This window comes from Pyrgilauda ruficollis, unplaced genomic scaffold, assembly GCF_017590135.1.
Source record: "Pyrgilauda ruficollis isolate IOZ18807 unplaced genomic scaffold, ASM1759013v1 scaffold6, whole genome shotgun sequence".
Lineage (NCBI taxonomy): Eukaryota > Metazoa > Chordata > Aves > Passeriformes > Passeridae > Pyrgilauda > Pyrgilauda ruficollis.
Window position 1 is genome coordinate 3,393,685 of NW_024527710.1, and position 218,148 is coordinate 3,611,832.

At 39.8% G+C, this 218,148-nt stretch overlaps 3 protein-coding genes across 10 annotated transcripts; 2 read left to right on the top strand and 1 right to left on the bottom strand.

Annotated features, from left to right (window-relative positions):
• Positions 1–33,773: 33,773 nt before the first annotated feature.
• Positions 33,774–50,503, bottom strand: CDC7 (cell division cycle 7). The gene is made up of 12 exons (XM_041483184.1): positions 50,304–50,503; positions 48,694–48,846; positions 46,589–46,675; positions 44,701–44,836; positions 43,964–44,057; positions 43,711–43,853; positions 41,818–42,067; positions 41,175–41,270; positions 39,976–40,154; positions 38,679–38,761; positions 35,856–36,005; positions 33,774–34,897 (listed from the first exon to the last, which is right to left on the bottom strand). The coding sequence occupies exons 2-12, from the start codon at positions 48,785–48,787 to the stop codon at positions 34,521–34,523; spliced, it is 1,689 nt and encodes a 562-aa protein (XP_041339118.1). The 5' UTR covers positions 48,788–48,846; positions 50,304–50,503; the 3' UTR covers positions 33,774–34,520.
• A 20,428-nt stretch (positions 50,504–70,931) lies between these two features.
• On the top strand, positions 70,932–106,177 carry HFM1 (helicase for meiosis 1). The gene is made up of 40 exons (XM_041483218.1): positions 70,932–70,960; positions 72,710–72,761; positions 73,641–73,739; positions 74,041–74,162; positions 75,622–75,928; positions 76,680–76,945; positions 78,439–78,486; positions 80,184–80,254; positions 80,712–80,844; positions 83,042–83,193; positions 83,647–83,724; positions 83,868–84,029; positions 84,464–84,664; positions 84,746–84,834; positions 85,481–85,524; positions 85,616–85,717; positions 87,075–87,220; positions 87,626–87,720; positions 88,484–88,617; positions 89,512–89,559; positions 91,444–91,524; positions 92,129–92,220; positions 93,048–93,154; positions 93,242–93,289; positions 93,479–93,576; positions 93,665–93,796; positions 96,635–96,720; positions 97,642–97,725; positions 98,798–98,955; positions 99,670–99,773; positions 101,239–101,394; positions 101,643–101,738; positions 102,173–102,291; positions 103,118–103,200; positions 103,292–103,401; positions 103,477–103,599; positions 104,035–104,125; positions 104,390–104,495; positions 104,861–105,018; positions 105,284–106,177. The coding sequence occupies exons 3-40, from the start codon at positions 73,669–73,671 to the stop codon at positions 105,348–105,350; spliced, it is 4,368 nt and encodes a 1,455-aa protein (XP_041339152.1). The 5' UTR covers positions 70,932–70,960; positions 72,710–72,761; positions 73,641–73,668; the 3' UTR covers positions 105,351–106,177.
• Positions 106,178–118,201: 12,024 nt separating this feature from the next.
• ZNF644 (zinc finger protein 644) lies at positions 118,202–192,271 on the top strand. 8 transcript variants are annotated; one of them, XM_041483492.1, is made up of 9 exons: positions 144,290–144,475; positions 163,117–163,172; positions 173,788–173,860; positions 175,107–177,144; positions 177,574–178,129; positions 178,300–178,905; positions 181,452–181,574; positions 188,851–188,953; positions 189,463–192,271. In XM_041483492.1, exons 4-9 carry the CDS (start codon positions 175,138–175,140, stop codon positions 189,653–189,655), a joined length of 3,588 nt encoding a protein of 1,195 aa, XP_041339426.1. In that variant the 5' UTR covers positions 144,290–144,475; positions 163,117–163,172; positions 173,788–173,860; positions 175,107–175,137; the 3' UTR covers positions 189,656–192,271. The 8 variants fall into 8 exon arrangements, with proteins under 8 accessions (XP_041339425.1, XP_041339420.1, XP_041339423.1 ...); XM_041483489.1 differs by lacking the exons at positions 144,290–144,475; positions 181,452–181,574 and adding exons at positions 143,390–143,410; positions 159,967–160,112 and having other exon boundaries at positions 175,107–178,129; XM_041483488.1 differs by lacking the exons at positions 144,290–144,475; positions 181,452–181,574 and adding exons at positions 143,570–143,703; positions 159,967–160,112 and having other exon boundaries at positions 175,107–178,129.
• Positions 192,272–218,148: the final 25,877 nt, after the last annotated feature.

Below are 218,148 nucleotides of genomic sequence, written 5' to 3' on the forward strand. Positions count from 1 at the left end.
GTACTTAAAATTTCAGAGTTACAGTGAATGTGAACCCTATGGTGGATTTGTCTCTGAGAGTAAAGCCGTAGTAAATAGTGGGAGAGTGGGGGTGTGTGTGGGGAGTGTGTGAAGAGCCCTTGAGCTGTCTTTATTTGACTTTCATCAGAAATTATTTAGTCAGCCTAATTTGAAAGGCTGCGTGGACAGATCTTGTAGATGCTGAAATGGAAGGATTGCTTTAGCCAACATATGGAAAATATTTACAGACCTTACACAATGGTGATATATAAGAGTAAACAGAATGTCAGATAAGCCCTGCATTCCTTTATTTTCACTTAAGACTCAGGAAAAAATGCATGCTTCTTTGCTAGCAGGGAGAGAGTAGGGCATGTTGGAGGGCAAACTGATCTGGAGAAAAATGTGCATGTTAAGCAAAATGAACTATCAGCTTTAAAATTCTTAAATAATTCACATGCCACGATATCTCCTCCGAAGTCTGTGCAAAGGCTGATTTTTGTGGACTGGGAGCTTAGGTTATGGCTCCGTTTTCTGTCCACCTCCCTTTAACTTGCAATTAGAAGTTCAAATATCACAATTACTTTGACCCTGCTCACGGTGGGGGTGGGAGTCAGGGATGTGTCTGTGCCAGCTGGGGAGGGGGACAAGCCAGCCCCTAGGGCAAGTTCAGGCTATTCTTCCTTTCCTTGGCCGCCAAAGCAGCACCCAAGGATTTCTCATGGAAGCACAGTCTGGAAGGCTGAAGGCAGAGGGTCTCTGAGCGGAGCTCTGGAGGGAGCAGCGCTGAGCTCGGTTCTGCCCCCGGGGCTGGGAGCCAAGGCAAGGCTTGGGCACTGAGCCTGTGTTCCCAGAGCTGAGCTTAGCTCCTTGGGCTTAGGCGTGGTTACATTTTACTGTGGTTTTATACTGTTTGAGTGTCTGCATTGCATAAATCTGTATTTGCCTGCCCGCCGAGCTCCTCGGGATTCCCTGGGAGCATCACGCAGGAACAGCGCTGTGCCCGGCCGAGCAGCCCGGGGTCATTGCTCCGGCGGGAGCGGCCTGACAGCTCCCATGGGATGCAGCTGCTGCAAATGGCTTCTCATCCTCCTCAGTGGGGAATGGACTCGTGATGCTTCTGCTTTTTCTTTCAGAGGCAATGTTGCTAATATATAGGAAATTCAATACATTGCTAGCTAGGTGTGGGGAAAAATGCGTATTTGACCAAGTATGTTACCAAAGTGGAGATCTTAAGAAATGCTAGCTTGTGCAAAATACTGGTGGTTTGAAACAATGGCATTTTTAAATGTTGCTGGCCTAAGAACTTTCTTTGACTTTTGCTGTTGTTTCTTTTGGATATGCTTAGTTGTTTATCTAAGCAACTCTGGTCATTGAATGAGGTTTTAAGAGAAAAGGTAAGCAGAGGAAAGAAAATAATACAGGCAAATACAAATAACTTCTGCTGTAGCAGCTAAATTTCTTTCATTTTGAAACTCTGAGCCTATTTTAAAATGTATTGATTCAGTAAAGCTTTTCATGTTTCTAAAAAGAGCAGTATTGAGAATATTTACCCATAGTGAAACGCTTAGGAACTACCTAAGGTTTGTTAGTCTTGGCACAGGACTGCAAAGGCAGTCTAATGTCATCATGTTTGAAAAAGGAGGACAGTGGCAAAGGGTGATTCAAGTGCAGCATAAACTGCACTGAATTACAGCTGTTAATTTACAGCACAATCTTAGTTTTAATAAAAACAGGAGAATTGGTACACAGTGTTGGCAGAAAGCCTGAGGCGAAATCAGATTTAACTGTGGATATCAATTAGGAAGAACAGCCAATGTTTGCCATTGCTACATATATATTTTGTTGCTTAACCTTTTCAAGAATACTAAATCTGTATGTTGGGTTTTTTGCAATTGTGCTTGTTTTGTTTTGTTTTTTCAAAGGCCAGTCTGTAACTGTGTCTGAGGTACTTTTATATGACTTCGGTGTGGTGGTCTGCTCAAAGTTCCACTGACAAACACACACCAGGTCACTTGCTGCTTGGTGCTCACTCGTGTCAGTGCTGGGTCCAATAAGAACCAGCTGTGAATGCATCTGAGCTGTCTCTGATACAGTTCCAAGTCTGGAAAAACTAATTCCTCCCTTTCTTTGCAGACAGTGTTGTGCAATGGCCTGAGCTCACTAAATTCTTCTGTTGTTCAACAGCAAGTAACCTAGGTACTACATCTGCTTTAATGGCAACTGGCTTGTTGAGGCAATAGATGTTTGGGAGTTTTTTGCACCCTAAGCTCTGTGTATACCAACTCACCTTTTTTGCTGATGGAATTACAAGAAATCAGTACAACCATTACCTCTTGGCCACTATTTCCATACTGTTTTGCCAGCTAAGCAGGACTGAAAGACATGGTTTTCTGGCAGAACTCCAGGAATCAGGTTAATTCTGTTGCTGCTGTACACACAAAACCACTGTTAGGGAGTTTCTGTTAGCTGCTTATAAAATGCTTTGAGGAAACATTTTATAGGACAGATTTCCTTAAGATGTGAAATGGTACCATGAGCTAAGGTGGCTAATTATGAAACCATATGGAAAATCAAATGATAAAGCAAGAAAAACAACCCAGGCACTTTGGTATGTGGTATTGTAATGTTTCCTGAAAGGGGTGAGCTTGGCTAGCAAGATTTCCATCATTATCCCTTTCCTCTTCTACCCGCTACATCCCTTGGCTCTGTAGTGCTCTTGCAGATGTTGTTTGTTGCAAAATACATCTAATCCCCAAGGAATCTTGATGAGTACTCAACATACAATAAGCTATTTGGGCCAACTGATCTCTATTTCTACTTTTGGAGTGAGAAGTTTGCTGTAGTTTTCCTTCACGAGGTTTTTACCATCTGCCTTAATAATATTAGTGTTTACAGGTCTGCAGTTGTTGACAGCATTAACTGCCTTGTTTGTTCCCTTTCCTTCTGCAAGTAGTCTGATATTACACAGAAACACCATCTCAGCCACTTTCCTATTTTAGTATCCCAGCAAGCAATGTAGTTTTCCTGGGCTGTTTATTCTCTGCAGCCGTACTCCAGGGTTCCATAATGAGGGCTGAAAGGTAGAATCAGTTAAAGCTTTCAAGTAGTACAGCATTAATATTTGTGCTTTATCTTCATAAAATACTAATGCTAAGACAAGAAAGTGGCCACAAATATAGTTTACAACCGCACTGTACTTACAACTTGCAGTGTTAGTAGCCTGCAAGCTGGTCTGTCTTTGTAAGAAATATATACTCTAATTTCCCGTGTCTTTTCCAGTAAACACAGCCTATATTCAGGGTCAGGATAATCAGCTCCCTGAGTTGGTGGAACTCTCTAAGATTTCCAAGGACTACATGCTCACAGCCCAGGACTAGCTTGGGTTTGTCAAGACTAATTATCAAAGTGAAAAAGCAGCAAGAATCAGCTCTTGAAAGAGCTCCAGTGATCTTAGGGGATGTGGCCCAGTTACAGTTAGGATAAAAATTAGAAAAAGCCATGGACTACAACTGGTGTAGAGGCAAGAAGTATTTACAAAATGGAGGGGAGGCCTGCACAAGGACTTGGCAGTTTAGGAAATGACTGTTGAATGTGGAAAAGGGTTCTGCCCATGCCTGGTGGTACACTTGGGTTTAGGGTTAACAGAGAGACAAAGCCTCAGTAAATGCTGACCCAAATCAGAACCTGAATTATTGTTCCTGGCCTGATCCCATGGCCCCCCAGTTATGGCCCAGAGGCATGAGCTGCCAGGGATCTAATGTTTGCACAGCCTACCCTTCCCTCCAATCAGTACATAATAATACCCAGTTATGGCCCAGACAAATACTTCAGTATTTATTAATTTTGTGTGGCTGATCTATTTTGGTTACCCTTTTGCATTCTGTCCCTGCTTGGAGGTGTCTCTCTCCTAACCCTAGGAATGGGCTGAACCTGAACGTGTGGCCACCAGGCATGACCCAGAGGCCGTGGGTAAAATCCTCGTACAGCCGGCCTCCTGTTCTGGCAGCCCTTTTTCATCCACAGCAGTCAGAGCTATTCTTTCAAGATAACGAGCAACTGGGTGGTGATCATCCAGCCCTCATTACATCATGTTCCCAAGAACAAATACATTACAAAGAGAAGAGAAGAAATGCCTTTTCTCCAGGCCTATTCTGCTTGGCAGACAGCTTCTATACTGGGTCTGTACTGGGGCTTGCTATAGCTACCTCCTGACAGAGCCTTCCCCAGAACCTCCCTGTCATGGTCACAGTTTGTGTTCTTGTCGACATATGGCCTCTCTGGTGGGACGGTTGGAATGTCCTTTCTCCAAGCTCACAATTTCAGAAGGTTGAAAAAGTGTGATATTTCAGGACTGTTGTTCTGTGTTCAGCAACTTCATTTTAAATGTAGCCTTGAATAAATCATTGCTAACTCAAGGCATTCAGCTGGGGACCAAAGCACTGTCAAGCTCATGGAAACATGCTAACAAATGTAATGCTGACCAAATGTCTAGTACATCGTGTCACATTTTTGAGAAATGTCACAAGGTAAAATATTCATTCTTTGGCAAGGGGAGATCTCAACTAAGAGGTGCCAAAGGAATTCACAAAGCTTTGGAAATCTCTACATATCCCTTTCTCTAGGGAAAGAGAGAACTCGAATATGAGTTTGAGCATGACTGTTTGCATCTCAAAATGAAAGCTGGAAACCCAACAAGGACGCACAGATTTCAACATAGTTTGTTGCCACAATTAGCACTCTGTGGAATATTGATTCTGAAGCTGTTGAACCCGTTCTCAGGGGTCTGTTTTGTAATTTATATTGTAGGGCTTGCATTGTATAATCTAATTGGAATTTGCAAGATTTTTATGCATGTTTGTTTATAAGAATCAAGGCTGTGTACTAAGTTTTTTAGTTCTCTTCTGTGCTAACATAGATATGATCAAGGTGTATTCAACAGTCCAGTCACTGTTAACTCAAGGAGAAGCAGGTAACCCTACCTGGCCTTGGATGAAACAGCTAAGATCAATTAAGGTATAGAAGGTCATTAGAGCAACTTCTCCTTGTAGTATTTCTGAGATAACAGCTGATACAAATTCTGATGTGAAAGAGTGCACTTTGTTCAGCAGTGGTCCCCCACACTGACTTACCATGCTGTCAGTATTATTATTTGGTAGTTTAAGACTCTTCCCCTGGGGCTGGTGGTGTGTTTGGTGTAAGCACAGGTGTGTTGCAGCACAGCACTGTCTAAAGCAGCAGTACCTGAATCCTCACAGCTTCCCCACTGGTGATCAGATTTACACTGCTCTGGAAAATAAAGTGGATCACAGGTCTGAGGATCCTTAAGTATATTGTACAGTACTCTACCCATCTCGTTTGTTGTGGGCACTTGGACATCTAAGAGGTTGCCATAGTCTGTGCATTTCCCAGCCTCTGTGCCCTCCCCTGCCTGTGTTTGGGTGGAAAAGTGAAATAATTTCATTTTAACAACTAAGGAAAGGTGGCTTAAGGACATTCAAAATGCCCTCTGCTGCAGCTCCTGGAAAGAGTTGGTATTTTCTGTGCCGGTGAGATAGCCAAAACTAGTGGCAAGAACTGGTGGAAATTAATTGTCCCAGGTAACTGGGGAAGGAAGATTCTTTTGTTTGAATATGCTGGGAGCATATGTCATGTCATTAATAACATGGCATCAATTGCCTCTCATTTATTTCTCCCTAACTGCTTTCCTCTGGCGTTCCTGCTTCTTAATCAGACTTATTTCCCCTTGTATTCATGTGCATTTTTCTTTCAACCTCTCTGTTGTCTTTTTTTTACATTTTAGGTTCTATTCTTTTTTTCTTTAGTTTTATTTTCTTCCCACAACACCCCTTTGCTTTCTATCCCCATGCCCTGTTGGCTGTGGTATTCAGTTAGTGCTATGATTCAGGCCTTCTGATCACATCTGTTAAAAAACTCCTGAATGAGCTGGATATCATGTACTCAGGCTTGCTGAAGCTTTGCAGGGCTTGCAGCAGAGGCCCAGACAGAGCAAGCTACTCTAGGTACTTCCCCTGCTTCTCTAGTGGGCTCTGAAACCCATGTCAAAGTGTATGCTAGGAAAGAGAAGTTACTGTTATTTATTTTGGCTGTCTTAAATTTGGCATGGATTTATGGTCTCTAATCTGAATAGCAGTTACTATAGGAGTAACCAAAGCTGCAAGGACAGCTACAAACAACTTACTCTTTTTATTCACATCTGAGGGATTTATTGATTGGGACCCCAAGACAAAATTGAAGAGTACTGATAAAATTACAATAGTTGCCATCATGGACTTCAAACAAACTCCTAAGCAGCCTGTCATTTCATACCCCCATTATAGAAGAAAAAGTGAAGTTGGGCGACATTTCTGCTCTTAGGGATTTGTGTCCACCAAAAAGCTCCAGGCTAGTACACAATATGTAAATTCTGTTTATGTCAACCACTATTTTGTGTCTTTGCTGATTTATATCCTACTTGAGTGAATAATGCCTTGTACAACAATTGATTGGCAGGTTGTTGGCTGTCCTTAACCTCTGGTGTTTCTGAGGGTGTTGAACCATTAGCAATGCTGGGAAGAAGCACAAGTTAGCCAGGAACTGGTATTTCATCATGTCACTGTGGTGGTATGAGCTTGCTGATAGCCTGCGATGATGGATCAGGCCAGTTGGCCTTGGAGAAAGTCTTGCCTGTTTAAGGACTAGCATGAGGAGAGGCAAGATAGCTGTCACGCCTCCAGGCTGTTTCTGTATAAGAGAAACAGACCACTGGACTGTTTTGCCAGTTAGGATGGAAAGTGTGTTTGGTTTATGTCTCATATAAATAATAGAAGTAATAAAAAGACACAAATACCTCACCACAAATGAAGCGGTCAGGAACAAATTTGAGAGAAAAACAAATAGCTGACCAAAGCTCATTAACCACTTGGACTTAAGTCTGACTTCAGTCTGCAATAAAGGGCTTTATTAGCCTCTACTCTTGATGTGCTCTGTTGATTTAAGCACCTAGGGTTTTTTTCCTGCTTCTGGCAAAAACAAGAATTGATGAGGATAATGGTGTTCATGAATGCCCCTCACTGGCGAGAAGAAGGGTGCCAGGACTCCTCTTGCTCACTCTTGTCTCTGCCCAGAAGGCCAGTCAGTGCTTGCTCTGTTAGGAGATGCTGGCAGGAGTGTGTGTGTCCTTGGCAGAAATGCAGCCTGTTACACACACACACACACAATAGTACACAATGTCCTCTTTCCTCAAGCTCTGGAAATGAGTGCAATGCTGTTTCCTTGCTCAGACATCCAAACCTGCCTTCCAGAGAGTGCAGTGCCCGAGTCCAGCCCCAGCCCCAGGTACCGCTGGCCAGGCTGGGCTCCCACAGCTGAGGCCCCACGCTGCTCTGGCCGCCTGGGAGAGCTCTGTCTCCGAGGGAGCTGCTGAAGCCAAGCTCACGTGCAAATAGTCTAAGTCTTGCCATCTATCAGCCTATATCCTGGCCAGTGGCTTCTGGTGTCTGTTTCTTTGAACTGCAGAGCTATTAAATTTATTTAGCTACTTTATTTAGATCAAATGTAGTTTTATGGTGTCTTGAAAGTATGTGGATGTTGTTGTCATCTTCTCCCACAGTCTTTTGTGAAAGTTTTTTTTTTTTTTTTTTGCAATGGTCGATTTTGTGTTTATGAGGACTAATTAATATTTAGGTGATCCTTTTTTTAAAAATGATACTTCTCTTTAAATATGTGTTTTTCTGCCTGTGTGTGGTTCATAAAGGTCAGCCTTATTCAATGCTGAAGAAGACACCATGGGCACTTTCTGCTGATATAAACTGCCATTAGCAGAAACATATCAAATACATCAGCAGACAACAGGAGTTCTTAAGTGCTTAGGAAAGATTATATTAGTAAGTGTACATATTTTAGTCATTACTAAATTTCTGACCTTTATTAGATGATTACTTCACACAAGAAAACTCGTAGACCAGCCGTGCTGCGCCAGTGTGGAGGGCAGGGACGGCTGTCTCTTTGCTCTAGGAGAAAACTTACTAAAACTAAAATACTTTGTATATGAGCACTTGGTTGCAAAAGAATCTACCTGGGTATTTTGGGAGGAATGAATTTTTGGTCTGCAAAAAGAAGCAACCAATTTTCAAATCCCTTGGTCTGGTGCGTGATGCACCAGCTGGGTGACACTGCAGGGTGCACCCCTGGCTGTGGGCGCCAATGGAGAAAAAGCTGAGACTGAGCAGACTACCAGGGTTTGTCTGAAGACATTTTTTCCAGATACCAGGAACTATAATCTTTCCTGGCTTCCTTGAAATGCTGAGTGCTAAAATAAGTGTTGTAGATGGAAAAACTGAAGGAGAATGCACAAACAACAGATCAAATTGAGTGGAGGCCCAAATTTCACATATTAGGTTTCCTTCAGAAACAGAATTAGATTAAGAAAGATGAAATAAAGGAGATGATAAATTAGGAAAAAGAAGAAAAATTTCAGTGGTATATATATTACCCCAAAGAAAACATATAGCCCTTATGAGTCTCCAAAACAAAATAATTTTTTACTGAATACAATAAATCAGGTTTTCAGGATAGAACAAATAATTTTTGAAGTCTGAGGGAAGCAACAGTTCTGTGATTTGGAAGACAGGGCCAGCACAGGATGGTGCAGCCTGTTTGCCAGGACAGAGCCTCCTGGGACATGTGTCTTAAGCCACTGATCCATCAGCTGTTTCATTCTTCTTGGGAATCTCTCTGTGGAATTTGTACAATTTATACTTGTCACAATTTATACTATGGTTGAAAGGCAATTGTAAAAACTTGTGATCACAAATTTTTCTATGTAGTTAACTTGAGTTTTAAGTTACCAAATTTAAGTGGCTTGGGACACCCCTTGTAAAGAAAGTCCTGCTTCTCTAGAGGTCAGCAGAGATGTTGGAGATGGAGTTCCCTGGGTAAGTGGGAAGGAGTATCTGGTGCTGTCTTTCCATGCTCTCTTTGGGAATGTTCTACTCCAAGAGCATGTTAGTCATGTTAGCCCTGAGCACTCTGCACAGGCTATCTTCTCCCTTCTCTGCAAAATCTCTTAGAGGGTATCTGTCAAGGTGAATATGTCCATTTTGTAGTTCTTTATTCTGTGTGATCTGTGCCAGAATACTGCAGGGGTGCCTCTAGTTGTATCCCAGAATTTTGAAAAACTTTGCAAAGAAAAAACGTGTGAAACAAAACCCTACAGTATCTCAGAGGAGCAAAAATATTCTAACTGAAATGAGGCCTGGAAATGCACAAGATATTTAGTCACCTTCTATCCTGCCATTCCTTCTCTTTGTCCCTTAGCACAGCACGTTTCCCTCATACGTGAAGGCACTCTGTCAGCACTTCATTGCAGTCAGCTCGGGTGCCCTGGGAATGGCTTTTAATGAGACAGCTTAATCCTGCCTGCTCTCAGGAGTGCAACTGACAGCAAGGAGTTGTGTGCAAGAGATGGAGAGATACGGAGTTGGCAGGAAAGTGTGAGCATTGTGTAAATAATCGTGTGGATCTGATGTGTTCTGGATGTTGATTATGCAAAAAGTTTAATTTGAAGTGAGCAGGAAAAGAGACTTATCAATGGCTTGAATCTGATGGTTGCTCTCAGTTCCCTAAGGAGCTTGAAAAATTGGTTCCTGTTGCTTGTTACTGTTCTCATCTTTAATCAGTGTTCTCCTGTGAAGTTTTATTTTATCTTTATTTATGGATGTGTTTTTTGTCTGGGGTGTTAATTGAAACCTTTCTTATAAATACTACATGCATGCATGCTAAGCATGGAGGCTGTGTACCCACAAAGGTTCAAAGAGTTTTAAATAGAGGAGTCAGGAGTGCCACAGCTGCCTGGGACTCAAGTGCCATTTAGTATGGATAGACTGTTGAGCATGCAAGGCATCTGTCTTGGGGAATCTGCTGTTTGGTTAAATTGATTTTTGGGAAAAAAATTTGTTTATTGGGAAAGAGAGTGTTTGTCAGTGTGAGACTATCAGACCACACTGAAAAAAATTGAGGAAAAAAGAAGGATGCTTTTTCTCCTTTGTTTTAAGGGGAAGCAAGTTTATTTGCAAAAGCAGGGCTATCCTCTGTGGGACTGTGTATTTTTTGCACCCCTTGGCTGCACCAAGATGTCCAAAATGTTAAAAGGTTTCTTAGTCTGATATTGCTTATGCTGGTAAGAACAGAGTGCAACTCCTCTCATTGAAAGTCTCTTTTAATAGCCTTGTGCAAAGCTCTCTAAAGTCAGTGGAAACGTTCTAACAGCTAACTTCTAGTGGGCACTGAGCCAGGTAATACATCACATCTGTGCTAGTCACCTGCAGATGTGCACAAATAACATGCAGTAGAACGTGCTTAAACTGTGCAGCACAGTTCAGGACTTTCTGTAATTTGTAACATCCTCCTTTTAAGAGCTGGAATGCAATGCAGTCCTTTTAAAAAACACAAAAAGACCCCCAAGACCCACCAGCACACGACAATAAAAAAATCACACCTACAACCAAACAAAAAAAACCCAGCAAACAAACATAAAACTCCACCAAACAAAACAAACAAACAAACCTCCAAAACAAAACGCCAAAAATATTGAAGGCAAATCCTGAAGGTCTGCTTCTGAGAAATGCGTTTATTGTGTGAAAACTGGAGTCCAAAATCAGTCCAGAGAAGTTCTATGACATTAATAGAAAACAGAATTTCCTGCTGTAGTACAGCAGATGAGGAGGCTGTGAGCCACTGTATTTGGAAAAACAGGTATATGAGCAAATGGATTACAAGCCCTTTGTAAACTTGCTCTCTTTAGTGTTCTCAAGCTGAAGGTCCCTCTCTGGGTAAAAAAGATCTATAATCCCTGTGGCCAAGAGAGGTAAAAAGCAACTGGCCTGGTGTTTTTACTTCTCCTTCAACCTTCATATTTCAAAACATGATGCCTCATCCTTTTTTCAGTGTCTTTAACATTATTTCAGACCTGTGGTGCAGAGATCCATTTCCTAGGATGCCTGTGACTAGCAGCTGATGAAATCCTTGTCAGAATGATGTCATCAGTCATCATCAGAGATGACTATTTTCTGACTCTTTTGAGGTGATTCTGGCAGCTAAGGAGTCTGAGGGGCAGAGGAAGAGCAGCACCTCTCTTCTTTCAGCAGAACCTGAGCCCCTGTCTTGCTTGTTAGCTATGATAGCCCCTTCCTCTGAATCCTTGTTTTCCTTCCACATGCTGCTGGTCTTCTAAGACCTTTCTCCCAAGTGCTGGAGGTCCCCACTGACAACTTAGTTTTTTAAAGACCTCTTTGCATACTTTTTCTGTGCTGGAGTGGAAAACTTCACTACATTAATGACAAGCCCATTTTCAGAAATGAGCATGTTTTCCTTAAAAGCCTCTGCTGGGAGAGGGTGAGAGTTTGTGTTTTTTTCAGCTGTTATAGTTGGCTTTTAAGTATTTTTATTTAAATAGCTTGATTTATTTTGGTTGTCAGAAATTTGCACATTCAGAGCTCTGGTAATATGTACAAATATTTACAGATGGCAGCAACAGTTGGAATAATGTCTGAACAGCCTTCTTCACAGCAGTTAGCAGGATATCCAGAAAGAACTGAAACTGCAAGAAGGTTTGCTAGATACAAGCAACATGAGACAAACAGCTAATTCAGTGGAGATGGCTAATCTCCATTATGATTTTGAATTTGCTTTCTCCATCTTATTAGTCTACATTACTAGAAAGAAGTGTTATCAAAACCAACTTTCTTCACTTTTAACAGGGCCTCTTGCAGAGCAATTTCTTACATGCTCTGGATTAGACCCGCTCGAGGTTTGAGAAGAGTTAATGTTTGACATCTCACGTCATATTTTGTGAGCTTTGATGAGATAAAATGGACATTTTTATGTAGCTGATGAGGCAGCTTCTCTCCACAGCAAAGAAGGTATGGGCTTCTACACACGGCATCTTCTCCACAAGAAAGAAACAGGATTACTCTGAAGAGTCTACCTCTTCTATTGAGATACATAAGAAAATTGGCAAAATTTCCTAGTCTAAAGCAGGTCCTCTTTCTCATCTCTTTTAAGTCACCAGTTGCAGACACCAGGGCAGTCTCTGGATCAGCTCCTGTGGAGCTTGGGTCATGGCAACAGTGATGTCTTCATCAGATGAGAGACTGCTATTACAACTGGGGAAAACCTTACCTTGCGTTAGTTCCTGACTTTGTGCCAGAACTGGTGCTCATGTACATGACTGTCAAGCAAACCAGTGTGGGGCGTGTGCACAGGTGAAAACTAAACATTTGGGACAGAAGGAAAGGGAGGGAAATTAATTTTCACCCTGATCATCTCCCTGATTTATCTCATGGTTGCATTGCTATTCCTGCTGATGAAGAAAGAGGAGAATGTAAAATTGGCCCTTGTGACAGAAGCCTGCACTCAGATCAGCATGAGGCAAGTGTAAAACCACTGCTCAAAGCCCAGTCTGTACAGCTTTTACATTTGGCAGGAGAATCAGAAGCACAGTTCCCCACAGCTATTGGTTTGCCATTTTAAGCATCTGGTTTAGTCAGAAACATTGAATGAAAAGTTGTAACTATGAAGAATATGTGGTATGGAATTAATGCAAAATATTCATATTCAAAACAGCTTTAGATCTCCTATGGGCCTAACATGCTCTGAGGCCATAACTGTATTTTGATCTGATTAGAACGTGTCCACAATTCCACAATGTGGCATGAGATACCACAGATGCTACTTGATTATTGTGTTTAGCTTTCAAGGCCTTGTTCCTTTGCCTCCCTGGACGTGAAATAGTGAGAAGCTACTAACGAGAGCCTGATAGCTTTGACCTGAAAGAGTCCAGAAAAAATAATATCTCTTTGTAGAAGTTGTAATGAGCTTCCTGAAAGGTTTCCCAAAACCAGGTAGCTCAGTTCATCAGGAGGAGGAAAGTACTTGGAATGTGGAGATAGCTGGATTATGAAGTCTGTTATTTATTCGAAGTGTACTGCAGCATGACTGACCTAAATTCCATCTATTTAAAACTTAAGGAAAGTCAAGCTCAATATGTAAAAGGCTAGCGTGGCGTGTTGTAGCCATGCCTGATGGCAGAGAGAGCCCAGGGCTGTGTGGTGGGAGCTGGGGCTGAGCTGTAAATGCTGCACGCGGCTGCTGCTGTGCAGGGAGCGCAGCAGGGCCGGGGCTGGTGCGGCGCAGCAGACAGTGCACACAGCTGCAGGGTGTGTGCGTGCCTCCCTGCCGTGCTCCCTGCAGCGCCCGTGCCGAGCTCTCCCTCCGTTCTGATGTGGGCAAGTTGCTTTAGGACACCACATTAGGTACCGTGCCATGGGGACGAGGTGCACTTCAGCGTCTGAGCAGGGAGCAGAAATCACAGCTGCTAAACAGCTTTCAGAGATAAAACACTTGCCTCTAAAGCAAGGCTTCTTTGGGAATGAAAGGCGCATCTAGTGATCAAACAAGAGGTGACCATGCTGTTCTCCTTGTAGCTCTTGATGACAAGTTGCTGAGAGTGATTTCAGCCTTAAGATGTCTGTACAAAAGTTTTTTCAGAGAATCCCTGGCCACTTATCTTGGCAAATACAGCCTTAATCAAGCTATGAGAAGTATTACTTAACCTGAAGATGTCAAAAAATTATTTGTGTAGTTAAACCAAAATGATGGAAGAATAAGTTATGGCAAATAACCATGTTAAATGAGGGTCAGGTTGCTCTCTTAATCAAATAACTTTGCCAAATATTTACTAAAATAGGACAGACTCTTGTAAAAGTATAAATAGTTTGTTAGTTATTTAAATAAAAGATCCTTACAAGCCTTATTTGGTATGATTCTTTGATAGTGTTTATGAGGGGGGTTTTAATAGCAGGATTTCCATTGTGATTTTTCACTAGTGAAAAGTAATTTTTTTTTTCCTGGCAAAGCAGATTTTCCCTATAAAAATCTGATAGAAAATATAGTACTTCATAAATTATGAGATTGTAAACACTTCATGCATGAACTTTAGCAGTAAATAAATATTTAATTAGAAAGGGCATTGCCATTTTTGGATTTTGACTAGATATTTTGTTGCCATTTTGCAATAGGCAGGTTCTGAATCGTTGATAAGAAAATACTTAGATATGCATGGAGGAGAGGGAAGGTTCTGGAAGAAAAGCTTACAGTCTTTTACCTAAGCATGTTCTTTGTGCATGCTTGTATTTGCAGAACAGGATATGTTCAGAACAGGTGAGACGGATGTTTTTAAAATTTAATATTAGAGAATATACAGAAAATAATGCAACACAAATATTCAGAGTACATGTGCACATTTTCAATCTCCCTGATCTTACGGAGTTGGGAATGTCTTGCTCTGTCCTGGTATGTACAATTCACAATATTCCTTAAAAAGAAGCCCACAGAAAAGAGTTAGAAGATAAAAATTACTCTCTAATAGTATGGAAGTCCTGCATAAGGAAACTTAAGAACTTCAAGAAGTGAAAATTAAAGCATAATTGCATTTTGGACACTTAATATGTGGGAAAGAGCAGAATTCTCTGATTTTGTTTTGGTACCATAGGTGTTAATACCACACATCCAGTGTAATTACAAATGGGATGAGGATGGGAAAGTGTTAAAAAAACTACTGTGAATGGATAAATCAGAAAGCATTCCTGATTAGGCAATGATTGCTCACCAAGTTACCCTGAATAATCTTCTTGGTTATCTTATGTCTAGTATATATCAAGTTTTTGCAACCATGGTCCAACTTAGCCGAATGGGCGACCCTTGGGATAGCAAATGTCACATGAAAAAGGTGGGGTGGTGTTAGAGACAGACTAAAATAAAGATTCAACAATATTTTCAGCTAGTCTGTGTACAAAAAGCAATTTGGCCTGAAATATTGAAGGCTGATCTCTCTGGCTGCTAATTTGAAAGTAGGATTTTGTCGATATCGAAGTTTTGCTGCTATTTTTAGTATTGTGATTGTGTAACCTGTAGTTGTGATGGTGAGTGTTTATATGGGTCATATCTCATATCTTTGGCTTTGGTGGAAGTGACAATAAGTTTTACCAACACCATCAACTTCTGCTTTCTAGTTTTCCTCTTTTTGTCCAGCCTTGCTCAAGGCATCTATCAGAGTTAGGTGCATATTGTACTGAGGCACAGTCACAAGTATAGAAGCAGTCATTTATTTCTGGGTGTGAAAATGGTCTGCTCTGAAGCGATTTTAACTCCATGGTAATAGCTGGAACTATTTGGAAATGACTGATTCCAAGAAAGGATTGAGCCTGGTGTTCTCCAGGCAAGGTCAGAAAACCAACCGGAGTCCCAGCTGCCAGCTACCAGAAGCCAGAACCATGAAAAAAAAATGGGGGCTGCTCACTTTATTTTACAGAGGCTCCATCCTGACCTCCTGTCTGTCTGCACATTGTAAGGAGTAATTAGATATAAATTTTTTTTCAGTTGAAGATCAATTCTCTCCATACAACCATAAAAATGTGGAGTGTACTTCATTTCCTGCAGTCACCCAAGTAGAAAATATAGCTAGCTAAGAGCTAGACTGCCATCTAACTCTAAGCATAACACCCTATAATATTGTTTCAAAAGTCTGGAAGTATTCCAGTATGTGATCAGATTATTTGAGTCCAAATGATACCTAAGCAAGTGAGTCAATAAAGAGATTAATCATAGATGAAGCAACTAAAAACATGCCAAATAACTGAAAAAGGACCAGTAGAAAATGGAAACAAAACATAAGGGGTGCAAACCATAGCAACAGTCAGTGTTGCTGGCTACAATAGGCTTGTGTTAACTAGAAATAGAACAAAGTAATGCTAGGGATCGGAAAATAAAAGATAAAGGCAGTTTCAGTATTTTCTGTTATAAACCATGCCATTTATGGAGTAATACAGCAGAAAGCAGTACAGTTTAAATAAACAGTGTAAAAAATGGGAATAGATAATTCTGTGAATGAAATGCATTCTACATTTTAAGCTAGTGAATGAGAGAAAATTCAAAGTGTTAGCAGTTTTTTGCTTAAAAAAGAAAATACTGCTGATGCAAGCAGATTGTGCTGGACCTTTCCTGTGCAAACATCTGCAAAATAATCAGTCATGGTTAAATGGCAATCTTTAACTGGTGACACTGTTTATATGAAAAGCAATTTCAGTGCTAAATCCTTGTGAAATATAATGGCAAAGTGAGATGTCTTTTTCAGCAAAAGAGAGACAAGCAATAGCACCAAACTCGTAATACTTGAAAAATTAGGGAAAAAACAGAAAACCTGAAAATAGACAACCGAAAAGAAAGTGAACAGCAAGGTTTTGCAGTTCTGTTAATGTGTTTCAAGTGGTTGGGAGTTTGCCAGTACAATGGACAAGGTGGCTCTACTTCAGGATATTTTAAAGCCTGGACATGCCTTATACCTGTAAGTATTCTCAAAGAGTTGAGGGTTTGGAAATCCATCGGGGTGTTGATGCCATGCCTCAGGCTTTTCTTCTCCCACGTTTCCTAATATGCCTATTGCTATTTTATGTGCTCATTCATACATACTAGAGATAGTCCCCTTGTGGGGAAGAAATATGGGCCATTTATTAACAAATCTTAGAGGTTTCTACTCTTTAGCAGTTTTGGTAGAAAAAGTCAAATGTGGGTTAGTGGATAAACAAGAGGTAGATGTACAAATATGTTCAATCACTAAAGCCTTCTTACTGCAGGAGATCAGACCAAAAGCCAAGGCTTGCCAGGTAATATGCAAGGAGAAATGTATCAGTTGTTTAACTGAAGGGTGTGTTGAGTGAAAGAACATGCTGGATGGGGAAATAAACAGCTGGGACTCATTTGATTGTAACACTCAAAGCACCAGACAGTAGTGTCAGAATTTCTGCAAAGCCAAGAAATCCTCAAGAGACAATGTTCATCTGCTGACTTGAATGGAATAGTGGGAAGAATAGCATCAGCCGAATTACTTAAACCTAGCTTTGCTCCAGTGAATAGTATTTGATGAGGCAAATTCTAGAATATTCACTATAAACAAATTGTTTGCACAGCATCAATTTCTGTCTTTTCTTAGTGTTCTGTACCCAGTGTTCCTCTGGACACAAATGAAAATATTTGGTGGGGACACAATATGCTTTGAGAGAAGATTTCAGAAACACACAAAAGCATCATTCTAAAACTAGTGTTATGTCTTTGGAATTGAGACAGAGCTCCCATTTTTTTTTTAATAGATAGATAACATTAATATTGGGGAAGTACAGAGATGGGAAAGCCTGAAACAAACAGGAAAAGTTGAGAAACTCCAGTCATGCTAGTGCCCTACAATGGAGGAGATGCTTCTTTCATGTTTAATTTTATGTGGAATTCCTTGCTTAATACTACAGGCACAATTGTTTTGCTATCTTTTCAAAGGTGAGGATGGATGGGAAAGTGAGCTGGTTTTAAAGCACCTTATCAGTGTCATTATTTTGTCAAAAAAATCAAACTCTTAATCAGTTATTTCTGATCTGAACTTCAGACTTCAGCACCAACACAGCTGCAGTTGTACAACCCCTAAAAGAAAAATTTCCAGAAAAGTATTCTTTCAAAAGCATTTAAAAAGCAGAGCAGAAAAGATAATTTCTATTTTTAAAAATTGCAAACAAGGAAACCATAGGACTGTGGCAGTATATGTTCTCTATACATGCATAAGAGGGATTTTGATGTGTCCTTTTCAATTGCTGTGTGTTCTCAATGAATTTGGATTAAATGAGCTTGAAAGTATAGTTTGATACATTTGCTCTTCTAGCAAGGCCTATCAGAAAAAAAATCATGTCTCTCCCACAGCCTGGCCCCTTCATCCCCCTGTGTTCTCCCTATAGTTCATTACTCCTGGGTTGTGCTCGTGCAGTGCTGTGATGATCTGTCTCTCTGAGGGGACGCAGTGGGGTGCTCCGTTGTTTCAGTGGTTCACTCTGTGGCAAGGTCAGAAAAGCACTTGTGCCACTGGGACAGAGTGGGGGCGTGGGAGGGCAGAAGATGTTTTTCTGCAGGAGGGATTCTCTTAAAACAAGAATATTTCTGAAGGAAAGGTGTTTTTGCTGCATCTTTCAGGCATCTCAAGAGTTTGAAATCTGTAGATTACTGTCACAATCTAGAAAGTAACCATAGTGAAACCTGCAGTTGATTATACCATGCATTTCATTTTTTCAAGTGATCCTTCGAGTGATTTGAGGAAACTCATTAAAAACTGTGTGCTGTATTCTGGCCATAAGGGTCTATGGCACTTCTCTGTAGGACATAAGGATTACCCTTCAATTCCTACCTTATTTCAGCTTTGACTTGAAACAAAACTATTATTGGGGTCGACAGACAGCTCGGTCAAATCTATTCTGGAGGAGTCTCAGAGCAAAGAAATTGGGAGATTAGTCACACCAGCTTGCCAGGAGACTTTGCCTTATATGACATACAGGAATTGCAAAGGGGAACTTTGGAATTATGGAACTGTGCACAGCTACAGAAATGTATGAATAGCAGCAACAGCAGAAGGCACAAGTGAGTCAGTGTTGGAGTCGGTGTTCCCCCACAAAGCCAGGATCTGGTGGCTGACTCTGTTGTTGGTTTGTACTTTGATAGAAAATGTACTCTCAGGCAATACTGTTCTGTGATGGCTGGGTCCCGTGTGCTCTGACATGTCTCTGCCCTGAATGTCTTGTTCAAAGAAAGGTTTATATTCAGGAAATCTTTGTTTATGAGTCATCTTTGTCATCTAAGAGGAGGTGGTCTGCACAGGGAGGCTGTACCCTGATGTGGTGACATGAGCTTGGTGATGAGATGCAGAGTTTGGACAGTGGTCCTGGCTTTTTGCATCTGTGAAGTCTTCTGATTGTGCACAGCACTTTTGGAGAGATGAAGGCTCTGAGATGAATGGGCATGTTTTACCTATGTGCCCCAAATGGGTTAAAGTAGCTTCATCACCATGGGAGGAATGGGGAAACAGACACAGTTCCTCCCATGGTACCTGCTGACATGTAGAGGTGGGCAAAATGGAATCCCTGATACATGCTGGCATCTCGTTTCACATACTGGTTTTGTTATTATTTTGCTTAGATTTATAAACACAAGTACTGAACAAATACTGGATTTTTGTGGGTTTTCCTTACATAGAAACACCCACAATTCTCGCTGTAGCATAACATCACTTTCCTTCAGGGCAGCTGTTGTCAGGAACGATCACTATGGCCAAGTATTTCCCACTGCCTCCACCCAGTCAGGAGTCTGTTGAATAAATGTGATTTAGCCTGCACTCAGATGGAAGCAGGATACTGAGGGAGTTTAGGGGTTTTTCCTCCTATTGATTGGTACCTCAAAGAAATCAACAGACTTGTTAAATCTAATTGATTCCAGCTTCAGACATGCAAAAAAGAGAACTGAAAGTCTCACTTTTCGATTTTTCTCTAAGAGACAGTAGATACAAATATTTTGGAATTTAAATTTTTTGAATGCTGATGATTATTAAAATCAATTCTACTCAGGCAAATTAAACTCTTCCCTATGAGGATCTTTTGATAAATCAGGATTTTTTTCCCTCTGGAAATGACACTGGCCAACATTTTCACTTCCACATTTTGGACTAGGGACTTGAGCTAGCTCTAATCTTATCAAATATCTGTTCAGCAGAATGCATCCTCAAAGGAAATTAAGGAAATTTAACTGAAGTAATCTATTATGAACATATATTGATTACAGGATAAATTTTCAATGCTAAAGAAAATCAGCCCTGAGGTTTTGCAGCTATTCACTGGGAATCTTAGTATGATACAAACAGATTTGGGTTAAAAGCCAGACATATAACAGCTGTGTTGTTGAAAAATTAGGAATCTTATTCTAAATATTTTAAGCCAAAAGAAATGTTTTTAAAAATCTGCTATGCTTCAAAATTGTCTCATGTGAGCAATTTCATTATCTTTAGGGGAACAAGGACTATTTAACTGTTTCTGGATCTTGTCCTTAACTGGTGACATATTTATATATTCCTAATTCAGGAAGCAAAAAAATTAAGAAACCCTTGTGTTTGAGAGATTATAACTGAAGTTACTAGTGTCACTTACAAACATAACTCTTTTTAAAATACAAAAGCCCCCTATATCTGTCAAAAAAAAAAAAAAAAAAGGCAAACAAAAACAGAGGATTTAATTTCTAAATTCAGCAAACCAAGAAATCTAAGTAATTCTTAGGGTTTTTTAAATTAGTAAAGCACGTGGGGAACAGTGGGTGGAGGAGCTTGTATTTCCCTTCCTACCACTTCAGCGTGGGAGGAGCTCCATCAGTCGGAGTCCTGAGCCAGGTCGCAGGGAAGCAGCAGAGAAGCAGATGTGAGCTACAGGGGCCAGTGTGTTGTGTTTTCTTACAGCAAATGGGTCACTCCTGTGAGAAACAAGGGGATGTAAGAATGTTAATTGTTCCTCATGGACTCCATGCTGATGAACTTTGTTCATCATGGACTCATCAGTGCTGAAAAGAGATGACTTGCTGGGTGCCAAGACTGGTGAAACCCTCAGACTGGGAATAAAGGGTCATGCCTTGATCCTTCTTCAGTTATGAAGAGCTGCTCTGTGTCTAGCTTGAAGAAAGTCATCTCTGCTTGGAGAGGCAGAGATGAGGATGGTTGCTAATGCATGCCTACTATATAACATTTTGTGACAAGTGACACTGGTGGTAACTGGAGCACTTGCTTGGGTATGAAATAGGGAGAAATTTAAGGAGAAGCAGAATTTGGACGGTCTGGTCTTCCAGGAATAGCAGGTGTGTGGATTCTGCAACCAGCACTGTAGGAACCCCCTTTGCAGGGAACTTTGTATGGGTTGGACACTTCTATTCTGCCTTCTGTACTAGCTAAACTTAAAAGAATTCACAACTTTGTACAAATTATTCAAAACCATCCAACTATCCATCTCCCCCTTACAGAGTTCCCAAGGGCGGAGATAACACTGCCTTAAGCAGGCAGTGTGAAACTTCTTATCACTGAAGCTTTCAGGCAAAAAGTGAACCACGGAACCACATGTCTTGGAGGGGAGGAGTAGACATGTGTTTCTGTATTTCCACTGACAAATGTGGCTGTTCATGATTTGGTGCAGCAATTCAGCCCAAATCTTTAAAGAGCAGGGGATTTGCAAATATTTTCTGAATTTAGCTTGTGGGATCCTCTGTGCTTAATGCACTCCATTTCCACAGTGCTCTCGAGTGTTCAGAGAGGGCAGGTATCTTGCCAGGGTCAGTGGGCCTGTCCTAACCCGGGACTCTAGGGCTGGGCAGCCTGTCCTGAAGCAACATCTCCAGATGTTTGGAAACATTTGGGTCCTTGGTGCCAGAGCTTGAGAACAAGGTAGCCCTTTGTAGATCTCCAAAGCAAACCCAGCTCCCCTTTCATTGCTCATAGCAGACACCTGATTAGAAATCAAGCAGTTTGGAAATATTTGGAGCATAGAGAAGCTGGGATAGGAATTAGAGAAAGACCAGGGCAGGCTGACTTTTGTGAGTCCTGTTCAGTTGTAATCCTGCTCTTGGATGTTCTGCTGCAGCCCGGTAACACACAGGTGATCTGACAAGTGACCACTTATAGGTGCAGTGTGCTGTCCTGACCTACTTTAAAACACTTGATTTCAGCTGAGCCCCACTCTGCCGGCTTGGCAGGAGGCTTGCTTCAACGCCTGCCGTATTTTCCTTTTGCAAACTAACTCTTTAGTGGAATAATTACTGTACAAACTCCAAAGCCCAGCAAGCTGCTCAGCATTCCAGTTCCACAGGAAGTAAATTCCAAGCTTGCCAAGTCTCCCTCCTCTGCGGCTGCTCGGCATCCCAGATCCCTAAGCCTGTCAGCAGGGGTTACGTAACAGGCACACGCTGGGGCTGTGGCTTTTTATATAGAAAACCAGAAATGAGTGAGTGTGATGTGGCAGGAAGCAGCTTATATGAAAGGCCCAAATGGAGATTGAGAGATGACAGTAATATGTTTTCAATACTAAGTTAAAGCAATGAAATACTTACTTGAGCAGCAACTCTAAAGTCCCTGAAGCTGGTTTTAAAAGGTATAAATGAAGTAAACCTCAAAAATTGCACGGTCAATTTATTTGACAGCATGAGCTTAAATTGCCCTAACAGCTGGTTTAAAAACTGTTCTCTTAAGAGAGAGACAGAAGTATTAAGGCAGCTGTCTTTCTTTTTAGAAACATGGATAAAGGCAATAGGAATACACCAGTAACAACCTCCTGCAAGGAGATGAGCAGTTAAGGTTTGAATCGCTATGTTGGGACCCTGAGTGCAGCCACCAGCCCTGGGGCTGTGCTTCAGCTCAAGCTTTGTCAGCGTGTTTGTCTCCAGCCCTGGCCCTACCTCCTGGATGTATCCTGGGTCTGCACTGTGGTCTTGCTTCCAGTTCCACTTCCTTTTGCTACTGCTTGGACCCTCTGCATAGACCCTGGACCTAGTTTATGTCCCCGTCAGGGACTGCGGATGTGCTGGCACCCAGCTGCGCCTGTCCTGGTCACACATGGCAAGACTGCGGTTTGTGTGTGAGGGGCCTGTCTGCACTGGGCCACCTCAGCCTCCGGCTCACAGCCCTGCATGGAGCAGCCCGGCTCTGCTGCTCTTGACTGGCCTTCAGTGGCACTTCCTTGCTGCTGGATTGAAGCTGATGCTCATGCCAGAGGCATGGACAGTGCCCCAGGGTGGGACACACTGGCCTCAGCAGTGTGGTGCTGAAAGGGTGAGACACGCCAACTTCCACAGCAGTGTTGGGCTGAACTCCCCTGCACATCATCAAACTGCTACAGAAGCTGATGGAAACCAACTTCTTCCTGTGCCATTTATGCTTCTCAAGGGGTAACAAAACTTTTCAAGGTGCCTGTCATGTAGTCACACTAAGCCAATTGACAGCATGTTCCTGACCTCTCTTTTCAGATCATATCTTTTTCCTGTGTACTGAGGGCATTGATTGCTTCTTGGGATGAGCTCAGGCTTTTGTTTAACAAATTTCCTGTTGCAGTGGGGACCAGAGCAGGGGCAGCAGTGTTCTTACAGTGTGTTACCAGGCCCTGGGGTTCTTGCTGCAAGTCTGAACCTTGCTCATGTTTGTTGAAAATTATTTTATGTGGTGATATTTGGAGACCTTCAGAGTTACAATACAGATATGTTAGACTTGAACAAACAGAACTCTTAAGCAAGATACTGTCTCATTTTCCCCCAAGAAGAAGAGAGATGATACAAGGAGGAAACTTCTGGTTTTGCTCTATAGCAGGTGTCAAAGCTGGGGGATCCTTGATCTCTGATGGGTAGGGTTGGGACAATTTTGATCTACTCTGCCAGAATTCAACATAACAGTTTCTGCCTACTTTATCTAGCATGAACAACCTAGGAAAAAAAAAAAAAAAAAAAGCCTGGCAAGCAAGCAGAAGAGGCTGGGATCCTACTTGCAGCCCTGCTGCAGTGGAGGATGGCATGGGTGCTGAGGAGCAGGCTGTGCTGTACTAGAACCTGATGCTGTGTGAATGTTCCCTCCTTCCTTTGACCTGTTTGGACCAAACTGTCTGTGCCCCAGGAGGCATTACCTTCCCTGGCAGAGCCTACCTGAGCCTTGGAAAGTCCATATTCACCTGCCAAGGTTGTCCTCATGGATCATAGGCAGGCCAGCCTGACCTGGATCAGGACCTGCAGCTCCAGCAGCACAGCAGTTGCTGAGCTTCACCTGTTTGGAAATGATTGGAAGTGGAAATGCTATGTAAAAGCAAACCTATGTTTTGAAAGGAATATGTAGTAAAATCTTGCTAAAATAACAGCAAATATTTTCAGCTGATTTTTGGTCCTTTCAAAATAGTAGCTAGGATTTAGAGGGAGGAGTGGAAATATTGTGGCTGTCCTGTCGAATTAGAATCAAAACAGAGAAAAGATGGAGGGGAATTGGTAATAATTAATTTACCAGGATGCCACTGCTCTCATTCAATGTGTTCCAATAAAAAGTAAATATAAATCCAGATTATGTCTGAGCACATGAAGAAATAAACAGTTCCTGTGTATTTCAGAGAAGAATGAACTTCTCATTGCTGTGATTCCCAATGGTTCCTCAGTTTACTTAGAGATGGTCATTGTCAGTACATTCTTTAAACATGAACTAAACTCATTTTTGTTTTGAAATTATGTACTCTATCATCATCAACACCCTAAGCAAGACACTTTGTAAACTATTGTCATATTACAGTTTCATAATGACAAAACCAGCCTAAAATACATACATATAAAATATAGAAGGTCATAAGGTACTGCCAGTATCTTTTGGGGGTAAATTCTCTGGTTCCTCTAAAAGGATTGCTAACCTGATACTGCAGAATTCTGGTGCCTCAAGCAGTGCCCCATCTGAGCAATCACTTTAAAAGTATAGCTCTCTAGGGATGAGAAGAACTGTCTTACCTCTTCCATTGTTTATTATTATGAAAGCTAATGGAAAAATCAGATTTGGAAAAGATATTATGCAGATTCTCTGCAACTAGAAATCCAGCAATTTTAGAAATAATTTTATTCCTTTCTGCTAAAGGTATCCTGTTTCTTTCCTTGTGCTTCGCTGTGTCCTCTCTTTGTAAAGAGGCAATGGAATTTGTTTGAAAATCCAAGCAGGGCCTTGGTCATTTTTACCAGCCTGACTGGGCAGGTACAGCCAGCACTTACATTGGCTGTTGATCATTTTTAGATCTGGTTTTAAAATCATTGTAGAGTATTTAATAGAAGGAATTTCATAAACAACGTAAAATTTCGTTTATGCTTTTACAATTCTTTTTTGGTTTATATTTTTAAAACACTATAAATGAAAATGTTTTCTAGTATACTTAAGTGCTCTGTATTGCATTAGTTCATATTCCTATGGTTCAGATTGCTTGCACTTACGTGTGTGCATTCATCCCCGTGATGGATGATCTTTTTCTGTGCAGCTGAAGTGTTTGAGGAACTTGTATGTTTCAGCAAACTTAACCAGGTAAAAAAAGGAAGAACGTGCACTTTATCACTGCAAATGTTACATGTGAAGGGAGTAAATACATTTAAACTTTAAGAGAAATGCTTAGGCTTTCTTCCATAGATTCCTCTTAAATGGATCATTTAACTTGCTTCTTCATTGTATGCTTCAGAAACTAGAAAGGACTAGAAATTACTTTTTTTTTTTAAATTATGACAAGACTTGAGCATCTTCTGGCCCTCTTGTGTCTTCCTCCCAAATGATATGTGCATCTGCAGCAAAAAGACAACTCTAAGAAAGAGGTATTTTCAGTGTAACTTGATTAGCAAGTTAGTTGCTGTGTGTCTGGAGCACCAGGGAAGGATCTGTGTGCCAGTTTGCCTTTGTAGTCAATAATCTTTTGCAGGAATACAAACATGTATTCACAGAATGCTTCTGTACCTCTGGCATGGACTTTTAACCAGCATCTCTTGCAATCTGTTTCACAACCACCCTTGTCTCCTGTATGTGCTGCTTGCCAACTGTAAATAATGGACTGAGTTTTACATGAGCATGCTCTTTGTATGTCCTAATTCTGGAAGAAGTTGTGTTACCCAGGCCTCACTAGGGACTGTATTTCTGTACTAAATCCTAGCATGTGCGGGTGCCTTCAGCAGGCTGTCGAGATGGCTGCTGCAAACCCATCTTTAAAGCTTTACTGCAAGCCAGACTATTCTGAAACTTGGCATGCAGCATTTGGAGTGGGTGCAGTTCTTTTTGTTAAATCCGGGTCTGTCTCCTGCTCTCTTTTTATAGTCCAGGTTCCCTAGGGCAGAGGGAAGTACCTAACTGCAAATCTGTCTTGCCAAGTGCTTGGCAGCTAGAGCTTCCCCCCACAGTGGAGTCTATCTCCAAAGCAGATAATGTCCATTTGGAAGAACCTGACATTTTAGGCTAGAAAAGGGCAAAGAGTTTTGAAGAATAACTTAGAGATTAAGCTCAAGTAACACACTTATTTATAGACATTGTGGATAAGACAATTTTACGCGTGTGATTGATTGAAAAGAATGTCTTGTAACAAAATCTGTATTGTTTTCCTTTCTCTTGCAATTTTGTCTTTGGCCGCTATTGCTTTATTGTGGCATTTTAGGATATTTGGATGAATGATAATGTTACAAAATGTTATGATATTATTAATGTTACAATATTATAACATTATTATGATAATGTTATGTTATTTTGTACTTGTGTATCACACAAATAGATCTATAATTTTCAAGAAATTTATGAGCTTTATTTGAATCAACTAGATAGCTAGAGTTTGAGAAGTACTTTTATGGCTTTGTGTATGTTAGAGAAATCTGGCATCTGGGCTTGCAAAGTGTGCATTCCAAGGAGCACATATCAGCAGAGCAGAGGTACAGCAGAATTAAGGGCCCAGGGTTGCTGTGAGTCAGTTCTGTAAAACAGCAATCCTGCGGAGTCAGCACAGGCCCCACGAGCAGAAACCTAAACATCTGGTTAACTTTAGGCTTGTGCTTAAGCTTCTTTGACATGAGCTGCTACGGGGGGGTGGGTTTGCTTTTAATCTCTGTTCCAAGAGCTTTACTTTGCAAGGTTACGCTTAGGAAGCACTTTTCCAGCAGGATGGAATTTGTTCCCTAGCTTCAGCCTGCCTTCACATGGTGGGGCAAGGCAAAGGCATACAAGTTCCCAGGTTTCTCTCTTCCTTTTCTCTCTCTCCATATGTGAGCTCTGCATAGGGGGGAGCCAGCCTAAAAGAGAGCTGTAGCTTGTTCGTGTAGGTATCCCAGGTGGAGCATCAAGGGATGCAGAGGTGCTGGGTGCGCACCTGCCTCGGTGTACAAACAGCTTACAAAAAGCTTAGTGTTGAGATTTCCCTTTCAGCTGGGCTGGTGTGTTCAGTAATACCTCAATGTGTGGGCTGACCAGTGTTTCTGAAATTATCTGAGGGACTCTGGCTGTAAACACTTGCAGTGGGCTTGTTCCTTTACTCCCCCAAGCTATGAAAACAAATTGCTCTTCCTTTTGGATTGAATTCCATTCCCATGTCACTTTATTGCTGCTCTTCCTCTATGTTTCTCTCTCAAATATTTTCCTCTGTTTGCCTCTCAAGACTTTCTGTATTCATATTAATTATTACCTGCAATAGTTTGTTTACATATATTCTATATACTGCTTTATAATCAAGTTCTGAATTAAATTCAGTTGTCCTAGTTTTAATGACAACATAGTCAAAGAGAACCCTACAAGAACAACCACGGCTGAAAATGCTTGAGGGAAATTACATTCTTGCCATGACAGTGATGTTCTATCTGAAAAGCTGCCGGAAAAATAGCACTAGTCTGTCAAAGCCTTTCAGCTGCACTCTCTTCTAACAGAGAGTGGAAAATGTTGCTTTGATCCACCCAAATAAAGGAACTCAGCTTTGGAGGGCTTTTCTGACTCTTTGGTCAGAATGGGTTTGGACCAGTGAGTTCAGTAAAGCTCTTAAAGATCCCTGCTGTGCTGAGGTCTGATACCCTTAATTACACATTATAAACTTGATAAACTCATTTCTGGGAAGAAGAATGTACAAGTCAAATGAATAGAGTGGGAGGGAAACACCTTCTAGGAAGACTTAATTGTGAACTGAGGGAATTAAGGCTTGACAACAAATGCTGTTTCTGTTAACTGACCAACAGGATGATCTCCCTCCATCCAAGTGGGAGGATGTTAATGACTCGTTACAGTTTGTTTGATGGGAATTGGAATTTATTGTGGTATCTGGTCGCATCTATCTTTCAGTTCTTCATCTGTTTTGATAAGGAAAAAATCCTGTGCTGCTGTATCCAGCTTCATTCCTCCTGATAAATAAGCTGCATATCTTTATAAACCATCAATTACCCTCTGTTTGTCAGTTTTATAAACTGGAAAAGATTAGTGGGAAGAGAAAGGGCGGGTTGCAGCTCATGTTGTGTGCAGGACCGGATGGTGTCAGGGAGGGAGCTGAGGGCTCCTGCTGAGCAGGGAGCAGGGAAGGTGGATGGGGACACCCCACCAGGGCACTTCCCTGCTGCTGCCTCCCCACCTGCAGCTCCTGCCCAAACCCTGTGTGGCCCAGGCATGAAAGAACACCTGTGCACAGCGCTGCCCTGTTCTCCAGGTCTGGGGAGCGGATTGTTTGGACCAGTGTTGCTGTTGAAGGACTATGTCTTCTGCTGGGCTGAAAGGTGCCCTGGGGGAGCTGCCCCCTTTGTAAGCACCACCTTGAGAGCCTGCTGTGGGCAGAGCTCCTCCTGCATCCACAGCTCCCTTGCTCACTTATATGTGATGCTTTTTTAACTGTGCCAGCTGCAGTGCTTTTGGGACCATTGGTTTCCCCTGCCACAAACACTGAAACTAGCAGAGGCAGGTGTATTTCTTGTGCTACCTGAATCTTACTGTTGATCTCTTATTGAATGCAGTCCTCGTTTTTACAGAAGCCTCCCTCATAACTCCCAGTAAATTCACAAGGAGCTTTTTGCACTGGAAGATAGAAAATAGACCTGCTGGGATTAATCCAGACTACATGCACTTGGCTGAATCACAGCAATATATTTCTCCCCTGGATATTTTGAGACTTCTTTGAACATTTCAAATTAGCATTTCACTCAGGCTGATGCTAGTGATAGAGGATGAGTGACGTTAATATTTGAAAATTTTGTAGTAAATCTAATTTTCAGGTTTGCATGCCAAATCTTAGCATGTACTGAGGCACTTGGAGCTGACATATAGATCTTGTAGTTACAATTTAAATGTGTGGCTTGTCTCAGCATTTCATGCTCTGATATACAAATATTACAGGGTTAAAACCAGTGTGTTGTAAGCAGGATGATATGGCTCTTTTGAATAATTAGTACCTGGTAGAACTAAACACCATCTCACAAACTGTGACTATGGTCTGTCACCACACGCAAAACAACTGGGCTGGTAATTTTAATATTTTACCTCACATTTTACTGGGAGGCCATGGGCAGTTATGCATGTCTGGATTATGCTCTGGTCTCAGGGGTCAGTATGTATTCCTAAGGGCAGTGTGACAGCAGGAGCTTGGTAGTTCAGCAGCTGTCAGCTGAAGTGGCTCAGTAATGTCCTATCACATTCGTTAGGTTCCTAAATGGCGACAAAAAGTAGGCCTTGATTAATCAGTTTTAAGTGCTCTATGAAGTTGTAGGCGATGAATCTCCATGGAGATGTTTCAAGGAAAAGCCCAACATTAAGTCTCCGTTTTAAACCCTGAAATAAGGCCAAGTAATGCAATTCTGGAGTACTGTTGGTGCAGTATATGTGTATCCTTGTCCAAAGTAATTTACCACAGATTTTACAGTCCTCTTTTTGCTGCTGTGATAGAGGACTTAGCACATGTAAGTCATAATAGAGCAAATGAATAAAAGCATTGATTTTTAGTGAACAAAAAGCTGAGCTAACAGGAGGTAATTAACACAGACCTTCCTCCCCTCCCAGCACGGGCTGCCTGTAAGTGAATATTTCAGAATACTGTCAGTTTTACAAAGACAGCTGGGGTAAATACCTATAAATTCAAACTGTACACTGTTTTTTCATTAAGCAACTGCAATGAGTGTGACTCAAGTTACAGAGTTCCAGAACTAGTTGTAAGCAGATCTGCAATGGAAAACATATGCCAGATTATGAAGGATCCCAGCAGGCAATAACTGCTTGGCTGTGAGCTGTGTGCAGGACAGCTCTGTGTCCTGGTGAATTGTCCGTAGTAAATACCACAGTTGAATCCATTAAATGCACTAAAAGAACAAAAAGGTCCTCAATATGTATGTGTTCAAGAAGCGTTTGGACAACACTCTCAGGCCCATGGTGTGAGTCTTGGGAGGGTCAGGAGTTGGAGCTGATGATCCTGGTAGGTCCCTTGAAGCTCAGGATATTCTATGATGATCCTGGTAGGTCCCTTGCAGCTCAGGATAGTCTATGATGCTGTGTGTCTTCCCTGCTGCAGTAAGTGAGCCACTGTTATCCCCTCTCTTTTGGGATGTGGAAGGAGCCCCACGAGTAGCTAATATAGTCTATGGAAGTGGGCTGGCCATCAGAAGGTGGAGTAACTTCTTGGAGTTTTGAAAGAAAGTTTGAAAACATTTTATAGCTGAATATCAATCTGGTGAAGGAAGATGATGTTGTTTATAGAATAAGGAAAAAAAGCTGGCTGTAGCATTTTGTGTCCTCTTGAGATACACACTACTCAGTCTCCCCTCAGTGCTTTCTTCCTGACAAGTGTATACTCACATAGTAGAAACTTCAGCAGTTCTCTTTGAAATTGGCATTCCCAGATCTGATAAGACAAGGCTACAGACAAGAAAACTGAAATGCCACAGAGAACTCTAGAATTTCTTACCTCCACCACCAAGTTCAAGTTGGGGGGTTGATAAGGAAACGGAGCTCTTTGAAACAAGTAAACAGACAGAAGAACAGGAGCAGGACTCAAGAGGACTCCCAGGACACTTGGAAATAATTGATACTTTTCACATAACACACAGTAACACTTACAGCAGCAAAAGAATGATTAAAGACAGACACCTTATAGCAACACAGAGTGCATCTGAGCGGATTTTTGGGGGGAGATGGTGAGAAAAAACAGGAATGGGAAGTATGAGAGAGGTTTTATCAATGAGCTGCCTCCTGCTACACATGACCTGTGGCATTCATTATATCAATCATTTCACCTCTCCTCCCAAGATCCTGAATTTTTTTAAATGTCAGTTGTTGGACTACATCCCTATCTCATCACATCAAGAAGTAAAACTAATTATGCATTATTTGTTACAATTGGTTTGTTTATGCCATAAAAAAGCATGGATCAAATTAATACCTTACATAAAACACTTTTAGCACTAGAATTTTTGAAGCAGAAGTTTAATTAGGTCTTAGATTAAAATGTGACTCTTCTGAAAACTGTGCAAGAACTTGCTGCCAGAAACCAAATAACATGTAACAAAACCACTCTCTTCCCTGCCATAGCCCCACAGGAAGATGTGAGTCTTTCCATAAATGGAATAAACAATACTCTGGGGATACTCAGGAATGCATATAGTAGTTAGTTTTAAACATGATACAATAAACCATTGTATAGGGATAATTCTAGCAGTCAGTGGACATGAAAGTAGAAAGGGTTGAGTCATGGAGAGGCAGAATTGAGCGTACAACAGGCATATTTAAAAACCCTTGGTTATCTAGGTTATGCTGATGTAAAATATCCAATTTACTGGACCCTCAGCTCAGCAGTACCAGAATTTTTTTGTTACCAGGGTAACAAAACTCTATATGCTGGCCTTTGTAAGCGTATGATCAAAGGGACTATCCAGTTTCCACCCACTGTGTGCAGGCTGCCAATTTAAATATTTACTACCCCTTGAACTGGCCAGCCAGGAACGCAGCAGCAGAGAGGGGTATGAACCACATATGTACTGCCACTGACCTGGGACATGTTCTGTTTTCTGGATAAGCTACAAGAGAATTCTGAAGTGAACATGCTGTGGCTACATAAGAAGAATAATTTACTATGTGCTCTAAAAAAAATAAACATTAGAAACACCCAACCAAAAAAGCATTTACAGTTGTGCTGCAGGAAGAGCATTGCTTCAGTAATGTCTCAAGAGAACTGTGCTTGCTATAAGCGTACCACTTGAGCTGCATGGTTTCATTGTAGATTAGGAATTCATAAAGCTGTAAAGTACTAATTTCCTTTAAAATGCTGTAGTTCTATGAAGTGATTTGAATGGTTAGTAATTTTCTCTACACAGCCAAGCTGTCTTTTAAATGTGGTGTAAAATTGAGCAAACAAGAGGAAACTGGGTGGTTGGGGTTTTTTTCCTTTTACTTCAGTTGCCTTATGTGGTCTGCCTTCATGGGGCAGAAAAAATTCAGGTGTCCCCTGCTAAATGCAAACACTTTATTTATATCAACTCATTCAGAACATTCCTCTTTATAACCAACAAATATATGAGGCAAGCTCTAAAGTTGTTTTTTTTCCTTTGTATTTTGCTCACTAGTAGAATGTAATGGCCAGAAAGGTGCTAGGAAAATAAATAGAAATATGCATTTGTTACCCTTTTCAACTAGGATGAACATAATAAACATGTCAGTTTCCTCACCTAGTCTGGCTTAGTACTGAGAATAAGCTAGTCTTCCCTATGCTAAATACACAGATGTATTTAGATTTGCTCCCAGCATTCTGTTCTGACAATTCTAGGTATCAGTTTCAATTCATCTCTCTCAAAGCCCATGCGGCTTTTTGCTGCCGTTTTTGGTTTCTGCCCAGTTTGTTACTAACCTTGTTTAGATGGTGTCCAGAACTTAACACCAACCAACCTATGGCCTCACAACCACTGAACATCTGTTGAATCTAATTTCTGTGCAGAACTTTTTCTAATTGCAGCTCTCATGGTACAAGATTCATGTTCAGTGTATAAATATCTCAAATCATGTATTTAAACTTTAAAGGAATCTTAGTACTTGGCTCTTATCTATAGTTTTTAGAGATTCTTAGAAACACAGCAGAGAGAAGCAGAAAATCCAGTGGCAACCACTGCTCAGCCTAGTGTTTTCTTGCTCTTTTCCTTAATTTTTTTTTTTTTTTTGGCATTTAACATTGTGCCTTCTGGCTTTCTTCTTCTGTGGAGTGTGGCAAAAAGTACTTCCTTAGCATATGCTAGTTGAAACACACTTTTCTTTTTACTTCATCCTTCCACTTGAAAAAGAATTCTTCACATTTTAAACAGCTGACTGGAAAAAGGAATACCAATGTTTTTCCAGCTTGTTATGGAGCTTAGAACTGTTCCTTACAAATTTCATTTACCCTTAGTGTTTTGGTAAAAACACCATTAGCAATGATTTTTCCTTTTTGGCTTTTAAATGAATGCAGAGGTTAATTGTGGGTCTGAAGGAGCTGCTGAAGGCAGTTAGCAGGGAAGCTCAAGAGCTGCAGTTGCTTAAGAAAGCTCACAAGAGATAGCTGACATATTTTCGCTTGTCAGCTGGTGCTCTCATAAGAGCATAGACAGCATGAGTGAATGTAGGAGGAAACAATACATCTGCAGACACTGGCAGACAGCATTGCTTGCCAAATTTGGCCACAGTTCCTTTAGATAAATAATTTCTCAGTGACGTGCTGTGTTGAAATTATATAAACAGCAAAAATTACAAGACCTGGGCCCCAGGGTCTTGAGGGTTTCAAGATTTTCTGCAATCAATATTCTGACATCTGCAAATATTTTTCCCCTAACAGCTGATGCCAGAAACAGAGCAACATTACCATTATTTTCTATGTATTCAAGATTTCTAAAATATTGAAATCTTGTCTCTTCAGCCCCAGTCCTGGTTAGGATCTTTGCACTAACATAGCCATCAGCTCATATGAGAAGGCTTTTACAAGAGTTATCAAAAGAAGCCTCTTACAACAACTGCATCAACATCTCTGTATTATGTTTCTGTCTCCAGAATCATCAAGGGGTTTAAAGAAACTTCTGTTGAACATGATGTAGCTTACTTTGCACATTGCAGGTATGGGATTTTCCTCCACAGGACCAGACAATAGCTAGTTAACTCTGTGGTAAGAGTTCCTTGATAGTTAATATAGTTCCACTATAAGAGCCATACACACTAGAGCTATCCAAAGTGTCTTCTCTCACTGAGGAATTTATGCAGGAAACCAATGTGGAAGACTCCCTGAACAGAAACATCCCACGGGAAAACCTTACCTGACTTTTACAGAAGCATCTCTAGACAATCTTTTGAAGTTATAAAACCAAATCATTTATTGAACAGGTATTTTTTGAAAATCAGTTTCCATAACAGAAATCAAACCTATGCCTGGAAGTCAAGACATCCTTGAAGGCAGCAGCTGTGGAACATTGACAGTTACCCATGGCACTGAGGAAACATGCAAAATGAGTAACTGCATTTATTACTATTTCCTAAGTAGCAAAGACCAGACAGGGATAAAAATGTACTTTTTAAAATTATGCTTTTCTTTTGATGATATAATCTCCAGCACCTGGCCTTTCCTCTAGCAACACTCCCAAAGTAATACTGTTCTCTGAAAATAGTCTGAACAAAATGAATACTCTTTCAGTCCCCCATGTACCAAACAGGAACAAAGCAGAGATGTGCAAGTACAGAAAAAAGTCTCTCAAACACTTTCTTATTTCAGTCTTACCTTAAGGCAAACTTGTAAATTTTAAGGGAATATCTTGAGAATTAAGCATAGAGCTTATGAAACTCTATTTTCTTTGTTGTTTTTGATCAGAGTTAACTTTCTTAGAGAACAGGTATGCACAGCAATAACCTCTCACAAGTGTCTTAGGATAAGACCACGTTAGTGATGTTTATGTAACTTTTGCATCTGCAAGTATTTCTTAAACTGACATTTGCAGTCTAACTGTACAAGACAAAATTTCAGTAGTTCAGAGCACAGTGTGACATTATTTCAGTGAGCGTAAATGCTGAGGGCAACAAGGTAAAACTGCCTCAGGGTTTCATTTCCACACAAAACATATGAAAGGAACAACAAAGTTAAGTTATCTTCTCAGAGCCTTATGCCTTTAAAAAAAGGATGCAGTAAAGCCTCTTTTGCAGTTATTCTTGTTGCAGGGTTTAAGTCTAATAGCTTATCAAGTAGGTCATATGCTTCATCAGGAACCTGATCCCATCCTTTCATGTCAGTTGCCTTTGTTTCCAAAGCACCATCACCTTCCTGAAAACTCTCTAAATGTTGAATTTGTTTTCCAAGTGTCGCAGAAGCACAGGGTTTGTCTGCTGCAACTGACAAAGCTGTGTTGTTTTCAGACCTGCTGGGCCCTTCCCCCTGAGATCTCTTACAGCTGCTGTTTGTTCCTCTCAGCTTTTCACAGAGGGTTCGTAGGTTTTGAGTTGGGACAACTTGGGTGCACACAACTGATTTTCCTAGGGAAAAGAAGTTGTACAGGAAGCCACATTTTATTATACTTTCTATGCAACAGTAACTTTTATTTCAGAGAAACTTCATGTCTCAAAGTATAACTGGCATGAAAGAAAAACATCCCAAATCTATGAAAGAACCAAATCCAGCCCCCCACGCCTCCACACCAGCCCTGCTGTTACAGAAGCAGCCGCTGAGAGTCAGAAGGGGTCATCATCTCAGTTCTGCTCAGAACAAAGAGCTTTGGGTTATGTGAAGTTATGTAGTGACAGGTTGTCAGCCACCCTGTACACAACTTTTTGCATTTCACTGTCATTATAACAGAACTGAAGACAATTAAATACCCTGATTTTTACACCTCTGTCTGGAGAATGAGAATTGATGCTGGCAGTTACTCACCTAGGTAGCAAGTGCTGCAGCATTTAGCCTGCAAGCAATTAGGGGAATGGTTATTTGGATATTTTGTGGTGATTGTGTCTTTTTTTAACAGGCCAGCTGTTGGGTATTGGGTTTTTAGCTTGTTTGTTTGTTTGTTTTACTGTGCCTTTTGGGGAAAGGGGTAGGGGGGAAAGCAAGGTTTACATCATCTAAATTTTAAGTCACATTGACTTAAGCCTCCAGGCAAAATTTTGTAGAAATAGAAACACTGTCTCAAGAATTCTAACCAAATGCCAGTAGGAAACATTTCGTTGGCATACTTCACCTCAAGTAGCCCTAACTTAGTGAAAGGCAGTAGGCAGGTTGAGAAAACTATGGCATAAAGTACCCCATACACACATTGTAAAAGACAGAAAAACACAAAACTGTCTTAAAAGTCTGTCAGTATATACTTCAGAAAAACGTGATTTACTTCCAAAATTACTCTCAAACCTAAAAATATATTTATTTACACAAAAAAATTGATTGTAAATCACAGCATTAAGTAACATTTTCCCCCTTCCCCCATAATAAAGGTTTGCATACCAAAAGTTCTAGCAGCCTGAATGGTTTCTCTGGATCCACGAACTGTCATGATTTGTGCCAAAGCAGTTAAATCATCACTTGCTTTGAAAAATGGATACCGTCCACTGAGTAGAGAGAGGAATATGATTCCTGCAGACCACATGTCTATTGCTGCAAAGGAAAGCAAATTTATTAACAACTAAACTCATTTTCATCACAAACAAAGTCTCAACTTTAAAAATAAATTATGATCTGAAAAGTTTCTATCAGCAAAAGTTATGTTCTAAAGTACTTCTTTAGTCACATAGACAATACTTCAGATAAGACTGCAAATTTCTGTAATTAGATTGAAGAATAATTTCCTACTTCGATGAAGAGGAAGTTTTTTTCATATGAGTAATTTCATTAACTTGCTGAACTTAAAATGAACCAAAACAATGTTTGAAGTTGTTTTACCTGGGAAGATGAGAGAGGGCAAATGAAATGTCTGGTTTGATATGTATTTAACTTTACTTCATATGAAGAAAGCCTTATTATAAGGTTTATAAATGAAAAACAACTCACAAATGTTTGTGAAGCAATTTTTGGGGACTGAGGCTGGCACAGGTAGGCAGTACCAAGAAATTGATCTTATTATGAACTTTGTTCTTCTCTAATATGAACTCACTTGACAAGATAGGCAGTTTAAAACCATAATAGTTCAAAGTTATTCATCACTTTCATTGTGTTATGAAGAGTACAGAGAGTACTTTGGGGAGAGAGGCCAAAGCCTGATGGAAACTTCAGTGCTGGAAGTTACAAGAATACCTGTCTGCCACAATTTTTTTGGCTCACTAAGGTGCACATTTTAGGAGATGGCAAGGAAAGTGAAGGAGAGAGTTTGAAGAATCTCAAACTCCAAAGAGAAAAATTAACAGTTGAGAAATAGAGGCATGTTCATCCTAGTCCTGTTGAAAAAAGTAAGTAGCAAAATAGGTAGTAATTAATTTGAACATTTTAATTAGAAACACTCAGCACAGGACTTTGATTTGAAAAAAAAGTATTACGTTGACTTTAGTTGCAAAACCAGATTTTATGCATTTTATTAAAAAATAAAAATCCAAGTTAATCATTTGGCACAATTTACAGTGGAAAGGTTTTCAGCCTTCTGCACAGTTCCTGTAAAAAAGTTTTAGTATCATCTTTCCAACAGTGATACAGTAATACTGTCTGTTTGAGGGGCCATGTGTCCCCCTGAGGATGTGGTTGGGTAAGCTGGAGTAATCAAGGTCAAGACCTTTGAGAAGGTTTAATTATATGACTCCTGCTGAAATTATAAGGCTTTATCCATCTGAGTGGGCAGTAAATCCTAGCTCCACAATTGTGGTAGAGCTGTGATCATCAGCAGAGTGCAAGATCTTGTGGAATGATATCAAAATCATGATTCCTCCCTATGCTATTGTCTAGTGCGTTATCCAGCTAGTGAGGAAAGGGAAGCAAGGGACAAACCAAGGGAAAGTGTAACTGGACCTGTGAATCCTCAGCTTGGGAATTTGGGTTGTACTCCCAGCACTGTGAACCTGGGTCACATGTGCTGTAGTAGCTCTGGGTAGAGTTAGCTGGATTCAGCCAATAACTTGGTGTCAGCACGGAGGCCAAAACCAAGAGTAAGACTGGCAGGAGTAAAGGAGGTGACTCCAGCAGCCCCAGATGAAAGTGGACAGTACTACATGCTAGTTCAAATAAAACATAATATCATAAAATTAGTGTACCCAGTTGTAGTTAAGGTCTTTGCTGCCTCAATTTTGTCTAGACAGATTCAGAGATTGTCTCAACTTGTCCTAGGTTTCTGGATGACTGCTAGCCCATAAAGCTGGCTGTTACAGCACAGGCACAAGAACTCCAAACAAGCTGCCATACCTTTGAAATCCCAGCCACACCCACAGCACAGATGTTGTTTCAAACAGCAGTAAGCTATCTAGGCATAAGCTGATCAAATATATTGTTAATTCTATTCTGAATGTGTGTACATACTTTACTGAAAATTGACAACTTTCTCAAAAGTTATTCAGAAAAAAAATGGCTAAAACCTTATGTTTTAAATCCAGTTTTTGAGGACATTTCTATTTTTTTGTAAGTCAGAACTCCTGGCCATACACCAAATATTTAATGGGTAACTTTGCTTCTGTTGGCTCTCCATCCTGCAGGTAGGCACAACCTCTCCCACCTTGCTTGCACCAGGTAATGCATTAACCATCCCTCTGTCCTGCCCCGCTATTTACCCAAACCACTGAATCTTATTAAATAAATTTTAACACAGGGAAATTAAAATTTTAGTTCAAAAAATTACAGCATTTGCACACCAGCTACTTAAACCATTAGCAAAAAGTAAAAATACGATAAAAAGTCATTAAATGATGCTTTCTAGAACACACTTGCAATTACACCATTAATTACACCTGCTATGGCAGCATATGTTACAACTTGCCTAGCAAAGGCTAAACAATGTTCCCTCTCCCCAAGATTTATTCAAGATTTTTCTTGAACAAATAAGCCAAGAACCTTAATAAAAAATTCTTCTTTCTTTTCAAATATGTTGTATTCAACTCCTGCACATGGCACTACCTCTCAAATGAATAAATACACATTCAAGTTGCAAACACAGGAAAAATATTCCTGAATTGTTCTTCCTCTGAATAATAAACTTTTAATTAAAATCAGGAAATACTTGAAAAGCATTAGAAGGGATGACAAATGAATTTCACAAGTTAAAAAATCCTCCCATAAAAAAAATAACAAAGTATGCACAAATGAGAAGGATGAAAAGGTGAAAAAAGCCATTTGTTTGGGTCAGTTGGGCAGTACCTGTGGTCTGAGTGGGGCACTTTGTTAATACCTCTGGTGCTCTGAATCCAGGCGTTCCTGCCCTGGGAGCCACTTGCTGACGCCTTGTAATAAGAGACAAATGTATTTAGAATGTAAAAGTTGATAAGTAAGTTCTAAATCTAATAATACTTACTATTATTTTTAGAATATACTTGTGTAAGGTGTGTAAATAACCTAACCCTGCTTTATTCAAGTTTTACAAAGGTTTCAAGCATCTTATCTAGCATGAAATCCTAAGATACACACATAATAGCCTTATTATCTATTATATTTTAATTATATTAACTAGCATAAGATAATACCAGAGAAATACATATTGCATACTTAATTCACAACGACCTTTTCTTAGTTTCATCTAAGAAAAGTGTCATTTTTGTTAAAGGCTTGTCTTCATGGGAAACTTGAAGCTGAGGGTAATTAACCCTCAAGGCAAAAAGTATGTGAGATTCTTGAATGTGGATGCTATGGCTTTGTGTTAGTGCAGAGCAACCCAAGGGTTGTTCTCAGTGTTGCCAAGAATTTACTTTTTGTTGGATTAATTAAAAGGGGCAAGGTTATCATTATTTAAAAGATCATGTGTGCATAAAAGGCAGTAGTAGATCTAACCAAAACTACCTGCAGATAGATGGAGTTTAACTCAGCTACTGAGATTCTGCAGCATGAGGCACTGGAACAGGTTGCCCAGAGATGCTGTGGATGCCCATCCCTGGCAGTGCTCAAGGCCAGGTAGGATGTGGTTTGGAGCAGCCTGGTCTAGTGGGAGTTGCCTCTGCCCATGGCAGGGGTTTTGGAAAAAGATGACCTTTAAAAGATGACCTTTTCTTTCCAACCCAAACCATTCTGTGATTCTGTTAGTTTTTTAGATGAACAAATACAAAACAATCATGCTTCCTTTTTATTCTACATTTCATGATTTCCAGAATCCCGACTGTTGCTATAATTTAGGCCTATTAGACAACTACTAAATGACAGAATTTAGAACACTTTTCTAAGTGTTGTAATTAACTCAAGGGATTTTCTACAGCAGATGTAGGTGAATAAATAAACACAACAAGAAAATAACTACCAGTGAATCTTTCTAGCTGCAGATAGCAATTAACTAATCCATGAATTCCATGAACTATTTTTGTTTAAAAAGAGCATACTCAGTGTTTTAAGGGCTGCATAGATCAAATACTATCTTTCACTTACTAAATCAGCAGTCTAGTAAATCTAAGTTTCTGACTTTGCTTGACAGCAGAGTAGACAATTTTACAACATTATCAAAGCAAATTACCTTGAAAGGCAAACACTGCAAACTCTGTCCGTTGCATAACAGTCACAGAGCAGGTTTAAAGGGGAACCACTGGCAGCTTTCCTGGCTGCCCCATTGCTCACAGTTTTGGTAGAAATCATCTTCTTCTTTGTTACTAACTTCCTAGATGAAACATCTATCATCTTTGATTGTTTTATGAGCTGCAATGGAGATATTTTAGAGAAGGTGACATATTTAAGAAGTTTCCCTTTACATATAGATAGGACAGTTCCTAAAATACTGACTTAACAAATACTGATGAACAAGAAGAATTTTAGAACAGAGAGCAAACCTCTTTAACAGTATCAAAACTACTATAAAACAGACACTGGAACTTCCTAGATAGACTGACTTCCTCCCGTTCAGAAGACATTTTCACTGTTTACTGAAAAACCAATATATATTAGATATTTTGAAACTACAAGGCAAGTATTTTTCAAGTTAGTATAGTGTTTCAAGATTTTTGGCTCAACATGAGAATAAGAAAAAAATATGAAATGACACAGCAACACACCGACACTAACTCTAGTTCTACAATAAAATACCATAAACCAAACCCTCTAATTAGTTGGGGTTTCCCCCATGTCATATTAAATACTAATTACAGAAAAATAGTTGCAAGTTTTAGCTCAGCTTCAACTGCAAAATATTTTTTTTAAAAATGTCGTGAGGTAAGTAGGGAGTGGTTTAGCACAGGAACAGCTCCCCAGGGCAGTGGTCACAGCACCAGCCTGACAGAGCTCAAGAAGCTTTTGTACAATGCTTTCAAGCGCAGGGTGTGACTCTTGGGGTGTCCTCTGCAGGGCCAGGAGTTGGACTCAATGATCCTCATGGGTCCCTTCCAACTATTTTATGATTGTGATTCTGATTGTGACTATTTTATTTTGTGATTCTATTATTAGCTGCACAGATAAATGTATAGGAAAAAATATTAACTTAGCATCCAAACAAGGTCAGCTAGGGAGACAGCTACGGAACTCCTTGTTTAGGAGCTTCAAAAGGGACTGAAACAGAAATGAAAAATTCTTTGAGCTTTCCAGGAAAGACACACTTAATAGTCTGCTCAAAACATTTTAGTTCCACAGCATTCTGGAGCAGTGCTCAGTCTTACAGAACGACCAGTTCTATACTTTTTCAAATATGCAGCAGATTGATCCTAATGATGAGTCAATACTTCTTACTTTTGTGCTTGAGTTCTCCTGGTATGTGGAGCTGTAGACATTGAAATTCCTCTCTCCGAAGACAGAGCGCTGGACAGAATGGTGCACAGAGTCCTCCTACAAGACCAGCAAAAAGGACAATAAGGATCCTGTTTAACAGGCATCTGGGTACTGACAGTTCAAAAAGAAGTGTGGAGTGTCATAAAACAAGAACAGCCGCATGTAAGTAATTTTCAGGCATCAGGTTACTGTGGATGAAGAAACATGGTCTAGACAGAACAGCAAACATGTTTACAAAACCAATCACACCTCTGAAGTGCCCCAAGATGATCCAAGTGTAGTCTGTACTGCACTTGTCATGCACCCAGTAACTAAACATAGGTGAATGATTATTGGCTTGGAGAGGCGTTTCCCCATCCATGTCTCTAAAAAGGATTTAAGGCTGTCTATACAGTAACTTAATGTTAGGGTTTGATACAGCCTTCAGCACTGTATTACATCTAAAAGATAATGGTGAAGCCAATAGTTGTGTAGAAGCAGCTCCTTAGATATCAACACTGTGCTGCATGCAGGCTCAGCTTCTGTGCAAGTACTGCATCTCCCCCTGTTGGATGAAGGAACACATTAAACATATACAACAGCATTAATGAAAGAGACTGAGAACCTTTCCTCCTCTTCCTTGTTTCATCTGTACTTTTGAAAGTGAGCTGGACCTTCTATCAGCTGCTTTTGAGGCTGGCTGTTGAGCTGTCTGTTTAGGTGCTGTGACACTGACAGAAACCCCATTTCCCAAGGTTACAATGGGATTAGTCTGCAAGCAACTTCCCTGCTGGTCTTCAGAGTGGGCAGTTTTAAGAAGCTCAATTTTTGTATCAGGGGTTCCTTGTGCCAAGCCAAAATCTACCAAGGCATACCTGAAAAGACAAATTCAGAATCAGGAGTCACAAAGTATCTATAAGTCATTCAATTACTTACTTACCTTTCACATTTCATTCAATGTTGCTTATCTGTACTGTTGCCAGCATCACAGTCCTATTTTCTTCCTTCTCCTCCTACTGACCCATCTTACCTATCTCCTCAATGTTTTCACCCTACACCATTGTTCATTGTTTCTTGTCCCAAAATCTTATCAAGTGCCTCCTTCCTCCAAAAGTATTTAAAAAACTATTTCCAGCAACTCCTTTCTGAAGTTCTTCTAATCCTACAGCCCTGAATCTTCAGCCAGCAGTCATGTGCAAGTGACTCTACTCTTGCAGGATTCCCACGGGCAGAGGACACAGGTAGCAGTGAAGACAGACCAGACCAACAGTGCTTAAAGTTTTGACAGAGTTCTGGCAAATACTACTGGAATTTACTTTAGTCTTCAAACAGGTAAGGCTACATTAGTTCACACTTCAGATCTGTCTCTAAGAGAATTATTTTTTGCTGCAACCAGTACAGAGACAATCCATCTGTCACTGGGTCTCAAACTCAACTCCACGCTCTAAACGCAAAGTAGAGATTAAGGCTCAAAAAAATGCAGGAAGAGCAAAATGACAGTACGTGTTCATTTTGACAGATTAAAAAAAAAACCAAAACAGTATTTCTCAAAATCTTAAGCTTTCAGTTTGGCCAAATACAAGCAAATCTCCCCTACAAACTTTCACTGCATAGAATCACAGAAACATTTATGCTGGAAAAGACCTTTAAAATCAAGTCCAACTGTTAACCCCGCTCTGCCAAGTCCCACAAAACCATGTCCCTAAGTGCCTGGATCTACAGTCTTTTAAATTCCTCCAGGGATGGTGACTCAACCACTTCCCTGGGCAGCCCATTCCAATGCTTGATAAACTTTTTTCTAATATTTAATCTAAACCTTCCCTGGTGCAACTGGAGGCTGTTTCCTATCATCACTTTTTACTTGGGGATGTGCATCCTGCTACAGTGCTTTGTTTTGGACACACTCCAACACCTCAGTGTCTCAACTTTACAAGCACAATGCTAACAAATACAGGTATAGCACTGCTAGCACTGAAGCATTCTGTCCATTTCAGCTCTTCACAAAGAAGCAGTACCTCACTTTTTACAATCTTTGAATTTTGTAACTTGCAGGCAAAAGAGCCAACTCTACTAGTTATAAACATTAATTCAATGTAAAGTGAAAACAGCCCAAAGCCAGCTATCTTACCTGTATCAGTTTTGCTCTATCCACTATTAGAAATGTACAAGAATCATTCGGTGCACCACAAGTTACAATTAAATTTATTAAAAAAACCTCCATATTTATTTTTCTCATTTTTATTTGAAAATGTAGTACTTTTAATCAGTAGTAAAATCTTCATTTTATCAGGTCTTTGTCACTCTATGAAGCAGATAATACATTAAGTAAAAAACAATCCTTCCCTTTTTAAGTCCCTTAACAGTGAAAGAAAAATTTCACAACTAAAACCCCACATTTTTAGCTTTATTATTTAAGCACATGTTATGCAGCTGGAAGGAAAGAAGCCTAAATGCCTAATTGACTATGTTCTGCCAAGGCACACATCCCCAGATGAGATCACAGTATGGCCAGACTCACTTTTTTAGCTGCCTGTTGTAGAGGAAGTTGCTGGGCTTGACATCACGGTGAACAATACCGAAGTGATGAATGCGCCTCAACGCTTTAAACAGATTAAACATGTATTCCCTCACTTCTTCAAAGGAAAGGGAATTCAAAATGTCCTGAAAGAATATTTGGATACTATAATTTATACAATCATAGAATAATTATAGAATAATTATGCATCTTCTTTTAATTAAATATTTTACTACATATCAAGTCTGAGACTCACCAAGAAGGACTCATGCTCCAGATATGGCATAACAATAACAACGTGATCATTTTTCCTAAAGCAGTATTTAACTCCCATAACATTATCTTGTCCCCTAGAAGAAAAGTAGTAATACTGAACAAAGACCAGAAGATAGATGTTTATTTTCCTTTATTTCTTCAAAATAAAAACTTCAGTCAGGCATTCTTTTATAATCCTAATTTATATTTTCACAGCAGTCTTATCAGCAATCAGCACTTGTGCTCTTGCTGCTCATAGCTATGTTCCATTTGACCTCCATTTTATGCTCCATTCTGCAGTTTGGAATAGAACTGTACAGATTAACTGTGGGGCTGTGGTTTGTAGTTACCACTGTAATTAATACAGGCCCTAACTTTCATGATCCTACTACTTTAAGAAAGTGCTATTCAGCACACTCCACCAACAAGTATCCATTCCTAAAACCACATTTCTAATGAAGTGATTCTTTTTTCCAAGCATTTCAGAACTGGAACTTTGTTACCACAAAGATATATAATGGAATTTCTCAGCTGGTAAATAGAGCACCCCTCCAAACTGAGACGAGCAGCAAAGGGCATCTGTGACAGGTAAGACACTCCTTTTGTTATTTGCTCTCAAGGAAAAGAATGTATACATGTGTGGTTAAAAACAAATCAAGAGAAGTGACAAAACTTAAATACAAAACAGTGAGACAACGTTCAGCAGTTATGAAAATCATAATTTTTTTGTTTATGTACCCTGCCACTGTGAGGCACTGAAGTTCAGCAGCTATTCGCAGAGGGTGGCTGGTTGGAATCAAGTGCTTCAGGGCCATTTTCTCCTCATATCCTGTTTGTAGCTGTGCTGTGGCCAAGTAAACAGAACTAAAAGTACCTGTAAACAAAGGAGAAAAAAAACTGTCTTCAACATTTTTAATTAGGTCAATGCAGATTTTTACAGAAGTGATCTAACTGTTCACAATCCGGCACTACACTTGATACTACATCAAAAGCAGATTCTAGAAAAGAAAAATCCAGTTCCTTTTTTCTAATACTGAATATACTGATCTTGTATACAAGTTTTTTATGTCAGTAAAAATGCAAATATAACACTGTCTAACTTGCCTGGGACACAGTGCTCTTTGAATGTAAATTTCCTATCTTTGATTTGCTTTCTTGTTTAGGTAGCTTACTTTCATCTGACATCTAACTCCTCTCCCTACAATGTAAGAGGACTATATAATGCTAATCTGAAAAGCACTGCCAGTGCTATTCAAAGCACTTCTGAAATTGCTACATTTTCCTTAATTCTCTAGCTTATCTGTAAAGTAAGGCTTCCCACATGATGTGTAACTGCACTGTTTATTTGCCCAGAGCATTTTACCACATCCAATGTGATACACTTGCTTGAGAAAGGGAGTATTCAGCCTGTATGATATCTTACCCAGCCATTTAATTTTAAGGATATCCTAATAAGCATCTTAGGAGGTTAATTTGTCCTAATGATCTGAGATGCCTAAACATACAAATTAAAGTGTTCTTCCATATGAATAAAGAATAGAAATTACTTTTGATTACATTAAGTAATGTGTTTGCATCGTGCTGGTTCAACAGTATGACTGTAAACATACATCACAATGCCAGCAAAACCAAACTACTTCACACAGACATAAAAAAATCCCAAACAACCTGGAGACCCATACCTTCAACAGCATTGATTGCACCAACAAGGGTTACCAAATTTGACTTAAGACATTATTTTCGGTGGTGAGAACTACTAAAGTGAAAGTGATTCCACAGTGGAATCCTAAGTTGAAACATGTTTTCTCATAATGCTGTTGTACTGCAAATGGTATTTTTAAAAAACATTGTTTGCTCCCAAGAGTAAAATCAGACTATTATTTATAACCAGAAATTTTGTTGAACTACACTATCTTTTTTATGATAGGTAAAAGTTTTTTTATTTTACATTCCTGTGGGGAATGGAGCTGGGGGTTTTAAGTAGTTTGCTGGTTTTTGAAACAAAAACTCTTAGGCATCTAAAAAAGTGCTGAAATTCCACACTCAGAAGTATCTGAATCTATTTATAGTCATGGCTGACACTAATTTAAGGTATTCGCAATACTGTCTTGTTGAAGGCAAGGTGAAGAGAAGCACTCTAAAATTTGACACTGTATGTCTTCAAAAATAAAAAAGTTGTTCATTTTTTAAGTAAAGCAGCTCAACCTTTCACTTCTACCCAACAGATTTTAGTAGAGACAAAGCTAACTTAAGGAACACCAATTATGTCAAAACACAGCTACACATAAGTAAATCTTTCTCATGTAAGGGAGAAAATGAATGGATTTTTAAGACTATTTACTTGAATCTACCTCAAAAATTTTTAATTGCCAAAATTGGAATGCTGTTTTTTTTTTTTTTTAAGGCTTTAATATACCAGATTTACAAGAAAATATCTTGAAAGTGTTCCTAATTAATATACCTATATGTTCAGAAACATATTAGAATTCCTACAGAGACCATACAGTAAGTGAAAAAAAAGGCATTTGGCTTAAATTGTTTATATTGGGATCTTCTATGTACACTTTTTAAGCTAGAAGTGCCAAAAGAAATCTTAACTCTAAGCAAGATAAAATGAAACATTTACCTTCCCCGATTTTTTCCTTTATTTTGAACACATTTACAAGCTGTGGCACTGCTTCATAAAGTTTTTCAATATCTTTTTTTACTCCTGCTGTGGGAAGAATGGGGAAAGTAAGTTAGGAATTTTATTACTTGATTCAATATCTCACCTATCTTGGAGATCACAAATTACACTTCATAGGACTGTGGATTCACATACACAGAGTTAAAACCAGCACAAAGGTATCTTATCCTGTTGACATTACCATGTGGATACTTGATATTGTTGTTCTTCATTACACTCCTTTCTAAGCTGCAGCATTTAAACAATTTTTTCTTACTTATCTGACAGATAGCATATTCTGAGAGGGCAAAAGCTGCCTGGTTTGTAGGACACCTCCAGCTCATCACTAAATGTTTCCATGGGATTTGCAACAGCAATTTGACAAAAGGCAAAACTGTAAAAGTTGTTTCTGTAAGCACAAGTGTAAATCCATCAGATGCAAATCACAAATGCAGAAAAAGCAGTATTTTTTAGATATTTTTAACACTGGTAATGCAGTCCTTCCCACTGTTACTTATAATAGTTGGCAGCAAAGCCCATGTTTGCTCTGCATTTTGGCTGCTGCACTTCATGCTGCAATCACTAGATGGCACGACAAGGATGCTGTACCGTATTATTTCAAAAAAATCATGTCGTATTCCATTCAGTTTACAAATACTTGTTGTTCAAGCCTTTCCTATACCCCACATAACAATTAATTTCTTTTGAAGCTATCAATTGTGTAGAGGCTGTGACTAATTTCTGTGAACCAGGGGTAAAGAATATTTCAGTATAGAAAACTAAGCACAAACTGGTATTTGTGAAAAGTCGATCAAATGTGTATACATTTTTCATCCTAAAAATAAATAACTAATTAAATTTAGCATAAACAGATAAATTGTAATCTATTCTATGTGTAAAAATGGATCATGTTTCACCAGGGCAGTAAGCCATAAGCAATAAGATTTTTTTTTCTTTTAAATCACAGATATGCTAGAATCAAAGCATGGATTAGCATGCATCCCTAGCCTTCTATGTAGCTTACTGTAAACAACAACAAAAACTGCCTAAAGAACACTTTCTTCCTGTAAAAGCCCAATAAATTAGCTAGTAATTCAAGTAATATTTAACTCTCAATTTAATTTTTTATTATTTCAAGATTTTATAAAAACTAACATACTAAAAATGCTTCTGAGAACTGAAACCTGCTTCCTCACTTAACTATTTACATATTTACATGATTTTTTTTTTCCTTTAAGTTGTTCTCTCTGCTTCTTCAAATTATTTTAAGACACTTTGGGAAATATTTCAGGAATTAAAAAATCCTAAGGTATATACTAACAACCACAGAGAACTAACTCAACTGCTGTGGAATCTGCCAGATACTCCATTTTGTCCAACACTGAATTCAGATTCCTCCCTGGAGAGAGTTAAAGCTGTCAGACCTCTTCAAGCAGGGTGGCAGAGGCTGCAGTGCCTACCCAAGGCACTGACAGCATTTAGGAGCTCAATGGAACTGGTTTGTGTGAAAGAGAGAATTGCTGGAAAAAGTCAGTGACTGTCCTTGTTGAAAGACAGGAGTGTAATATCACCTGGTCTGTCCTGGGGCCTGGATCCTCAGCTGGGTACAGAGAACATGCAGTCATTGTGCCATCAGGGTAATAATACTAATAACATTAGCCAGCATTTTCTGTGAGCAGATTTTAAAGTGATTTCTTCTCATATTTACAAAGCAATACAAACACTATTCAGCATCAATCTGGGCAAAATACTGGATTCACTTGTCCAGTCAGTTTTATTCTCAAGGGCTGGCTTTTTTTCATTCTGGTATCCTCCTATAATAACATGTTCTGTAATATATAAATGGTAGGTTTAGCAAAACTGCTGTTGCTGAAGTTTTGTAACACACAAACAGCAGGAATAACCTTAAAATCAAAAGCAGCCTCAAATGTTTTCATTTCATTAATTCTTTATACAAGAGGATCGTATACAGACAGGCTTATAATCGATACTGAAATTTCCCTGAGTGATGAAGCAGCATGTCAGCAACAAAATGTAATGTTGACAATCCCTGTTTCAGCACATACCTGAGAGCTTGCTGTTCTGCTCAAGATTCCCGTGGAAGTCTTCAGCCTGCTGAGGGTGCTGTTCATCACAGGGAGACTTCAGCACAGTCTCCATCACAAAACAAGTCTCAAGTAAAAAAAATTTCCAAGACTTCGAGGGCCACTTCTGGACACCTGGGGGAGCAAGCATATCTGGTGAGACATTTCCTAGCCCTGCACTCAGTTCCTGAGATGAGATTTAGGGAGTCTGGGGAGTTCCTCTGTACTAGCTAAAACAAAGTGCCACCCACCATCCCAGTGAAACAGCAAACCAGTAAAGCAACGGGGAGGGAAAGGGAAGGAAGACTTCAGGATAAGCTTAAATACAGCTGATTTTCTTCTCTTGTTTTTCCTCATTCACATTAAAGCATTGTCTTTTCCCTAAAGTTTGCTTTGAAAGGCAAGGAATGCATGTACACAGAAATAGCTGCACTGCACTGCGCACTGCAAAAGCTATAGACAGCCAGAAAGACTGAAAGAAATTATAAGAGAAAAAAATACCTTCTCCATATGAGAGATCTCTCCCTCCTAGACAAATTTAACAAAACGCATAATTATTCATTGCCCTCTCACCACAAGAAAAATAGAACATGCTTATTTTGAAATGCTCCTTCCCAAATCTTGGAAACACTACATACAACTGTGAACTATTAAAGCCCACTAGTACTGTGCAATCAAAAAACCCCTGATAATCCCTTTTCAGGAGCAAAAGAGTGTCAGGGACTCCCAGGGCAGAACAATTAGTGATAAGCAAGCCTGGAAGCAGCAGCTCTTGCAGTTCCTCAAAACTGGTTCCATTCAAAAACTTTCCTTCCTTGTTACTTTGCCAAACTTTTAAAGATCTGGATGAACTTTTCCACACGGGGGAAACAAATTCTGAAAAACTCCTGATGAAAGGATTCATCCGTTTCAGCTGTGGAGCCAGAAATACATTTTATCCCCAAAGAATTTGAGCTCCCTTTACTCTGTCATCCTTGTGTAACAACAGGGACAAGAGGCAGGAGCCGTCTCTTTCGAGCCCCGTTTTCTGCTGGGGCTCTGGCGGAGAGGGACTCGCACACTACTGGAACGCGACTAGGGTGGGTTCTGATCTCGCACAGGTAGGCACTCGCCGTGCTAGTGCTGAGCAGGCCGATTAGCCCGTTCCAAACGCGGGCCACCACGGCCTCAGCAGCAGCGCAGGGACTGCAGGTAGCACACGCCGGTACGGAGCAGCCGCTACAGGCCGGCAGGAGCCGGCGCACACCCAAACCGCGCTGCGGCTCGTGATGTCAGCGGGGCCGCGCCGAGCGGGAACACCCCGAGCTCCCCACGGCCCTCACGGGGCAGCCCCTGCCGGCGAGGCCCGGGCCAAGCGCACGCCGCGGGCTTCCCCATCGGCCCCCGGGCTCACGGGGTGCAGACGGGCCCTCCGGCTGCCCCGCGGAGCCGTCACTCAGCTCCGCTCCGGCCGGGCAGGGGAGCCGCCCCCGCGGGCATGGCGGGCACTGGGAGCAGAGTGTGCGCGGAGCGGGGCCCCCAGAGGAGCGGCGCGGCTCGGTACGAGCGAGGGTGAGGGGGTGAGGGAGGGGGAAGGAGCGGGGGACACTCACGCGGACACCGGCGCGCGCCGGGGTTTTGCTGCTGCCGCCTTTCGCGCCCGCCGCCAATCCCGGCCCTCGGCGGAAGCCGCGGCCCCTGCCAATGGCGGCGCCGGGCGGGGAAGGGCGCGCTGCCATTGGCCGGCCCGAGGGGCGGGGCCCGCCCGGAGCGGCGCGCGCGGGCGGGGCGGGGCGCGGCCTGTGCCCCCCGAGCCCGGCCCGCTCCGGGAGCGGCGCTGCCCGCCGTGCCCCAGGCACACAAACCGTGCTTGTGCCTTAGACTTCGTTTGCAGCGTGTGGTTATTGCGAAATAATCCGACCACAAGTTCCCAATAAATTCTCGTTCTCTACGGCTCTGCTATAAATTCAGCCAGATGACCCGAAGGCCTAGGAATGGCTCCGCCTACACCATTGTAACGGGGCTTGGCTGGCAGCTTCGCCTTACTGCCTGAGTACACGACAGAAAGGATCGCACAGAATACAACATTAAATTTGTACCTTGGCTCTGGCCTGAGCTGTAACTGCTGACCAGCAATGAGCAGGACTAGGAAACTCAGTGCAACTGTTTCAACTATGCACTGTAATATTTCCTGATGTTTTAAGTAGTTGGATTTTATTGAAAGTAATGCAGTTGTATGCTTGTAAATGAAAGAATTTAGCACTTCTTGTCTATTACCCATTTTTGGTCAATATTCTTTTTTTAAAGATAAAATAATATTACTCTTGTTGAAGAGTAGCTGCACTGCACTTGATAATACATAGATCTCTTGTTCACTAGAATATGAACTGAAATGATCTTGTTTATTGCATGATTCAGGCAGAGATCTATAACTGCAGCCCTTGGTAAATAACCAAGCCCAGGGTTGCCAAAGTTCCCAAGGCAGTGTTCTAGCTTGGCTTTACCTTATAACAAGCTGTACTTGGGCTAACAAATCGTTAAATACAGAAACAGGTTCCACCACTTTTGTTAAACTGTGCTTCCTATTACACATTTTAGAAGGAGGGTGCTGAAATGAGTTGCTGAGCTGCTTTGTTTTAGTAGGTTTTGGTTTGATGTGTGGGTTTTTCTTTTCCTACAGTTGTTCTCATTTGTACTTTCTGTTAGGGCTCTAAGAAGTCAGTGCAGCAGCTTGAGATTTAGTGAAGTTAATTTCAGTTAAGTGTGACTGAATTTAAAAGCAGATTATACCGAACATTAATTAAATTAAGTATAATGACAAAATAATGGAGGCCAAATCCAGTTCTTTCTTTTATTCGTGTAGTTTTACAGGAGTTCAGAGGGCACCATGAGCATTCATAAGTGCAGGTTTGTCCTAGTGCTAATGACAAGCAACATCATTCTAAATTAACCTCTTGGGACAATCTTACCTACAGCCATTTCTGAATACTGTTGAACCAGGAATTCTGTTTGCCAGTTAATACTTGCAAAATAGCTGCTGATTATTTACAGGTTGCATACTTAGCTTTGCTGCCTCCTGGCCAGGTCAAAGTTTCATCCAACTTCCTTGGCCTCCCTGCCTTGGAGTTGTCCTCATGTGGAATACCAAATCACCACCATTTCTATGCAGCTCCCGTTATTGGCACTTCTCTGTCAGTCATATCCATACAAACTTCCTCCTCATCACTTCAGTTACACTTTCACACAGCAAGAAATCTGCTTTCTTTATATCTTCCTATCAAGACCCTGTCTAGCTGTGGTTTCTTTCCCCGCAATGTCTCAATTCATCTTGGTTTCAACACCTAAAATTACTTTTGTTTAGACCCAGGTCATTTATCTAGCTTGATCATTAGCTTCTCTCCATTATCTCCTTTCTTATTGATCCACATATGTTGTGCTCTCTCACGCCATCCTTCCAGTGATTTTGGTTCTCTATCATGTAAAATTTATATTTTTTTGTTCCCATGAGCATAACTGGCCTTGTGGTATAATCTCATATTGTTTCTTAATTTATTGCCCCACTCTTCCTAGCCTGCCAGAAACACCAGCCTTGATGCTTGCTTTCATTTATGTCTTTTTATCCTCTTCTATCTCCTCTGTTTAAGGAGCAAGTTAAGTCAAATTGGATATGACTTTTCTCATATCTTCTCAAAAGTCACCTCCTCATCAATATTTTTCTCCATGTACATCTTCACAGGAGAGAGATCAATTATATGTGCTATTTCCACTCTATTTCCTCAGTACTTGCTTGAGTATCTTGAGCTTATTCTTGCTCTATTTTGAATGAATTTAGAAAAAGTAAAGGTGTAGCTTCTGCTTTGCATCTGCACAGCTTCTGTGCCTTTGCTGTAGCATGAGACACTCCCTGTTTGCTGTTGGCTTGGATAAGCAGAAGCTCCTTCTTCACTCGTGGGGCAGAGAAGGCTCCATCTTCTCGTTCAACACTGAGCATCCAGTTCCAAGCATGCACCACAGCAAGTTCTCAGAAGCAAAGAGAAGAAATTGCATTAACTAAAATTGGCAAACAAAGCAGCACATCTAATGCTCTGAGCCAGGCTGCTGCACTGCCTTCTCTTGTGGCTTTATCTCTAGGTTGGAAATGAAGGATGAGAAGCCAGATGACAAGCCAGGCCCATGCAGAATGTTCCCTACGGCTGACAAGCAATCGCCAAAACCCACATCTGGGAGCTCGCCAAGAAAGGATCCAAACACTGCTGTGTGATTGCATCCACTGCTGCCAGAATCTGCAGCTGAATCAAACCTTTTCTGTCTGCTGACATGCCTAAAAGAATCTGTGCTGACACTAGAGCACATCTATTAAACGCTTCCTAGGTCAATTAAATCAGAAGCCTCCCTGTGTTTGTGCTGTCCTCCTTAGAAAAACAATAAGCAAGATCCAGGAAGGCAATTGGTGAATTGTATCCAGCACAAACAGAGGCAGGAGATCCTTAACATCCCCTTGCTGCCAAGAACATCGGGTCATAAATTAGAAACTTAAAATTAGAAGTCAGAAGCTATTTAGAAATGAGCAAATAAGAGCAGTTGTTGCCCTGTCAGTATTAGAAGTATACATACAGACATATAGACAAAAATCAATTTTAATGACAGTAGAGACTGTTAAATGTACTATTCAGTTTTCATTAGCCTAAATGACACCTGCTTTCCTACTTCTAATTACTCTTTTTGTTAGCAATATGAGTCTATGGCAAAAGTTCGCTCTCTTTGGCACCAGGTTGAGACACATCTCTTCATGCTATTGTGCCCTTTAGGAATACTGTCAAATTCAATTATTCAGGACTCATGAGTCTTGCACTAACATGAAGAGATTTATTTGAAAACCATGGGACTATAGTCCTTTTTTCTGTTTTTCAATTTCCATTTCTTAACCAGGAAAACTGAGATTGCCAGCTTTGCTCTCACATGCAGATGAGTGCAGCCCTAGAATAATGCACTCAGATGTGTCAGTGACTGTCTCTGCCAGCATTTTCTGATCAACTATATCTCAAATATCAAAAATTGTTATGATGTCAGAAAACATACCACAGTAACAGTCTCTACATCCTATTTAAAGGCAGTTAAAAAATAGATATAAAAATTACTTCAGGCAAAAACAGAGGAATTCTCAACCTTTTATAAACTGTGTCTCATTCAAACAAAGTATGTTTTAATAAAATCTAATAAGGAATGTAGGCTCTCCTTCACAATGGAAAAGTTGAAAAAGGTCAAACTGAGTAAGCTGATGAGTTTGCTGTAGCAGAAAGTGTTTGTGCAAACCCTGACTTGTTTCAGTGTGTATGATTTAAAAAAGGTATTAAATTTCTCTGCCTTTCATAGGCATTTCTTGGAACTTAGTACTAGCTGTGTGCTTTTCCTTTCCTCATGTTGTATATTGTCTCTTTGAATGTAGAGCTACCATTTTCTTTGTTGTTCTTTATATTTTATCAACACACAAGAATTTCCTCATGGTTAAATAAGAGATTCTGGTCTCCTAGTAGATATGTAGATAACACTGTGATTTTGCTCTAGTAGCTGACATAAGGCTGAATGTGGTAACCTCACTTACTGAATGATTATGTTGTCATTGGGAATACTCACACATGTAAAATGAGTAGGACTTGGCCCTTTGGTCATATTTTTGTAATAAAAGATAAAATGAGATTTTTAGGAAACTGCAACTTATGACCATAATATTTATGAGGCTGTCAGGACTGCACTGTAAAAATTCATATTATTTAATTCTTCACTCTGACACTAAAGCATCATTTCATTTATATGCAAATAGGAATATGCTGTTTCTTCACTGAAGAAGCTGTTTGAATTATTCAGATTTTATTAATAAAGCTTCATAAATAAGTATTTTTTCTACTCAATTGGTAGTGGCCAGGGGAGAGAATGTATTTATCAGACTTTGTTATTAGGAGCTTCATAACAAAATATGAAGATTTATGGCGTACATAATTAGACATTATGTGATTCTAATGGAAACACTGGGTTATCCAGATGAAATACTGTTTTCTTTATGCATTTCTCCTTGGCAGAGGCACTTTCTGGAAAATGGACAAAACCTGTCCCCATCACTACGTTCCAAGAAATGCCTATGAAAGGCAGAGAAATTTAATACCTTTTTTTAATCATGCACACTGAAACAATTTTGAATAAAAGAAGGTGCCTAAGGAAGACTATAAGAATTGCCAGGGAGAAGCAGGTAGAGAAAATGCCTCCTCTGGGTGGAGGTGCTGGGTTGTGTGCTGCTGTTAGCAGCATGGGCCACGTAGATAAGTGAGATTGTGAGTGTGTGTAAATGTGCAGGCAGCTACCTGAAGGATCCTGCTTTGGATAGCCCAGCCACAGAGGCAAAGGATGTTCTGCATAGTCATTGTGGACATAATTATGGTCAGAGCAAAACTTAATAATGTACATTAATTCTGGCCCTTTAACACATGACCAGCTGTTTTGAATGAGAAAATTCCTAAAGAAACCACCCACTTGTCATGCTAGCTTGTATAACCACTTATTTCTATAACATTGAATAAGACCTGAAAACACTACACCTAAAGTATTAATTGCATCAATTTTTGAATAATAACTCTGTAACTTTCATTTCTGGAGTTTAATTAAAAAGAAAAAAGTCAATACAGTAATAATAAGCCTGGTCATCCCCACCTGGGGCCTCTCCCCACCCTGCCCACCTCCCTGTTTCAGCCCAGCCAGGGCTCATTACCTTGGATTTTGGGGATGCTGTGAGAGTGCTGCTCTCTTGCTGCCTCCAGCCCTGCGTGGTTGTGGGATGATGTCCTGGACTGTCCCTGTGCTCAGGGAGGTGACACAGGGCTGTGGGGGCTGTCTGCTCCCTGCCCTGCTCAGGTCTTGCCCACACTGGAGGTCCTTCCCCGCACTCCAAAATTATATCATGCCTAGATTATTATAGATAAATTTTACTGAGGAAGAAATGCCACACTCTGTTCTCCTTTACTCCTCTCCTCCAGTGCGAAGGTGTACAGCAGAGCCTCTCCATGGAAGCCTTCCATGGAGCGGGTAGGTTTTGACCCAGGTGTTTCCAGCCTGGCAGCTGTCTTTGCACATAACTGTAGATGCTGCTGGTTCAGACTCCCAGGTTCTTTGGCCAAAGGAAGCAAATACAGAAATTTAAATTGGGCACCACATATCCTAGTCTGGGCAACTAGGCAACCTAATTTTTAGGCTCTTGCAGCCCAACAGTAAATCAAGGAAAAATTCCTTGCTCTAAACTGTGATATACTTGTAACTTTCTCCTGTTGCCATTTCAATTTTTCCTTGGGGCAGAAACACTGAAATCTGAGAAAAATTATTAATTTCTTGCAATCTCTTATACTGAAAGTAGTAATATTTCCAAGTTGGCTACCTCTGATACTACTGCAGTGCTTGTCAGCTACTGTAGGAATAACAGTACTGAATTTGAATATTGAGGTTTTTTTGTTGTTTTTTGCTTTGGATTTTCTTCCCTTTTGTTGAGAGGATAACATGCCTTGGAAAAGCTTTATTTTAAGTGTGTAATGGTGCACTGCAGAGCTTGTTCTGTATTAAATTCCAAGGATGAATTCTCTTGTGAGTAGTTTGCTGTGACTTGACTGATTCATTTATTTTTAAAGACAATTGTCTGGGGATTTTTATTTTTCTTTTTTGCTACTCTCAGCTACAGGTGATGAAATGAAAACTAGCTTCACTGTTATTATATGAAAAACTACAATGAGGTGACTTTTCTAATAAGGAATAAGGTAGTAACTTCTGTGGGGTGGCAAAGGAACATGTTTAAGTTTATTGTGGCTTCAGCCCCATGTGACAGGCACAGCTCTGTGTCAAGATACAGCAGAAGGCTTTTCTCAGACTGGCACAGGGAAGGCAGGGATGTGATCATGTGGAAAAGCAGTTCTGCTTCTCTTCCTCCCTGCATGGAAAAGCATGCCATGTTTCTCGTCTACTGTGACCTCTGGCAAATATGTGGGAGTCATGTTCTCCTTGTAATCAAGTTACATGTTCAGGTGTCTCAGACAAGCCCCTCCAGACAGGTGAGGCAATGGACCAAACAGCAATATGGCTGCATCTGGAATAGACAGGACACTCAAAAAGGAACTCTTTTGAGCCCTCAAGTGTCTCAGTCTTCTAATGTTCCTTTAAGCACAGAAACTCACCTAGAATATTTTATTATGTGACACTGCCTTGCCTATATCTGGTTGCTTGCTTTCTGCTGTAATATGGTTTTTTTTGTGGGGAGGCATATAGGACATTAGTTGTTCCAAAATTTCTCCTACACAATACCATTTCTGGAGTTTGTGGATCCCTTTGAGTGAGGAAATATCCTCAGTGAGGAAGTATTTTAGTGCTGTAATTTGGTGTGAGCATGCTCCAAGTAGTGGGTTTTGCTGCACATGAGCTTTCCAGGGAGACTTTTGAAGACTACATTCTGGTTTTAGTTCTGTTCTTCACTCTGTGGTATGCAAGCCACAGGACCATATGGTACAGCCACAGAAATATGTGTGCTCATTATGAAACTGCTTCCTATTACAGCTACAAAATATGGAAACTATGAGTTAAATTGATCAAAAGTTATGTCACTTCAAGAAAGCAGCAAGCCCAAAACACTTACCTGTGAAAATGGAAATGTTGTTGTCTAATAGGCATTTCTAAAATACCTAATGTTAAGAAGAAAACTGAAAATTAATTTAATTCACAAGTAGCACAGGGAGTACTCCAGATATTTTGCCTAACTGAAAATGGGTTTTCTACTATCATTCCCTGAAAGGGGCATGAGGGATGCAATGGTTGCTGTTCATATTTTGTCCATAGGAGTTGTCAGCTACCTAGTGACTAATGCGTGTATTCAACAAACATGTTGAAATGTCCCTGGTTTTGGTACAGGTGTGGTAGCAAACTGACCTTTATGCAAGTCCATGGCATTCTCAGACACTGCTCTCTGTCACTGAAATCTCTCATAGTCTCTCTTTTGACCCTCTGTTAACTGAAATTTGTATCAAAGTACAAGGAGTCACTCAGAAACAGGTATTATAGCAATTTTGAAAACAAAAGGGAAAGCAATAGGATGGGATGGAAGGACTGAGAAAAGGATTTTTTACAGCTAGCAGAAGCAGTTTTGTAAACAATGCTGGTAAAACTCTAACAAAGGACAGAACAGACTGGAGCCAGTGGTGCTTAATGGGGGGCTGGGAACTCCCAGGAACATTACAGTGCTCATTTGGAGTGGCTGAGGGGTTCTTCTAGCAAGGACCACGAAGCTGTTGTGGAAACACACAACTTAGCAGGGTGTCTTCCTTCAGAGATTTGAGTAAGGAAAAGGAAATAAGGCAACTGTAATGCCTCCCTCCACTATGAACACTGCCTTTCATGCCAGAAGAAAGGCACAGCCTCTCAGCCTTTCTGATCCCTATTATATTCAATATTCGTATAGCCACAGGCTTTGTGTCCTAACCATTCCCCTCAACTCGTAAAACTCAATTTCCTCTTGTTTTTTTATACATCCTTTGGGCACAGTTAGGGGTAAAGTGTTGTAGATGGTCTGTTTATCCCAGTGCATTCTTGCATAGCACTGACCAAATGGGACCTTATTCTCTGCTGACTTTATCTGTATTTGCATATATACAATGCAAACAAAGCTGTGTGTAACAGTTTTACTTGATGGCATTTGGTATCCACACAGCTCTGATGAAAGTTACTTCCTAAGGAGAGGTGGAATGAAAAGTCCAGCCTTAGATGAAAAGGTAGTCTGGAGAAAATCCATGGAGGAAAACAAGGAGAGACATTTCTTAACAGATCCTGCAATCAATGAAGAGCTGGTAGGGATAGCTGAAGATGAAAACCGACATAATTTTACATTAAAATTGGCCTTTAGAGGATTAATTTTAATGTTTCTGCAGGGTGCTTATACTGAGAAACACTGAGGTCAAAATACAAGTATTTCAAATTAGGAAAGCAAACAGCTTCGATGATAGCTTGAAATGATCGGATTTCTTAATGGGAGACTTCAGTGAGGTGAAATTACGGTAAAAAATAGATTGCTAAAGCAATGAGAACAGTAATGTGCAGCCACAGGAGAATCAGGGTGTGGAAGAAAGCCAGGGTCAAGGATGAAGTCAGCATCCCAGCCAGCAGGGACAGCCAGTAGGTCAGGCTGGAGCAAAACAAGAGAGGGAGCAGCACATGTATAATAAATGTGATAGGCAGGGCCAAATCCTGCCCGAGCCTGCATCAGTACAACTTCAATGGCTGAAACCTCTTAACACAATGTCACTTCCAATATGATCTAACAACATACATGCAGGCTTTTATTTAAATCACTGCACAAGGCTAGACTTTCCAGTCTCCTTTGCTGCTTCTAGGCAATTGTAACTTCATTGTTCCACTGCTATTACTATTGGGGTCTTAGATACTGCTGAATTTCTTCTCTTGTATATCTTCTATGAGTAAAAATTCACCTGTTTCTTATTGGCCTTCTGTTTTAGCACGACTAAATTTTTCAAGTTAAAAGATCATTTTAGGAAAGCATGATATTGTACTCTATTTCTTGAATAGTATACTATTTTAAAACTGAATTCTTTGTGCATTCTACCCACTGATCCTAATTTTAAAAAATTTAGAGGTTGTTTTTTTCTTTTTTTTTGCTATGCTGCTAGTATTCATGCTTCCCATATTTTGGCATTGGTGGTTTAAAAAAAGGTGATGAAGCGGAGAGTCAGCTCCCAGAATTAATAAGCTGGAAAACTGACTTAGTTTGAAACCCCTTTCTTGTCATATCCTTAATACTTGTAGCATTTATATTATTTTTGAAGTCATCACTGATGTGGGAACAGTTATTTTAATCTAACAGTTAGCTTTCCATACAAATAAAACTGTGCCCACTTATCTGCAAGTATGCATGCACACAAGGATTTACTACTCTAAACCCAGAAGAAGTTACAGATATTTGTGGTTTGAACTCTAGCTTTTAAACTCTGGTTCTTTTATTTTCATTGTTTGACAAAAAAAAAGAAACAAACCCCTACGGGTGATGTTACAAATAAAAATCAAAAAATTGCAAATCTCTAAAAGCCGCCACATCCCTGCGCCAAAACTCTAGGATTTAATTACTCTTTCTAATGTATACTTTCTCTTAAATCAGCATTATAGAGAAGACTGTATTTCCTCCTTGTTTCCATCAGTGTAACAGAGGTAGAGTTAACCCTTCACTCACTGAGGCACAGCCACAGTGGGACTGCCTGGGGTTTCCCTAAGCCTGCTGCACTTTCCTCCCACGAGCTGCCAGCACAGGAGCAGAGAGCCAGGGTTCCTGAGAGAAGGGTTCCATAGGTGCATGCAGAAGGAGGAGGAAATGCACACGGACAATCTGTGCTGTGCCCAGCTGGCAGCACTCCTGGCGGAGCTGTGCCGGGATCTGGTGGGCACAGGGAGCCCCCGCAGATGGGAGCCCTCCCACCAAAGCAGTCTGGCAAAGAGAACTGTGAGACTGGAAGGACAGTAATACATATATCACTTAAGGCATCTAGCTTAAAATATTGAAAAGGGGGCCAGAGCTATGGTAAGGAGAGTTCTTTTAGAAAATTGCCTGTGGACTGTATTTTAACATACTAAAGCTGTTCCCTCAAGCTATTTTACACAATACCCAGTTTTCTTGATTTTCAGAGTAATGATTCAATGGATGCAGAATCATAGAAAGCTCCTGAACTCATACTGTCCTCCACTGCCTTGAAGTCCTATTTTCAGCTAATGGTTCAAAACTATAGAGCATTACAAAGGGGCAAAAAACTCTTTATGGTGTTAACTGATACCTTCTTTGAAAGAAATTAATTTTAAACCAGAGAAACTGGATGTATATGAATGAAATTTTGTTTCTTTTTCCTGAGAGCTGATAGATTAACCTAGATGCTTGGTTTAACACAACAATTATAGTAATGAAATGCAGCATTGTCTTTTGTGTTTGGTATTGGGGCGGGGGGGTGTTCCTCTCTTTTCCAATATTTCTGTAGATATTTCTTGAGGGTTGTTATGCTTAAAATAGAAATTACTTGAAACAGTGTAATATGAATAGAAATAATGTAAGTAGCAAGCCCCTGTCCCCAGTTTAATATGAGGATAGTGCTTTTTTAATCCTCTCCGAACATACGACAGCCAATTCCTTGTATAATGCCAAAACATAACCTAGAAATACAATTTTGTGAAAATTACAGTTTTATAGGACTTAAGATACATGCTGCATACTGTCTAGCTATATAAATCATTGGGGAAAGTTGGCTTGGTTTTATGACAATAGCAAATAACGTTGCTGAGATTTTTCACTATTAAAATAAAACTAGGAAAAATGTAGATCATGCAAAAATATAACTGAAATTTTAAAAAATCCTGTACCTAAAAAAAAAAAAATCATTTTGTCTTTTTCTACAAGACTGTTCTGATTGAATTATAGATTACTGAAGTACTGTTGAAGCAAAGCCACAATCTGCTGAATTTTCACCATGATAAGAATATTCCCCTTGAAGATACCAACTTGGCCCAAGGTTTTTATGGAAGTCTCAAACAACTGGATATTTTAAAACAGAAGTAGTCTTAAGTATTGGTATTTTACCAGGTTGAAAATTCTGTTTTTCAGCGTGCCTTAGGTGGAAATGCACTGTTTCAATTCCTGTGTCATTTTAATTTCACTAGCTTTTACTTAACTGTCCTGTCAGCAATGAAAATGGTCTTGATCTGGAGAACAGACTTCACTCTATCCAGCTCCACCATATTGTTTGAAATAGTCTTCAGCAGAAAAAAAAAAAAAAGGCTGTTTTAACAAATTAAAGCACAAACTCCTCAAACATCATCTTGAATCTGTACCAAATTGTCCAGATATAAAGACAAAGCCAGCTAAACTGCCTGACATTAGTATCATGTATGGTAAAATCTTACACTGTGATTATAATGCCAGTGGGCTTCCCAGGAATCAACAAAGGAATCACTAGTTATAACCATTAAAAATAAAGCTGTGCTTTACTACCAGAGAAGTGAGATGGCAGTAACAGGGAAATCAGTCTGAGTCATTGAAATTCCTTGTTTTTCTGTGACACATTGTAAAACTGTTTAATTGGCAGGAAAGGAATAATGTTAAAATGCTGATTTCAGGCTGAATGTGCAGTAGTGGTAGTTTCAAAGGGGAAATTTTGCTGCTCATTCCCTAAGATAATTACTGTAGATTAGTTTATGCTCTTAGACTGATATGTGCTAGTACATGTGTGTGCTTATGTTTCTGGGCTTTCCATGTATGAGGGTGTCTGTTCAGCACTGGAGGCACGTTTCGTGCCCTTAGTGTCAGATAAAAAGGACCAGGTGACACCCAAGCTGTGTTTTCAACCCTTGAAATAGACACAACACACACCCATGAGCTAATGACAAATTCTCTTTAGTCTTTGGGAAACAGATGACAAGAAGCAGTAGTAACAACCTTGATTAAAAGCTTGGAGCACATTTGGGGAAGTAGAAATTTACTTTCGAAACATGAAATACCTGTAAGTAAATGTAACCAGATCTTTCTTTTGGTGCTGACCTAAGCACGTGCTACAGAAGCTGGGGCTTCAGGGTCCAGATGCCCTTCTCAGGAGCCCCAGCCACTCTTGGAGCCCTTTCCTATGGTTTTTGAGGGGTTTAGTTGTATTTTGGGGTTTTTTTTTTTTTTTGAGTAAATTTTCTGTGCTTTTCCGCTGTCTGCTGTTTTATTGCAGAGTTGTTCTTGTGGTGATAGATCTCAGCTCCATCAGGATAACTGCCTTGTGCCTCTGCTCTCCTCTGGCATCTGGAAAGCAGTGGTTGGAGCTGACTGGCAACATGATAAATATGTGCTCTAAAACTGCATGATTGCTGGGCTTCATCTTAACATTTTAGTGCATTTCTCTTGCTCACATTCCAATCTGTAATTACTGTTATTTTTTAAAAATACTGTGAGTTTCAGTTAATTCTGTAGATCAATATTCTGTACCTTGTGCCTAGATGATAAAGATTCTTCGCCATACATATAGAGTAGCTATGAGGAACATATTTTTGTGATTTTTTTCCTTTTTTTTTCTTTTTTTTTCTTTTTTTTTTTTGTGAAGAGGAGATTTATCCTAACACTTTGTTTTCCTTGGTACTCCTGCTGTTACCACTTCTATTGCCCAAGGAAATGTTTCTACCTCAAATCCCTCTGCTTCCACAGTCTATGCACAGACTGTGAATATAGGCCATAGGTCACACTTTGGAGAAAACAGGAGGGTGGAGGGAAAAGGAAAAGTTACAGGTCTCAAAAAGAGGGTGAACTTTGATGGCTTTTTACATGAAGCAGCTCAGGTTGGGGATTCTTACAGGCTCCTTGGTCATACCATTCTGGCTCTGTAAAGTCAGAAGAAAGAGCTAAAACAAGGAGACAGGAGATGGATTATTTTTTTTGGTATATATATAAATAAAAATACCGTCTGAATATCATGAAAATTTTATCTATCACCAACTTACCAACAAAGAAAATAAGACTTTCATGAGAAAATTTATTTTCACATTGGATATTTTGTAGTCAGCTTATGAAGACCAAATGTTAAAGTAATTTGCCTAGATGTTGCAAATCTAGCTTGTTAACAGGAAAGCACAACACTTAAATAAATACAAAGAAGTAATGAATGGCTAATAAACACTTGAAATTTAGACTTTATAACATTTAGCAATGCTACAGCAATAGTTTAGGTTAGGCTGATATTTTTTGTAAGTTAGCATGACTTGCAGAAACATTCTGATAAAGCATTTTAATCTTTAGTTTCTTTCATACTAAATTAAACAGTTTAAAGACCTATATAAAATCCACTCTTGCAATTCTATGTTATTAGCATGAGAACAATTTTTCACTTTTAAATAGTGATTTGACGTTTTGGTTTTCCTTGCAAATGTGATCCAAACATCACTGATGTCATTGTAAATACTTTGCTTATTTATAGTAGGTATTTGGTTCCCAAATATAGTGGGCTTAATTCCTTTGCATGAAATAAACATTTGGACAAGAGCACAAGTGACTGTATTCTCTTGTAGCTAGGGGAATGCAGTGATTTGTTTGTGGGGGGTGGTCTCACAAGTCTAAGGTGATTTTCCTGAGTCAAACAGTAGTATTGGCACATATGTGCTCCTTCTACATAAGGTTTAATTATTCCATACAACTTGAAATGGTTTTACCCTCAAAGAACTGGTACAGGCTTGGATTACAAAACCCAATAACGGAGTAACTGGAGCTTTCGCTCATGAGATGGGAGATGTGGACTGAAATCGCTTCACAGAAAGGGAAAGGATCTCAAGTGAATACTGTAATGCTGTTGGATAAAATGAGAAGGGAGAACCCTACCATACTTCATAGTGCTGGGCTAGACTTAATAAATTCCCAAGTCTTCTTTAGAAATACATAGGAAGCCAGGGCTTTCAATTTTCTACAGAATGTTTTAGCAGAAAACACAATATCACGTTCCAGAAGAAGACTCACAAAACTACCATTATGACACTGAATTCTTCTGAAGACAAAGTCCAGTGATCATTCCATCTTTCCTTTGTGTATTTAAATGTATAGGTCCTCTTCTGAACACTTTAACCCAAAATTTCCCAATAGGTCTGTATGGTCTGAATTAATACATGAAAGGGTTGATTAGTGAATAGCTGGACTAAATATGCAAATTACAAAGTTTTCTTTGAGGCTTTATATGAGAAGATGTTTTAAAAACTTTATCAGTGTCAACATGTCAGACTGCATTTCTCTGTGAAATCTTGAAACTGCTCTTTCATCTATGTTGTAAACACATCAACAAGTATGTAGAATGTCTTGACTTTGAAATGCTGTCACCTACTTTCTGTATCGTTGTCAGTAGTCAGCTTGTTATAAAAGTGTTTCATATCTAACTCTGTTTCTTTTGGTAGTGTGTCGACATACTGCATTTTTCAGTTGTGCTCCTTGCTGCCGCTTCCATTTTTATCAAAAATTCCGTATGACAGAAGTTTTTCTTTGCAACATGTTGATCTCTCAGGTTCTCCACTGTCACCAAAGCAGTTGTGCTACTTTGAGGATAAGTTGAGTCTGTGTAAACCATCTTCAGTGTTTTGTGCCGAAGTGCAGTGGGATTTTGTACTCAAATGTTTTTGTGATGATGAGAAGTCCCCAAGCTTCAGTCATTGTCTTTACTTCTTAGTTTGGAAATTTCTCAGAATGTTTTCTATTTAGTACTGTGCCTACTCTTGAGATGCTCAGCTGTTTGGAGTCCACAGTTTGCTTGGAACAAACCCATCTGGACAAGTTCTTAAGTGTGAGTGTACTCAGACATTCTATTTGCTGTTTCTCATATAATTTTTTGTTTTGTTTGGGGTTTGTTTTCAGAACATATCAGGAACAATTGCTTCAAGTGCCCCAACTGGAATCTGAACATCTGTATTTAGTTACCACATTCCAAAATGTAAGGCACTTGCTACTTTAAAATTTTGAATTATACTGTTTCACAAGGATTTTCAGTTGCAAAATACAATGCTGCTGGAGTTTACAGTGATACAAATTTGGTTGAATTGGAAAAAAAATATTCTGTTCAAGTGCTTTTGAGACATGGGACATGAAGGACAGTGAGCCCACGGACTATGATGAAGTACTGAACAGATAACTTAACCGTAGAATCCTTAGGTTGGAAAAGACTTTTAGTATCATCAAGTCCAACTGTTAACTCAGTACTGCCAAGTCCACCACTAAACCATATCCCACGGAACCGTGTTTGCAGACATTTTAAATCCCCCCACAAATGGTCACTCCACCATTCCCTGGGCAGCCTGTTCCAATGCCTGATTACCTTTCCCATGAAGAATATCCAATTTACATCCTGTGTGAGGCAGCTTGAGGCCATTTCTTCTTATCCTGATATCAGATACTTGTGTCATTCTCATGTGTTGCATCTTGCTGCATCTACAAGAGTACTGTTTCAAAGGTCAAGTCATGTTGCGTTCCTACATCAATTTAGTTCCAGTGCTGTAAAATAATTTCCTGGTATCTGACATGAGTCAGGAGGGTTGGCTTATGTCCATTCCATCATCTGCAAGGATGCACAATACTTCTGCACTTGTACTTTCTGTTGGGTATTACTTGCACTGCAATAATATCCCAATGATCTCCTCAGGACTAGACCGCCTTGTCTTGTACCTGTGTACAAGACACACAGTTTTGCACTTAACCTTCTTATGATGTATCAGTACATAGATTATATTATCAAGCATTGAATTAGTAAATTTGAAATCATAAGGCTTAAGGCAATGATCATGAAAGTTGAAATGGAGAAAATATAAACTTTGAAGAATGTATGCTTTCTACCTTAATTCAAGGAGAGTAAACTTCATTTTTGAAGAAAGATCAGTGCATGAACTCATTTCCTCCTCTATCAGTATAGATCACATTCCTGATAACTAACATATCATAAAGAAACATTTTCTAGTTATGGTATGTTTCAAAACCAGGTTGACATGAACCAGAGATCAAACAAAATCTGTATACACGGACCTACTTTGAAAGAGCGAAGGATCTGTAGGGTGTTCAGATCATATAGTCTGCAGAAATTTAATTGGCATATTGTTGCTGTTTAACTTAAAATGCACAGCATAGCTACAGTATGGAAGATTATTAGAAATAACTGAGTAAGTAGGCTGTCATTCTAGGAAAGACAGTTTCAAATTAACAGAATTATCTTTGGAATACATATGTCTTAGCCCTGACTACATCAAGCTGTTAATCATACTGGCTGGACCCCCCACACTTTGCATATGGATCACACTGCTGCTTTAAACAATGTGGTTGAGTTGTTTTATTCCACCTTAATCAGTATAAATTTAAAAGTTAGGATGTGACCAGGGAAGGCAGAGAGTGAAGATTAAGTTTTCTAGAAATCTTTGGATGAGCATTTCAAAGAGAACAGTACCTAAAAATTGGAAAAAAAATATTCTGTTCAAGTGCTTTTGAGACATGGGACATGAAGGACAGTGAGCCCACGGACTATGATGAAGTACTGAACAGATAACTTAACCGTAGAATCCTTAGGTTGGAAAAGACTTTTAGTATATTTCAAAGAGAACAGTACCTAAAATATTTGTGGGGTTTTTTGTGGTTTTTTTTTTTTTTTTTGTTTGTTTTGTTTTGTTTTGTTTTTCCCCCGAACACAATGGAGCAGACACATAGCCAAGAAAATAAATTCCCTTGAGGAGAAATCAGACACATAGTTGGTAAGTGGCCATAGAATCATGGTTCCCTCAAGTCATTGTTTGCCAGAATAATAAACCACATTTGAAAAAAATAGAAACTTTTTTGGTGAATAAAAATGCTATGTGTAAAACAAAATGTATTCTAAAAATTAATCATATTTCAAAATTCACAAATTTTTATCTGTTCCTTGACTACAGGCATATATTTTTTACAAATTAAAAAATTATTCTAGTAAAATAATCTACAGATTTCCTAGTACACTTATCTATTTAAAGGAGGAACTCTAAAAAAGTGTTACTTTTCAGGAATTCTGAATATTTTTTAATTATAGAATTGTAATTTCCAATCCAAAGTGAGAAATCTTGCTGACACGAAACATTTTCAACGGGCATGAACCATTAGATGATCTGGAATCCAGATGTTAGCTGCATAGCTGCAAGCAGACTTGATTCATAATAATTTAAAACAAAAAGCTTAAAAAATAAGAGCATTTGTTGTGTTTCTGTTGAGAGCTGGCTTCAACAAAATAGTTCTAGCTTAAAAAAATCCATTCCATCCCTACCTTTAAAAAAGTATATTGTTGGAATTGACAAGATGAAAATAGTCAGATATTTTCCAAAACAGCGGTTGCAGATGTAACTTTCAAGTTTGTCATCTGTGCAAAAGCAGTCTCCATGGACACTTTTCAATGAGACATTTTTGTTTCATTTTTAAGGGAAGCAGCAATGACTTGGCTCCTAGGAGGTGCACTGCAAAAGAGCAAATATCAGTACAGCATTAATATAATTTTATTTATTTCTGTGTATGTCTTATCAGCTGAGCATTTGAATTAGATATACAGGAATTGTAAAGTATAGGGTATGCGAACTGTTAAGCCTATACTCAATATGATATCCCCTTTGTCTGTGTGCAAAATTGCTAATGTCCCTAATTAGTATAGGACATAAATGCTTGTGCGTGACAAGATTTGTTCAGGGTGGGGTTGTAAATGTGGAATGTGCTTGTTTTGTTAATTTGAAGCATGAGCCTAATACTATACATAATGAAAATAGTTCTTGGTTAGTCTATAACTGAGGGTTAATTTTTGAAAGTGTTAAAAAAACCCAACAAAACAGAACCAAAAAATGTGTTTGGGTAAGATATTTAAAAAGGAAACAAATGTAAAAAATTACAGAAAAGAGCACTTTCTTCACCTCACCATGAAAAAAAACAATAGTGCTAAAAATATTTTAGTTTAGCCACATAAAAGGCAAAGCTGAGGAGCTGAACTTGCGGGAGCAGCGTCTGCGGGGGCGCGGCCGGCGGCAGCGCGGGGCCAGCCCGGGGCGGACACGCGCGGCGGCAGCGCCGGGCCCCGCGGGGCCGCGCCGCGCTCTCCCGGGAGCCGGCCTTGGGAACGCTCCGGCGCGGGAGTCATTCCAGCGCCACGCATCTACTTACTCACCTGCCTGAAGTTTTTGTAGGGGTGGCGCAACATGCCGCCCACGTTTGTAAGTCCTACATTTAAAAATGTTGGTGTAAATCCACCAAAGCCAACGTGATAAAATGGAAGGAACTCCCCTTTTCCTCACCTAACTAGGTAATTTCATTTTTGCTGTATTTTTATTTATATTTTGGTTTACTGGAAAAGGTTGCAGGTGCAAATCTTCTTTAATAATTGAGTTTTACAATTTCTTTAATAAATTAATGATTGCAACCACCTCAAGCACTGATAAAAGTCATGCAGTTCAAGGGTTGCCTGTGATTGCATGCCTCTCCCAGGAATTTCTGCCATGAGCAAGGGTGATTTTTAGAGACCAGTGGTTTTGTCACGTCTCAGAAATTGTGGATAAAGCCCAACAAAGGAAACTGAGAGAAGTCACCACTGATTGTGAGCTCACTTTCATCTTCCTGCTTTTCTACACTTAATTTGTCACTGATTTGTTCAGTTTGTAGGTCCTGGAGAAAACTGAATGTTCTAACAGCTCTGTATTTACCAAGTATGAGAATTATTCTGTTCTCATATGGATCACTGACCAATGTCTGGTGCTCCTGATTTTCTAGTTGTGTTGCTCCAGAACATGCAAGTTTATGACTTAGTATGTGATCTCCATGAGCTGGAAAGACTCAAAACATATGGCAGATCAGATGTTAGGCTTGGGGAAAATCAAAAATTAAACTGTCTCAGAGCAGTTGAGAGACTGCTTTGCTATATATTTTATGTGATTTGTGTGTGTGTGTTGAGGGAGATGTCACCTAGGGAAAGGAATTGAAGAAAAAAACAGCTTTAAAAAATGAACTGTTTGTATTACGGCTTTAAACATTAAAGTCTGGTCAGCTAAAAGCAGATGTTGTGAACCAAGATGGAAACTTGCCTGAGGCCAGAATCAAAGAAGGCATTCACTAATAGTAAGAAGGAAAAATGCTTTCTGGTTTCAGAATTTATTGTAAGCAAAAAAATGAATGCTTTCTGCATGCTTATGCACAAACATTTTCCCACTTTTATTCAGATTACTGAATAAGATTGATGGCTTCAGAATCTAATTTCAGACAATGGGTTCATTATCAATCCTGATTGTATGCTAAGCTCCTTATAAAATCTTTTGTTATTCTGTGCTGGCCAAGATCCTGTCATGTTGGAAGCAGGAATGAAGTGCTTCTCACCTTTGGCTGTCTGCCCAGTAATTAGATGGGGAGGTGGGTTAAAGCATTTAAACGTGTGGTATAAAATTTGGAATATTGTAATATGACCCAATTCTGATGCAAGTCTTTTAAAAGAATAAACAAAGACATGAATATACACTGGATAGTAAAAATAAACATAACATTTCTTGCATTGACCTGGGTCTTAATTGACCTGGGCTTGCATAACTTGAGTGAACACACATTAAGTAAATATACACAAGGTGTAAGAATTTGAAAGTTAAAAATTAATATTTTCAAGAAAGAAAAACAAAAAAGTTGATTAAATAAAAATTATTTATGTTAAAATCAATCAATATTTGAGAAAATATTCTCCTTTTCATCTATTTATGTATGAGGAAATACATATTTACAGTAGCTGCCTCTATAGTATTTGTTGAATGTCATGAAGCTTAACATTTAGACTTTCTTAGACAGTTGTGCCATTTACTGAAAATTTGCTAGTTCAAAAGCTATGCTCTAATGGCAAGTCCAGAATTTTATGCTGCAGTATTTCAGGGAGGAGTGGGGTATGTGACCTAATTCTGCATGTTACAAATACTTTGTCATATTGTTTCAATTCATATAACTTGAAGAATTTTGTTGTATCACTTGAACAGCAAGGAAAAAAACCTTATTATTTTCAAAAATCCACTAAAAGGATCAATATTTTTGCTGTCTTTATTTCTTCCTGCAGGAATCATTTTCCTAACTGAGTTGTATGGTTCAGGAATCAGCTGCCTTTTCCAATTGACATCAGGGTTGAAGTGAATAAGGACTTCTCAAGAGAGTAATTCCCAATAAATCCATGCTTGGACAAGCTCTAAATCCAGCACCACTGGAGTGTCTACACATTCCTCTCCGGCAGTTTTTATGGGGAAATTTAGGCCAATTCTTTCCCATTAGAGGACCTCCGAGTAGGGGCTTTGTCAGGCGCCGCTCCCGGGCCACCCCTCAGAGGGCAGGCAGCGGGCGTGAGGCGGGCCCGCACCCTCCATTTCGCTTCGGCGGGAGCCGCTGAGGGGGTGCCGAGCCGCTGAGGGAGCGCGGGAGCCGCTGAGGGAGCGCCGGGCGCGCACAGCGCGGGGCGGGCTCGGCCGCCATCGCCGCCGGCCCCGCTGAGGCGGCTGCAGCGCGCGGCCCCCCGCGCCGCCATTTTGCGCGGTGGAAGCGGCGGGAGGCGCTGTTGGTGAGGCGGGAGCCGCGGCGTTCTCGTTCCTCGGTGAGGGGGCGGCAGCCTGGCCGTGAGGGCCTCAGGACCTCGCAGGACTCGGGGAGCAGCGCAGTGAGCCGGGGATGCGCTCGGGGCACCGGGCAGTTGCGGTTTGTATGGGTCAGCACCCTTGAAGGTTGTGACCTTCACTTTGGGCCCCTGGAGACAGCATTGTGATGAAATAAGTGTACTGAGGAAAGGATTTGTTTTAGAAGGTGAAAAGTAAGATGGCTTCAAAACTGAGCAAATTCCCTCATGGCCTGCAGTGTTTGCAGTAAGGTGTTTGTTAAAGCAGATACACACGAGAGGTCTTTGCTCCCAGGACTTGGCAAACACCTCTCAGTAAACGTGATTCAGTGGTCTGTGCTGCTCCTGCGAACACCTACGCCCTCATTCTGCCATGTGGAATATGCATTTTCCCTGTGGAATCCAAGAGTACTGAGCATGTGGAAAAGACGCTTTGTTTCCTGGCCATCTTGGAAACGTTTTTGGCTCCTCCCAGCACTCCCACACCCGCCTTTTTTTTTGCTTCTTTCTTTTTCTTTAAAAGTCTGAGAAACTTTTCACTGTTTCACAGGTGGAACAGGTGGGTGAATGGACAGCTGCATAAAGGAGTGTGTTTCTTTTAGATTTCCAGTCTTGTAGAATGACCACGATACCTGTTATTTATATTATCAAGCAATTGGGATTAATAGAGCTGGTCTATTAATCTAAGGAAAAAATTAACATGGAGAGCAGAGCAGGGGCCCGGGAGATCAAACATTGTGCATAACAAAGGCTGCTCAAGAATGGGAATCATAAATCCAGACTCTTAAATGGAAGTAGCATAATCACATTTGATGATTCCCCTCCTGAGGTGGGAAAACCATTTCATACTGGTGTGCAGTATTTGTAGCTCCTTGTAGCTGATGGAGCAGTGATTATTCACTTGGATAGGCACTAACACAGATTATTACTTCTTCAATGGCATCTTGATTAGTGCTCCTCACAGATACTTTCTACTGCCACTACTGATACCAAGCCTGAGAGTTCTTGCTTGAGATTACTGACAGTAAAAGCATGGAGGCAAAATTAAACACCTTTGTTAGATTTATCAGTGTGATTTCTAAATTCTGTATTTATTAATATGAAGGGGAAAGTGGCAAAACCTGGCAGTGAGGGAGTGCCAGAAATTGGTATATGTGATGCTGCAGACTTACAGTGTGTAAAGGGGGCATTGGCAGATTTTTTTGTTTGAAGTCTTCACTGTGTTCACAGATAGTTTTGATCACATGCTCCATATTCTGGTATTATGAAATGTTTTCCTTTATTTAATTTGAAACCTCTCTCTGGAATATTTGGAGGTTTATAGATTCTATAAAAGAAAAGTGCTTTTAAAATTTTTGATTCACAGCTGACAGTCTACAGTAATTAAGGAAACCTGAAGCCTATTTGCAAAGCACTCTTAAAGATCCTTTAAATATATTACTAATGAGACGCTGGAGTACAAAAGAAGTGTCACCTTTGGTTTTATCTCTGTAGATAAAGAAGAAAGGTTTGCTTTGTTATTTTACCTCCAGAGTTGGCCTTTATTGAACTTTATAAACTTAATTTGTATTTTATCATTTGTTTCGGTGAGTCTCAGGTTTTTGACTCATGAAATCATCTGTGTGGTATCCTTTTAGTAAGGTCATTGCTTTTTAAAGTTGTCCTCAAGCAAAATTAAGAGCTGTAAAACTTTTCAACAGAAAGGCATAAAGAAGCATTTCTAATGCCCACAGATGGTGCTAAATGAAAACCACTGAAATTAGCTGGAGTATTTTTAATACTGATATATACAATAAATAATTTAGAAATAATCTCTGGTCCTGCTGTTTCAGAACAAACCTGCTAACAACTTTAAGGTGGTGGGCCCATACTCCAATTATCCAGGTAAGCAATTTGCATGTATGTTTAAAAAAGTCTAATTTGCTTGTAAATTAGAATAATTTTTGGGGTAGCAGTATAACTTTACTTTTTTAGATAACAGTATAATTTTGTTTTGCAAAAATTTGACAGACTGTGATCTTAACAAAGCAATTGGAGAAAAACATTATTGGCTGCAGTTGTATAAAATAATCCCAGAAAAAGCTGAGTTGGAAGGGGCTCAAGGATCATCGAGTCCAACTCCTGGCCCTGCACAGGACACCCCAAGAGTCACACCCTGTGCCTGAGAGCATTATCCAAACACTTCTGGAACTCTGTCAGGCTGCTGCTGTGACCACTGCCCTGGGGAGCTGTTCCTGTGCCCAAACACCCTCTGGGGGAAGAGCCCTTCTCTAATGTCCGTCCTAAACCACCCCTGACACAATTTCAGGCCGCTCTCTTGGGTCCTGTCATTGGTCACTGCAGAGAAGAGATCAGTGCCTGCCCATCTCTTCCCTGCATGAGGAAGTGGAAGAATGTGGTGTGTCCCCTTAGTCTCCTCTTCTCTAGCCTTCTCTAGGCTGAATTTTAGCTTTCTTCTTAGAATTTAAAAACTTTCACATAAACTTTATCTGGATCTTCATTCCTACCCACTTTTTCTTCCCAGATATGTCGTGATAGTAAAGGCTGCTTCAAGTGCTGCCCTATAGGGCTTTTTTAGCAGAAGCAGTATTTTATCAGGAGAGAGAATCTCTGTTTGAAGAATGATTAGGAATGCAGTCAAGAGCTCTAAAAGAAAACAATATAGAAACTAAATATTGGCACTTAGAACTAATAAACTTCGTATTGCTTTAGGTTCAAGTCTAGTAATTTCAGTTTTACATTTTCTTGTGCTGCCCATTGCAGACTAAGAGACTTCACATTTGATCTAAAAATGTTCAACTCTGCAGACATGGTCTTTTCACTGGATAATTTATTTTATGAAAAACCAGATATGAGACAAAGGTAAATCTTTATTATTAGATATAGATAATTGTTTTCCAAACGGAATAATTTTGTAGCAGTGTTTTTTCTTATGGCTCACTTTTTCATCCGTTGATAGAAATGTGGGGCTAGAAATTTCTGGTTCCATAACCCATACTTTGAAATGTTTCTCCAAGCACATTCAGTGATGCAGGTGTATCTTAGAGCTATAAGAAATAAGGGTTAGCAGAAGTTAGGTTATTTATGACTAGTGATTTTGAGCTAATAGTTGTGGAGGGTGCTCAAAAAATGCTTTTACCTCACATTTGTGTGTTAAAAATAGGTGTCTGGAAAATGAAGATCATAAGACTTGGTTTATTGCACCTGCTCCAGCTATTGCTGAAATTCCAGCTGCAGAGGAGTTACAGAGGGAACTGGAAAAAAACTCAGCTAACACTCATATGGGTTAAGTATCAGAGACTAGAATTGCAGAATCATTGCAACAGTTGGAAAAGATGTTTAGGATGATCAAGTCCACCCATAAACCTAACACTGCAAAGTGCAACTAGTGTCAGACAGTGTCAAATATTACTTGACATTGATTTAAATTACTCAACAAATGATTAGTGTGACAGATCATTCCTCTTTTGCTGTGAAATATGAAATATTCCAGGTATGCAAGTAGAGACACAGAAGGCATTTGAGTTGAGAATGATGGTGTTAGATGTGCCAGAAGCATAACAGTCTTCTTTAGGCATAAACATGCCACAGGTTTACTGTGCAGAAGTGTGCAAGGTAAGAAGTGTCATCAGAATTTCAGTTACTGCACATTGTTTCACAAAGCATTGTAACACAGTGTGAAGTGGCTGTAAGAGCATAATGTTGTCACATGGATCTGATGGCCTGTCTGCCACCCAAGGAACAGAGAGTTTATATGAAACTCACTTTTTACTTCCCCTTTTTGGGGCTTTAATCAAATTGTTCAGGCAGCCAAATTTGAATCTGGGCATTAATTGCTGCTAAGTGGCATATTCCTAGACATTCAGGATTATTTTAAGGAAGTTCATTTTAAAGAATGTCATTGCTTTATCTCTGTCAACTAGATTTGTGCATTTCTTAGCTGCTGTGCTGATTTATAATATTCTCTATTTAGGGATTCTAGTAAAACAGAAGGTGTGTTTTTTTCTGCTTTATGCAAGAATAATTCCATTAAGAGCTACTTACTCAAATAAGCTTTTTGATGTTTGTAGAATTAGAACTGTTGGGATTATGTCACAAACAGGGCATTGTAATTTTGAGTTTCTAGATGGGTAACATTGAAATTAAGACAACAAAATAGAGCTGTTTTGTTATCTTGTTGCATTTAGTTGCTTATTTCTGTTGGTGCCTTTCCCTTGCTGTTGCCAACAGCTATGCTTGTTGATCTGGTCGGCCAGGTCAGGACACTGATTCTACTGAGAATTAACCCTGCAAAACGAGATAATTAACCAGGAGGGTTATGAAACCAGCCTGTCACCAACATCAGTACCAGTTCTGACTGTTGAGATTGCAGTGTTTATCTCAGCTGTTTGTAGCAGGAACTTTGGGCCTGGTCATTGTGTCATTTTTTTAAAAGACCATCTGTATTCTGGGACAGGGTGAAGAGTTCTGTCATATAAACTATTTCGTGGTTCTGAACAATAGTTTTTATCCTTTACTTTGCATATGGAGGAAAGAAAGGGACCTTGTTTTTATAACTTTTTAATTGATAGTGCATGCATTACATTCATTAGCATAAGTCATAAAATACACACTAAAGTTCTTGCAATAAGGTAGAAATATCAGTCTGTATAATAGATGTGAATTTGGCTGATTCGATGTGAAAGATACTTGATTAAATGACTGTGAATAAGAATATGAATATTAATGAAATAATAATTTATAGTTTCTGTAGAAGGAAGAAAGCACGAGAAGTTTATACAGCAATGTAAGAGTAACACAGAAAAAGTAGAAGATAAATCATCAGCACCTGTTCATTTTGGCATAGCCCCTGAAAAAGAAGTCCTACAATTAAGTCCAGGAGAAAGAGATAAAATTAGTTTTCAGCGTGAAAATCTGAAAGTGGTTTCATCTTTTCTCTCCTTTGATGAAAATAAATCTAAAAGAATGATAGATTTTTCTCAGCAACCGCAAAATAAAGCATTAAGTGAAAACAGTGATGATGAGAGTGTGCATTCAACATTAAGAAAAAGGTATGTGTCTAGTCAGTTTATCACTGTCAGAATCATATTATTATTTTAGATAAATCTGTTGAACACAAAGTTTGGGATCCTTCAATTGAAGGTACTTTAGCAGGCTCCAGATGCTAATTCTTTCAGTATAAGGAAAAAAATGTTTCTTTTTGGCAATATTTTAGTACTTTAATTAAATGTGAGTCCTGAGCTCAGCCTCATTCATGAGAAAAGTAAGCATTGGTTTGTTGCTTAAATTTTTAATAATTTTCTAGGTAACAAAGCTTTTGGAAAATACTGCTCTGAATTCTTTATCTGCATGGTGACAAGGACGAAGGCTGAGATCATTTGCTTTTCTGAGCAGAGGTCAGCTAGTCAGGAATACCTTGAGCAGTTCTCAGTGTGATTTCAGTGCTGCCTGGGAGGAGAGATTTTATCAATAAACTGCTCTTCTGTGTCCAGCTCCTCCCATTCCTCAGAACCTGGATGTCTCTATTGGTTTTAATGATGCAGAAACTCAGAATTAGTCTGCTATTAGGAGTCAGAGCCCATCTGGACAAGCAATTTCTTTCATGTTCTTTCTGGAATGAAAATGAAGTTAAAATGTATCTTGAAAGGAGTCTTTAGGTCAGATTACGTTAGATACAATTTACTATTTATCTTATTAGTTCTAATAATAGTTTGCTAATACAAGTCTATATCTAGTATTTTTCAAATATTAGATAAACTGTGACATGACAACAAGGTAATGAAAATTCTGGATCTTTTACAGCTTATTTAAAAAGTCTGGCAATGTGCATAAAAATACAGAATTTAAAGCCGGTTCTGTTGATGTGAAAGAAATTGGTACTTACTTAAATACAAGTGAAAACATGAAAGAAGTGACAAAAGAAGGTTTTTTGAGAAATAATCATCATGCTCCAATAACTAAAGACTCAGATTTTACTTTGCATAGGGTAAATAATGAGGAGATTGTGTCTGAAAATGGAATTAAAATTCAATCATTTTCTAATGCTTCAGAGATTCTGGATATCACAGGTAATTATTTTTATTCTATGTCAAGAAAAATAGTCCATTGTCTGTCTTTGGTATATAATAATAAAGAGTATCCAAGATCTGAGGTAGAGTGAAGAACATTTCCCACCAGCTCAAGGTGAGATAACTGGCTAAAATTGATAGAATGTATTGCAGTCCTGTGGAACTTGATTGCATTGTTGTTCAGCATGAACTGGCTAAACAATTTATGAGGAAGATTCACATTTTCAGATGTGCTAAGTCATGTAAACCTTTTTGAAAATGTCATTTCACATCCCCTCAGCAATTTGAAAAAAAACAGCCTTGTCCCTTTGTGTGGTAAAGAGTTTGAAAACAGAAATTGAAAATTAAGTGTTTATTTGTGGTGTGGCTGATATTTGTGTCTTTGTAGAAATATATTTTAAGTCAGAGATACTTAGAAAATGGAGGGAAGTGGTGAGATTTTGATGAAATTATAAAATATATGGTTTAGAAATTATTTTTAACCTTTAATAGTTTTTAAGTAAGTGCAGTTTATTTCTAGATTTTAAACTTTCTGGGACATGACACATCTGTGGAATGTACCTTGTGTGCCTGACTACTACAGAAATATGGAGTAGAAAATTAGTTCTAGCAGAAAAATACAGGGCAGAGCGGTGGCTTAGGATGGGATTTGGAAGCAGGTCAGGAATGAAAAGCGAGATTCCTGTCTCATTGCCTTATGAGCAGTGGAGATTCAATTTGTGGGTGAGGGGACAGCAGTGGATACCATTCACTTTGCCTTCAGCAGGGGTTTTCATACCACACAGTGGCTGAGAAACCACTTACACAGCACTCTGGTACCCATGCAGGGCGCGAGGAGTGCATCAGCAACTGCCTGCTGTAAAAGGGTTGGCTGGGCTCAGAGGGTGGTGGTGCACTGGTCACACTGTCCACGGGCCAGCAGCAAGGGCAGTACTGCAGGGGTGTGCTCTGCAGGAGGGAGCTGACAGCAGTCTCATCAAATTCAGCAGGTACAAATCCACAGTCCTGCCCCAGGGAAAGAGAAGAACCCCTGGTTCCTCTGGGATGGTTTGACTGAGGGCAGCTCGTGGAAGAGTGCCCGGGGCCTGGTGAGCAGCTTGCTGAACTTGAGTGAGCAGTGTGTCCCAGCAGTAACAAAGGCCACCAGCATCCTGGGCTTTGTTAACAAAGCTAGGAAGTTTAGAAAAGTGATTATCCCTCCCTTGGCACTTTTGAGACCACAACTAGATACTGCATCAAGTTCTAGTCAGTGGTACATGCAAGGCACCCTTAAACTGGAGTGAGTTCATGAAAGGGCCACCACTATGGCTTTTTTAAATGATGAGCTAGTGACCTCCCTGTCCTATCCCATCTTCTCCCTTCTATCACCTGGATCTTGTTGCAGCCTTGAAGCTCCTTACAGAACACACAGCTTGGGGTCAGGAAGATACTTTTCATGGTTATTGGTTGAAAATGAATTTTATTTTATAAATGTACTATTTTTACTTCTTTAGGAACTACAGGAAGAAAATTGGAAATTTTGAGGGCTGTTACAGAAATACGTATCCTTCTTGTATTTGCTGGATCTGGTTTTCCTGATTTTATTGCAGTGCTTTTACATTTGCAAAATTAGTGTTTGATTTGTAGCCATAGAAATTAATGCATTACATTATAATAGTTTCAATTTGTAGCATAATGCTGGGAATCAAAGGTTCAAGAGCTGTTTATCCTTTTAACTTCCAAAGCAAGAATGAAGATACGACAACTTGTATGTAGATCATTCATTCCTAAGAAAGCTTGTTCTTATTTCAAATGTTCAAATTTTATCCTTAAAACTTTCTTTTTAAAATATAAAATGTAAAATTTTAATATGCATAATATGTATTTCAGACATTTTCTATACAAATACACATATACACATATATCTCCATAAACTTTAAATAAAGGAAAAATGAATTATTATTTAGGCTTATTAGGAAAACTGTATCTTACTTTCTACCCCATTTTCTTAGAAGAAAATTAACTTAATGTATTCCTTGTTGGTCTGTACCTATGTTGTAGTGTGCCTATACCGTATTTCCATTCTTTAAGCAGATTTTACCATCATTTTCTTGCTTCTTGGCCCTGCCTTGAACATGAAATAAAATCAAGCATTCATCTATATCTATCAGACTTCTGGGTTTTTTACACACTCTTTTCAATACTTTGTTTCTAGGAACCTGTCAAATGGTAGGTTAAATGTCAGGAAGAGGAAATGTCTACATTTCGGCACCTTAAATTCATGTAAATAGCTTTAAAAAGTCACAGTGAAAAAAATTATTAAGGATTCCATTGTTGTGAATTTACCAGTTAAGGATCATTAATTCTTTGCAGCATAAAAAGAAATCACTTATTTAGAGCAGGGATTTTAAAGATTTTCTTAAAAAAATCCTTATTTTCTTTATTCTAATGTTATTTGCTTTTCTTTACCCATTTTGAACTGCTTTTATTTCTTGCTTTACTCCTGTATCTTTTCCTTTGTAGTCATTTAATGTGACATGGATCTGAGGCCTTGGCAGTTCATTGTTGCTGTGGGTGTCACACCTGCCTGTGCTCACCCTCAGCCTGAGGAGATGCTCACAGTCAGGCTGCTCATGTGGCTGCTCTGCAAGTCCAGGGATCAGCTCACTCCTCTGGAGCTGGAACCTAGCAATGCTCCCTTTTCATCTCCTGCATCTTTTAGATAAGAATGTTGTCTGAAGAACATGCGTTATTGGCAACTGAAAAATATCTTTAAAACCATTTAAAAAGTGATCATTGGTGAATTTTTTGCTACTGTTATGTCTGGGCATACAGTATTATGCTAAATAATTTGTATTTGTTGTATTACAAATATTATGTGACTGCTAACACCTTAGATAGGCTAACAGCAGAGTTGTGCTGGTTCATTTATCTGGTTTGTCCTTTGCAGCTTCACATTCCATAATTGTCTGCCATGCCATGAAGCCTATGCCAGGGAGGAGGTTCTTGATTATTGGTATAATCCTGAGACCTCTTAAATAGGTTGTGGTTTTTCCAGTGATAAGGAATATACGGCGCACCAAGAATCTGAAACTACTGACTAATTTAATAGGTTACTTTTGGGGGAACTTTTTACAAGCCTGTGTAATATTGTGGTATGTTTTAAGTTTGCATTTAGATTGCAAGAACAAGATGCATTTACATTCCTAAAATTTTATAATTTATGCTCTAGTATTTTAAATTCCTTAATACTCTCAAGCAACCCAATTTAGAAGTATTTTTAAGGAGTTTCCATATTTTAACTATGCACAGTCAAAAGCTTTGGATGATGTAAGTATGGAACATAAACTGCAGCTGCAAGTAGTTCTTTGTAGATAAATTTAAGTGGTACTTTGATATTCAGAGCATAAAAGGGATTAGAATACTATAATATATCTAGAACCTCTTCCTGGAATAGTTTATCAGGGTTGTGCTTAGCTGGGAGAAGAGACCAGAAGAACTTTAAAAAGTGTTTTTCTCAGTTTAAAATACGTTTATGTTAAGATGAGAATTATAGTTCAGCATACAGATTGGTAATATATTTGCAAGGAGGAGGAAGGGTGGGTGAGTGGCGCTGCGGAGGAGGAAGGAGGGAAGACCTTGTCAGAGGAAATTGAGGGAGCTTCACATGGACACACTTGGCTTCTAAGATGGTGGAGGATAAAATGTGTGGAGAGGAAGCACAGTTATGCAAACCTTTCATTTGTCATTATTGAACACTTAACAGGACTTGGCAATTCTTTCCTAGCTTTTATATACGGATAGGAACTTTGTGATTTGTGCTCCAACTGGCTCTGGAAAGACTGTAATGTTCGAACTAGCTATTACCAGATTACTCATGGAAGCCCCACTGCCTTGGTTAAATATTAAAGTTGTTTACAGTAAGTATTATGCAGCTTGAAACATTTTGGTGACAGAACAGAACATGTCATTCTGGGAATGCAGAGATCTGGTGTGAGTCCAGGAATAATATTGAGATTAAATACATTAAGATATTTCAACCTGCTTCATTCTTTAAAAAGTTGGTTTAGTGTTTATTTGTGGTACCATTGAAACTGTTATTAGTATTTAACAGCACTGTGTAATTGTAGTGTTCAGCATTGCCTATACAAATAAAAATTAGAAAATCCTGTAGAAGTTTGTCCTCCAAGAAGGCGAGATGTACACAAAAAGGTAAGGAAGAAGCAAAGGAAACTAAAATAAATTCTTAGTGCATGGTTTCTGGCCGGCACTATCTTTTGTATGGCTGGCTGTTGCTCTCAGATGAGGATCAAATTTTCCAGTAGTCGCTTACCTGGCAAAGTTTCCTGCTGTTTTCTGGATACTACCTCAAAGGCACCAGAACTGTGATCTTCATGAATTTAACTGATCTGTGTAGAAATATGAAAATACTTGAAGATACTCACACCAGTTACACTTCTTTTCTTTCCTTCCTAGAGAACTGAGTTAATATTGTGTAAATTTGATGAAATTGGTGATTTTGTCCCAGTTTTAATTTATTCATACATGCTTGTCAGCCTTGTTATTAAAGGTTTTATCCTTATATTTACAAAAGCTTCATATTTGTTTTTCTATTCGATTTTGTTCAACTTCTTACAATAAAGCTAGTGTTGCTTTAGAGTTTACTGTGTACTGATCTTAGAAGCAGGCATGTGCTACAGGTTCTCTGTCAGCTGGACCAGTTTGAGTGTATGGTAATAGTTTCCACTTGCTGTGGTAAAATTACTACAACTTGGTTTGTTGGAACTGTCAGTAAGGAAGCAGTTAGCTGCTAGTGGTGTTAAATCTGCTGACCTTTCCGGATTCCACAGTGATGGAGAATGAGACTTGTCAGTTTTCTGAATGTTAGAACAGAGGTGGTGATCAGCCTACGTCCTGCTGGTGTGAGCCCTGGTGCGTGGTTCATCAGCGGCCCCATATATGTGAGTTAGCTTGCGGTCGTTCTGTGGAGTTGTTTTCCAGTAGCTTTATATCAAAGGACTGGTGACTGTAGTTCCAGGAGCAGTCACTTGCTTCTCACGTTCTTGTATTGATGGAGATTATTAGCTTTGTGATTTTGTGAATTACTTGCTGGTAGCTTAATCAATTTTCTGGAGCTAATTACTTCTCTGATACTCTTATGAGATTTTACACCTCTTTCTGAAGCAGAGACTGGTTCTTCAAATTTCTTCATTTTAGAGATCATTTGTGAGCTAATATGCAGAAATAATTCATATTCCAGTGCCTCTAACTAACCTGGAATGTAATCACTGCAAGATCTATTATACTAGGGCTGTTTAGGGCTCATGCTTAGATTGCCTCTTTCACATACTTCACTTCATTTTCCATATAGATGAATCATCTAGTATAGCCTTATGTGTATTGTTAATATCAGTCCTTATTGAGAATGACATCTGTTTTCTGGAAAAAAAGAGTCTGCAAAAATACAGTGTGTATTCTCAGGGAAAAAAAAATTAGTAGATTGTTTTAGGACTCTGTTCACAAGAATAGCACAAGAACTGCTACCTGCTGTGTTAGCTGCCTCATATGACCCTACACGTAACTGTACATTTGATTTTGATAGAATACCAGAAGAAATAGAAGTGTGTCTATTGCTCTTGGATGGTTTCTTACTTACACTTTGCTCTCTGAATACAGAATACTCAAATAATTCTTAACTGGGAAAAGGTTGGTATTTGTATGATTTTCCATTAGAAAAGATGTATTTCCTGTGGTTTCTTCCATCTGTGAGAAAACCTTTGATAGCTGAATGGTTGTTTCCATGTGGTACTGCAAAGAAAATCAAACCCAACAGGATAAAGGATTAAGAGAGAGCATAAATAATCTTAATTAAAGGGTTCTGTTTCTGCTTGCTTATGGGAATAACTAGGGCCCAAAGCTCAACATTGTGCACATGAAGTAGGATAATAAGAACAGTAACACCAGTTACAGATTTTATGGTTCTGGAAGCAAAGCTGAAAATTAGGGAAATTAAATTCAAGAAGGCATCTTACTAAAGAAACTAAATGCATACATTTCTAATACAGTTGAAGATTTGGTGTTCCTGATTTAATTCTCATTATTTGCTGTTGTTTTTAGTGGCTCCAATAAAAGCTCTCTGCAGTCAGCGTTTTGATGATTGGAAAGAAAAATTTGGACCTATAGGACTCACCTGCAAGGAATTGACAGGAGATACACTGATGGATGATTTATTTGAAATACATCATGCTGACATTATTATCACTACACCTGTAGGTTTCATTTCCAGTTCTTACAATAACTTAGAATAAACAGATACTAGTGGTCTTCAGTGGTCTTCTAATTGTATGCTTTTTTTTTTTTTTTTTTTTTTTTTTTTTTTTTTTTTTTTTTTTTTAAAAAATGGTGTTTTTTTTTTTTTTTTTTTTTTTTTTTTTTTTTTTTTTTTTTTTTTTTTTTTTTTGGTAATACACAGTAATTTTATGATCCTTTTGTTTGTCTGCACACTGCTGTACACACTATCAGTTCATATAAATAAAAGTTAGTAATATATTGATGTGCCAGATGAAACATAGATGGCATTAGCTTGAATTCATTTAATTGTTTCTGTTTAAAGGTTTATTGAAGTTTAGGCATGTCTCCAGGTACTATAGTTGTGGCATGTGTTGGCATTTAAACCATCTTTCATCTTCTGTTGTTGTTTTGATGTGTTTTTTTCCTCCAAGGAAAAGTGGGATAGCATGACTAGAAGGTGGAGAGACAACTCTATAGTCCAGCTTGTGCGACTGTTTCTCATCGATGAGGTAAGAAAATGAATGAGGATTTATGCACTGCTTTTGTATCTTTTGTTAAGGTAAAAGGAACCTTAGAAAATATTAAATGTATTTAGCACATGTCCAGATTGTAACTGGAAAATATTTAGCACATGTTTTAAAATTCCTGATAGGTACACGTTATAAAGGATGAAAGCCGCGGCGCAACTTTGGAAGTTGTAGTCAGTCGGATGAAAACTATTCAGTCTTCTCTTTGGCGATTCTTAGAGAAGCACCACACTGTTCCTCCCTTGAGATTTGTAGCTGTTTCTGCAACAATCCCAAATACTCAAGATGTAAGAGTTACATTTTAACTGTATTTTGATCAATGGAGTTATGTTTTATATAATTGGTCTGGAATTACAATTTTAGATTGATAGCAAAATAGTAATTTTTAAGCTGTCATCTGAAGACAGCTATGAGGCTGCTGCTAATGTAAGATTATCTTCAACTGTAGGGAAATGTCAGCCATGTATGGACATGCTTCAGTTTTAGATTTCTGCTTTTGATTTTTGCCTCTTATGTGCAAATGACAACAGACTTGAGATTTCAGACCAAATTATATTGGTCCTGCAAAAAGCAGAACCTCACCTGTGATTTTAAGTGATAAAAAAATGTGTTACTAGTTTACATGTGACAAAAGCTAAGTAAATTATTCTGTGATGCTGTTAGAGCTGGAGCACAATTAAAAGAAGGAATTTATCTTTTCTGTTCTACTTCTTTTTTAAAGATTGCAGAATGGCTTTCAGACAATAAGATGCCTGCTGTATGCCTGAAAATAGATGAGGATCAACGACCAGTGAAGCTACGCAAAATTGTGCTTGGTTTTCCTTGCAGTGACAATCAGACAGAATTCAAATTTGACTTAACTCTTAACTACAAGATAGCTAGCATTATACAAACCTACTCGGAGCAAAAACCAGCACTTGTGGTACAACAGCTTTTTTTTGTCATGTTTGAAATGGTTTCTTTCTTGAAAGTATTGATTCAAAAAAATATCTTTTATTTATAGTTTTGTGCCACAAGAAAAGGAGTACAGCAGGCTGCTTCTGTTCTTGCAAAAGATGCTAAATTTCTACTGAGTATAGAACAGAAACAAAGGTAGTTTTCTATTTAAATTGGAAATAAGTGTTTGTGCATTTTAGTAAACCTGTGATATCTGTGAAGAATGCTGTTGAGCTAATACAGTTTCTAGCACAGGAGTGTGCAACAAAATCATCATCACTGTTGACATTCTTTTTGGTAAATTGGCACTCTTCTTGGGAGGTTTTATTTGCTTCTCAGAGTTTTAGGATACCTTTCACAAACATGCAGTTGTTTCTCAAAGCTACTTTCTAAACATAAAAATGCTAATTCTTATTGCCCTCTGAGACTTTGTAGTGCAAAGATTAAGCATATGAATAGTTGAATTGGATGTGACTTTACCAGTGTTTTAAGTTTCTTTACTTTATCAGATACTGTTGTTAAATACAGCCATATTAATTATTATTTACTTCAGTCATGGCAGCTGCAGAAGCTACTCCTGACTTTGGACCTAAAATATGATCTTATTTGCTTTATGTGAACAACACATAAGGATTGTTGATTGTCACTTGGAAAGATGACCAGGCTCGAAAAGCTGCAATAGCTGCCCCAGAGAGTCAGTCTGTTCTCTTTGAGGATGGGAAAGGTGGTGGTTGAAAATTACCAAAGAATGTATATTTTTTAATTTGGTTTTTCTTTGTTGTTGTTTGTGTGTGTTGCATAGATTACAGGGGTTTGCAAATTCATTGAAAGACTCCAAACTGAGAGGTAAATATAACCTACAACTTCTCTGGTCTGTGATTGAATATTTGCTTGAGAAAACCTAGTTAAATGATGTATATAATAATTTCCTTATCAGACCTGTTGACGTATGGTGTGGCTTATCATCATGCGGGTATGGAGATCTCGGACAGAAAAATAATTGAAGGAGCTTTTACTGCAGGAGACTTGCCAGTACTTTGTAAGTAAAATTAATGTAGAAAGCCAACATTTCATTTATGTATCCTGAGAAGATTGAAGTTTGGAAGTAATATTTTATGGTTCTATAGTTTGCTTAATCTTTGGAAGTTGTGAAATCCAGGTAGAGGTGTTTTTGTGTTTCACATGTACTTTTATCCAGTGAGCCTGTATCCATATGCACTGTTACTACTAAAGACCGTAGAATTTCTTTTCACCACACATGGAGGTCATCCCCCTCCTATGTCCATATAGGTCTGGCCATGTCCATTTCCTTTTCCTACCATTGAACCCCTCTCATTGAAGTGGAGTTCTATGCTAGTGAATCTTTCTTCCAAGTTTCCAAGATGTTTTCTTTGCAACTGTGGCTTCCCTGAAGGTAATTGTCTACATTTATGCATCTTAGGTGGGCAGGATGCTATTTTCAAACTCCCATGTGTTGTGACTGACGGGGAGGTCCCTAAGAAATATTCCATCTGTTGTTATGTGAAATGAGAAGGGATCTGAGATGTGATTGTCTCATCTCCTCTGGGCTTTCTTTTTCTGTAAAAAAAAGATCTAGACCCCTATGGGGAATTGTCTGTGTGGTTCATGTACAACACTAAATGATTTGTGGATTTTTTTCTTTCCTGTTACAATGATCATAAGAAAAAATAATATAATTACTAATTTTAATTTTCATTTCCAAATGAATTGAAAATTTCAATAATGCTTTGTTTTCCTAGCAGAATAGTAATATCAGTTGGCCCATATGACTGGCTTTTTGTGTTGAATTCTTGCCACTGCATGTATTCTTTAGAGAAAGTGAATTAGGAAACATGAGTATAAGGTTACTTGCCACATACGTGACTGATGTTTTCCGTGTGCGAGCGTGGATTGGTAAAGTGTTGTGATAGTATTGGTGGTGATTCTGGTTTGGTACCATGGATATAAACAATGCTAATGACTGATGACTTAAAAAAAAAATCTTAATATTGACCACTACTAAGCAAGATGAAGCCATGGCTCTAGTCAAATACAGAGCCTTGAAGAAATAAGAGTAAGGTTTCTTCATTGTGTGTCTGTTATATTGAACATGGATCATGGTCTGGATTATCTCCAAGTATAAAGGAATGTTTAAGTGAAAGTATCTGGGACGTAATTTGTTAAAGAATATGAGAACAAATGAATGCTGATAATCAGATACACAGAAACTGTTATGCAACTGCTTGTCTGTAATCTACATCAAATTCTTGGTGGTGCCCACTGATTCCACTAGAAACTAAGAACACTTAGGCATCAAGAGTTAAGTTACCTATTTTCTGTTTGATTAGTGTCTGCGAGGCATTTTGATGGTGTTCATATACTTTGATCTGATGTAGTTACTACTAGCACCTTAGCTATGGGAGTCAATCTGCCTGCACACCTGGTGGTTATAAAATCCACAATGCATTATGTTGGAGGCGTGTTTCAAGAGTACAGTGAAACTGATATTCTGCAAATGATTGGGAGAGCTGGAAGGCCTCAGGTAAGTGAATGTTTTATTGTATTGATGCTGTCTATAGGCAAATTAGTAGAAGCTATTCTTGCAGAAGAAAGTACAATGCCAGTGTAGCATTTGGTTTTTAAAGGACTATTAATACTTAAATTACTCCTAGGTAACTTTTCTGTTGAGAAAGAAATCTGTTTGCTTTTGTATTGTCCATCAAAAATCACTGCTTCACCTTGCAGTGGAAAAAGATCTGAAGGTTACATTTGGGTTGCATAGTGAATGGGGATTAGAGAGAAAGTAGGAAACTGGCGTACAATACCCATTTCAGACAGGATTTTGAGAAAAGAGTTTTAGTGGATTCAGCAGGTATGTGATGCATATTCAGCTGTGTTTTTTTCTAAGAACTAAAGAGCAGCTTTTATTTGGGGTTTTATTTTTCAGTTTGACACTACCGCTACAGCAGTTATTTTGACCCGTTGCAGTACCAGGGAGAGATATATACAGATGTTAAATGGTGCTGATATAATAGAGAGCAGGTAACTAAGTATTTTTTTATAAGACTCTGGATAGTAGCTAAACTTCATCATTTCTACAGAATGTGTTTTTCTTCACGTGGATTTTGAGCTGCTTCTTTGGTCTTATTTAGAAGAAATCAAGAAAGAATTAAGGAAAATAAAGCCAAGCTATTCAGTATTTAATGGTCTCTTGTTTTATTAGCCAAAAGAATCTTAAGCTAAAAAAAAAAAATCGTTTTAGATTCCTGCTGGAAAACTGAGGAAGCTGAAAGAGTATTTATTGCAGACAAAAAGCAGGAATTGAAGACAGCCCATGTCTCTGAATTTCTAGATTATAGAGTCTGGAAAATACTAGACTATATTTGTTGTCAACAGATTATCATGAGAACTGTGTAGGAAAGTTAGCACGTTAAAAGGTAAAATAGGAAATTTTACTCATTTAATTTTGCTAACATTTAATTTTTCAAATATATTTAGAATATCAACAGCACAGAATGTCTGTGGTGTAACTTTCAAATTTATGTAACTTTGTTTTCTAGTAAATGTGGAACTTCACAGTTGACAGTTGATTTTTTTCTTGCTAGACATTATGCCATAATAAACAAATTACATTGTGATTACTTACATAATCTTTACTGTATTCTATCAATTTCACTGATTACAGTGAACAGTTGTGTTTTGGGGGGAGGGGTTTGTTTGATTTTGTTTCTTCCCAAAAATTAGTTTTAGCACTTTTTATATTGCTCATTGACAAATGTCCTTAACTCTTGTTTTTTTCCACTAGCTTGCACAGGCACCTTGTTGAACACTTAAATGCAGAAATAGTGCTCCATACTGTCACGGATGTCAGTGTAGCTTTGGAATGGATACGATCAACATTCTTGTACATTAGAGCCTTAAAAAATCCAACTCATTATGGTTTGTTTGGTTTTATTTTTTTAATTCACCTAACTATGGCATTAGGATCTGTTATGTCCGTATTACTTTTTCTATCATTTTCTTATGGACTGTTATTTCATAATGTGATGAAAACAAGATGTGCCATGTGGCCTGTAAGATTTTGTTCTTTAACATAAGTAGTGGGAGTTTCAGCATGGTATAACATTTAAAAACTGTGAAGAAGACATTTACAACTTCATAATCCATTTTTCTTTATCTTAATATGCTGGACCATGTATTAATATAGTATCAAGCCATAATGTCTTTTGCACTGCTGAATATGTAATCTGCTAAGAAAAATAATAGTCTAGTATTTCATAGTTTTTTCTAGAATAAAATTCTAGTTATCTTAATTCCAGTGTCTTCAGTTTGTCTTGTCCAGAACATTATCCCAGTCCCCAGCTCTGACCATATCTTTGTTCCTGCCCACTTGCTCTATGCCTGATTTTGAAGTCATTGGCTAATTGCTGGAGACAATTTTTTATAAGGATTTGTAGCTGGAACATAGCACATCTAGTACTTGAATGGAGGTTACAATTTAGGTGGCTTCCTATATTCTAAAATAAGCAAACATGTACCAGGAAGTTTTCACTGACATTTCTGAAACTTTTAGGACTCTGGTATTTTACATGGAGCAATGTCTGCAGCTTTTACCTTTGCGCATCTGTTCTAGCAGCCTCTTACTGATACTTAGATAATTGCACCCTGTAAGACTTCTGACTTGTTTGCAGCATAATAAATATTTCCACATTTTACACTTTGGGCTATTTGTCTGCTTCCTAACAATCAGCAAATCAGTTTAATGGGTATTGATGTTGAGGATGAAGCATGTGATAGTACTAGGTTAAAACAACTTTTGTCTTTGCCATGAAGGTTTTTCATCTGGATTAGATAAAGTTGGAATTGAAGCAAAATTACAAGGTAAGTGGCTTGTTAGCTTTTTTCAGTAAAATGTTACAATTTAGGGTGGGTTCACCCATGTTTATTATCTATATCCATTAATTTCAATAGATCTATTTGCAGAACAAATGAAGTCTACTGTATGTTATTAATTTTATTTTGTTATTAATATTTTTGAAATACTATTGGTGTCTTTTTTAACTGGTAGAAAAATTTTTCTTGTATAGATGAAAATCATTTAATGCCTTACATACCTCATCTCCATATATATGCTCAGAAATATGGAGCAGAATACTTTAATTTTGATTGTTTGTCATTCTTCCTAATTTTCCTTTGATTGATCTCACTTGCTTTCATTAATTTGTTACTATACTTTCAAAAAAGTCCTTTGCAGAAAATGTTGTCTTCCATTCATAAATTTAGCCTTGAAAACAAAGGATATAAAATGTAAACATCTTTGCCTTCTCCAGAAACAATTTAAAATTGCATGAGTTTAAGAGGCTATTTTTTTTTGCTAAGACTTGAATAGAACCCAGTTATTAAACCCAGTTTGTTTTTTTTTTTAAAGTACTGCATTTTAGTTATTTGCAGTTCCATTAGAAAATATACAGCTCACAAAATCATTTGGGAATTGGTGCCTATTAACTTTAAATACAGAAATAGCATACAAATCTACAAATACGATTTTTTTTTCTTCAGTGAAAGTCCTCATGTCCATCCAGACCATCTGGATTTAAAATATCTGGAGGAGGGTCTGGTCCATGAAAACATGGACAGATAAAATGCCCAGAAATTTGTAGAGCTTGTACTTGGACTCCACTTACACATTTTTGACATTACTTGTAGGAAACATTTGTGATTGGTTTTGGGCTTGGTGGAATGATGCTGCGGCTGTTCATTGTGTAAGGGTTTCAAGGGCCTTCAGGCACTCAGCATATTTGCTACCACTTGAAGTTCCCAAATGTGAGAGACATTGACTCTGACTTGCAGACAGTGAAAACAGTACTTATTAGTAAGAAAATATGCCTTTTTCAGTAGTTTTCTATCTTTTCCTGTCTTTTACATCAGGAGTTTTCTATTCTTGCCATGTAGGTTGAAAGGAATAGAGGGAATGAAATGTGATACTACCTAAATAAACCTTTATGGGAGAAGGCATGGTTTAAAATTTACAGATAGTGCTAGAATAATTCAATTAATGCTTTTTTTGGTGTGGATTATATTTCCTTGCAGTTCTGATGTTAAAACTAGATCATCTTCCCTGCAACATGAAATAATTTGTAGTAATGTATATAATGTGTTCATATATTTCACATGTAAAGTGAATGATTGCTAGGGGAATTATCTCTTTGAGTGCTGTTCTAACTGACTTTTAAATTCTGAATATTGCCTTAGTCTTGAAAAAGAGAGAACAAAAGCACTTTGGTCATTCTTATGCAGATACCTGACACAACGGGTTTAGGTAAATAAATATAAATGCACTTGATACAGTATGAAAATTTCTAATGAAGGATTCATGAATATTTGTGGGTATTTGAAATTTGAACCATTTTGGTGTTAACTCTGTTAACAGAAGTGCAGAAGTCTTTTGTATAAGTGCTTGTGGGCTCTCTGATCTGTCATTCAAAATTGAATATGGCAACCTACATTCCAGGGTCTAGTTTGTTTTCCTTTGCAACTTTTGCCTTACTGAAAAACGGTTGGCTTGTCCTTATCAATTATCTTTCCGTGAGTTTCCCCAGAGAGAAGTTAACCACCAACTTTAATAGCAGGATTCCAAAACCTTTACTTTTGTTCAGTGGAATTACTTGGGCATACATTCATACCATTTGATGATGATGTTTGTGGTTTGTACATGGATAAGGTATTTTTAGTACATGCAGAAAACATTTTTCAAATTTTTGACAGAACTGTGTCTGAAGAACTTAAATGATTTATCATCTTTTGATTTGATCAGGATGGATGAAGCAAATAATTTCAAACCAACAGGTGACACTTGTTTCAAATAAACTAATTTTCAGAAGTGATGGAGAGATAGTAGTGAACTAGGAAGGGTCTCAACTACCGTTGTGACCCATTAATAAGAGTACATAAATGTAGTAGAGAGTAAAATCTGAGGGATTGTTTGAGTAGAATATATGGACAAGTTTCTTGACCAAGTCAGGGATGTTCATTCTCTTGTTTCATGAATAGATCTTCTCTTGTTTCTGAAAATCTGTTGCAGATTGCAGAACACTGTGACAGGATGGTTGTGGCACTGAAGGACAGGTTTTATCAATACCTGCTCTTCTCTACAGTCCTCTGCTAGAGGTGTTTGGCTTCTTAGCAACCACAGTTCGCTGCCTGGTGTGTTAGTGGGACTTAATCTCCGTTGGAGAGAATTGCCACTGGCACGTGGCTCTTTCTGCCACTCTGTGATCGGGTCAGGCATGTCCATCACACAGCTGGGGGCAGTAACATACTGAGTAGTGGGGGTAAATCTCACAGAGCCCAGTAATAAGAAAATTAACTTAATTTTGTGGCTTAAAGAACTCTAAGCCACTAAAATATACTTGACATACTTATTTTTTTAAGGTATATGCTTCTTTTACAGACACTGGAAGATTAATGGCATGGTATTACATTGCATTTGATACAGTGAAGCAGTTTTTCACAATTAAGGGAACTGAGACACTAAATGAATTGGTAATATGACTTTTTAAAAAAAATTACACATGTTCAATTGTTTTTAAACAGTCTAAGAAAAGAAGCGTAAGGTGTTATTTATTTTCAAGAGCTCAGGCTTTGTTTATATAAAGTTTTAGAGAATATATCTAATTAAATTCTATATGGAGTATTTTTGAGACTTTGTACTTAGTGTTGGAAGTCAAAAGATCTCATTCTCCCTTCACTAACCTTGCTTATGAAGATGCAAAGTTGCTGAAGCTGTTCTGTTTATGTATTAAAAGCCTTAATGTTTTCTGCTTTAGTAGGTTTTATTTGTTGCGAAAAACAGCTGCATCAAGAGCAGGTTTTACTTTTAAGGGAGTTGTCTTTCTGTTTTAAGTAACTTTCCTCTTTCAGCTAACAAGTTGTTATCTGAAACACAAGACATTTTGTTTTCAAGCAAATACTATGGTAAAACAGATTTGCTGTGAAAAAAATGGAACACTTGTTCTCCTGTGACAATCTGTTGTTAAAGTGTGAAGAAAGCAAGGTGAAATACATAACAGAAAAAACTCTTTGTATTTGCCTTGTATAAAGTGTTACCAAGTGTGTGGTTGATTTTAGATAACCTCAACTGAAATAGGAATCTAAAAGCTGAAAGAAAAATTTTCCCCTTTCATTAATAGCCTTTATAGGAAGAGAAAAGCAAGTTGGTCAGTATTAAAAATGGATGTGTCTGGATTGTGTCTTCATGGTCATACTGTTGAGACAATAATTTTTTTAAGTGTTCTTTTTTAAAAAAAAAGTTAGAAGTGATAGAAAAATGGTACATTAAAACAATTACTAAAAAACTTTAATTATTACAGATTACAATGATCTCTAACTGCACAGAATTTGTGGATGTGAAGTTAAGAACAAGTGAAAAGAAAATATTGAACACTTTGAATAAAGACAAAGACAAAATAACTATCAGGTATTTAAAAATACATTGAAAATTGAAAGTACCTTTTTAACAATAAATAAAATGAATTGTAGAAAATATGTATGTTTTTATGCATAGGTTTCCAATGGAGGGGAAGATAAAAACAAGAGAAATGAAAGTAAACTGGTAAATATTATATTGCCTTTCTATTTTTTATTGAAAACCTTCCATTTTATGGCTGTTGAAGTCCCTGGTAAATTTTGTGTCATTTTGCAGAGGACCAGATCTTGTATTTTGTTGTTTCTATTCTGATTTTTTTTTTCCCATTAAAAACTTTTATATTGCTCTTTGTTTACAAACCCATTGTTTTTCCAGTCTCATTCAGGCTCAGCTGGGATGTATTCCTATTCAAGACTTCACTTTGACACAAGATACTGGCAGAATATTTAGAAATGGCTTGAGAGTTACTAGATGTATGGTAAAATTTAATTTTTTTTTTTTGTATATGTCCTAATAAGCTACATTTTAGTTTATTAACATAAGTCAATCTTCTTTTTACAGGGCTATCTGACTTTCTGGCATCATCTAAGAACAACTTCCCTGCTTTATTAAACTCTTTGATTTTAGCAAAGTGTTTCAGGTGCAGACTTTGGGAAAATTCACTTCATGTGTCTAAACAACTGGAAAAAATTGGTAGGTACCAGTTAAAAATTATAAAAGTGTAATCTTGACAGAGTCAAAACTCATAATTAGCCTGCTGATTTCTGTGGTATCTACATACATAATTGAATTAGCCTGCTGATTACTTATTTGCCACAATTGAGAACCACAGTTGTCAGAAGACTCTGCCATAACTAAAGTAAGCTATTTTGTAATTTTCTTAAGGCTTTCATAGTATTTCAGAATTGTTCTTATTCCTTAATGTTCCTCTCAGTATCCCAGGCATATTCCACATTGATGTGGTTGTGTGTCCCTGGCTAGGGACTAGCTTGCTTTCCAGGCAGCTGCTGCTGTAGGTCCTCTTACTTGTATGCATTAAAACCTTTTAATTCACATTGAAAAGGATAGGAATCATGAAATAGAAATCAATTTATTATGCATGAGGTTCTTATACACATGATGATCAGAAGTTTCTAATGATCTTCCTTTCACTGTATCCTGTTATTGAATGAACTTCTGGCTGGAAGTACAGGCTTGTCATAATTATTTGAAAAGGAGTTCAGAAATTTTTGAGTCTTCTGTTTTATAAAAATGTAGTCATACTTGTTTGAGGTAGTAGTGTATCTTCCTGCTTTGATGTCTGGTCTTATCATACCTTCATGCTTTCAAAATTCACTGCAGTATTCTCTGTATTTCTTCTTTAGAGACACATCAGGTCTGCGCTAAGCAGTGTAGCACAGAGATCTGCAAATTAGAGAATGGCTAAACCCAGAGGTCCATCAGGTCCAGTACCTTACAGGCTTGCCTGCTCAAGGGCAGAGGCTGTAATGCTTCATTCATGTGGATTCAAAGCAAGGGCAGGGCTTGTTAGCCTGTGCACAGCACAGTGCACAGTGCTGGGAACACATTTCCACTATCCCACACCTGTGGCAATGTCGACACAGTCATCTGAGGAATCTGCCTCGTGTTCAGCATTTCTGTAGAGTTAGGATGAGTGGGATAAATATGGCACTTGCAGTGTAGACAAATCCTTCCCTGTACACTATATTCAGTAGAATAAAGTCACGTTTAGTTTTTTAATAAGAGGTGTATATACAGACATCTCTGTCCAATTTTCCTTTCTTTGGGTACGTTTTTCTTATGCTGTCATAGCTCTTGCAGAGTATGTTACAAAGAACTGCTAACTTCCACAGTGTCATTTGTTCCCCTCAGAAGCTTCTTTTGAACATTCTTCTGACAGTTCACCCTTTTCCTGAATCAAACACTGAATTGATGCCTGTAGTATGATGTGATTTTTAAACCTCTGCCTATGGCTGCTAATCTTCTATTTCTTTCTGAAGTTAAATGAATTAAGTTCCTAGAAATTTGCTGATACCATGTAGCATATTCAGAAATCCTTAATTTTTAAACTCTTATCTGAGTGTGCTATTTTTGAAATGCCTTATTAGTCAGTATTTCCATTATAAGAGTAACTGTTCTTTGACTGACACCTGGCCATACTGAGACTGGTATTTCAGTTGAATTCTTACTGCATTTCTACAGCTCCTGTCTAATAATGATGCTCTCTCTTGTCACTGAATGGTAGGTTTGATTTCTGTTTGCTTGTTCTGACAGACAGGATAATGATCAGTTGTCATACAGGATTTATGACATTTACAACTTGATCAATTTCAGCTCCACCCCCGTTTGTTCTTTTTGCTCAGTAGTGTAGGTGAAAATAAAGAGAAAAAGTCTTATTTATATCTGGTATTCTCTTCACTGGCAGAAATTCTTCTGTAATTTTAGGAATTATAGGATAAAAGAGTTAATCTTCAGCTTCAGTTATAAAGAAACTGGACAGCAGCTCTAGCAGCAGAATTAATGTGAGTGTTCTCAGTATTCTGACTGCAGAGCTTCTGCAAAGGAGCAGGAAGACGGTAAAAGATGTCTTCCCTGAGTCAGACCCAAAAGATGTTCAAATACCTATAAAAAGACAAAACTTCTTCCTTTTCTCTAAATTATTAAATTCTTGCGTTGTCTTTTCTTATAAGATTACAGTAATGTCTTCCAAGAAGCAACCTAAAAGTATATAAAGAGTTTTCCCACTTAATTTACAGATTTCTTACACTTGTTGTTTAGCAGAACTTACACAAGTTCTTTAGCAGAACTGTGTGAGAAGGATCCAAGTATTCATTCTAAGTATTTGGTGCTATTTTTTACCTGCAGTTGTTATAATAGGCAGTAATGCCAGGTCAGTTCAATGCCTTTTCATATGCTGTGATAAGTCTAAATCTCACTGGAAGTACTGTGAATCATGAAGAGAAATAGAAGTGTACGTGGAATTCTCTGCTTTTGTGGCTTACATGCCACAGGAAAGTTTTTTGCTAAGGCTGGAATGAGTTGTAGAAGATTATAATAAGTACTTATTTTTCAGTAAATTTCATTATTAACTTGCTCAAAAACATTGAGGTTTTCATGATTTTAACATAATTAAATAATTTCTTGAATAGGGGAAACATTCTGAGACAAAGAATACTGCATGGCATGCTTTTTTATCATATATATATGGAACACATTTCTTGGCTTCTGCAGAAAGTGATTTAAAATCTGTTTAACTCTAGAAAATGCAAAATTTGTCATCATTGAAATATTGTATATTTTCATGTTTTGTTTGTATTGCATTTCTTTTTCTCTTTACTAATGGAGAAATTAATTAATACTGAAATACTTAAATGAAAATAAGTTTAGTGATTTGCTGGGCAGAAAGCTGCATAAATGTAACATAGAATTATTTATGCTTTGGGTTTACCTGCTGTAATGCAGCTGTTAGAATAGTTTGAGGTTATTCATTGTCCTTTAACAGCATAAAACTTGTATACATGTTTTTCACAGGTGTATCATTGTCAAATGCTATGGTAAATGCTGGGCTGACATCATTTAAAAAAATTGAAGACATAAATGCAAGGGAGCTTGAATTGGTAACTTATTCTTTTGTACATAGATAAATATGATAGGGAAAATACTGAGGATTAATACTGTTACCAGTAAAAGCAGTATAGTTAATATATATTTGCTCTATGATCATAGCAAAATTTAGATGTTTAGGTGATTTATTCATTTTAACTAGTAGAATTAAAAACACTGTCTAGCTACTGCTGGTTTTCCTTGAAAATGTGTATGATGTTTTGTTGTAGCAAATTTAATGTGAATGATGATTTCACTGATTTGGCTGGCTGTGGAAAGCAGATTCTTAAATACGTAGAATTTCATCATTAACATGGTTTGAAACAAAGAAACAAGGACAATATGCACTTTTCTATTAGGAGTGTTGGAAAAATATATAAGGGAATATATATTTACAGTTTCTCTTAGTGTATCTTAGTTATGAAAATCCCAAATTTCCATTATTGCAAGTTTGAGATAGGAGTAGAATAAAAATCTTCTAAATCATCTATAAAGCGCTTCTTGTTTTAGGAAAGGTAAGTGTTAGCCTAGGACTGGTTCTTTGGCTTTTGGTTTATTTTCTATGGAAGCTGTTTTTCCAGTGTTCTGGAAGATATAACAGACTTCTAAATCTTACTTGGGTTTTTCTGTTTTGACTTTGGAAATTTGTCTCATTTCTGGCTCCTTTTGTGTTTTTCCTTGTAATTTGTTCTGTTTTAGTTAAAGCCTGTGCAACACAGAAGAGTCATCTCATATAGAACCTGAGTAGTCATTGGTAGTTGATTGGCTGTTAACTGAACAGAAGCAGTAGCAACATGTAAAAGTGTTGGAATTTTCTTTTGGGAATCTTGCTATTCTGGGCATCACTGACAGTAGAGAGCCAAGAGTGAAAGGGGCTTTTGTTGCTAACATAATTACTCAGGTGACTTTGATTCCTTGGATTTACATCTTCGCAGATTTTAAACAGACATCCTCCTTTTGGAAACCAGATAAAAGAGTCTGTTTTGCACCTTCCAAAATATGAACTTGAAATTGAACAGGTACATTCTTTTATATTTATGTTTTTATGCCGGTATTATTAAATGAAAAAGCAAGTACTGACTTAAAGAAATTCTGAGTCTTCACAGATAGAAGACACACAATACTGTGACCTCCTTCCTCCTTCCTCCTTCCTTAGCAGGTAGAATGAAGCTCCTAAATCTCAAAGGAGAGCCTTGGAACAGACATTCCCCATAATATATTGGCCTCTCTCGTTGATAGCATTTTATGCCCACCAGTATATTCGCATTCTAGCATTATATGTGAGTCTGAGAGGTCTCTTCTATCTTGAATTTAAAAAAACCCTAGAGACAGCAAAACATCCAAATACAGCTTACTGAAATGGTATTAATGCATGTTTATTTTCTACAGCACACTTAGGAATATTAGTTATTACATTAACCTAGCTGGTTAGGTTAGTTATTACATTAACAGTTAGTTATTACATTAGTTATTACATTAACAGTTAGTTATTACATTAACCTAGCTGGTGCCCTTTCAAAGGAAGGGTACAATTCTATGTGTAATCAAGAGCTTTGAGGTTCTGATATGCATTTTGTCTTTATATGGAGCACAAAGACACTTTAGCTTTCTAAAATGCAAAATTTGAAAAGTAACCTTAAAGTTGGTAGACATGAGGACACATTTGAAGTTAAAAGCTCAATGGATGTGTGAAATTTTATTGTATAAAAATCAGTTCTAGTTTACTTTTCATTTGACATAATACCAGATGAGTAGCTCAATTCTCAGAATGAAGATTTAACAATTATAAATATCTTACCGAGGAATGTTGGGATGCCAAAATATAAATTCTATATAACAAGTCTTATTCTTGCATATTTCTCTTTGCATTTGTCCTTGATTCTCAGTACTGAATCAAACTTAGGATATTCAGCTTATGACCAAGTTAGTACTGAAAATCAATGTCTCAGAAGAACAAATAAAATTGTACCACAAATTCAAATTGCTTGAGTTGAGTTTTTGTGCTTGTATCAACAGATAGAATACATGCCCCTCCATAAATTTCTACTTTGCATATTTTAGCAGTTCTGTCTTCTGTATCATTTTCCCTAGCTTCCCAAATACAGTGACACGCTGGCTGAAATCTTAGTTACCATCAAATTAACAAACTATGAGCAGCTCCAGACAAAGAGAACAGCGCCAGATTTCCACTATGTTACGCTGGTCATAGGAGATGCTGACAACCAAGTCATTTTTAATCAGAAAATTATGTATGTATGATCAGGTTTTTTTGCCTTACATAGTTATATGGTGTTGGCTTTTCATCTGTTCTGTGACTTGCAGATTTTTAATACTTCCTACTGATGTCTAATAGTACAAAATTATTCTTTATCCTACAGCATTTTCTAGTCACTGTTGTCATTTAAAATGCTACACGAGATTCAGGAACTCCCAAAACATGCCAGTGTGCTTGTCAGTGAAGAGAGCACGTGTAAATATCTGTTCAACATCAATGTCATATTATGGAAAAGTCATAATAATTTTCCCATAAATATAAAACAAGTAAAATACCTTTTAAAAAGATAGATAAACCAGTTATTACTTATTCCTGTTAGCTATATTTCTTTAATTATATTTTAGAAATTCTTTTTTTTTCCCTCAGAGATGGATTTAAATTCTCCACTTGGCTAAGAGATGCTTGGAGCAAATGGGAGAAGAGAAATGGAATCTTTCCCAACCGCTTGACCTTCATGAGAATTCTGGCCAAAATCTGGCACTTTTGGCAAAATCGAAACTGATCTACAGGATCCTGGCCCTCTTATGGCCATAAATCATACATTATTGAAAAGTTATTCTTAGGCCAATTACCAAGCAAAACTAAAGAAGTAGGGCCAAATACAGGCTCTTTCACTTGGTTACAGATACCATAGTATGCAGTCGTGTTTTCATTGTCCTTGTCTAACAACTTTGCTGATGCATTACAGGGATTCTGTGCTCCTGAAAACTGGAAATTGGATTAAGAAAATTGAAGTTAAAAGAGCTCTTAAATCAGAAGACATTAGTATAAATTTAATTAGTTCTGATTATGGTAGGTTAAGGTATTTTTTGAATTAAAACCAATGTGCATAAGATTTTGGAACAAATTACTAAAACACTTCCTGTTAAGCCAAAATATAATAAAGTGAGCTGGTCTGAAAACAAACCTCTATAACATGTATTTTACTGGGTTGCATACCTCTCACAGTTACTTATCTGTTTATTTAATTTACTACCATATTAAGGAACTGGGAAGCATCACAACTGTTACTAGGAGACAGTATTTTGCTCTGTTGACACAGATTGGGATTCTCTTTTGTCCTTCTCCTTAAGTGAGTTAACTTTCAGTAGGGATAACGTATCAGCCTGACAGGTTATTTATGCTGAGCAGAGCTGTCTTTATGAATGGTTAGGTTTTGCATTGTAGTAAAGAGGTGTTGGATATAGATTCATGTCCTCTTTATTAAAAGGAAATTTCTACAGCTGAAGATGTTGTGCCTTACCGTGTGCAGATTTAAACATAGGTCCCCTCAGTGTCAATTTCCATACAGTTTCAACTATAGCAGCAAATGAGCACCTTATGACCTTGAAACACAAAACTTTGAAAAACAATTGAAAAATAAATTGGCTCCATTAAATTCTGTCATCATACCCCACCAGTAAAGAAGAGTGCTGTGTGTTAGGTTAACTGAAGTGTAGTTGATGCTTCCATGCTAAATATTGACTTTGAGATTATTAGAATAATCAAGCCTGGAATGATCTATATATCTATAGCTAGACCTGTGGCTCTGGAAAAAAGGGTTTTCTAACCACACAGAAATTAGAATTGTAATTTTATCTGTATGTACAGTAGATAAAGTACTCTATACTGAGTTCAGTAAAACTCAGCCCAACAGTTATTTTTTCTGAAACTGGTAACAGTGAAATTAGACTAAAACCAGGTCTTGCTAATCTCTGCTTATTTTATAAGTCTGTTCCTATTTCAGACTTTAAGAAAATCTCATATTTTTTAAAAGCCTGTCTGGTCTTCCAGCAAATTTTATTTCCCTAATAAAAGACAAAATTACTCTCTTTACAAAGTGTGTCTCTCAGTCTCTCATGAATATTGGCCTTCAACTTGAGAAGTGTTAGCAACATAGTCATTTTATGCCTTTGCCAGTACAGAGCTGCTGATACTCCTGAACACAGACTGGAGTACAGTTTAAAAGTTAAAATTTTATCAGCTGTGCAAAGTATTAGATAAATGTATTTTTAACACAATACAAGAACATTTGGTTAAAGGAACTATTCTTCTGGTAACTATGTCTTTAATTCTAAAAAATGTTTGGGGTTTTTAATCTCAATCCTAAAGAATCTGGTCATACAAGAGTGTGCTTTAAGGGCAAATTATTTTTAAAAATTTCCATGACCTTTGAGTAACATTTACTTGCTTAAACACTTTAGCAAACTAAAGATAATTGTAGTATAGAAACAGTTTAAAGCAGTTTTAATATTTTTGTCTTTTTTTTTTTTCCAAGTTGGTCTTGATATACAGCGAGCATATACAGCCTTCTACTTAACACCAAAACCAGAGGGACGTAAGGTGGTTGCAAATCAAAAGCGGAAAGCTGAATCTACACTTGATACATGTTATGGCTCTCCCCAAAACTTGCCAGCAGCAAAAGTAGATACAGGTAAATGGTCGGATCACAATATTTGGCTAATACTAAAGTCAACAGAAAATTAAATTTTGCTTTCACTAGGGAATTAGATCTTTATTTATCCCTGCTGTTTCTTTCTCAAAGATAATAAAAATACAACTCTGCTGCTTCTACTTGTAAAGTACTACACTGCAATTATTTGATGATTTTGAAAGTAAGAAAAATCATGGGTGTTTGGTATCCAATATTACTGTTTGAATTTCTGTATTATATTTATCTAGGAGGCAGATCTAAACAGGAGATTGCTTACAAGAAATATGGAAACAGAGAATGCAACCACCGCTGTAAAAATAAAGATGTGTGTGGGCATGACTGCTGTGAGTTTCATTAAATCTACAACTTCTACAACTTCTGTTTCATTAAATCTACAACTTTTAGAGAAATGCAGTTTAGAACAGCTCCCATCATACCAATGGCTACGTTAACAGAAACAATACAAGCAAGAGAACGGGCCTGAGTTGTTGTGATGCAGTCACAAAAGCAGTTATAAGTAGCTTTGGCAATAGCACTTTTATAGGCACTACAATGATTAATAATACTTTTTGTACTTAGCATATGATTTTTAAAAATGTCAAGCTTGTTATGCTTTTATATGAGTACTGTGTTAGATCTTGTAGTTAGCATGCTAAATATTTTAGAATATTTTAACAGAAGATATTAAGCTTAGTGGCAAAGTTTTTTTACTAATTGAAAACAATTAGTATTTATCCCTTATAACTAATAGAAAGATTATTTTACTTCATTTTCTCAGGTAAAACTGGAGTACCTCCAAAGTCACAGATGAATGGAGACACAAATTTTTCTTTGTACCTAGCTGATTTAAGGAGCAGGAACTCAGTTTCATCTATACCCCCAGTAAAACGTCTAAAGGTTCACTTGAATGCAGTCAGCCATTTCATAGGCTTATTTTAATCTGTTACATATTTGTGGGCATTGTTTGCAGACAGAATTTTGTCACTAAATATGAACGTTCAATTTTGACTTTTCTGTGTGGAGTGCAAAAAGTAAGGAAGTACAGAGGTCCAGGAATCTTTGAGAGGTTCTGCTGTTCTTTGGGACATTGCCATTGGTCCACTTTTGTGCATGTCCTCTATATTTTTTCTTCTACGGTATTTGATAGGTTGTGGTTGATGAGGTCCGGAGGCATTGTTGGAAGGTACTGCACTGTGACTTTTTTGGCAAAATACGACCTGAATGAAACAAACTGTGGTATTTATTAGTCATGCTACTAAGAGTCCTTTTTTCACTGGCAAGTAGATCCACTTGTTTATAAGAAAACCATCCCTATTAATTTTAAACTTCTGAAACACTTCATGGCTTGCACTTTATTCCTCTGAATGTAGTGTTAAACTAGGTCTTTCTGCAGCAAGAATGACGTTTGAGGTTTTGGAGGGGTTTATTTCCACCTCACAGTTTTGTTTGCTTGTTTATTTGCATAGAGGATTATTTAGCCTACAGCTAATGCAGGTGAGAGTCAACCAGTCTGGCTTTGCCAGGGTGCTTGGCTACCTCCACTAGAAGCACATAATTCAATCCTTTTTAACTGAGTGCATTAAATAGACAGACATCAGAAAGTTTTTATGACATTTAAATATTATGCTAACTTACAATATTAATGGTGCCATTAAACTTGTTTAAAAATAGTAGTTCTTAGTATGTTTATATCTTATAAGTTAAAATATTTTGCTTTCTTTAGATGCAGATGTTAAATCAAGCTGAAAATGTGAATCTCAAACAATTTGTTTTTACACCTAAATCTTTATTGCCAGCCTTGCCAAGGTATTACTAAGAATTGTTTTGTGAATAAATTTATTTTACAACTTTCTGCAGTTTTTTACGGACATGTCACTGATTTATTTTTTTTAAATAGGTCTAGCAATAAACTGTCATTTGTATCACCTTCAGTGGATCAGGTAGATAATACTAACACCTTAGAAGTATCTCAGAAACAACTGCAATCTTGGAATTATGGAAAGAGTAGTAAGTTATTGCTAATGTTTAAAATTACAGTGTTTACTGTTTTCGTCTTTAATGCTTCATATTATTCTGCCACAGATAAAAGCAGATACTGTTTTTCAGATGCTTTGAATGTGGACTTTGAACTGAGAGACGATATGTGGGATGACATTGATGATGAGAAGTTGGTATTTGCCAGTAATTTTGTCAGTAGAGAATTAGGTAAGGTTATTTCAACAAACTTTTTTCTTTCCTACAAATTATTCTACGGGCTATTATTTGAGAATAAATTATTATAATATACAATGAATAGAACGGCCTGAAGTTTTTGGTTAATTGACTAGACCAACAGGTTTCTTATTCTGCCTTGAATGTCAAATATATATGTATATGTGACAAATCCAATATAGAAGGAAGATTTGAAAAACAATTAAAATTTTTTGATGGCCTGCAACTGCATAATTGCTGCTGCATAATGTATACTGACTGTATATCTCTGCTTATCTTTATATTAGCCCAAAACCCAAAGAAGAAATATTTCAAGTGTTAAGACACTTTCATAATTTTCAAAGTGTTATTTATCCTAACATTGGAAATGTTTAGAAGGGGTTGTGGCTGCTTCTCAACCCTCTTTTTAAAACTTTCATTCTTTCACAGAACATGGAAATATCTGCCTTCAAAGTCCAGATGAATGTCAACCCCTCTGCCAGTATACAACAAGCAAAGCCACAAATAACATTTCAAAAGAGTAAGACTTACATAATTTACTACTATTTTATTCAGTTTAAAATATTGTCTGTATTTCACATGTATCTGTGTAATTAAATATATAGAAGGTTGTTCACTCATAAAAGTGAGTGAAATTTCAATGTTTAAAAGGTATGAATTGTTGAGTTATTTTAATTTGATTTTTATTTAAGTATGCAGGGAAGTAAGTAGAAAATTCTGTACTGAACAGCAAATAATTTTTCCATTCTGTAAATACTGAAATTATTCAACTTGGTATTTTCAGTTCATGCACAGTACAAGATGAGTCCAATATTCAGAACTCAGATGTTTCTGTGGTCAGTAGCACATCAAAAGTGAATTTACCTGTACGGAATAGAAATATAACTTTGGTGAGTAAAAATATATTGATAACATAATTTTCTATTATTTGAGTACTTAATATGTAAATATGTCTGCCATATCTGACTTATGACTCAATTAGGATATCATGAATTTTGAATTGTCCAAATCATTCTGTGTTCAGAGAGATATTCCTGATACAAAGAAACAGGATTTGAATTTACTGTATATAGCATGATCTCAAAACTATTTGCTCAATTTGATTGTTTTTCTGTCCAGTATATAGTTAAATTCATCACATGCTTGGTCTTTGTCAAACACCATAATATCAATTAAATACCAGTACTACATTCTACAACAGTCTGGGAGTTTCAGTTGGTTTAATCATACATACTTTTAAACTTTTGTGTTGCAGTTCAGTTTTCAAGAAAAAATACATTCATGTCCTTCTCAAGAGCAAAAAAATGTACAGTGTTCTTCCATCCCAGAAATAATCTCAGACTCTTCTAAATTCACTAGGAAAGAAGATTTTTTTATTTTCACAAAAGAACAGGAAAAAGAAGTAGATCCTAGGTAAGAAAAACTTACATATGTTTTTCTGTTTCTTCAGTGTTCCAGTGCTTAGTTCTTCATGGAACACAGACTTTTAGGCAATGTGTTAGTTTCTAATATTCATTGCTGAAAAGTTTGATTTTCACAATAATAGTAACAATTTTTCTTAAGAGACAGTACTTAAAATTATATTGCTTATCTTGGTTTCTCTTGACTCTATATAGTGTTCCTGATTCCATAGGGTTTGATGGGCTATACCTAATTTGTTTGTTTGCTTAATCTTTAGATTTCTTCTTGATGATGAAACCAATGATGTCAAGCCCTTTCTTGGAATATTTGATGGCATTTTGTAAAACATGTAAACAAAATATGTTGTAAGTGCTGGGGAAAGAACTTACCGTCAATTTTACAGTGAAGGCTTCAGTCAAGAGGATTTGATTTCTGTTGTATACCTATTTATTAATAGCTGGATTGCTGCATAGAATATATAATAAATTAGACACAGTTTTGTTGTAGAATTTATAGAATTTTAGGAATAATATCTTGTTTTACAAGTATTAAAGTATTTTTGTTGACCTTGCTGTTTTCAGGATTATAAAGAAAAATATTGAAATGTGTCAAAGAATAGTTCATAATTTGAGGGTACTTCTATAACTAACAGAAAATCCCATTAGAGAAGGTAAAGGATTAAGTGTTTGTAGTAACATGTTGTAATGTTTCTTGAGTTTTTCTTTCAGTTTCTCTAAAGCTGAATTTTTCATAGTGCTGATTCTGTAAAATAATTAGATTTATAAATAGAAGTAATAGAATGATAGATTATCTTAGATTCTAGGTACTCCTTTTGACAGTGCTATGAATGTGTTAATAAAAAAGTGCAACTTAAGCAGATAGGTTTCCAGATTCTCAGCAAACCAGTTGTTAAATGTCTGTAAAAATACTCTAAAACTCTCTTGCCTGTTCAGTTTCATACCCAAGGTCATAAAATGGACATTAATGTGTCCTGATAGAGATTTAGGCACCTGGCATTGGATTTGGATATTTTCTTGTAGCTTTAGTGTTTGAATAGTAAACCTTGAAAGTTCAACAGTTAGTAGAATATATGATATTGCATAAAATCGAAGAGAATGTTAATTTTTACTGTTAATTATTCAAAATGTGAGGAATTAAAATGTTACAATCACATGTGGAACATTAGCTGTCTGTTCTTTCAACATTGTTTGTGGTGCAACTAAATGCAGCCATGTTTTGCTCCACTACCAGGTTGTAATTATAACATTTTCCTTGACTCCAGTGTTTCCTTAGGTTTTTGACTTTATATAACTCTTTCTCTGCATGAAAGAATGGCCTAACCTAAGCAGCCTCAATACTCACCCCTCAATATGTTTTTGCCTATGCAAATGCCAGCAGGCCCAAGCTTAACTCACTTTTCTACACCCCAAGTATTTCATTACATCTCAAAGTTATTAGTACGTCAGATCTCTTTTTGTCAGATTTTTTAAAATTAAGCTTCCAAGCTGATGTAACTCAGAATTACTGTACTACTGCTACATTTAGCCCAGCAATCCTAGTCATGTACACATTCCAGTGCTGTGTCAGGGTAAGATGGAAGAATGCAGATTTTATCTTCTGCACATCACCACCTTCTGATTTCCATGGGAAATGGCTCCCAGGCAGATGCAGTGGTGTGTCTCAGAAGATGCTTCATGTAAATGACCAGGAGACCAAAACCCCAGGTCACGCCCCAGAAGGTAAGTGTTGACATAGCTATGGAGAGCTGTAATTGCCATTGTCTAATTGAATCCAGGAAGAGATAAACCTAGTTCACCTGCACTCCCTGTCTAGTCACTAGAAAGAGGCAGACACTGTCAGAAGATATTTTAGATTGTAAGTGGGCTGAATTGCTCTCTGGTGGAACTCTCCAAATTACCTGTGATGAGAGTGACGTGGAGAAGCTGGTGTACTGTAATTTTACAGACAGGCTCACTGAATATTGCCTTGCTTGTGCATGTGAGACACTGAATTCCTTTATCCATGTAAGGATCTAACTTTACTAAGGTGAATAAAAGGGCAAAAGATGGCTGTGCTTTGTTTCAGGTGCTGACCAAATGCTGAAAGAGACAAATTCAAGAGGGTATCATCAGACATTTTTACTAAGCCACTAACAATGAGTAAAATGCAGACTAAAGTACATTAAAAAATTGTTAGTCTAAACTGATCCTTATTTTAATTCTATGTAGAGTTGAAGTATTAAATGAATAGCTTGAATTTCAATCAATGGGATTGTATAAGTAATTCTTTGGGGATACAGCAGGATGCCACAGACTTTAGTCTGGGGATGATTCTACAAAATTTACATTATAAAAAATACTGTTTTCTATAATGGAGTAGTGAAAGAAAATTCAATGTGATGAGAAGTCAGATTTTACTATCTTACTTGTGTGATTCCCCATAATAAAATACATGCTTATACCTGCTTTTAATTTAACTTCAACTTCCTTATATGCTTCCTTGTCCTATCACACACATTGATTTCAAAATATAAAGTGAGGTCAACCCATATCTGTGCCTGAAGAAAATGTAATATTCACTCAAAACCTATAATCTTCAAAAATAGTGGGAAAATAAGTATAGTGTTTAAACATGTTGCCAGACATATTTGTGTATAAGGTAAGTTTCAGCATACAGAATACTGCAAATGTATTGTAACATAATTTTCATTGTGTGGTGCATGTCTTGAGCACATTTTAATTATATAGCTTTAATTCCTGTATTTGAAGAATTTTCATGAGGTAAACATTACGCTAATTGTCAAAATAAGAGCAGTTGCAACAAGTCGGACTCTTGTTATTTGGGTGTATTTTTACTTAAATATACCTTCACAGGATAGTTATGTGATGTATAAAAGTTGGTGCTCTTAAAGGCAGTCAGAATAATGATAAAGAATGAACAGAAGTCACCATATGAAACCAGTATACACAAAATATTTGGAATCAGTAATTTTGCAGAGCACAAATGATAACATTCTAATGCATCATTGTGACAGTATCAATGGTACCTCTTCTGAAAGAAAGGGTGTCTTGCATTAGCTCTTTATGCTACCTTGTCTGCATGTCATGTAGATGAGCAAAAGAGTTGTATCATGTCAATTGTTTTACTGCCAGAATCTTTAATTGTATCTCTGAAATGAGATCTGTGAATGCCTGGTTTTTTTCCAAGCTCCTTTGCTTAACAAGGAAATAGAAAGGAAGGCTCTAATCAGGGTAAAATTCTCTTCCTGCAGAGGGCTAGTAACACACTGAATTTTTGGCAGACTTCCATGAGAATTAACTGAGGTACATACAGTGTTTTCAGTGATTAATTTCAGCTTGACTGAAAACAATCAGATAGAAAAAGGGCAGGTGTTTATTGGCTGCCACTGTTCAGCTGAGATAAACCTGGCTTAGCCATGCTTCTGTATTTGTTCTTGAAATCCATGTGACATTAAATTGTATCAGTTTAAGCCTTCACTTTTCTCCCAGTGTTGTAACTCCTGGTCTCCCTGTGCCCCAGATGGGCACATGGGCTGGGATAAGGAGTGACCTCTGTAAGCACCAGGGGCCCTTGGGGCCCTTTTGTTGTAGGTCTGTCTCTAGGCACTGCTTATCACTGTTGCCCTTCCCTCTGGTTGTGAAGAGACTGGAAAATATGTGCTACTGTTGACTTGCAGTCCTGCTCTTAACAGGAGTCCCAGTCCAGACTGTTTATACTAGTTAGGAAGAGTTGTTTCCCAATTTGCTTTAGTGTGCTACCTCCCACTACACTTTGGGGAATGTGCTTTGAGTGGTCCCGAGTCTGTCTTCTTGTGCTTTTAAAATGGATTATTTCCATGTGCCAGGACTTGAGGGGTACATCTAATTGGTGATGTGTGAAAATGTTAACACGTTTTGCAGAAATGCAATAGATGATACTGGGTGGACATACTTCACTTAAAGAAGGTGTATGTCCTTTCAAATATAATAAAATTGCCTAGATATAATAACAAGTAAATTCTTCCTGTGTTGAACATATACTGCATGGAACTACCATGTCTTTTTGACTGGGACTAGATGGCAATTTCTATACTTTAGATAGCTGAGCATAGGGAATAAGGCAAAATATTTTGTTTTGAAGGCTGTAAGGGTATTTTGTTTATATAAAGGAAACAATGTTTCTTTTGTAACTGTGAAACTTCCTATTAAAGGATGCGTATAACTTTCCAAATAAGAAGATGCTTGTAGCTGTAAATGGCTATGATATATTTGCTGTTCCCCCACCCACATAGAGGCAAAACCTATTTATGAGGCTTTATTAAGTGCAAATAATTCCCATGGCTTCTGCACAGAAGAATCAGCTACAGAATATAGTCTGATTTGCATATAAATGACATGACATGATTTCTGCTCAGAAAAATATATTGAAAAATACATATTTCTGCATTGGAAAACTGATATTCACACATATTAAGGTCAGCTTGTGTAACTTGTTTTAAGCTGCTGCATGTTGATACCTGATCACACTTGCGGCTAGATTCAGGATTTATCCTTTGAAATTATGGATTTCTTCTTTTGATCTAATTAAGCTATAATTTAGAGAAACTGATTCCAAAACATTTGTCTCATCAGTTTAAGCATTTAAAAGTACTCAGAATATTCATCAGTACAAGTGGAAAACTCTGAACTTGACACTTTTCCTTATCTCCAGTACTGTGAATTTGTGATGTGAGAGAATTCCTGTTGTTTGAGTGAGACAGAAAAAGGCTGTTAACTTGCTCTAGTCACTTTAATAAATGGTAGGACGTAATGAAAGTAGACACAGAAATATTAGTCTTTTTTTATGCTTTAATCTGTATAATACAATAAGTAATACAGTGAACCTTGCCATTAAACTCTGTATATTTTCACAGATTCTTGCATCCTGCTTTGCCAATACCTTTGATGGTGTTTCTTCAGGCAGCCAAGCCACTCATATGGGACAAGTGTCCACTTACTGAGAGGCTCCTGCTGCTTCTTAGATCCACCCTAAAAAAAAAAAAAAAGAAAGGTGTTGGACAGACAGGCATTAAAAGGTTTAGAAGAGACCTGCCACACCTTGATTTCAAATTCCTGGCTGGCAGAGGTCTTAGTGAGCTGAATGCCATTGCTGGAAGCAATAGGTTCTGTGCTTAGAAAGATTGATTTGCCACAGTGAATGGTCATTAGTTTTGAATGCCTCATGGAGAGCTTGACATTGTCTAGTAAAAAAAAAAGGAAAGTAGTGCTATCTAGAAACTTGGATGTGCAAATCAGAACCTGCTTTTTAGCAATTTCTTTCAGTATATAAAGGCTATTAAATTATCTGACTGAAAATGAGGCAGTACAATTTATTACTATTTTTCCTGGTGTGGACTAATATTTTAGCTGTTTTATTCCAGACTTGTTAGGTTCCTGGGTATAGGAAATACACTTGTGTTATCCCAGAACTCTATCCTTGTGTCTTATGTGTTATGCCTGGAGAAGATTTTTCTGTCTAGTTAGGAATTTCCACTCAAAGAATAGTCACCCAGCAGCTGTATCTTTTATCATGTTCAGTGTCTTCTCAATTATAAAGATTTTAGGCTCTGAGGTCAGTTTGGTTTCTAAAAATTGTACTAACAGATGTAAAAGGTGCATTGACCAAGGCATCAGCACATTATCAAATAATTTTATTTCTTAAGTATGGCAGCAGAAGTGATAAAGAAAGTGTCAGCCATGAAATAGATGTGCTTATCTTGTGATACTCCCAGAGATGCATTTCAGAGACTGGAGGCTTGCTTAGTGAGGAAAATAACCTGTGTTAGGAAGGTAAGAGGTACAAGTGGATGGATCTCCCTCCCTGTCTCCTGGGTGTGATTGTCTCAGACAACCATATTAGCAGAAGCTTAGACACATTCTTAGCTCCTGGAATAGATTTGCTGAAGTGACAGTGCATACTGAGGATGATGGTAAAAAGATGGGCAGTGTATTCTGGAAGAAAATAAAGTTGGCAGCTTGCAATGGAGGAACACAGCTTCAGATAAGCATGTGGTTCAATAGAAATTAGTCTCTGTCCATAGACTTTATAGCAGCCGATCAGACCTGCTCTTTCAGTTCAAGCAGTTAATAATATCTCAGCACTGTAGCTTAAGGGATACAATTTTCAAAATTATTGTAGTGTGGGACCAATAAATTTCAGCACAAAGAAGGCACTATTCCATATAATTTATTTTAGATTTCCATCTAGGGTATGTTCTGACACTCCATATGAAAGTCAAATTGTCCATGTAAAATGGTTTTCAGGTGATAAGTTGACCCCTGGGGTTTTAGCAAAATAATAGGTTCAGAACTCCATCTGACTCTCCAATCTATAAAAGCTAGTTATCAGCTGTTTGAAGGATTTGATAAGAAAGAGAAAAAAGGAGAGAGCTTTTGTAGAGTGACATTTTTCTCATTAATGGGGACAATGTAAGAATCACAAACTCCTTCTGGATTTGGTAGTAAATACTCTGCTGACGTGTTTCAGGAGGTAGTTGTTCTGTGTGAGGAGTGTATGTGTTTAATCCTCCACATGCATATGGAACAAGGAATATTTCTAATAGACATGTACAGCCTGTCAAAAGAAGGATGTTTACTGTGCCATCATCTGGCCATCATTTCTAAATGCATTCCACCACCAGAGTCTACTTTGACAGAAGTTTTGCTGCAGAATGACTGTCTTACAGTGCCTAGAGGCATGGTAGAATATTTAAATGTTGTGCAAAACAAATGGTAACCTGAAAAGAAATGAGGTATTATTTTAAGCTCTCGTCTGAACACTTGTATAGGACCTGCTGTGATTTTTGTTTCTAGTTTTGTTATTTAATTGTATTTTCTTGAGAATACTTAAAAATAGTTCCTATTGTAACTTGTGACTTTACTGTCAGTTTAAGCAGATCCAAAGTTGGGTAGAGGCTTTGTTGCATTTTGTTTTAGTAGATGGGTGTATCTGCATGTTCATGCACTGTTAGTGAGTAACTGGGAAAAGGTGACAGTGAGATAGGACCAGTCATTGTGACAGTAGAGGCAGCTTGCTTAATAAAATGCTAAAAGCATGTTTATGCTTAGTGCATTTGAGTGCCTCTTTGAATTTTGAGAAAAAAAATACCTCCTGCTTTTAAAAAGCAACTGTGCTCAATAAAATATGACTTTATACAGTCTTTGTATATAAAAAAGATTGTCTCAAAGCAAAACCCAAGTCCTCCTCAATTGTTTGTGATGTTCCTGTGTGGGTGGTGGACATTGAGCTCACTGCCGAAGTACTGTTATACTCTGTTGCTGCAACTTTTGCAGGTGTGAGGAAAGCTATACAGAGGGCACCCGTTTGCCTCCTGTGTTCTGGAAGGGGCAGACATCTCCTCCTGTGAGAGGAACTGAGCAATGCTCAGGAGTGAAGACACCTCATGCTCCCAAGTGGGTAGAGAAGGGAAATGTAGTGATCTGAGATCTTGTAGGCGGTGTTGTGGAGGAGCTGGGATTTTGCCTGTGGGACAGAGCAAGCTTTAGAAGTGACAGGAGAAGGGTAAGTTTCCTAGAGGAGGTGTCTGTGCCACCTCTGTGAACCATTTCAGAAATTTTCAGATTGGAAGGAGAACTGAAAAGAAAAATTTGCCCTGCAGTGACACAATGGAAACATTACTTTTAATGGAAACATTAATTTTTTATTAATTCTAGCTCTCCAATAGATCAGACTTGTCATGATTTAAAGTACAATTCTATCCTCCCATTCCAGTAACATTTGCTTATAAATCTGAATTGTGTCTGTGCTTATCAAACAGAAAAACATCTACCTAAACACAATGGCTAGTTTGGGGTCCTTGTGGACAGGATGAAAAAGAGCTAACTGCTCTTACACATTACCTCTTCCTGGTTTTTTTTGGTTGGTTTTAGCTTTATAGAGATAAATGGGTGTTAGTCCTGCAAGCAGGTAAGTTATAACAGATGTGGGACAGGCTGGCTCCCTCTCTTGAACAAACTCCTGCTCGTTCAGGTATATATAAGCAGCACTGAGATCTACTGGAGTGTGCTCAAAAGCAAAGCATCTGTTGCATTCTTAAAGTGCTTTTCTTCTGGAAGAGCAGATCTGAGAACCAGAATTTATGAATAACTGACTTCTGCTATTGACTGGATTTAATCTGCATTAACACTTTCCAAAGTAGCTATATATTTTCCCCTGGGTTGTTTGTCACTCTGAGGCTGATTTGAAAATATGTCACCAAATTTCAAGTTTTCAGGTGTTAGTGCTGAAACATTACCCCTCCACTGAGATAATTATCATGTGTATTTGTGGCCCTAGTTAATTGTAGGCCTCACCTTTTGCTTACTTAAGCCCTGTGAGAAATTATTTCCTTTCCTGGAATGGGATGATGCACAGAAGGAAGTAAAGTACTTTATCTGCATTCTTCCATACCCCTAATATTGGGAAACGCTGGACTGATATGGTGTCAGGTGGTGTAGCTGGGTGAGTATTCACTGAAAAATCTGTGAGTGCAGCCATAGGTAGAGTTGGTGTCAGACATGAAAACATCATGATCCAGCCCTGGAAGGAGAGTCCCAGAGCTCTGCATCAGGGAGGGAACACAGGGAGGCCACATGCCCAGCATCAGCCCCCTCCAGGACAGGGACAACAATCCATTACCCCAACAGCATAAGTTTACTAAAGAAGCATTGGATAGATGTGGTTTTATAAAAAAGTCTCTCCCATAACTTTTAAAGCAGGAGTGGGATATCTGTTCTAAGACTTTGAATTGAGGACATAGCATGACTAAAAAGCAAAACAGGAGAAAAACTAGTGGACAAAGTATTGTCTCCTTCAGAGGCACAGCTTTAGGAACCACCTGCTTCTTACATGAAGCACTGAGGCTTCGAGGGTAATGATGAGTTTGGGGTAAGACCCACCTTCATGCCTGTATTTTGCCTTTTCTCCCCTGTAGGCAAAATTTATGCAGATGCCATTTTGTCTACTGCTTGTCTACTGCTATACAAGGTTGTGCTCCCCTGTAGGCAAAATTTATGCAGATGCCATTTTGTCTACTGCTATACAAGGTTGTGTTGACTGGCCAGATACTTTTGGAAGTATGACTGGAATGTGCTTGTGAAGACATGGAAACCTTATCAGTAATGAAAATAGTCACTGAGTGTAAATCTGTGTTCTGTCAGAAAAGCTAGTTGATGCTGTGGAGCTCCACTCTTGCCCTGTGCCACTCAGCTGTTGTACCAGGCCAGCTGTTTTGTAAGGCTGTTATGTGAATTATCTTTGAGAAGCCGGTCTCTCATCTCTTGTCAATGCTGTTAGTGCCAGAAGAAACTGCATGTGTACAAAGAGCAAAGCAGACTCAAATGTTACCTTCCACGGTTGCATTTCACTCATCCTTGAATTGGAAAGTAGCCTTTGTTTCATGTATGTGGCACGTGAGCTACATAATGTTAATGAAACAGAGATCCTAAATCCTGCTTAGAATTGTCATTGGCAGCTATTAATGTATTTTCAATAGTATTTTTTATTTGGAGCTTAGTCATAACTCACCAAGATGTAGTTCTGCTTGTTAGCTATAGAGGTGGTTGAAAGGGCTTGGGATACTCGAAGATTTCATCCCAGCTTCATAGCATTCCTCATTGCCTTGAAATTGTGCTAGACTTTGTATCTGTAGTGAAAGAACTAAAAATAGAGCAGCACTAAATTGACATTTCCACTTCTTGTGTGAATGGAATGGGAAATGAGAAGCTCTTTGTCACCAAGTGGAATGGGTAATATAATTCCAAGTACTGGCTGCCATTTGTAAACAGTTATGCCTTTCTTGCAGACCCTGACAAGAGATTTCAGATCATATTTCTTTAAAAAGGTCATTGAGGAATACAACCCCCAGGATGCACCGCACACTAAGTGTGTTGATGTCTTTCACGCGGGGCTCACATCGGACATTTCCCGTCCGTTACGGCGCTCACAATCGCCGGCCTGAGGCGCGTTGAGGAATAGCCCATCCGCCGTGCAGGAACCGTGCGTGAACGAGCCCTCGGTCACTGCGCACCCGCGGGAGCTCCGCGCCCCCGGGCAGCGCGGGGAGCACAGTGGGGGGCGCTGGCTCCGTGCCCGCTCCTTGCAGCCCGCGGGCCGTGCGGGACGGAGGCCATGGCCTCGCTGGCCGTGCCGGGGGCGGCCCGGGACGGCCGGGGTTGCCGCCCACGGGGCGCCGCCCTCCGGGTGCTTTAGCCGGTGGCACTCGCTTGTCACCGTGCACTCCCCCTCGGTGCTGGCACCAGGAGCAGGGAGAGACCGAGGTATGGCACAGCTTGTGCTGTAAGGCACCCCATGGTGTGTTCCACGGTGCTTGTCCAGAGGGCTCTCGCGTCTCGGCACTGCTGGGTAGGTGGCACACAGACCTGCGGGCAGGGACGGCGGGAGGGACCCGGCCGCCACCGCCGCCCACCCGCGCCCTGGAGGGACCTGGTGGCAGGGCACGCAGCTGGCCTTGCTCGGGCAGGTGTTTCCGGACGTAAAGGGAGCCCTAAATACTGAACACCCATGCAAAAATGTAAGCTAAAAGCGAGGGCGCCGACTATACCGTAGCACCGGCAAGAGCTGTAGTCTTAAATTGAGAGAGGCCTACGTAAGATGGCCAGTTTTGTGGGCTTGCAGTGTATTCTAACCAGTTGATTAAATGGTTAACAAGGGACTGATGTGCTGCTGAGGGAAAGTGATGTACCATCCTTTCGGGATTTTTCCAAACGAGGGAGTCGTGTGACCCACTTGAGCACTGCAGTTCCCTCCTCCCTCTTACTTTGTGACTCTCGGGTGACAACTGGGCCAGCCAGAGCGGACGGCCGAGCCGGGGCACCATTTCCAGCCGCTGCTGCGTGGAGCGCCTCGGTGTGCAGTTCCTCTGCACCGTTACCCTTCCTGTGGGAAGGAAAGGAAAGAAAAGAGCCTTTTCCTTAGTGCCGAAATAGGTTATGGGGTAGTTTTTGCCTGAAAATTTATTTTCTCCTGCAAAGTGCGTGCCCGGAGCAGCTGTTGCGCTGACCTCCCTTCCCTGTGAGCGAGGTCCCCGCCGCATGCGGGTAGGGGAAGGGAGCAGTGGCAAGACCTGGCTTGGCTCTGCGGCCTTGCTGAGTTTGGCTCCGCAAACGGGACCCAAGAGGCCGGCGGTGCCTCTGGGACTGGGGAAGGCTTGGGTGTGCCTGTGGTCGGAGCGGGGCTGCACACAGATCCTTCCCTACAGAAAAGTTTTTGTCACGGGCTGGTATCTGGCTTCACATTCCTTCCCAGAGCTCTCTGGATGTTAACTTTCAAAAGGGAGGTCTCCCTTGTGGATTTATGTCAGTGATTTTGGGTTTTAAACTATTCATGCATGAAAAATGACTTAGGAGCTGTATACTCCCATGTATGAATAATGACTACATGGGAACACAGATTACAGCAGTTTTGCACTGAGACTGCTGCAGTTTACATGCTCTCTTTGGGAACATTATGAAACGTTTTTAAATGCTGGTTCATGTTAATGCGTTGATTTCAATCAGTCTCTTTTTGTCCCTTTTGGATTTGTTCAACTTAACAGCTAGCTTGTTTCATGTTTGCTCTAAGATATGCTTAGCAAATTAGGCAAATAAAAAAATGCATGCAAAAATATGGGGCTATGCACATGTATCAGGTTTTTTATTTATTAATAGACTTCAATTTCCATATGATAGTCTGCCTTTTTTTTTTAAACTTTGGCTCAATGGATAGTTTATGCCAATTACACGTAGTTTAACAGCTTTGAAATCTGTTTTTGCTTTTCTAATGCATGAAGACATTGATTCTGTTTCAGGTTTTAATTAAACTCTACACTGACTTTAAATTCTATTGTCCTTTTCATTTAAATAGGATTTTTGTTAGATCTTTAACAAGACCTCAGTGGGGTAATAAATCTAAGCAATTGTCCTTATTAGGAGTAGATTATCCTCAAGAGATGGAAAGTCACAGAAGTAACTAAAACCATTTGCAGATACTGAACTAAGGCTTTTTCTTCCTAAACATTAAACAGACTTGAAAATTACTTGCTTGGGCACTCAAATTAAATTAAATGATATTTTGTTTATTTTTCACATTTTCAGTGTAGGCTATTTGCATTGACTTAAAATTTGCGTTTCATTGAGTAAGATTCACTCCTGAATAAGGATCCTTACTTTTCAGTATACAAGCTGTAATTGAAGCTCAATATATCCTGCCATTCCTTTTGTTATTAACCCTTGCAGTGCTTCTAATGCAGAGGACCTGCTGACACAGTGAGTGCATTCTTAGTTAATTGGGTTTTTTTTTTTGCCATAGAGATGAGTCTTGGCTGAAGAATTGGTCTTGTGTTTGTCCCACACCCCAGCCAAGGAGAACTGTGGAGTATACAGGAGTGTAGAGCTTGTGCAGAGATCTCTTATGCTGGATTAAAAACAGGTTCTTGGAGAAAACTTGTCACAGACTCAACAGTTCTGTCTAGGTTTGACCCTTACTGTGTTTACATACTGCTAGGAGGTGAAAGGGGATATAACTCATGGTTTTCTTTTTTCTAGCTGTTTGCTTCATTCGATGGTATTCTCTGTTCTGCAGGTGCTCCAGGTTTGCTTTGTTCCTGGCTTTAGTCATCAGTTGACTTCTGACGGGACAAGGCCTCCTTTATACGCACAGTCAAATCCTGAATAGCTCCCCAGTGTTTAATTCCCAACTTCATTATACACATTGTGGTGCAGTTTCTTTAAGCATTCAGTTGTGCGGAAGCTCCCTTTTGGGGGACACACATTCCTAGGACTTAAGTCCTACAAACCAACGAGCAAAGGCAGGGATGTTGTTCCGGGACATTCTCCCAGTGAGCCCTGCCGAGCCAGCGGCGTTTCCCCGCTGGCCGCAGTCGCTGCTCTGGCCAGGCCACTGCCCTCCGCGGGGGCGCCGCAGGGAGCGGGGCTGAGGGGACCGGCAGAGGGGCCACGGCCGCAGGAACCGGGGCTGAGGGGACCGGCTGAGGGGCCACGGCCGCAGGAAGCGGGGCTGAGGAGACCGGCAGAGGGGCCACGGCCGCAGGAAGCGGGGCTGAGGAGACCGGCAGAGGGACCGGCCTCAGGGACGCGGCCGCAGGAAGCGGGGCTGCGGGGACACGGCCGCACGTGACGCGCCCACGTCCGCCTCCGCCGGGAAGGAGCCCGCAGCTCTGCACGGCTGATGAGGACCAGCCCCTCTTGGTTGTTGCAGCTCTACCGGCTCTCAGCCAGCAGGTATTTAATGTCTCGGAGCCGTCCTGTCCGTGGGCTCCTCTGCCCTTGTCCTGGAGGCCGGGGTCTCTGCAGAGCCAGGTCCTGTCAGCCTCCAGGCTGCTGCTCCCCTCATGGCATCTGCTGTGTTTCTCTACTAAGAGACTTCACCTCAAACCTTCTCGTCTTCTAAGTGATACTCTAGTGATACTTTGGGGCAGAACGAATTATGTTAGAGGAACACAGCTCATAAATATTAATTTCTAATTAGTCTCTATTTGCTGCATATTCTAGGCAGCATTACAGGTTTTGAGCCTTCATCTGCCACTTTCCATATCGCTCAAATAGCAGGGATTTTAGCATGGTAAATCACAGAGGAAGGTGGAAAACCTGATGCAAAATGAGATAATGTACTTCTTCATTATTATGGCTCTTCTGTGCCCTAATAGAAAACTTTAAAACATGGAAGGTGCTGACAGCAGGTAAGTCACCTAGTTCCTGCTCTAAAAGCCTGGGGAAGGTGGAGGAAGAGAATGTACACCCTGGTTTTTAGGCTCAGATTGCAGCTCACCCTTCCTTCTGAAGCAGTGCACTGGAGGAAGTGTGGCAAACCTTGGTTGAGTCCTGCAACTTATTATATGACTCAGTGCACAAAATTATGAGCGCTAAGAGTGCTCAGCCTTTGGGACAGAGTCTGGGGAATTAAGAGGTTCTTCATCCTACCTTGCATGGCAATTAGACCTGATATAGGCAATGCCATATTCGGACAAATTCCACAGGGCATAGTTTTGCTCTGGATTATTACCAGGATGTGGGATTTTCCCTCTGTTTTCCCCAGCAGCAGGGCCAGGAGTCTGTGGCTCTGCAGGGTGAGATTGAGAGGGCCCAGCTCTGTCCCTCACTAAGAGATTTGTCTTATCTCCCCGTGTCCCCTCCACCTGTTTCCAGGGATGCATGCTGTAGTCAGAGGCAAGTGCTGTGACTCTGCCTGCAGTATTAAAGTGATGTGTCTACAAGAAATGCAAGGCTAGCTAAATGGACTTCCAGTGCTTGCTGATGTGCAGTGAAAAGAATCCCGTCTTGCCTTGCGCTCTGCAGCAATGTGTGTTGCTTTCCAGTGCCAAGTATATGCCGCAGCATCAGATGTGGGGAGCTGCTGTTTGCACGTGTGCCATGCGGTGAGCTAGCAGCATTCCCCCTGTTCCAGCAGCCTCCCTGGAGGGCAGCAGGCTGCTTGAAAGGTCAGCGGGGTACCTGTGCATCACAGGTGTGAAAAGCTGCCCTCTTTAGGCCCTGAGGCAGCAACCTGCTTTCACTTTGTGAAGCCGAGCAGAAAAGCTGGGGGTCCCACAGTGGCAGGTATCCCTGAGCACAAGACAAGGCAGCATGAGGGCATAAGAAATCCAGTTTGCTTCTCAGCATGAGTGGATGGGGTTTGGGTGGGAAGGTAATGGGAATGCTCAATGTTTGCTGCTAACATTTACTAAAATGACAGCAAATCCCGTCTGTATTAATGTTTAGCTTTTGAGACACAGTAGAATTTTACTTTGTTAAAGAAGGTAGGAAGCCTGGAAGTAGCTCTTTAATCTTCCAACTGGAAAATACAATTTTGAAATCCATTCTCTTAGGAGTGGAATAATCAAACAGAGTGGTAATGGATGTTAAACCTACTCTGAATGTTATTTAAAGGATTTCTCAGGTGGAAACAAAAGTTCATAGGATGATGGCAGGCTCAAATGGACATCACCTTTACTTACAGTTGTCCACATGAAGAAGAGAGGTCGATCAGCATGTGATTGTTTAGGAATTATTAAATGTTATTACGTGATTCTTAAATACTTCAATTTGCTCTTTGTTCCAGCAAAAGGCTGTTGGAACTGTATCCACATGTTTTTACAAGCACAGCTCTATGCATGAGAACTTCACCACAAAGGGTGTACAGTGTCCTGCATGTGCAGAAGTCTTCAACACTGAGGAGAAAAAACCTGTTAGTCTTTTCCCTCCTACTGCTGACCTGTTCCTCTTGGCACATTTTTGATCTCCCTTGGTCAGTCTGTGCCTGATACCTTGTATACATGTCTTCTTCTTCCCCACACTGTAATGGTCTCCTGTTTTTCCCAAATGTTGTTACATTTCTTTTCTCCTTCCTCTGTTTTTCATTTCTCTTTCCCATTTGCAATGCATCTGCTGTCTCTGTTGTTTTTCACTTCTAATTTAATACCACCAGTGAATTTGTGTCTCTCTGCAGATCATTAAAAAGGAGCTATGTGGGATTACCTGTAAAAGAAAACACAGCATTCCCAAGACAGTTTACAAACTGGTGTGTGTCAATGCTCTGTTTTGGAACTTTCAGCTTTGTTTAGTTTTTTTATCAGATGCAGAGTGATCTCTGGATCTCTTGTTTGCCACTCCAGCATGAGAATACAAGGAACAAATTCAAGAGTTGCAGGACTTGAAAGGACCTGTGCAGCCCTAGGAAAAGGGCAGTTTCCTGTGTAAAGCAGAGCAAAAAAAAATCCCTGTCCAGTCACAAAACTAGTCTGTCCTCAGCCTGTGGGCAGATTACAGGAGTCCTTTCCTCCTTTTTACTCTCTGAACAGGCTGTTTCAACTCACCATTGTGATCAGTGGCTGGCAAGCTGGCAGAAATGGATGTGTGCCTGAAATTCCACCATGTAGTGAAGGGCCACACCTGTGGTGAGAGAGGAGTTCTGCTCCTCTGGGAAGCCAGGAGTCATGTGATTGCTTTAATCCAGCACAAATCTCTGTGGCTGATGCAGCCAAAAGAAGCATTTGTTTTCTGTGGTGGGTGGCAGAGTTGGATGAAGGAACAAATCCAACTGTGAGCTACCATGTTGCCTCATGAGGCCGACCTGAATGCCGGCATTGGCACAACGGAGGGAGTTTTTGGGGCAGGAAGCGAAGACAAGCAATGTCACCACATGGTCAGTGGAGAGAGAGGCTCTTGGAGCATGAGTCTCTTCCCAGTGCCTGGTTTTAGGATGTGGATGGCACTGCTGTGCCTGTGAGGTCTGTACGTGCCAGCTGATGCCCAGGGTAAATCTGTGCCCCGGTGTTACAGCAGCATTGGACTCACCTATCCCTTCATTTTGCTTGTGCTTCCTGCTGGAGTGCTTCACCAGGAAAACTCACATTCTCAGCCCTGTTAGGGAGGACAGGATGGGCTTATAGGTGAGCTCTGTCTGGGTTGAAGGATGGCCTTGGGCAGCAGCAGGGTTTCTGAAAGCCCCTGTAGGCTGCATCTCCTGGCACAGACTCCCTGCTACCCTTGGTCCTCCTCGGCTGTAGTGCAGGAGGCAGCCAGCATTGCCTGGGTGGTAGTTTTAACTCTTTGTTACCTAAAATTCACAGTTTCAAAGTAACACAGCAGTTAATAAACCACAGGCCCCTTTGTCCAGTCACATCCCTCATGTTGCCCGTGCCACCAGTGTTAATAATATTGTGCATAATTTCCTGAGCACAGACTGGGAGTTGGGGAGTGTGAGGTGTGCCTTAAGGGGCTGGTAGCAGCAGTGAGTGTTTGAGGCTGTATGATACCCACTGGTGTGCGTGAACTTGCTGTCAGGGAACTGTTTAGATAGTGCTTAGCATTGGTCGGTGGCAGGACTGTAAACTGAAGCAAATAGCTTTGTCCTGATTACATTTTCCAGAAGGGGTGATGCAGAAGAAAATTGAGTTAAAAATTAGCTTTGAAATTAGCTGAAAGTTTTTTACCAACCACGCAGGACTTTGAAACATCTGACATTAACAAAATAACCTATTTGAAGCAATAGTAAACTGCCATCTGCTGGTAGAAAAATAATGCACATAATGAACATGCAGACTTAGGAAGTGATAATTCTTTTGTGTTTGACATGCTGCAGTCAAATATGTACATGACATGGAAGCTGCATATATTTATTTAACGGGTAGTTTTCATCTCTATTTGCATTTTCATATAGAATATGCTAAACAGATGCCTATAATATAACTAACTTTAATGACAAGCACAGAAAACAAGACAATAAGAATAAAGAATGAGGACTAATAAAAGCAGATGAGCGATCAGGATGATGACAGGCTCCAAATGTGTCCTATTTACATTGCTAATAATGAATCACAAGCACTTCCTTTTATTGTTTCCCCCTGTCTTAGACCCTCCTGTATGACCAGAATTGTAGCACTGAGAAACGTTTCCTGGCATCTTCATTTTGATTTGTGTGTGTGTGGATGTGGTTCCTTACACAAGCCTGTAAATAGGAACTGGGTCTTTAATTGTTCCTGATTTAAGTAGGTCATCTTCTCCAATACACAGATCTCTTGTCTTCTGGTAAGCCAGGTCAGCTGTTGAAAAGGATATGGAAAATACTACACAAATATGACCAGAGAAAATGATTTCACAAAGGACCACTCCCAAATTATATGGCATTACAGAACCAGTTTCCATAAATCACCAGCATGATGAGTACACTGCAGGGGAGAGACTATCAGATTTCATGTTTGTATAGTGTGTACCAAGTGGGTGTGCTGAGCATTACTGTGTCCCTAAGGTGCTGCTGCACTATAAATAGCAGTGTTAGCGTGAATTACCTCCAGTGCAAACATCAGGCCACTTGCCCTTTTCATATGCATGCAGTTTTGTTTTATGATTGGGATTATTCCAAACACAGCCTATTGTTTTAGCAAACTGATCTTCTCATAGGAAATATTTTAAATGGGCAAAGAAAAAAATAGGTCAGTTCTTCCTTTGAAATCAGAGAGAAGTGTGTATTTGTAATATTTCCCAGGCTTATTTCCTTGGAACAGGTTTGGCAGGTATGAGAGGAAGTTAAAGATTTATTTTTGGTGCTATGTACCAGATGTCATACCTGCTCTTCTGAGACAGCTGCTTTTATCTCCAACAGTACCTGCTCTAGTAGCAATGAAAAAGTGACTTGAATCCCATTTAAAGCATGTAGTGTGCACTGTTCTTGTGCCACTAAAGGAAAGGGAAGGCTTGTTTGGGAGACTCCAGGCAGAGTCCTTATGCGTCATTCTAAAGCAAACATGTTTGCATCCCTCTCAGCAGTGTTTTTGCCTCCTTGAAGATGTGGTGAATTAATATGCCCAACTCCAGGGCTTGAGACCCCAGCAGACACTGAAGGGCTACAAAGATGTCCAATTTGAAGTGCTGTTTTATTTATGAGATCTCAACATTTATGGCTCATTTTGTAGCATCCAGGTGGTTCTTTCTAAAGGACTATTTCTGGGGAATTTCTGCGTGCTGTGCACACTCCACTCACATTGGCCTTAATCAAATGCTGTTCAGTGTCTCCTGAAAAGAGCCCTGCTTGGTGGCAGAGTAACATTAATACCGTAGGGCCAAATTCTCAGCTCAGGTAAACACCACAGCTTTTTCTGACTTGTAATCTGTGGAGGATTTAGCCTCGGTGCATGGTCACAGAGGCAGACAGCTTGCTCTGGGTCCTGTTTACTGAAATGCTCCAATAGCAACATAACATGATCAGATGGGAGCAGCCAGGGGAACAGTGGTGCCCATGGATACCTGTTAACAGGTGGGAGCTGAAGTACACAGTTACCATCAAAGACACCACTGTCCTCTGCTTTGTTCTGGAGTCTCCCTGCCAACAGGACTTTGCCTTCCAGCTGAAGAGTGACTGATGGTTGAAATAGCAGTCCCAGTTTATTTCAGGTATGCCACTGACCCACATGACCCATAGGAAGGATAAGGTAAAAGGCAATCAAAGCAGCATGTTCCTGTAGGCTCTAAGGGCTGTAAAAATGGAAACATGGGAAACAAGCTCATAGATATATGAAATGAGGATGAGGGTTCACTGTTACCTGCTATAGGCTAAATCAGGAGTTGAGTGAGACTGATATTTGAGCCAGCAAGAGAAAGGAGATGAGTAAGAAATGATCAAAAGATAAAGCTGGTATTTCCTTCATGTTATGCTAGAATCACACTGTTCAAAAAGGCTCCCGAACCATGGAGAGCTGGGGCAGGCAAGGGCGAAGAGGTGGGTTATGGTGATGGAAGGGTATTGTCATTACATAAATTGGAGCATTTCAAGTCTGTTTAACTGTTTGGTGCCATATCCTGTTAGTCTTTTCTGAGCTTACTTTGCAGTGGAATGGGGGAAGCTGTGCTGATTGCACAACTGGTTGTTTGGCTGTTTCTTTTCTCTGTGTTTCTGACAAACTAAGCACTGTGTCCTGCCTGTGCTATGTTCAAGGTTTGGCAAAGGCCTTTTGATGGGTTTGCCATCCTTTTGCCCAGCACTTAATCTTGCTTCCTTTTACTAGTATGGCTTCTATACCAAAATGCAGTGATCAGACTGAGTAATAATAAAGCTGCTAATGATTTATCAAGGAGCAGGAAAGCCCTTAGTCAGGGGGCAGTTTCTAGCAAAGTGTAGCTCTCAAGATGAATTGAGGTCCTTGTCTTTGCAAGGATTACTGCATGGTGGATGCAAAAATGATAACCTAGCAGTTGTGTTGTTCAGAAAGCAATAAAACACTCACTTCAAAAATCAAGGAGCGTGAAATAGATACTATTTTACTGGGGCAGGAAGGGGGGAACACTAGGAGAATCATGAAATGGCTGCATATTGTTAATTTCTGTGGATAAAGTGGCATTTGGAGACCTCTGGTATATATTTGAAATAAGCAATGAAATAAGGTTCATGTGCTATATACTTGTCAAAGCCAGGCATGGGGGCACATGGAGATGCTCTCCTTTCACACTGTCTGCTGATTGGAATTGGGCCCATGAAGAAGCCAGGTGATTAATGTGCAGGGGTTTATTTTTTCTGAACTCTGTTTCAGAGCAATAGCCTGTGGCTCATTAAGCAGGGAAGATTTGATTGCAAGTGTGAAGGGCAGCACACAAAGATTCTCCACACATCTCTTGTTTGAGCCTTAGAGGGTAGGAAAATGAAATATTGGAGAAGTTTGTTCTGTGCTGGGGCAGAACCACTGCTTCTTGAAGAGCAGTGTACTGTTAGAAAATGTGTATGTATTTGAGTCAACCAGGATAAAATTTAAAGCCACAATGCTCTTGTAAGGTGATAGTGGACACTTGGTACTAGCCCACAAACACACAGCTGCCACTTCAGCTGATCTGCTGTGAGAATCATGCTCTTCTTAAATCTGGTGCTCCATTTCTTTGGTGATGACACCTTGCTCTTGCTGTGTTCTTTCCACCCATACTGTTTTGTACTCTGGCATCTAATGCTGAAAAGGCAAATGAGGCTGCTGAGTCCAACTGCCTCAACAGAAACGCAACAGGGGAATTGAATACTCAGTCTGAAAGATTTTGCAATGTTAAGAATCTTAAGGGGATTATTTTGCAATCATTAGCCACCATTTATCGTCTGTGTTGTACCTGTTTGTAAAATTAATTTCATCAGTTGAAATATTTGAAAACATGTTGATTTAGGAAAAATATTTTTCTGGCAGTACGGTGTTATGTGAGCATTCATTTATTAACCCTAGTAACTTCCTTGAGAAATAGGGAAGTATTTCAACATTGTTTTTACAGACTGGGATACGTAAGGCTCAGATGTATAGATTTAGATCTGTATGTTTTAGTGTCTGCTGAGTAGTATTTGGCCTTGCTTACTTCCACTCCAGTCTCCTCACCTGAACTCCTGGTCATGGAGCAGCTGTGTCCTATGCATCTCCTAGCACCTCTCTGGTTGCAGCCTGTGAGCAAGTCTGTGCTGGGAGGGAGGTTAGCAGTGAGGATGGGTTATTGTGGAAGAGGGGAAAGGAAGATAAGCGAATGACTGTCTTACTTCAGGCTCTAAGAATGATGTACCAAGCTCCCATTTTGAACATGGGAACCGGGGAAGGAGAGCGGCTGCACGGGAAGGAACAGACTGAGGCTCTGTGTTTCCATTCCCAGACATCCAGATCAGACAAGAGAAGACAATGAACCAATATTGGGAACACAGACAAAATCATGGGCCCACTAATAATTTACTGGCTCCAGGAACAGGAGAATGTTGTAAACTGTAATTATGACAGACAACAAGGTCATTGGAAACAGCAGTACCCAGGATAACAAAACAAAACAAGCCTCCCAAAAAGATTTCACAGTCCTATGGTGCAATATTTCCATGCTCAATGGGCTGCTCTAAATGTAACTGTTATTAGATATTTACCAATGATCTGAACTTAAAGTGTGCTGTGGAATGCAGTGACAATGGGGAAGGATTGAGAATACTTGTTAGAAGGGGCAGCAAGAAAGTTTCGAGGGTTTCTGTCTTTGCTTTCTTCTGAACCTGTTTTGATTTGGGTTTTTCTTTTTCCTTTATTTTTCTTATCTTTTTTTTTGCTATAAAGTTCTACTATAAACAATTAGAGGAAATTTAGCAATAATATTGTCTGTGGAGGCTAGGAAAGTAAGAATACATTCTACATCGCTGTTTTCCTTTGTTTGTCTTTTTTATCTTGTTTATCTTTGATCAGCTGCAGATGAAATAACCAGCTAACTGATTTCCCATACAGGGCTGCCACTCTTGCTGATGAAACTGTGCTGACATGGGAGTATGCTCTGTAGCAGTCTAGCAGTATCCATTTCTTATTCCAATACACTGACAGGTCATTCAGGGAGACAAAAAACGCTGTTCTAAAGTGGAAAAGAAACTGCAATTTCAATTTTGTTTTGATTTGAAATTTTCCAGCTACCTATCAAGACCAAATCCTTGAACTATTTACTTAGAGTAACTGAAATACCCCTATTTGATATAGTGGATATGCAAGATTTAGCCATTAAAGAGTTGGGGTAAAGTTAAAATCCCCTTCAATAATAACTAAAGTCGGAGAAAATCTTTCAAGAAAATTAAACACTTGATCAAAAAGAGAGAAGGGTTATTGTCGAGAGCATAAAGATTAAACAGGAGAGTTGTCTCAGAGAATAACCATCAATGATAAGTAGCAGGCAGTTAATAATATCCCCTCAGGGATCTTCTTTTACTCATGTAGGTTTTTGGACAAATACAATATTACATTTCTTATAGTTAAAGTGTGAGGGAGCTTCATGTCATTCTAGAGCAGCAGTGGAATAAGGACAACTGGAATGGTAGGAGGGGTGACCCAGAAGCTGAAACAGCAGGAAATCTGTGACAGATTTTTCACATAACTCTCTTTTTGACCCGCAGATTCTGAGATCTTTTCTCAGTCTCCCTGACATGCCTATTTTTTCATATCCACAGCACTGTATTAGTGCTGAGGTTTTATATGGTACTGGCCCTCAATATGGAAAAGAAGGAGAGACCAAGTAAATGAACTAGTGTGATTCCATGTTGTAATTAAGAGCTGGTTTAAAGCTTGATCATGCCGATGGTTGAATTGGCAGAACTAAAGGCATCGTGACCTGTAGACAAGGGAAGGCACACAGGGTGGAAAGGGTGGGGGCAGAAGGGTCTGGAGAACCTCTGAAGCCAGCTCTGCAGCTGGAGAAACTGTAACATGAAACAACTCCCTTGATCTCTCATTTTTCTTCCCTTATTCTCTCCGCCTATGTAATTGCAATAATAAATCTTTTTTGTTCGTTAACCATCTTGTGGCCATTGCAAACATTTAAGAATTAATGCAGTTCTCACACATGATGCACATGTTCTTCATGTCCCCTTGTGTCCCTCCATTTATTCATTTATCATGTACACACAAAACTCCCATAAAATATTAATCTGAAATACAAATCTCTCTTTGCATCCTGGGAGCATTTGCATATAGTAATGTTAACGAGAGTATTAATTCTGCATGCACAGTCTGTGGACTGCAGACAGGGCCAAATCTCTCTCGGCAACTGTGCTGAAATCAGTGACAAATCAGGAAACATTATTTTCATATTAAAAATGCTGAGTGGAAAGTGACAGTTTCCTAGAACCAAAATGTTGTTCTTAAAAGTCAAACAAGAATATTTGAAGCCTTATTCTCAAATGTTCCTTCTAAGAATTCCTTTGTAAAAGGAATTTGATATTGCTCCATGTTTCTACCCAATGGTTCCTAATAAATTGCTACAGTCTAGAAAAAGGAGGATTTAATTTTTTTAACAGTGCTGTAGTTCATGGGAATCTGAACATTTATTTTGCTTTTCTTTTCTGTTGGGAACATCAGAAGTAGCTATACTTCTTCCAGTTGGGGAATGACATGCAGTTGCAGATGGACCAAAAATAATTCTGTTGGGCTGGAGAGAGGATAATTTGCTCTAGGATAACAAAAAGTGAAAACTGTCTGAGCAGGCATTTGATGAAATGGAAATAGCAGGAGGATCTCCTGTGGTGGAAGAAATCTTTGCACCTCACTCCTGGCTGTGAGCACAGGTGGGGTTGTCCTGCCTTTGACAGTGGTGAGAGCCCTAGGGCACCTTGGAGGCCATTGGGAGCCATGGCAATGCCTCTGGAACAAGGACACATTTCTTGGCCTGGGTTTTACTGGGGAAAGAGGGAGGGGGGGAACAAACTTGTCTGATCCTTCACTGTCCAGAGAAAATTAGTACCAACAATGAAAGACGAGTTCTTTGTCCGCACCCACATCCCACCAGACACACAAATGGAGGGGCGCTGTTACATACACCCCTTGCCCAGGTTCAGTGCATCCCTGCAAGTAATTTTTTTCTCAGTGGCAGATTGTTAAAGGGCTGCATTTCCCTCAGTAAAACTCACGTCATTGAAGGTGTACAGAAGATTTTTTAAGGGAAAGTCCCTGCAGCTGAAGTTGGACATTTCTTTCTGCAGGGACAGTCTCTGGTGAGAGGCAGTTGCCAAAGCAGATCAGATCCCTGCTGCCAGGAGCTGCACCCCTTAGCGGGAAGGCTGGGGCTCTCAGCAGATCCCTGGCTGCTGTTTATGGATCTTGCAATGCTCTCTCTGTGCTGCAGAAAATCAAAGCACTCATGTTTCAGGAACAACGTATTTTGAGTTTGACTTCATTTCTATTCTGATACTCAAATTCTGATGTCTGCAGTTTGTGAAAACAGTAAGTGCCTTACTGTCTTCAGGAACAATGCCATTGATCCCTCAACTCCTTCCTGTAAAGCATTCATTTGACTATAGATCTTTTAAAAGTATTAATGATGAATCATGTGAGACAACCTCCACAGCTGGAGTTAAGCACTTCCATGTGCTTGCTGAATCAGGGACCAAGTTGTGAGGAAGATCTTCCGGGACTCACTAGAGATCCATAAGAAATTGTCTTGACTTAACCAAGCCATGGTATTTCTCTTAATCTTTCACTTCCTTCTTATTCATGCTTAAATGAGACACATCTGTTTCCATTTTTCGCATTGTTCTTTTATGTGAGTAATGATATGAAGCTTCCCCCCCCCACACACACACTGTGAAAGAATAAATTAGTGTTAAGTTTTGTGAAGTGCTTTAAAACACTAAAGCAAAACATTTGTTTCAGCTGCCGGTCATTAAGATAAAAAACCCTAGTCTGTGTGCAGTGCAAAACTGGCAAAAAATTTATCAGCTCAAATACATTTCTTTACCTGTCTTTTACTATAACAAGTGAAGATGGTGAAAGGATAGTAAATCTTTGTCAGGGATGGAGCAGTTAAAAGTGTTCAGTGTAGTAATCCACAGCAGTACCTTGTAGTAATGAATCTGATCTGGAGATGCCTGGAGTTTGCTGCAGTGTTGCAGACTTCCAGCTGAGAGTCTCCTTGACCTCCACATCTTCCAGCCAGGCACAACACTGTGTAGGGTTGCCTTATGTCCTGTATATGTTTGTGTTACTGAACTTCAGCTATGAATCCTTCCACCCACCCCCAGTAATTTAATTGTTTCCAGGGCAGGTGGCCAGAGTAAAGCTGAGCTGGCAAATCGACTTTACAGGTGAACTGTGACACTCTTTCCATGCCAAAGCCCAAATGTAGATGTCTGTGTTATTTTGTTGGTAATTATCTCCTTTACAAAGCATTTTAAGGTATAGAGATGAAAAGCCAGCCGCTACCTGCGAGCTTGACTATTAATAAATAATCAATGTTAACAACGAGTGCATTCCCTGGATTCTACAGGAAATGCCAAACCTTGCAGGCAGGTCCTGGCAGGCAGGTAATAACTTACTCCTACAAGAGGCAGTGTTCACCTGTGTTTCCCTCTGTCTTTAATTAAAAGATCTAGTTCCTTCCTTAGGGTAAAGGAGGTGTTGTGTATCATGAATGTGCTCCAAAACTGCATGTGGCTTTTTTGGCGTCTTAAGGGAAAGTACTTAACTGTTCTTCCAGTCTGCCAGAGCAGCAGCCAGTGAAGTCTTGCGCAGTTCTGCTCCACTATGCTCACACCCTCCCTGCAGCAAATGAATGGGATGTTTGGGGTCTTTAGCAGCCCTATGCACTTTTTAAAGCAGCACTGTGGGTCCCCTTTGATTGAAGCCCTCAGTTTCTGAGACAGGAGAGTGGATGTATATTGCTGCACTGAATCTGTTCACCTGCAGCTTTCCCCACCCCCAGCTTATGAGCGTGATTTCCTTTTATGCACTGCTCTGTCACAGCTTGGCAAGTTTCCCAAGACAATCCATACCAGAAAGGAGAATATGGCTGCTGAGCAGTGTAGACAGGAGAAATGCCTTATGTAACAGATTCATTTAAATACTATGAAATGTTGGGACAGGCGAGACAACTGAAAGCAAAATGCAGCCCTTAATCTCTACCATCAGTTCTGCTTGCCCTCACCATCATCAGCATCTAATAGTCACTGCCTGTCTCCATTCACATCTCCATCTTTTTCAAGAAACTGCCTGCGGCAGAATGTTCAAACAGCTTGGCAAGCGGTTTTAGGAGAAGGGGTTTTATTTTTTTTTTTCCTCCTAATTCTTCATGAGCCTCATGAGCATTTCCCCACTAATATGCCTGTGGCATCATTAGGTGTTTAATGAGAGTGATCTTGCTTGAATATTATTGTTTTTATAGCTCATTTTGTTTTGACAAGTCTTCAGTTCTGTGGCACTTTATAGTGTGCAGACTTCCCCTTCCTATATCTTACAGATTTTGCAGAAATATTGCCACAGAAGTGTTGTCATAAAAGCTGAAATAATAAATTGTCAACATTCAGTATGTTTGAGTGCAATACGTGTTCAACACCACGGCAGTTTAATGACATCAATTAATTATATTAGTGTATTTGTTGTATAATACTGAAGCACCAGGAATACTCCAATTATTGGCCATGTCTTGGACAGCAGTTCAGTCCAATTCTGCACAAACAGTTCTGTTTGGAATCTTCTAGCAGTTCCCCAAAAGACCAGCTTGTACTCCAGTGGATAGTGGATCAGTCTTGCTCCTCACATCCAGAATCTGGATCATTATAGGTTGTGCTCAGATGAAAAATGCCAGCATTGTACCTGCAGAAAACAAGGCTGCTGAAATTGTAAGTATTGAATAGACCCATACAATGTCATTTTACCCCCTGCATTTTGTCTACATGTTGATGGTACTGCATCCATTTCTTTACTAATTAAATTAAATGGATACAGGTTTTGTGTCAATGCAAGAAAAATGGCTGTATTTTTAACATACTAATTAATACCCATTAAGTTCTCACTGTTATGTTATCTTCCAAGTAATTTTACCTGGTTTAGGCTGCCAGAACATACTTTCTTACTACTACAGTAGCAGAGCCTTTAAAGCAGCTAGCTGCTGTCATGAATTTGGCTTGCTAGCCTTTACTAAGATGAGGGGAGTTACTGGGGAGAAGGACAGTGAAGGTACTCTTGCTGCTTCCTTGTGCAATGTGTCCTGCCTGACAGTAAAGGGGAAGAAGCTGCACCTCTCTGCAGTCCCTGTTCTCCTCCCACCACTCCACAGTGTGGCTGCACAAATATTTTGCTCTTGGGATTCCTGCTGCAGGTTCCAGAGGTCTGTGCCTGTGTTCCCAGCACAGGCAGTGGAGCTGCACAGCTCCAGGAGTACATAATGTTAACAAAGCAGTAATTGTAAACATAGCCACTGTTTCAAACATTCTTATACTGGCTTCCAAGGACACTACTTTTATGTTTTTGTTTATATTTAATAGCAGTTACCGTGGTTAACTGGCTTTATTTTGGAAACCTTGATGTTTCTCTTGCCAGTACTGGCACTCTGAGGATCAGAAACAAAGATGTGCCTTTTTACTCTGTGTCTTCTGATAGGCTTTGTCATTTGGCAACTGTTCTGTTAGACTTTGCAGAATTTGGACAGGATTCTGATCTCCTACAAAGTGACACACACACTTATTAGAGTGCTGGAACAGATTTGGGGCCTTTTTTCTGATTACACCATGCTGAGTGCCATGCATGAGGAATTAGAGGCTGTCTGTTATTATGTGGCCAAACAGCTGCAGGAACTTCTAGTGAGTGCTTTTAAATACTAGTAAAATAAAAATCAAAATAACATTCCCATGAAGCAGAATGTAAAGCACAGGCACTCCTGGAAGTCTCCCAGGCTTTGGAAAAGAATGATCAAATCTGGACCAGGCCAGTCTTCTTACACTTAAAGTTCCATTGAAGTAAAATATAAAATAAGGAGAAATGTTGGGGTCTTCTACAAGTTCTTTTGTGGTAGTTCCTTTTTCTAGTCTCTTTTCAAACCCAGCCCAGTGTAAGAAAAAAAGAAAAAGACAAAATTTTTATTTCTAAATGAAATGAAACTCAAGGCTTGAGTTTGTGGGGATTTTTTGAGATCTCACAGCTAGGAAGCATTTTAAGTTGAGGTTGATACCTACTACATTTTATATTAGGATATTTTCCTTTTAGGTGCATAGGTAATCACTCATATGACATTTCCAGTGGGGTACTCCCCAAGCCATTTAATTTTCCTGCTCCTGCTGGGAAATGAGACTTGTTCAGTCAGTCTCCCCTCCCTGCAAGTAAAATATCCTCATCCTTCTCAGAACAAAAGAACTGCTAGATGTAGGCAGGCCAAATAGTTTTCTCCTGTCCAGTAAAAGTGCTCCTGTGTTACTGTTAAGGCTGTGTTACCTGAGCATGATGTGCCTTCTGGACTCCCTGGGAGTGCTCCAGCTGGGATGCTAAAGGAAAATTGCTCAGAAACCTTCTCAGTTTCCCCCCACATGCATAGAATCTGGATCACATCCACTAAGTGACTTTCCCTGAAGCGCCCCCATACCTGTCCAACAGAGCCACGTGGCTTAGTCTTTTACACTGCAGCTCTGCACCCGTGCGTGTGCCACACCTGCCACACCTGTTCAGCACCAGCTGGCCACTCTGCTTAACAGGGATGTGTTCTTCATCACCCCCAGTGCAGCCCCCTCCACCTGGCCCTGGGCTGCCATCTGCAAACACTTTGGGCTTCTCATAGTCTTCTTCCACGTTTGGGAGGCCACAGCTACAAGCCAAGCCTTTTCTGCATCTCTTAACCCAGAGGAGGATCAGCTATCTTCCTTCCCAGAAGGAAGAGTGACCCCCCCCCCCCCTTCTATAAATTGTTTGTAAAGCAAAAGGAAGGAGCAGTACAGATTTTGTTTGTGAAGTGAAGGCCTGAGTGGGTTGTTTCAGAATGGACTGGAGGACCACAGAGGTGCTCACCATCCCAGGGAGGACACCAACTGGCTGCTGCAGCAGGATCAGAAGGCTGGTGGAGGTTTTTATGAGGTTTTTAACATAAAGGTAGGGGTGTGTAGGTTGTGGGTTGTATGTGGTATGCGTGTTCTGATGTCACATGAGTACTGGAAGGGCCTCACATGGTATCCTGCTGCTATGGGATGGAGGTACCTACGAGCCAGCCCCTATGCATGTGTCGTGGTTGCCCTGCCTTGATTCCCAGCATCTCTGCATTCAGGAGCTCCCCAGCTTGCTGCTGCCCCAGGTTGTACTTCACAGTGACCCTTTCTGGCACAAGAGGTGTAAAAGGGCCTGAGTTCATGTACACCTGGGGTTAGAAATGGTGGCTCTGTGTCCTGAATGCTCACCCTCGTTTCCAGCCTGGGCCCCTTGTTAACACCAGGTATCAGCTCTCTGAACTGCTATGAAGCCCTGTGATCTCCTGTTTCTGGGTCCTATGCAGCAAAAGCAGGATGTGTTCTCAGAGGGCGTTTTCAGCCTCTCTGCTCTCAGCAGGCTGCAGAGCTGTTTGATCAACACAAGCTTTGACAGTCAGGCATCATTAATTTTCCACAACCTACTACTTGAAACTCCTGAAAGGATGGGCTGTCACTGTTCCTCGTAGCCCTTGCTGGCCTGAACTGCCCTCTGTGCTGTCCTGCTGCAGCACAGGAGGGCTGCATGCCTCGAGCCACTGCTCTCCTCCCTTGGGCCTGAGATTTAAATTCTGTCAGCTCTATCAGGGAAAAAAAAGGAATTCTCAATATAGAATTATTTCTTTTTAAAGCATGAGATAAACTGTAATGCATTAATGGTGAAAGTGATCATATACAGTTCAGGCTTAGTGAGTACCCATTGTCTTAAATTAATCCTAATAAGCATTGTTTTCCCCAGCATGTGCCATTTTAACAGTCACTGTGGAGAGCTCTGCTTCCTAAAACTATCACAAATGAGACTACACCCTCCTCTTTTGGAAAGCATAATTGATAAAAAGTGACAAAACATGGTTATTGCTTATTTGTAAATGGGATCCTTTAAAAAGTACTCTCTTACATGGACTGGGTTAAATGACTTGCTGATTAAGACATCTACATGAAATATTAAACCACCATTATCTGGCTCCTGTTAAAATTCAAAATCAGGATTCTCTTTTGTGCAGATTAAGTAAAAACATCTATGCTGTTTTAGAGTACAATATAAATGTAGTAAGTAAAAGCTAGAGGTATATTTGAATGACAGTTCACACATAATGTCTTAAGAAGAAATTCTGATATGCTTGGGATGGAATTAGAGGGACACATATGACACACTAATAGACAGATCTGAGTGCTTCCTGAGTGTTCAGATATAGCTTCTTCTGCTGAAATTCCCAAAATTACACTACTCTGCTGATTATTTCTGCTTTTACAGATACCCCATTTTTACTCTATGAATTATCTGCACAATCTAACTAAAAATACACTTCCAAAGCTTTATCTGAGTTCCTTTCCACACATGTTAGAACCCAGAGCCAAGGCCTGTGAAACTGGGACAAATTTTAAAACTGAACATGACTGTTCTTCTAAGTTTCCTCACTCATTCTTTTGTCTGAGAAACCACTACTCAGTGTGCATTCCAGGATACTGAAATAACTATTTTACAGTTATTTTAAATACATAGATTTTTGTTAGTAGGAAAATGAGTGCTAGAATTTTCAACCAGGGCCTGGTTGAAAGCTCATTAAAGTCTTTGCAGTTATTTCAGTGAGCTTATAATGAGACACTTTATGTTCATATGAGCTTCACACTAAAACCAGTAGTGGTATAATACAAGATCTGCCTGCAAATCCCAAACCTGACAGATTTTCTGAATGAGATAATGGCAAATGAACTGCTTTTCAAAATAATTCACGTGAGAGTTTAAGTGGGATGTGATATGGAAATACTGGATGGACAAGAGAGAAGCAAAAGTTTCAATATAGCTTTTGATCATTGCACTGAAGATACATTTTTGCAGAAGAGTGATAATGGATGCGGGTCAAAGTGAGGAGTTGAGGGATGCTCCTATTCCTTTGGCATAAAAAGGAATTAGCAGGGAGGTTGGAAAGGAAAAAGTTACTGGCTAACAATGCTGTCATCATAATAACCCTAGGTTGCACCTTGGTCTTTTCTTTTTGTTAATAAACTATGCCATATACTGATTCTCTGCAACCACAAAATTTGATAAATAATTTTTCACAATTTCATATTAACTCTAAGACTGTGTAGAACTATCACAATTTTATATAGTTTTTTTCCCTCTTCTTTTCAGGATTCAATTACAAATATGTCTTGTTTTTATGCTCTGAAGATATTTACTTATCCATACACTATATATAGTCTAAAAAAGCTTTTGTAGTTTTTTTTAAGGTTTATCCCTGATGTTAGAAAACTCAGGTATATTCATAATTAATTGTCTTGATCAAAACCAAACTCCTTACAATTAAGAAACAAACAGAAGGTATGGCATATCAAACAGACTTTCTGCTGCTGTGATCTTACCTAAACACAAAATAAGATCCATAGTACTTCCACATTAATAGTAGTACAATGGTTTTTTTGCTTTCTTTACTTCTTTAAAAGCCTTCCCATACACAAACCTCTGGCACTTCACAAACAAACAATAATAAAGCTTTTTGTAGTTGTGTGAAGCATAAGGACAGGAAGGTGTCTATGTCCATGGAACGGTGAGAGAAATCAGAATTGCTGATGTAGCAATTGCCTACCAGGCAGAGGAGTGGGAAATTGCAGGGAAAAGAAGGCAGTTTGAAATACTGCCTGGCAATGATTTTGACGACTGAGAGATGCTGTTCATTTTTCAAGTGCTGCTAAAACATATGGAACTTGCTTCTTAAGGCAAAGGGGTTTTGTGAAGATGTCTTCACTTGGATCTTTGTCCTGGCTTCCATCTGGCCAGATGACTTTGAAGTACGGAAGTGGTGGGGGTTGGCTAGCAAAGCCTCTTCCTTTTGGGAAGGGTGTTGAAATGGTCTTTGCCTGAGAGAGGTGACTTCCCCGTGTTGTGCCACCTGTGTCCCTCACTGGACGTAGAAAAATCACAACTTTGGAGATGGAGTGTGCCTGAAAGAATTCTTGTCTCTAATTCTCCACACTGACATCGCTCCGGTCTCTAATACGCTGCAGCCATGGGTGTGACCCTGGTGCTAGTGCCAGAGGTGGATGTGGTAAGTGGGGTGACACACCTTGAAGGAGACAGAAGGTGACACTCTCAGGCCTAGTGCAGTTTCCCTCTCGTCACTAGCATTCTGCCAGCGTAGCACAGTCATGGCAAAGGTCCGGCCCATAGTGGCAGGAGCTGGGTTCATTCGTGCTGTGACCTCTGCAGGGGGATGTTGAGGCTACCAGTGTGACACTTAAACAAGGATCTTGAAATTACCATTTCTGTCTTCTCCCTGTGTATCATTTTGGCACTATAATGTGAACTGAGTCATCAGTTAAGCAGAGCTATGATAATTTATACCTATTAGATCTAGGTCCTTTTCCATCATCTATTGAAGGCCAGTTTATTGCCACTGCTTTCTTCCTCTCACACTAAATTATAATTAATCAACAGATTCAGGAAGCAACCTGTTATGGTTTCATTGCTCATAGCATATCATATATTAATGCTTCCTGTGTGTGATGTAAATGGCAACTCTCCAAGGCAATGCATTGTTTTTAAGAAGGTCAGTGTTATAATGTATGGTGGTATTTTCCTACACTAACCTGCTTTCTTGTGATCTTTGAATTGTGTGACTTGAGCTCAGCAGCTCAGGTGTGAGAACAGAGATGGCAGATCCTCCTGAAAGGAACACAAATGTAGGCTTAGCTATTGTCTTGGAGGATGAATTAGAATAACACCTGATGAAATAAAATAAGCATAAGGGCTAAGGTTAATAAATGACTATTGATAATTAATCCAGGATTTGTAATTGATAGTTTACTGAGGCAGTACCTGTGGAACAGCTAAGAATGGAGCCTGGTGTGCCAGGCCAGCAATGCTGCCCCAGCAGCTGCTCCCCTCTGATCAGTGGCAGATGACAGGAACACTCCATGGTGGTGAGACTGAGAACAGGAGACGACTGTGGGAAGCTGGGAACGAGCTGCTCTCCTGACAAAAGCTGGTTTGTCATTGCAAGCACAGGCCTAGCCAAGGGGAGCAGGTCTGAGCAACAGACACGGAAATGTTCGTACCGTTGCCTATGGACAGAAGCTGAGCAGTGAGAACACAGTGGAGTTGTCTTTATTATGTAATCTGAGCAATCTTCTCCGAGATTTCAAACACACACAACAGTAGGACAGTTTTAAAGGCAATCCACAGTGCCAAACAGTAATGTTTCCCTAGACACGCTGTCTAAACACCCTTGTTGCAAAATACTTCATTTCAGGACTAACCTTATCTTGGGATCACTGTTAAGAGAGACATGGTTTTAATTTTACCTATATGCTCTTACTGCTCTTTTATTATTTTACTGGTAATTTAAAAAGTTTAATTAATATTGACAAAGGTGACTAGAAAATCTTGAATTATGGCAGAGACTAAATTTATAAATAAAATACATTTTTTGTTTTGTCTGAAAAATAGACGAGACAATCCTCTTTAATTAACATTGACAACTGTATCTCAAAAGGGCCTGTGAAAGAAGCAAGCCAGCAAAACATGAATCAACAGCTCAAGCAGCAAAAAAAATATTAGGAAAAGTCACCTTCCCCTTTTTTTTTTTTTACAATGTTGAAATAAATCAAACTGCTCCAAGTAATTCTTTTATTAGTTCTTCTAATATTTCAATTAAAATAATGTTGATTACTGTTTGTTGAAATAACCAGTATATTGAGTTCCTAAATTCATGGATATTAGTGAAATCAGCAATATGTCATTGTGAGAAAGGCCAAGAAACCAGAAACATCTCTGTAGCGAGTAAAGAAAAACTCTGTGGCAAGTTGAGCAATGAAACAGATATCTTTCATATCATGTTTCTGTGTGCTTGTTTTTGTAGTTACAAGGGTCTAAAGGCAAAGACAAGACAAACTTTATACATAAAGATAAAGGATTTTATTAGTACAACTATCTCACCTTAAAAAAATCCCATCACTATATCACAGGTACTCAAAAACTCTACTTTTTCAGACTGTAGTAGTGTATTTCATAAAAGATGCTACTTTTACCTATAGAGACCATTTTTGTCTGAATTTCAGACATCAAGAATCATTTCAATTTTGAAAATGTTACGGAAGACAAAATTTTCTACCAAGGGCTATGGTATAAAGATGGGATTGAAATAGTAAATGGAGAAGGAAAATTAATGGGCTAAATGTGATGTATCCTTACATGACAGCATTTTGTAAACCATACAGCCTTAAAATGTTCTGTAACTCAAAATGATATAGCTTAATATTTTATCTGTTGTTGTTTTGTTTGCTGTACACAGAATCACCAGAATATATGTCAACTGAATATGAAATTTTCAAGGAATGATGCCTATAGTGGCTATATTTCCATGGTGAAGCTTTTTGCATAGAGCTAATGAAGTGCTTGGGGTCCTAGGGAATTAAAGGTGCTATATAAATGTAAGAAATTATCATTAAAAAGTTCTTCCCTCCAGGCATTTGGGATTTTGCTGTGTGGTACAAGGAGGCATTTGCAGTCTTCTTTCATTCCAAATGCTTCAGCTTAAACATTTTCCAACTCTCCCTCTGCAGCTTCAGCTACAAAAACGTTTATATGAAGAAACAGTTTCTAAATTGGTTCCAGTTAATCATACTTTGCTGCTAACTTGAAAGAACCTGCCTTGGTTTAAGCTTTTTATAGCCGTGTTGAAGATCAGGAGGAAGTAGGAGCATCATTCTCTCAAGAGATTTTCAAATGCTGTTTTAACCATTATTAGGCCTTGTCTGCATTGGTGGAGAAACAATACAGGCCACAGCCAGAATTCCTGCAAACAGAAAGCCAGCTGTGCAGTATCTGGCTTGATTTTCAAGGATCCTGTTGTGTGGTTCTTTACTGGCCATGTGTTCTTTCACTGACATTAGAATGCTTCACTGGTCCTAAAGTTTCTATTTCGTGCAGAAATGCAATCCCAATTTTGTGTCATTTTGTGTCTATTTCCCAAGTCTTCTTAATCCATCAGGCAACCTTTAAGATCATCTATTACTTTTCACATACTACAAATCGCAGCAGAAGTGGCATTAGAAATCAAAAAAGACTTCTGACATCACTGGACATAATCTTTTACCACACTGCCATTTTAATGAAATATTGCATTTATGTTCTTATTCATTCACACCAAATGTGGATTTTTTGATCCACAGATTTATGTGAATCATAAGCATTTTTAAGAATCCACTAGTGCTAATGGAATTGGGCCTCTTAGTTCAAGTGTTGAGAGATTAAAAAATTGCTAGATATCTTTAAACTATTAATAAGTTGTGGGATTTGGTAGCATTAGAACTGAAGTTCAGGTTTTGTTATGCTAAGCATTTTACTTGTTCACAAATAGATGTGAAACGTAATAAAACATTGCATCTTCTATAAGTCAATACTTTCATGTAATTTGGTGATTCCCCTCAGTTATTGAAGAATTGAAGCAAGAATTGCTGTTCCTTAAATCTTACCTTCTATGGGACAAAATATATTTAAATACATGTGATGACCTTAAAATGATTGCATGCAATAAAATATATGATTTTCAGCAAGAAGCATAAAGGTAGTATTAATATTTGCTTTTTCACATATTTATTGTTTGTATTTTGGTTAGTGTGGAGCACATGTGATGTAAGAATCTTAGAAGGAATCTGTGGATTGCACAAGATGATAATGTTTCTTTTGTTTAAGAGCAGTGGAAAAACTGTCCTTACAAGCTCCAGAATAATTAGAACTGGATTTTATAAATGTATATTTTCAGAAAACAAGCTTAATTCTCAGAAGAATAATATTAGCACTCATTAGGGGACTGAATGCTTTGGGGTACTGTTAATGAAATTCATAGCCTTTTGCCTGTGGGCTATCAGTTTGAATTCAGTCTAACTCAGTGGAGATTGAAAATTGGCCTATTTAATGGTCTTTTAGTCATCTCTAATGAGCTGAGTTTGGTGGGTCTCAGTCCAGCAACATAAACCACTCACACTGCCTTCTCCTAACTGGCAAGCTCCAGAGAAACCCCTGAATTTAATGGATTTTGGGGAAAATTAGCCTCTGGTACCATGGAGAAAAAAAGCAAAGAAAAGCAAAAGCTGTGATAGATGATGGTTACATGAGCACTAACACACACACTATTTTTAAATGTGGAATTTATAGTGATATATAAAGTTTATAAATTAGCAAATTAGCTGAGCATGTGACATATGCTGCCACACAACTATACTGATTGTAACATGACAAAGACTCCCAAAGGGGATATCTACACCTGTGCATAAGATCATGACAACACATTAAATGTTTAAATGCCTCTGGGATTCACTTCTGTCAGAAAAAAATAGGATCAGAACAGATATCTAGGTATCAGGATAGTAACTGCAGCTACAGAAAATTATGCTGAAAACAATTATAACCTAGTGTGCCTCCATTACTTCACAGCAGTCAAATTCTTCTATATTTTCCTTATAGATATTTAACTTAATATTAAAACCCATACTAATACCATTTCCAGGATCCTGTAGAGAATGTATGTCAGTTTTACTTATCCATATCGCAACAGAACTGTTCCTGATGTCTAACTGAAATTTCTCAGTACAGTTTAAAGCCGTTACATTTAGCCTTGTCTGCAGTGGACTCGGTGAACGATGGATTTTTCTCCCCATGGTTTTTATTCTCTAGGCTTAAAAATCCCACACATTCCTATTTTCAGTTAGGGTCACATCTTTTAAAATGGTGACTTTTTTCCGCTCCCTTCCTTGTACTGTCTTCTACTGGAAGTTTTTGAAAGAAATTTTTCTTGAAATGCAGAGGCCAAATCTGAACACACAGATGAGGCTTCACCAGTATTAAAGATGAGGAATTCTTCCTATGTCCTAGATATGACAGTTCTGTTTACGCATCTCTCTGTATTGCAGCTTTTTTCACAACGGTGTGACATTGTTGATGCGTGTTCAGTTTCTGATTTACTCTGATCCCCAGCCCCTTTTCTGTAAACCTGGTGTTTATTCATCTGTTCCCAGTCTTGCGATTGTGCAATTGTTATTTTCCTGCTTAAATGTTGAAGTTGGCACTTGTATTTATTCAATTGCATCATATTTCTGCAACTATTTTTTCAGGAAGGTTTTGAATTCGTTTCTTGTGCTGTAACATGCTTCCAGCAATGCCAGTTTGGCATTGTTGGCAAATCCAATCCATGTAAACTGTACTCTGCCACATACATAATTAGACTTCGGACCACAGTCATGACATACCCACCTCCAGGGAACTGTATTTGCTGTCCTGCTATTTGTCACAATGAAATGTTGCTGATGTAATTTTGCACCACCGCAGTAATTTCATTATGTTATGTCTTTTGCTTGCTCAATTAAGACTTCTCTGAGATGGTGTCAAAAACCTGATTTAAGTCATAACCGACCAAGCACTACTCACATCCAAGGCCTGTTATTCTGTCATAGCTTGGAATGAGTTTGGCTCGATGTGATTTTTTTTGACAAATCTGTGTTGGCTGTAACTTATCCCTTCATTAGCGATCATGTACTAAAGATGTGTGATTATTTGCTTCAGTACTTTTCTGGGAATAGAGGCTGGAATGATTGACAGTGCTTGGCTCTACCTATTCCCCCTTTTGAATTACATGTGCAGTGTTTTTCCTCTTCCTCTCTCCTGACATCTGCCGTGTCCCTGAGCACTCTGACCACCGCTCACACCTCTAACGTTGCCTTTATCAGCTTCTCACTCGAGTGTGAAATCCCCCGGGCCCGGCAAGTCTGAAGGGAAAAAATTAACTCATCTAAGCAGTCTCTACGCACTTAGCACTCTCCGCTGACTCCGGGAGAATTCCCTCTGTGCGCCGGGGTTCTCTTCAGCAGCATTAGTCTGAGGAGAGAATGGTACCGAACGTGTCTTTTTGTCACCTGCCGCCTTCCCGCCCCCCGGGCAGTGCCGCTGCGCTCAGGTTCCCCGCGCCCCCGGCACCGTCCGCAGCAGCCTGGGCCTGGGCCTGGGCCTGGACCTCAGCCTAACTCTGCCCCCCCGCTGCCTCGGGAACGCCCCGGCGCACATTCTGCCGCACCTGACCCGCTTTCCCAGGCCTGTGGGAAGGGCAGCCCGCAGGGCGGGCGGCGCTCTGCGCCCGGCGCGTTTGGGGAGCCGCCCGGGGGGGGACATTCCCTCCGGGCCTGGTGACCATTCCCTGCGAGCGGGCGGGGCCGCGCCCGGGACCGGGCAAGGCGCGCGCCTGCCGCGGCGGGGAGGGGGCGCGCGCTCCCTGCGGGGGCAGGGAGGGGATGCCCTGCGCGTGCGCCCTTCGCCCACCGCGGGGCGCGTGCGCGCTTGTGTGCGTGTGCGTGCAGCCGCGCGCGGAGCGGCGGGGCGGTCAGGAGGCTTGCGCGATGACGTCACGACGGCGCGCGCAGGACGTAACCCCGGCGTGACGCACAGCCCGGCGAGCCCGTGAGTTTCCCGTTACGATTTAGTTTTTTGTATCGCGCCCCCGCCGCCCCCGCCCGGCCGCGGAGTGAAGGGGGAGGGCGGGAGGCGCAGGGCCCCGCGGGCCGGGAGGTGGGAGCCGGGGCCGAGCGGAGCCCACCCCACCCGATCCGATCCGGGCCGGGCCGAGCCGGCCGCTTTCCCTAGCGGCGGGTGGCGGAGCGGGCGGCTCTGCCCCATCCTGCCGCATCGGGAACATGGCGGCCGCCTCCGACCTGGTGCGGCACCGCGGCTCGGCCGCAGCCGCCCGCGCCGCGGTAAGTGGCCGGGGCGGCGACGGCGTGGCGCAGGCCGAGCGGCCGCGGCAGGCGCTGCCCTCCCCGGCCCTTCCTTCTCCAGCCCGCCTTGTCGCCTCTCTCCGTCCCTTCAAGCGCCCCTCGCCACCTCCCCAGGCCGACGAGCGGCGTTCCCGGTGCCCCGGCCGGGCGGGACACAAAGGGCTGTGTCGAGGAGGGTTTTGTTCGGTCACATGAAGCGGCGCAGCCAGTGAGCGCGGAGCGGGGAGGGGGAGCGGGGCCGCCGCCATTGCCAGGCGCGGAGGAGCTGGGCAGCCCGGGGCCGCCGCTCGGGGCCTGGGGCCGGGCCGGCGGCAGTGGGAGCCAGGTAATGCCCCGCGGGCGGGGGGGCCGGGCGGGGCAGTGCCGTCGCTCGAGGGTGGCCGGGAGCACCCTGGGGGCCCCGCAGGCGCCCGTGCCCTGCCGCCGCCCGCCCGGCGGGTCCCGCAAGGCCGCCTGTGCTCCGCCGCGCCTCTGCCTGTGCGGGTCCCGCCCGCGCTGCCCCCTTTGCTGGCGGCCAGCCCGGGAAAGGTTGTGCTGCCGTCCTGGGACAGGGGTAGCGTGCGCTCCTCACCCTCCCCTTCGCTCCCTTCTCGGCGTGAAGCGGGCAGGCTCTGAAACGCCTGGTGTCGGTACCTGTGGCTGGCGAGTCCCCGGGCCGCCGCGGCGCTGGCCGGCGTGCCCTCCGGGAGCGGTGGTAGAGCTCCCGGCGCAGAGGTGGTTCACGACAGCGAGGGAAAAGTTACCAGTTCAGGTACCAAAGTCGTGTGTTCGGGCTCCCAACAGCTTCAGGATCTGGTGGTTACTCTGACAAAGTTTGTGTTACCAGCTTGCAGTGATGAGCATCATCTTGACCAATGGAACGTGTGTGAAATGTACAAAGTTTTTTTTCTTCTCATGGTTTGTGTGTAACCTTCAGCCTATTGGCAGTACCTCTGTCGTGGTAGTGTGGTCTGTAAACTGACAAATCAGTTTGTAATAGAACACAGGTATGATCTATCAAAACAGCTTTCCATCAGTGCTGTACAGCTCTAGCCCTTTAAGCAAAACCTCATTTGCAGTGGTATTCCGATTCCTGCCTCCCTTTTCAGTGCATAATGTAATTATGAAGATTGTGTCATGGAAGTTTTCTTTCAAATGCATCTGAAGAATGAATGTGCACCAGATTTTAGAGTGAGAAGTCATTTCGTGTTGTATAGAATAGTGAATTAACACATTAACTAATTTACAGGGTTTTTAGTACAAGTTTCAGCATAATTTTTGATTCAAGTAATAAAACAGATTTTAAAGAGAAGATTCTTCACAGTGGAGGGCGAAGTGCTTCAGTGTTTTGGTAACTTAATGTGATTGTTGTAGAATTCTTTACTACCTGACTTGTGCAAGGTTGGTGATTTGAGGACAGAATAAATGGACTGATTAGACAATGCAGGATAAATCTGGGGAGGCTTTTAGTGGGTCACTTAGGTGCAGAGAAAATGCAGCAATTTTCTTATTGGAGGGGAGTTTAAGCAGGGTGCATCAAAAAGCAGTGCAGTGTGACAATCCTGTTAAACTGACTTAGAGTCAGAGCTGATGTTGCAAACCTGTATAATGTTACTGCAGAGTTATACAAGAAATACAGTGAGAATTGAAATTAATATTCTTCAGAGTGTCTTCTCAGGATAGTTTCTTCTCATGTCTAGTATTCATTCCTACAGATTTCATTTTACTAAAAAGACCTACTCAAGGAAAAGGAGTTTTGTAGAGGAAAACACTCAGAATGTCACCAAAGAGACTTGACTTGTCATTTTATACATTTTTTCCTTTTCTTCAGTCTGCATGACTTTTTTTTTTTTTTTTTTTTTTCTTAATTAAAAAAAAATCCCTGGTCAAATATCACTGTTAAAAATAAATAACAACCCAAAACCAACCAAACAACCAAGAGTGTACTACACTGATCTTTTTTAAAGTTGTGTGAAGTCCAGTGTCTGATTTATGTTTAGTAGCACTAGGGGAATATGCCTAGGAAAGTATGAAAGTTCTTAATGCAAAAAGGGAGTTGAACTCTCAACAGGTGACCTGGCTAACAGGAGGAAAAGGCACTGACCACTTGTATTAAATAACCTCACTTTGTGAGGTTGTTTAATACAGAAAAGTTGACTGAAATAGGAGCATCAGTAGCTGAATGAACAGCATATTAAACAAGAATGGCAGTGCCTTTGACTTACCTGAATTTCATATGGGCACTGAAGTCAAAGTTTGTTAGTGGAGTTTCTTGACCAATAGTTTGTGCTTAAGCTTGCAAGCATTAGCATGGCCTATTAGTGGGTATACTTTTTTAGTTCAAGCCTTTTCAAGTCATTCATGGAGAAAATTCAACTGAAAAATGAATAAAATTCTCAATAGTAATAAAGCACACACAAGTTCACACACAGTTATTGGTTTCAAACCCTTTCAGGTTTTTAAAAGCTCTGAGAACTTAAAATTGGGGAAAATATAGAATAGTTGTGTCACTTGCTCTGCAGCTTCACCTGAAGTTGGTTTGAATTAAAGGTTTTTGAACAGATGCTGATTCCTTGTCCTCATATTTTTATATTTTCAAGCAACTTTTTATCTTTAGCAAAGTTCAAGTGATGTGGCTATTAGAGCTCTGCCTTAAGATGCTTGTTTTATGCTCTTTGTTCTTTTAGTACTAAATGCATTGCTCCAATGTTAGTTACTACAAGCCACATTCAATTAGTTTCCTTTGTGCTCTGGATTGCAGAACATTTTGTATTATGTATCCAGAGATTGGAAAAATGACAGTAAAATTAAACAATGTTGCACTCATTTAAATTGATTTTGAGACTGAATAAACTTGGCATAACCTCCAAGACCGGATTTGTTCAGATGAAAATAATGTCCACCCTGCTTCAGAGTGTAAAGGAATCCCTGGTGAAATAAACCAAAACCAGATTGTCTTCTCTGAAAATATATGCATTGATATTCTTGAATGTCACTCTGATTTTGTAAGACTTTGTTAAGCTTTCTGATGTTTACATTCTCTCAACAAACTTTTTCACACACAGTTTTGTAAATAACTTATGTTTTGCATTCTTTTATAGAAGTAGAGAGAATTGATGGACCCTTGGTCTGTCCAGTGGCATTGGAGAGGTGGCACTGTCACCCTCCAATCCACTGTCACCTTTGGAAAACTATAAATATTAGAGTCAAAAAATAAAGGTGCTTCTTTTTTGTTCCCCTCGAGAGCAGCAGTGTCTGTGTCATCATTTCGTGCCTTATCACAACACTTGAGCACTCTGCCTATAAGCCAAATGTATAATCTGATTTTTATCAATTAACATTTTTCCTTGCTGCATTTTTTTACCAATGTAGATGTAAATTTCATATTGGTACTGCATAAAGAGCTTAAGTTACCTGTGGAAATTGTGATTGTTGCTCACTCTGGCTGATAAAGATACTATCAGAATGAGTTAAAGGATTTCTTGAGTTTGTACTATCATGAAAATATATCATTTTTATGCCTAATTAACAAAAAAAAAATCTCAAACCCAGACAGAAAGCTCACATAAACGTTAATGCCTGTATACATTGTGTCCCTTAGATAATTTAATAGGAACCTTTTATGCAAGCAGTGATAGCAGCCCACATTGTTCACAGAATTGTAGAAAAGCTCTCTGATGGCAAGGGTGTGAAATGGCCATGTAAAACCAGATGCAGATACTGTGCACCTCTATAGTGCAGTAGTCCTATGGAATGTAATTTGATACTCAAATCACAGTTCACCATCAAGAAATACCATGTAATGAGTTTGCATAAACTTCTCATATGTGTTGTTTTCAAAATTTGAAAAAGCATGATAGGCTCTTACCTAGTCTGCAATTCAGTGTCGTGTAGTGAGTATTTCATCTTGGTACAAAGTCTACCCAGAATCTATAGGATTTACCCATAGTGGTAGAGGAGAAGGAGAGCGAGCTTTTTTCAAATTTCATAATCAAATATATTGTAAAATAATTTCATATAAAATAATTCCTTTTAAATCCAGTTGTGCTGCCTTCCTGTCACTGTTCAACTGTACACAGCAACTCTTAGGCTGACAAAATGTTGCAGCCATGCCCTTACGTTGCCAGTGAGATTAAATGGGGGAAGACAGTGGTTTAACAGTGTGTGTGTGCGTTCTGTTACACTAAATGTTAACTGACATAACAGTTCTGAGCAAATTTGGGATTACAGAGAACTCTCACTCCAGCAGAAGTAATTGTAATGCTCTTGGTATGGGAACTGATCGTTCCTACTAAATCCAGATACTGGAAATGGAATTCTCTAGTTGATGTTTATTGATTGATATTGAGTGCTTTGTCTTACAAATAATTAACTAGTTTAAGGATCATGGGCTATTTAGTAATTCAGTATTTCTTGAAACTCAATCCAGTTTATGTGAAACTCAAGCTCAAATCAGAATAAAGGTCAGATGGCTGGGTTTAGGAATATTTCAGGCCCCTTGTTAGTGTGTTGTAACTTTTCAGTATGCTGAACGCTACAAGTTAGATATTTATCATACTTAATTGGATTTTTTTATTCATAAAGGGACATTATTTTGGGAGTATTGAACAGCTGTATTTTTTGCTTGCCTTAAATGGCTATTTGATAATGTTCATTTTTACAAAGCAGTAGAATAGGAGAGAGGTTGCATTTTGGGAAGTGGGATGGGAGGAATTACAGGTGCCTCATTGATTGGTCCAGTTGTAGCTGAAGTTATGAATTGAGATCATTGTACCTTCCCTGTTTTCTGGACCAACTGTTAGCACCCATTTGTAAAAATACTTTTCATAGCAAAGTATATCTTGTGTAATTTACCTTTATTTACAGGCTTTTACCTGATGCATCCATTTTTAGTTTGAGTGATAGGCAAGCAGTTCCTTAGCAAATGTAATCATTGAAATGTAGTAATGAGTCCCTTCTGCCTGCCTTTGCCCAGAGTAATATTTTGGTACATTGATAGCATTGAATTGTGCTTTATCCCATCTACTTTCCCAGTGTGGCCCTTTGGTAGGGACAGGGGTGAGTTTTCCAGAAAAGGCATACAGCAGAAGGTCAGGTGACTGCATTTGGAAAACATATCCTCATGTCTGCTTGTAAAGTGTGGCAGCTCTGAAGCTGCTCCTTGCTGCTGCTGGTGGGAAGTGGCTGGTGTCTGTTACTTGCCTGGCTGCAGTCCGTGGGGTGATGGGTGGTGGTTGTGGTTTAGGGTTTTCACTGGTTTGGTTGGGGTGTTCTGGCTGATAGGAGTTTTTTCTATTTCAGCTTCAGTTTTTATTTTCTGGAGTGGTTATCCTCTGTATATTCTGCTGTTTGCTTCTGCTTCTACTCAGCTCTCCTAGGGGCACTATGTGATATAATTTTTGATGCTTACTTTTGGAAGGCCCTCAGTGTTTATAATGTTTGTTGCTGATACCTTTCTTCATCTTCAAATGTGAGCATATAAAACAGTTTTGTGACTGTTGAGTGTCAGGAACTGTCTCTGATATTAACTTAGTTTTCTGAATTTATCCTTTTCAGTCAGAAGAGTTTGGAAATCTTCAGAATTTGTATCCTAAAATTAGGCTCCCAACAACCAAAACAGTGGTTATAGGTTGTTGTTGTATTTGTTATTGTGCTTATACTTACGTAGGTGTTTGTATTTAGGCATATAAGAATATTGTGTTTTCTAATGAATGTTCTTAGGAGCCTTCACCAAAGACACCAGTTTGTGTTCTCCCTGTGATAATTGGTAGGGAGGGCAGAGGAGGGGAGTGTTTTTTTTCCAACAGTTGTATTTTTGTTGTTGCTACCCAGTCAGCTTGGTATTAGAAATAGTATTTTCAACAGAGGACAGGCTCTGCCTGCAAAGTTCCAATATAAATAACTTTTTTTCTTCACACAGAAGTGCTGGGTTTTTTGTTTTAGTACCATTGCTGTGAGTTTATCTTCTGTGAGAAAGTCTTGATTGTGTGTGCTATCACAGGGAGTGGGAAGTGGCAGTTCTGCAGCTGGCTTCTCACAGTTCTCTCCCACACTGAAGTGAGTACTCTGCCCTGCTTTGCTTCCTTTTTCATGACATACTTCTTGACATATTGAAATCACCTGATCTTTTGTGTTCTTGGGCAGAACTTTGAAACTCAGAATCTGTGGCATGTAATGAAAATCACTGCACTGTGTATGAATTGTAGTGAATATTAGCATTCTGAAATTACTTTTAAAACAGTTTCTCATCTTGTAGAAAGTTGAGAACAAAATGGCAGTTAGTTTTGTTAATAACTCCCTAATCCGGTAGTTATTAACAAAAAATATGTTGTGACAGTTTTTTTGCTGGGGTAAAAAGGGGAAGATAAGTTGGGGAGATATGTGATGGTGAATTAGCCTAGATAAGCTGTACTGAAAAAATTTGAAGGGTTTGGAGCAATTACAGAATGGGAGGGAGTAGAACTTGAATGTCTGGAATGCAAGTTGAGCTGAAATGCTGCAGAAACAGAGGTGAAAAGGTTGCTTGTGTTGTTACATAAACCAAAGATAGTAGGTGCTTGTCCATGGTCTTTCTAGATCTTTGCATTGGGGAAACTATTGAACATTTATATTATTAACTTGTTTTCTTACAAAAGTGGTTTAAAGTAGTGATTGTCTTTTTCTGTGTCCTTGTAAAGCCTTGACTGTGTTGGGCAGTAGTGACTCAGATGATGAAAAGTAGTTGACTTGTTGTTGAGTTGCTTTAGCATGGATTCTTAGAGACCTTTCCTTTTGTTAGTGTTTTGGAATAAGTACATCACTAGTGGTCTGTGCTATGTTCCCCTAAATGCCAGGCCCTTGTTCCCAGACTTTGGAGGTGGTGAGACTTGCTGAGGACGTTCAGTGTGATTCTCACTGCTGTACATGTGGCTGAAAGAGCTGGTGGATGAGAGAGATTGTTTCTTTCCTGGCATGTGTAAGATTTGGAGAGGAAGAATAACTTGTCCTGAAAAAATTTGTTCTCCAGGTATCTCTCTCTACCACGGTGGTAAGAGTGCTATTGCTTTTCAATGTTTTATCAACAGTAATGAGCACTAAAAGGTATAATGTATTTTTGCACAAAGGAGAGTGCAAAAAATAGAAATGATGCTTGGGAGAAGCCATCCAGGTTCCTATATAACTGAAATATCACAGTGTTTCTAAAAATACCATACAGGTACTGTGACAATTCATTTTTAGAAATGTCTTTTAGACACTAAAAACAACTTTGGAATTTGCCTTCCATTTTTTTATGTTACAAGAGCTGAGCAGAGATGATGACTTGTCTAGTGAGGAGTTATGTCAAGAATAAATAAGCAATTGTGTTTCTTTGTATATCTTTACAGATATTTATCAATATTTGTATATAGACAAACAAAAGTTGGAATATTGTGTTTTGGAACATCATACAAAGTTCTAAATGAAGGCAATATTTAGGATAATGTACTGATAGTCAGTAAAACTGAAGGCATCCAGGTTCTGTAGTCTTTTCAGAAGCTCAGCTGTGTCCATTAGGAATTTGGAGAGATTAGTTGATAGTTTTGCATAAGAAGTACTGCAGTATTACAGCAGGACCTTCTTTCATGTCATTTGGAGCATTAATGATGAGTTAGTTTTTGGGTTTTGGTTTTTTGGGTTTTTTTTCTGGTGGAGGCACTTAGAGAAGAGTAGGTTTGTTTGACTTCTGCAAGGTGATTGCTTTGGTCTTTAGGATACTGGGAGCTGTTTTAAGTAAAGTTCTGTTTAATATATTTCTAGTAACTTGGCTTTAGGTCCATCTAGTAAGCTGCTCCTGAAGCGTGCTGATGCATACTATTTTCAAAGGATGTAAATATAAATGAGGGATGATTAATTAGTGATCACCCATGTTGATTTCCATGATCTTCTTAGATCCAAGTTTTCTTCCAACTTAGTGATACTAATACTAGGAGCTAGGGTGCTTTTGTCCAAAGAAATATCTCTGTGATTTCACTTTTGTTATGACAGATACTTTTACCTTAGCTTTCCTTCTGTTTTTTAAAGTAATTTTCCAGAATGCCATTTTCAGCAGGAAAGGGTGCTCTGGTTTTTACCTGCTTGAGGCTGTTCTTTTTCTTCATGTTTTCTGGCACTGTAGATTCATTAGCATTTCTTCCTATCCTTAAAGGAGATTTTAGCATTCAGAAATAAAAACCAAACCTGTATGATGTTAAATCAGCAGCTATTTGAAAGAATGCAAAACTGTTAAAGTTACCAGTACTTTTCCACAGGACAGTCCTATTAGTGTAAAAAACCTACCTCACTTCTCAGCCCTCCCCGCCTCAAAAAAAAAACCCTGACCAGAAAACAACGAAAAGCCTCCACTCCAAAACCCTCTTGGCTTTTCGAGACCAAAGTACAAATCTGAGTGCTTTGTGGCTGTCTATACCTCATAAAAATCAAGGGTACAAACATCACTGTTTTCCTCTAAATATTGTAAATTCCAAAGTGTTTTCTGGTTCAAGGAAGAGCTTTGGTTAGGATATTCTGAAGGCTTATTTTGGAGAAGTTGACCTGTTCTGCGCTGTAACTTCCTTTGTTTTCTGTTCTATTTGTTCTCAGAATTTCTTTAGTTTTGTGAATCTGAGGATAAAGACAGGTTATTTCATAAATTTTTAACAATCCCTTATGTATTTCTGTACTTTTATCAGAGTTCTTCAGTGTCATTCATGGTTCTCGTTTTCTCTGAAGCTATTGGAAGTTAAGTAGGTATTGAGTAAGTTCTGAATTTTTTTATCAGAATTGTTTAATTTAGTGTGCTTCCATATGTTGTCTTGGAACTTGAGGAAAAGTTACTCTTGCTCCTTTTATCCATTTAAACCAGATTTCATATTCATACATATTCTCTCAACATTCAAGTATTGGTTATATTTTTTTCAGTGTTTCAGTGACAAACAGGAGGTCTTGAAATCTAACTTGTATGCTTACGAAATTCCCAGTAATGAGGAAACATGGTAGCTGTGGGGCCAGTCAGTAGGCAAATAGTCAGCTGTATTTAGGGACCCAAAAGAAGGCACAGAACCTCTGTTGATATACAGCACTAAGCTTTTGGGACACATTAGTCATTGTGAATTTATTAAGCCTTTGAACAAGGTATTCAGAGGTTTTTTATTTTAATTGTGAATGTCCAAGACAGTGACAAAGTTTCCTTTATCTTTGATGCTGACTTTGGTTTGCTTTAAGAAGCTTTGTTATTATTGCAAGTAACATAAGCTGTTTACTTACTAGAAGAAAATATTTCTGTCTTGGGGTTATGTCCTTTTTAGGGTGGGAAACTTACAGGTTTCTTTGCTTCAATTAAAAAACCATGTCTATATTCTGAAACAGTAATGATGTGAACGACTTGTGCCATTTATACTCTTGGATTTTATGCAGTCTTAGCCCATGCAGATCCAGTTCTTTGGTGCTATCCTAGTAATCCACTGTAAAGCATATGAAATAGGCTTAGAGTATCTGTCTTGTCTCTTCTGTTTCTTGAGCTACTTTTGAAAGTTTGTTTGGGAAACCTGCTCTGGTTAGGAAGACTGACAAATCAAGGACAGCCGATGGGCTGGATATGCACAGGTGAGGATAACTGGTGTGGCATGCTGGAAATACCAAGTTTTTCCATTTGCCTTTGTGTATTTGAAAGAACTAATTAAAATATCAAAAGAATCAAAGATTTTAAGCTTCCCTGAAACAAAAGGAAGGGAATAAGTCCACAAGCATTTAAAGGGTTCAGTGCTGAAAAGAAAAAGATTAATTAAACCCTGATCTTGAAGTGAAGCCTGCATAGAACTGCTGCATCTTCTTGCAATCTTGCATGGAGACTCCATAAATGTTTATTAAACAGTTTAGAAAGTAGACCTCAAGGTAGAGCATAACTTGAGTAGAGTCCTTGGGGTAGATCTTGAAAACACCTGCTTTATAGCAAAATGCTTTTCATGGAATAATTTTGTAGCAAAGGCAGTAACTTTAGTAAACTCTGTGAAATTTCACATAGTTGAATGATGACTATATTAATAATCAAGCTCGTGGACCCTGTCCAATTGAACACAGGGACCATGAATAGGAGCTTACTAACGAGATGTGGATGCTGTGTCAGACCTGAACTGTAGTTGTGGTGCTGGTGGTGTGTGACTGGCTCGATTGAGTGTTCATGACAGTAACTGGTGGTCACAAACTACATTTCAAAGAGGCATGTGGAAGCATTTGCCCCAGTTTGCTTGCCAGGTGTGGTAGTGTAACCTCGGTTGTAAGATGCGTGTTGTTCCTATTCAGAAAACATTAATGCAGTTATCTGGCATGAAGGTGTAAAATAAAACACAACTGGTTTAATTGTGTTGCATTGCTGCAGCTCATCTAAGGTGGGAAATAGTTTTGACCTATTTATGTAGGCCATGGACAATGCTGGAAACTTACAGTGTCACCAAACCAAAAGTGAGCACTGAGCAGCTCAGTGAGGAATAGATTTTTTACATTTTCAATGGCTGTTAAGGTGATAGTGTTGACAGCGTATTATAACTTTCCTTCTTCACCAAAACCATTCCTCTGTTACCAAAAAGCAGGCTCCAGCCAAATGAAGGGAAGTCCTTATGTTACTGGCTAAGTATATGTGGCTCCCCAAATGCTCTTTCCTAGATTGTAAAGATTATAGCTTATATATCAACCCAATTAAGAAGCATTTTGTAGCTTCACTTCAAATCTGATAAGCAGTGGCTGAATTCTGTTGTATGAAATATGTATATATTTTATTTGGAAAAAGAATTTGCTAGAAGAATGGCAGTGCTGAAATTTATATTTTTAGGTGATTGGTTTGGAATTTGTATTTTTTGGAGATTGTTTTATATGGTTATTTTCTTCATGTTGGAACATTCATTGTAGTCACAGCTTAGTCCTCTGATAAGGAAGAAGGCTGTTTGAGAGTTAGCACTGCTGTTTACAGGGGGTGATACACCAGAGTGTCTACTCTGTCCTCTGCTGGAAGGTACTGTCATAGGGATATCAAAACAAAATCTCTGCTGCACCAATTCAGAGTTCACCATAGGCCATCCTTCATTTAAAGTGTAAGCCCTTAAGGAGATATTTCTTAGCACTTAATGAATGAAGCATTGTAAATAGTTATGAAAACTGTGCATGAAGTCTCTAGGAAAATTTTGTTAGATTTTACTTTTTCATGGGCACAGAAAATACACTTCCTCTGAGGCTAGGAACAGGAGATTCCCTTTCCTGCTATGGTCAGGAAATGTCAGAAATGCTGTCTAGACAGACAACAGCAGGCATTAGAGCTCGTGATCCCAGCATAGCTACCCTTTCAACTGGAACAAACTTGTGAGGAACTGAATTTGGGCTTAGGATCCTGTTTTGTAGGGGGTACTTATGTGCTAATACCAGTTCACTATTTCCTGCCATTGCTGTTACAGATGTTTATGTAATTCACTTTCTGTTCTCTACTGCTTTTTTTCAAACTGTCATGATCGCAAGAAGGGGAGATTTTTTGTAATTTTTTTTTAAAGGAAAGAAGAAAATAGTAATTTATCACTAATTTTGAGCTGTAGGATTTTAGGCTCAACTTTTTTTTGCAATCTGCATTGCAGTCTTAATTCAAGACAGTGCTTCAAGTTTTGTTATTTTTAAGACTTTAGAAACACGGAGAAGACTTGGAAATGAATGTGTACACTAGTCTGCCTTACAGTGTAGAAAATTGAGAGATATTCAGAATAAGTCTACTGAGGAATTGTTTTTGGCTCCAGCACTGGCTTTGGTGTGGTTATGTGTGATCTGCGGAGGTTGGGTGGCTGCAGCCGGTGCGGTGACCGAGGCGCTGCCTGCGGCTTGGCGATCCTGTACTGGGCTGTGTGTCCTCAGCGCCTGCGGGTGGAAATCATGAACTGCAGCGCTGCCCTGGCCTTAAAGTATCCTTTAGTAGCAAACTGTTCAGTCTCCTAAATGTGGGGGTTGGGTCGTTTGGGGTTTTTTAAAAAGGGAACTGCCAGGCTGTTATGTTTCCATTAGTGTAAACTGAAATTGAGTGGCGTGCAGCGCTAGAGAATGCTGATAGGTGAGCTCGTTGGACTGGAGACTGTGCGGAGGGAGGCAGCTCAAGAGTAGCCAGAGAAGAGCACAGAGCAGTTTGCTGCCTTTGGGTTTATACAGAGGTTGCAGGAAGGACTGCTGCCTTTGAAACAGTGTTAAAGCTGGAAAGAAAATGGCTACCAGAAATTATTGGTGCTACAGTAAGAACACGGCGTGATTATTAATGTGCTGCTTTAACTACTGTTAGAAATGTTGTGTGACATACTGCCTTGAAGTAAAAATGTCATTAAAGGGAACAGATATTTAATCCATTTAGATATAATGGATGTCATCAGGCATTCTTGTTTTAGAATGACAGTGCTTAGTGGAGAAACTAATTTCTAGTAAATATCTTTTAAAACCTCATTACTGCCTTTTCTGCACTAAAAAAATTGCTTAATGGTTTTAAATTTTAATAATAAACATAATGTCCTTATAAAACAACTTGCAGGGAAAAAAAAAACAGTAAAAAGATACTATTTCATAAAATATGTTGTATATGGTAACATAATTCTGACTTTCTAAAATTAAGCCCTGAGTGTTTTTTTTGCATGCAGCAAAGCTTTTTTTTTTCCTTAAGATTTTTTTTTTTTTTGAGATTGAAATAAAAATGCCCACCTAAGATTTATAAATAAGGTTCGAGATATAAATAAGGGTCAGGTTATAGAGTGGAATCTACTAGGGAAACTGTATTGTATTTTGATAAGGATGTAAGTGTATGCATTGTGTTGTAAACTTCTTGCAGATTTTCGATTAATGGGTTGCAGTTACATTGAGGAATTTCAGAGTTATTTTATGTATTACATCAGGAAAGGGATAGGTCAAGTTCAGTGAATGTGTGAACAATAATTTCTATCAGGATTCCACAGGTGGCAGATTGAGGACAGGTATGGTCTGACAGTAAACTGTGTCTGCTCTTCTTCAAAGTCCCATATATGTGATGTGTTTTATACCTAGAGAAGATCCCATTTTTTTGTACTTTTTTCATCTTTTGGGGTTTTGTTCTCTCTCGGACTTCTTTGACTGAAAAGGCACAGGATTCATTCAGTAAGAGGTGTGGCTGATAAACTGTTTAAAGTAATGTGTGCCAAATATGCATAAGATAAAACTTAGAAGTTGTAGAGAAATGAGTAGTATGTGAAGACAGATGTTTGAACTGTATGATGATATTGCTTAGTGGTACACTAAAGGGGATGCACTGATTTGATGGACACAATCTTAACTTAAACTTTTTTCACTTTTATGCTTAATTTTAATAAAACCTCCATGTTTTTATTAAAATTCTGTAGTTCTGGAGACAGGAGAGGACAAGACTACAAATGTGTTACATCACTGTGCAGTTTAGTATTTTAAAAACAAACCTTGAAATATAAGAGGTTGCCTCAGATTGTTTCTAAAAGCTTCTTTTTTTAAGACACAAAATGCATTTTTTTTACTTATGGCTTTTGGTTCCTTAGAAAGCACTTGGGAGATCAAGCTTTCCTGGTTTGCATTTTCAGTTACTTTTCAGCTGAGAAATGGGAGGTGCAAACTTGGACTAAAAATTTTTAAGGAGCCATAATCCAATTTCTTACGAGGTAGGGAAGATTTTGTGTAAATATTTTCTGGAATGCTTTTTTGCAATGCTTATAGTCATAGGGTATGTCACTGCATTTTGAGGTGCTCTGTGTAACGCTTACATGATGATGTATGGTGAAGGAATATATATATATATATGTATCTTACTGGGCACAGAGTGATTGTATAACTGGAAGGGTAGAGGCAGTTCCTGTACAGGTAATGTATTGATGGGATTTTGCTGCCAGCATAATGAACAGAGGCATGTTCAGAGTCCAGGATGATGCCAAGGATGTGTACAGTGCCATTAGCAGTTTGGAGTGGAATGGAGAGATAATGTCATTCTGGGCTTTAAGCTTTCCCTGTTTAAGAAAAGCTGTTATATTTAAGGTACATAAGTGCAGTAAATGAAGAGCTAGTTCATGTTGTCAAAATGAATAGGCTGAAGGGTAACTGAAAATGTATGGATGTCTATTATGCAGGTGGTAGATTGATCTGTAGCTTAAACGGGCAGAGAAATTATGAAGACAATGAATTATTTCCCTGTAGCTTATTGCTTATGGTAAATCTCATCGTGAAGAATGCCATTCAATTTAGCAGGGTATTGATGGACTGTAAACTTTTTAATATCAATGATACTTAGAATGTTGCATCCATCTTAGCTAAGGGGAGAAACTGCATTGATAAGTAACCTTCAGAAACAACATAGTAGTATTTTCTCTTAAGGTCTTAAAATTCTATATGTTTTCAGGACTTTCATCTTCAAACTGATGCTTCAGTTTAGTGCTTTTATGATGCTTTCATTTGTGTGCTTATTGTTACGTATTTGCTTACTGGATAATGTATGCTCAAAGTCAATAGCTCTCAAACTGTTTGTTTCCCCTTGCTTCTCTGTAGACATCTTTGCAGCTTTATTGTGTGCCTGTTGTGTACGTCATTGAATGTTTGCATCTGATCTCTTTACTGATAGAGAGGAAAAACAGCCTTTTCAACCAATATGTTTTGGTAGTCCAAACTCCTTCCTACCTAGAATACTTTTTGCTGTGATGACTTTTCAATTTTATTTTTTTATGGTATGCACTTTTTTGAAATAATAATTAAATCTCTCGTTTGACCTAATTGATGATATAAACAGAGGTTCCTTTTTTTCCATTCATGCCACTCTATGAGTCTACTTTTTTCCCTACTGTGATATTCCTATTAATGTCGCATTCAACTACTTGTAATCTTGTTTGGACTGAAACAGCTTCCCAGTCTGAGGTATGATCAGTTGTGTTCATTTCCTATGCTGTCACACGTTCCCTTGAAGTGCTTCACTGTCCCATATGGAGTGTTGTCAAAAAGCAAAACTTTCTATGAGTAGAAAAATAAGAGATTTCAACATTTCCACGTGAAAGCCCTACCACAGCTTTGGGAACTGTGCGTGTGGCTTTTACTGTGATGAACAGACAGAGGAAAAACTGTAACTTCTTTGAACTGTTTTTCAGATAACTCTCAAAATGTAGCAGGAGATTCAAAATGCAAGAGGCAGTCTTCTCTCTTGCAGTTTCTTGCTTGCTTTTGTTCACTCACTGCAGATTCTTTGAAGTCAGGAGTATCTCCAGTAATGACTTAAATTTTGTCTCTTCATGTTATAAAGTGTTAAACTTTTGCTTAATTTAGCTTCTGAGTAATTCAGACTCTAGTATAGTGCCTGTTCTTAAGTATTGCTCTTCATTAACTATTTTAAGAAGAGTGATTACTGCTTTTTTCTTTACAAATTTAATTTTGGTAAATGGGATTGTGGCATATGTAATTCAGTTGGTGAAACTACAGTTGGAATAGCACAGATTGAGAGGTTCTACAAATTCTCGAAAGGGATTAATTTTGTGGTTTTAGAAAAACCTCATGTTTAAATTCAAATGATTATTTAATTTACACTGGCTGTTAGTTCTAGATATTTGTGGCTACTGAATATAGATTAAGCTGTTTTTATACTTTTTAAATAGAAATCAAAGACAATCAAAGCTCCTTCTGCAAATAGAAAGCAGGAAACTACGTTTTGTACAGACAAGGTCATTGCTGACTTCTTGTTTGAAAAATGGCAGTATAGGTTTGTATTTAAAGAGCTTTTCAGCTATATCAATTGATGTAGGACTCTCATCAGCTAAGTTTTTGCCTTTTCAGTCATCTGAAATTACTTTATCCCTGATACTGCGTGTACAATTTTGGCAGGAACTTCTGGCTTTCTTGTAATAGCCTTTTCTTAATAATCTCTGCTTTCTAGTGGCTATTTTTTCCTGCATTGGTATTTAGGGTTTTTAGATTTTTGTAAGAGTATAGATTTTTTTTCCAGAGCTGCAACGGATATTAGAATGAAATTTATTCCATGCCCCACACCCTGCATTTGAATTTAATACTGGGATGGTCATATCCTAATAAATGGAGCTGCCACTCTGGACTAACTAATCAAATTTTCTAAGCCATTAAGTCAAGTCTACAGTTGCAAGCCTTTTTGCTGTGTTTTGTCAAGCTGGTGGAATTGACTGTTTAGCCACAGTTCATATCAACAAAAGTAGTTTTTATAATGTAGTTGTTCTAGTCTTTGTTTCTTCCTCTTTATTTCTTCCCACACAGGCATAATCAGCTATAGGAGCAAAACTGGTTTTGTGTTAAACAGCAGCACACAGCAAAACAAAACCCGTGGAGTAAACCACCTAAGAAGCTTCCATGTGAATTACATTCCTAGCTGCAGTCATTCCAGGAGAAGGTGGTAGTTAAAGGTGAGGGTGTCTTTTCCCAGATGGATATGGAAATGTCAGTTACAATGCAGATTGGTTATGAAATAAGGGCTGCATAGTAAACAAGTGGGTCAAAACTCTTGTTATGATTACAACAAACTTAAGTCATTGTACACCTTTGCATTCCAGTCTTTCTTAAACTTTTTCCTCGGAGAGGGAGGGGATGTGCTGTTAGGAGATACTTCATTATAGCAAGAGTTTTCAGTCCATCTTTTTTTGGTTAGTATCACTGGGGGTGCATTTGTGATCTCTTTCATCTCTAGCACTTAGGTTTTCTTCCACTTCCTGTTCACTGGCCAGATCAGAACAGGAAGCTGCTTGTCAGAAGCCTGACCATTTTACAGCAGTCCTTTTTCCCTGCTGTGGTCCCCCTTCTCACTCTTTGAATATCGAGGCCTTCAGGTGAATGCTCTGTAACTACACTTTTTACTCAGTTCTGTCACCCTTTTCATGCCCTCTTTTATTACCTGGTATGGGAGAGTGACTTTAATTCCCACTTCCTTTCCTGATAATGAGAATTAAGACAGGCAAATTGAAGCAAAAGCATTTATGATGTTGAAATCTTTGTCTTTTCCTAAGGAGATTTTTGAAGAACTACCTTTCTCGAATCTGCTGGTAAAGAATGTCAGGCGCTCAGTTACTTCAAGTGTCATCACCCTTGAAATTAATAGTAGGTGTTAGAGTTTGTAATGGAGTGAGAGAAGTCTTATTTGACAGCAGAAAGACCTTTGAGAGGAGATGTGAGTGCTGGTTAACTGTACGTGGGTGGCTTTAAACATTAATCTCAATGCTATCAATGGTTTGGGCTAAGATCTGGTGTCCTGTGGGTTGTGTTGTCTTCATGAAGATGTTTGCATGACACTGCAGGTACTGCCATTGGGTGGAGCTTTGTGCATCAGAGGGTTTGAAATCCCAAAAAGGGGGGTTAATTCTGTAGGGCCCTTTGAAGTTGGTGCAGGGCTACAGTGACCAGCCCTTTGGTCCTTCAGCAGTTTACTTGCTGGTGATCTCTTTGTGAAACTTGTCACCTTTCCTTCAGCTGGACAATATCTAAATTATGATGGCCCATCTTCTCTTTTTCCTTCTTTTTCCCTCTGTGCCAGATGTAGAATAATCCCAGATTTATCCCCAGCTTGGTTTGTGAGCTCCCTGTGATCCAAAGAATAATGAAATGCAAGAGTACTTGCATTTAAGTTTTCTGCAAAGTGCACCTTGAAGTACATGTCCTCTAGATAAATTGGTAACATAAAATGGGAAGTCTTTCCCTATACTAAGTCAGTTGATGGATCCAAAGTAAAGTGTTCCTATAGAAGGGCTGTTACAGAGAGTGGTGGGTGGTGCGACACTGTACTGCTGTATCACCCCAGTGATCTGCAGTTGTCTGGGTTCAATCCTTTGGAAGATTCTGTCTGCACTTGAGTCGCAAGCCATGAAATCGGTGCTGAGAACAGTTATTGCTAATGTTTCACTCATTGCAGAGTTTAGAAGATGTAGGTGTTGAGGCCATTTTGCACGGGAGCAGAGTCATTGTGGTTCTTAATTAAGGAAGTGTTAGATTGGGGTTGTTGATCCCCAGCCAAAGTGCACAGTCTTACTGACATGTCTGGTTTAGTGCTCATCATCATGTTTGATCATGTAAGTCATGACCATTGACTTTCTCATTTTATGGAAGGTGTTTTGGCTCTTTGTATATGGAGGCTGTTATTTTTGTGGGAATATAGCTGTAGCTTTACATTTACTTTCTGTAACATACAGTAGAGCTCCACTGCAGTTTGAAAGTAACACTTCTGCTTCTCTAGGTGAATGAATATTACTTTAAAATCTGACCAAAGTATTATATTTTTTTCTGTAATAAATCTTACTTGAGAAATGAGTATGTATATTAAATAACATTCATGCATAAAGCTACAGTTTAATATGATGCTTGGGACACAGTCCTGGGGCTAGGAAAAGGAGGGAGCTCAAATACTTATCTTCTGTTGCTTTATATTATCCAGTCAGACTTTTTTGAAAGGTCTGTCTTCCCTTACTGTCTGTTTTTGTAATTTAGGCAAGGGGCTTTGAGACAGTTGCAGCTTGATTGGGGAACTGTGAATCAAAAAGCTGTGTGTGAATAAAATGAGATATGGACGGTGTATGATGATAGTTATTTCATTCAGAGTCACTTCTGATGATGCCTAAGCATTTAGTCTAGATAAGAACAACCTACCCTTTTTGTAAAGCTCTGTGCAACTAGTTGTGTCTTCAATAGTAGACCCAGTTCTGTAGAGGTACCATACCCAAATCCATTCTTGCTTTTGTGCAGCTTCAGTTGCTTTTGGAGTCTCTTCAGAATTTCCAAATAGGAAGTGGAAAATGACCTTGTGTAGTTGGTTCTAAAGATACATGAGCAAAACAAGTTCATCTGACATTGATCAGTTTTCATGCAGACAAATAAATTATAATTTTTAAGTGGGCCAGCTGACCTTAGAATCATAAACACAACTTTGCCTTAAAAAAGATGAGAAATTAGAAAGGCCCAGGCTTCAAGTCCTCCAACACTTATCTCAGATATGTTGAAAATTTTTGCTAAAAAAAATTTTTTTAAGCGTTCATTTGTAACAATTTCCTTTCTCTGTATCATTCCTTGTTCAGGGACCTTGAGATAGCTGACTTTGAAGGCACTAGCAGCAAATGCAGAGCTTTTTTTCCCATGCAACTTCTTTTCCCCTGTTCTGCCCACTTAGTTTAATAGCATGTGTATATTTGATACAACTTCTTGGTAGATTTTTAAAATTAAATGGCAATAGCTGTATTATTTGGAAATTACACGTGTTTGAGAGAAGACCACTGGCATGTTGATACTTTTACCCTGAGATCAGAAAGATAGAATACTTTTATGGCTGGGGATTTCTTACCTCCCTGCTTTGCTAATCCTGTCTCATAGCCTAGGACACAAGCAGAAAACAATGACAGCTGTACAGTAAGTTCTTGTTTTATTTTGCAGGTTTGTTTTAATGTGGAAGTGGATCTTACAGCGTAATGTAAATCAAACAAGCAAAGGTGAGTAGGAGTTTTGTGTTGGTGGATTTTTTCCCAAAAAATGCCTTTTGCATATACTGCTAAACGTGCAGAAAAATGATCAGTAAAAATTTTCTTGAAATTTGTATCTTGATTACTGTAATGTATGTGTACGTACTGTAATGGTGCAGTGTTACTTCTACAAAACCAAAAGAGGAACAAAAGATATTTTCCCCATTATTTAATATTATGATGATAATAATGTTTTTCTTCCATAAATTATTATAGTTTAAAAGCTATCATGGTGTTCTGCTAGTTGTTGAGAGACAAAATTATGAGCGCTTTAAATAATTTTGTTCTCTACATATTATCCACCTGGTTTCAAAGTACTGAAAGTGTACTTTGCACTGTAAAAGCAGCATGTTAAACTTGCACTTAATATATTAATAAATAACTGCGTGAGAAATTTGACCAACTATCAGAATAGCATTTCAAGTTTTAAACAATGAAATTCTGTTGGAATTTTCTCCTCTCTTCCTGTCTTTAGGAACCCATTTGCAAGCTATTTGAAATACAAAGGTTATGGAGATTCACTGCTGGTAGAACTTAAGTGTTCATTTGCAATTGCAAAGTGTCCATCTAGGAAAAATTTCCTGTAACTGGCATTTTCCTCCTTCCCCCCACCCCTTTCTCTGTTATTTTGAGAAAAAGAATTAAGAAGCTTATCTTTTTCTCTTCCATTTACTTGCTACTTCAGGGATAATTTGAACTATAAAATTAATCTTGTCTCCATATAATTATGTGAAACATATGACAATGAGCTTTAATCCGTTTTAGCTTGAGTCTTTCAAGAGAATCTTTAAGGTAAGAATCTGTGGTAAGGCCCCACAGTTCAGTAAGTTCTCTACTTCGGAGACATGGCGTGATGGACTCAACTAGAGAGACCTGTGTAACAAACCAAAGCTGTCTCCTCAAGTTTCCTGCTTGCTGTTTGACTTAAGTGCCATCTCAGAATGTAGCTGCTTGCAGTGACTTGATAATTTGAAGAGGTGAGAGGGAGATCCCATTTGCTTAAATGAGTTTGTTCCTCAATTCCAAGCTCCAATTATTATGTAGACTTAATATTGCTTGGAAATTGTAGTATGTACATATTAAAATAGACATGAACTGCTTTGTTCATATCTTCTGTTCCACTAAGACTTCTTCAGAGCTGTTGCTGTCAACTTTAAAATACTGATTATAGAAGAGTGCTTTGTGGGGAATTTAAAATAACTCTTCTATTGAGTGTTGATCTTTTGTATAATGTATAACTGATTCAGGACTTTGATTATGAATTGTCTTCTGAACTGTGAACGATTAAAAATAAGCTCTACTGCTGTGTTATGCATATACTTATGTGTAGAAGATGTTTACTGCCTTAGCCTGACTTTGCTGGTTTCTGAAATGCTGCTTTGAGAAAAGAAATGAATGCAACTCTGCAAAAGGAAATACTTCATCTAAGGATGAGTGTAAAACAAGAATTATGGCTGGAAAAGGGACTTGAATTGACAGTAAAATTAAATAAAATTCAATTCAGTAAACTGTTCCTTGTGCCTTCTAATGCTTTCCGTACTTAAAGCTTGCTATTTATGCTCTGTTTCTTCTTAATTTGTGTGGTTATCTAATTACTCATTTAAATACAGAAAATTAGTTGAAAAGTCTGATGTGTAAATAACTGAGTGCAGTTTTAAGCATGAAGTCTTCTGAATGAAACTCTGAAGACCTTTCATCTTAATGGTGGTTATCTATATTTAGTAGGAAGAAGCTGGTCTCTGAGGAGAATGCCTGTAGGATTGCATTCACAGCAAGAGGACAGAAAAACCTGTAAAAGAATAAGTGGAAACAGTGTTAGGATGTTTGATCAGTATTGCTGTTGCTTGGAGGAGATCTTGACGTTCCCAGAGTTCAGTAAAAATGACAACTGAGTAGCCAATAAATCAATGAAATTATTGTGCTCTCTTAGGGAGCAGAACAAAACCCAGATCCAGTTCTGTGAATTTGTGGCGTACCGTGGCTGCATTGCATTGCAACGTGTATTGCTTCTTCTAGTCAGGTGCCTGAAAAACTACACAGAAGAGGTGAAGAAGGTTCAGAGAGGGGCAGCAGGGATGACTGAAAGAGTTTATTTTCAAGAACAACCTGCATTTCCTAACTGCCTCTGTCTTCAGTCTCCACTCATGAGTGTAGTAGCTGCAGCATCTCAGAGACTTCTAAACAGTAATTTTCACTCTCACAGCTCAGTGCAGACTTGCCTTCTTGTGTAAGTTTCTGTCTTTTAAAGCAATAGCTGAAAATGTGATTTAGTTATTTGCTCAAGCATTTTTCTTGTACACTTGACCATAATGCATTTCCTGATGACTCTGCTAGTGTGCTTTCCATGTAGGGTTTGAGTTTTGTTTTGTTTGTTTGTTTTTGAAAAGGGTTTGGAGTTTTGTTCTTACAATTTCACATCATTCACATTCCTAAGGCAAATATAAAATATATAATATCGTGACTTTTGTAAATAAATGAAGAAATCTGTTACTAGTTAAAAACACACAGGTATAAGATACTGTTTACAAACAGTGAATGTGCTTTATTGGGGTAACCATAGTATTTGTTCTTAAAATGTCTGATTTACAGACTGCATTTCTGAACTCCACAGGAGAATCGGTCTTGTTTTAAATACAGGAAAAAGTTAGGAAAAAGTAAACTTGGTCTCAGTGTGTTAAAAGTGCAATGGGCCACATTTCCATGCAGCAGGATAGGTTGCAGAAGTTGCATGCTTGTGCTGAATTTCCCTGTAATTGTGTACAGTGAAGTGAGGTCATATTTTAAGCTTTTTAGATACCAGGCAAAGCAACCTAGCTTCCAGAAACTGCCTTGAATGTATTTAGTATTGCTTTACCTAAAAGTAGAAGGGTGTAATTAGTGAATAGTGCCAAGAATGCTGAAGAAGGATAGGATATATACAGAATTCTGCACAGGCTAAATTTTAGTATGTGGAATTTTTGTTCCCTTGGCTCAGAGAGGATCTCATATAATTTTATCTTGTTCATATTATCCTGGTAGCATGAAGTTGAGTTTTCTGCCATTAATCACTTCTGGTGATGACTTTTTTTGTTTTAAATTAAAAAAATAAAGAAACAAACACCAAGTATTAGTGGGCTGACCTGAGTTTTTCTTCTCACTTGTTTTTCTGGTCATGTGTGGTGTTACATAGGTTTGAGTCCTTTAAAAGCTCTGATTTTGTATTTTCTTCAGCATGTGCAATCACCTTCTCCAAGTCAACAGAATTTTTTGTTCTTAATCTGAAAATGTACAAGATGGCTTTTTTGGCCTTGCCTGGTACTGCTACTTAGAATCTTACTGGCTTTTTAATCCTTGATAACTGAAAGAATGTAGGATGAGAGCCAGTTTGTTGATAAGGAGGAGTGAATATCACTAATGTATTTCATTACTCTAAAGTTCTGAGTTAAATTAGTAAAAGCAGAGTGTTTGTTTCAGCTAGTGTTTTTATAATTGGCAAAGATGCCATGCTTTAAAAGTTGAAAAATCTGTTTACATTAGCAGGAGATAGAGTCTGAACATTTGTGATTACATTAAGGTTTGTACAGCAAGTGGTTATCCGCCAAAAAAGCAAAAATCATGAGAAACTGCTAGATGTGTTTCAGGTCATGCTGGATAAAAAGAATGACAACTTTTATTCAATATAACAGTAAATAAGGTCAGAATTGTTCTGAAGTTGAAAGATGCGTTGTGTTAATTTGGTTAAAGTATTCTTAATATCATTTTTAAGAAAGTTGACACTTCACAACTAGTTCATGCAGGTAACCAACAATATTGTTTAATTAACTTGTGAAATATTCCTGTAAAAATAGTCAAATATATCTGATTTCTAAAAATTCCTTTCAGTCTGATTGTGATCTTTACATACTAATGAATGTAGATTGAGTGGGTAGCTTATCCAGAAAAAAAGCTGGATATTTATACCTTATGAGGTCTTTTATGTCAGTTACAAAATTCTCTTTTTCCTGCAATCATGAAAATAAGACCTCTCTGGTGATATAGTTGTAATCATTGGGAATTTGCATAACGTTATATAAAACACCTCATTGTTTTATTGCTATATATTGGATTTGTATTGGAAAAAAGGTTTCTTTACCCAACTGCTTATGAGTGGTGTCTGAACAAAAGGACCGAATTGTTGGAAAAACCTTTGTTTTACATTGAAGATAGGGTTTAGATTTTGATATCTGGACTCTGCTTTGATTAATTTTTAAATGTCTTGTGCTAGCAGAGCGTTGCTCATATTTGGCAGCCGCAGGAACGTTTTTCAGTTCTGTGTGCTCTACACATGGGGAATAACTCAATTTGCAAATCCAAATTTCACCACCACTTGGTGGCAGTACCTGGCTTCGAAAGGACTTGTCTCTGAGCAGATACGGTGCCTGATCCCGTAAAACTGTAGGTTAAGGAGGAGTAGATTAGTTTTTAAATTTCTGAAAGTTAGTTATGTGTTTTAGAAATGAAAATACTTTTTATTTAACCCACTGGAAGGATTTGCATTTGTATGTCTCTATGGAAAATCTAGCTATCATGTCTAATTCGCAGTTTAAGAGTATTGCTTGTGTTAATAGTATTCTCAGAAGATGTGTTTAATGTTCCCCAGTTGAATTATTTTAGCATTTACTTCTAACATTTTGCTTCAGTTGAGTAGTTTATTTCAAGTAATTTTAGAACATAAAATTTGCTTCATGGTAGAATTCTTTATAGTGCTGCATTCTGCAGTTTAATAGATGACTGTCAAAGCTTCTTTTTTGCCTTATGAAATGTTCTCTACATTTTTACTTTTTTTATTCATTAATGTAGATTTTGGGAAAAGATTCCCCAGTGGATTTTTCTGTCAACAAAGCTAGTGAAAGTTTGTGCCCTTACCCATAGTTGTCACCTCTCGACTGCTGATTCAGAGGTGTTTGGATCCCAGCCTTTAGAACTGGGTCATGAAATGGTTAATAAGGTGTGAAAGGAGGAACCTGGGAGAGTGGAAGAAGGCAGCAATTATTTAAGCTGGCTTTGCTGCGTAGAAAAGTGTAATTCCAATGAATAGCACAGTAATTTGACAGTATATGATGCCATGTTGAAAATACTTCTCTGCTAGCCAGAGTCTTCTGCAATGGTCAGCAGGTTCTTTAATTTTAGGATAATGCCCCATGTAAGGACAGTATTGGTGATCTTAAACTCTGGAAGAGTGTGGATACTTCCCTAAACATGGTGTCTCTGTGAAATGTCTCACTTAGTGTGACTGGAGAGGAACATTGCTGGTGGCAGTGGGTTCTGTAGGGAGGAAATACTTTTACTGTATTGCCTGAAGAGCCAACACTGAGAGCCTCTCTTGAGGTGTGGCACGGCACATCAGGAAGGTATTTAAGTATATGGTAGTGAAGAAGAGGGATTCATCCTGTGTAATACCTAGTTCATTTTGAAAAGCACCTGCCCATGAAACTGTCTTAAACTGCTGCATGAGCAGTTAAAACCATAGAAGTATTTTCTATAGTGATACATGTGGTTCTTGCCACACTTAAATTGTGCTGTCATTTATTATTATTGATTTCAGTATTGAATTTTAGCATGATGCCCCCCATTGTGACAAACTGGTTATTTCCCCAAGCAAATCAATACTAGAGGAGTAAGATTAAGAGTGGTTGGTGGCAATAATGGAATTCTATTTTGTGATTTCTAATTGTATGATGGTTGTTGTTAAGTTTTGTTCAGTTTCCGTTCACATGAGATGTTAACATACCATTCTTAGATGTTTTAGACTAGAAATCAAGTTTCTGAAATTTTGACATTTTTAAGGAATTTTTGGTTTACTTACTGTTTGTGACAGAGAGCTTTTGAAGGCGTTGCATTAGGAACTAAGTTTAAGGAAGATAACTTTCTGAAAAAGTGTGCTTTGGGTTGATCTTCCCAATTATAATCTTTTTGAGAAGATGAGCTGCTTTTGTCATGGCTGCTCTATAACTGAGAATTTCTCTATGGTCACCTTTTTCCACAGATACTTGACAACTCAGTGAACTTTCTAACAGTATTTTAAAAAGGTTATACTGTGGGTGTCAGTAACTTTGTATTTATTTAGGTATAATACAAATGTTGTATTGATTATATTTCATACTGCTTTAAAAAATTTTAGTATGGCAGTCTAGTTAGCTATGAGAGTTTTCCAGTATTCGTATTGTTACATGAACAGCTGTGGATTTGAATTGTATTGAAGATAACTAGTTTTGAATGGAACTCTTCATGTTGTAATTAGATTAATAACCGTGGACTGTGTGTAAAGTAGGTGGGGGGGGGGTACTCATGGTATTAGGCTTATTTAAACAAGCTGTCTTTTCACTACGAAATTTTGAAAAAATGCAGAAGTGTTCATTTGTAGATTTCAAAGCTAAGTAAGGCAGTCTACAAATAGTGTTCCTGCTGTGGAGAAGGAAATGTATTTTCAACAGCTTAATTTGCAAACACAAATAGAAGCTGAGGGAAGGCAAGGTGAGTCACTGACTCACCTCTAGTTGTCAGGCTTTGTGGTTTTATTTCCATTTGAAGGGTGGAGTGGGATAGCTTTAAAAAAAAAAAAACTGGAAAACAAGTAATAGGTATTCTTGTAATGATCAAAGTATCGTGATTTTACTGATTTGGGCCATTAATATTGCTAGGTAACACCCAAAGCTCCAGAGGCATAAACTCTGTGCATTACTATATGGAGGAGGCAAAAATATTGTGCAGCTGAATTCTAAGGTTGTTCTTTTTCTCTCAAGATGTGGCTGGTTTGTGCTGGTACACTACCAGTTCCTCTATTACTCTGTACAAACCTTCATGTTCCAGAGGTTCTTAAACCTTTCTCTTTTGACAGAAGTTCTGTGCTTGATATTTGCCATGATTAAGGTTTTAAAGCAAAGACTGATGGGGCAAAATGGAAGGAGATGCTTTTTTAGTCCTGCACCATGATGTACTTAAACTCTCTCTGGTCTTCTGTTTGTTGCCCAAAAAATCTGTGACTTTGGTTCCATCACCTTTGATACAGTCTTGTCACTTGAGAAAGCTTTATTGCAGGAGCACTTGTGGAAAAATGGAAGGTTTTGTTAGTTTTCTCTATTTACATAATGAAGTCTCAATGAAAAATCTAAATGGGAGCAGTGCAAACCTGAAGCACATTTCCTATGTCTTGAATATTTGAACAATCCCTTGAGTGTCCTGGTTATTCACACATCTGCTTAAAGGACTTGACTTATGAGGAGTTATTTAGCACAGGACAAGTAAGTTTTTGCCTTGTTACAGCACTGCTGAAAGACACTGTATTTCTTCAGTTTCTTTAACTAGGCTGATTAAATTCAAACCATTTAGGAGATGACTTCTAAGTTTTTGTGCTGCTTAATAGTCGCTCTGTGCTTTTAGCTCGTTGGCTCATATTTATGAATTTAGTGAGAAACTTGATATCAGAATGCATAAAGGCACTTCATGCTTTTCACAAACTCAGCCAAATTCTTTTGTCTTAATTTTTCAGCTCCAGTGCGCTTTCAAATTTATTGTAAGTCCCTGTGAAATGACACTGAGCTTGCACTGAGGTGTAAGCTTTACTGAACTAGCATTGCATGAAGGCAGTGCTCCTGATTTGGTGTGAGACCCCACTGCGTCCTAAAGGTTGTAGTTATGAAATGAGGACTTGGAAAGGTCATAAACCTACTGGTAATAAATACAATTAAAAATGTACATAGAACAATGGATTTAAGTACATTCCTATCAAAAAGAATTATTAATGAACAGAAAGTGGACAGCATAGATCTGATGGCAGGAAGGTTGCATCTAATCTGAATTACTGAGTGACCTAGGAAGCCTGCTTGGAGGGATTACCAAATAATTATGTTAATATGCAATTATCACCTCATTTCTTCTGTAGTAACCTCAAGATGTAGTGTAGTAAGGGTGTTATAGCAAGTGCTGATAGTTTGCAAAAATACTGATGTTCAAGATTTTTTAAGACAATAAGATTAGCTTAAGGCATTTAAATTACGATCTGTCAGCTTGAAGATAGATCTGACCTTACACTTTTAATGCTTAGACTGTCTGGCCACAGGCAGTCATATCTGCAGAACACATTATGATTTTTAAAACTGATACTTTATAAATAAAAACAGTATTTAAAATTAGGTAGATTTTGAATCAATTAATAGTGGAGTGTGGCTTAGCTGAATAAATAATTGGTTTCTTTCTACTTTTGAATATTAAGTAATTTCTGTATAGTAAATAACATAGCATGTAAACCAAGAATAACGCTGTTAAGTGCATTGCAGTTATTCTAGGCTTAACTGAAATAATTGAATTGAACTGAATAATTGAATTTAAATAATTGAATTCGACCTAGCCTTTAGATGAAGTGTGTTTCAAAGGTAGGAGCTGGAATTGTGTACACTTGTGTAGGCTTTTCCAGACATTTTCCATCACCCTTTTTACATGTATATATCTCCTAGGTATATTGCACTAGATCCTTAAATAAAAATTACCTCAACCATCTAGTTGAGGTAGTATAGTCCTGGTAGTGGATATGATAAACAGTACTTTCTACAAATTGAAAGTTTAATCTCAATTTTTAATTTTTCAAATACACCAAGTATTAAATGCTATATATTTTGACAGAATTAATAATTTTGTATTCCTGATATGGTATAGAGAAGATGATTTTAAAACTCTTGATGGAAGCATGCAAAGTTCGTTGCATAGCCTTGGTTACATCTTAGTTACAATGATTGATTTTTCTTTTTTTCCCCAAGAGACAAGTTAGATGATAGCATTTCCTAAAAAAACATGGCATTGTGTCTTTAGTTATACCTGTCATTGTTACTGCATAAATTCTGACACATGGAGTAGGTAATGTAACTGAATTACTGCATCTTGGTTCAGTGTTACCACAAGACTAAATTATTGCAATTTAAAAATACATTTTTTGTTTTCTCTAATGCCACACTGTTAAAACCGTTAACTTTATTGTTGTTGTCCTGCACAAAAAATAGTGAATTGTACCAACTTGATAGCTGGGAAAGTAATGACACATGATGATAAGAATAAAAGTGATAATTAGCTGAAAAAATATTAAAATGTACCAGTGATGTTATTGATACCGTAAGCATTTCAGGCTTGATTCAAAGACTGAAATCTGTGGGGATACCTGTTTTACCATGGAAGACTTGTAATCATACCCATATGGAATGGTTCCCTGTCTCCGTAAATACACAGTATGGAGAGGAGTCTCTTACAAGATTGCATTAGGTAATGCTTTAGATATCTGATAACTCTGAAGAGAATTTCAGTTTAATGGTGACCACAGGGTGTCTTAGCCACTTTCTTAACTTCAGCTTTAATACTAATATTCATTAGCATTATGATTTTGTACGTAGAGCAATATAATTTTGTCTTCACCTTGTAAACCTGTGTGAAGTTTTGAGGAGCCATTCTGATAATGAGGATTGCAGTCTCCAAGCAGCACCATATTCTCAGTCTGCCCCCCCGCTGTTCGGGGGTACCAGTGAAGTTGCTTTAAATGGGGAAGCGTCTGTTCTTCCTCTGAACCCCTCACACCAGAACAGATGGGTGGAACTTGGAACATGGAAGGTTTTACCTCAGAGGTGGTAACAGTGAAGCCACTCATTAACACTGAATTTACCACTTCGTTAGCAACGTTGCTTCCTGTTGAGAAAAGCTAATACAGGCTCTCATATTGACTGAGCACGCTTTTGTCTGCTTCTGCAGCAGTAAACCAAGGAAAATGCGCCTCTTCCAGGCAAAATTGTCTTACTCAATTTCTTACCAAGGTTTGGTGACCAGTTTTGTACTTTGCTGCCTGATACTGTATGAAGCCTACGTTTTTGAGTTGTAAAATTGCTGGAGCTGTTGTGCATCATTGTAGGCTTCACTTCTTTAATTGACTTCTGCATTACTGATTCTTGGCACATGTTTGCACTGCCCATTTCTAACGTCTGTAGGTGATGTAAAGACTCCTGCTGGGTGGTGCATTATCACCATTTTAGGGTGATAGCTTTGGATGTGATCTTATTGGAAGTCGTTATTACAGTGAAAAATGACCCATCTCAAAACAGCAAAGAGAAACAAAAATCTAAGAAATGGCAAGATGAGGAACTGGGTGTCTAATAGAACATTTACGTAAAGGTATGTTATAGATAATAATACAATCAAATATTTCACATACTTTAAACGTTTATTATGGCTCTGATGTGAGCATTTCTAAATTGACTAGTTCAGTGATGGAGTAGCAAAGGAAATATTTTTTTCATTACTGAATTTTTCATTGTATTTCTACTCCAAATAGAATGACTTTATCTGCAAAAGTAAGTTATCGGCATTAGGGTTTGTTTCTTACAAACTCAGAGAGGTTAAATAATTGTTTTGTCCTTTTGCTGATTTGAAACAAAACAAGTGTAATAAAAGAGAATTTCTGTGAAGCTGTAGTTAGCTTTGAATTGTGTGAATAACTGTCATTCTGCTGAGTTTAAAATACGGGACATATTTTAAAACATTATGTATGAAGATGAAACTGGTGTTGTTTAACTAGGCTGTTTTCTCTCCTTAGGAAAAAAGGATGTCCAAAGTGGTCTTCCTGGATTTCGATAAAGGACCATTGCAGGAGGCCATGGATATTAGTTGTGAGTTATAACATCTTAATTCAAAGAATCTAGGTAATAACTCCTTTTAACTGAGTTCCATTCAAAATGCTAATTAGTAACTGAAACTATGTGATTGCTGGAATCAAATCCCACAAAAGATCAAAGTGAGTAGTATTCTCTAAGGGTAAAATATATGATTTCTGCAAAATACAGATGTCCTGACTCCTAGATGAATGTTTTAATGCCGTATGCTCACTCTGTTCTGAGGACCTCTATAAAAAGTGAATGCCAGGGTAGACTGAAGTTTACATTCCTGTTGGTCACACATTGATTTTCATGTGTAGGCAGCTCCTTTATGCTCACTAAGCATTGAATAGATGATTTGATGTATGAGTAAGAGTCACTTGTAGAAAGACAAGGCCACCCACGGGGAATTAATATGCAGTAGTTCTCTGTACTGGAAGATATTGTTAGTGTCATGCTCTGGATTCAACACAGTGACTTCATCTGGTAGGTAGATCCCAATGAAATGTTTTGTTCTTACAGTATTTTCCCCCCACCTTTGATAAGATGTTGATTAATTTGCTTATTGTTTAAAATAGCTGTATAAGCAAATGGGATTTATTTGTTTTAAAGCAAGGAGAGCCCTTTTGTAAGAAGGGAATAGGAAGACATCTATTTTCCTCAGTGAGTTTGATCCTTAGCTGTGTCTCTGTCACTAATCAGATGCTCAAAACCAGCTTCATTGTGTTTTTCCCTTCTGCAGGTTTCCATGTAGCATCAGGTCAGTTGTATGGAAGTACTTCCAAAAAAGTGCTACCTTGAGAAACATAAAGACTGTTTTAGATTCCTAAAGAATGTTTAAAAAACCCCCCCCAGAATTGCTAATAGATGTCTAGGTAGCCTTTACTTCTTGCTTTTACTTCTGGAGAACAACTGAAGATAATCTGTATTTATGTACATATAGAATGTATTTGCTTTTGTTTTGACAATCTAATTTTCCTCATTTTGTTTGTGTGTAGGTGTCAGGCTTCTTTGAATGGGATATTTGGCAGTGACTAGTTTGCTGTATGGTTATTAATAGTGCAGCAAAAACAATATAATTTGTTTATTGCTTCATTGATTCACTATAAATGTTCTGGATATCCTAAAGGAAAAGTAGATTTTTGACAAGTTCAAAACATCTTTTTAGATTACAGTGTGAAGAGTGATCCTGAAGAAAGCTGTAAATTAAAGTCATTATTTATTTCTGCAATTGCCTGATTTTTTCTTGTTTGTTTTTTAGTATAAATGTACTTAATGGACAGACCAGCAATATGGGTGATTTAGAGACAAATACTGGAGTCACTTGTGCTAAAGAAGAAGAAATCCTGTGTGATGATAATTTTGTATCTGAGGAAGAAGGTGGCATTCCCAAACCAGACGAGAGTGACACATCATTTCAGAACAACACTTTGACTGAGGAGCTATCAAGGGACAGATCTGAAAAAGCCTTAAGTGGAGGCCAGGCTTCTCTATTTATACACACTGGTGCTCCTACTGTTTCTAGTGAAAACTTTATGTTGTCTAGAGGAACTGCTGTTAATGGACCAGTTTCACACTCCACCTCAACAAAGACTTCCATTATGAATAAAGGCAGCGTTTCATTAACCACTGGACAGCCTGGAGGTCATCTCTCAGATTCCTGCTCAACTTTGACAGTGGTTCATGATCTTCAGCTGCCCGCCAAGAGTACAACACAGAAATCCAATCAGCACCAAGTTTTATTTTTGTTACCTGATGTAGCACATGCTAAGAACCTGACTCATTCCATTAAAAATCTACCTACCTCTGCTTCAGTTGGTTGTGATTCACAGAAAACAGTAGGAAATAGTGTAGATAGCACTTTAGTAGACCAAGTAGAAGTTTGTGAAGATGATAAAAATTTACTAGTAAAAGATGATTGTGTCGATACATTAACAAGCATTTCCTCAGGTACAGGTGGCTTCAGATCGGGATGTGATCCCAGCTGGGATCCACAGAAAGAGTTTATACAGTTTCTTATGACTAATGAAGAAACAATAGAGAAGTCTCCCATTCACTGTAAGGTAGGGCTAGAAAAGAAGCGAAAAAGGAAAATGGATGTTAGTAAAATAACACGCTATACCGAAGACTGTTTTGATGATACCAGTTGTATTCCTAGTAAATCAAAACTATTAAATGTTGAATTCTTAGAGCAGAATGAGGAGCTACAAATAGTAGAACCACAGAAATATTCTTTGAGTAAAGTAAAGCCTGAGTCTACAGATGAAGAGCTGGAAACTGTTGATGGTATCCAGCAGCTCATTTATAGTCCCACTAGTAACTGTGCAGAAGATACTTCTCCTGTTCACACTAGCACTTTTCTATCCAATACTTTGAAAAACAAATGTGAAGAGAATGATTCTGAACCACCATCTACTTTCAGTGCTGATGAACCATCATTTTATCCCTGTACAAAGTGCAATGTGAATTTTAGAGAGAAGAAACATCTGCATAGGCATATGATGTACCATTTAGATGGGAACAGTCATTTCCGACACCTCAATGTCCCCAGGCCCTATGCCTGTAGGGAATGCGGAAGGACATTTCGAGATCGTAATTCACTTCTTAAACATATGATAATTCACCAGGAAAGAAGGCAGAAATTGATGGAAGAAATCCGTGAGCTGAAAGAACTTCAGGATGAGGGTAGGAGTGCACGGTTACAATGCCCACAGTGTGTATTTGGTACCAATTGTCCCAAAACGTTTGTGCAGCATGCAAAGACCCATGAAAAAGATAAAAGATATTACTGTTGTGAGGAATGCAATTTTATGGCTGTGACAGAAAATGAACTGGAGTGCCATCGAGGGATCGCTCATGGAGCAGTAGTCAAATGTTCAATTATTGGTAGCGACTTGTCCCAGAGAAAAAGTCAGAAAAAGGCATCCTTGAAAGATCCTTATTTAGGATCCTCAAGAAAGTCATCGACATATATGTGTAAGCTGTGTCCGTTTGCTACTTCAGCTAGAAGCATTTTAAAAAAACACATGGCATATTTGCATTCAGCATCATGCCTTGATCCCTTTGGTAGCCATCTTAGACTAGATAAAAGAAAAGGCAGTTTAATAGAAGAATCTTTAGATTTTCGTAGCAGGACAAAACAGTTGATCAAACATTCTTCTACTTTCCCAAAGAATTCTGCTTTAAAACAGGATGTAAAAAGATCATTTGGCTCTACTTCACAATCCAGTAACTTCGCAAAACTTCACAAGAGACCCTACAGGATACAGAAGGCTCGGAAAAGCGTTTCACAGTCATCTGTAAGTGTGTGCAATCTAAATTCTACAAACAAGAACTTTTTTATTAGAAATAGCATTGACCAAAAACGTAGATGTTTTCATCAAGCAGCAAAGCAGAAAGCTAGTTCCAAAAAAAGTAATTATTTATATAGACACAAATATGAAAACTACAGGATTATTAAAAAATCTAGTGACTCTTACCCATTGCATTTAAAAAAGGAAGAGTCCAAATCTGTCAGTACTTTACATTTGTTTTCTTCATCAAGTAATAATTGTTTTGTCATGGATTCAAATAGCCTTGATTGCAAAAGGGCAGAAGGCTGTAAAGATCGTAGGCATGTAGCTGTAAAGAGAGTGGTTAAAGAATCCAGGAGGGAAGGCTCTGTTACAGGAGATGATTTGGATTGCTATCCAGATTTTCTGCATAAAATGACTGTTGTTGTTTTACAGAAACTAAACTCTGCTGAAAAAAAAGACAGCTATGAAACGGAGGATGAAAGTTCATGGGATAATGTTGAACTATGTGATTACACTACACAGTCTGTGGAGGATGAATCTTACAGTGATATTAATCAGGAGCATGTAAACCTATTCCCCATATTCAAAGGTAAAATGGAAGATAATGAAGCTGGTGATAAATCTTCACTTGGTTATGAGCAGAATGATGGCTTTTATTTTGAGTATTACGAAGATGCTGAGGGTAGTAACTTCTTGCATGACTTGCATGATCCTCAGAATTTAGAAAATGTAGGATCAGCATTGCCAAAGCATAATTCAGTTTTCCACTGGACTGATTTGTCGCTTGAAAAGAAATCGTGCCCATACTGTCCAGCAACCTTTGAAACAGGTGTTGGCTTGTCCAATCATGTCAGAGGACATCTTCACAGAGCTGGACTAAGCTATGAAGCCCGTCATGTTGTTTCACCAGAACAGATAGCAACAAGTGACAAAATGCAGCATTTTAAAAGAGCTGGAACAGGGACTCCAGTTAAACGTGTTAGAAAAGGTAAGATTTGTTTTTTTATTTGGGTACAAAGTTGGGTGGACAAAGGAATTTATTGAGCACTGAACAAGGCTTGCTTTAGCTTCTTGTAAAACCTCTCTTCTTGTGATTTGCAGTTGTCATGTTTAACTGTATATAATTGTCAAAAAACATTATAATTATTTTCTTTGTAGCGATTGAGAAATCTGAAACTTCCTCTGAGCATACATGTCAGCTCTGTGGTGGCTGGTTCGATACTAAAATTGGATTGTCTAACCATGTGCGAGGACACCTGAAGAGGCTTGGCAAAACCAAGTGGGACGCGCACAAGTCTCCCATCTGTGTTCTGAATGAAATGATGCAAAATGAAGAGAAGTATGAAAAAATCCTAAAGGCTTTGAACAGTCGCCGTATTATTCCCAGACCATTTGTTGCTCAGAAATTTGCATCAAATGATGACTTTTTATCTCAGAATGTTATACCTCTTGAAGCATACCATAATGGCTTAAAGACTGAAGATATATCTGTGTCTGCATCAGAGGAAGAAGGGCTGAGTTTCCTAAATGAATGTGATGAAACAAAAGCAGTACTACATGATGAAAAAAGAAATCAGTCACTTACACTGATAGAACTCCTGAAAAACAAGAGGTTAGGAGAAGAAAGGAATCCTGATATTTCCCCTCAAAAGATTCATAATCAAACTGCAAGAAAGAGGTTTGTTCAGAAATGTGTTCTTCCATTAAATGAAGACAGTCCATTGATGTATCAGCCACAAAAAATGGACTTGACTATGCAGTCAGGTAAGAAGGTGTTTCTTGACAACATTTCCAAAGAATCATATCATTCGTAGAAAATGTACAAGTGCAGAGTATTTTATTTGGGATTCTGTTCATTTAATTCTTGTTCCATTTCCAGAGGACACTTGACTGCAAGAGGTAGCACAGCAAATTTTTTTGACATGTTTTTCCTAAAGTGAAAAAACCCCTCAGCAGCACTGAAGGGTTTTTGCATGGAATATAGTTCCTGTTCTGCATATGACTGGGCTTGCACATTGAAAGTGGACACAAAGTGAGCCTCAGTAAGGAAGACAACACATCCTGCAGTAAACAAGTTGAAGTGTCTGTGCATATTTGGTAGACTAACAGTTCTGAAATGTTTGAGCTTGCAACCCTGATTTTGGGCATTGGAACAGCTGGTTTAGGAATACTGCATTTAAGTCTTCAAGGTTTGTGCAAGGCAGCGTTTGCTCAAACTAACAGAACTGTTGATACCATTATAAATGCATAATGCTTCAGATTGGTGAATCACTGTCAACTAATTTTGATGGTTTTAGGCAAACATACTCTTACAACATAGATTAATTCTTGTTTGTTGCAAATTGTGGCTGCTGTGAGAAACTCATGCTTGCTTAGGGCCTGACTATCCTGAGAGACAACCTGTGCTGGTTCAAGCTTTGTTGGCATACAGTTGTAGCCAGCAGGTTTCCAATGCACGGCCTCTGACCAATAAGGACCTAGATTGTCCCTCCACTGAGAATTGTGCTAATGAAACAATTCTGCAATCAACTTCCTAGCTACTCTGTATACTAATAGAGCAGGCTTGTAGGGTGATGTTTTTAACTTACTTGTCACATGAGAATTATTTCTAGTCTTGGGGAACTCTTACAACATCCTTTTTAATGTGTATGTAGAGCTTGCATTTACTGGTTTCTTGGTTGGACACCACCAATGCTACAGGATTTTCAAGACTGGAGAGCAGGATCTTATTTTTATACCCCTGACTTTTTTTTGTGCTGTTTCTTTTCTTGTTATTAAGCAGGCTAGTAAAACTGGCAGTGCCTAGTACTTTTTCACCTGTATTCTTTTCTTTCTTTAAACAAAAAAACCCAACAATCTGATGTGCTCAGAAGTTCTTTTAGGGGCTATAAAAGTGTGGCAATAAATCTCTTAAGAAGGGTGGCTTTCTAAAATGACATAGTAGAAGTGGAAAAGAATTACATTTTATGTCTTCTGTACGTCTGTGGTTGTCCCTTAAGACAGGAGATTGCTTAATAAAGGAAGTGTATCTTTGACAGGTTTAATGATTTGAAAAATAATGCTCAAGGAATAGCTTGCCAAACCTGACACTGTGTTTTGCTTTCTGTATAATATTTACTGCTCAATACTAGGTAGAACCTGTTTGGTTATGATGAACAACAAGTAAAAATAAACATACGCTCGCATAGTACTAACAGTTCTGAATGGGGCCCGATAGTTTTCTGTGGCTGAGGTAACAGAATTTGATAACTAACGCACTGTGCCAGTTGAGTTAATAAGAAAATATTTAACATCAAGTTGAAAATCTTTTTTTTTTTTTCCTAAAAAGGCAAATATTCCTAATTCTGGTTTTAGTTTTATAAAGGCTTTTACCAACCAGGTGTTCTTCTTCTGTAACTTGCCTGAAAAAACAGCATGTCTTCTGTGGGCTGCTGGAGAATAGCATTCTTTCTTTCCTGCAGAGACTTTACAGCTGAGTAGTTTTAGCTTTTTCATTTATTCTTCTAATAATTTATTAGTAGAGAACCTGAAATATTAGTTCACCAAAACAATATATCTTTAGTAAAATGCAGGGAGAAATATTGTGAAGTTGAGGAGGAGATAAGTTACAATGGTTTCTTGGTCCGTAAGTGAGGAGTTCAGTATTGTTTCATTGTTTTCGTGTGATAAATAGCATGTTGCTTTGTTGATATTTATTTAGCACAAGATTTTAGCAAAAAAACTTCAAATAATTTACTTTCATTATCAGTTGTGCATCTAAAGTAATGAATAGAAAATGCACTGAACAAAATGTTTTGTCTAACAGCTGTTCAGTGGTGTGTTTTACCACCTTTTTCTCTGAGCCTTCAACAGCAGCCTAATTTTAGTATTGAGTGCTTTAGTCTTATGGGTAAAACACTTTTAATTACCACTTTGTCAACTTGACTTTTCAAATTCTCTTTATTGGAAATTCTGAAAGCTCTGAAATTTCTCAACAGAATTGTGCTATTCAAATTGCAGGATTGTATTTTGGAATTAGAGCTTCAGTATGTGGAGATCTGTAGGAGCTTGGTAGTAGGTATTAAATGCAGAGTAGCCTACTGGGCTCAAGTTGCCTCCTTTCTGTTCTTTTTCAAATAACATGGTTTGGCTTAAAGCACTAGGTGGAAAACTAATAACGGGTAACTTGGATCCTTCTAATATACTAAACAATTGCATCAATGCAGTGAATATATTTTAAACCATCTTTATTGCAGAAAACTTTTTACAACGCTTTGAGAATTTCATTTTTTGAAGAGAGAACTGGATTATAGTTTTCTTTTGAATGATAGGTATGCCTGTGAAGCTTAGAACGTGTGTGCATTGCAATACGACGTTTACAAGTGCTGTTAGCCTGTCCAACCACTTACGCGCTTATGCACGAAAGAAGAGTGCTGGACTTTTGACTGGGACAGGTATGTTTTGTTACAGATGTAAAAGCAAGTCTGTCTATGATACATTTTCTTCATCAGACTGGACAAAAGCATATGTTAATTCAAAATAATTCTGAAGCTTCTGCCGGTAAACAATTTATTTGCCATAAAACTTCAGCAACCTGTAAGAAAACGTATGTTGCTGTTGTCCACTCTCGTGTCTGATTTTCATTCTTAGTCTTTGATTTTGGATCCAACATTTAAGGTATGTAAGCAAAACTAAGAGACGGTTGCTTAAATTCATTCTCTTATGATATTGCAACTTCCAAACCAGATAGCTGGCCTTCTAATGAAGTGTTTCAAAGTATCTCAGAAATGAGAGTGGTGGGGAGAAAAAAGGCAACGATACAACAAGTAGTTTTTACTGTCTAGTACTTATAGTTACAAAGAATACTCCAGTAAAATAGGAAAAGCAAGTTATTTTACACTCTGTTTATTTCTAACAACATATGATATGTAGTTGGTTTCATATCTTGTTTGGCTCACAACCCAAAAACTACCTGTTCTGACATTGAGTGAGGGTAGTACAGCATTTGGCACTGCTGTTAATGTTTTTTATTAAAACACACTTCATTTTGAAATTCTTCTAATATTTTGATTTGTTTTCAGAGACCTGTAGCTTGCTTGGCTGTAGGCAGTTTCTGAGTTTACTCGGATTATTGCTGAGATTAATGGGACTTCACATGGTCAACAGCAAATTGAGGAGCAGAGATGCAATATAATGAGGAAAATTTGGAGATATGAAGCCTGAAATATTCTGTAATTAAGAAGGGCAACCATCAGTTTTCTGTGTCAATAAACACAGACTTTTACATAATGCACTTGGAAAATGCATAATCCTTTTTTGATCTGCAAATGTAATTCATTATGCTAAGAATGACAAACTGAGTAGCAGGCTTTCTCTGTAGAAGGCTGAAAGTAATGTGTTTGTAATACAGGCCTGTGGCTGCCAGGTCTTCTGTTGCTTTACATTAGTGCTATAACAAAGCAGCTTTGGAAGGAAGTCAGCAGACGTAGTAATACCTAACATGTAGGAGAATATGCCTTTAGTCAGTGATTCTGAAAATTTTCATATTTATTCAGTAGAAGGGTGATGATAGTGAACTTCATTTACCACTGCTGTGATTTGATATTATCCCTGTGGTAAGTTCCTTTTCTTATATACCTACTGAGGAAATATTTTTCAATAGCTATATATTTAAATTGCACATTAATAACTTAACAGTAAATAAATGAAGGAGACACTGGCAGATAGGATAGTACAGAGATTGCATCCTAGACAAGCACTTCGTACCTAGCTTCCCTCTTGCTAAGTGGGAAAAGTAAAGGAAGCTGGTTTAGGTACTTTCAGGGTTTTTTGTTTGTTTTCTTTAAGAAACGTATTTTGCTAGTGAAGTAGTTGCATAGTCATCAGAACAGGTGTCACTTTTCTTAAAAGAATGGAAAGAAAACTCATGAGTCTTCTATCATTGGACCTAGAAGTTGGTTTTGAATTAGGTTGGAAACAATATGGGGTTAGAAACAAAGTTTAAATAAAAGGTTAGAAACAAAAGTTGGGGGAAAAAAAAAATCTTTTGCTCTCAGAAGCTGGAGCTAAGATAAATAACTTACACCATGGATAAAGGCCCGTCACTGAAACCATTGACTTAGGGAGTCAATGTTGAGTTCTAGCTGTAACATCATGCCAATGTGTATTTGTAGCAACTTAGTCATTACTGTGCTGCAACTGTGAAGGTTGTAAACTTTGCTCATTGACTTCTCACTCAAGCAAGCTTAATGCAAGGCTTGTACACCAAAAAATATGCTTTTAAACAGTTGTTCTGATTGATATTCCACTTTGTAATATACGTTTTGTGAAGAGAATTATTTTAATGCAAGATTTCACTAGTACACACTAGTTCTAAAGTACACACAAGTACACTCTTGTTATGAGTGTTGCTCTTGAGTAGATCCCGGGTTTTCCTTACTAAATGATGGTTGTGGTTGACAGCAATTTTGAGATGTCTTCAGTTGGGCCTCAGCCGCAGCTAAACCTTCAATGGTCTTCAGCCATTGTATGGAGACAATGAGGACATGTTTATACATGTTGCTTCTCATTTAGCCTTTCTTATATCTTCTAAAGCAAACATAACTACCAAAAATAAAACATATCAGTTGAATAATTATATCAGTTTCTTGCTGTAATAAAATAATAGTGTCTGAACATGAATGCTGTAATTCTTTTATCTGGCAGTTGTTATGGGACCTGTCTAGGCACTACTATTTATTAGGAAAAATAACATGAGAAATATGAGATCCCTGCATGCCACCAAAGTGACACCTTTCCAAGCATTACATTAGCTTACGTACTAGTCTCAGATTTTCCATTTGTCTGCACGTGTTTTTGATATTGACTGTTATCATATTGCTCTTCTAGCAGACATCCTGCTTCTTCAGTCAGTAATGTCATCATATTTAGTTAAATCTTAGCCTATTTTTCTTTTCAAGTGCAACTTGACAGTTTTAATAGTATAATAGACAAAGTTAAGCATAACGGTAGCTTTGGAGAATAGACTCAAGAAAAACATCCTAGAAGTGAAAGTTCCTAGGTTGTTGGCTGTTTGAGGTTAATCTTTATTAAACTTTATTTGTGCCTATAATAATGCGTTATAGATCCACTGTAGAGCAAGTACCCGTGTGTTCAGATGTCTGGCTGGAACTTTTGTTGTTATTATTCAGTCCACTTTTTAACAACTTAATCGCTCATCTTGATTAGATGTTAATTTCCTTTTATACCTGTTTTGATGTATAGCAACATATTGGTGTTTCTCAGAGCAGATGGTCAATTTGCTTCTTTCTTCTGAGTATCTTTAGAGCACTGACCAAACCAACACGAAATCTTCAAAATGCATCTCACTCTTCTTCGTGTAGTTGTATATTCAGCTTCCTTTCTTTTTTTCTCTCTGGGCTTCTCTTGCTCCCTCCTGCCCTGGCTCTCCCCAAGTCTCTTGATTCTTTCTTACACCCTGGCTTTTTATATCTTCTCTTTGTTGACCCTGACCCTTTTCACACACTCAGTCTCTTCTTACTGGCTTTCATCTTCTGGGAATCACCGCTTTCTTCTTTGGCCTCTGCTTCTATAGATGGAGACTGCTTTGTCAGAAGTTTGGGAGGGAACAGTAAAGTACAGAGCAAGGAGTCTGACCTTCAAGCCAACAGTGTGGCTCAGGTAGTGGTTCATGGGGGCCACTATGTGTTCAAATAATTTCAAATGTTGTTTTGTCAAACTTGTAGCTCTGGGATGGTTGCGGTGGAAGCATATCAAACATGCAGGAATCTGAGATCCTCTGGCTTTGTGTGTCATTGTTCTGTGCTGTTACAGTCATAACAAATCAACTGGCATGATGAGCTCATTTTCAGCATCTTATAAAATCCTACAGAGAGCAAATGATAGGAGGGGTTTATTCAATGTACTTCACTGCGCAGTAGTGATGAGGAGAGATAGTAAGTGATTGAATTTGAAAAATTATTGACTAAATGTACAAGAAAGTTCATTATTTTTTACTTGGCAGTGTTTTCAAATGGTTAATTAGTTCCATTTCTATGTCCAATTATTCAACTTGTTTTAGCTTATGTACACTTTGACAAAAGTAATGAAGTCCGAATAAAAGACCCAGCTTCAGTTTTCCTGAAATAAGAAGCATTTCATGTTGGGGGAGATCAGGAAGCAGAGCATTTTAATTTGGAACTGCTGACCACACGTCATGGCATGAAAGGGCATCTAATTGTGACCTGTCTAATTCACATAGGCATGCTCATTGAAACCTCTATGTCCATCTGCTTGTAGTCTTTCTTGATAAGTCATCACAGACGTTTTTGTATGCAGTGTTTTTACCTAGCATATATATTTTGAAGTAGTGTGCTCTGAAGTTGTACATAAGTATCTCAAGCAGAATCCTCCGAAGTTTGATAGTCTTTTGTTTTATATGGGTTGTTTCTCCATCATGTTGTATCAGCAGTTTGAGGATGTTGTGTGACTGGTTGTTTACAAGAAGTTTTTCAGTTATCAACTAGGAAACACCAGGTGGCCAAACTTGAAAGAAAGAGAGTTCTTCCAAAAAGAAGTAGGTCTTTATAGAGAATGAGGAATGATAGTTTGGAAGCTGTTATAACTACAAAGTAGCTGTTAATGATCAGTAGTTCCTACCTCTCTCCAGCAATTTGCTGCAGTTTCCATGCAGCTTACTGGAGCTAAACTAGCCCTGGTCTCTTCCCAGACATGATAAGACTTTTTGAGGAGGTCATGTTTTGTTACAGAAAAGGCATAGAAAAAGCAGGAACTGAGTTTTGGTCAGAACATGGCTGCTTTATGGGGAGGCAGTGGCTGAGGCAATTGTGTGATTTAGTTGATGTTTGCAACCACTTGTAAGCATTCTATCAACAGAGTACTCAAGTGTGTGCATGTGACTTTATTTAAACTTGTTCTCTGGATAGACAAAATGAAATTAATGTGATGGTTACTGGTACGCATGCCTCATAACTGCTGTTTGAATTGTAGTTTTCAATGAGCTTTACTCAGATATTCCTCCTTCACTCACTTTCCATCTTCACTGGAGTAACTTCAAAAGATACTGGTGCGGCTTTGAGCTCCCTAAAATGTGAAAGAATATGTTCATTATCTCAGAACACAAAGGGAACAAAAAAATTACCCTTGCAGAACACCTGCAAATACCCTTGCAGGATTTGTGTTCTTAGTGTTTTCTGTCTTGTTATAGCAGCTTAACAGCTTCTTGCTTGGGCAAATCTACTTTCAAATTTAGCTAAGCTGCTCTGAGAATTTGTAGTGTAATCTGAGTCCTTTTCTGTGGTCTTTTACTGTAGTATTTTCTTCTCTTTGTTTTATAATTTCCTTATATGGTGCCTCCATCATAAATGGCTGAGAGAACATGCCCTTTCTTTTGTTTTCCTTGTTTTCTCACTGTTCATGGAAAAGGTACCTTTCGAGGAAGTACAAACTACCTTTCCTGGTTAATCATGGCAATTTCTGTCAGTGTTGCTGTTGTTTGATTGCACAGTAGTTCAGAGGGTTTTTTTTCTCAGAAAATTATACACACACACACAAAAACCCATTAGGTGTCAGCAGTCTGTTGCAGAAGACCAATCCAGGTCTTATAGGAAAGGGAGGGCTCTCTGAAATGCTCCAGATGCATGTGAGTAGAATCAAATTTTTTCATGAGAATGAATGTCTTTGCCAACATCAAGGAAATCAGCAAGTTCCAAATACAGGTTGGCCTCTCTAGCAGGAGTCTGTTGTCACTACTGCTTCTTTTTTTTTCCACTCATATAAAATTACATCAACTAACTTGTCATCAGATGCAACTCACGGACACATTTGCATTCGGGTATTACTGACTTCTGTTTCCCTTCTTCCCACGATGTTCCACAAATGGAAAAGGCAAAGCTTTTGCTGTAGTAAGTGCTGAAGATAAGTTGCGCCTCATACAAACAGTTCTCTTCAAAGCATGGGTATCTGGGTTCCAGTATTTTATCTGCTTACATTGCTGCTGGTGTTACTGAAGTTGTGGTATGTAAAACACTTACATATGTGGTAGTTCCTACCTGATACGATAGTTAGCTTTTTTCTGCCTAATTAAATGAAGAATTAAGAACCCCTTGATGCTTTTCCAGAAGCATCTTGGCCATTTCTCTCTCTCTCCCCGCTTCCCCCTTGCGTTACTGCCTTTTTATCCAGATTGGTTTTGTTGTTGCTGTCTGAAAAAAATGCTGTTAAGCGTCATTTTCCTAATGTTGATCTGAAGAAGTCTCTCTAGGTTGGTGTCTGCTTTCCAGTTATTTTATTGGTCCTCTGATACCTTCAAACCTCAGAAATTCATTCTAAATTTTAGATAGGTAGGAATCTTTAAGTCCTGGGATAGAACTGGAAAACATCTGGTATTTCTACCAAGTTGAAAGTTGGGGTACAAGATAAAAGCTTGAGATATGCTCATTTGGAGGGCATGATTAAAATTAAGGATACAATCAAGACTGTGTGTTCTTTAAATCAACATGTTTTACCTCACCAGACAATGTCTCATGCTTCAGAATGCTAAGAGGTTAATTCTTCTGTTTCATATTCTAGGAGTCAAAACTTTAGCCAAATGTAACAATTTTTTTTTCCATTTTACTGTTAAGATGCTTCAGTAGCATAGCATTATGCCTTCTTGGTAAGAATACCACCTGGTACTGTCTTTCTTACTGGTTTCTGTGGAGTTTTTGTTCAAGTGGTATAACTGGTTGTTTGCAAAAGTTTTTGTGTTGGAGTTATATTGTTGGTGTCTTGTGTTTTGGAATAGAGTGTAGCTAGACACACTTCTCAGTTCAAACAGTCACAAACTTCTTGAGCTTTATCAGCTGTTTGTATCATAACATTATTAATTCAGTTTAATCCACTCATCCCCCACTTTGACTGCTTCTTAGAATCTCCAGGTTTTGTTTCCGATTCCCATTACATTTGTTTATGGGAGATACAGACCTCAGAGCTGTCTGAACTCCTTTGCTATATGTTTCCTGTTCACACACGTTAATTTCATACACAGTTTCAAATGCTTAGACTGAATTTAAAAAGTGGTCTTGCCATCCTTGTTGGTTGTCCTAATACCAGCTCCCACTGCCAAGGACTAATACATAGTTTTTGTAAGCTTCATCAGAATTCAGACAGGAGTGAAGGGGAAGCTTCATTTGAAACTCTTAGAACAAAAGGACAGTTTTTTGCTTTGTGTTGAAAACAAATGGCAGGTGTTTTATTCAAACTAGAAAATCCTGATTGTACTAGCTGAAAGCTACAACTTCATAAAATTGTAACTTGGTTGAACATGAATGGTCTTATGATGGTACTTGAACTACAAAACAAGTTCTGAGATTTTGACAGGGTTATATGCATGAAAGGGAATTTGCAGTTGTGCTTTGCTTATGTATAATTCTGCAGTAGGTTTGTAGGTGCTTGCTGATACTAAAACAACAGTTTAATGCTGAATGTCAATTATCTAGTCTTTCAAAGAGCAAGCACAATGCTAACCTAAAAAAACCAGCTTCATGTGTTCTACCAGCATATTTTTTAGAATGTGCTATAATTGTTTTGGATTTACGTTACAATTAAATACAGATAAACAAGGAGGTAGATGTCTTTTCATTATTGCTATAGGGAATACTTGCTGAATATCTCTGTTTGACTAACACTCATTGAAGTATTACTTTCACATATGAAAATTTCTCTTCTTAGCTTTAGACTGTAAACAAAAGAAGTCAAGGTCAAGATCTGGAAGCAAGAAGAAAATGCTGCCGTTACCTCATAGTGCTGATGAAGTTTACATACTCAGATGCAGGTACACAGTGTTACTTTGGTTGGAAGAATACATTCTTAGGAGCTTACTAATGTTAGTCGTAAAGAGATTCATTATTGTATCCATAAATGTTTGTGATTAAATTGAATAATGAGGGGGGAAACGAATTGCCTCTTTTCCTTAATTTAAACAGGAGGATTTGATTCAGTCACACTTGGGTGTTAGATTGCCAGTTGTTTCTCTTAACTAAAATCTTACTGGTTGTGTCTGAGTAATATTGTCCTGCAAAAGAAACCTTATGTAAGAACAACAGATTGTTATTACTGGCATTGAAAGTGTGAGAATGTGAGTTGTATAAGCTGCAGGGTTTTGTGCTCACAGTTACTACTAATGAACTCAGTTACTAAGTTTTTCAGCTAAGACATTGAGAAACTTAAAGAAAACTAAGAAAAACTTAAAGAAAATTAAGACTTTCCTCTTACTGTCTTTGTTTTATAATTTTTCAGTAGAGATAGATGTATCTTGATGAATTAATTTTAATATTTGCATAGGTTTTGTGGTCTGGTCTTTCGAGGACCTTTGTCTGTTCAAGAAGACTGGATAAAGCACTTGCAGCGACACATTGTCAACGCAAATCTTCCACGGACTGGAGCTGGCATGGTTGAGGTCACATCACTACTTAAAAAGCCTGCTTCAATTACTGAAACTTCATTTTCTTTACTGATGGCAGAAGCAGCATCATAGAACACAGAAACATTTTAAATTTTGATTGGATGTAAATTTGAAATACTTCATTTTTTAAAATAAATGGCTACACTAAATTATGTTTATAAATGCTAAAGATGGAAAATAGAGGAAGTGGATTACAGTAACATCAAAATAAATTGAATACTTAACAGTTACAGTAAGTAGTCTTTATATTTTATATAGGGTGGAAGATGTGTTTTTAAGGTTTATTATGTTTTTGTCAGTTACTGTGTTCACTATCAATACAAGACCATTATATGTATGGCAGCCATTTTTAAATTGTTGCACATGGGTACTTAAAAGGACAGATTTTAATAAAACAAAGAAACCACGTTCTCTTCAGTGTTACCCAAATCAAGGTTCTGTTTATTCCAAAAAGAATTACATAGTAAAATAAGATACTATTATATTTTGTTTGTATGTATGTAGTGTTTTGTATAATATCAAGAACTGCTAATACAATTTACTCAACTTAGGGCATTAAATACCATGTACTTCATAGTTCAAGAGACTGTTTCGTTCAAATAGGGCAATTAGTACTATTCTATCTAGGTGTGTAAGTGTTTTTTTTAAATCACATGAGGCTTTTTGTACTAAAAAGTGGAGGGAAACTTGTTTAAACAAATTTCTAATAGAAATATGTACATAATACTGGAAATTTGTGGTAAGGAAATATTCTTTACTTCAGTTGCATTTCTCACTGACAATAAAGTGGTGCATCCATGCTACCTCCTACTTGTCAACAAAGATGGTATTTACCCTTATGTTTTTGTATCATAGTAGATTCAATCCAACTTTCTTTATTACAAAGCATCTTTTTGTTAACAAGTTTGTTACTTTTATGACAATTTACTTAAAGTCTGACTTGCTTACAGAAGTTTGCCTCTACTATTTTATTTAACACTGTAGAAATGTACTAATAAGCATTGCTCACTACACGGTTAGAGTAGGCTTTTCATTTATAATTCTGTTTAAAAGATTGATCATTTTAGAAAATTCAAACACAGATTGAAATGTTTCCACATATGAAGAGAATGTTTACAACTTAAATTTTAGAGCTTGTTTTGGATGTGATTATATGTATGAAAACTGTAACACTATGCTCATGCTAAGGACCTACTTACAGAATTATTGAAATAAATGTGCTGTGAGGATGGAAATATGGTGCAGGTGTCTTGGTCATGATGAATTGTGTTTGTTCATTTAAACTGTCTTCAGAACATGATTTTTGTTTTAATCAAATTAGATTCCTCTACAAATCAATTTTGTATGCAAGTAACATTTCATTTTACTCATATAGGGTAACAGATACTGTAGTTAAGCCAAGGATATGCATTGATATTTTCTTTATATGTAAATAAAGTTAAAAGCAGTTAAAGCAAGAGGAGTATTTTGGTAGAGTATATACATACCTCACTGCCAGTGAAATTGCTTTCCTATGGTATATCTCCTTACCAGAAAAATCTCTAAATAAAAAGGTTTAAAGAAAATCTAAATGTCTATAATGTGAAGCATTTATTTGCATTGTGTGAATTAAGTTTGTGGAATTGATTTGTCTTGCTTGAGATTAGAATCTTCTCATGATCTTAAGTAAAAGTACATTTACTTGCAATAAACTGAATTGTTCACAGATGCATTACATTTGATTGGTGGAAAGTATGAATAAATGTCTGTCTTCCTGGATGCACAGAGTTCAGAGTTAACACATGAGGCTTGTTCATGTTCTGATAGAATGGATGGGCTAAAAATGCACAGCTGTGCAAGACAGAGGCCTCAGACAAGGCCATCCTAGCTCTGTCAAGGCTGTCATTAAATTAGTGGTGTCAGCTGTTTAACTGTACAAATTGCTACAGTTAAGTTTAGCTTTCTTGTTGAAATTTATTCTCTTGTAAGTGGAAAATCTACATCATTACATTTAAAGGCTGGAGGAATAAAAACTTCAGAGATTTTAGAAAAGATAACTGGGATGTTGAAGTGTATTGCAGACAAATCATGTATGCAGACTAACAAATTTCTGAATTTGTGGATACTTGTGGAACTTTTTTATACGATGTGAAAACTGAAGATTTAAAGCAGTGTGTTGAAACAGAATAGAGGGAAGTGATCACATCACCTTGAATGTTTATAATGCTTTAATAGAGTGCTTGTTTACCCTTCTCACCAAAAAAGGTGCTTGTGAGAGCACCATACTTTATGGCTGTTAAGCAAATGAAAAAATCAATTAAGTGCAAATGATATTTATCTAGTGTTGTTAAGAATGCTTGTAAGGTGAAGCCATACCGTGCAGAATTTTGCATTAGCAAAATTTTACTAGATTCATAAAAATAATTTTTAAAACCCTAGCTAATTCTATTTAATTAATTAAGCCCAAATTGTGAGCTGCTTTATGTAATACTAAAATAAAAATGCAAGGTTGTGTCTGAAGAGCAGTGAGCTCTAGGGCTGATCAGTTTCCAAAATGAGATTCTATTGATGAAGAACAGTTTTCAGTGACAGGCTGTGTGCCCTGCTGGCCTTGTGGTATAGTTCAAAAAATATGTAGGAGTTCTAGAACTCTTCTGACTATTAAATTAATTGTATATGTGGTTGATACAGGCTGAATAATCTTTAAAAGTACTATTAGCTGTCCTTAGCCTCTCGTCCTCAAGTGGGGCTATTTGTTTTCCTGGTTTCTGTTGTGTGAAAATACAGATATTTTTTATCATTATCTACAAGGAAATATAAATCCCCCTCTCTGGAGGTTCCAAAATTCTATGTAGTAGAAGAGGGTAGATGAAATCGGTCACTTAGTGATGGCAGTCTGATGGTATGTGGCTTGAGGGGCTCTGGTGGTCTGTGCTAAAGGGCTGGACTTCCAGAGCTGCTCATCTCAACACCAGTGTCAGTCTGTTCAGCTTGGCTTGGGTTGCTCTGGGGTAAAGGCTGCAGTGGCACAGTGATTTCTGTTGGGTTGATTTTGGTTCTTTATCATAGTCCTACTTGTTTCTGAAGTTATCCTAGATTCTGGTAAAGGTCTCTTTAGTAGTAGCCTCAGGAAAATTGTAGAAGACCACCCCCCAAACACTTTTCATAAGATGATGGCCTATATTCCCTAGTCCCGGTGATATTTCTGAATCCTTTTCAGATATAAAACTGCTTGCATTCCCTGAAAAGATGTTTCTGGAGAACTTTGGGTAGGTGATGACAGTGCCCACGGGAGCTGCTGCCAAGGGGGTAGTGTGTTCAGCCATGGAAAACGAAGGCGAGCAGACAGCACATGTTGGGCATTTACTGCGGTTTGCCCGGTCCTGCTTCCTGTGGCCTGGGGGAGCTGTATGAGGTGGGCTGCTCCCAGGGGCTGGGGGGTCCAGCTCTGCCCGCAGATCCAGCTTCCTCCTCAGGGCTCGCCTTCAGCAGGCAGCAGTGTCAGGAGGTGGGTGCTGCTCCCTCCCGCTGGAGGAAGGGCTGACCGTAGCTGTTGGGAGGGGAGCGAGCGCGGCCGTGCCGAGGGCAGGGACAGTGGGTGCGAGCCCGGGCCAGGCGGGTTGGGTTTGAGCTGTGAGCCTGCGCTAATTCCCACTGCCTCAGCCATGCTCAGGGAAATCACCAAGCTTTTTGAGGTAAGTGATCACGGCAGAAACGTGAGTTATCAGTTGGGGCTCAGAGAAGAGCATGCGGAGTTTCTAAAGGTCAGTGTCACAGGACTGAGATGGGAAGGTGCAATGTTATTTTGACTGTGATGCTTTTCCTGGGCTAGTTACGGTTCTAGGTTTCCTGCAGTGCTTTAAAGAGGGGTTATGCATTAAATCTACCTGATTCTGAAAACCTACAGAAGATAAATTGGGCTGAACAAATGTGGAAATATTAGCAGTGAATAACAAGGACTTGCTTTTAACTAAATGGTTATGGGTTGTGAACAAACCCTGTTTAGTTCAGCACTATGGTTAACAGACTTCTCCACTTTTTATAACAGTAGTTAGTGGCCTGGATATTTAAACACCAGTCTCATATTTTAAAAATTGATTTATATAGTTTTGAGTTTGTTTAAAGAAAACCCCAAACTTTTTAGGGTGGTTCTTTGTTTAAAAAGCTGACTGCATTATGATTCGATATTTCAATCCACCGTGCTTTGTAGGTGCTGTTGCCTGATACATGGGTAGCAATTGTGATGTAATGGAAACATTTGGCCATAGTGCCAGGTTTGTAATCTCTTGCAATAAAATGTTCCTTTCTAACACTGCAGGCTTCTTGGTGTTCTTCCCATTGCTCGGAGGTGAGCTGCACTGCACGTGTCATTTAACCGGGGAATTCCACCCCAGCCAGAGCAGTTGTGTGTTGATGCAGAGGGCAGATCTGCTGGCTGTGGCCACCTGAAAATTCAGAGAGGTGAGGCAAGAAGGGGAGTATTTACATTCCAGTGGTGGAGACTGAGGATGAAAATTGGTGGTGGCGGGAGCGCCACCAGAGCCAGGGACCCGAAGCTGAATCCCAAGTGACAGTGGCTCTCGTCTGTGCCCATCTGCCCACTTTTCACTCTGTGCAATCTGGTCTCACTGCTGCCTTCTCTCCCATTTAAGAGCAGTTTTTCCTTGCAGCTTTGGCTGTGCAGTGTCTGCCACATGTACCTGGATAGAGCACACTGAAAAACCCAGCCTGCCTGGTGCTCTGCAAGTCCTGGTCTCCTCCTGCAGCATGAGAGGATTCATTGCCATACCACAGCCATATACACACTGTAAGAGAAAAATGCAGAGGTTGATCAAATACAGCATAAAGAACTGTTGAGGGGTGTGTTTATTTTAAATAAGGGCTGGAGTGGGGATCCCTTCCATGTTTTGCTGAGTCTGAGCTCTGGCACTGCTCATTTTCATTTCTTGTTGCACTATAGGCTAATAAACTTGTATTTAAAGAAGCAATTAAGAAGTCTGAAATTTAGTGCCCTATCCCCTTATTAAGATTTGAGCACAAGTCAGCCTTTTTATAAAACTGCTTGGCAATACTGAAGTCCATCAAGTAGAAGAAGCTGGTGGAGCAGTGCTGTGTGTGGCTGCAGTGCTTATCCCCGGGGAAGGGGTCCTGGCTGCCTCAGCTCACGTGCAGGTGGCTCCAGTGGGCCAGCATGGCAGTGGAGGGACCTGGGCAGTGTGTCACTGACTGTGAGGGTGGTTTGTTGTTGCCTGAAGACAGACATGGAGTTATTTTGGCTAAAAAAAACTGGAATAAAGGCATTCCTGTGGGAATGTTCTTCTCTAAGTAAAGGCAAACATTTTTACAAAAGCCCTAAAAGATCTTTCTGATGCAGGCTCCCATGCTCTTTTCAATGCAATTAAAACCCAAGCAAATGGCATTCTCATTAACTGTGAGCCCAGAGGTTCCAAAATTCCAACTCTCACTGTCCAGTTAGGGGACAAAGGGAGCCTTGGAGCCTTTTCAGAGCTTCCAAAGTGCTTGTACCCCTTATGTTGTATAAATCACAGCACTTTTGGGCTTTCTATACTATATTTTCACTTAAAAGTACACTTTCAACTCATGAGGTCTGAGGTTTGTGTACCAAGTGATGATAACTCTTCTGCTTTTGTATTAGAGACATGCAACATGAAACATGCTTACATGATACTCATGGTAAGTGTTCCTAAATTTATCAACCTCTTTTTAAAAATCTGTTTATTGGAAACTGAAGACTTCACACGCAAACCTTTGATTATGTATCTTTAAGTCAGCAGCAGCTGTGAATCGTGTTTGTATCTGTGAAACTCGGCCAAATCCATCCTCACTGCTGTAGCAACAAATGCTGAAGCTCTGAATCCCATTGTGCTCTTTAAAACGGCTTTGGAAAATAATAGACTGATAAAGGAGAATGCATTCTAACACCATTAGTCTGTGTTTTAACCAAATAAGGAATTGCATGTCACCCAGGTACAAGTCTTGCTGACAAGAAGTAATTCTTTCATCTGTCTTTTCTCTGAAAAAACTTAATTGTGTGAAAGTAGGAAAAAGAAAACAGCCTTATTTGGATAAAAAAGCAGGAGAAAAAAATCTTTTAAAAACAAACAAAACCCCCATAGGTTGAAAGAGAAACTGCAAAGAGAAGAAGACAGTATAAGCCTGGGGTTGACACCTGTTTTGTAGTCCCTGAAATCTAGCTGATGGCTGCCTTTGCTGTGCCTCCACATCTTCAGGGGTGCACTTGGGTTCCTGGCACAGAGGAGGCTAGGGCAAATATTATCCTTAGAGGAACAGCCAAGGAAGGAGTTTTCACCCAAAACTGTTCAAGAAATAGACAGTGATTAGAAAGAGGCTTTAAATCCAATTTCTTGTGTTGGAACTCAACTGTACCCATTCCCTTTGCCATCTGGAGTACATTTACTGAAGCTTTTTAAGTGCTGCATATAAATCCATGGACACTTAGTCCAGTCATAAAATAACTGCTCTTCCCATGTATGGCCTCAGTTACAAATTTGCTACTGAAGTCTGATTTTTCAGGTTCTGTTCATGACACATTGCCATTCATTGCCTCCAAAAATTTTCTCCTTTCCTATTCGACATCCATCATTTTGCAACATTGTCTTCTCACTGGAATAACCTCCACTGCTGAACCCAGTGTTCTCTGGCTGCAGCTGACCACGAGTGCTAATGAATGACTGAAGAGCCTGACCCAGAATGTGAGTGTTCTTGCAGGATCCCAAACTCATTTCTTTGCCCTCAGGCCCAGGTTCCCATCTGGGAGCGGCACTTAGCCGCATCTCACTGGGCTGCTAACCCGACCGTTTTCATTAGCTTCACTCCTAGCTTGGTTTGTTTTCCCATTCCTCAGTTGTTGCTTATATCCATATTTGGGGTTTTGGCTTAATTTTTTATCTCTCTTTTTCTTTAGGACGTTATTTTACCACTGGCTTGCAGTGAAGAAGCTTTTTGGGAAAGTCCTCTATTACTGTGAAAACAGATAGAGTACTGCTTAGTATTCTGAAAAGCATAGCTACTGGCCTAATTTATTTTATATAGAGACAGTAGCTCTCTGTACCTAAATGGAGGAGGAAATGTTTAGATTTTAGGGAGATTTTCGGTTACACAAACCAAAAATCCCAAGGTACACAGTACCAACCCATGGTACTGCTGCTGGGAGCTGAACTCATAAGTTACCTTTCTGTTTTGTCTGCACAGGGCTGAATTTACTGTCTTCTCTTTTTTCTTTCTTCTCTCTTTTTTTTTTTCCCGGCAGCCTTTCTGAAATCACAGAAGTATTTAGAAAATGGAGCACTTGCTTGAATGATTTTTGTGAATACACAGCTGGCTAGGTTCTTTGAGCAAAGCAAAACAGGGGTATCTATTAAAAACTGTTAAAAACATTGGAGATAAGAATCTCAGCCCATTTACTTATACAAGATAAATGCAATAGATGGCATGAAATTCTTAGGAAGTTTACCTGTGATTTCAGATTTAGGTGGAGAACTGTGCAAGAAGTATGTGAGCAGCCCTCTCCACTACCAGCAGCAAAACCAGGAACCTACAGCTTTCTGTAATTTCCTGTGTTATGGAGCAGTTGGCACCCAGTTCATAAAGGGTGGGGAGAAGAGAGATCAGCCCTGCTTTCCAGTTGCTCCTGCTGCAATGTATGTTGTGTGCTGGGCTGTGGAAGTTGTGTGATGGCCCAGACTTTTCTTCTTGCTGTGTTATAAATTGAAAGCAGTGCATATGTTACAGGAGAGTATCTGCAATCTAGATAAGTATGATACTTGCTGCTGTAGTACCCAGATTTACAGTGGGCACTTTCTTTTCCTCTTCTGAAGCAGAAGGTGCTTATCTTGCTGTGTCTTACAGATTTCAAACTTCCCTCCTACCTTAAGAGATTAAGGATGTCAGTCCTGCCTGTCTGATCCTAGGCACTGAGCTAGATCCTGGTCTGAAGGAGATGCCTGAATGGCCTGTGAGCAGTCAAGGCTGCATTTGAATTTAGGTGCTGTGTTGGGTTTGCATGACAAGCTTTTGGTAGCAGGAGGGGTCATGGGGTGGTTTCTGTGAAAAGGCACTAGAAGTTTCCCTTATGCCCAGTAGAGCCAGTACTCGCTGGAACCTGGATGAACCCACTGCTGCCCCATCAGGGATGGTGGCAGTGACTCTGGGATAATATATTCGAGTATAAAATGTACAACTTCAGCCAGAGAGAGGAGAGAGAATATGTGAGAGCCACAACTCTGCTGACACCAAGGTCAGTGCAGAAGGAGGGCAGGAGGTGCTCTGGGTGCCGGAGCAGATTCCCCTGCAACCAGTGGGGAAGACCACGGGGAGGCAGCTGTGCCCCTGCAGCCCGGGGAGGTCCAGGGTGGAGCAGAGCTCCACCTGCAGCCCCTGGAGGACTCCACACTGGATCCAGTGAATGCCTGAAGGAGGCTGTGACCCCATAAAGGGCCTATGCTGGAGCAGTTCATGAAGAATTACAGCCTGTGGGAAGGACTCATGATAGAGAATTTCATGGAGAACTGTCTCCCAGGGGAGGGACTCCACTCTGGAGCAGGTAAGAGTGTGAGGAGTCCTGCCTCTGCAGAGGCAGAAAAAGCAGAGACAACCTGTGATGAACTGACTGCAGTCCTCATAGGGGAAAAGTTAAGCCCAGGAAAAATAGCGGGTGGGAGGAAGGTGTTTTAAGATTCAGTTTTTCATTTCTCATGATCATACTCTGATTTGATTGGTAATAAATTCAACTAATTTCCCTGAGTTAAGTCTCTTTTGCCCATTGGTGAGTGATTTCTCCCTATGCTTTTTCTGACCTATAAGCCCCTTGTGATATTTCTGTCCCGTGTCCAGCTGAGAAGTGACAAAGCAGCTTTTGTTGGCACCTGTTGTGCAGCCAGGGTCAGCCCACCATCCAGGTGTCTCTGAGAATTTGACCAAAGCTGAAAATATGTTCTACTGTTGCTGTTATCACTGTTGCACAGAGAGAAAGCCTGACAGGTTTGGAATCACAATAAAAATTGAGCTGTTACAGAAAATTGAACCAGATGTATTCAGAGCTTCAACTGCTTCATGTTTCTGCTGCCAGGAAAGAGCAGCACGTGCTGCCTGCAGCCAGAGCTGCTGTTTGCTGCTGTCACAGGGAGCTCGTTTATTATCAGAGCAAACCTGAGCACTTCCCCAATTTTTTTTTTTTTTAACTTTCCTTGCATGTACTTTCTGTCTCAGCTCCTTTCCCTTGCCCTCAGGAAAGTGTTAGTTGTGTTGTTTTTGACTGGAAAGGTTCTTGTTAAAATTCTGTCTTAATTCCAGAAGACTCACAAAAGTGAGGTTTTTACCCCTCTTCACTCTGCAGATCTGAACTGCTGCCCTACCCGAAGGTGGTCTCTGCACGCAGGTTAATGAGACCCATCTCCGGACCTGTACCCAGGAACTATGGATCTGTATCTGGAACTGTGGTAAATCAAATGAAATAGCAAGGGTAATTGTAGCCTTCCACCACATGGGTACTTTGCCTTGATTAACAGTCAGAATTGTTTTGATCTTACTCAAGAGAAAGGCAGCATAAAAACTCTGTGTTGCTTCGGTATGGTTAGTGCTGTAGTTGGAAAATGGGGGATGGCAGAGCCATGGACAAGGATGTGGTTATGGACACACCAAATGAAACCACATCCTCGTTCTTAAGCTTTCCTGAACATCATTAAGTACTCCATTAAAATTCACATGATCTCTGACCTGATTAGTGCTGGGAGCTAATTGAATAGGAGAGAGGATTTGTGCCTACTGCTAAAAAGATTGCTCAGAAAAAAAACTGTGTAAGTCCTGAGAAGATAGTGAGGTGCATCTCCTTGAAATACTGTATTTGAGAAGTTAATTGGTGGGGTATAAGAAAAGCAAAACGTTAAAAAAAAAAAAAAAAAGAAAAGAAGAATTGCAAAATCTTTAAAAAACAGGTGCAGCTAGCATCTGATATGGAAAAAATGTATTGATACTTCAAGATCAGACATTATGTAAGAGAATAGTAAAAGTGATTAAACTACTTTGGGGAGCCTTAACACATGTATCTGCTATTTCTAAAAATGCATGAAACCCTGAATATTTTGTGGTCTCTCCCGCACAGAAAACATTTTACATTTAAGAGTGGGAACTGCAAGATGGAAGGAGAGAGTTATCTCACTGCAACATTTTCATTAGGATTGTGCAAGATAAGCCATTTACCATAAAATGGGAGGAGGAGCGAGCAGAGGAACCCACGTGTGCTGCAGCAAGGCTGGTAATTAGAACGTAGCCAGGCAAAATCACAAGGGGATAGGTAATAAAAGAAAGCTTTAATGTGATTTAAATACCGTGACGGAGTTGCACTCAGTGACAGCCTGGTCACCGAGTAGAGCGGGGCAGCGTCCCCCGCGGAGCCGTGCTCCGGCACGGGGCTCGGCACCGCCACCCCCGGGCACCGCGGGGACACCGCGGGGACACCGAGGGGACACGGGACACGGCACCGCGGGGACACCGAGGGGACACGGGACACGGCACCGCGGGGACACCGAGGGGACACCGAGGGGACACCGAGGGGACACCGAGGGGACACGGGACCGCGGGGACACCGAGGGGACACCGAGGGGACACGGGACACGGCACCGCGGGGACACCGAGGGGACACCGAGGGGACACGGGACCGCGGGGACACCGAGGGGACACGGCACCGCGGGGACACGGCACTTCGGAACTCCTGTGCCAGCTACACACGCGCCACCACTGTGCGTTCCCGAGCCTGGTGTGGGTGCCTGTCCTTTGAAGCATCGTGGATGAATTGTCACCGGTCCTCAGAGACTGTCACTGACAGAGGGCAGGGCAGCTCCATTTCTGAAGTCCCAGCCCAAGCTGCTCTTGTTCCTCCCGGGAAACAACTTTTTTTGAGAATCGATCTCATTCACTTCTCTCACTGCTTTTCTTGTCAGCTCTTGTCTTGGCTCTGAAGGGAATTGGCTCCTTCCATCTCTCTCCTTCTGATTGCACTATGTAAAAAATTGGCGGTTTTTTCCTCGCACATCATAAATAGAGAGGCATAATGGTTGCCTTATTTGTAGGACTCTACTTGGACAAAACAGTTTCATTAGTTGAAATTATTCTGTAAAGCAAACATGTAAATGGATATTTAACAGAAATAACTATTAGATAAACAGTTTCTGTAAGTTACATATTTTTAATTTTAATACTTAAATTGATCCATTATTTCTGAACAGTCACTCATCAGGTTGGATGTTTCTGCTGCTGTTATTGAAGCAATGTGAGAGAGAACTGCTTTTCAGAAGATTTCTTTGCACTCGAAGAGGATGGAGGCAGGTAATGATACAAGTATCAAATGTGAAAACAAAAAAGGATAATCTGCAAAATTGTCAGTGATGGATAATTAGTCTCCAGGGCATTGTATTTCTAATTGTCCCAGGCTGTGTTTAAACATGTCATCAGGATTAGGGGGAAAACATCTGTTTTCTATAATATTCTAATAAAATAACTTACAGACCTCAGGGTCATTTCCAGCAGCTGTATATAACCAGGGTAGATGACTAATTAAGAGATGATGCAGGTACAGTAATTTGGATACTGGATCTAAGAGTTTCACTGGGACAGAGATTGTATCAAGCAGGCTGATGCAGGTTTGGCCTTTACCTGCAGCCTGCTGAGCAACAAATGCAGCCAAAATGGAAAGCAGCAGCTGAAGCTGGCTGCCTATAACTCATTTACTGTGCTCTGCAATAAGCCTTACAAAAAAAATTTATGGAGCAGATGGGCAAGAAATGTTCATAGCCTTATGTGCCTTCAACTTTTGGTAAACACATACAAGTGAATGTATCTCAGGAGTTCCTCACTGGGACTCTTGGGTCGTGTAAAAACATCAAATGGGTCTGCTGGGAAAGGATTCTTGAGCTTTGAAACAAAACCATCGTGGATGTGGTTAAAAATAGTACTTGTCACTGTTACAGATGTGGCATTTGTTCATCTGAAACTCCTTATAGATGACCAGGATGATGTAATTAGAGCATCTGGTGCTCCAAGTGAGACTAAATTGAAAGTGCCCGGTACTGCTGAGGAATAGGGGTGTTCCTGGCAGGGATTGTCAGGAGCCAATGAAGGTGTTACCATTTCACACCTCTCTGCAAAGCAGGATGGCAGTAGGATCACACTAATGCATTGCCCATCCTTCTGTGGAGGGACTCCTGGGCCGTGATCCTGAATCACTTCAAAACTCTGTTTGAGCTAATGGATGGAGACATGAGGGCAGAATGAAAGGGGCTTTCCTTCCTTTTTCCATCTGTTTTTTAGGGAGGCTTGCACTGGAGCAGCAGCAGTGCTGCAGGGGCCCTGCCAGCATTCCTGGGCCAGGGTGGGCACAGGCCCACGCAGGCAGCAGGACCCCTCTCAGTCTGTGCCCTGACTCCTCAGTGCCCTTGCTTCTCCTCCCTGGAGAGGACCCAGGAGAGCCAGGCCTATGTTTGGGGCAGGTTTAGTGCTGCAGACCAGAGAAGGCAGGGGCTGTAGGCTTTGTGCTGACAATCGGGTGCTGCACCCTCCTTGATCAGGGTTTTGGGTGTCTGCAGACCAGGGCTACATCTCTGCCCTTGAGGATGCCTGAGCTCAGTGACTTCCTTTGGTGTTTACAGCCACTCTGAACCTTCATTACAACCCCTCTTTATGATCCAAAATAGCATGAGACTTTGGGTTTTTCCTCTCTTGAACAAACTCAGATTAAAATTACCATGAGAATAAATACTGTTATTTTTCTGTAACATTCAAGATATTTTTGATTGATATAAAGTTTAAATGAAACAATGAGCATATATATACACACTGACACACCCACTCACACACACACATCAGATGGAGATAATTTTCAACAGCATTTTCCCACCAACATAACTGGTTATAAAAATCCCAGATGTTTCTTGCTTTTGAGATGAAAATCTGAGTTTACCTTGATGGATTGTGATTCATGCTTTTCCCCAGAACAAGCCATTCATTCACTATTTTCATTTCTACCTCTAGTAACTCCACAGTTTTTTATTTCTAAAATCAGTGCAAAGGAGAGAAAGCATTAATTCTGAGAGCAGCGGTTTCCCTTTATTTGTGCACACAGTTGGCTCTGATGACTGCACTTGAAAACGCCCTGCTCCTTCCTCCCACCTCCTGTCTCTTTAGAGCATTGGCTCTTTGATAGGGGAAGCATCTTAGCTTTGTATCTGTATAGCTTTTGATACCAGGGATTTCATTTGAAGTTTCTTCTTCATAGCATGAATAAATAGCAATCTTATAATGGTTTGTTCTAGGCTACAATAAATGAGTCACACAAGCAGGCGTGCCACAGTAGGACTGGGTAACTCATAGAGTGGGGAGGGGACAGAAGTTGTCACAGGGATATTCTCAGCCAGTTTTGTGCCCTGATTTAATTATTGTGTGAGAACAGTAGCAGAAAATTTATATCATTTAGTGTATTTGAGACTATTCGCCATGAGAAACAAGATGCAAAAAGCTCTGCAGTGTACAGAGCATGTGAGTGTGATATGAGAGTCCTGTTACTGATGTATGAGAAGAAAAGGCCTGAAGCTCTGTTTTATTATTCTGTAAATATGCTGTGCTAGAGGCTCTTACAGCAAGATGAAAGTAGAGGGGTTTTTTTAATGTTCATTACAAAGGAGTTCTTCTCACACTTGGATGGGCGAATCCCCTTCTCTAACTGACTTTGTGTGGCCACTTGTCTGGAGAGTCCCTAGAGATCAGCCCTAATAAAAGGTTATCAAATACCAAGAAATTATAGGCTTCTCAGTAATCAAAATCTGCTCCTAAGAAGTGCCAGATAATTTATTTATCTTCTGGAAACAATAGAGCAAAAACAAAATAAAGGAGGATAATCTTTTCAATGGAAATATGTAGTAGAAAATATTTTTAAATACCATTATTAAAATTATTCTGATTTTAACATTGGCAAAATTGTAGCATTGAGGTGCCAAATTTTCCTAATTAAAGAAAGAACTTCAGACGATCTCACCAGTGACATGAAAATGATGCATGTGAACTACTATGTGCAAAACTTCCCTGCAAAGATAAGGCTGAATGTTTCATGTATTCACTTCTTTACTCAATACTGCACAATTAATTTCTGGGTGAGTGTAAGCTGCTTATGAAGCTAATTATGGTTAAAAGGTACAAGAAAAGATGGCAAGAAAGTAATAAGTTCACATTACAGAAGTATTCTTAAGGTCAATCCTTCGTAACATCATGGGCAATTTGCAATAATAGAAAAAAAAATCATTAGGGCAGTAATTAAAATAGTAGCAAAGTGTGATTAGAAATGTGGGAAGAGATTTAGGCTTAGAGGAATATGATATTTATGTAAATGATATATTTTTAATTTTTTGCCTATTTCTCATTTACTGTGGGAAGGCTCTGGTATTATGGGATGGAACAAGGAAGGACTCCCATTCTGCCTTGCAGCACTGGTGCCCAGACCTAGGATCACCTCGGTGGTCTGGCTGTGGATGCACCTTAAACACTTTGGTGTGGTGTGGCTGGGAGTGTCTGACCCACTAAACTCCTCCAGCTGGCACAGGGCAGGGGAGTGAGGGCAGGCTGTGGGAGCTGGGCTGCAGCCAGGTGAGAGGGGACTCCTGCCATGCTGAACACCTGTGCAGGAGGGACAAGCTGAAAGGAGACAGCAGGGAAGGGCCCTCCAGCACTGTGGCTCCAAAACTCTCCTTGGAGACAGAGAGATGGAGGTTCCAATCCCTCCAGGCAGAAAAGGGATTGAACATGGATCTCCCACATCCTGGGTCACTGCCCTAATTACTGGGTTAGGGGATAAGAAGGGAATGACAGCAGCTGTGGTGAATCCAACCTCGTATATCTTAGAGAGTTTTTTTTTCTTTCTGTTGCAAGTGTCTGAAATAAAACATTTTGGATTAAACAAATCACTTCCCTCACTGCAAAATGTATGGGATTTGTTTTAGTTTCAGCAAAGAAAACCAGAAAATATTACTTCAGATTGATCTGATTGTGGGTTTTTTTCTCCCTTAAGTTTCATTCCGTTGCTTGAAAGCATAATCAATTATTTGCACAAGCCAATTCGTAAACGTTAAAAAAACACAATTTGGGCTTTGCTGGAGGACATTTGCCTTCAAAATCTCAGCCTATGCTGGCAGACTGTGACCCAATGGCAGTAACTTCCAGCAGAGCAGAGCTCACTGAGGTGGTACCATAGCATGAACCTGTGAGTAGATGGGTATGTGTACACACTACTGAAATACTGAACCCTGTAAATATAACTGACACTGTAAGTACATATTTACATTGATTTAGAAACTTTAGTAAATAGGAGACTCTATATTCCCTTGATGCCTTTAATTGAAAACAAGTGACAGCTGGTCCCACAGTGATTCTCTTCAGGAAGTGCAGGAGGGTCCACATGGGAGTGGCATTTTTTGGGGAAAGATAATGCCTGGTACAATCCTTCCTGTGGCTCATTTTGGATGACTGTTTGCTTGTTTGGTGGCTGGACTAGACAGTAGGTCATAGGAGTTCTGACTTACTATAAGTCACTGGAAGGAGGTGAGGTGTGCTGTGAGGACAGAGTGAGGTCTGTGTCCTCAGGCAGAGAAAAGCTGAACATCACTATGAAGCCTCTGCTAAGTGAAAAAGAAGTATAGACAACTTCTCCACACTTTTTAAATATTTAGAATTGCGTTTCATTTTTACTACTCATCTGCTGGTTGGGAGTCACCACAGCCAGCATAATTGTAGGAAGAAAATGTACATGCTTACTCTATGTCTGTTATTCCCTTCTTTGGGCCATGGTGGATTCCACTATGTCTGTTAATTGTATTTTATAAATGACATAAATGTACATGGAACATTACAACAGGGAAAATATGACAACAGTAATACTACAGAGCATAATCCCTTCCTCAGGAGCTTCTTATCTGAAGGCCTGAACATATTTGTGATACTTAGGGAGGGAGTAGTGTGGAGATGTTAGCCACGCTTGGCCTAACATGAGATTTGGGGTTCTGAGAAATGGGCAGGAAGAGGAGCTGAGAATAAACCTGGGCCTCTCCAGGGACAAGACATCTGGCTCTGAGCATCACCCATGAGGTTCTGGTGCTCTGAAAAATTCTTCTCCAAGGTGATTAAGAGGGATTTGGGCTCCTCGTTCTAGCTAATGAGAAAAGTTCAGGGGTTGTTTTGGATAAACAAAACAAAGACATGAAAAAATTTACATTTAATTTAATTCAAAATGATCACTGAAAAAGCAAACGCCAAAGTATACTTGGCAATTGGCACAGCCTTGTTTAACACTTCTCAGGTGCAGCACAGTTACTCTCACAGGATCAGGCCCTGAGGGGATGCCAAGAAGAGAAATGCTTGAAAGCAACATATGGAAATTGAACACGAAGTAAAAGCTCGAGTGGAGATAGGTGGGTTCAGGAGCTGTCTTCAGGAGAGGGAGCCAAGGCTACGCAGTGGGAAGTGTGTAGAAAATGTAAGTATGTAGAAACTGAAAGGTATTCAGCAGCAGTCATGTCAGCATAATGCGTGCAGTCATTTCCCCTTGACGAGTGTATGCAGCACATCACAGAGCTGGGGCTGTTGTCAGGAGGAGGCAAAGGCAATGCATACATGTGTGCATGTCATGGACAGCAGCCATGCGAGGGGATGAGGCACGGATGGGGAGAAGCCACTGAGCAGAAGGCTACAAAAGATGAAAGTGCATTCAAGAAGGGCTGGTATTTTTGTGATAAAACTGACCAGTTGTTCATAATTAAAAATATGCTTCCCCAAGGTCACTTGCACTTTTTCGCCAGGATCACAAAGCTGTTCCAATGTCCACTGGTGTTCAAGCTTGAATTAAATGTCTGCTGACATCTGCCAGGGTAAGTATCTTTGTTTCCTCCTCCCACCCCCTTTCAGGAAGCTTGGTTCATCTGGAAGAATTTAAGTTCTGGAAGGCCCCAAGCCCCAGAGGAAGAGATTTGGGACACAGTAAAACTTCTCCTGCAAGCTCTTGGTATCCTATAGAAAGCCAGTATCTGTCTGATCCAAATTTCCATAGACCTTGTGCTGGTAAATGTCCCACTGTCTTCCTGATGTGTCAATGAGGTTTGAGTTCTGTCAGGGACACAGAGTGACAGCTGCTTTATCTGTGTGCAATGAGCTACTAAGGAAGGACAGACCACACTTTGGCTAAGACCAAAAAATGCTTTGCATTTTTGAATCTTTGAGCTGTTGATTTTTCCCCCCGAGTTAAACCTTTTCCAGGAAGGCTGCCATACTCACACAAAATTATTCATGGTTTTTCTTACGGCAAACAGTCCATCCAGTTCGGCAAATCTTTAAACATTGACCTCCCCCCTCCCAAAATTTCAATTGGACTTGCAGTACTTTTTTGTCCCAAATCATCTCAACTCTATGAGGGCTGCTGTACAAATTTTAAATTTCACCTTGCCTACTGGATTTTTATTAGCCATAATTTATTGTTATTGCCTGACATCCTCCTCAGCCCAGAGCATTTGCTGTGACACAGGAGGGGCTATGATTTACTTAAGCATCATGGACTTGTTCAAGCCTTTTTGCTTTCCTGCAGGTGGGAGATAATTGTCATCCCTGTTGGGTTACGTCTCCTGGCAGCCTTTGTGCCTGTTGTGTTACTTCTCTCTGGAGGCTGGTGGATGGCTGTGGAGGGCAGTGTCACTCACCTATGTGCTTATTCTTCAGTGGCAAGGGTTAAAACCTGGAGAAGCTGTCATGGGTCTCCCTGGTTAAAGGCACAGCTGGAGTCACCACACCTGGGCTGCGGTTTCTTGACATTTTCCTGGACATTGATTCCCCATTGCTTACTGGGAGAGGGGGAAGGCTGAGAGAGACCACTTCATTGTTTGTATCCAGTATGTTTTTTGTGAGCACATTGTCAGGATAGGCAATTGTCTCTTTATCCAAGTCCAAGGGATATCTGAGTCCAAGACAGCTGATGACATTATATTGGGCATTCATTTTAGAACTGCTGAGCCCACAGAAATCAATAGTTTTCCATTATCAGGTCCGGCTGGGTCACTAGTCTGTCAATGAGCTGTTACAATTGCTGTACAAGGGTGAACCTGACCAGTCAATTGCTGCTGACAAAAGGAAAACACGCTGACAGCCACTGGAACAAGCCAGAACACAGATTTGCACTTTGGTTTACCATCTGAGAAGGCTGGGAGCGGGGCCTTTTCCAAGATGTAGGGCAAGCACTGTGGGAAAAGGCGGCGGCGGCCTCGCGCCCGTCGGTGCCCGCGCTGCGCGTCCCTCAGCAGGGCCCGGCTCCGCCGCACCGCAAGCACCACCGCAAATACCGCAACTGCTACCGCAACTGCCGCAACCACCACCGCAAACACCGTAAGTACCGTAGCCAAGTGCCGCTCCCGCCGCCGCTCCCGCCGCCGCTCCCGGCCCGGCCCGGCCCGCTCCCGCCCCGCCGCGCGGCGCTGCACACGTCAGACAGGCCTTCCCTGCCCAGGGAATCGAGGTTTGCTTCTGTAGTCCCAAACACCAGAGAACTCACTAAGTGGAGATGAAGGTACCACCTTCCCCAGCGCTGTGTTTTTCCAGCCAGAAAGGGATGTGCTAAAAGGGACTGCTTCTGCCAGCCAGGCCAGGGGAGCAGCCTGCAGTGCCCTCTGCGCAGGGACGTGGGCTCTCAAGGCAGGTGCCTGTGCTACAGTGGGCAGGAAAGCAGAGGATAGGCTTAACTCCATTTCCTCTCTTTGTTTTAGCACTGACTTCCTATCAAATTTGAGAGCAGAGCAAAAATAAATATTTGGAAATTATCCCAATATTATGATTTTTAATTTTCAACTTTATTAACTTCTTTCAAGTGTTAAATCCTGACCGTTTTATTTATGCCTCCGGTCGTCTGTTTGATTCTCACAGAAGTCAATATTCACTTGTGCTCCATCATCAAACAAAAAACTGGTAATCAACTTTATCACTGGAAGCCAACTAGCTGGGTTTTAAAAAATACACTACCCAAAAGAAAGATCATTTGCTTTAAATGAGAGGAGAGGGAAGTCTTTTTAACAGAGAAGAGCAAACCTTCCTTTACTGGTAATTAGAAGCACCAGTCTTACATGACTTGCAGCATTTGGTAGCTCAAGCCGCGTCAGATCTCTTATAGCATTAATTAAAAAGCATTTATGTTTTTTTAATAAAATGCTTCATGTTTTAGCCCCTTTTCGTCCTCCTTCCAAATGTGATTACGGGGGCTGAAGGGAATTCAGGTTAATATGTTGACACACTTAACAATGCGGGGTCATGTAGCGCAATGCGCTCGGCTGGTTCGGCGCGGCGCGGCCCCTGACAGGTCCCGTCAGCCGCTGCCCTAAAGGCACGGGCGAGGGGAGGATTTTAATTACTGCGCTCTGCGCGAGTTTGCCAGCATTAAATTGAGACATAATTAGGCCCCCGAATTTTAATAATTGTCCTAGCTAATTGGGCAGACAAGTACGCTCTGCAGCGTGGCGTGATTAGATAATTAGTGTTTCCAAATGACAAAATTGAGCTCTTGATTGCAGATTCCAGATGCGGGTGGGGGAGCGGGCGGCTCCCTGCGCGGGCAAAGCCGAGCCGAGCGGAGCGGGCCGGGTGAGCGGGGCCGTGCCGGGGCGGGGATCCCGGTGGGAGCGGGGACAGCAGTGGGCGCGGCACTGGGCACCTCCGGGCGCCCGATGCGCGTGTACCCCCACGGCGCGGCGTGAGGCAGCTGGCCTGGCGGCGCTTATTGATCGCCACAGCCCGACGACACCTGGCACGAGTGGCGGCCGCGGGAAGGACACCGGGGCGGCGGGACGGGCCCGCCTCGGCGGGCACGGGCACCGGCACGGGCACCGGCACGGGCACTGGCACCGGCACGGGCACCGGCACGGGCACCGGCACCGGCGGGCGGCGGCCCGCCGCTCGGCGCTGAGGCGGGCATCGCCGCCCCGCCAGGCTTCCCGGCCCCTCGCAACCTGCCGGGGAGCCTCGCTAACGAGAGAGATCGATTGATTCATTATATCAAATATGCATAAATCTGTATATCTGTTGAGCTGGAGCGGGCACTCGGATGGCCACGGACACGGCCCCGGCAGCCACGGCACCGGAGCGGGCGGCGAGGTAGCGCCGGCGATGCTGGCAGGTGCCACCCTGCCGCTACCGATACCTGCGGACGGCACCTTCCGCGTGGAAATAAAAGATTTCCCATTAAAAAAAAATTAATGATACAACCGAGCGCATTAGTATTTTTATTAGGGGAACAAGAAATAAAATAAAGAGGCTGTGCGCGCAGAGGGCGCTGGGGTAAGGCCGGGGCTGAGCGGCGCTGCCGGGCCCGCACCGTCCCGCCCTGGCCGCGCAGGTGAGCGGCACCGCGGGCTGCGGGCCCTGCCGCCCGGGAATTGCTCCTGTTTGTTATTATTCTCTTTATTTTCTCTGCGAAGAAGCGGGCGTTTTCATGCGGCAATATAAAGCTGGATCGCTAATAACTGAAAGTTAAAATGCAAACTAGGAAGCATTTCACGCAGCTGGTGCAAAATCGCAAGGTTTTTCACTCTTATTGTTTATTTATGGGAAAGGAAAAACAGTTTTATGATTTTTTTTTCCCTGTGTGTGATAGTACTGTTATCAAAATACAGATGCTTTTTCTACATCAATGATTTTTTCACTACAGCCTAAGGGCTTCTTGGCTTTGAAGGTCTAGTTATTTTTGCTAATATATCGAGATTTTAACACCTGACTATTTCATAAATTAACTCCAGATGCATTGTACAGTTTTAAATACTTATTTTCAGAGGTACATTCTGGCTTAGTAGACTGCTGTCTCACCATTTCAGTGCTTCAAAGCGATGGTGCTGAGAATTGTCAGCTCTGAAGACAAGGCTAGCTCACAGAAGCAGGATGTGTTCTGTAAAATGCTAATTTATAAAAGTGTTGCAATCTGTATGTCTTGCTGGTCGAATTGCATGCATTGTATGATCAGAAATACATAGAGGGTTAATCTACCAGTGCTTATTTTAAAGTATCATGTTGTCTCTAAAGGTGAGGGTGCCAGAGACATACTGGAGCAGAAGCCAGGAGGTGAATCTTCCAACCCACCCCAGCCCGGAGAAGCTGTGGCAAAGCAATCCTACACTGATAACAAACCCCCAAGACCTAACCCTCAGTGCAGCCTTGCTGGGAGTGGTAAGCACCCTGCCCTGCCCCATGAAAACACCTTCTGCGAGCCAAAAAGATGCCTGCTCATTTTTAAATATCTGTTCTGACTTTGACGGGCTCTGGACCAGCAGGTGACCCATGCTCGGGCCTGTGAGCCTCCGAGGGTGCTGCTTTCCCATAAGCAGCTGCTTTTCGAGAAGCTTCAGTAGCCTCTGTGCCCAAGGGGCTCTGGGGGATGGGGGTGCTCCTGCAGGCTCCGTTTTGCCACCCTGCCACCAGCCTGCAGGAAGGCTTTCCTATTCATAGGTAGGCTTGTGGTGCCCATGTGAAGGTCACATCCAGCTCCAGGTTTGTGGTTAATCAAGCCTACTTGGTGAAGCTGAAGAATTTAATCAGTGCCTGATGAAGCCTTGGATATATCTGTGGTATGTCAAATTGTCTTCAATTCCAATCTAAAGCAGTCGTCACAGGCTAGACCGGAGAGGAACTAACAACACAGTGGTAGCTCCTGCCCTGATCCCGGGAGAAATGCTGTGTAGTGCATCACAGGAGCACAGCACCTGTACTGGTGGTCATTCCAAAGCCAAGGTGAGTCTCCTATTCCCAGAACGCTCTGGTACTGGTCACTAACCAGATTACAGCTTGGGCAGGCATCACTTAGCAATCCTTGTCAGGAATGCTGTCTGTCTGCTTGGTGAGAAGGCTGGGACTCTTCCTTCAAGGATACAGATAACTGTCCTGCCGCTGGTGTGCAGTTTTTGTGATACAGTGGCAGGACGATGGGAGTGGAAGGCCACTCAAATGTGGCACTGAATGGCACTGTGTGAGTTTGTCCTGTTTTTTTGCAGGAAACATGCTCCACCCATACTTCATGCCCAGCCTGCTGCTTCACCTACTGGTGTAGAAGGAGGGTGGGTTTTTTTTGGTTAAGATGTTACTGTGTTCAGACCTGGTTATTTTAGAAAGTTTAATTCCAATTCCAAGTTAATGCAACTATTCTGATGAGTTTGAAATACAGAAAATGGTATCCCCGTCCTGCCTGATGTCTTCTTGGTCAAGACTAGGCTGTATTGGTTGATTCTCAAATAGCAGCTGGGTTTGTTGGGTTTTAAGATCTTCCCTGTAGTGACAGTGCTGACTGTCCACGTTGGAATTGGCAAGTAGAATTGAAGTTACTTGCTTTGTGAGTAATACGGTAATTTTTTTGCTGAGTACCAGTTCGATTAAACAGTTTCGTGGGAGTTGTTTATGAATTTAATGGTACTTAAAACATAAAAAGTAAAATTAGACTTATAAAATAGGGTATTTGCTTTAGTGGTCTAACTGAAGTGGCTCCAGTTGTTAGTTTAGTATAATCTCCTTATGGTGCAGGCAGCTGTAGAAGAAGAAAGCATTTTAAACTAGTAGAAGGGTTTCCACACTCGCTTCCTTAATGAGGCGCCGTCTTGCTTTTCCTCTGGTCTTAAACACGACGCAAAGCTGGTTCTGTCGGGAGTGTCCATCTGCACCGGCCCTGCAAGCCCGCCCGGCCGGCCCGAGGAGGTGCCGGCTGCCGCCGCTGCTGGCACGGCAGCTTGCCCGGCAGCTCTAGGCCTTGCCAGGGCACGTCTGCATTCTTGTCCCGCTTTCGGCGCGTCTCCCCGGCGCGGGGAGCCCCCCAAGGCCGGCCAGACCCGTTACCGAGCCCCCCGCGCGGCCGAGGAGCGGGGACTTCAAAGGAGCCGTCGGTGGCGAGAAGAGGCGGACAAAGCAAGCGCCGGCTACCGAACGCGGCGCTCCGCCGGCGACTTACAAGGCGCTTTAAGTCTAAAGGAGAAGTGACAGGGCAATCATCTTCTCGGCTCGGCTGCGGATGGGAGGGTGGAATCTTGCTAACAGCTCGTGTATCTGTATATTTAATTGCGACCTGGCTGCATGTTCCTGTTGAGGAAGGATGCAGATCACAAGCGAATCTATAAAAACGGGGTTGACACGCCCGGGAAAGGGATAAGTGACAGATGAAACGAGAGTCAGCGCGGAGCTAACTGGCAAACGCATCGGTACAAAGTCAGATACCTTCTGAGAGGAGGAGTAGTTTGTTTTATTCCCGTGCTCCAGAGTTTAGTCTCCTATCGGTGTGATGGAGTAGAGAGGAGCTAATGTGCCCTGTTCAGAATACAAACATGCAGATTAGATCAGACTTCAGACACCGTGTTTCACTCAAGACTTAGGACAGTCAGAGGAATAAACCGAGTTTCCCCCACCGACGAAAACATGGAATTTTCTTTTAATGTTTTAAGGGTATTAAAACTTGTTTAAACACAACTGTTGTGCACACGGATTTAGTGAGCTGTCGCGAGTTGACAGGGTCCGGAGCTGGGGCCCGGAGCTCATTGCCGCCGTTGTGCAAGGCTGGGGCGCTGGTAGAGTATCAGCCCGGCTCCCGTTTTCTTCACTTTGTGTTACTTTAAGTTTTCAATGAGGCTGGTGTAATTACGAGGCGTTTAACTTTTTGCCAGGCTCTTTCATTATGGCTTTTCATTTGCACCTCGCTTTTAAGAGAAGTAATAACATTCACAGTCAGGGGCAAATCCTGTTAATGAACAAATTAAAGTTCAAACAGTTATTCAAGTTCACAGCCCCGCTCGCTGCTCCTTTAATAAGAGTTATACATGTTACTTTCTCTCGGGATCACTCCCCCTTTTATTACTTTTTAAGCTTTTCATAAGCACTAGAGGGCTATACGGGCAGCTCCCAGCCTCTAAAGAGCCCACAGATCATGAATGGAGCCCTAATCCGACCTTAATTTGGCAACTTTTGTAAAAAACATAAAAGCTCGGGTGCCACCCTTGTGCGCTCAGATTATAATGTCGCAGGGAACAAGCCGGGGGAAGGCTCCCTCTATGCCGCACCCACCTATTTGAGTTGGTTCCCTCGCCTCAGGAGCTGTGCAAAAAGCCTCTGTGGTACCTCATAGGTATGGGGAGAGAAATTAAGATCGATACCCTGAGAATTTCCACCCCCTCCCACGACTGCTCTCCCCGGCTGTGCTGGGCGTGGGCTGCCGGTGCCCCCTCCCGTCCCGCAGCGCTGCCCTTGGCCCGGCTGCCGGCCTCAAGTGCCAGCAACGTGCGGTAAAAAAGAAAAAAATCATTGCGCTGTTCCGCTCTTCCCGCCCCCTGCCCCTCTTCTCTTTCTTCAGACCTTCCGCGATTAGAGGGTCTGCACTCACCTCGGTATTTGCATAACAGGGATCAGAATTCCCCTGTCAGGGCTGCCCCGGCCCAGGGCAGCCGCGAGTCCCGGTGGGAGCGGGCGGGGAGCGGGGCCGGGCGGCGGGCAGAGTCCAACAGAGCCCGGGGAGTTTGACACAGGTTCAAGGCAGCGCCGGTGCAAAAGCGCTGTCTGTGTACAAATAGAGGAGATCACACTCCCCATTATCTACCTCCTGGCGAGTGTTTGATTTGTGACATCAAAAGCTTATCAAGGCAAGCTCACAAAAAAAAAAAAAAAAAAAAAAAAAAAAAAAAAGGGGGGGGGGGGGAGGAAAAGGTACCTCTTCATGGAGGGAGATCCCTGCGGTTTGGGTGATGCAGGGGAGGGAGGAAGGGGCCGGTGTTGTGAAAAAGCTGGCGGTGCCAGGGAGGCGGTTTCCGCCCCGCCCGTGCCCCCGCGGGCCGAGCGGCGGGGCTGGTGCGGGGCCGGCCGCGGGTGCGGGCGCTGCCGCGGGCGCGCAGAGCAGCGGGCGGGCGGGCTGGCCCCGGCGGACGGCTGGAGGGAGGCCCCGATTCCTCGCAGCCATCCACACAGAAGTGGTTTGATATAATCACCATGACAACTGCCGCCTATAAGCATACAAATAATAGAGATGAAATAGACAAAAGATTAGCATGCCATGAAAAGTACAATAAGTTTCTTATTTAGCATTTAGATAACTGTCTTTCCTCCGGAGCAGGCTTCAAAGTTGAACCCAGTTTAGACCAAGAGGATTAATTCTTTCTCCCGCATGCTTCATTGAATCTCTCATTACCAAACTTTGTCTGTATTGATGTAAGATTTGATTGAAGATTAGAGCATTTAGCAAATCTTGCTTTTCTGCATGTATCAGGCCTTTTCAAGCGCAGACCGCGCTGCCCAGTGGTCAATACCCTTACTTTTATCCAGTGTCTGCTTCATTTAAACTTAATCAACTCCCTCAATGAACTGGAACAGGGAAACGTCCCTGAGGTAAGAATGTTGTGCTTTTCTTAGATAATTCTTTGCTCCCTCTCCCAATCCGCTAGCGTTAAACCTAAAATTGCTCTCTGATGAACTTAATCAATATGATAATGACAATTGGGGCTGAATGGCTCGGCCTGTGCTCAGCACGGAAAAGGTAGACGGCTGTGCCCATTGCCCAAAAGCAACTTCTCCTTTCTCGCCTCTCCTTTTGTATTCACTTCTCCCACCTTTCTTTCTCTCTCTCCCCCTTTTCCCCCCTCCCCGTGACACCGACCGCTGTTCACGCTGGAGAATGATGCTTCTTTGTGCGGCAGGAGGACTCGTATGTCACCGCCCGGAGGAGCGGAGCGGAGCGATTGGCCGGGTGAATTATCTGCCTTGTTGCAGTGAATTATTTGCGCTGTTTCCTTTCCCAGTCAACAAGTTTCTGAGGTATGGCGCAGATCAATCAAAGCTGACAGAGCGCATGTGAAGCTTTTACTGTGTAAATCTGGACCTCTTGTCCCGGCTTCGTTGGCACTGGCATCTGTATATCATTTTTATACTGCTACCAGTAGAGCAATTTCAAAAGTATTTGCAAGGAAAATGGATGTCCCCATCTGTTCCTGGAATCATAAATGTGCCACTTTCGGAGGGTTTTCACTGGTAATCATATCTTTAATGATGAACAAACTTGTGATATATACCTTTCCATAAAATGGGGTTTTCTTCACTTTATTGTGATTGGCTGGGATAAATAGCTTTTCCATATGTTAGGAAGATAAAACATAAGATTACCAGACCTCGTTTCTTTGATCATAAACAAAAGAAACAATTCGCTCCAAACACTCTTTAAACAGAAACAACTGCAGAATTAAATTGTATTAATAAGCTGTCGATGGGCCAGGAGGTAAACAACAGTCTCCATAGAAAAGACAGCTGGTTTAAAATACGAGTAGTCGGTCCTTCTCGCTGTTCGTGTGACCTTAATGCAGACGTGGATTTTAAATACTCGATGCTAATTTTAATTTTGATTTTTCTTAAATTTGTCTTGTCTTTATCTCTCTCTTTTTTTTTTTTTTTCCTTTCCTCTAGCTTGACTTTGAATTTCCTTAAGTGCCAGAGCGAGGATACGGTGCTGGGTAATGCATTGCCAAGCACTATATTTAGAAAGCAGCTGGAAAAGACAATGTCCTCAGGAATCCGGACTGTTTTGTTGTAAATGTCCCTCCAGTCCCGGCACTGTAAACGCTCGTTCTGCAGACGTGTAGAACGCTACCTGGGAGCGCTGGGCACGGGTGGGCTCGGGGAGCGCTGCTGACCCCGCGGCACTCCTCAGCACCCTGACAAGTGTCCGGGGCAAGGGAGGTGCCGTGCGCGGGGCTGCCCGCCCGCCCTCGCGGTGGGGGACAGCGGCGCCTGGGTTTCCCCCTGCCGGAGGGCCCCCTCTCGGCCCGGGGCAGGTTGCCCCCATTATTCCGTGCAGGGTGCCTCTGCCGCAGGCTCGGTGCCCCTTTCGGTGGGACCCCTCCCCGCCCAGGGCCGGGCAGTCCGCGCCCGCGGGAGCCGGAGCGCAGCGGCGGGACGGGGGGCACCGACAGTCCCCTCCCCTCCCGGGAGCAGCAACAGCACCCTCGGACACACTGCCCGCCAGAGCGAGGGTCGATGTTAAACGAGGTCTTGTCCGCTGGAGCTTGGCCCTTCGGGAACGGGGACAGGGCTCCCGGCGCAGACCGTGCCGAAGGGACGTCCCCGCCTGGCTGTCACCCAGGGTGGGAGCCCCAGCGGCCCCAGAACAGCGCCGGGATCGCTCTGCTCCGCGCCTTGGGGACCCCGCGCCCGGCCCCGAGCCCCCACGGCTGCACTGGGCATCCCGAACCCCTCGTGTGCTCGGCGGCCGGGCAGCTCTGCCCGCTCCCCAGGCGGCAGCGGGGGCCATGCAAGGAGACGCCTCCAAGCCCCGTCCCCCGGCCCTGCTCCTCGGGGGGCACAGGGAGGGCGGGTCCCAGCTGAGAGCAGGGCCGGCGGCAGCTTCCAAGGGCGGGGCTTCCCACCCATCCATCCACCCACCCTCTCCGCACCGCACCGCGTTCCCGCGGCCGAGGGGATGAATCAGTGTCGGCGGGCGGGAAAGTGAAGAACTTAACGTTTGTTAAGGGCGGAAGAGACCATTAAATCATCTGCCTGACCTTCCGCATTACAGGGCCGTATTATTCCATCCAGTCCCAAGTAATTAAGGCAAATAATTTGTATTCGAGTAAAATGTGCCTACAACAGTCTCGTGGTCCTGAGGGTTTCAAGAGACAGAGATTTTGCTCCTGTCCCGAAGAGTTTGTTGTAGCAGTTAACCCTTGGTTCAGGGATGGGCCTCGTTCCCATGACACGTTGCCCTTGTTTAAATCGCTCCCAAATGCCAGGCTTTTATTTTGGAACCTACTAGTCCCGTTGTTGCAACTGTGGCCACCTCGGCTTTCCCCTTCCTTTCGCACAGGTGTCGTGCCTGGTGTTAGCACAGATGAGAGCCTGGCCCCTCCTCGGGCTGCCTGGGGTCTCCTGAAGCATCCGATCCCTAAGTCAGCTTGCCTGGTGACTGCCACGGGGAAGAGTCCCAGCACTTCCAGCTGGGTAGGCCAATGGGACATACCATTTAAAGGCACTGCGCCTAATCCTCTCTTACTGTGAAATCACGGGCCAGCACACAACCAAGCCAACGCACAACGGGACAAGGACGAGGGACCTTCTTGAGAAGCTGTGTTCTCTCCGCCGGCCAGGCAAAGCCTGGCGGTGCCTGCCTGGATGCAGGTGGTTGGGGTGCTCTGGGCTTGGAGTATTCGTGGAAGAGGAGACTATTTTATCTGTTGATCACCTAGGGCTGAAAAGATTTTATTTCCCTAGTAAATGGTTGCTGCCCTCTGTCCTAGGGCAATGCTGTTGGCGGGCACACCGCAGCACGATGAAGCCAACCCCACTTTAGAGGAGCAGGTCCCAAGCTGCTGGCACCGGCCCGAGGTAAGGGAGCTGAACAGAAGCTGAGGAACTGGTGCAGGGTCCCCGCCACACCCCAGCCACCCATCTCGGCCCTTTCCTGCTCTGGGCCATCGAGCTGGACGTTTTGGATTCCGCCGCTTCCTGCGGCGTGGCCCAGGCCCGCGCGGGGCGGGGACATACCG

Coding starts and splice junctions, on each gene's coding strand:
- HFM1 (XM_041483218.1), top strand. CDS start 73,669: ATGTTCAACTCTGCAGACATGGTCTTTTCACTGGATAATTTATTTTAT. Junction 98,956..99,669: donor ATTTTTAATCAGAAAATTAT/GTATGTATGATC, acceptor GATGCATTACAG/GGATTCTGTGCTCCTGAAAA. Junction 103,201..103,291: donor TTATTGCCAGCCTTGCCAAG/GTATTACTAAGA, acceptor TTTTTTAAATAG/GTCTAGCAATAAACTGTCAT.
- ZNF644 (XM_041483491.1), top strand. CDS start 175,138: ATGGGTGATTTAGAGACAAATACTGGAGTCACTTGTGCTAAAGAAGAA. Junction 178,130..178,299: donor AGTTAAACGTGTTAGAAAAG/GTAAGATTTGTT, acceptor TTTTCTTTGTAG/CGATTGAGAAATCTGAAACT. Junction 188,954..189,462: donor GTTTACATACTCAGATGCAG/GTACACAGTGTT, acceptor ATATTTGCATAG/GTTTTGTGGTCTGGTCTTTC.
- CDC7 (XM_041483184.1), bottom strand. CDS start 48,787: ATGGAGACTGTGCTGAAGTCTCCCTGTGATGAACAGCACCCTCAGCAG. Junction 46,676..48,693: donor GCAGAACAGCAAGCTCTCAG/GTATGTGCTGAA, acceptor TTCTTCCCACAG/CAGGAGTAAAAAAAGATATT. Junction 34,898..35,855: donor TCAGGCTGCTAGAACTTTTG/GTATGCAAACCT, acceptor TCTTTTCCCTAG/GAAAATCAGTTGTGTGCACC.